The sequence below is a fragment of the Ammospiza nelsoni genome, chromosome 3 (assembly GCF_027579445.1).
Source record: "Ammospiza nelsoni isolate bAmmNel1 chromosome 3, bAmmNel1.pri, whole genome shotgun sequence".
Classification (NCBI taxonomy): domain Eukaryota; kingdom Metazoa; phylum Chordata; class Aves; order Passeriformes; family Passerellidae; genus Ammospiza; species Ammospiza nelsoni.
This window is the reverse complement of record NC_080635.1, coordinates 31495186-31747714: the sequence shown is the minus strand read 5'-3', so window position 1 is coordinate 31747714 and position 252529 is coordinate 31495186. Positions and strand designations below refer to the sequence as shown.

Here is a 252529-nt window from a genome sequence, read left to right as displayed (position 1 = left end):
AGGGTTTGGTGCCTGACTCATGTGAAGGGCTGAGGGGCTTGCTGGGGGTTCTAAGCCAGGACAAAGGCTGTGCTGTGAGTGCTTGTGGGGTAAGACAGAAGTCTTTCCTTCTGGGGACTCGAGGTGATCCACGGTGCCTCCAAGCCCAGGTGTAGGAGGCTAAAGAAGCTTTGCATGGTTCACATCAGGGTTTAGCAGAGACTGTTGTTGCCCAGCTTCCCTCAGCACACAAAGGAATGATATACATGCTGAGGCCTTGTGAATAACCTCACTGGTGAATAAAGCCTGGAGCAGATCTCTTAGTAAAGCTGGATCCTTTATGAGGCGTAACGGGAGGCAGGTACACTGCTTTTTCTTTCACCTCCTCCCATGCTGTTCTTTTCAACTAGGATTGATTTATTTACATAAGAATGACATTTAAGGGCAATCTGTTCACATTTGGTACATAGCAATTTATAACCCATATCTGCACCTTGTTTAATCTTGCTGCTCTAAAGCAAGTCTCTTTATCATCAGCTGGAAGGCTCAGTAAGTGAAATGATACATCTTTGCTCATTAAAAACACAACTCCCTTTCTTTGTGATGAGTATGTAGCATAAAATATTTTAGCATCCCATTTGCTTTTCATTTTCTCATGCTCACTATCTGTCAAATGGCTCTTTTGCCTTTTAATATACTGATTTTGTGTATGTATGCATCTGCCTTTCAACAGCCTTCTTCATTTCTGTAAAGTGCTATGTCAGAAATCACAGATCTGATGGTGGTTTACAGGCAGTGACTCGGGTGACCTCTTGCTGAATTTTCTCCTAGCCTTTCCTGGTAATGTCACACCTAGGGACTTCAGTAAATGTGCCTGAGGCCTGAGTGAGTGTGTCTGAGGATGACATCTAAGCATAAACTCAGTCTTGCTGGCACAGGATAAGCTGTGGTGACTAATAGCACATCTAAATCACACCCTGATCATCAGCAGTGTCAAACCTCTGTGTGCAGTGCTGTCTGGAGATGGGGCAAACGTGGTTTAATGGTATCATCTACTGTTCCACAGGAGACAACCTGCTGATAGCTTGGATTGTCTAATGATTAGCAGAGGGATGGAGAAGACACCAATTGTTCAGTGCCAAACAGGGGCTCAGCAATCCCGTTTCAGCCAGAATAAGTGGAGTAAAGGCAGCCAGCACAGTCTGGAGGAAAATGCCACACAGTGAGCCATGCATCTCTGCAAGCTGCATAGGCAAAAGTAAGATTTAGTTGCTGAATTATAGATGGATGCTTGAGCTGTTTGAGACACCTTGGGGCATCCAGGGTATTCTCACTGGACCCAGAGCCCCCTTAGGAGCTGCTGAGGGGGGCTGGAAGTCCACAAGTCATTGTGCTAGAGTAGTGAATAGCTCAACCATGTGGGAAACATGTTAACTTGAACTCTTACTCTGTGTTCAGACTGATTTTGAGATGGGAAAATGAGTGGTCATAGATATTGATATAATGACAGAAGGCATTCATAGAATCTCAAGGTATCAACTCAGACAATGGTATCTGAACATCTTCACCCTGCTCCATTGTGTCAAATTGGTTTGGGTGTGGAGAGGAAAAGATTTTTTTTAAAATGCACATTAGGGAGCTCTTAAACTTAAACAAGAGAGTCCTTATCAATGCCAATAGAAACACAGATTTTTGCAGGCACTGAACAAGCATCAGAATCTGCTTCTTTTCTCAACAGGATTTCTAGTTCAGAAGTGGGGGGGAAAGCTATAAAATAAAGTCATGTTCTGATATCCTCAGCAAAGTGCCAGATACCTCTTATATACCCATCCACCTAATCCCTGCACAGAGTCAGTGTCCTGAGGACATATACTGATGACACAGCTTCTGGAGAGATGGATTATTGCACAGATACTTTATGGACTTGCTTTCTGTGTGTGCATAGAAAATAATCTGGCCGCAACATGTGAGGAACCTGCTTGGGTAGCTAAGGGACGAATGAGGACAGTGTGTTTAATTTTAACTGTCGATGCTACATGCTGTCCTCATTTGTTCCTCAGCCAAGCTATTAGCATGCTTTTCTCTTAATTTGATCTACTACTCCTAACCTACTTTATTTCTAGCACAACCTTTTACCACAACAGTTTACCATCTGCCAGCTGCACAAACATTCTTAATGCAGGGAATAAAATAAAATAAAACAAAACATCTCCTTCTGTGCTGGAGCTCCTGAAAGTCCTAGACAAAACCTGTGGGTGATGGCTGTTGGGAAGGCAGCCCTGGTGCCACCTGGAAGAGTCTCTGAGCGTCTTGCACCCTCTGAGCATAAGCCACTGGAGGCTGCTGCCATCTCATTCCCACTCTGGCCCTTCTCAATTTGCTTTTCAGCTTGAAGCAGCTGTATTACACCATTAGCATGTTCTCCCTCTTTAGATGACCGGCTGAGAGAGAGCATTAGGTACCAGGCAGTCAGTGATCACATCAGAGTGGAAGCAGACTTCAAAGGCTGGATGTGGTCAGCATGGGTAATTTGCATTTCCAAGCTCTGAAAGACTTGCATGCAAATGAAAAGCATCTGGCATGGAGCTTTGATGCGTCCTTCAAACTGTGAATAACACCTGATTAGAGATTAGCAAAGGTAGGATCTCTAGTGAATAAGGGTGATAAGTGTTCTGTGGGCATGGACTTGGCCACCTCTTTCCTCAGCAATATTTAAAACTTTTGGGCCACTTGTGAAGGATGGACAAATTAGCAGAGGTAAAGGGAAAAGGTCATACAATGAAACGTGAGTTTTGCTCTTGGCAGATCATGACAGATCAATTTGATATCTTTCTTTGAGAAGACAAAAGAGATGTGGAAGATCTATTTATTCTTCAAATACAATTTTGATAGGATGCCACTGAGAAACCAGTGGAACTGAAGTATTTGGAAATCAGTAGAGCTGACAAGGTAAAAAACTAGCTGAACAGGAGATGACAGCAGAGAGTACTTCACAAGAGTGTACTGACCAGGCTTAAGGGTGTAGAGATGTTCCTTAGGGATGAATCTAAGGACTGGTCTAATGTTTTCATGAGCAGAAACAGTGGTGTCCTCTGGTAGAAATTGATACTTATGGAAGGGTAGGAGAATCAACAGGGCAGAAAAAGATCAGAATATCATGCAGAAGAAATTAGGTTACTTTCAAGTCTAGAGAAGTTTACAGTCTACTGCTACTAATTGCAGTGTCAGAAAGTCTGAGAAAATGCATATGAAAAGCTCAGCTATTGACTGGGGTCTGTGTCCTTGAAAGAGTCATGAAGACAGAGATCCTTGGGGTGCTGCTGCATCATATTGGTGTCAAAAATGAAGACTGGTTTCTCACATGTATCTGAAAGGAAGGTGCAATGAAAGCAGAGCAAGGCTGCCCAGAAGGGAAAATCTACCTTTTAGAGTATTTTGCTAAACCTGAAGCTTCAGAGAGGGTCCCTTGGTATCAGCAGGCAGTGTGATATATTCTTTCACTTTCTGGATTATAGTTTTTAAGCTCTTACTGAAAGAGAGCATATAATATAATATAATATAATATAATATAATATAATATAATATAATATAATATAATATAATATAATATGGTATATAATACTGTATTGTATTACATTATATTATATTATATTATATTATATTATATTATATTATATTATATTATATTATATTATATTATATTATATTATATTATATTATATTATATTATATTATATTATATTAATCATATATCATATCATATCATGCTATACTAAAACTATACTAAAGAAAGAGAAAGGATACCTCAGAAGGCTTAGCAAGAATGATAATAAAAGCTTGTGACTAACTCAGAGTTCAACACAGCTGGCCATGATTGGCCATTAATTAATAACAATTCACATGTTTGGATAAACAGTCTCCAGACCACATTCCAGAGCAGAAAACATGGAGAAGCTGAGGCTTCTCATCTTCCCAGGAGGAGAAATCCTGGTGAAGGGATTTTTCAGAAAATATCATGGTGACACTTCCTAAATTGGGAAAAGGTACAGGCATCACAGACTTAAAATACAGTCTTCTGTGCTTTTCTAGGTTGTTGTAAGCCTAGGTTTTGGGAAGTCAAATATGTCACTATAATTGGCCTGGGCTGCCTCCCTGATGCTCCCTGCTCTCCACAAGAGATTTGTGCAGTATTTCCTGTTATCGGAGGGTCATCTTTTATAATAATATTCCAAATATATTTAACAGTGCACTCTGGGAAAATTACTCCATTCAGCAGTTTCACATTTCTGGGACACCTGCTAAGAAATGTAGCACTTTAGGGATATGAACAGTGAGCTCAAGGCCCTCATTCTGCACATTGGATCAGGAAATGTTTGCGTTCCCACTTTGAATTTTCCTGCTCAGGCATGGTGGCTCACACCCTTCATGGATTGCTCTGCACCCACCTCTGCTCTCCTGAAGTTGTCACTGGCCTGCTGGGAGGCTAGGATGAGAGGAAGAGAGGTGAAGGATGTAGGTCTGTGCCACTTAGAGGTGACAGAAGCTGGGGGAGAGGAGGGTCAGGAACATCTCTGTGGGCTGACTCCCAGCTGTGGTCTCTGATGTTCCTCTCTCTGTTTGCTGTGCCTCTGTATGTGCCTGACATAAGCCTTGGTGTTTGCCTTGCAATGCAGGGCCTCCTGAGCACCAGCCAGCCTGCTCAGAGCATTAGGGAGACAAGGTTTCCTGGAGAAAAGCTGATTCCAGACAGGTCTGCACATACCCACCCCTGCCTCTGCCATGAACTCTAGGCCAGCCCACTGTGTATTGCTAGAAATTTCTAAACACAGGAGGAAGAGAGGTGAAATTCAGGTGCCTTCATTCAGGCAGGCATGTGATGGTTGTGCCCTAGTGCCCAGCCCTGCACTCAGGTGCTGGTCAGAGAGAACATCTTATTTTGGGCTGATGGAGGAGCTGTGGCAGAGACTTAGCTGCAAGCCATAGGGAACACTGATGGATCTGTCAGTGGAGAAGGATAAAGGTTTTTTTTTTTTCTGTTGGAATGTATGTGTGTATTTTACTGACAGCTTCAGCTGTAAAAGAGCAGCAGAAAGATGTTTGTGCTACAAGTCCATAATCTGTGACATGCTGGGGATCTGTGCCTGTCTGCTTCCTGCATCATAGATAACAGCAATGTCACAGTGCATCTCCACAGCCCAACAGAAACAACACCACAAAAGCTGCTGCAGCCCAGAGTAATGATGCCATTGCACTCATAACTATTACTCAGAGATATTCTCCTTTCTGTGAATATGCTGTGTGCATTCAGGCTTTCCCAGGTGGTTCATGTTCTGGTCAGCTGCTGAGGCAGGCTTAGAGAGGCTGAGAAACTGGCTTTTGGTTCAGCTTCCTAGTGCTGCTGGGAACACACAGAAACTGAAAAATGAGAAAGGATCTGGCTTGCATTGCTCCTGACACTAATGACATTTTTTTACTGTGGTCAAAATCCCACCTGGCCAAGCTCACATTGGTGAGAGATGCTGCAAGATGTACCCTCTTTTTAGCCAATGCTAAGAGTTTTTCCCAGCCTTGCCTTACTCTGGAAACCCTGTCAAAGCTGGGATTCAAGCAGAGGGGGCTGAGAGTTACCATTCTTTCCTGTGCACCACAAGAATGTAGAGGAAGCAATCCAAGAACCTGGCAGTGTTTGCTTTCTGGAAGAAGCTGGACCTTTTGAGATCTTGTGTTCCTGGGCTAATTTTTGTTCCCTGAGCCAGGCCTGACAGACACATTTGTTGTGCCAGACCCCCAGTCAGAAAAAATGGGATAATGAGTCCACTAGCAAATACTCTATTTACCCCTTGTTTACCCCGCACTGGTTCCAAGTTGCAGAGCTCACTCCTGCCTGTGTTGCTGACTGACTTGTTCAAAGTGCTGCCCTAATGCAAGCAAGTGATGGTGACAGGCAGAAGGTCACCCAGCACAGCCACCCAGCAATCTGAAGATTCCTCTTCAGTGGGCTGTGACTGGAGCAGGCCTGGCCCAGGAAGCCTGTGGAGGCAGCAGGGCACCCAGCATGGGTGTGAGGGGCTATCACTCTCTCGGGTGCTCCTCAGAAGATGGGTGCACACCAGGGCCATGAACTCAGCATTTCTCTGCAAGCTGTTCGAATCCTTGGCTGCTGCATAGGAGCACACAAAAGATTTCCAGGTCAGAAAGACTGTGCAAACAGCCTATGATGCTGCTGCATCTCCTAGCTTAGCTCAGAAGGGGTTTAACTGAGGAACAAAGTTCACCCATGTACCCTGAGGCTCACTGGTGCTCACTAGAGCAGCACAGGAGCAGTGCCTGAGCTTCTCATTTGCACTCAAATCATGTTTCTATGGACGGAGTCTGAAATTTGTCTGTGCCTCACTGAGCTGCAGCCCAAAGGCACTCCTGGCTTGTCCTCTACCTGCACTGTAAGCTCCAGCCTGGGCTGGGAGAATGCCTCAGCACAGGCAGCAGGCTGCTGTTACATGCTGGATAAATGGAGCCCGTGTTGGTACAAGGGATGTACCAAGCTTGGTACCTTCCACAGGCACTGCAGGTGTTTCAAGCCTGAACTACCAGCAGCACCATGAGCAAAGGCATGTGGATTACAGAGCCTTAAGGACTTGTGATCCTCACAAATCTCTTAACTGCTTTTCTCACAGCATGTAATATAGGCTGATTGGAGTGGGAAAAACCTCCTCAGGGATACATTATAGCTTCAGGTTTCTTCTGTTTCTCTTGGAAGAGTACAGCACCAACCAGTGCCAAGAACTGGTCACGCTGAGCCCATCAGCTTCTCTTTCTTAGAAGCAGGCTGAGCTGCTGCTTCTTAGGATTCAGGAGACTGTAGAGAATATTTCAAGACTCATTGCACCAAAGCCTCCCTTGCTTCAGAGCTTTGATACGCAAAATATAGAAACAAATCCAAGCTTCGCCTTTTCTAATTACTGCTCAGTGCCTGAGATGTGTCTCTCACATTTCTGTCTGTCATGGGAAGGTGGTGATGTGGAAAGCTGATGTATATTTAAAGAGCTCTGGTTTGGCTCCCTGTTGCTGCTGGCTCTGCTTCTCTGAGAGCCTGCAGTACACCCTGAATTTCTGTAGATGTTGCTGCATGCCTGCAGTCTCCCAGCAAAGCTTTCCACAGAGGGAAGCCCACAAGTCCAGAGTGTCTGGAGGGAGCTGCACTTTCAGAGGGGCCTTCTATTTCTTCCCTGGGCTCCAGAAAGTGAAGATAAGGGTGTGGAGGCTGTTCTTGGATGGCTGGCAGTGGGCCTTGAGGAGCCAGCTAGCTAGGATGGAGTAGGATGAGTGCTGAAAGGTCACTGTGGTTAAACCTGGTGGAGTTAAAGGTTCACTGAAAATCATTGCTGATCTGTGTGGCATCGCCTGTGCCACTGGGTTCCTCAGCACTGGCCGTACAATGGTGGGTAGGGTCTGGTGTGGAAACATGGCTGTTCCTAATGCCATTCTTCCATCCTGGGGAGTCAAAAGGTTTGCAGGTCTCAAATTTCCCAGTACATGTCCCAGAGCATCCCACAATTCTGAGCCTGGCCTTTCTCTGCATTGTATGTACCCACCCTCTTGGGTTACAGGAGCCACCCAGCTCCAAACACCAGGTCTTGGAGCAGGGGAATCCCTGGTGTGACTTTAGCCTGCCATGGCCTCAGCAAAGTCATGTGCAGAGTTACCAGCTGAAACTCTTGATGTGCAAGCCCATGTGCTCCCTGCTGCCCTGGGGATATTAGCTGAAGCCACACTAGAGATTAATGTGACTACTCTTGATTGAGGATGGGTAGGCAGGAATCAGCTGGGTCCCAGGAACCTGGAGTAAATCCCAGCAGATGGGAGATACTCCTTTGTGACAGATGCAAGACCTCAGAAGCAAGGAGCCTTCAAAGATGATTACCCTGAGATGTGATCTGTGCCAGGCACACACAGAGTGACTGGAAATACTCACTACCCTCAGTGCCACATGTCATGGGGCTCCTCAGCTCCGTGGGATGGACACAGTGTGTTGGGGGAAGAGGGGAAGGAGTGGGACAGCAGGCTTGCAGCCGGGGAAGCAGATGGGCTGCTGCACAACTCTCCTCCCCTGCTACCACCTGCAACAAGCAATGTGCAGGGTAATGGAAGCAGTGGAGCTCTGCCTCCTTTTTCTATGACACTCTCAAGTAAGTCCACCTTGTTTTATTAATGCAAGTCTGTAATTTGCAAATACGGGAGAAATTTCTCATGGGAGAAATTACTTTGGTTTAAAAAAGCAGACACAGAAATATGGTAATGGGTTTAGGAAAACAGACCTGACTGAAAAACCCATAGAGCTGGAACAGAGAACTGAGATATTCCTGTCAGGATCTGCTGGGGCTGATCTGCAGTGCATGCTAGGCTTGGCATGAGATTTTGGCATGTTTGTTTTTAGGTATTGTTTCTTTTCAATGTTTATGTCCTGAAATGAAAGGTGCAGTGTTTTGGGGAAGCTGACAAGTCACTTGTCACTTGTCACTGTCCTGGAGTAGGGGCAGAGCTGTGAGCCCAGAACAGAGGCCAATGGTACTCAGAATAATCAGTCAGTTGCAGTGGGGATGCTGCTATAAAGTTATGGCTCTGTCCTAAAATGGTGGTAGCCAAAGGTTTTAGCAGTAAATGAGAGGAAGTATCTGGAGAGGAAGCATCAATATGTTGAAGGGAGTGCAAATAGTTACAAGGCCCAAGGAGTGGGCAGTGCCACCTGCAGCAATCAGGGCAAGGAAGAAATGGACCCCTCTGCCTCCCGTTCTCTGCTCCCTGCCCATGGCAGAACTCATGGATGTTGTGAAGGGTACAGCAGTGACCATGGGGCTGTCAGGCTGCCCAGAGCAAAGCTTGGCTGGTTTGATAAACGTGCCACTTTTTGTGGTTTGACCTTAGCTGGCAACAAAGCACCACACAGTTGCTGGCTCACTCTCAGACCCTCAGTGGGATGGGGAGAGAATTGGACAAGTTCATGCACTGAAGCACAGGCTGTTTAATAGGATGGAAAAAGAAGGGAAAAATAATTAGAATATACAAAACAAGTGATGCACAATGCAATTGCTTACCATCCCTTGACTGATATCCAGCCAGTACCTGAGCAGTGGCCCCTGGCCAGCTTTCCTCCCAGTTTATATCCTGAACATGATGTCATATGGTATGGAACGTCCTTTTGGACAGTGGGGGTCAGCTGTCCTGGCTGTGTCCTCTCCCAGCTTCTTGTGCCCCCTAATCTCCTGACTGGTGAGGTGAGGTGAGAAGCTGAAAAGTTCTTAACTCCATGTAAACACTGCTTAGCAACATCTGAAACATCAGTGTGTTATCATCATTATTCTGATCCCAAATCCAAAGCACAGCATTGTACCAGCTACTAGGAAGAAAACTCTCTCTATCCCAGCCAAAACCAGAACACATTTCTGGCTCAACTCAAATCCTGGAGCATTTGTTTGGTCCTGCCTGCCCCAGGCTTGCAAGGATGTGTGGTTCCTGTGGAGACTGAATGCAGGAGCAATCAGCAGAGCAGAACTGATGGCTGCTGTGAAGGAGGCACAATGGGGTGTTCATGCCCTACATAAGTATGGATTCACATGCCATGCAATGTGCAGGACCCAAATAAATGGCAGTCCAGCTTTGCATCTCACCAGCTGGTCATGTGTGCTTGGGATAAGTGTGAAAAGAGACAAGTGTGTAGTGCAGCCTCTCCAAAATACTCCCTCATATCCCAGAGACCTGAATTCAGGATTCTCTGATCAGAGCTCCTTGGTTAAGCCACTAATAGGTTTCTCTTCCTTGACTTTGGTCCAGTGTCATTTGTAGCCTCGTTGAGCATCCCCAACACCCTGTGGCAAGGAGTCCCAAGCCTAAGAGAGCATTGCATGAAGAACCACCATTTCTTTCTGGCTTCAGACCAGCCCCTTCCCTCTGAGGGTCCCCCTAGTTCTGGTAGCAGAAGGGACAGTGAACATCTCTGTCTTTGGCAGGTGCACTGAGATCTGCTTGGCTTTCCCTAGATTCTGGCAAGTCTAAGGGCTGGCTTAGACTACATTCAGCTTGCAAGCTGTAGATTGCCCATCACTTTTAGAATTTTCAGTTTTCTGGACTCAGATGTCACCCTACAGCTTGATCTTTAGCAAGGAAAGGGAGACCTCATCAGACATATCTGCTGCCATGAAATGCCAGGGTTAAGGCACAGGCTGCTCAAGGGGTCCTTGCTCTGCAGACAGAACTTGCAGGAGGACAGGCTGAGACCAAAGCTTTGTGAGCTCCTGGTGTTGCAGCCCCCTTGCTCCTGCAGGCTCTCTGTCTGACTGACACCTGGTGAGCAGATAGGATCCCAGTCTGGCTATGCCATTCATGGGGCTTGCATTCCTTGCCCCAGATAAGGTGTGATGCAGAGATAAGCCTGTTCTCATTGGCATGTGCATCAGGGAGAGATAAGGCAGTGAGCTGATGGGACTGAGCCAGTCTGAAGGGCTGTGGCTGGGGGGAAAGCATCCTTGTCCTGATCACAGAGTAGCAGCAGCACTAGCAGCTCATCTCTCCCGGGGTCTCCTGTCCTTTCCCTGCACACAAAGGGAGGCTGCTTTGCATGCCAGCAGGAGTGAGCCTAACCTTTGATCAGCACAATTGGCTCTTCCACTGATTTCAGCTGCCTTGCTCCTCTCTGCACTCCATGAAGGGCTGGAAGCAGACCCTGGGGCACTGGGAGCCTGGGGATGGGGACCCCTTGGCCTGGAGAACTGCCGCCCTGGTTATTTGAAGCAGCTGCTTGGCTCCCTTCAGGTAGGCAGCTCTTTCTACCAAGAGCTGCAGCACAGAAACAGTGACACAGCAGCTGGGGTCATTGCCTGTTGTCACCTGCACCTCCCTGTGCTGGCACCCAGAAGGGCAACAGGTGCTCAGCAGCCCTGCCAAGCCCAATGCTTTGACCTGGCTACCAAGATGTGGCACCCGCTGTTTGGGAAAAGTGCTCTGGTGTGCCATTTCACTCTTCAGGGATAGTGAATAGTGATCCAACCCCTCTCCCTGGCCAGTCTGTTATGTGACAGCCTGGCTCATAAAGCACTGCTGCTCAGGACAACCCCTTCTTTACTCTTCCCTGTGTCTCAGGTTCTCCATTCACTCTCTTCCATCATTCATTTCCCTGCTTTGACATGTTTTAGAAGTTTGCCCTCAGTTTAGATGCTCCCCTAGAGTACCCTTGCTTCAGAGAGGTGTACCAGGGAGTGAGGGATGTGGGGAGCAGCTGGTGCCAGCATCAGTCAGGCTGCAGGGAGGGCAGGTCTTGGCAGCCAAAAGGGTATTTTTTTTTTTAAATAAAATTAAAGAGTACCATAGAACCTCTAAATCCTAAATGGAAATCTGTTTTGTCAAAGGCCAGCCCTGCCTCCCAGAGTCTGCTGCCTTCAGTTTCTTTGTGCTCCTGTGCAATCTGCTCCTACATGTTAAGAAGCACTTAGTAAGTGACTAAAAGCCTCAGAAAAGGAATAACCTAAGGATTTAATAAACTGCAAACAAAATTATATGAAAAGATTTCCCAGGCAGTTGAGTTTTCAGTGATTAAGAAAATACAATTTCCTGTAATTAAATCTTAACAAGAAATGTTATTAAAAACACTCTGTCCCAGCTTTTGTAATAATTGCCCATTCCCCCAGAACAGTAAACAGAATTAGAGTCTGCAACACACACTGTAATTCATGTGTCATTTTGATCAAATTTACCTTAATAACTTTATCTGGAGAGAAAAGTTGAATCACAGTGTCTGAAATGGAAAGCCCTGCACAGCAAGTGCAGCAAGTGTCTGCTCCAGGGGCTGGGGCAGCAGCCAGACTCAGTGGGTGATGCTGCCACAATGGTTCTGCCCTTGGGTGGGCTCCCTCCACAGCTGCTGTGGCATCCTGAACACTGGGGATAAACAGGCTTGGTGCTTCTCTCCATGTCATGGCATGTGTATCCCTCAGGTGGCTCTAGCCCTCAGCATCTCCATCCCAAAATTCCTTGATGCCCCAGAATCCACCATGGCACCCCAAACTTCCCTCCTGGGAAGCTCTGCTCTGCAAGGGTCATTTGTCCACGTCTGTGGTTTCAGTCCCTTCCCACAATGTCTCTTGTGCCTCATAAAGCACTTCTGGTGCTCTCTTTCACATGGTGTTTGACAACCCCACGGTCACCTGCATTTTAGAGCTGCTCTGGGGCTCTGTGCCAAAATGTCTCTGTTCTCATTTCCTTATGTCTGGCTGCTAGGGGGCTCTGGCTGTGTGGCTGCTGCAGCCTTGCCCATGCTGCTTGACTCTCCTTCCCTGTCCCAGCTCACTGTGCCATTTCTGCCCCTGCCCCCTTCCAGCAGTAGCTCCCTTCTTCCAACCCTTGGCTATTGTGCTTTCAGGCTCCCCAGCATTCTCCTGTCACCATCTGGCCCTGGCTGCTGGCAGAAGGGAGGTTTTTCTCCCTGCCCAAAAACTCTCCCCAGTGTAGCTGACAAGGTGTCATGCATCTCCCCGCCAAAACCTTCTCCAAATGCCAGGTTTGGCAATAAAAGTTGAGTGGAGCACAGCGTGGGGAGCACTGGAACATCTTTCCCAGGCAGCAGAGACTAACCAGGAGCTCTGTCAGCTGGCTGACAATTTCCAGCCTAACCTGAAATCAGTCTGACAGCAGCTGGGCAACCCACTCACCTGGGAGGGGGGGAGGGGGGGGGTAATTATTTAAGCCAGTAATTGCCTGTCATTGCTGCTGTGCCAGGCTGTGCCATTGCCCCTGCAGCAGAGCCTGGGGAACAGATGAGGATCCTGCTAGAAAGAGGATGAATGTTTCTCATGTGTGCCAAGGGTGGCCATGGTAGGGATGGGGCAGCACCTGCATATGCTGGATCAGGTTGCCCTGGGCTGCTGCTGCTCTGCATCTTGCAGCACTGGGGAAAAATACAGTCCCTGCTATGAAGAGGAGCTGTTTGAGGCAATGTGAAAGGGGCCTTGTGAGAGGCTTGCTGCAGAGAGCTGCTCGAAGATTTTTTTAGGAAGGGCAGAAAGACTTGGAAAGTGATAGCCTGGTACCAAGGAGAGGGGTGTGGGTTTGGATTCAGACTAGTCCAGCTTTAGGTTCTGCTCTCAGCCACAGGAAGAGGCTGGTTTCTCTTGGAAACATTGTGCAGATGTGCTACAGGGCTGAACAGCCTCCGCCAACAGTTGCAGAACATAGCACTGAGCAAAACCTGGATCCAATGGCTGCAGGGACTTTTACATTTCAGTGGTTGCTTATATCACTAGGTGGAGGTGAGTGTACAAACTGGGGAGGTTTGAGAGGGGAGCAGAGAAGCTTTTGAACTACAATTCCTTTTTTTTTTTTTTTTTTTTTTTGTTAAGAGACAAAGCACCTGGACATGCTGTACAGTTTTGTTCAATTGAACATTACGTTTTTCCACCCAGCTTCATTGTCCATTTGAGCAGTAGTTGAAGATCCTGCTGTCTTTGCTCCCCTCTAGTGATCCATGGCAGGAGATGTAGGATAGCCCAAGCAGACAGGATTCAGCTTCTCAAGGAGAATCTGAAGCATGAACTATGAACCCTGCCAGGGTCTCTACTTGCAAGGAAGAATGGGTTCAAACCAGAAAGACCTAATGAACCACTGTGTCTCCTGACCTAATGATTCTACTTTGTCTCCTTTCCCCGTCAGTAGATTCCTGGCTGTGAGAAAATGACAGATCCTGCCAAGGTATTGCTGGCCAGCCAGCATGGCAAATAGGAGAAGAAAAATTGTGGAATGAATGCCTCTCTCTCTTCCCCCCCTGACTTACTGACCTACCTATTTTTCATTCCAACCTTCCTTCTTCTACAGGCACACCCATCCATCCATCCATCCATCCATCCATCCATCCATCCATCCATCCATGCATCCATCTCTCTCTAACAGAGAAATTCCACATTACACTGTTTGATGGTAGCATGTCCCTCTTTGAGCAGTGTTTCTGTAGGGACAATCATTACAGTACCATGCCATCACCTAACTACAAAAAACAAGTCTTGGAAAGGCTCTGCACCTGTGAAATATGGTGATGAACCATTTTCTAGCTCAGAAAAACTCCAGACAAATATGCAACAGATGTTGTATTTTTAAGCAAAGGTTCCTTGCAAAAACAAAGTTATTTGCTGTAGGGGACACAGCAGTCCTGCTAGCCTGAAAAGATGCACGCTCCCATGGGACTGAGTCCTGCATTATTTCAGGGATGTGGCAGAGCAGATTGCACAGTCCACATACTCCATCAATGCATTTTGCTGGCCAATTTCTTATCTTTCAGAGTCTAAAATGCCTGCTGCTGTCAGAGTGTTTGAACAAACTGCCAAATCCTCACTCTGTGTCTCACTGCTGGCATCTGTTGCTTGTTCTGGCAATAAACCAGTTTACACTGTCATGATCCAGCCCAACGGTTCTCCTGAGTCAGTGCAGCATGGCTCGGGAAGGCAGTTTCCTTTTCATAAGGTTTTTATTAAAAACAACATTGGAGAGTAGAGTTTCTGTGCTGAGATGGTGGAAACAGCTGGGGGATTGGTTTTTTCCTGCACACCATGCAGCAAGTATTTTATGTGCATTCTTCCTGCGGGGGATAGCCTTGATTCTTCTCTTCCTTCCGCAGGTGTAAAAGAGGAGTCTTTTTAATGGAGTTACCCTGCTGTGAAGCAGGTGTAAGTGAGAGGAAAATCATGCCCCTTTTAAAAAGAATTGGCAAAGTTAAAATCTTTGGAAGTATGTTGGAGATTGCCGCTTCAGTAGGTACTTGAGGAATATTCTCTGTCAACCCAGGCAGCAGGGCCTCTGACAGTAGAAGCCAAGTTTAAATAAAAACTTCCTCACTATTCAGAGAACAGCAAGGCTAGGGCAGGGCTAGGCTTGAAATACAAGGGCAGCCTCTGTGGGAATCTCTTACCTCTGAGGGGGGGACTCGGTGCGACCAATCAACTCTGATGAGAAACCAAGGATCCTGAGGCTGGTTTGAGCAGCAAGTGGAATTTGAAAACAGGCAGCTCTGAACCTTCCAGCAAAGGAGAAATTATTTCAAAAGAATCAGTGTCATGAGTGACTCAGACACGGTGCTTTGAATCGGAGCATCCTGTGGCATCTCAGCACCCGAAATCTGTTGGGAGTTGAGCTGTTTCATGCTTGATGTGTCCACAGCAGAGCCTTTAGCTGTGAGCCCTCAGAAGTACAGAGAAATGCAGCAGAGCCTTGCCTGGAAGCTGGGATCCAGAGAACTGGGAAAAGTTTGTTCAGAGCAAAATCAGTTTGTGGTTCTCTCATTACCTGCTAGAATTCCAACTCAGGGGGATGATACGCTCCTGGTATTTCACCTTGTACCTCTATTTTTAGAAGTCTGGCCTCATTGCCTGCTGGGGAGAGAAGTGATTGGAAGCTATCTAGCTCCAGCCACTGAAGTACTAGGCTTTGTCTGTAGCAAAGGAAGGAGAAGGCATCCAGCTGGGCCACAGGAAGTGTTCCACAAGCCCTGTGGAGGTGTTATGAAAGCTGGAATGGTTACACTGAGACCTCAGATAGGACTTGTGAGGGAAGATCACTATACCTTGTGCACACTGTGCCTTTTGCTGGAGAAGCCTAATGGTCACCAGCTTCCCTGAGCTACAACCCCCAGCGCCTCAGCCATCATTAAACAGGCAGTGAACATTTAGAGACTGATCCTAAATTCTTGTCCACCTAGTGATCCCCTCTTGGAGACCCAGCACTGGCAGATGTAGTCAGACCAGAGCTGCGCTGATACAAACTGTGACATCGGAGGCATTTGTCCATCAGGAAATTGTCACACTGATTTCAGCAGTGAGGGGGTTTAACAGCACCTCTGTGGTCCTGCCCAGCTGTGTACAGGCTTCCCACCTCAGCTCTTTCCCCTGGCCCTGCAAACAGCTGGTGCCCAAGCTCACTTGTCTTACTTCCAAGCTTTGGTGTCCATTGCTCTTCCTTCTTCTTGGCAACACAGTCCCCTCCTACCTCCACCTACTCTAGAGAGGGAGCAGCATGAAGTGATTAAAAGCAGAAGTATGTATGGAAGTGTGGCTTTTCTGTAATAGCAGATACAAGGAAGAAAACCTACAGAGATGGTGTGGCTGGCTCAGTTTCTTTAAGGTTTTGAGCTTTTGGCAGACGACAGGTGTTGAGTTAAATCACTTTGGTCATGTTTTATAGTCATTAAAAAACACCCCAAAGATAAAAAGTGAGAGACCATGAGCCATTTTCAGGATTTCCCCTTCCTTGGTGTTACTGCAAAACTTTAATTCTCTCTCTCTGCACTTTGCACTGATCTTTGGATGTCAAGAGTGAGATCCTAAGCTAAGGATCGTGCTCTAATTTGGCATCACTCTTGCATAGTATTACAGCTCCCTTGGCACTTCTAGCAAATGTTGAAATTTTCTTCTAAAAGCTGCACTGGCTGTTGGTACAGCAGAGCTCTCTGCTTTGGCCTTGGCTCTTTTGAGCATCATTCACTGCACCCACCCTGCCCTAGGAGACCATGCAATCAAAGTGACATTCTTGAAAGTCAGCCTGCCCAGCATTTGTATGCATGCAATTAGTAACCTCCCTGCATTTTTTGTATCAACCCTTCCTTCCCTCTGAAAACACCTCAAGAATGAGTCCCTGTGATCTTTATCACACACATGAGGCCCAGAGAATGGTAGAGTCCAAAGAAATGTGAAAATGGTCTGTTTATTCCTGAGTGGACCCAATGCAGTGAAGATCTGTGGGGCTTTGAAGATGAGGAATTTCTCACCAGAGGATGTTAAGCTTCCAAAGTTTATATGGGTCTGAAAGAGACCGGACCCAGAGGCAGCTCCCAAGGAGGACCCGTGCTCCTGCCTGGTCCTGACACCCCTTCCTTCTGGCTGATGGGTGGGCTGGGCTGATGCCCACCTTGCAGACACAAAACTGCTGCATGTACCCATCTCCTGTGTCTCGGCCCATCTGAGGGCACGTATGTTTCTGCAGAAGGGTGAGATGAGCAGGCAGGTGCATGAATGTATAAAGTAGGAGCATGTCAAAGTTACAGCACTTGCTTTCTGGAAGCCACGGACAGACATTAAAGCAAAACTGTGCCTGTCTGCTTCCATTCATTTGAATTTTGTCTGGCTGTTTTTGGAAGGCCCTGAAAGGGCTCTAACTTTGTACTGTGTTATGCATGTTCAATAATGCATTTCCTGCTCACAATGTTTAAATGGTTATCTCATTGTTATTTATTAAAACATCTTCAAGAATGTCTGGACATTCATGGCTCTGCATCTCAAATGATTCATTAAAATACCCACTTTCCCTGTCAGAAACTCCACTCTTGCATTATGTTTTGATCTCCACCACTGAGTGAGTGAAAGGCTCGTGTCAGATGGAATAAAATCTTTATCTGACTGCACATCCAAAGGACAGAGGTGTCTGTGCAGTTTCTTGCAGATGGAGGTGAGCACAGACGTTCAGCTCTCCCCTCTAGGTTACAGAGAGCCAGCCCTCCCCTCTTGCTAGCCCCTGCTAGCAGGATGCTGGGCTGCACCTGCCCTGCCTGGCTCTGCAGCATGGCTCAGGAATTTCGGTGTCACACCTTGGTAAACCATCTACACTGCTTCTGGGTGTGAGCTGGCTGGTGCCAAGCTCACAGCACAGGCAGACAAAGCTGGCTGGCAGGCTGCCCTGCTACCTGCAGTAATCATGATGGAAAGCTCCTGCAAGTGTGAAGATGGTATTTGCAAGCCCAGGGAAAGCGTGCTGCCTTCAGTCATCCTCTGTCTGGCACTTGGAGAGAGCATCTGGAGCACCAGGTCCAGTTTGGGGCTCCCTAGGAAGAGAAACCAACAAAGTGGAATGAGCCAAGAGGGGGGACATGTTGGGGGCTGGGGCACCTGGCATGTGAGGAGAGTCTGGAGATTCAGGGCTCTTTGCTGTCCTCTGCTATGTAAAGAGCCATTGCAAATAGGATGCCGAGTTGTTCTCAGAGACACATAGCAAAGGATGAGGGACAAAAATAGCTCCCAGAAAAATTCTGATCAGATATAAAGGGAAAAAAATCTTCCCTGTGAGAGTGGTCTCAGCACTGAAAGAGGTACCTGGAGAGAAACTCACAGAAGGCTGGACTAGAAGACTTCAGAGCTCTCCTCCATGAATTATTACCTTTTTCATTTATTGGTGGTAACATTTTATAACCAGCTGCTCTTGTAACAGTTTTCTCTTATCTCCCGACAGGGCCTGTTTTTAAGCAATACTTTTTTTGCCTCCTGTCACCCTTACACAAAACACAGTCAAGGAAGATGTTTCTTCCTTCCCAATGCCCAGGCTGCTGGCAGATTTCTCTTCCCAAGTGTTGGTCTCCCAGACTCTGCCTTGCTCTCTTGCAGGCAAGACCACCCTCACCTCATCCAAATGTCCCAGAAGGAGCTTTGCAGGTCTGGGAATCAGGTCACAATGTTCCCTAAAGTCTCTGGAGGAAGAGCAGTGCCACCAGATTTTGGCTTGTTCCCTCTATCCTCTAATTCAAGAGCAAGTATCATCAAATAAAGCTAGCCGGAGCTGGGCTTGAAAGAAGCAAAAAGAAGCATCTCTTCCCAAAAGAGATAATTACTTTCCCTGACTCTGCTGAAGGAGGTTATGATAAAGTTTCCACTAAATCCAAAAGAAGAGAGCCCACAGCTAATTACTAAGCATGACAAAACGACCTCTGTTTCAGCAAGTCTCTGTGTTGAAACTGCATGGAAAATAAAGGGATTAGGAGCAAGTTTTAGTATGTGACTGTCCTGCTCTGCCCTGGCCCCTGGTCCCTGACTTGATCCTGGAATCCTGTGGGATACCATGCAGATGTTCTTGTAGGGGGGATATAGCATTTTCCTCACTGCAAAACTCACTTTATTGCGCAATGGCAAATAAAAGCCTTCTGTCTTTTGTCACACAATTAGCTAAGACAACGAGCAGCCTGGGCTTCCGTGTTTCTTGGGAGAGTGTGCTGCTTCCACCAGCAACTGTGCAGTCTCTGGCTCTTAACCTGCTCTATTGAGATTTCTCAGGGATGTAACATCTGACCATAGCTGTGCAAATAAGCACTGCTTTTGCTTGCTACAGGAACAGCAGCATTAAAAAACCCCAACAAAACAAGCCCACAACTGGGGGTCATTGGGAAATTCATTATTTTTCGGTTTCCTGCTGAAATGAAAAGCAGAAAAATCATCTTGTATTGAGTAAATTACTCAGTTTGAAAGCAAATGTTCTGCTTAGGGATATATAAAGAAAGGTCTAATGGACTATTAGAAGTCTGTAAAAATAAATGGCTATTTCAAGAAGCTAAACCAGCTAATTCAGAAAATGTTGAATTGGAGCCTTTGAACTTCTCAGTTTTATTCCCCTAAGTTGAAATAATTCACTGATTTTTGCAGCCATGCATGACTTGGTTTGATCAATGCAAAGCAGAATTTTTCAGTGAGAAACAGTGACCCTGAAAGTTGTCTCCTTCTCCTCTTCAGGATCACCCCTAAAATGTCCTCCTGCTCCTGCCACACTGATTTTCAATTGTTGCAGCTTCACTGCTGTCCTTGCCACTGATCAGCTCTCTGGCACATCCCTGAGACAGCTTGCCTGGTGAAGGTCCTCTAAAAAATAAGCTGTTACAGTGCTGTCTGCCTCATTTCAGCCTTCTCCTCCTCAAGGGTCTTCATCATTTTTTTCCTGAGGTGACTGGGTGGCTTTAGGTGTGCTTTCAGCTGGACAGCACACAGCATTTATTGTGGTCCCTGCTTTCCTGCTTGACATGGAGTGCAAAAAAGGCAAAAGCAGCAAAGGTTGCAAAACTTTTTTGGAGACCTGTGTTGTTTAGAAGGGGTGATAGTGGGTACATCATCTGGCTGAAGGTCCTAGGATGCTACAATGCTTATGTAGTGTACATCCCCATAGCTGGGTTCAGCTGCTTTAAGGGAGGACAAAGTGGATGGTAAGCATTTGTTTTTAGTCTTGCGGTGTCAGGTGGATATGGAGCAGTGGGGTGCATGGAGCTGTGGGTTTGGAAGTTCACTCAACAGAGGAACATTTCAAGCACAGGCAGGACTTCTGGGTATGTCCATGCCATCATGGCAGCTCGGGGCTTTACTCTGCATGCCAGCGCAAACTCCCTGGTTGTACCTTATCCTTGAAGCCTGGTTGGCCAGGACACAGCCAGCTGGAGCCCATGAGGTGATGAAGGTGGGGGAGGTGAGCTGGGGCAGCGTGAGATTTTGCATGCTCTGCTGCAGATGGGTTGCATGTCCTCAGGAAAGTGATTTCCTCCCTTGCCTCCATCCCCTCGAGTGGCACAGGGAGGGTAACCCATTTCCAGGGGGTGTGAGTGAGGCTGAATTCAGCAGTGTCCACGGGGAGCCCAGAGGTGACTGTGGGGAAGGCTCTGGGGAGGGCATGGTGGTGATCAGTCACTTGTGAATGCCTCCATGGTCACAGGGATACAGGCACTTGCTAAACCCCATTCCAGGCAAGCAGAGTCCCTTCTCTCAGCTGCTTTTCCTTCTCAGCCCCCTCTCACTTCCCAGAGATGAATGCAAAATGAACACATTTATCACACACCGTCTGAAAAAACAGAGAGTGATCGGTTTAGAACAGGTTGTATTTGCAAATATCTGAGCCCAAAATAACACAAACAAGCAGTCTCATGACAACTCCATGGTTGCTTTTCATCTGAAGCCTTTCCCTGAGTTGGAGCATGCCTCTTGCTTTGCTTTTCACTGTCCTCTGGCAGGGGATGCAATACACTTCCACACTCGAATCTCCAGTTAATCCAGCAAAAGCTCTTTAAGTGGCAACAAATAGAATCTCAGCCAGTGAGCCGTGCCCACTGCTGTCTGCCCCACCACCCTTGCCTGCTGCAGGCTGCTTCCCAGGGTGGTTTTCTCTAGGCAGCTGGGGTGTCCTTTGTGCTCTGATCCTCAGGAGAAGATGTTTTTGTACCTAGTGGACTGCCGATCTGAACTGGGAGAAGCTGGGAGTAGCTGCATTTCCAGGCTGGGAGACACTTTCTCCTCTGCAGTAAAAAGCAGAACCTGATTTTACCCACATTTCCCATTAACAAACAGAAAGCATGGTGGTCCTGCAGGTAAAGGCCCTACCTCTGTGAGGACATACATTGCAAAAAGAACAGGCTCCTCTTCCAATATGGCCCTGCTGGTACATCTAGCCACACTTTCCAGAGATTCTGGTGGCAATGAGGAGCAGCCTGAGCTGCCATGGTCCTCAGAGCTCCCAGCAATGCTCTCAAGGGGCTCTGCTCCATAACATATGTTGTGGTGGGATTTGTTTTGCTGTGGTGTGGGTCACTAGCCACATCTAGTTACCCTCTCCTGAGATTCTGGTGGCAATGAGGAGCAGCCCGAGCTGCCATGCTCCTCAGAGCTCCCAACCAATGATCTCAAGGGGCTCTACTCTCTACCATATATCGTGGTGGGATTTGTTTTGCTGTGGTGTGGGTCACTCCCAAGGGCTAAGGTCTGGAGAGGTATCTGCAGTGGAAGACACTCTCTGTATGGAGATCTTGGAACATTTGTGTGAGGAAAGGCAGTGACTTGGGAGGGGAGGAGACCTGTGGGGTGGATGGGATAGTGTGTTAGACTCCATTCGCTGCTGTCACTGATCCATGCAGTGACACTGGAAGTGTCACTCTCAGGGGGTTGTTGGTACAGACAGGAGGGGTTGGAGGTGCAGTGACGTGTGGGAAGAGCTGTTTATTTTTAATCGATGCCAAGTTTTCAGAGCCAACTTCCTTCTCTATGCTTCTTTCTCAGCTCTCCTCTCATCCCACCTTTCCTCTTGTCACTGTCAGAGGCTCACAAGGATGATGGATGAAAGGCCTTAAAAGCAGCTGGTTTCACTTTTCATCACTGTCACATAACTTGCTTTCCTCTTTGCCTGAAATCACTCCTGCTGCCAGGAATGTCCTTGGCATCCCAAGGTGTTTTCCCTTGCTGGTGCCCAGCCAGGGATGGCCTGCTGGAGTCAGGTGTCTCTGTAGTTTTGCAGAGGCCCTGGATGCCTTGAGAGGAAGGATTCATCACAGCCCTCTGCTCCTGACAGCATTACTTTGATCGTGGGAAGAAGGGAAGATTTGAGGTTGGCAGGATTGGCCTGGCAGAGGTGACTGAATAGCTCTGATGAGGGAAGGAAGCTGGCATGGGAAACCTTGGTGGTCCAGGGACACATAGGAATGCCTTTGGGACTCTGTGTGCTTGTGCAGCCCAGCCTCCTGCTAGTTGTGTGCTGGGCAGCTCTGCTGTGCACACAGAGCGGTGTGCTCCAGGTGCAGTGGGCACGACAGTGACTCCTTTGGGGATCAGCACTGGGTGTCTGGGGTCCCCTGTGGCACCAAAGAGGGTTCCTGTCACAGGCAGGAACACCCTTGATGTGGGGAGCAGAGGAAAGCAAGTCCCAGGAGGACTGCAGTGCTAATGCCCTGATGCCCATGGATAATCACACTGCATTCCCATGCCATCTCTCAGTGCCTGGGCCCGGCAAGACCTTGGCCTATATCCCCTGTGCTGGCAGGCTCAGGTCCACAGCATGCCTCCCAGACAAGCCTGATCCTCAGGATGGATCTGGGCAGGGACTAGGTAGAAAATATTTATACAGTTGCTTCTCAAATTTCCTCCATTTACAGTGCAAGCAGGTGAAAAGCTGGGTTACAACCCCCCCCCCCCCCACCCTTGCAGGCAGCTGTGATTGGATGCCTAAGGATTCAATGCCTAAGGAGAGTAGGGGAGGGCAGGGAAGGAGAGGAGGACAAGAAAAGAAATGATTGAATAAAAAAACCCTAAAGTAAAATAAGAATCAGTGTGAAGCGAGAGAAGACATTGTAAATCAAATTCTGCAAAAGGAGACAGAGAGCAAACACTTCAGCCAGGTCTAAGCCACCACCAGTTATTTATTCAGATAACATATTATTAGTGAGGAGAGACACTCACATCTGATATATATCTCCCAGTCCTAGAGAAATATGAAAAGGCAGCTGGCTCTGCTCCTATCAGAACCATTCCAGATGTTTTCAGCTGGTGTCAGATGTGCTGCTCGGCATGACAAAGCAAAGGGGGGAAAAAAGCAGAGAGAAAGAAGGGAAAAGAAATGTCATCATATTTTTTTTAAAACACAGAAGGAAAATAAATCATGGCTTCACATATTAAATGTTTCCCCTGGCAGCTCCCGGTGTAGTTGTCATTAACAGTTGAAGCAGCAAGGGAGATAGCAGAACACAAGGCTTCTATTTACCATTGTTAATCAAGCACTAATTGGTAGTTTAGACATTCTAAAATTATTGTGGGGAACATTTCAAAAGTGTCAAGAACCTAAGATCCAGTCTCAGAAGTGTCACCCAAATCTGATTTCCACATCTGAGTCATTAAAATGCTTTTGAAAATTTTTACCTTAGCAGTCACAGCTGACACTGGAGCATAAATTCTGGTGCCATGCACTGCAGCACGAATCAGTGGCCGTGCCCCAAAGGTTTTGATCAACATCCAGGAGGAAACTCAGGCACCCTGTTCTACATCTGAGGGGTTAAGATATGCAGGAATTAAGGGTGGGATCTATATTGCTTTCCTGGGTAGTCCTGGAAACCACCCAGGCTGGTGTGTGTGCACAAGCCAGCAGTGCCACCCCACCCGCTCTCACAGCACGCCTCTCGTGTGGCACTTGCTGATGCCTGCTGGCACTTCCAGGCTCCTGCCAGGCCTCCAACACCAATGTTGTGCTTTGGTGATTAACCATGCATTGGTGATTCACCATCTCTGCTGAGGACCCATAGGGACTCCCAGGTGATGAGCAGGGAAGGTGTTGAGTGAGGTAGTGCTTTACCTGTGGGGATCTGTTTGCCTGTGGATAACAGTCTCCGGGAAAGGAGGCTGGGAGCTGTTACAAGACCTCCCTTTTTGCCTTTGGTCATGATAAAGAAGAAGTAAGCTGCAAACAGACCATGGAAGAGAAACACAAGCACTATTGAGGAGAGGCAAACATGGAGCTGGGATGCAGCCGGAGACAGTTACCATAGTTACTCCCCATCCCTGTGAGGAGGGAGGCTCAGGCAGCTGCCCACTGCTTTGGCACACAGAGCAGAGGGGGCTCCCAGAGCCCAGGGGTGCTGCTGGCAGTGGGAGTCAGCTGAGGGGAGCATCAGTCTGCTGTCCTGGACTTAACCCTTAACTGTGCTGTCCTGAGCAAGGGAAATGTCCTGACAGCTAGCAGCCTTGGGGGTGGTGGAGCACAGCTGGGCAGGCAGGAGCAGGGCAGGGGTTTGCTAAAGGATGGGCAAAGCTGCAACAGTGCAAAGAGCATCCAGAGGGTGGTTGCAGGCTTAGTTGGGATGCTTGTGTAGATATGGGCCTGGGAAACTGAAGGGGAAAGAGGGATTTCCTTGAGATTCCTGACTGGAATCAGGTCAGGGCAGGGCAGGATAATTGACATCTCCCAGTCTGGTTGTGGGATTGAGTTTAGATCTCCTTAGGGCCATTGGAAGAGGTGCATGCAGGATGATTAAGCAAATTGATGGTTGAGATGCACAGAGATGATTATGCAGCCCCAACTCAAGCTGTGCTTTGAGCTGTCAATGGAATGACATGGCATGGATAGCATGCTTTACTTGTATTCAGTATGAGCCTGAACCCCAGAAAAGCCAGCCAGAAGCTTGAGTCATGCTACTTGGTGACTACAGAGAAAAGAGCAGTCATTTTTCCCCATCAAGAAAAAGCATTTTAATCACATCAGCTGATGCACAGTGACACCTCATTAGCCACTAGCTGGCTTTTCCTCTTAGAAAGAGTAAAGAGAGAGATGCCCATGCAAGAGATAAGCAGCCTACAAAATGAACCACAGGGCCCTGGAAGGTGCCTGCTCAGCTCCAGCCTACCAGTGGTCATCCACAGCATGTCAGCTGGGGCTTGCCTGCAGATGGACAGCCCCAGCATCAGCCAGACCTGCTTATTCTGGCTGCCAGCAGTCCCTCTGCTGCTTCCCTCGGGTGCAGGTATCCCTGTGGGGCACGATGTGCTCAGTGCTTCGGTGCAGCAGAGATGTGTCTCAAAGCCAGAAGTCTGCAGATACAGGGAGCTGATGCAGAGATGGCAAGAGAGGTTGCCAGTGGAAGGTGGTGTCAGGCTGCCCTGTCCCCTGGGAAGAGGTCAGCATGGCACACAGGCTCCCAAGGCTCAGCTCACTCTGGAGGATGTAGCTGGGAGCTGGATATTGGCTGGTTGGGACTGTAACCATGGCAGCAGCAGCTTCTGCATCGCAACATGGCTTGGGGACCAAAAAAAAAAAAAAGAAAAAAGAAAAAGGACAAAGGACAAAAAAATAAACAGAAAAACAATTAGAAAATCTAATAATTATGTAAGCTTGGTGGCAGATCAGGTTTGTTGAATGCCTTCCTAGGCAGGGCCCACCCCTGGGCACCAGCTGAAGGAGTGATTTCTAGAGGAAGCCAAGCATGTGCTTTGGGAAATCAGGTTGTGAGTGTTCAGCTGGTGCCTGGAAAGGGGCTCTGCTGGCTTCTGTGCTCCTGCAAGCTCTCATTACACTAACAGGGAGCATCGTGGGCAAAGACATGGGTACCAGCCCCCTTACTGTGCTCTTAATAAAGTGCCTGAAGTTCCTCTACGTATTTTTATTAAAAAAAGTGTCAGTGCCTCAGTGAAAGGAAGGAGGGAATGACTAAATTGCTGTTAAGTGACATGTTCAGACACCAAATCAAGCAGAGCGCTACATTTTTAAATTAGTTTTTGACAGTCTTTTCCCCAGCATCTCACCAGGCTGCAGCTTCTGGGAAGATGTGTCCAGTCCCTCTCCTGTTCCCAAAGCACGGAGCTGCATCTCAATCCCATTCCTTGATTGGGACCTGCAGTACCAGTTTCTCCTTTTGTGAAGGTGAGATGACCCCACTGCCTTATGGACCTGTGCTCCTGGAGTCTTGGGTGCCTGGTGAGAGCTAGGACAAGTGTGGTGGGTGCTTCAACACATGCTGGAGCTCCTCTGGGCCTCCTCAGCTCATGTGGGTGCACAGGCAGCTGTGTGAGTGACCTGTGAGTGCTTCATGCCATCATGGATCTCATGCCAGGGTGATGGGCTCTCTCTGGGGCCCTGTCTCCCAGGAGCTGGCTGTGATGACCATGCCAGACTCCTGCTTGACCTGAGTGACTCAGTGATGATCCCAAGTTTCATAGCTCCTCAGTATGAGACTCTCACCGCCAAAAGCAGCTCTTGGTCCATACCAGCCCAGCCCATGCCCAGCTGCCCATCCCTTGCCCCAAGCACATTTTGCCATGTCCCTGCTCTCCTGTATGGCAGCAGGGCTTGGGATGATGGGTAAGGTACTGCTAGGGAGAATATAGGTGTGTTGGACTCAAGCAGATTGAACTCTGTGTGTGGAGAGGCAGGCTTGCTCATGTCACTCAGTACAAGAGAACACCCCCCCTACCACCCTCTCCTCAGCAGAGGGGTGAGGGATTCAGCCCAAAACTCCTGAGCTCAGTTTGCTTCAGCTTGTCTGGAATTTTCATGTAGGGAATTTAGATTGCAAAAAAAGGGCTTTGCAGGAAGGAATCAGGGTCAGGAGCCTCATTAGCTGTTACAGAGAAGACAGCAGTGACAGAGTGGGGGAGGGTAGGGGAATGAAGAGTAGTTCAGAGAGAAGCTGTGGACATGTGTAAAACACTGGATTGTCTTCAGGGTCACTCTGTCCCTCCTTTCCCAGCCCAGCATGCTGCAGGCATTCTGTTGATGTCTGTGAAAAGTAGGAGTTGTGAGCAAGGGGCTGTGCTGCTTTAGCATATGCATGCCAGGTAATGTGCTGGTGGATACCAAGGAGGAGCTGATGCGAATTCAGGGATATGCCAATGCAAACTCAGGGGTAGGCATGTACTTGGCCAGCCAGGAGCCAACATGCTCATCCCCAGTTCCTGCATCTCAGCATGTGCACAGCCATGGTACCTCTCCCGCAGTGGCACAGCGGGGCAAGGGGCCCATGCAAGCTTTGTGGCACACGCACCTTCATCCTTGGTAAGCGGTCCTGGAATTTAAACCTCCTGAAAGCATCATGAGATTTCTCTCTGAGATTTTCCTAGAGCTCTTGGGCTGCATTTCTGGGTGCAGGAAGCTCATATGTAAAACCCAAAAACTCACCTGCAGTGCATCTCTTGAAAGCCTCTTGTGTCAGAGATGTGAAGTCAGTCCATGGAGGGAACAGAGGGGGCAAGCTGTCATCTTGGATGGGCAGGGCATTGCGAAGAAAGGAAGAGTTTCCTTCTGACACCCGCTGGTTTCTCCAATCCATCGCTTCTGTTATGGACTATTAAAAATTAAGCGAATCCTGTTCGTCATTAGCATGCGCTGCCTTTGTTCTCCAGGCTCCTGGTACCCATTTGTAGGGCTTTTGTTATGTATTTTTCAGCACTTTGTCTCTTTAATTGCTCACTTCTCTCTGATGTGCTGGGCTGTGGTTTGCAAGTCAGCTGGAGGGAACAGAGGGGCATTTTTATTGCTGCAGACTGGATGTCAGTGAAAGGAAAGGCTCGGCAAGCCTCGGCTACAGCAGCCGAAGCTGCTACAGACCCTGCAGTCTCTGGCGCCTATGCACCAGATGCTCCTTGCTTCCAGGCAGGCAGGCAGACAGCTCTGGAGCCTTTAATCCATTACCGGGGAGAGGCAAGGAGGCTTTGCTGAAGCTTAGGCTGCCTTTGCTCCTTTTTTCCCCTTTCCTCCCAGACAGAGCCCTGCTGCTTTTCTCACTCTCTGCTCTCAAATTATGTAGCTGTTTTTGGCACCCTGAAGTGCAGTGCAGGGCTGGCTGCAGTTCTGTGGGGCTGGATGCCCTGGGCTCTGCTGCTGGCTGCGCTGCAGGGGCTTGCATGGCTGTGGAGATACCTCCAACCAGGACCAGGCTGGAGGTATCCCCACAAGCCTTTCCTGATATTAGTCTCTTCTTCTGAACTTAAGTGCTGCCTTCACTGGAGTTTAGCTGGACCAAGCAGGCTTCCTAACAGCTTGTATGGTCTGAATCCCCATAAAAATGGATGCAGCTTGGTAATCCCACCAGTTGGGCTGAGACTGAGCAAATGCCAGCAGGAGGTGTGAGCTTCTGCCCCACTCTTGAGGCTGTGGTGTGGGCATCACTGTTGCTAAAGGGAGGTGGGCATGCAAGACCATGGTGATCATGAATCCTGAGGTGTCTCCTCCTGCTGAGAGCTCCAGAGAGAAGGGGTGAAAACAGAGAGTGAGCTCAGTAGTAGGCACATAGACTGCTCTTCTTGTCGGGGAGCTTTCTCCTTTGCTGACCTGGGAGGAAGCCAGGAAAAGAGATTATAGGGTAGGGTACTATTGCTGAGTCTCCTGGGGCATCCCGTCACTTGAAGCTCCAGTCATGCTGGCAGTCAGCTGGAGAGCACCAGAGATGGGTCAGCTGTTTGATGCTCATGCACACTGAGTCAGTCCTCTGCCCACAGCTCCCCAGTGGGATGCTGAGCAGAGCTGACAGGCAAAAGCAAAACATCTGCTTCCAGCCCTTGTTCTTTTTAAGCTCAGAAATTCTCAAACCAAGAGCTCACCTCGTCGAACAGAAGTGCCCAAGGGAGAGGTACCAGGACCTGGGGTCTCTGGTTTGGCAACAGGGGTCTGCTTGGCACTGAATCCTTCACTTTTGCAACTTGGTAGGGAATAAAGACTTGGTTTCCCTTTGGGTATGGACAATTAAGACTAAGACTGCCACTTTGATCAACAAAAAAAAAAGCCTAGACAGCATGTCTGCAGTTCAACAAACCATGCTATTAAGAAAGGCAAAGATAATAAGAAGTTTCTTGTGCCCTGAACCTCTGTGTAACACCCTGAATGGAGGAAGATTTTGGTCTCAGTTACCCTGGTTAGTCTCCTAATATTTCTTACCAGAAAGGTTGTAGATCCCCAAATCACTGATGTGCAAAAGCACATTAGAAGGACTCAAGTCCTTCTGAAAATGATGTAAATATTTTCCTTGGCTTCATCAGTCTTTGGATCAGGATTGGAGTCATTGTGGTCTCCGCATGGCCACTGTGATTAAAACACCCAGCTGTAGGAGTGATGGTAGGAAGTGTTAGAAGGGGAAAGGTTGGTGTCAGCATTCCCTCTAAGAGCTTTCATGCCCAACATGTTGAAATTTAATAATTAAGGAGTTACTTTCAATTTTTCTTTTTCTTTTTTTTTAATAGTCTGACAGCATGAACTAAGCCATTCAATAATTAATTGATAACTTTGAACTGCACATGCCAGCAGCCAAGCTGAGGGTGTGGGCTCAATCTTTGCAGACAAATGAAGTGAGAAGTAATTGCTTCATGGAGAAAAGGACGATATTAACATAGGATTTGTCAGGTCCCTCATAGGAATTCATCATAGTGGGTCTGGGGCTTCAAATGGGATTTGTGCTGCTAATTAATCACTAATTAACTCTCTAAATTGGCCCAAACATGAGGGAGGGAGACAGCTGGGGCAATTCTAGATTACAACAAGTGGAGGGAGAGAGAGAGAGAAATCTTTTCTTTGTATGGGGGATGATTCAGAGGGAATAAGGAGGAGATAAATATGGACTGCTCATGCTGGACAACATATGCACACGTGTGTTTGCTGTTGGGACGGATTGAGCAACATTGACATCCACAGGGATGATCCCAATGTCGGATGGAGACTCAGTTCTGAGGAAAGGACTTTCAGTTCCACTCCTGGCTGACTCCAGTCTCCTTCCTTCTCATGATTCCCAGGATATCTCTGCTGTTGCAGATGTTACATCTTTCCTGTCTGGGTGAGATTAGCAATTCAGCCTCACTCTGATGCTCTGCTGCCTGAGCCTCTGTCCGTGTGAGCAAGCCTGTAGAAAGAACAAGGTGCCACAGCAAGGGGTGGCACCTCTCCAATCCAGGCTCTGTGTGCCTCTGAGGTTCTCCTGTAATATGGGAAATAACAAATCCTCCCAGCTGCCACCTGCAAATGGCAGCTCTACCTACAATAGGGCGTGACACCTCAAAGGTGCAGCAAAGGTCTCACCAGGCTATCTGTGTCTCTGTCTCTATCTATGTGCTGTGTCACTTGGGTCTCTCCTTGTTACCACGTGGGACAGCTCCACAGGGAGAGACACTGAGGGCTCAGTCAGTGTGCCCGAACCTGGAAGCTGGGTACTAACTAAACTTGGGGTGCTCTGTTCCCCTTCATGATCTGATCCTCCAGCTATTAGAGGAGTGTCACCTTTCCTGTGATATTTTCTTTTTTTTTTTTCCTTTGTGAAAAAGCTCAAAAGCTTATTTCAACATGATAAAACCACTAAAACCTTGAAAAATGCTTCTAAGAGTACAACTTTCTCCTTCCCATCTCCCAGTTTATTCCCAGGACAACAGATTAGTAGCATTGAGAGCTACAAAGGATCACTGGTTTAATCAATAGATTAAAAAAGATCACAACTGTTAGTGGCAGACTTTGATTTTTACACTGCCACTACATTTTATGTGGCTGCCTCCCCCTTTTGTGGAATTTTATAGCACTCAGGATACCTCTGTGTTACCTCAGTCCAATTTATGCCCTAATTTTATGCTATTCATCTATTCCTTTGCTATCCCTCATCTCCTCAGATCTTCCAGGATCCATGTCCTGCTGTGTTTCCATCACTCACAGGTGGGAAGCAGTCCCTCGAGAGACTGGCAGCATTTGTGTGACATTTCCAAGGCAATGCAAGGGCAGGCTCTGTACTGTCTTCTTTTCACTTCAGGACCAGCAACTCCTAATTTTGGCTCGAGGCTGACCAGGGACATGTGATTTGTGTCTCCAGGCACCACAGCAGAGTCCTGAGCTGAGCCTCTTCCCCTTGAAGGTGATGATGCGGACAGAGTGCCAGCCATGCTCAGAGCACCTTAGCAGGCTGCCAGAGTCCTCTGAGATGGGACTGCCAGGAATGGGGTCACATCCAGTGAAGAAAAGGTATTTCTCTCCCCTTTTCACTGTTTACAGCAGCTGAGCTACTTACTCCCTCCCCACCCTGCATGTTTTTGTCCTTTGCTTTGCCCATGGTGGCAACTCTGAAGCACCCTTAGGAAGGACAAAGGCTTCAGGCAAAACGTGCTGCTGTCAGCTGCTGCTCAGAAAGGGCAGTGGCCAGAAGGGCCTCTGTGCCTCATGTTTGCAAAGAAAAATAAATGGATATAAAGAACAAACTTGTTTCCTCAGAAAGTCAGCTATGAAGGTCCCCTGAACTTGTGTAATCATTTTGCTGCCTGAATGTGACTAGATATGTGAGTAGATGGATTGAGGTGCTGCAGCAGCAGAACAGGCTACAGACAGAAATGAAGGCACTGACAAATTACAGTGATTCTTTGGTGTGGTTTATTCCAGAGACCTTGTTGCATCTTCTAGGGAAGGAGTTACTCTTGAGGGAATGCAGCAAGTTTTCTAAAGTCTCAGGAGATAAAACCTTCCATAAAAATGCTATATTGGCTTCCAGCCAAAACCCCTCTAAGGAGTGTCTCAGTACCTTTTGGGCTTTGGGTTATCCATGGATTGTATGCACAAACATACCCCTTCCTTGTGTCATATACCCAGAAAAGGAAAATTTAGGCGTCAGCTGTTTTTATGACTTTTGAAAATTCTGAAAGACAGAAAAACACAGGCAACTTCATTGAAGAGAGCTACAAGTCCATTCTCTGACTTCCTGGTACAAGTCCTTGGATGAGTTTTCACTAGTTCTGCTACACATGAATGGAAATTTCTATACCAACCTTAAATTAATTGGCATTGTGGGTCTCCATTATGTTTACAGATGGGAAATGAAAAATCCCCAGGTGAGGTCTCCAGCTCTGTATTTTTGTCTCTGGAGAATCAGTCTTCATGGCATCCCCTTGGACATTGCTGATCTAGTAGAAAGCCCCCCACAAGATTTTGTTTTCTGCTGATCATCAAAGCTTCTTCTTCATCAGATTTTCTCTTTGGGTTTCAGGGTGAGTTGAGAATCTTAATTTGAGCATTTGAGTGCCATCTGTAATCCCAGAACAGCTATGTCATCTGATAAAATACTTCTTGTTAGTCTTCTGTCAGCCACAGAATGATTTCTGCATTGGCTTGTGTTTGTCCTAGTGATGATGTGGGTTCTACCCTGTTTTCCATGCATGAATAATCAGACATTGATTTGAGGGGGGTTCCAGCAAACACTGCAGCTTTTGTGACAATCCTCAGGATTCTAGGAGGTCAACACTTCAGTTGTACCTTGATGAAGACACTGAGGCCCTTTGTCCAGAAAACAGCAGGGGAACCTGGATGATTGTCAGCTATCAGTGCTGTAACTTCAGGAGAATGTTTCTCTCTAAAGCTGATCTGGGATGCATAAATCATGGCAGACTAGAAATACCTGTTAGTGGATCCCCAGAAATACAGATACCTGTGGCTTCTGGATTCTTCTGGAAGGTTTCCTGCCCCAGAGCCAGCCAAGGACTTAGCTGAGGGTGTGAGCATTGCCTCAGTGTGTACACATGCTCCAGAGGATAGTGCAAGCTTCCTTCTTCAGTGAGAACAGCAAGTAGATGCAACCTTGGAGAAAAGATCAACTCCTTTACTTCCCCAGCAGGATTTTTAAGACAGAAGAGCCAGAGGATGGGTTCTGCTCTGTGAAACTCCTTTGGAATTTTGTCTTGCCACAGTAATGAAGGTGGGTGCAAGCTGGGAAGAAGTGCTTGGGTAGAATGGCTCTGCTTTTGGTGTGTGCCGGGTATACGGCAACTGGTGGAGAAAAGAATGACACAACTGTGGATATTCCTGTCCCTTCAGGTGGGATTTCTGCTCTTTGCCACATGCTGTGTCCTGCAGCGTTTGAGAAAAATGTATGAGGGTGAAGGTCTCTGATGCCTGGAAGGCAGAAGGTTTCTAGTGAATACTTGGACCAAACAGAATTCAGTCAAACTGGGGCCCGTTGCACTATAAAAGACTCCAGATTATGAGGTGGGACTGTGCTGGCTAGCAGGGATTCTGCTCCCATGTCTTTCATACCCTGGAATATTTCCCTGGTCTCACAGACAAGAGTTCCAATACATATTCCAAAGTGCTATAAATCCTGAACCTTTTTCACTTCAAATGGTACAATTCAGATTTCCTCTTCCCTAGCAACATGGAGGCTGGAGAATCCTGGTTGTATTATTGCTTCACTGTGCCAAGTACTCTGCATCAAACCTATTCCTTTTACATTCCTGCCTTCTGAAAAAGGGATGCAGGTAGCAGCAGAGTATCTGGAAAACACATCTGCAATGTTAGTTTAGGCTTGTGGCTCCCTGGGAAGTCCTAGGGAACTGCAAGCAATAGCAGTGCATCAGAGCATTGCAAGAAAAGCAACACATCAGCTCTGTACAAGCGACTGTTTGGCTGCAATAGCCAGCTCAGGCAGCTCTAACAGCTTTGCACTGACTTTCTGCTGGAAGAATGACTCCTGGCTCGAACAGCAGAGATGTATCTGTGGCCAAGGGAGGTTCCCTTGTACCAGCACCTGCTGGGAGCTCTGCGAGGGACACTCCAACACTTCCAAACCAGAAAATCTGCTATCAAAATGACCCTAAAATACCCACTTCAGTGACATTGAAGAGAAACCTTACAGCTTCATAAATCAAACTGTGGTGAGGAAAGAAGTGGAGGTTCTGCAGTCTGAGTCTGGAGGGTATAAACAATGGAAGGAGTACCTTGAGCCAGAATGCTCAGGGTCAGTTTTATCAAATATTTAGGGGCAAGCAATAGTGTCCTGGCTGTGTCTGATAGTTAGAGAATGGATGGCCTGGTACAGTCCAGGACAGGCAAATCTACAGCTGAGCAAATAGAACTGAACATGCAATACATATCAGGCAACTCAGTCTCTTTTCCTCCTGGGGGGAAATGCCAGCCATCTGCCATTTCACTAGATCCTGTTAGCATACAAAATAATGGGAGTGACTTGCAGAGTGGGGAAATGATCACATTTTTTGTAAGTGACAGCAAAAAGACCAGCTGCGAGGGTCTGATCTGCCATGGCTTATGGCAAGGCTCTGTAAACTTTTCCTGCCATCATTTAGACACATGTGGTGTCTGCTTCTGTTGGCTACTTAGAAAATTGCCTGCCTTATATAACCTTTCCATCTGCCCTCCACTGGGGACTGGTGCCTTCTTCTTCCTTCCAGTATCAGGGGTAGAGCACAGTGGGAGGATGCTGCTGATACTACACAGAGCCATGGGGATGAGTCAGTAAGACGTGGAAGAACATCCCACAGGAGGCACCACAGAGCTGGCACTGATGGGCAGAGTTATCAGAGCAAGACCAGACAGGGAGAGCACAAAGGTGCCACCTGTTGTGGTGTTCCCTGGTCCCCTCCACAGCCCTGGCTGATGCAGCTTGGGAGACACCATGCTGTGGGGTAAGGTACCAAGGGCAGGAGCCACCCAAATCTCCTTGGTCCATCACCTCTTTACCTCAGCAGAGCATTCCCTGTCCAAGAGACACTAAGGTGGAGCGGGACAGGGATGTGATGTGGGGAAGGGATGACTCCACTCCCAACCACCAGTGCAGGGTGCTGCCAGTGGCAGCAGGGCTGTAACTCTCTGCCATGCAAACACTCAGCGGTTCCTTCATTCAGGCAGATGTAAAAGGAAATCCAATGCCGTTTACAAGCTCCCAGCCCATTACCGAAGGGGTTCATAAAGCAGCGAACAAAGGCTAATCAATATGCTGAGTGCAGGGGAGAGGGAGCCTGAAAGCATTGGCTAATCAGGGGGTTGCTGTCGGCCTTATAAATAAGGAGGGTGTCTCTGATGGGGAATGGGCCCAGGGAGCAGTTTGGCGCCTTTCATCTCCAGTCGCCTCTAAATGTCTCTCTCAGTAATGAGCCCGGCGCTCCCTTCCCTCCCCAGCGCGGAGCGGAGCGAGGAGGAAGAGGCAGGCGGAGCTGCCGCTAATGGTAACTTGCCACAGGGATCAATAGATGGGAAGCAAATTAACTAAGATCCCGTGGGAAGGGATTTGTTGATATGCGGGGTGACATCGGATCGGATGGCTGTGCCTTTTCGGAAATACCAGCCTGTAATGAACCCCCGAGGGAGGAGGAGGGAGGGGACCTTCCTGCCACTCTGGAATGCTGTCTTTCCTCACCTCATCCTTCCATTAGCATACACACCGCTTTGATTTTCTCCCCCTAACGAGTTCTCTCGCTGCCTCTCTCCTTCTCCGAAGTGCTGCTCTCTCCAACAAAACTTCTTCCCCAGATGCTCCTGGAAATAGGGTAGGATCCTCGGAGCCCACGGACGTTGACCCAGGCGGCTTTGCCTTAGGATGTATCTGTAGCCCTTTCTAAGAGGCTTGCAGCCTTCCTGCCCTGGAAATGTGGCATGGGCATGTGCCCTAGAAAAGCCCTGGTCTCACTGTCGTGTGAGGCACTGTGCTGTGAGGTGGGCAGGGGCAAGAGAGGGCTCAGCCAGGTGTTGCTCACCCCTTCCTCCTCCAGCCCTGGGGAACGAGGCACTGCTTCTCCGGGCAGTGATGCTGGCAAGCCGTGCTCCTTTTCCAGCCAAGCCTGGCAGCTTGGTCAGTCCTTGATTCCTGTGTGAGCACTCCTAGAGATCGAGATCTCAGGCCCCTCTGCCAGCAGCCAGCACAGGAGGCTGGAGGAGGAGGCTGCTCCCAGCCAGCTGCTCCACACAGCAACCTCACGGCTGTGAGACTGTGACGAGGCTGAGATTAAGGAGCAAGCATCTTCAGCAGAAGCTGATGCAGCCTGTCCAGACTGCTAGAATCAGAGAACCATTTAGCTCAGAAAAGACCTTTAAGATCATCAAGTCCAACCATTAATGCTGCACTACCAAGTCCATTGCTAAACCCATGTCCATAAGTGCTCCAGCTACTACATTAGGGTAGCAGCCCTACTTGTAGAGGACTTCTCCTGCCTTTCCTCCTCTCCTGCACATGGGTAGTCCAGCACTGTGGGTGTTACACTTGTCGTTCTGCACCTCAGCTGGAGCCAGAAGAGTGGGCAGGAGGAAAGGTAAGGCTCAATTGCCTGCTGGACCAAGAGTAGCTGGGAAAGGGCAGGAGCTGCAAGTTGTGGCACCTGCTGGAGATGGTTCAAACGGGAAATCTATGTGCAAGTCCTGCTTTTAAGAAATGGAACAGCTTTCATTACCTTCATGCTCATATAAGGGAGGCCTGGCAGAAGGGTGGGTGGATTGGAAGTGCAGTAGCAGGGGAAAACAGTGGGCTAAGAAAGCAAGTCCTGAGCACACACAGAGAGCAGGATGACCCTGCTGGAACGTCAGTCATATCTGCAGAGCAGATCCATTTTTAGTATCTCTCATTCACTGCAGATTTCAAGGCACAGCAGAGAAAGGGATCAGTTGTTTGCTGAGACAGCCAGGAGCTGGATTTCCCAGCATATTTGCAAGACAAACTGTGGCTTAACAATGCTGAGCATTCCTCCTGGAGCTGACCAAGGAGACCCTCATAGTCCTGAAGCTTACTCAAAGCAGAAGTCATGAGTGAGCCCTGAATCCAGTGAGTTTTTTGGAGGACAGCCAAGTTCCCTTGCAAGTCTGGGTGGGGTGGGTGGCCTGGAGACGTATCCCCAGGCATGCAGTGGTGCCTCTCGTTCTCAGCACTTGTGGAGGTGGCAGCAGGACAGGGTTCATCAGCCTGTTGTGTGGCAAGCAGTGCGTTCTGGCAGCTGCTGCTCTGAAGGAGCGGGGGCGATCTCCTGGCTGCGCTGCTCCGGCAGGGAAAGCTCTCGCTGCGCTGGCGGCCCCGCCTCGCTGCCTGAAGCTTGTGCCCCGGGGGGCTCATTTGGTGCAGGTCCAGCAGCGAGTTCAAACCTCATTTAATTTTGCCCACACGCACAAAAGAGAAATTCCTGTTGTTTCTGCTGCTAGCTGCTTGATTGGCCGCCCAAAAAAACCAGGGAAGATAAAGTGACCCTGGGAATCTCTGCTAAACCATGGCCAAGGCTCGGTTGAGCAAATGAACCTTCAGAGAGAGAACAGAGTATGGCATGAATTTGCTCTGCCTTGGCTGTCCTCCCCACCAAGCACTGCTGGCAGCCAAAGGAGTGGAGCCTCCTGGGCACCTTTCCTGCTGGGGCCTAGGAGAACAGGAAAAGCTTTCCAGGTGGGGAGGATGAAGGGAGTCCTCATTTGGCAAACCAGAGCACGGAGTGATCAGCAACTCACTTACAAGGTCAAGAACAGAATTTCTTTGGGAGGTATGCTCTGTCCAGCTGCTGGGACTGCAGCTTGCTCATCTGCCCCACTTCTCTGCTTTCCTCTCTGCTTATGGCTGAAGAGTCCAGTGTCTCTGGGCACACTTAGGAAGGTAGGCTCAGGGCCTTGCTATTAAAAACTTGAAAATAAACCTTCCATTGCTCCTTCTGTCTCCCCCTCACTGCCTTCTGCACCCTGCTTTCTCATACTTCCATCTTTCCCCCCTGATCTCTACCTGCCTTCCTTATCATCCTTCCTGCCTCTCCCTTGTGTTTGATCTCATCCTCCCTCTGCAGTGGAGCTGTGCCTTTCAAGCAGCCTATTGAAGGGACTCGCTGAAGGAGCCATTAGCTGCAGGAAAAGCGGAGGCCTGCGGTGGAGGGAGGGGAGGGAAGAGCTGGTCTGTACAATCCAGCTCTTCTCACTGCCAAGCCAGAGTGACCCCCCTCGCCAGGCATCACTCAGCCACGCTGTGACAGCCCTTTGTGAGGAGTTCGAGCATTCCCATCTGCATTCCCTAATGAAGACAGAGACTCACAGAGCCCCAGCTGCATCACAGCCCACTCCCTTCAGCTCCATTATGGGAAGCATGGGTACCTGCTGGAGTTTCTGCTCCTCTGGAGGAGGCTGGCTCTCACCAGGAGGTGAGAGGAAGGTGTGTAACATGAGAAGGGACCCAAGAGAAATCTAGAGGCGACAGCAGAGGCTGGCAAGCTCCTGACTCTTTTAGGCTGTTAGAAACAGGTGACAATGACTGTATTGTCCCAACAACAACACATTGCCTTGTTGACTCTCAGGGGCTGGCTGTGAAGCTCTCTTGCCTCTTCGTCACTGTTGGCAGTGACAAAAGAAGGTCTGTGTATAGGAATGGAAAATGAGATTGGATTGGAGTTCTGCCTCTCTGTGCTAATGCCCTTTGAGGTTAAAATGATGTCTGGATTTAGGGACAACTTGTGTTGGAACTGCTTGGCAGGATCTTCTGGGTGCTACTGTTCTTTCTGTAACAGTGAAGCAAGCCTGGCTGTGTCCCCAGCACCATCTGAGCACTTTCCCTGCACAAAGCTCTGCCCCAGCAAAGAGCCAGTGTGTGCCTGCAGGACTCCTTGCTCTTTCCGTGGCATCTGTGGTCATGGAGTGTCCTTGCTTGGGCACAGAGAGGGTGCCTGCAGGATGGCTGAGTTCTTGTTCTGGGGTTGTGCACTGCAGCCAGTGAAATATTGGGATGCTATAGATACAATTTCATGTAAGCAAATGCTAAGATTCCAAAAAGGCATCACTGTATCACTCTCCATCTGTTAAGTGCTTTGAGATCATTGGGTGCAACGTTTGATATAAATGCAAAATAATTATTATTTTAAAAATTATTAATTTCTTTCCATTATACTCAAATGCACCAAGAAGTACATTGCCATTGCCAGGCGTTTGCACACAATCTCTAGAGAGTGGCTTGTCTGATGTGTTTATTCAGTGTAAATAAGTTAAATGCTGGAGAATGAATGGTTCTACTAATTGAATTTATTCTTGTAAATTTAATATGTCATTCTTGCCAAATGTGCAATCAAAAATGTGCATTATTTGTTCATCTGCATGGTCATCATTGAAATTCAGAGAACACATTTGAAATCCTACTGCATGGTTGGAAGAAATGGTCTTTCCAGCAACCCATGGAATTACTGTGTGGGATTTCAATATTTGTATATCCAGAATGATGGCAATTGTAATGCTGAAATGTGCTCACTGTGAGGGGAAGTACAGTTTATCAGCTTTTCTTACTCCTTGCATATTGATTCCTTTTAGGCTTAGAGTCCCTCCTGCGCTCGGTCTTTGCCCAGAGAGGATTTTAAAGCAGAGAGGAAAGGGACAAGGAAAAGCTACCAGTTTGTGTGCTTTCCACACATTGTAAGAATTATACCTGGGTGTGACTCAGCATCAGTAAGGTATCTTTTGCTCTAATTCTCCTGCTCTGTAGCTCTAATGGAGAACTGACTGCAATGAAAGAGCAGTTTGTGAGGACACAATTGATTTGGAAGACCTCAGTGTAGGAGTTTCTTTTTGAATCTGAGTGCTAAGAGGGTCCTTTACATTTCTTTAGGCTCTTCATCCAAATCTTGCACTGCAGAAGGTCATGTAACTGCTACAAACTCAGTATCACACTTTTCAGCCTGTTGTGTGGCAGTTCAATAAGATGGTTCAGAGTTGGAGGAATCTCCTGCTAGCCCAGCCACAGGAAGGGAAATAAAGCAAAGCATAAAATGTCATTGTGGCACTGCCCACGTGCTGAGTAGGGTATACAGCTCTGGCTTCTCCAGCTCAAATGCCTTTTATATAGTAGAGCTAAAAACAGCCCAGAGCAGCAAAGATGACCACAGGTGGGAAGTGACCTGGGTGTGGAAAATTATTAACTGGGCTAGGACTCTGTGTGGGAGAGGCTGGTGAGGAGATGTGGAATTGTGAGTACCACGGAGAAGGAGAACAAAGAGCAATTGTCCCAGCAGCAGGACTGGGCTGGGGGTAGGAAGGAACAGGCATGTGGTGTTTCAGAAGAGACCAGAGGATGTGACTCCATGACGGGGGCATGGATGAGCTCTGAAATGCCTGGCAGCAGGAATCTGGAGCATCCCAAATGTGAGTGGACAACTCTGTGGTGAAAAATCCAGGAAGTATTAAAGACAGGAATGACACATGTATGTCTGGAAGCCAAAGGTGGCTGGGAGAGTAATCTGGGTAAATCCTGTGGCATGCTTGCCCTGCCCTCACCTGCTGCCGTTCTGAGGCAGGCTGTCATGTGAGATGGGTCTCTGGTACTACCCAATATGATCATTATTGCATTTCTATGTCCATTGCTCAAAAAACACCCTGTGGTAGTCAGTTCAGCTCTCAGACCACTCAACTTCAGAAAGTTATGTGACTATTAACTGCTTTATCTTCATGCCATTAAGTATCATTAGGTCCCTACTATGGGTTTAGCAGAACCCCGATGAGCCAAGAGGGAGAAATAATTGCAGCCCATATGCTGAAATCATCCATCCCACTAAGGACTGCAATTCAGCTTATGAGCTGTAATCACATCAATTAACCTTTGTTCCATTGAACATTAGGAGGCCGATAGAATTACAGTTTTTGTAATTAACCTCCTAAATAGGGATGTATCCAAAACAGAGAGAGATCCCTATGTCTCCCAAGCCTGAGCAAAGGCAGGGAGAGGAGGAGATGAGGATTACAGAACAAAAAGAAAGAGGGATTAAAATGCCCACTGAGCTCTGTTGTTGCCTTGCAAAGGGAAGGGCTGCTCTGAGCCCTCAGGTCTTGTGAGCCTCCCAGACACGTAGCAGTTCTGCAACAAGGGCCTTGGATCCAGTGCCAGAGAAAGGAGAGATGTGGGGTCAGGAGTGGGGGAAAGAGGAAGCACCCAGACCTAAGTAGGGGTGAATAAAGGAAGCTCCTGCCCTAGAGAGCCAGCCCATGTGGCAGCACGGTCCCCTGGGATCAAGTGCTAAACTGAAGATGCATGGGATGCTGGAGACCTGGTCTCTGCTCCTCTGTCAGAGGGTCAGACAGCAGAGCTGGCCTCAAGGGAGGAAAAAACATGGAGCAGCCAGTTAAAAGAAAAAATGAAAAAGATTCACTGAGCAGTAATGGGAAAGTAATTGAGCTAAACTGAAATGTAATTGGAAAATAATCATGGTGAGCAGCAGTTGAACACATTTTATTGTAATCTGAACAGAAGGTGCTTTAAGAGTTTGTGTTCAGCTCCATCTTGGGGCTCGTGGTGTGTCTGTGATGTAGACAAAATACTTTTCCTGTGGCTTGGAACTGAAGCCAGAAAGAGACTCTGCTCCCTCATCCTCACTGCTGCCTCTGTCTCCACATTCAGCGTTGAGGCAGAGCAGGAGGAAGAACCTGGTTTCCCCAGCAGTGTGGGAAAAGGATGGTGATACCACCCACAGCATACTCTGGCAGCTGCTGGCCTGGGGGGCAATGCTGGGAGACCCCACTCGCTTAATCCAGGTGAGTCAAGAATATTTTCCATCTGTGCTTCACGTGTACTGCTCTGCTCCAAAGCTGCTTATATAAAGTGTTCAATAAATACCCCTGAAAAGTGGAGGAGATGAACAAAGTAATGTGAAGATTAATGAAATGTCCCTCAGCCTCTAGGGAAGCAATATTGACCAGCTGTGGAGAGAGCTCATAATGAGCCAACTTTACCCAGAGAGAACAATAATAGCCTTCCTTTCTGTAGCCCCTGCTTGCCATCCCTCTAAATTGTGTTTGCTCAAGAAAATTATTTGTGCAGGAAAGGAGCCAGGCAGCAAATGTGAAGTGGAAGGGACGGTGTGGAGGGAAGGAGAAAGGTTGCAGGGGGAGTCATGGCTTGGATATGGCTCTGCACAGTCACTGCTGCAGACAAGGTCTGCAAGGTGTAAAATGCTCCTCTGGACCCTGCTGGCCCAGGATCCTGGGGAAGGAGGCTTTGGGGTCTAGGAGCCAGAAATGGCAACAGGGGGTGGATCCTGGGCTCAGTGAGTGTGACCCTCATCCCAGTCAAGGTTTTCCCTTGCTTCACCCAGGTCTGTCTGTCCAAACCTCAGTTCTTTATGCAGGGGGTCTGATCTCTGCACTGGCCACACTCTGTCCTGACAGTCACTCCAGGCCCTGAGCAATGCCCCTGCTCTCAGCGCCTGTCTGGATGGAATCAGGGAACTTGCATCCTGGACTCACTGACCACTCTCCCCTGGCCCCTTTACCCAGCACTGTGTCCTGTGGAGATCTCCTGAGCTGTGGCAGAGCACCCAGCTGAGATTTTGTGTCTGGGCAGATGATCAGCCCCACAGGGGTGTAACCCAGAGTGCCCAGTGACAGGGCTGCAGTTTCCCACCCACAGTGGCTCTTGTTTTCTAGCCCATGACCTGAGGTTCCTGGTGGCCTCTCCAGCACTACAATGTCTCTTGTTTCAGCAGTCATGGAGTTTTCTAGAGAGCACCAGCTGCTCACCTGGTTTTAACTGTGCTATCTGTTCAGTGCAGCATACCGGCTACATTAACCTTGATCACATCATCCCTTCCATTCCTCATTTCCATTCCTTGCCCCCTTGTTATCTGGGGAGGCAACAGGTCTGTCACTTTGCCTTTCTGTTCCTCCTATTAATTTCTCTGCCTTTTACTGTCAGAGTTTCCTTTGCCCGCTCCCTCCTTGAGCAGCATGCCAGTTGGGACCAGCATCTCATTAGACTGCAATTCCCTTTCCCTTGGTCCGGTGTACAAAGTGCCAGAACATCTCAAATTGAGCTGGGACTGTTGCCTCACAGACAGCAAGGTCACTGCAACCCAAGGAGTTCCTAAGCCTGTGTGTATTTGATGTGGCCCACATTCACACAGTACAAAAGGCAGCTCTGCAAACTTTAGAGCTGTCTGAGTCCTGAAATGGGTGCATTAAAACAATGCATCATTTCTTTAGCAGATTTGGTTTTATTGTCATTATTATTGTATCATTTATTTCCTCTCTAATGCCCAGAGAAGAGACTCCTTCCTGCTTCCATGGCAGCTGAGAAAAAGGGGCAGGAGAAATCCCCAAATGGTTGAGAGCTGGGATAAGGCAGGGACCTGATAAGGTTGACTGGTGATATAACACTTGATGTGTGGTAGATCACAGATACATGGTGATCTTCTTCCCTGCTGCACTCTGATGTGGCCCATTGCACGCCAAACCAGGCTGGGTTTTTCAGCCCTTTGTGTTGCTCTCCATGGTCTCACCACAGCCTTTGTGACAAGGGGTTTCTCCCCCTGAGCTGGGCACAATCCCACACTGGCACCCTCATGGTGTGTCCATCATCCTCTGACAGGCAACAGAGGGGTTAGGCTTCACTGTGCCCTGAGGAAAAATCTCTGGAAGCTGTCAGCCTAAAGCAAGTTGGAAGAGCCCCCCTACTGTGTTCAGTCTGTTGATTAAAGCATAGCCGATCTTATTGTCATTCCTAGGAGATCAGCCCGAGTTTTCCCAGGCTGCCGCTGAGCCCACTGTTAGTTTGGCTGCTTGCAATGATCTGAACTTATCCTAAGGGTTTTTGGTTTTTCCTTCTTACAATTTTGAGTCTGCTTGGAACAAAAACTTCTTTTTCATTTTATGTTCTTTGGGATTTCATGTGGCAGAACCTGCCAACCTGGCAAAAAACCTTTGATAATGAGTTGCTGAGAGCTGCTGAAGCAAATCAAACTAAACCAAGCTATGTGAAATCCAAAAACTCTAAGCTAAGACCAAACCAGACCAGATTCAAAAAGACCCATCAGATCAGCCTCAACCAGAGCAAACCAGAGACCTACTTTAACTTGACCAAACCTAATTGAATTAGTATTTGAGTTAGGGGGAATAGAAAGGTTCTTGGGCAGAAAGGCATTTTCTTTGCTGCATCTACTGACTCCAGGAAAAACTGCTCTACTTTTCCCAGATAAATGGGCCTTCTGCTCAGGTGCAGAGCTCCCTAAGGTGAGAGAGTTCCTTAGAGAACTTGCCACAATGCCACAGTATTTCAGCAGGGATGTTTTTTCTATCCATAGAAAAAGCCAAATAAAAGCAGGGAATTGTCCTTACCCAGTATATACTTCCTTAGGAATCTCTGGAAAGAACATAGGAAATGCTCTCTTGTTGTCACAGCACCTACTATCACTTTTCTGCTGTGGTTGACACCAGAGCTAACCTGGATTTCCTCCTGCCTGGAGGTGACACACAGCTGTGATTGGAATGAAGGGGTTAGGAAGCTTTGTGCCTTTCCTTGTGCCTGTGCTACATGATCGCAGTCAGCAACACCAACTCATGGCCTTGCTGCTGTCCACTCAACAGGCATCCAGCAGCAATCCCAATCAGGAACAGTAATTGTCAAATGGAACAGCTCTTTGGAGACCAGGTATTTACCAGGCTGTCACTATCCATTGAAGTCCCTTCTATGATTTTTTTTCTCATAAAAACAAGGAAACAAACAACCTAGAAGAAATAATTTTCTGCCATCTCAACAGTTAGGATAAAATGTTTGTATTTAGACCTTCTCTTCTTCCCCATGCCTCAGGTTGAGCTCATTACTCTCCCCAGCTAATTAGCATGCAGCCTGCAGGTTCCACAGCATCAGCTAAATATAAACCATCCTTTTATTTTTTCTTTTTTGTTTGAGGGCAGTTGACAGAGCTTTTTGTTCACTTGAAAGGTAGAGGATTAGCCATGTGAGGTTCATTCCTCATGTCTGTCTCCTGTCATCTCATTAGCCAGGCACACATCCAAGGCAATGCATTGGGCAAGGTGTCAGACAGGAAAACATCACAGCCGGACTCAAGGGAGTGAGTACCTGGGCTCTCATTTGGCCACAGTCTTGTGCTGAGGACAGGAGCTCAGCTGTCATAACTCCTGGCTTCTCTTGCCTGCCTCTTGGCTGTTACAGGCAACTTACCTCTCCTCAAAGTGCTTTGTGCTTTCCACATTGTTTGTCTGGAACAATCCTGCTTGGGGAGAAGAGTGGCTGAGGTCTGTGGATAGAAGAGTTGGAGTGGGATTGATCCCAGTCGTCATCCTTTTGGTTTCACCAGCCAGTACCTGTAAAATTCTATGAGATTTGCTAAAAAATTAGCCTCCAGCATACATGGGGCAATGATATGTGTCCTCTCCATGTCCTTTCATGCTTCTACCAACAGAGCTGGCCCCCATCCCTCTCTTGTCTGCCAGTTTGTAATGTTTTAGGAGTGATGACGTTCCAGACTGAGGAAGAGTGAGCACAGTTTCTGATGTTAATTTCTCATCATTTGGTGCCCCCTGTGTCCTTTTCATACCCATTAGGAGGACAGGGTGACATTAAGGGAGCCGCAGACCACATTTCCAAGCCTAAGGGATCCCATCTTGGCTGAACTGTAGCTGACATTTCACCCACCCTGGGCTTTAAATTGCAGCAAAGACCCTCTGGGCATGATACACAACCGTTTTATAGAGCACTGAAACAGCATTTTCCAGCTGGGATAATAAAGGAGGGGATTCTTTTTTTCCAATGGCTCCTGTTGGAACACATTATGAAATCCTTTGTGAGAGGCTTTAAAAAGTGCCTTTAAAATTAATTCAAATGGAGTGAGACTTGGCAGAGTTTGAAGTGGAAGAAAAATGTGGGGGATGGAGAATCTCCAAACCAAGGGAAAGTATTCCAGGAGCATGGAGAAAGCTTGTCAGCAGGATTAGATCTCTTTCCTCCTCCCAAACAATGAAGGAAGACTCAGATTTCCCTCCCTGAAGCTGACACACAGTTGTCCAGTTCATCACTGAGTCACAGGTTTGGTCACACATTTGCTACCCTACAATCACAAACAGCTTGGTGTGGACCCTCAGAATGTGCTTAAAGTGTTAACATTGGTAGAGCCAGGGCTGATGTGTTAGAGGCTTTCTGGGGCCTCACAGTTCTGCTGTGAAAGATTCCTGTCTGGAGAAAATGGGTGCTTTCTGATAAAGGCTTGCTTTCTGACTCTGATTAAAGGGGTTCTAAAATGAGTAAGGGATGAAATTTGAAGATAGGGATGAGTGTGAGAATCTGTATGGTAAGGTCTCTCCTACATATTGAAAAATGAGAAAAGAGATGAAAATTAGTCCATGTTTGGCGCACGAGAGGGCTGGAGCTTTCTTTGGCCTTGGGAGAGGAAGGGAAGAAGGGAAGAGGGTTTAGAGATCTCCAAAGTCTACCAGTGAAGATTTCAGGTGCAATACAGGTCTTGTGTCATTGGTGTGACTTCCAAAAGCAGCATGATGGCACTCAAAACAAAAGAAGAAGCTAGAAATCCTGTGGCTTGATCACTAGCTTGGATCTGGTATCTTTTCCTTACATCCAGACTCATTGCTACACTAGAACCACTAGTTTCAAAACCTTGATTCCTCTGTGCCTGCTCCAAAGTTGATCCATATGTTAACTGTGCAAGCTGGGGTTTTCAAAGCTGAAAATATGCCTTGGGCTGTTTTAATGTTTCATCTAAATTGGGTCATTCATTTCTGAAGAGAAGATTAGGGAAAAAAACAAACACCACTGCTCTGACCACTCTGAGCAAAATTCTGACAGATGGGTGGTTGGGAAGTGCAAGCCTACATGTTGGAGACAGGAATCAATGTTTGTAAAATTACACTCAACCTATCTAGAACTGCCCCAGTGAAAAGCCATGCATCTTTGCAAACTCCATGGCCCATCTATTTTCTGTAGAGGCTGGCTGTATCTGGGCTGCTCTGTCCTCAGAAGCACTTGTGTTTGCTGAGCTTGCTCTGCCTTCCTGTAGCTCCTGCAGCCCAATTTGACAGCACTTCCAGAGGGTGATTTTTCTGGTGCAGCTGTTACTTTGCTGTATCATGGTAAAGTTTTCAGCCCACAAAGCATCCTACAGCACTACTGCTGAAAGCTGTTTCCCCACTTCCCCATTTTCTAGAGGAGTATTCCCTGGGATGCAGGTGAGGGTAAGGCTGGAGGAGGCTCCCCCTACAAGTGCTGCCTTAGCTACAGCTCATGGTGAATATTAGGCAGTACTAAAGGAAGGAAATGCAAGATGCAGAAGAATGATCTCATGCTGCCCACCCCAAGAGAGTGGCTTTTTTTCTTCCTCTGTCACTCTGCTCCTTGCTGTCAGGGAAAGGTGGCATAAGGTAAGACATTCATGGAGAGCAACTCATTTCTCCTTTCCTGAATAATGAGCCTGATTTGTGCTGTTCCTTATTATAACCAGATGGATTCATGCTTCAAACACATAAAATCCCATGTAAACCATGAAAAATGAGACTTCAAGATCTTTGCAAATCTAGCATCCCAAATTAATGATAATTTTGAATGAATTTGGCTTTTTTTGTGTCCGTCAGTTCATCAGGTGTGAAGATAATAAAGCCACCAGATTCAACAGGGGAAGCACTGATGAATAATTCATTAGTACCTGTGGCACTCAAATGCTGTCATGAGCAGAACTTGGGAAAGGCTTTGAGGAAGATCTTGACTCTGCTGAAGGCTGTGAATGAGCTGGAGCCAGAAAGGCAGAGGGGAAACTGGGGGAGCAGTTGGAGCAGTGGGAGTCACCGTGAGCAAAGAAAAATGACTGTCTGTCATTCCTTCAGCCTGGAAACCTTCTCCCTGGTTCCTCTGAGGGGAGAAGACAGGGGAATACTTGTCTGGGGGTGCTTGGTGATAAGACTAGAAGTGTTGAGGAACAACCATACTGATACTCGGGAATGGGATTCCCAGATGGGATAAGTGGATCATCTCTGTTACAGCATTCCATCATGCAATTCCCACCTATAAAGAAGCACCAAGCTGAAAGGACAAATGGCTGTTCTTGCGGGAATGTGGTACTAAAAGAGGAACTCCACCAAGCCCTGGCTGTACTCTGTGTGCCAAGCTACAAGGCAGGACAGTGTCAGCTGGCTTACCCTTCTCCATGCTGCTGGCCGTCATGGCTCCTGCTCCTGGCCACCGTGCAACCTGGCATTGGGCTGGGAGCAGGCAGCTTGTGCCATCAGCCCAAATGCAACTAACCTGCAAGGGAAGGAAGAACATGTGTTAAATATTAAATACTGCATGGCCATTAAGCACTTCTGAAAAATTCCAGCTCGGGTGTGCAAACTCACATAACTGCAAATCAGTGGATGATCTCCCCAGTGGTACTTTGTGTCAACAGAGCGGATTTAATGCTTGTGCAAGGCAAAACCATGCCCAGAGCTCTGCTCCTCTGATGGGCTTCCTCCTGCTGTTTCTGACCTCACATACACAATTTTCTCAACCCCCAAACTCTGTGTCTTTTCCCTTAGTGCCTCGAGGTGCTAAAGTATTGAAGGGTTTAATTTCAAATATCTGCACTACAAAAGGACATGAGTTTTCTGAGAGGTGGCTCACATATACAAAAAAAAAAAATAAAAATTGGGAATTGGGTTCTTTGGCTATAATGGGGTGGTTCTTCAGTTGCTGCGTAATTCAAAGCATCTGACATGGCACAGTGGTAGTATGAACTTCCTTTATGTCACAGAAGTCCATACCTTATAAAAAAAAATCAAAGTGACCTAAGGGTTGGGAAAATCCATCTGGAGGATTGGTGGAGGTAATACACATCCCCAGGTGATCCAAGTGTCTCAAAGCCTGGTCACTCCAACTTCTTCCATGGTGTATCACCAGAACATCAGGACATGGGTCTGTGAGTGTCTCTTGACTGTCTTGGCTCCAGGTGGACAGCCTAGGTCAGGTCAAGTGGTGAGATCGTACTTTGCACCAGGTCAGAAGTTACCTGATTGGGATAGAAGTATACTTTGCAATAACCTGAGCAGTTTGAGCTAATATTTGATCAAGAAGTGCCACAGCAATGGTGTTTTCCACTGGAAAGATCCAGTTTATTGAAATCTAGAGTGTGCAGCAATAAGAGCTGACTTCAGTGATGGGAAAAAAAAAATATGTGCAAGAGCATACATTTGTAGGAAAGGAAAAGTTCCTAGACTGTCAAAACCACAGTGAAATATTTGTGGCTTTCAGTTTGCAGCAGCTTTCCATTCTTGAAATGTTATTTAATTCATACATAGAAGAAGAAAAAAAAAAGCCTTGAAAACAGTAAAGGTTGAAGAGGCTGCATGAATAGAGGTCTGTAGCCTTGGAGCTGCTGGAGAGGCACTTTTGCCACACAAGAGCCAGGCAGGAGAACAATATCTCCCTGCCTGTCAGGAGAACAATATCTCCCATCTCCTCAGGGGAGTGCCTGGGCAGGCTCTCAGCCCTGGAGCGGTGGCCAGCAGCTGGCTGAGAGCTCCCAGTCCAAAGGGGCACTTGGCAGAAAAAGGACACGTTTCCACTGGACAAAAGGAAAGACACTGTGACTCCCTCTCCCTGCTGCTTTCCCCTCCCAAGCCACAGCTGGACCCATCCCTCTCCCTCTCAGGCTGAGGGGAGGCAAGGGGAAGATCTGGCAGCAAGGAGGGCTGGGTGATAGCAGTCTGTTTGTAACCCTCAATAAATGCCAGAGTGCAGCCAGCGTGAAATGAAGAAATATTGCTTCTGGTAAATATTTATTTTATATCAGAAATTAGCATACCAAATGTAATTAAAAACAAATTTATGTGCACGTTCCCTCCCCCCCTCCCCAAGTCTGTCAAATTACAGCTTAGAATAACTAGTCATAAAGAGTGTGGCCTAATTAGCAAGCATCCCAGCCTACTGCTGCTGTTTGATAATTACCCTACAATGAGCTTCTGAAATAGGGATTTCATTCCTCCTTTCTGCTCTCCTCCAGACGAAACCAGCACCTTTCTCTTGGTGAATACCCCAGTGTTACACGCCAGAGCCATCCTTGAAATCCCTCACTTTGCTGAGCTGGGGACAAGTGAGTGACACCTGCCAGCAGAGCCACCCCTGTGACATGGGGCAGTTTTGGCAAGGCAGGCACTGGGGTGTCACCTGTGCTCCTCAACTCCTTGTCCAGGCACCGGGGGCTTGCCTGAGGTGAGAAGGGTGGTGGGATGGGAGGGCTTGGATGAAGGGAGACTGAAGAGAGGCAAGGGGAAGAGCAATTAGAAAGGTCTCAAGACAAAGAGGGAAGCAGTTAATCCCAATCTGGCGTGTGGCTGCTTAATTGCTTATCCTGGGGCTGCTCGGGGAGTGCCTGCGTGCAGTGAGCCTGCTGCCTCAGTTCACCAAGGCATGCTGGAGAGATAAAAACCAGTTTTAAAGTCTTAAATCCCCCAGAAATGACCCATTAGTGGCAGGGAAAAAACAAAACAAAACAGCACAACAACAACAAAAAACTAAAACAGTACAACAACAACAACAAACACCCAAACCAAAAAACAAACAAAAACCCAAACAAACAAACAAACAAACAAACAAAAAGCCCCCCAAAATATCCCCACCAGATGGTGTGTTGTGAAAGACAGTCTTGTTGCTACAGTGAAACCAAGGCTGCCTTCTCCAGCCCTGCACAGGTTGAGCCTGTGGAGGGGGGCTGCTGGCTGCTGGGGACCAGAGGTTTGGGAACGTGTGTAGTTCATTTTCTCCTCCTGAGGTTTTTTACTCCCAGTGATCCCTGCATCTTGTGCTCATGTGCACCCCTCTCTCACTCTGGCCCCTTCCTTGCAGATCCATTCTCCCCCCACAGGCACCCTCAGGCTCCCAGGGGCAGGGTGGATGGGGGACAGTCCCTGAGGCTGGTCCTCATGGCACTGCCTGCCTCAGCCTGCTTGTCTCTGAGCCCCCTGCTCCCCTTCTCCCTAGGGCAGAGGTGCTTTTAGGACCTGCTTTGTCTGACTAAGTTTAAACACTGACCTTAGTATGAGACAAATGATGTCATGGAAGAGTCTGTTTTCCTCACCTGACCAAGCAGAGACCACAGGGTTACTTGCTGATAAGAAAAACAACAGTGAAATGAATCCTGTTCTGAGATGTTGTTTTCCCACAAACAGAGGCTAACCAAGACAAAGCAGAGGAGAGGGGCAGATAGGCTCAAAGAGCAGCAGAATTAACTCTGATGGGAAGCGTTTCCCAAGAGGCTTTTTGAAAGATGCTTTTCATCAGCACACAAGAGAGGCATTGCCTTTGTCTGCCTTTGTCTGGGATACTTTACTAAGAGGAATGAGGCCACAAAGAGATGAGATTTTGGAGAGAACCACAGCTGAAAGGGTCACACTGTAGCCGAGTTCTCTGGAAATTCAGAACATTCATTGGTGGTGGTTTTGATAGCTTGGTTGAAAGGATGAGTTTTAATGGAACCAGAGGCTTTAGGGAGAAAATTTGTGCATGTCTGGAAAGGCCCTAGAGACTTCTGTTCAAGCCACCCATATCTCTAAAGGAAGAAGAACAGTCTGGAATGGAAGCATTGTCTTACTCCCTGCTTCCATCCCAAGTGGACCAGAGACTTTGGATGCCCTCATGGGTTAATGGCTGCTGGGGCTCTTTGGGTGTGAGGAACACAAAAAATGCTGCACTGCTGCTGGGCTGAGACATGCTCAGGGAGGGCAGGAACAGAGGGAAAGGGACCTGGATGGCTCAGGAAAGCCTTCCTGAGACTCTGCAGTAGCGTCTGTTCCTGTGCTGACAGTGCTCCCAACTTTATGGAGACCTCCTTCTGTTCCTGAAGAGGGCAGAGAGGATCTCCATGCTGACACTGCAAATGCAGCAGCCCCAGGCATGGGTTTCCTAATTGCTGTGCACGGCAGGGTCCTCTTGGGGATCAAGGAGGGTTATTTGAGATAGTGAAGGCTGGTGTTTCATTTAAGTCATTAGAGAATTCCCCAGGGAGCTGGAGGGAAGACAATGTGAGAAGTGTGGTGGGGGAGAGACAGGGAGAGGCAGCAGAAGAGGAGAAAAGGAATGAACGAAGGAAGGTGTGGGCAAAACATGATGGAAATATGGTGAAGTATCTGGAAAGTAGAAAAAGAAGAAGAAAGATCAGAGAGACAAGAATGGGCAAGGGAGGTGGGGGGATGTGATGGAGGAAGAACACCACCATGTCTGAGGATGAGGGAAAAACCCTGGTACTTACCAAAGTAAGGCACAGGAGCACTGCAGGTTTTTCCCCTGGTGTGTGCTCAGGTCCTGTGGCCACCTGCTTCTTCCACCCCTCTTCCCTCTCTTTTACCCTGCTCTTTGTGTCACCTTCTCAGTGTTTATCTCCTCAGTTAGCACTCTGCAGCCATCTCCCTCCCCTGAATTGGCAGATTTTTAATCTTGGAGGTTTTTATTTTAGTTTCTTACAGCAGTGAGAGCAGCATGGTCTCTTTCACTCGCTCTCTATTTCCCTTCTTTCTTTATTTTCTTGTTACTTCCTTTCATCCTCTTTTCCTTTTTTTTTTTCTTTTAGTTTTTCTTCCTTCCATTTTTCTTTCCTTCTTTCCCCCTCTCTATGTCTCTCCCTGCTTTTGAAATCCTAGAGTCTCTTTTCCATCCCCTGCTTCCCTACCCTCAAAGGTGGGAAGCAGGCAGCTGCTTGCAGAGCAAGGAAAGGAGGAGCTGACCAGCAGTGGAGTGAGCTTAGCATCACAGTCTGTACTCTCATGAAGTTCTAATTGGAAATAATTCACTTGTTTTCTTTGGAAATACTTTCTTATGAAAAAAAATAAAAGCAACCTCTTTCCTATGCACATTTTTTGAGGGGGGGGGGGGCAGATTGTTTTTTCTATTAGATATCATGCTTTGTAGATGGAGGAAAATCACAAATTTGTATAACAAATATCTACTCTCTTCCTCTATTTCCACACAGGGAAAAATTACATGCCTGAAAAAGTGAAGTATTTTCATGGATTCTTTTGAAGAAAGTAATCTTTTTTTGTGGTTGTAGAGCAAAAGATAAAAAAAGATAGTTTTAACAAATTCTGCTGGCATTCTGAATAGACAAAGCAAAATAACCTCACTGTAGCTGTTTCACTGCTGTCTTTTAGCAGGGGAAACTGAGACATGCCCAGCTTCATGGGCTGACTCAAAGGCAAGCTGTGAGTCTGTAGGAAAGTGAAACATCATTCCTGGCTCGGAGGCAGTGCCACACTTGAAATGACTTCCCTGCTGGCCATGAATCCCGTTCAGCCCAGCAGCTCAACATCTCTGTGAAGCCCAGGAGGTAGAGGGAACCACAGTTTTGCTTGCCCTGAGGATGGGGGAATGGGAGAGGGGCTGGATTAAACTAGGCAGCTGTGCCTACTTGCCATACAAACAGTTACCTCCTCTCAGGCTGAATTGCACCATGCTGTCTCCCCACCACCCTCAGTATATTTGACCTCACCTGCTCCAGCTGCATCCCCCCCAGTTCAGCTGCAGCCTTGCCCTCAGGGCAGTGGGCACACTGGTTGAGAGCTGTCCAGCAAGGATATTTCTGCAAATGAGGAGGCTAGGGAGGAATGGGAAGAAGATTTAATTGCTGAAACTCAGTATATTTTCCAGAGCTTGCAACACAGACTTCTTCAAATACGGGATGCGTCAAACCTAATTGCTCTCCAGGCTGGCCTGCTCCTTAATTAGAAAGTGTTTTAAAGCCTCATGTCAACTCCCTGCTGATAAAACTGCTTTGCAGTGTGAAATGAGATCCAGCCGCTCCAGCACCTTGCAGCATTGCTAGGACAGAGGCAGGAGCCCAGGCTGCCCCCAGGGCTGTGGTGCTGTGGGGTTCAAGGGTGGCCTCTGCTTCTGGCTAACTTATCTTCCCTCATCCCTTTTCCAAACAGAGCTGTCCCACAGGATATGTGTCCTTCCCTGGCATAGAAATTCTCCTACTAGAAACCCCAGGTCAGTGAGGACATGAGTGATTGTCTTGGGCTCAGTCTTGAGGCTGGACAACAGGAGAGCATCAAGGGGCAAGCAGGGGAGTTGCTCCCAGGCTTTCCCTGGCATGGAGATGCCACTGCATCAGCCCTCCTGTCTGAGCTTGTCCAAGCTGCTGCAGATGCATGGGAGAAAGAGGAAGCAAATAGTTTCCAGCACAGTTTCTTCCTTCTGGATGTGCCCCCCTCCTCTGCCTTTCCCCAGTCTGCCATTGTCATTTCCCAGTTGGCCGGCTCCACAAACATCTTAATTTCATGCCTGCTTGTCAGGGCTGCTCTGTGAAACATCTGAATGACATTAGCACAGTTAAGGAGTGTGACAGACTGAGGAGCAGCAGCCTCCTGTGATCTCCTATTCCAGATGGTTAAGTGACAAATCTCACTTCTGATATCTTAACTAGAGAGGTGCAGGAGGAAATCTCTCCAGGGAACACCAACACCCCACCCCCAGCTCTGAGCCCTTACTGGGACCAGGCAGAGGTTAATCCAGGCAGAGGGAGACATGCAGCAGATGCCATGTTCTTTAGGGATCCTGGAAATATATTCCCCTCCCTCTGACTTGTTGCTGTCTCATATCAATTACATGGACAGCCATAAATAGCTCATCCATACCCAGTGCTTATTCCAAGTGTCTCTTACCCAGAGACTCTTCTCACTGGGGTGATACCCTATCACAGTGCTTTCAGAGGGTATCTGCAGTCTCATAGGAATGCTCCAAGCCCCAAGCCATTGCAGGACATTTGGGGAATGAAACTGCATTCGCAGCAAACCCTGCTGGGGGTGAGTTTAGAGTCAAAACTTGGGGGTGTGTGTGTAAGGGTAGTGTAGCAGAGGCTGGTGAAGCCCCTGGCTCGGGGCACCTGCTTGCAGCTTAACTGCCTTGCTGCTTGCAGCTTCACTTTCCAGCATAACCTCTCCTGGATCTCTCATTAGTGTGGGAGTCTCCTACACCCACCACCTCTGGGAGTGATAGAAATGCACTGTGTGACTAGTGCTGGCAGGTTCAAACTCTGCCAGCAGGAAAAGCCAGGTTTCTGGGTCAGCACAACAATCGTGTGTGTGAGTGTGTTTATGGGTTGCTATTCTGACTCTTGAAATGCAGCTGACTGCAGCCTGGAGCACAGCAGCTGATTTGGAAGGACAGGACAGGAGGTAGCAGGGCAGGAGTGAAGAAGAATACTGTAAAACTGGGGAGGGATACTTAGTGATCACCAATAACTAAGGTTTGTGCCTTCTCTGTAGTACAGCAACATTACAATGCTTCCTTTTGTCCATGCAGTATAATGTGAATTCCCATCCTGGCTCAGGATCTGGATCCTGAGGTGATGCTGTTCTTTCTCATGCTGTAGCAACAAATGTGTTCTGGGTCTGCAGGCCACAAAAAATTCAACACACAAGGTCAATATTGAGAGGCTGTGTCTTCCTATGCTCCCAGTTCTCTTCCCATTGCTATAGTTACAGCATCTGTGTGTTTGCTTGCTTCATAAATGCCCTTGCCTCCCCTAATCCCTGCTACCCCCAGCCTCTACTCCCAAGCTCAGACACCTCAGGGGCAGAAACTCACAGAGCCTTTGCTGCCAGCACACCTGGCTTGCTTGTGTCAGTAACCTGGGCAGGGAGCTGAGCAGCTTTACTAGCCCCCAGGCAGGGAAAAGTGTCCATCCTTCCTGCCCTGATTCAGCCTCCCATCCCTGAAGAGAGGCCTCCCTGCCTCCTGGAGCGAGAAGCTGAAGTCATTAGCAATTGGTCTGGGCAGTGGGAATGAAAGACAGCAGCTGATCAGAAAATAAAACCAGAGACTCTGGGGAGAGGAACTAAATCTGGCTTTTACTGAACTTATACAAAATAGCAGCAACCTTGTAGTTAGATAATTACTTTTGTAAAATGCTTGGATTTGAATGTAATGGTTGAAGGTTTCCTGGTGATGCCACATGAATAAATTTGGAGTCGTTGCAGGTACTGCTTTTGTCTTGATGAGATGTTTGCTTTTGGTGGCAGGTGACTCAAAATTACAACTAATGCTCTGTTCTGTGCTTGCACTCAGCAGCTGCAGTCTGGAGGCAGGTCTGACTTGCAGACTCCTGGGAAGTGCTCACAGGAGGCATCCATCAGCATCGTGGTCTCTGCCTGCCTTCCTGCTGTTGTGATGGAGCACATCTGTTACTTCAGAAATATCCTTTGAGCCTCTTAGAAATAGAAATACTTGGGAATTAGTGTGTGCTGTTGAAACCCTATCTTCTGCCCTCTGCAGATAGAAGGCACAAATGGGGTTGGATCCAGACAGGATTACTCTGGACGGCTGAAACCATCCCCAGTCTGGTCCCAGAAGAATGATGGGCAGAAAAATGAATGCAGGGGGAACAGATGTCTGAAACCTTGCCAGTGGAGAAATGTTTCCAGTTAGACACTCAAGGAAGAAATGAAATGTTCAAGGGCCCAAGATAGGTGTCCTGGCCTGGATTAGTGCACCTGAGTGGCTCTGGGTGTAAGGAATCCCCTGCCCCAGCCTTGGTTGGGACATGGTGTTGCTCATTACCTGCAGCCCCGGCTTCCCTCCCCAGGGATCCTAGAGGAAAGTGACAAGCAGAACAAAATGAAACCTGTGGGACTCGGGAAGACAGCAGCAAAGTCCCCAGCCATGAGTAAACTGTGCATTTCTCAGCGCTTTTAATCTCCTTATTATGGTAATGGGCTGATAACTGATTGTGTAGTTAAAATGGAATTTGGCACCAGGGCTGCCGTTTCTCTGACTTCAGAGAGATTCTGCAGTAAACAACCTGGTAAAGAGCTATAAGAGCTGATGTTCTGCTTCAAACCTGTGCTAATGGGAATATGAAGAAGTGCAAGAGAATAAAGGGAAGCTGAATTTATGTGGATAGAGGCATCAAATGGCCCTGGATAAATAAAGCATTTCTTGGCCTAGAAAAGGGATGGTAAGAGAGGTCACCCTGTGGGTGGAGATGAAAAGGCACGGGAAAAGTGGGAGCTGTGCAAATAGAAAACTCTGGGGCCACTGCCTTCAGTGTACAGCACCTGCACAATGCTGCTGCCATGGCTGCACACAGTAGGCTCAGCAGGTAACTGCCTGAGCTGACATTGGTGGTCCCATCATCCTCTTAGCCCTGCAGGGCCACTACACATTCTTCTGATGTGGCTCCCCTCTGTTAGTCCCAGCTGCTCACCAAGTCTTTTTACTACATTTCTTTTATTTTTCTTCTGCTGTTTTATTAATTCATAGATGCTGATTTTGTATTGTCTGCTGTATTGCTTGCTGTGAGGTCCAGTGTGAGCCAGCATTTTGGCTGAGCATTTGCCTTCTATAGATTTCCTTTGAATTTTCCAAACATTTCAGGAGTTAACTCTATTGCTTGACATGATGTGAGAGCTTTGCTCCTATCCTATCCTATCCTATCCTATCCTATCCTATCCTATCCTATCCTATCCTATCCTATCCTATCCTATCCTATCCTATCCTATCCTATCCCATCCTTCTGCACATCCCACTGTTCAGGGTAAGACTTTCCCAGCAAAGCACATGTCCATGGCTTGTGGTTTGTTCTTGTATATTCACTCCTGCCATTGATTTGTCATCAAGCTTTGTTTCTGCAAAGGAGGAAAGGTATTTCTATCACAGTCCTAGCAATTAAGTTGCAGAGGATAAGAAACACCAAAGTGACAGGGCTGCAAATCTATCTTTGCCTCTGTCCCTATAAGCACAGTTCTTCCACACTACAGAAAAAGAAAGTGAAGAACTTCTTGCCACTCGCCCTTCTGAAACAGGTGACAGCTGATAAGGCAAACTGCAAACCCCTCTGAACTGCTGGACTTCTGGTGCTTTTCCAGTTCCTTAATTCTGAGGGATTTCAGGTTGATGGCTGCAGGGAAAATCCTTGAGCAGTCCTGCTGGGTTTGCCCCAATGAAGATCTGTAGTCATGCTCTACCAATTACTTTGCCTATTCCATTCTCCCTTTGAAAAACATAAAGAAAAAAACCATCATGATGAGGATCTGCTTTTACTTTTTTCTAAATTCACAGTCAAGTACATTTGTAGGGGACAAAAGACCCATTGAATTTCAAGGTCTTGGGCAGCAGCTATTTCCTCCATTAAGCAAGTGGACATGGGGAAATGAGGCAATGTGTATTGATTGATTTTACCAAGGTCCATTATAGGTTGTGTGGATTGAAATATCAATCTGACTCTGACATTAGGCAGAGAGGAAGCTGGACTCCAGAGAGGATGCTGCAATGAGAAGGCACAGCTTTGGGTTTTTTGGTGGGCTCAGCAAGAGGAGGACGAACAGTGTCCCCAGGTGCCAAAACAGGCTGTCCTCAGATGCTGCAGGTAGTCATGATGTGTTCACAAGCAACCTCCCAACCCATCCTCTTCCAGCTAGAGAGCCATGGATGGTGTAGTCATGGGGTGTGTGAAGCCTCAGACCCCACCACGAGCACACAGGAATGGGATGCCCTGGCTCCTCAGGCACTCACTGCCCATGTGCCAGCACTGAGAATGACACTAACACGGCTCCTTCACGAGAGAAGCTTGATGACTGCACTCAGCCTGTCTCTGAGTGCTGGATGGCTCTGGTGCTTGATAGAATAGCAGTATTTATGGAGGAGACCACTGGAACCTCCAGCCTGAAAGGTGCTTCTTGCGGAAAGCACTGGCTGTCTGCTATGATTAGTGGGAATGCCATATGGAGGCTTTTATCCAGCTGCACGTAGCATCCTCATGTAATGAGAGCAGGCCTGCAGAAACTCCTTGCTGGCCCTGCTCTGCAAGTGCTGGGAAGCAAGCAGGTCGAGGGCATTACACTGTGATGTCCAACAGGGTTCATGGGCTAATGGATGTCTCACATTAACCTTTATTCTTGGCATGTGTAGAATAAGGAGAATGCACTGTGTAAATAAGAGCGAGTTCAGCTCCTTTAGGCAAAGCACTACCCCAAATCAAGCTGTGCTGATGCACTCAGCACATGCTAAGCTGTAGAACTCCTTGACACAAGAAATTAATGGTGAGAATAACTTCACCAAGCTTGATGACACACATAGATAGGCAAACCAGCATGTCTAGTAATACAATATTTTGGTCTACAGCATAAGATGGAGTTTCTGTTCTAGCTGTTAGGTCTAGGGGGTTTTCCCAGCTGTTTTTTCAGCCTGCTGAACACATACATCTTTGCTATATGCATGCTATATGCATGCTTCTATTTGCACTAATTTTTTAGCAGGGGATTAGAGAGGTAACAAATGTTTTTAATCTGCAGGATACTGCTTGGCTGATGTACCCTGAATCAGAAATGCAGCTCACAGGACTCTATGTGATTTCTTTCCTTCCCAGAGCTGTCAGTAAATCCAACAACACCATCCTACAGGTCAAGCCCCTTTACCAGCCTGGCTGTTGTTTGGGAGAATTTGTGACCTTCTTCAGTTCTGACCCTTCTGCTGGGAGAATTTCCTTGTCCTTTTTTGTCTACACCCCAGCTCCCTCATCCCAAGCTTTGAACTTGTCAGACATTGCCCATCAACTCGGAACAAACAGAAGCTGCCTGCTTGGCTGCCTCCTTCCTAGCCCTGTCACTGTGGTTGCACACCAGACTCAAGGCAGTGTTCCTTGGTGGGAGCTGGACTCTCGTCTTCTCCTTCCCCTCCACTGCACATCATTTGTGTCCTTGTCACCTCTCTGATGCCATGATGCCTTCTCCCTGGCCTCTCCTCATTAGATGCCACTTCCAGCCATCCCTTCCCTTGACACAGTCCAAGGAACACCCATTAGCATGAGACTTCCCCTCCTTGCAAGTCGCAGGCAGACCCACTCCTTTTGGGCTTAGGGTCTAATTTTAGCATTACTTTTCCTTACAGCAACTCTTCCCACAAGGTCAGAAGTGTCCCTGCCCTGTCAGAGACATTATTCTCTTGGCAGCAAGCAGATATTTTGCCATCATGAAAGCCAGGCCTCTCAGAAACAAGCAGCCTTTCTTAGGCATTAGGGATGTAGGGTCATTAGGCTGGGCTGGCATGGAAAAGCTCTCACACAACAGCTGGGGGTCCCTCCCCAGCCCTGCCCTGGGCAGCAGAAGGGTCTCCCTTTCCTGCCTGGCACTGCTCTATGACTGTGCCTCCCAAGAAATTCCACACAGACCTGGACTAATGCCATCTAAGTGCTGCCCCTGGGAGCAGCTCCCTCTTTTTCTTCCCAGTTCCCAAGGTGTAGGTGATCCCTGCAGACTCGCCTGGGTCCTTGCCCAAAGGTTTTTATTCTGTTTTTGTGTTTCAGAGAATCATTTAAGTCCTGGGGAGAGCAGAGTGCAGCAGAGGTCTCCCCTGGCTCCTCTGGGAGAAAGATGTGCTTTCCTAAGCAGGCATTCCCGGGTCATTGTACATCTCTGTGAGTATGGCTTTTCACAGGAACTGCCTCTGTCTCTGGGCTGACTGACACCCTCTGTGAAGTGAGCTGCCTTTTGGAAACACTGCACTCATGGTATGACAGGGCTGTGTATTGAGGTTCTTCGTGAAGAAAGGCAGCCCATGAATTATTTAAGCACCTCTGTTTCTGATTAGCTTATGACTAATGCTCATTGCACTAACCCCAGAGACACAGCATGTTAAAACTAATGCAGAAAATATAATGGATTTAATTGCTTTCTAGGTAACAAGGTACACATGGAGCTTCTGTGGACTCTTGTGTGTTTGTTTTGCTTTTAGTTTTAAATAGGTATGCTGAAAGAGAGCTCACAAAGTCTGCTCAGGGATTGGGAGTCCACAGTGGGCCTGAATAATTTTTCAAGGTCAACAGGGAACAACAGGGAGTGAATACCACAGCAGACAGGAGAGAAATCTTCTTCTGATTTTACATTAAGGTTTTAAAAGCCTTAAGACCAGGAGCAAGGGGGAGAGATTGCCTTGAGATAGCCTAGGGAATGAAGGGTGCATAAGCAACACCAGAAAATTTTACATCATGTTGAAAAAGCACAGAAAATAGTGTTGGTGGAGCTCAGAAACCAGAGCCTGATGTTAGAACAAGTTAATAAATGCCTGGTGTGCACAGACCTCTTTGTGTTCCGTGGCTGGAATTGGAGGCCGTTTCTCCTGCTGGAGTGGATCTATGACAATCCCAAGTACCTGCCTCTCACCAGAGAGTGTGAGACTTACCTCACAGCTCAGCTGCTGACTGCTGCATGGATTGAAGACACCAGCTCAGGACCTGGAAATTCAGATATTTAACTAGCAGCTTCATGTAGGATTTGGATTTTCAACTACAGTTTTCCAAATGATTCCTGTACCTATTAGCATACCCCCTTGCCAGGCAGCAGAGCTATCTTTGGGTCACTGGAGACCACAGATATCTTTTTGTCTGCTTCCCTTCTTTCTATGGGTCAAATGAGTTGAAAACTCTCAGACTGTGCTTCTTTATTCACATGCACTGACTGTTAGCTGTGTGTCCCTCTGGATACCTGTGTGCTGGCTTATTAATCACCTGAGTTATATTTGCTAACTATGAATCTTCATCACAAAACCCAAGCAGCAATTAAAACAAAAAGAAAACTTCATTATTCATTGTATTATTCCACAATTACAGAGCCACCTGTGCCATGTGTCCCAATGGTGTTAGTTTCCTGCAGACCTTTTCCTCAGCTGAGCTCCCAGTTGAACAAAAGCCACTTAGAACAAAAGTTTGGGGTCCAGAAGGAACATCAGGGTATTCCCTGCTGGGAACCTCAGACTCCTGCAGCCTCCTTCAAAACTTGCATCTGGTTCGAAAACTTCTTTTTGTTTTCCTCCATATAGGTCCTGTTTGGGTTCCTCCAATCTGAAGGAGCACTGTTTCTTGGGTTTAGCAGGATTGTCTGAGACCCCACATAGCATCAAGAAAAAGGAAAAAAAGAAATAAGTTAGAACAAAGAAATAGGTTACAACCAAACAAGGTCTCAATAGCACAATGTGCTATTCATTGAACTAAAGAGAATTTTCAGTGGGTGCTTCATCTGTTCTCTTCATCTGGAATAGATAAGATTTTTCTTGTCTTTAAAATTGCTCTTCTCCAATAAAAGGATGCTGGGGTGAATATTTCACATGGAAGCACTTGTACAGCAGACATGCAGAGGGAGAGCAGGAGGGGGCAGATTTGGCCCCTGGTTACAGAAGCAGATCACAAAGATGAGAACTGTCACTCAGCTCTTCTACTTGCTGCCTTATAAAGCAGGAACCAAAGTGGTGTTTACCTGAGCAGACCCAACCAGTGAGTCCCTGTTTAGAACTGGGAGCTTCCAGCTTCTCCTGGAAGCAAAGGTGGTTTCAAAGTGTCTTCCAAGAGCTTCTCAGTGGCTCAGTTCATTTGAGGGATCCCACTCTGCCGTGGTTTGTGTGTGCCTGCAGCTGACCCACAGCCCATTTCCCTGCCATGGGTGCAGAGGGTGTGGAGCACAGGCTCTCCCATTCCTGCCCCCTTGCCTCAGAGGCAGCCAGCTGAATCCCAGCTCTGAATTCCTGTGGGTGCCTGTTGCCAGTCCTGCCTCACCCATCAAGGCATCTCCTCTGTGTGCTGAGTGCTTGTTTTCCTCCCGACTTTGCAGAGACTGCATATCTCAGGCTAAGGCAATAGATGTGGAATCTACTTATTCTCCCTTCTCTGTTTTTGGGTGGCTGACTAGGTCTTTCTAGCCTTCTGAATTCACCAGAAGGTGTTACCAAATCCTGGATTTCACCAGATTTCATAAAATGACCAGGATTTTGCCTGGTCAGTGTCCCTATGGGGAGCCTGCAGGGCATGTGCAAGGAGTTAAACCAAACAGCAGTGGCTTTCAGCATCACTGACATGGTGTGATATGAAAGGAGGCATCATGACAAGATGCAGGATGGCCAATCTTGTAGTTAAATCCTGAAATGCCAGCTGCAGTGATGCCTTGACAATTTCCAGCCCTGATTTTATGACCATACCACAAAGTTTGTGAAACTGCTTTGTGCACCATAGTTCCCGTTGGGGCTTTCATTGCTGCTTGCCTGGTTTCTGCAAGTGCTGCCTCACAGCCCACCCCAGGGGCAGCTGCGCTGCACCACAAAGGGACCCTGTTACTTCTGGGAGTCCCTGAAGAGGGGAGATGCCACAGCAGTGTGTTGATGGTGGCACAAGAAGGGCTGTTGCTGGGGACCAGCTGCTCTCCCTCTCTGCCATATGTCTGTTTCTGTTTGCAGCCCAAGTGCAAATACATTTTATTAAATAAAAACACCTTTAATTCAATGAAACTTCCAAAGCTGGTAGGACTCCAAAAGCAATGTCAGCTCCAGGCACTGCTTTCCTTTTCTCTTTGACTTTTACCCTCTGAAGTCCAAACATCTCTCAGATATTACCTCTTCTGCATTTTCAATTGGCAGGGCTCACAGGTTTAAAGTATTTCTGTGCTCAGTTCAAGGAACACCATGGCCTCAGGACTGCTGCCAGCAGGATGCATGCATGAGGCCATCCTGCTTTAGGAGGTGTTGGTTTAGCTGCATGGATGTAGCACCACACCATGCTGTGTGCTCTCCTCACCAGAGAACAGGCCTTGGTCTCTGAGAGCAGGAGAAAGGGTGTTTTGTCCTAGCACTTCTGGCCTCCTTGTGCTCCCTGCCACTGCTTCAGAGCATTGAAACTGGGCTGGCTATGGTGGGAGATACTTCATCTCCAAAGGAAAAGGATGGATAGAGCAATTGTTCAAGAAGATGAAAGCACTCAGAGAGGAGATGTACAGTATCACCATCAACAGCATCTTAAAGGCATGGCACCAGCGTGTGGAAGAGATTCCCCTTCTCCAACTGTTGCTTCAGAAGCAATTTTCCACTCTGTATTGTGATGATCACTTGCAGGAACATCATGAGTCTTGTGCATGCCTTGTGTTCCTTTCAGCTTCCTTTCCATAGTGACCTTGCTACAAAACATCCTGCTGAACCTGTCCTTGTCACTGACATTTTTTCATAAAAATCCTTTCTTTAGGATTTTCCCTTCTAGGAAGCTGAGGCCCCAGAAAAAGAATGTAAACAATGGTTATCTGCTGCTGTGGAATGTAACAGGTGCACCTGTGATTAGCCCATGTTGGATGTGTATAGTTAGTAGCCAATCCAGGACCAAGCTCTCTCTGGGACAGAATCAGAGAGAGCTCCTTTGTTATTCTTTCTTTTTCTATTCTTAGCTTAGCTAGCTTCTGAGAACTTTCTCTCTATTCCTTTTAGTATAGTTATAATGGAATATATATCATAAAATAATAAATCAAGCCTTCTGAACATGAGGTCAACATTCTCGTCTCTCTCTTCACCCTGAAGACCCTTGCAAGCCCTGTAACATGTCCTCTCCTTCAACCCTTCAGTGTCAGCTGCTGTGAGAGGGTGCCTGTCCCCTCGCTACACTTTGCTGCAGCCCACTAGGGAATCTCTCCTCCTGGAGTCCTGATCCCCACAGTACACACAGTGTGCTGAACCAGCTGAAGCACAGGCAGCTGCAAGGGACGTGTCCTGAGGGTGGCCTTATGGGCTGGAACCCCTGTATGGAGACTTTGAGGGGTAACCAGACTCCAGCAGGGCATTTTCTTCACTCCCATGTCAGTCTGTGGCCACCACACAAAACTCCTGGCTGTGCTCTTCCCGCAGACACCCAGTGCTGGAGCATTACAGAGCGATGTGCTCGGGCACTGTGCATTAGGCAACCTTGACATACACTTAACTGTTGTTTCCAAACAAAGACAAAGGCAGTCATTAGTGCACAGACATTATCTCATCCATCCTAGCTGAACCCACTCTGGCTTCCTCGGTGTTCCTCATGACAGCCTTTCCACCATGACAAGAGGATGGCTCATCTGTCTGATTCCTCTTCATTGCATTTAACTGCTTTTCTCCCTGCAGCCAGCACCACAAAAAAACCTGTTTTCTCCTCACAATACTTTCAGGTTTGGGATTAAAGCAGCAAGAAGCCAGGGATATTTCCCTTCTATACACTGAGGCTGTTGCCATTGAGAGCCTTCATTTGACTGGTTGAAACTTAAGAGTGGAGTTCAGGGATCTGCAATCAGAGCCAATTGCTTCCATCACTGGATGCTTTCAGCACTCACCTGGACACAGTTCCCAGCCATTGCTACCAGCATCATTTCTTGCACTGACAGCACTTTGCTTTTGACAGTTGTCCACTCTAAGCTTTTTGCAAGACTCTTGCTTAATGCACTGCACAGATCATATGATACTATCACAAATCCCTGGCATCTTTAGTGCTTGTTTCTGGGGATATTCCAATTTCTTGAGCAGGTTTGGGGTCAAATCAGCCTCACTCTATAATCACTGGTTGGGGGTTGTTTTATTTCCCTGAACACAGAGTACCCAGTTCCTTCATGTATCATTTATATTCCCTGCACCCTGGCAAAGCTCTGGCCATTTCTCTATTCCAGCCACGTTTTCAGAAATGTTCATTTTCTTTCAGATTCTCTTTATAAAAACAGAGCTCCTCTGTCATCTCCAATGACTCTGAGGATAGGTGATTTTATGAATTTTCCACAATCTCAGCAAATGCTTTGTCTGCAGATTTAATAGACACTGTTAAACTATGCAGTAGATTATAAATTTTAGCCACGATTATAGTGAGTAAACTGCCAGAATTTTTTTAGATGTTATGCATTGTTTCCTCTCATAGCATAGGGTGAGCAGTTTTCTCCCAAGACACTGGAAAAGCTTGTTTTGCCCACAGCTGAACATACTTAATCCTTTCTGCTTTGCCCTCTGCATGGGTGAATTCCTCACATTGCTGTACCTGCCCTGTGCAGCTCCTGCCCTGTGCTGAATGAGGGGGTTTTGTGGCTCTCCTCATTCACCAGTAGCCTAGAAACAGGATTGAGCTGAGATGCAAAAATGAGTGGGGAGAAAATGGCTGTAAGTCCTGAGGGCTGGTTTGTATCCGCAGCTTTGCAAAGAGATGATTCTGTGCACCCATATGGGGGGAAGAACTGTGCCTTCACCTTTTGTGCTGCTACCCACGTCTCCCTCTATCTTTTCTGTCTTGCAAAGTTACAGCAGAATCTCTGGCAAATCCTGCAATGGGTTTGCATGGACCATGTTATGAGTTAACCCCAGCCAGGAGCCAGGCCCCCCAGGCTGCTCACTCACTGCCCCACCAGCAGGGCCAGGGAGAGAATGGGAAGGGTAAAAGCTGGAGAACTCGTGGATTGAGATAGAGAGAGTTTAACAGGGAAAGCAAAAGACAAACACACAGGCAAAGCAAGACAGGGAATTCATTCACCATTTCCCATGGGCAGGCAGGTGTTCAGTCATCCCCAGGAGAGCAGGGCCCATCACAGGTGCCAGGGACTTGGGGACACAAATGCCTTCACTGCAAATGTCCCCCCACTGTCCTCCTCCTTCCCCCAGTTTATATCCTGAGGAGGATCTCCTATGGGCTGGAATATCCCTTTGGTCAGCTGGGGCACCAGTCCCAGCTGAGTCTCCTGTCCCAGCTGTGTCTCCTCTCAACATCCCATGCACACCCAAATTCCTTGCCAGGCACGGCAGCATGGAAAGCAGAAAAGGCCTCAGCTCTGTGCAAGCCCTGCTCAACAATAACAAAAACATCTCTATGTTATCAGCCCTGTGTTCAGCACAAATCCAAAACAGAGCCCCATACCAGCTACTGGGAAAAAAATGAACTCTACTGTAGCTGACGCCAGCATGGGCCAGCACCCTCAGCTTGGCTGGCACCCCAGCTGCCATGGCTCAAACACTGCCAATCTGCAGAAAGGTTGCTATCAGGCTGCTGACACTTCCGTGTTGGAAGAAGGACAGCCTGTTGGGCTCTGTGCAGGCTTTGCCTTAGCTGGACTGTGTTTGAAGCAGAGGATGACTGCAAACTGAGCAGGTGAGGCATTACCTATACCTCCTTCCCCAGGCCCAGGTTTCTTCCTGAAGGCTGGGTGCTGGCTGGCTCATGTGGATGCTCTGTGAGCCTGGACATCTCTAGCCAGGACAGAGCTTCCTGCCTCTTTCAATTGTATAGGCTGGCTGATGAGGATCTGAGGATGCTCAGCCAATTAGCTGAGCTAATTAGCACAGCTCCAGGAGAGCTTCCAAATCCTCTTACTAACTCTCTGTCTTCTGATCCCATTGTTTCCACATGACACTTCTGACACCTGGATTTTTCTCCTGGTCAGCTCTTCTCCTCTTTCTGCTCTCTGCAGCTTGCAGTCGGTTCAGTGGATGGAGGCTTTGGGACAGGAGTGGGACAGGAGCAGGAGCTGGATGGACAGAGCAGTCTGTGATTGTGAGATCCATATCCTCAGTGTCTTCTGCAGAGGGTGGGACCTAGGAGTTATGATACTGTCCAGCATCAAGAAGCTGGACACAAAATCCCTTCACTCCTGTAATGTAGGATGGAAGCTGGGATGGCCAAGTGATCTCTCAGGCAGAAGCAACTGAAGCAGGAGGAGAGGGCTTTACTGATGTCTCTTCAGACAGTGGTGCTGAGGTTCCACTGACCATCCCAGTCCCAGTGCTCCTCCAGAGAGCTCTCTGCTCTGGGCTGAAGCTGTCTCTGCTGAACCATTCAGGCCCCTGGAGTCCTGGGAGAGAGGGATTAAAGCAGAGCACGCCTGAGATGTGGGAAGCCCACAGGCCCTGATGCAGCTGAGCAGAAAGGCAGCTATTGAGTCTGCTGAATTTTTTATAGTGCATTAAAGTACTGAGACCACTCTCAAAGCTGGACATTATCCATTTAGAGCCTTGTCTTCAAAATAAATTATAACCCTCTCAGGATGAGCTCCTGACAAGTGAAGAAGAGAGGCTGTATGTCTGATATGGGAAGAGAAACTATACCAAGAAGGCTGAGCATTCTCACCTGAAGGGCAGAAGAGATGGAAAACGAGCTCACAGAGTGTAGGCATCCCTCAGATCATGGCATCATCCAAAGCAAATTTCCCAGCAAACAATATTTTTGTGTTAAATTGGAGAATTTTGAAACCAATACTCCCCAGAAGAGAGGGTTAGCATAGGACAGATGGCTTGGGAAAGAAAGAGGAAATCAAAAGGACTGTGCTGAATTGGGAATGCGATGCCATAGGCACTGGCATGCAAGGGAAGGCAACATGGGCCTGAGGAATGTGAGGAAGGAGCTGTGCTCTTAGGGAATTTACACTGGGTGAAGATGTTGTGGGTAAAATGGAGCTGTAGGTGTGGGGGACAGGTAATGGGGTATGGGAAGATTTGCAGAGATCTGCAGGGAGCAGTGGGACTCATGAGCCCTGGGAGGGAGGGGGACAGCAGTGGGAGAGGGCAGAGCTTCCTCCTGCAGGAGGTGTGTGGGGCAGGGGACATCACCCACACAGCAGCAAAGTTCTCTGTGTGCCCAGTCCTGCTCAGACACACAAACTGACAACTGCTGCAGAGAAAAACACGAGCCATGAATCCAAGCAGTAAACAAAAGGGGTGAGGGAAGGGGGAACAGGGGGCCACTGTGAGCACAGGAGATGCCACACTGGACAAGATGAATGTCCCTTTAGGCCCTTATCTCAACCCTGACTATGGCTGATATCAGATGCTCCAGCGAAAGCTGCAAAAACTATCTTCACAACACATCTGGGCATCTGTGTGATAGCATCCCCAGAGGGGCTCTTCCTGCCAGACCCCATTTGCTGATCAGCCTACACATGGAAATCAGAAGACTGAGAGCTCTTGTCAGTTTTGCTCTGGCTGATGATGTTGCAGCCAGAAGGACTTTCACTAACATAGCCTGCTAGCCCAGCTGGTTTCCTTGCCCACTTGCTCTATTCTGCGTGTGGTCTGGGTCCCTCAGCCCTTTTGGCAAGCACAGACCCATGAGCTGTGTCCCTATCCCCACGTGCCTGCAGACAAGCACAGCCCAAGGTGGACTACACCCTCTCTAGCTGCGTCTAATTGCCATGGGCTGGGGGCTCACCCATTCTGCATCCTGCTGTTTTAAACACCTTGCAGCAGCATGCCACCACTTTTTCCTGCTGTGGAGGGCCATTCCTGAAGGATGGGTTTGCAGGAGTGTGAAGGACAAACCAGGTGATCCAAATACCACTGCCATGGAAGTAATGGAAGGTCCAACAATGCTCCATGGCCCAACTGGAGGGTGTATGCCAACATTCCAGGTGCTTGAGGCGTTAAGTCTGCTGCCTTCATTCTGCACTTGGCAGGACTGATGAATAGAGGAAATAAATTTGAGGAAGGATCCCAGGAACACAGGACAAGCATCTGGGATTTACTGACAATTGCTCTCTGGGATTTATTGGCAATTGCTGAGCAAGTTGATGGAGTGCAGCATTGTCACAAAAGATCTTTGACAGGCCCTAAGATGACATTCCATAAGATATCGGAGTATAATCTACAGACCTATTGTACATAGATCTCCTAATGGAAAACCCACACTATCTGTTCATACTCAAAGTACAAGGAGACCAAACAACGAGAGAGAAATAAAAATGGAATAAAAGAGCTTTAAAAGTTTTGTTTGGCTGTAAATGAGAGTTGCTCCTGGCTCTCTGCACATGATGCTCTTCTGGAGAATTTCTCATCAGCTTGGGTGGTCACAAAATCACAGATGATGAAACACTGATCTAATAGATTTTCTGGACTAAGTCCTCCCCATGGATGTGATTAGATGTGAGCCTGGGACTGCCTTCAGAAAGACCTTCCCTCTCCTCAGCACTGCCTGGGAAGTTGGAGCATAAACCACAGGGGACCTCCTGGCTCTCAGCTAGTTCAGTTCCTCTGACAGACTGCTGGTGACACTGGGAGGTGTGGGGCTTTGTTTTCAGCCCTCCTGTCCCTTGCATGCACACACGTGCATACATGTGCACAAGTGCCAGTGGTTTCCAGGTGCTTGAAACTGTGATTTCCCCCAGCTGCAGGATTACACACCCTGCCAGCAGAAGTGGTTTTGTTCTATTCCCCATGTTCCCCCTCAAATAACTGATTTTGGGGAACACACTGCACCAATTCATTGCTACTCATTGATGTCTCTACTGTGACATCCTTGACCATGGATCACGGTCAAGGGGCAGGGGCTGTATCTCACTGTCCTCGCTGTGCCCGCTCCTGGAGGAGCCCCAGGGAGGTGAGGTGAGTGCTTGGCTGCTCACTGCTGCCAGCTCTCTGGACACCTGTCCCCATGTCCCCTCTGCCCTCCCTGTCCTGCTGCAGCCCCCAGAGGAGGCAGCTCTCCCTCCCTGACTGGCTGCATCGCGGGGTCACGGCCGTGCTGGCTGTGCCCTGTCACTGCATGCTATGTGGGACCAGCTGGGCACAGCAGGTCATTCACAGGAGTGCCAGCACGTGGGACTTGGCTGGCTCCTCCAGCTGCCTTAAAGTCCATGGGCAGATAAATCAATGGCTCTCCAGGGAGGATCTCTCCATGTACTGGCCCCTTCCCTCTTTTTTCTCCTGGCCTTTGTGGTGAACTCTCAGCATCACAGAGAGGTAAATAAGGACACTTGAAATCTATGATTCACACTTGTAGGCCTATGCTGCCTAATTTTTTAAGGTTCTTTTTTATTTGTTACTGGGACACCACACTTGTATTTTCACAGTTTCTTTAGCGCAACAGTGTTCATCACACAAAGCACTGCTCTCCAGGGGTTAACACTGCCCTTCCTTGGGAGCAGTGGCAGCTCTGCACACTGCCCTTTGAAGTTCAAGGTGACAGCAATAGGTAACACTTCTTGAGCTGCTAATGGCTCCTGGTTCGGTTCATGTGAGCTTTGTGGTTTCTGGTACTTGGTTTGTAGTGTGGCTTATAATGCCTAACAAAGAGCAGGGAGCAAAGCTTGCTCAGAGACCACATGAATGCTTGCACTTTCTTTCCCTTTAAATTTCACAGTGTCAACATGGAGCTTTCCAGTCCACAGAGATTCAGGGGCTTTATCCCCACTTTGATGTAATTTGTTCTTCAATACTCATTGTTGGTTGGTTTGTTGGTTGGTTGGTTTAGGGTTTGTTTGTTTGTTTTTTAGTTTTTGTGTTGGTTTCTTTTGTTTTTTAGAGGTAGCAATGCTTATTTCTAAGCTGCTTCCCAAACAAACAAACAAACAAACAAACAAAAAAGCACCTTTAATCAGGCTGGGAAAACCCACAAATGATGCAAAGGCAGCTATGTGCTGACAGAGGTTACTGAAGCACCCTGGACTTCACCATCCCTCCTTACAAGTGCAATGTCTGCTATTAATACAGAGCACAGATTCATGAGGTATTCCTTATACAGTTAAAAGAATCTCCACAAAATATCCTCCCCTTCATATAGATTATAACTACCCCTCCCTCCCTTTCCTCCTCCAAAGTAAAAGCCCAGTTTGGAGCTAGGGTAACCCCACTACCCACACAATGCAGTTCCACAGCTCAGGGACTGCCCCAGCCAGCTCTGCACTGCTGCTCTCCAAGGTTTGCAGCAGGGCAGGGGTGCCAGGGGAGCGAAGGTTGTTTCTATGAAATGAGCTGGGAACAAAACCTTGGATTTTGAGCTTGGATACTCAGGAAGTCAGAAAAGGTAGAGATGGGAGAAGGGCATAATTGTGCCTCTGGCAATACAACCATGTAGAAATGTGTTTAGCTGAATAGAATAAGATCATCTCAGTGTTACAGAATATGTGCCTGTGTCCAAAAAACTTGCCTCCAATGCTGCTGATGCACACGCCGTGGTGGAGGACTGAATGATGGATTTGTAGCTCCCAAATTGCTCATAACAAAGATCCCAGTAGTGATCCATGCAGTGCCTGTTATTTATTCTGTGCATAAACAAAAGAATTCATCCTCCAGGGACTCCGAGTCTAGTTTCTTTCATTAAGAATAAATGAAGTATTAATAACAACAAAAAAAATTACAGAACAAAAATTTTTAAAAGTGTTTTTTTTATTGGAACACATTTCCGTAAAGCTCTGGCTGGAATAAGCAGCTTGTAGTGCAATGTATTTCAAATAGATAGAAATAATGCCCTAAATAACTGGGCTAATTAGATGTACTTTCTCCACAAAACCACAATTCTAATGTTCCTGTCTCGCTGTAATTAAAGAAGCATTTACCATGCATTGGAACTTTTAATTAGGTCTAACATCTAATAAACTTGGAGTAAACTAACAAATATTTTCTCTGCCAGTGGGTAGTTTTTAATCAGTGTTTAGAGGTTTAAAATTTCAGATAACAGACATCAGCCAGTGTCTAAAGACTTGAAGAGGCATTTGAGCATAACCATTTGAGTAACTGCTGTGCTCACCCCTGTAATGTTGAGGGAACCAGTTCCTAGCTTTTTCCCTTTGGTGGTTTAATTTTTGTGGGGAGAATTACTCTAGAAGTTGTATTTGCACAAGGTTTTCTAGGCTATGGAGTGGATGTGAGTACCTGCTGGGTGGCAAGTGTTGGTTCCTTCCCCCTTACAGCAACTGTCCAGAGGCCAGACCAGCACTCCTGCTGTAGTCAGTGGAGGAAAAGTAGGCTCATTCCCACCCAAACATTGTTTAAGAGAGGTGAGGCCAGCCCCCTGCCGAAGATTCCTCTCTTTCTCCATCAAGACAGAGCACCTTAGTGGCCATCCCAGATTAAATGTCTGAATTTTACACATCTGAAGAGAAGTAAGAGGCCTGTCCCTGTCCTGTTCCCCAGGAAAGCCCTGCTAGTATGAGATGGAGCTGTGAGTTTGCAGACATGTCCCTGCACAGAAATCAGAGCACGGCCCACAGGAGAGCTACTGGGAAGGAAAAGACATTTCCTGGTGGCAATAGGGTTACAGGAGTTCAGTGGGGACAGCTTGTTCTAGCCATGTAAAGAACTGTGTCCCTTTCCTCAGGAGGGAGGGACAAGGCTGGGGAACTGGGACCTGGATGATGAGGACAGAGAGACTGGGGGCAGAGCTGTATCCATGTGCTGTGCCTGTATGGGATAGGGAAATGGACACGTCTCTTGGTGACCAGAGGCTGTGAGTAGAAGGGCTGGCAGTCCATCCTAGGCAGTTTGCCATGGCTGTGTTGAGTAGAAGGGCTGGCAGTCCATCCTAGGCAGTTTGCCATGGCTGTGTTGAGGTTCACATGACAGTAAGAGAGAAAAGACATTGCAGTGGCCAGGCAAGTACACAGATGGACAGCACAAGTGCACAGAGCTGTCTGTGGCTGACAGGTCTGAGCCCAGGGAAAGAGGTCACCTGAGATCATTAGGACAGACTTCCCTGGCAGAGGAGTAGGGTCTGCAATGGAGGAGCGCATCCATCTGCTTTTCCGTAGCTGTTTCAGTGGGACCAGACAAGTGTAGATCCTTTAGGACTTGCCCTCTGAGGAAGTTTCCTGTGCAGCAGGACAACTGCTTTGAATCATAAAACACAAATCCTTTATGTTTTCCTCTGGAAGGTGGGGCATGATGCTAGAGCTCCAAAGCATAATCAGCATATTGTGTCTCTGCAGCATCCTAAACTGCCTCCAGGAACCAGGCATGCTATCTTCCCATGATGAAATAGCTCAGAAATTTCCACATTCTCTGCAGAGGAAGAACAGGCAGGGGAGCAGAGTATAGGAATATATATTAAAGGACCAACTGAGGAAACAAACAGAGAAGTGAGCAGGCACATGCACAGGGTAAAGACAGGGGGTATTCTCTTTAGAAAGAGAGTGCTATGGAGGATTTGTTACAGTGAAGAAAACTGGCAAGATGTGAAAGGGGTAAAGACTTTCAGATTTGGTCATTAAAATGGGGTTAGGACGCTTTGGAAGGGCAGGATGGAGCCCAGGAGCTACTGAAAAATGGGCACACCAGACAGTGCCTGTGAAGGTAATACTTGCTTCAGCACAACTGACACGTGCCTGTACTTGTGGAACAGAAGGTCATACATTTTATTTTCTAAGTCTCCTGTGTGTAGGGAATTACTTTGATTTAGCTTGAAGTACCGATAAGTGGAATAAATATGTGCCATTACCAATAACAATAACAGCCCTGGAATATTTTCTATCCAAAGATCTCAAAGCACTCCTTTTTGTGATTTATTCATTGACTCTTTGTGTCCTCAGGGAAGGAGGGGATTATCATATTCACCCACTTTGCAGGTGGTGAAACAGAGGGCAAGTAGCTGAGCTGTGAATAGAGCCATGACTGTTATCTCTCAGCATCAAGTTCCCAAGCCAGTGGTCGGGAAGGAAAAAGTTACAGCAAGTGTCAGGAAAAGCCCCTGGCATCCCAAGGAGCATGCTGAGAGGCACCTGTTGAACCTTCCTGATATGACTGTGATGTGAAGACAGATATTTGGACACCATGAGGGCAGAGCCAAGCAGGCTCAGTGTTGTGCCAGGCAGGTTCTCTGGTGCCCTGGCTCCTGTGGCCTGGATCCCACCACCATTTGGAAGTGCTCAAGCTGAAGACCTGTTTTTGAAAAATTGATTTACTTGGGTGAACCTCAGCTCTCTCTCCCCTCATTCCCAGATACCAGGCTGGTTTCTCACCCACTCACAGAGGACAACTCACAAGTCAACAAGGGTGTTTGGTGTGATCTGATAGTGTGGAGAATATCTGGGGTCTGCTATGTCTCTCTGGATATAATTGAGGTTCAGGCTGGCTTTTAAGCTACCACACCAAAGAAAAGGGGCACAGGTCCATACAGCTATGAGTGACACAGTGTGTGTGCTCTATATGCTGTAGTGTGTGCAATACATACAGATTTAAATGTAAATTTGATAGGGAATTTCCCATCTCTGTGTATATCTTTAGAAGCCTACTAGGAACTTATCTGGGAGCTTCAATGCAATAGACAATTTCCCAAAAGGCAGCTTTCCACAGTTGTGCAGATGGTTGTCTCCAGATGCAGAGCAGAAGTCTAAAACATTCCTGTTGCAGTGGGAAAAAGCTCAGACCCTAACTGCACAGGATACAGTTAAGTTGCTTGGCCACAACCTACTGGCCTAGTAGGAGGCTAGTGAAAATCTCTGTGTTGGTGAAACCTCTGTCTTGCTTCTGTCTTACCTCCTGACCCTTTCCATCAACATGACTCCTTCCTTCACTTACTGCCTCTACTGGATCTGGCTGAAAGCACACACAAGGAAAGCAGACCATCACAGCCAAGCTCCTGAAGAGACTTTTCCAGTGGGGGCCAGCAGACCAGCTCACCCTGGGGTGGAAGGTGCCCTAACCTTGCTTACACTGGCTGGCTCTGTCTCTCAAATCAATACAGGCTAAAGTGAAAAGCCTGAACTTGCTTTCTGCAGCCAAGGAGGGGCTGGGGGAGAAGTGTGGCAGCACTGAGAGTTATTGCTGTGGCATTTATGGAGCATGTTGCTATGAATCGATATCTCACCATAATTACCTCATTTGCCCGTTTTTCAAATTAGATAACAAGGTTCAATGCTTGACCAGATCATTCTTCATCCATTTGCATTTCCTGCTTTCCTTTGCAGTGGAGGGGAGCCCCTCTCCTATTAATCAGCAGACCTTGGGGTGAATGGGACTACACCCTGAAAACTCCTTTTGTCTCTTACGCTGGAACACTGTCATCAGAAGGTGGGAGGCCAGGCCAGGCTGCCCTCTCTGGAGGACAGGGGGCTGTTTGTCCAGCTGGCTCCATGCTGAGATGGGAGGCGGACAGCAGTGAGCTCATGCTCTGCTCAGACACTGACATTTCCGTGGGGCTGGGCTCATCCATCATGATGTGGTGACTGAGGAGAGCTGTTAACTGTTTCGAGCTGGCTGCCTGCCTCCTGTGCTGCTGCAGCTGAGGCTGCTCCCACAGCGAGCCCAGGACCTGCAGCATCCCTGGGGAAGCAGTGTATGGGTCCGGAGAACCCCTCCTGAGCAGGAGGACAGTGAGGAGGACAGGAGAGCCCCACCATGACTCAGTGTTTGGGGAACAGAGAGAATCCATTTGTAAGGGAACTGCTTCTGTTTCACCCCTAGCTCTGAGGAGATTTCTTTCCCCTTTGCACCCACGGTTCTCCTTGCAGAGGACAGGGAGACTCCCCCCCAGCATGTTTCCTGCCTGTGCAGGAGCTCATGGTTTGTATCACAGACATGCAGCCTCTTATCTCAGGGGTGGATTTCTGGCTGAACCCATCACCCTCCATGTTGTGGCTGGGGCTTTTTTGTTTCTTTTGCTCAGCAAAGCATCACGCTCATCTGGGTGGTGACTTGGCTTTTGTAAAAACAGCACTTGTTCAAAATCAGAAGATTATAATATCCTCAACCCTCTTCATGCCTCATTCTCCTGAGCCAGCCTCCAAGGCAATACCTATTACCAGGTATTACAAGCAAAGCAAATTCTTGTAGTCAGATGGCTCATTAGCTCCTGCTTCTCTAGGGACGCCCCTGTGCCTTTCCTCTGCTCTCTCTCCCCTGTGAGGAGCAAAGGACTCCACCTTTGCCAGGGCAAAAGAAAGAACAATTAGACAGTCATTAATCTGCAAGAAGGGAGGGCAGGAGGAGCAGCAGCTGCTGAACTGCTGTTGCACAGCTGAAGTGTGGTTTCCCAGGGGCAGGTGGGAGTGCAGCTTGGATCAGAGATGGGAGAACTGTCTTGTGCCTCTCCCTTGCTGTCAATTAGTACAAGAGGTTGGCCTTACCTCCAAGTAGCCAGAGACCTCAGGAGCAGCTCTCAAAGCTGCAAGCAGACTCTTTGGAGACTAATTGGGGTCTTTCACCTCCTTTTAGCTGCTTCCAGCAATGCAGTCTGGAGTGCAAACAGGAGAACAGATGCTTATTTTGCCAGGGAGTCAGCAGGGCTTTACCAATTCCCTGGAGCCTGAGGGATGATAGAAAGAGACCTGGGAGACACAGCCCTGAAATCAGCAAACCACTTTCAATCATTTACCAGTAGTCCTGGCAAACGGGGGAGGTCCCAGATGGCACCCATCTATAAAAGCTAGAGGCAAGATCCAGGAAAATACATGCCTGTAATCCTGATGGGAGTACCAGGGAAGGTCATGGAGCATGTCATCCTGAATGCCACCATGCAGCGTGTATGGGACACTCAGAGCCACCACAGGTTTATTAAAGGTAGGTGCTGCTTAACAAACCTGATCTCCTTCTGTGACAAGGTGACTGCTTGGTGGACAATGGAAAGGCTGTGGATGTATCTGCCTTGGCTGCTCAAAAGTCTCTGGCAATATTTCCTCCAGGAGAAACTGGCTGCTCATGGTTTGGGCAGGTGCACTCTTTTGGGCAAAAAAATGTCTGGATGGCCAAGCCCAGGGAGTGGTGAATGGAGCCACACCAGCTGGTGGCTGGTCACAAGTGCTGCTCCCCAGGGCTCAGTGTCAGAGCCAGTTCTGTTTAATCTTTATTGATGACCTGGATGAGGGCATTGAGTGCACCCTCAGTCAGTCTGCAGGTGACACCAAGATGGATGGAAGTGTTGATCTGCTGGAGCATAGGAAAGCCCTGCAGAGGGATCTGGACAGGCTGATCGATGGGCCAAGGCCAATTGTATGAGGTTCAACAAGACCAAGGCTGACAACAACCCATGCAGTACTACAGGTTGGGGAAAGAGAATCTGGAAAGCTGCCTTGGAGAAAAGGACCTGTGGTGTTTAGTCTGGAGAAAAGGAGACTCAGGGGGCACTTTACTGCTCTCTACAACTGCCTGAGAGAAGGTTGTAGGGAGGTAGGGGCTGGCCCCTGCTCCCAAACAACAAGTGACAGAAAAAGAGGAAATGGTGATGAGTTCTGCCGGTGGAGCTTTAGATTGGGTAATGGGAAAAAATTTACTGAATGAGTGGTCAAGCATTGGAAGAACAGGCTGTCCAGAGAAGTGGTGAGGTCACCATTTGTGGAGGTGCTTAAAAGACGTGTAGATGTGGCACTGAAGGACAGGGTTTAATGCTGGACTTGGCAAAGTTGGGTTAATAGTCTGACACAGGGATCATAAAGGTCTTTTCCAGCCTAAATGATTCTATGTTTCAATAAAGTGCTTTGTGGCAGGACAGACCTTGCATGGCAGGTGGTACCTGCAGTGGCAGCCAGCAGGGAGGCTCCCCATCCCCAGCTTTCCGACCCTACATGAGACTCCCTGCTCCCTGCTCATGTCCATCTCTGTGCCCAGGTCCTTGGGCTGGTGCTCATCCAACGTGTAAGGGACCACCTGCCTTCCTCTGTACCTTCTCTGTGGGAACTCGCACATCACTCCGGATGTCCAGAGTTACCAAGACAACCCTTGGGGGGCTCGGAGATCCTGGAATGTTGCCAGAAGTACCTGGTGGCTTGACTTTGACCCTTCGAGGGATGTGCCACCTGTTTGAGGACATGAGAGTCACTTGAGAATGAATGGTGTAAGAATGATATATTTACAGGGTGAAATATAGATTTTAGGATTTTGGTACAGGGGGGTTATGGAGAAAAGATGGAGGGATCAGGGCGTGTCTTGTCCTTCTTTCTTCTTCTTGTCTTCCATTTTCTGTGGTGATGTTGGCACTTTGGGACTGGGTCTTGGTGAAGGAGCACTTGCTAATATGGGTGAAAGGTATTGGGAAATAAAGGTAAATATGATGTACGTAGTTTTTAGTATAAAAAGAGACGACCGCCCAGTGGGAGGTCAGAGTGCCCTTGGCTGCTTTGCTGGTCAGACCTCTGTCGGGCAGAAAGAAAATTCTATAGATAAGAAATAATAAACAATTTGAAGACTGAAAACCTGAAGAGTCCAGACTCGTCCTTTGCAGTGCGGGCTGTCCCAGAGCCATCCTACGTGTGTCCGGGCAGAGACAAACAGCTGAACCCGACACTTCTCCTCCATGGAAACGTGTGGAGAGACCTTTATGCATGTGGGGGAAGCTGCTGTTTTGCCAATGTGCTGCAGAGCAGGAACATGTACATCCATGTGGAGAGGCCCCCCCTTCTCCCTCCTGCTGCAGGCTCATGGTGGCTTACATGAAACAGTAACAGAAGCATCCTGGGAAAAGGAAAGGGAAATAACTGCCCAGAGGTCTCCTGCAGGAAAGGTGTTTCCTCCTGGGGAGAGCAGAAAGGGATGAGTCCAGAGCCTCTCTGAAAAGATGCTCTGGACTGCAACAGAATCCGCCATGCAATGAGTGTGAATGGCGGCTGGTTATGAGCCCCAGTGGGGAGGGCAGCAGGATTCAGGCTCAGTTATTAAGACCATAAATCATGGAGACAGTCATGGGAAGGGCTGATGAGAAGAGTATGTGCAGCCAGGAATGCCAGGAGGGAGACGGTGGGCATCAGAGGTACAGAGCTTCTACACATTCTGTTATTTTAAGAATTTTTCTTTTTTATGGCAGTGCTGTCATTTTAACAGAAGAAGGGACCAAATGATTTTAAGTTCCTATTTCCTGAAGACCCAGGCATGAATTCCAGGTTGCTCCTGATAAGAGCAAAGGCTGTGGAGTTGGGGCTGAAACAGCATGGGCAAGAGCTGCAGGGCAAAAGTGAAAGGCAAGGACAGGGCTGGAGTGAGGCACCAAAATACCAGGAGTCACCCATGTTTGAGGCAGGGGCCAGCCAGGACTTGGGACTGCAGTATTTTCCCTGTCAAAAGCAGAAGGCAGGTTTAGGTGAGGTGGGGAGGTCAATGCACAGCACTGTCTGCAGGGGAAGGTGGGGCTGTTTGAGGAAGCTGGGAGGGAGGCTCTGCACAGCCAGGTGTGCTGCAGCCCTTCCCCTTGGGCAGCCCGTGTGGCACCGATGGCTTCTCTGCTGCTCTGCTGCTTGTGCTCAGCTCTGGTATCTCTGTGCTGTGCTGTAGGTGTGATGCACAACTACCTGAAGGGTACAGCAGGCAGATCCTTGTCCACTTGCAGCTGTCCAAGCCTCCCATATCTCCTCAGGAACCTTTAGTTCTTTCTGGTTAAATGCTGAGGTCTCTCAGCAATATCTGGGGCAAGGAGAGGCAGTTCCCTGCAATGTGCCTGGTGACTGCACTTTGCTGTGGGGCTGAAGGAAACTGCCTGGCTCTGGCTTAGCTCTGACTTTGGTTTTGGCTCTCACCCAGAACATCAGGCACAGCTGGAGCTGCAAAGGGACGTACAGTGAGCTTTAGGCACTACTCATGTACTGACAGCAGAGCTCTGGCTTGCTGCAAAGCCCATTCAGGACACTGGGTTAGAAGAGGCTGAGTCTTGTGAGTGTAAATCTACTGGATGAAGGACACCTCAGAGGTTTTACTCTGCAGTGTAGCTCTTTTCAGAGGCAGATGAAGTTAAAATCATCCAGAGCAGCCCATGAGAACATGAAAACTGGTCCTGGTGTTTTGAACAGGTGAGATGCCAACCAGGCTGAAACAGGGCAGGAGCCTGTCCAGAGGCTGCAGCTCAGTGTTCAGGCATGGGATGGGGCCCCCTTCCTTCTCAGTGGTGTGGAGCATTTTCTGATGCTGGCACAGGCAGGAGGTGGTACCTTTGACCTGCTTTGTGGTCTGCTGACAGGCTTCACTTGCAGCCCAACAACTTGCAGGAGCAGCCCTGGCCCTTCCTCTTTGTCTGCTTTCAAGAAAGGCCTTCAGGGGCATGTCAGTCTGGCTTTTGCGTGGAGCAATCTGTGATGCATCTGCCTTCTCTCGTGCCCAGGGCCTCACATGGGATGTGGAAAAGCCCTGCAGGGATGGATAGGTCATCTCTGAGCTCCAGCTGCCAAACCCTTTGGCCTGCCCTGGCATTCCCCATCATAGCCACCAGCAGCAAGCTACCAGACTCTGAGCTAGCCTGTCTCTTCTCAAGGCAATGTGAAATAATTAGCTAATTAATCCCCATTCCCTCTCCATGGCAGGGAGCAGCACTGGCTCAGTGCCAAAGCAGAGCTACAGGAGCAGGCAAACAGGAGCAGACAGTGCTCTGCCTTATGCTGCATGAGTGGAGCCATGCAGGAGGAGGGCACAGCATCCCCAGCCCTGGGTGCAGCAGTCACAGGGCAGCGAGCCCAGGGACCAGACTGCACCATCCACCTCCCTCCACTAAAAATCCTGAGTGCAGCAAGGAGGATCAGGATGCAGCCAGGGGAGGCTGAAGGGAGACAAAGTGGCTGTCCTCACACAAGGTGGGACAGTGCTCCCATAGAGGGAGGAGAGTGCCCCAGAGATCAGAGATCCAGCGGTAGCAAAAATTCAGGAACAATCTGTAGCTGGCATCAGCACAGGGCTATTGCTGACAGAAAAGGGCTGGGGTGGGAAGTCGGGTTCAGTCTGAGCCCTCATGGGGATGAATGTGTGGCATGTACATGGGGCCACACATTGATGGAAGAGTGTGACAATGGGGAGAAATGCAGATGGAGGGAGGTGCCCCTTCCATCACCCGATATCCAAGCATATGCTAATCCAACAGGTCTCCTCCTTGCTGTCCCCACTGAGCTGCTGGACCAGGCTTTCCCAGCCAGACTCTGGACCCAGCTCTGCTCTGGGGCTCACATGGGCTGGCAGGATGCTAATGTGGTGGGCTGCAGCTGCAGCCTGTATCTCTAAATCTTCTCTGCTTTTTCGGTCACTTTGTTCTGCTTATAAATCCTGGTCTTGTCTTACAAACCATAAATCTTCCTCTACAGTCAGCACCATTTATTTTTTCCTCTGGTCTTAAATAACAGGGTCAGAATATTTAAAATCCAGATTGTTGCATTTTCTGTGGGTTTTGCTCATAACAAGTATTCTCTTTTATTCTGGGAAAATGCCACAGACCTGTGGCCAGACAGCCTTGCTTAGGAATTTGTAGGAAGAGAGGAATAGGGAAAAGGGGTTCCAAAGGACATGCTGAAATAATCTGCCACTCACACAGCCCTTGCATGCATGTACGATTCCATGTATGTGCTTGGCACAGCCGATGCACCCATGTGCAGGCATCCTTATCTTCCCTGCTTTCACACACACACCCCCTTGCTGGCACTTGCCACCTCTCTTTGCTGAGGCACAGCCTCGCACAGATCAGAGCTACACCTTGTCCCTCCACCTCTAACCCTCATCCAATCCCAGGCATCTGGCAGGGAACAAGTGGTTCCCATCCTCTCCCTAGCCAAGCTCGGCCATTCACACAAATCCGGTCTCTGCCATCCCAGCTTGGTGCTCTGAGCCTTGACAACCTCCCCAGTGTCAGGAGCTACTTCTCAGCAACCTCCATACCCAGCTGTGCTCCTCACCCCTTCCTGCAAGGTGCTGGTGGGTGTTCCCCTGGCAGAAGCAGCACTTCTCCTCTGCTGCCTGCCCAGGGAGGGGAGAGACTCTGTGAGAGTTGGGTTCCTGTGTTGGCACAGCAGTAAATGGCCTCTGCCAAGCACCAGGACAGCCCTGCATGGGATCAGGAGCCTGCCAAAAAGTCGTGTGTGATGGTGCAAGGCCAGCACTCCATGCTCAACTAGCCTGGAGCCCACAGACATGCAGTGAAGCATCCTTGTGTCTGCATTACAGTTCTCTTCTTAATGACTGTACAGCTCGCGTTTCTGCAGGTTTCACACAAAGGACTCCACTCACTTGAGCATGCAGTCAATACTCCTTTCCATCTTCATCACTCACTGTCTGGCTGCAGGCTTTATTTATTGCACAGCATCAAATCACCAAGCCAAAGACAAAAGTGGCTCGCTCCCTTGTGGCTCTTTTGGTGGGCATTCCCAGTGATCCACCTTTAACAAAATTAGCATTGCTTCTACCTTTGGAGGTGATTTTGCTGTCTGCAGTGCACACAGGAGGGACTGAGCTGTAGCAGCTGTATAATCAATAGTACAGACCTTGCAGGAACAGCCTGAACCTCAGCCTGGCTCCTAATCTGCCAGCACATCCTCATCTCCCTTAGGGAAGAATTGCAACAGAAAGCTTGGGAATGTATTAGTGTGTAGGTAGCCAGAGTGACCACAGATGGGGTGTCAGGCAAACACAAACTAAACAGTAAGTTCTGGGTTGTCAGAGGTAATCCCCGATGGTGGTGCCTTGTCTGAGAGAGCCAGAGCCCAGGCTTTTACAGTATGTGTAATTTTACAGCTGGCAACACACTAAAAAATTTGAGTGCTTCTGTAATGCAGACCTAGTGTGGGGACAACTAGAACAGCATGAATTAACAATTAATGACCAAAATGCAATGTTCCAGGACAAAAGGTAAGCAGCTGGAGTAGACTCCAGCTCTCTGGGTGATTTTAAACAAGATTTTCCTTCTTTGGCTGCTCCCCTCTACCTCATTTCCTTCCCAGCCTGTGCCTGTTCCTTCAAAATACAGCCTGCTTTCATGCCCAGTCCCTGTGCAGCCTCAGAGCTGCTCTGGCCGGTGTGGGAAGGGAGAGGAACTCTGAGGAGGAGTCATGGCAGAGTGGGACTCTGTGTCTCAACATGTGCATGACAAGGGTGGGCTGAACTTGGGCAGGAATGACAGAGATGAGTGCTATGTCCATGCATATATATGCAAATATAGAATATATATGTATGTTACATATATATAGACACACACACACACATGTATTTGTTTAATAGTGCTTTCCAGTACTTTGACCTGAATCACCACAGCAACTCCAGTATCCAGCTCCCTTCAGACTCCCATTTGGAACAGTTATTTTTCATTATGAGAGGGAAAAAGGAAGCATTTGCTAGGCGTGATTACTTTCATAGAATGATAAAACCAAACATCCTCTTTGCCAGTGGGTTTCACAACTGCTTGCTGTGAGGGAAGCAGAGGAGGCAGAAATGTTGGGTTAGTTTGGAAGACCCTTCTGCATTGCTTTGAGCCCTACCCCAAACTTTCTCCTGGCAGCTCAAATGCCATGGAGTCATCACCATTTACACCAGATGAAGTGGTGTTAATGGCAGGGGTATGGCAGTAGCTGATGTGATCCACTGCCCTACACTCAGGGTAGGCTTTTGTTTTAGAGTCTGGTGAGGTTCAGCCAACAGCAGCTTGTGCCACGTAAAACAAAATTATATTTGGCTTTCACACACAGTTCTCTTTAAGTGTTGCTCTTAAGGGCTCAGATGAGGCAAAGCTAACTTAGGGTCTGAGCTGAGTAGCCCTGCAGATCTCATGGTAGAGAGACACGTTCACCCAAGAACATCTTAGGCATCACATGGCTGGCATTGCCCATTCTCTGATGGGTCCATGGAGCAGCTGGACCCATGCTGGAGACCCTGAGGTGGAGAGGAGTGCCAGGAAAAGGGGCCCTGGCACCCCACTGACAGCCCAGGGCTGTTGGCTTTTTTCACACCTACTAGTTTTGGAACTGCTGCCTTGGCCCATTTTCTTGAGGGAGAAGTCAAGAGCAAAGGGCAAAAGAACCAGTTTTGAGTGGTGTCATCAGAAGCCAGCAGCCTCAAGAGCTGCAGGTCTGGGATGGGAAGGAGAGGTTTAGAAAAGACAGGAGTGCTGGGTAAGGGAACATCAGGGGAGGGCTCTGAGGCACTCCCTTCACAAGGGTTCCCCAGCACTCACTGCGCCAAACCTGCCTGTGCCATATCCTAGGCCCAGCCCCTGTGCTGGGGTTTGAGCAAATCTGAGAAGCCTTCCCCAGGGACCTCTAATCAGATATTTTGGGAAAGGCTCAGGGTCAAACACTGGCACATGCCTCAGTGTTGGGCAGCAATACAAGTTCCTCCCTGCCCCAGCCACTGTGAGCACCACTTGCAGGCTGCACCTTGTCACCCCAACCTCAGAGAGAGGGACACACAGGCTCACCCACTGGAGTACTGCAGCTTTATTTGAATGAAACAATCCACGCTGAGAGTCTGTAGGTTACACGGTGGGTGCACTGGGGCTGGGGGAGGTGGTGGATGACGCAATGCTTATAAAACATCTCACCCTGTTTGAAAGGTTCAGTTCAGTCCCTTTGTGTTTTGTGCTTTTAACGTTGTGGACAGCTTGGCATCATGGTGGCAAGAGGGCCCCAGCTCCACTCAGTGTGGCGATGGCACGCTATGAGATGTGGGGTGGGGATGGGACACGACAATGGTGGCAATGAGGGGGTGGGTGCAGATGAGGCTCTGTCCCAGGATCCCCACCTAGGACACTGATAGCAAAAAACCCAAGAGACACCAGAGGACCCCCCTCCCTCTTCCACAGTATCCCCACACACACAGACTTTGTGGGGGATGTTTCCACACTTCTGTCAGGTCAACCAACACTTTCTTACTGGCCTTGGTAGGACGTGTGAGGTGATGCAATCCCACTGGAACTAGATCCCACTGAAGTGGCTCACTGTTGGGCCTGAGCTGGTTCTCCCTGCACCCCAGAAACTGAGGATGGGATTTTGGTGTGATCCCCTTCTATGGGATCCAGGGATGAAGTCTGCTGCTGTCTCTCCAGGCTGGAAATGAAACACTCAGTGAGGGTAAATAAGGAGCAGGGGGATGGAGTGAGAAGGAGTGTGGAAATCACTGTCTGATGCTCACTTCTGGCCAAAGGCAGATGCCACAGTTGTTTCCCCATGAGCCAGTTGTATCTTGGATGATGGTCCCTTTCCTCTGCTGCGTGTATTGTGATACAGGCAGGATGGTTCTGACTGGGGAAAAGACCCCATGCTGACCAAACCAAAGTTTCCAGTCCATCCAGAGATGAGAAATTGTCTCCACGCTGTCAGGCAAGGGCTGCAACTAAAACCACGAAGAAGAACCACATATCTGCAGCATTCTCAGCTTTTAGGGAATGTCTTGAGATGAATGCATGCTGTGGAACTCCCTGCTGTGGAATGAGATGATACAACTAGAAGATCCCAAAAAGTGGAAAGCAGGCCAAACTTTGAAAGCACTGACACTTTACCCAGCTTTAACACCAACAATTACATTAATGTGCTGAGAAGCTGGGGATGGGCAGCAGAGAAGAACAAAGTTTGACGAGAGGAAAAGGTCACCTCCAGCAAACTCTGAGTCTTCTTGTCTCAGGATGCTACATGCATAGGGAAGCTTTGCTCCAAGTCTGTAAATACCTTTCCTCATCAGCATCTGAATTTTCCCAGGGAAATGTCTAGTGTTCACCAGTCCCTTGCTCAGTCTCTGTGTGGTTCGTGCTGCCACCCACACAAAAGACCCAAACACTAGTCCAGTCAATGCCTGTGGCATTTTATAGACAGAATGGTATCTATATTCTCCTCTCAGCACAGTCTAGGTGCTGCCTGAGCTGACCATGCTGCTACAGCTTGGCTGTCACTCTGTTCACTGATACCCACAGCTGGTTCTTGAGAACAAGGCCTAGTGAGACAGAATTTACCAAATGCCCCAGCTCTGAAGTTACTCTGAGCTGGAGCATGGACTGTGGGGAAGGGAAAGGTGCTCCACCAGTAAAAGGGGTCCTATCCCCTCCCTGCTGCATTTCTGGCAGCTGCAACATACCCACAGCTCAGCTTTTGGCTTTGATCCCTCTACAAGTTGCTAAGATAAACACCTTACCAGTGCCAGACCTAAGTGCAAGCAGCACCTGGAAACAGCTTCATCCCAGCACCACATTGCTTGTCAGGGCCACCAAAAGAAAACCTGTGGGTGCCTGCCTGCAGAGGCTGCAATGCAGAGAAGGAAGGGGGGTTGCACTTGCTCTTGGCTGGTTTGGGCTCAGCCTTGAGCTGCTGGAATGCTGAGAACAAAGGAGGTGCAGCTCACTCAGTGGCAGCACAGCACTGCTGACATCTGGGACGTTCTAGCCATACCCAGGGCCTGCCTTTGCTGATGAATTGAGGCTTGCTGTAGTTATGCAACTTCTGAAGATCCTGGAGCATCTCTCAATTGTAACAGCTGGGCTTTACACAACTGGAAGCCACTTCACTGCCTGAACAGCAGGACCAGAGCCCATCTCCCCCAGGCAAAGCTGATCCCCACTGGCTCACAGCAGCAGCACCACCAATGGGGCTTTCATCTTCCCACAGACTTGGCTGGCAGACAGGACAGATGCACATGGCTGGCAGAGCAGACAGGTACCCTTCACTTGGCTCCAAGCTTCAGGCAAGGGCCCAGCCATTACAGCATAAGGCACATCCATCACTATGGGCTTTGGGCACTGGCACTGCCTGGGGATTGGCACTGTATAACAGCTGTCCAGCTGGCCCTGTCTTATACTGAGTTTAGGCCATCCTGGGGGTAAAAAAATCCTACTCTAAGTCAAATATTCATAGCCCAGTTTGCTTTTAGAAAAACAGTTAATGGAAGCACAAAATATTGTCTCATTCCACAGGAGCAAATTGTTTATAGGCTGTAGCAAATGCCAGCAATACCTGGATTTACCACAGACTTGCACAGCTCTCTACAAAAATCTCTAATCACCCAGCTCTACCTTTGCAACAGTAAAGTCAGCATCTTTCCCTTTCCTTTGTTCTCTGTCCCATGCTGGAAACCCCTCACTGAAGGACAGTGCTCACGAGCTGGGACCAGCCCTTTGCAGCTTTCCTCAGGGATCACCCATGGGAGGACAGTGGCTTGCCTGACTTCTTCATGTACAGATGTGCTGAGGATCTGGGGCTGGACTAGTGCATTTTACTGGGAAATCTGGTCTCAGGATGTTACGCTGGCAGTTTATATACAGACACGAACAGAGGGTGCCAGAGCAGATCTAGGTGATCTGGACCCAGCCCCCATTCCCTGCAGCCACACAGCACAGGGACACAGTATATCCTGCTGACTTGCTGTCTGTCTCTGGAGGTCTCTCTCTTTTTGAGAAAGGATCCTTGATGGCAAAGCCACTGAGCATGCACCTGAATCACAGCCCAGGGTCAGGGTGTGAAGCACACATCTCAGACAAAGTGGAGTGGGATGGCACTGCTTTTCCATGGCCAGGAGGTTGTCCTGCAGACTACAGCTGCCTGCAAGCTGCATCCTCCTCCTTTCTGGGATGGTGGGTTGGTCAAAAGGGGCCCTGGGCTGTCCCACAGTGCTCCTTGGGGTGTTTAAACCCTCCAGGGCACAAGTGGTCTGATATGACCATACCAAACTATAAATAGCCATCAGAAGACCCCAAAACCACCTGTGGTGTGCTGGGTGGTGGCAGATGGTCACCAAACTGATATGTGCCTTAATCCCAAGGGAAGAACTGAAAACATCCATGGACCACAGCCATCATTTGGGATGCTGGAGGTACCAAGGCCATTAAGCTCACCGCTGGAAACGAACAGCTGCCAGGTATTACCATGGAGTATACATCTGATCAGGTTAAAATGCAATATCCAGAGCTCTACAGCACTTTTCTTCTGTAAAAGCCTGTTGTCTCAGGATGAGCAGCTATCAGTTGGGCCAAAGCAAATACAGATTATGGTAACAGCCTGCAGAGGGTCCTGCTGCTGCACACTTGTCATTATGAACAGGGATGCACCCCCATTGAGGGCAGTCTGGAAAAGACAACATATTGGGGCAGTTTAAAGGATCAAGAGTGGTCTTTCCCAAAGCCAGGAATGCCAGGAAGCCTATCCTTTGCACAGGAAATACTCACAGTGCAATTTCTTGTCATCATTGAAAAGTGGGGTCCTTCTCCCTGGGTACAAGAGCTGGGCATCAGTAGGGGCAGTGGCACCATGCTCAGCTCGAGGCACAGAGCCCATGTGACGTGCTCCAGTGACATGCCACAGATATGCTCCTCTGTGCCATTGCTAGGACATCCAAAGGCACCCAGAAGGCAAACGGATGTTGCAGCATTTCCAGGGAAAAATGGATATCTGCGTGGTGCTGACAGACAAAGGTGACTAAAACCGCAACATCCTGAAGCAGCAGCTTCCTGAGCTCTCTGCTTTAACAAAAAGGTTTGTCTCAAAGTGGGGTGAGGTGACACCATTTACTCTATGGAGGAGGGAAAATGTCGTGGCTCCTTTGCCTGTCCCTGCCTGGGGCAGCATGAGGACCCCCTGGCAATTCCCATGGATAAAATTCCCTGCCTCAGCCTTGCTGAGAGCTAATGGGGAGCAGGCCTTGCTCCTGACAGTGCCCTGAGGGGACCCCTTCATGCTGGAGACAGGGCTCAGGGCAGTGGTGTAGAGATGCTTCTCCACCAGCACCACTGACTGTCCCCCCAGGCTGAGCAGCACCCAGCACCAACCCAAAAGCTGGGCCCTCCCTGGCACAGAGTGATAGGGACAGGCTGAGGAGGAGGAATCCAGACTCTGCTCTCCCTTTGGGAGTAAAGCAATGTTTTTGTAATTCTGGAGTAGTGCACCCACAGGATTTTGTATAGATAGAAATTAAACTTCAATACTTTGGATAGCAATAGGGAATAAGATACGATTTGTATCATGTTTACTAAGCTCATTCTCATATCTCTAAATTATTTTTGCAAAAAAATTACCAGCCTAAATATCTGAAGCCCCCCCCACCCAGCAATTTTTCCCTGATTGCTCCCATATTTCTTTCCAGAAAAAAACCAGTTCCCAGAAGAAGGGCTCCCTATCACTGTTGCTACAGCCGTTCTCCAGGCAGCACACTGTGCAGCTCTGCTGGAGCAGCTCTGTGTGCCTGTCAATCACAGAATCCCAGAATTTGCTGAGCTGAAAGGGACCCATGAGCAGTTCCCAAACCATTTGTGCACTATGCAAAGTTTTTCATATACATGAAACAATTTTTCACTCTCATACAGCTGGGAAGAGTTGCACTCATGTGCTCCTAATCACTTAACTCCAGATCAAATGGAACATATTATGTCCATCACTTTCCAGTGGCTGATCTTTGTGGAAGAAAAATAGTCTATTATTATTACCAGCCAGGAACTGCATTTCGGGGCAAGCAGCAGGAATTGATGTTCAGATTGTTAAAAGCCATGGATTAAAGTTCTGTTGATGACCTGCTATTTGGACTTGCACGGAACTGTAGAAAATGAAAATTAAAAAGTATATTTTTCAGAATACGATGAACAACTACAAAAAGAGATTTCAAATGTAAAGTTTCTTTGTAAGCCCCACTTGTAACTACACAGTAGCATTCACTACTTCTAATATCTACAACTTATACCCAGGAGCCTGCACACTCACATATTTCCTGTTCTACACCCTGAAAAAAAATGAAATTGAGTATATATTGGCTAACACCCACACAGCATTCTTCCTAATGTATTTCTACAACTACCAAGCAGAGGTCTCCTTGTAAATAAAAGCAGTCTCTTAAATTTATATTGCACTTTTCTTCTGCAGGGACTTTCATACTATATACAGGAATAATATCCACCGTTGCTGAAATGCAGCCACTTCTGGAGTGGAATAAAGCAGCTACTTCATAGGCACAGAGCAACATAAAACATCAGGAAGAGAAACATAACATTGGGACTGCAGCAGATATTTAAGAAGACAGACAGTAATTAAGTTTAAGGACTGTAATTTAGCCAGAACAGTGTGAAAAATGTGAAGGGATCTTTAATTGGAAGGGGTAAGGAGCATGGCTTTACATCTCACCTGGGACGCATTACCTCCACAAGGAGACTTGCCTCTCAAGCATGGGGTAGAAAACCACAAAGAAGAGGGACCCTGCCTCCCCTCCACCCTATCACTGCACATCTTCCCATCCCTGCTGCTGAAGTGCCTCTTTCCCCTCATGCCATCTCTCAGCACATCTGCCAGGGAAATGAAGTCTCTCCTGTTGTCCTCAGTACTTCTGAAAAGTAGGGGCACTTCTGTTAATGACTTTAACCCAAACTCACTGCCAGCTGCTTTCTAGCCAGAGATAAAAGAGCAGAGGTCAAAGTGGAAAGGGGCTTCCTGAGACTTTTACTGAAGCTGAAGGACACCTGACAGCAGGAGAAGGCTTCATCTCTGGCTGGGACAACCTCCTTGCTCTGCCCGGCATCTACAGCCACCAAAGGGCTTCTTGCCCCCTGTGCCACGGCTTGGTGTGGTGAGGCTCTTACAGCTTTCCTCACAGGGGCTGGCAACAGGGCATGGACTCCCTCCCTGCAGGCACCCCTGTGTGGTGCCCTTTTGCTGACACTTGCCTCACAGGTAATGCTTTTTCCATCATCCTGAACCTTCAGGCTGCACCTCCCCAGCCCCACAGCACCTCTGATGCCCACTAAACACCAGCAAAACCTGGGTGCTTGTGCAAGCTGGGCTGAGCAGTCTGTAGAAGCAAACTCACAAGGCCTCTGCCTCAGAGCTCAGAAGGTGAGATGGTTGCCCTGGGCTATCTCTTACTGATGGGGAAGCACTCCTGTCTCCACCTTCTGCCCAGCAGAAGCCTCCTGCAACCAGCAATGCAACACAAATGTTTTGCTGCTGGCAGATCAGGAGCCATTGTGAAGCACCCAAGCGCCACTGGAAAGCACGTCTCTCTCCTAGGAGTGAAAGTGGACTCCTGCCAGGAGTGGGGTGATGACTTCTGACCTCCAACAAGCACAGAGGAAAAGAAGAGCACAGGGCTGAAAGAGCTCAGCCTAAAAAGGCAGCCCTGGCTGCCCATGAAAATGGCAACAGGCAGCAAGACACAGAATTGCTGTTGGCACCCTCCGCACCCCATGACACTGCCTGGCCCTGGGCAACAGCCATGGCTTTCCTGGTCAAATGTGCACTGTGATTGAGGCCTGGGCTCGGGAGGGAGGAGTGGAGACAGAAAAGACACAGTCCCAATTCTTGGAAATGGAGAAAAGCAGAATGAGCTGGGGAGACCTGTATCATGCCCTCCCCCTGTCTTGCAAGGCCTCCTGCGAAGAAGGTCCCCTTGTCCCTCAGAGCTGATGTCTTTCTCTCTCTGATGGTGGCTGGATTTCCTGGGAGTTAAGGAAGAGCTTTCCCCCTCCATCAGTGAAGGCAATGAGGCCCCAGCCATGGCTGGACACTGAGCAATGCAGGAGGCAGTTAATACATTCAGGTGATTTCAGACAAACGTGGCTGTCTTAGAGAAGCTGATATTTAATCAGAAATGGCTAAGGTGCCATGAGTACTGCAGTGAAACAGCTATCTTATCTGTGGTGCTCCAGATAGGGATTTTGGATGGGGTATCCCTTAGGAGGAAGAGTCACACTTAATTAATTGCGAGCGTGGGCTAGTTCACAGCCTTGTGGGGCTAACTCTGCCCTGTGCAGGGAGGTAAGTCATGCCCAGAGCTGCCACCAGATGCAACAAGGCTATCACAGCTCCTGTTTGGCTGGTGCAGGGCAAATCCTTCTCCTGGAGGTTCATTTGCCTCCACCTTGAGGATGTTGGGCCAAATCTGCTGCAGGTCTGCAGCAAGGAGAAATACCACCTTTACCCACTCATGATGCCATCAAGAAAAAGGTGAATTTCCCCCATCCCTGCTCCCTTGTTCCTCAGTGGCAAACAGCACCACAGCTCAGCACAAGCCTCTCTTTTGGGCCAACTTCCTGCCTGAATCCTTCTTGGAGCCGTTTCTTGCGCTGACAAAATTCAGCAACCTCAGCCCTGAGCAGTGATGCTGTTGCCACCTTTTGCCCACCCTGCAGTGAATGCACTGTGCATGTAAAAGGCCTTGGGAGATGAGAGGGCAGCATTGGAGCTGCCTGAACTGCCAGCCCAGGGGTTGGGTCATGAGCACAGGACTTGCTGCCTGGCTAAAGAACATTTAAATGCCTGAATCTTCCCATAATCCAGAAAACTTGAGGTGGAGGAAATAATGGAATAAAAACCAAAATAAATAGGTAACAAAATACAGGCAGAGAAGCAATTGTGGGTTTGGGGCTGAGGCATTTGCCATCCCAATATTCACAGGGGGAAGCCAATGTGCAACTGCTCCACCCTTCCAGTCCCATCCTGTCACATCCCATCCCTCAGCCCCAGAGAGACCAGATTTTCTGTCTGCAGCTCAGACCTGATCCCTATCCAGCAAGAGTGCTGAGAGACAGACAGAGGCTCTTGGAGGCCCCTGTTGCAGCTGGATCCAGACAGGACTTCCCCACTCAGCGTGGTCCATGCCATCGGTCCCTTCCTTGCTCCATCTTCTTCAGGCTGGGGGATGAGGAGAAGCACAGAGCGGTGGGGAAAGGCCAAAGCAAACCACACTGGGGGCAACTAAGTACATGAGAGCCTGGGAGATGTGGATGGATGGAGACACTGAAGCACATGCGGTGCGAAGAAAGGCGCTCCGGCCGCCGGCACGCGGGGCAGCTGCTGCCCCACAGACGGGGCCGGTGCTGCAGCCGGAGCGGGGCAGCCCCAGCCAGTGGGAAAGCATGAGGAGACAAGGGGAGTACTGCAGGATATCATCCACTAAGCTGTGGGCTCTGCAGCAAAGAAGGTAACTGTTCTGGTAGAAATTTGTGCTTTAATATATTTTTGTTTGTTTGTTTAAAACAAGTTCTCACTTCCCTGAGGAAGCCCTGTCCGACATTCCCAAGGAAACATGGGTGTGTTTTTTTTCTTCTTTCATTTGCTCTTCACATTTCTTCATTCCCAATTTTTTGTGTTTCGTTCCTTCTTTTCTCCGTGTGTGTTTCTTTCCTTCCTCTCTCTCTCTCTCTCACTCTCTCTCGTGCACGTGCTTTTTAAAAAAAGTTTTGTCTTTATTTTTAAATTTTGTTCTAGACATTATGACTTTCTCAAGGAGTGCTCCAGTTCTGAACCAGATCCCTTTGCATGGTCATGCCTGTCAGTCTTTGGTAACATATGGACACTTTGGTGTGCCAGTGAGGAGGGGAGGAAGGAGCAGAGGTGGCTGAGTAGGAAAGGAGCAGGAATGTCTTGGTCCGAAGACAGGAGCGCTCGCTTGCCATCATCTGAGCAGCACGTAAAGGAAGAAAGTCAATGGGCCACAAAGCCAAGGGCTGTGCAGGGCTGGGACACCGCTTCCTGGAAGAGCAACAGCTGCCAGCCGAGAAGGGAGAAAAGAATTAGTGATGGGACAGATACAGACCTCATCACACAAGTCAGCACACATCTAGGTCTTCTACAAGCCTGAAGGACAGAGAGTTCCCTGATCTTTTGGAAGATGCTTTGAGACTTTCCTGGACATTTTCAACGTTCCCCAAAACTAACTTTGGAAAAAAGGTTGAGTCTTAGACTCTTTTGCAGTCCAATCCTTTCTTCCCCAGAGCTTTCAATCTGAGTCAAACAAAAGACTCTCATTGTGTTATGGTTATATCCTAGGGTAAAATAAAACTTTATATGCACCTAAAATTTTGAAAATTTTACAGTGTTCTGACTTTTGTTTCCCTCTTCACCTCTGGAGTTAAGAAAATTGCTAGAAGTGACTCTTTGAAGTTTTTCTTGCTTCAAAAATAAATAAACCAAACTGAAGCTTGTTCTCAGGTGCCAGTCTGGCTCTGGTTTGCATACCCTGAACATCTGCTCTCTGGCCCAACTGGGGCATACTATCAAGGGCACAGGCAGGACTAGGGCAGAAGGCACACCAGGAATTCCCACCCCATGCCTACGTACTGCTTACACACACCTCGCCGTGGCTGCAATGCATGGTGCACCCAACAGTGGAGTTGTCTCCATCACTGCAGCACTGGCATCACTTTATGTGGTGGACTGGAAAGGGGCTGGTGGAATTTAGCCTGGCTGTGCCGCTCTGCTCAGATAGCAATGGAAAGCAGCAGAGTCATCCCTTGTTCCAAAGAGCAGATTGTTTTTTTTCTTAGAGTAGGACTGACTTAACACTACAAAGGCCATTAAAGACTGCAGAAGGTCCCTCTCCTTTCAAAGCTTCCCCAACTAAGTTTCCAGGAACTGAGGTATTGGAGAAGTCCTTCTCTTATTGGGGATGACACCTCCTGGTTGTGGTTGTTCCTTTGACTCTTGCTAACTCTCGACTGCATAGAACAAGCCCAAGAGTCTGATAGCCCCTCTGGTGACTCCTGCTGGTGGGGTCAACCACCCCATTGAGTCCCACCAACACATCAGCGTGCTCTGAAATCAGCTGTGCAGTGTGTGAATGCACTCCTACCAGCTTGTTTGCCTCTGAGGCAGGCACAGTCTCACCCTTATTCGGTCCAATTGCCTTCCTTGGGCAGTCTCCCTTTTTCAGAGTGACGTCATCGATGGCAATGTCCCCCTCGTAGCTGGTGCCCCGGACACCTTCAAAGATGATCTACAAGCAGAGCATGGGAGAGAGCCCAGCGTGAGGCTGCAGGTGTGGAGGGCCCCTCATGCACTGCAGGGCTTCGCAGAAGTCAGCAGGACACAGAGCAGATCTTATCAGGCCCCTAAGAGAATTATTTCCTTCTCGTTTCTCCAACATTCATAGGCTCTGGAAAGCCAGATCCCACTGTTTATGGGACCAACCTCTTTGTACTGAGCGTCTGTGCAGTAATAAATGAGCATTAGAGCTCTGATTTATTACATGTCCTGCTCTAACAAGCCAACCAATACTGAACAGAACTTTCAAGAGTAACTACATTCTTATTTACTATTTTGAAGTGTCCAAAAGCACACTGGGCATTTTGCCACAGTGCCACAACTTAACCAGCCTGTGCAGGGCAGCTCTCACAAACAACTCTACAACAGCAAAGTAGCCTGTTGGGTAAAAACCTCAGCCATAAAAGCAGCCCACTGTCTGGGTACATATAAACAATTTAATGAGCACATGCAGAGTGCCCAGCTCATTTTCATAAGAGCTCCCAGTGCCCTCCCTTGTGCCCCACCAGCCCCTGTGCTTCAGAGGAAGACGTCTGCCAGGAAATCTACATGAATGGCCCACAGACAGGGCAGGTGGCTCCTTGACTGTGGGCTTGGCTTACCTGGAAGGGCCCAGGGGGGTTGATGGGCACATGTGCTTGCTGCCACACGTTTCCCCGATTGCCACTGAGGGACCAGACCTGGGTGTCGATGGCTCGCTTGTTCCGCACGCGAACCAGCAGGTTCAGGGAGCCTGTAGGAGAGAAACAGCCCTCTTGGCATGCTGGGGCAGGCAGCCAAGCCTGCCTGCTGGGCTGGCTCCTGGCACAGCTCTGGGCTCAGCCCCAATCCATGGCTGTAAGCCCCAGCTGGCCCAGGGACAGCCTGCAGAGCCGCAGTGGCCATCTCTGAGGGGAGCCAGCTTTCTCCTGTGTCCATGGGTAAGTGCCACTGGCAATGTTTCATCCACCTGGCCTTTCCTAGGGAAGCACAGATTCAGACAAAGAGGGGCAGGATGAGGAAGAAGCAGTGTGCAGCATGGCTGGGGTGGCATGAGAAGGGGCTGGCAGAAATGCTAGCTGCCAGGGACCTCCTGCTGGAAGCTGTCTCCTGCTCTCCATGAAGGCAGCATGGTTTTGCCTGGCCAATCTTGAACTTCCCTGAGGAAAGCAAGTTCTTCTACTGTCCAGTATGAACCTCCAGCACTATGGAGCAACTATATGATGTTCCTTATCATATAATCTAATACTATGAAAAGATTTTGGTTCCATTATCTTTGAATTTTCCCTTGAAACAGCTGGGGGCCAATGGCCGACAGCAACCTCCTCTTTGCCAGACTGAGCACGTCCCTTAACTTCTCTTCCTAAGGACTTCTGCTCCTGGCCCTTGACCATCCTGCTGCCCTTGTGCTGGGCCTCACCAATTTCTCCACATTCCACTTGAAATGGGGAGCCCAGAACATGTATTTGCCTCCCCCTGTTCACCACTGACACCTGAAATATGCAGTGCAGCTAACAGGGCTCTCCCTGCTCTTTCCCTGGCCATCAGCTATGGAAATATAACCAGTGTCCCCATTCACCACTTGCCCTGGGAGCAGCCTTGAAGTGAGCAGCTGTTCCTTGAAGCACCAGACAGTGTTGCCTGTTCCACACCACCTGGTACCATCCCAGCCCAATGTTTTCAGAGGTTCACAAAGATCCTGCAAATCAATGCCGATTTCAAGTTCTTTCAAAAAAAACAACAATTCCCAAAAGGTTTTGTCTATCATTAAACCAAAATCAAAGCCAACAAATCTCAAAGCATTTCCAGTTCTCACTTTGAAAACAGTGTCACAGCTTCCTACCCTACACCCACTCACAAAACCATCTCAGTTTGTCTTACTGAAACATTTTGTTAGCATGCCCTCAGATTACTTATTTTCCTTTTTTGCTTCAGTGAAAAACATTCAGAGTTAAACATTCAGTCAGGGTTGACCTGAAACACTTTTTTTTTTCTCAAGAAATCAATCAATCACAAGTCTAGTCATGCTGTTGCTCATCAGGGTTTCTAGTCTCCATACACAGCTATATTACACCTGAGAGTATGTAGGAAATAGTAACCCTTACTTATCCATCTGTAGTCTATCTGCACTTGGGATGCTGCCTTCCCACATGGCTCTCCCCTTTGGAAAAGCAGCAGAATGAGGTCAGAGGAAGAGACAGGGAAACAGACTTTCCTGTATAACCTCCCTCCTATACGATTCCCCCAAATCCTTCATTCTTGGCACATCCACCCTAGGGGCACTGTGTGAAGGACAGGCACCTGGAAACACTCCCATCAAGCACCTGGCTGTCAAAAACTGAGAGATACATTGCAGGGAGTTCAGGTCATGATAAAGATTATGAAATGTTTAGATTCTTAGTGAATGACTTGCAAGGAAAGGTTAAAAAAATGAAATATGTATATAATTTAGTGAAATGAGTATAGAAAACACATTATTTTCTGGAAATATTCAAAAGCACTAACTGAAAGGCAAGGTGAGAAGACTAGATGAAGTCCTGACAGGACATAGACAGCATACCCAATCCCCCTCCCTGGTGGTACTCAGTTTGGGATGCACACCATACCCTAGGGCAAGGATAAAAATAGCTTCTTTCTCTCTCTCTCTTGACCAGCTGGCACTGCACAACCTCGGAGAATCCAAGCCAGTGAGACCTCCCTCCTGGAAACCCATTGCCACAGATAAGAGAAGTCACTATAGGAATCTCTGGCAAAACCAGCTTTGAGCTGCTGATTTCTTGGCATCTTCCATGCCCTCAGCAGCTTCCTATGAAGGAAAGTCTCTCTAAGGATACCCAGCCCTCATGGAGCCCCTTGTCCAAACTGACAGCTCAGGCAGGAACTGCATAACCCCATAGATCAATGTCAACAGGAGTGTGTTCAGAGCAGCTAATTACAGACACCAGGGCCCGTGAGGTGAGGGATTGAGAGCAAATGAAGAATTAATATGGAGCTGCTAGCAAGCAAGGATTAAAAACAACCATTGTCTATTCTATCCTCATTTGGGGACTTGTAGCTAGTATTTGCTGCACAATAGCCTGGCTGAGTAGTCAGCACTGGGACAAATCACGCAGCAAACGAACTTTGATGCCCTAGGAAAAAAGCAAAGGCGAGATAGAAAGAAACCCAGAGAAGCATCTGGAATGCAAATTAGTGCCTCCAAAGCACTGGCTGTGAATGCCTGGCCTAAACCCAAACCAAGCCTGAGCACATCCTGGCTGACAGCTCTGTGTCCTTGCAGCATCAGGAAAAACAACCTTTTGGCCCCCGAATTCCCTAATACAACAATACTGAATATGAGCAGGCATTCTTCAAATGGTTTACAATTGGAAAGGAATCTCCCTTATCTACTCACAACATGCAGCGTTTCACTACTGTCTACACATGGAAAACTGAAGGTCAAAACAGAGGAGCAGCAATCCCATGGCTGTCTTAGAAGTCAGTCAGAGTTGTGAAGGGCAGCCAGCTCTCACAGCCCTACCTGCAATCCCTGCTAAGTTACAGAGGTTTCCTGAGACTGGGAAGGAACTACAATACCTCCATTTTCCAGTAACTCTGGGAGGCATGGAAGAGGCTTCTGGATGTGAAACAGTGATGAAACCTCTATCCCATCTGAACTGAGTCCACAGTGTTGTAGTTGTTAAATTTGTGCAGCTCTTCTACTTTACACCCTTCTACCACCTGTCAGTCTGCCACCAGTTGCCAGTAAATTTAAGGGCACATAGCCTGTGATGGAGGTACCTATAAATGAACCTCCAGATCTGCACTCTAGGCAGAGCCATGAAACATTGCAGACTTGGACTATGGGAATCTCCAAGTCATCTTCCTTTCCAGTGCCTACAAACAGAACTGTGACCTGCTCTCCAACTCCTCATCAGTGGAGGTGAGAAAGACCCATCAGTGCCAGTTGGTGCAGTCACCTTTTTTGCCTGGTTTCACACTGCAGCCATGCCTGGTTTCCTCTATCAGAGTCCAAAGCCAGCTGGACAGTTTTGTTCCCTATTTCTCTCCTTGCTGCCCCATCTCCATCTCCCCTGCCTGGCACTTTCTAAGGGCACCTGCTGGTGAGGCACACAAAAAGTTAGACCAAGTTAGACCATCTATCTGCTGCTATATTTCTCCAGCCAACCAGAGAAAGACAAACAAAAGGGAAATCCCAGGACACCAAGAATACTGTTGTTACCTCTTCCCATACACGGCAATCTTTGCATTTGTCTTGTAATCTGTATTATTCTTTCTTCCCAGTCAAAAGGGAGAATAAAGGCAAGTGATGAGTGATGAGGAATTAATTACAGGCAGAGCCAGCTGTACCTTCTGCTGGCTGCCTTGAAGACCAGAGCTGGCATTTCAAAAAACTGGCACTCACACAAAAGACCAGCTGTGCTGCCAGATAGAATAACCCAAGGGATGCCTTTAAATGTTACCTTCTCACAACAAAAAAAAGTATTCACTCAGTTTCCACAGGAGGGGGACTTGATGGTCATGCTGAATTGCAGAGTAGCTCCAGAAGAGCTGGTCCGGGAGCTCTGGGAGGGATGCAGGGCCTGCAGGGGCAGGGCCATCAGCGCAGTCGGTGTGGGATGGCAGAGAAGGTAGAGGGTTCCTCAGGAGCTCTCTTGGGGAGTTAATGCAGGGGATGGGGTGGGGAAAAGGCTAAGGAACAGCTCAGTTTACATGGCTCAGATGGAAGGCAGGCAGCTGGAGCAGTCAGGAAGCAAAGGGAGCATGCCACCACGCACTGAGAGATGGGGTGCCATGCCAAGTGCAGCAGAGCTCTATGGGATGGGTAGGGAAGGCTGTTGGAGTCACAGCCTGGAGCTGGCACACAGCCTGGTCTCACTGCATCTGCCTGCTGCACTCCTGTAAGATCCTTGCTCCAGTATGGGGCAGTCTCAGGAGATCAGCTATGGATGAGAATTCCCAGCTGCAGCTCCAGTTTAGATTTGGCACCCAACTGGGAACTCAGGGCTGAAAGCCCCCATGGAAATTCCCATGGCATTTCCAGTCCAGGCCAGACAGATTGAGGCAAGAAGCTGACTGATTGCAAGAGACATCCAGTAGCTAGAAAGAGATTCACAGTGTGGAGAGGACTTAGACCTTGCATAGCTTAGCAGAGTCATCTGTAGACCCAAAATGAGGGTTAAAACCAATCCAGGGAGAAAAGAGCTCTTACATTTTCTAACAGGGGCTCTGAGCACTTCTTTGAGTGTTTAATGTTAATGCCACTGATCAGAAACTAAAAGCCCAAAGCTCAGTGCAGGCAAATACCAGGAGTCAGTGACAGTCTCCAGAAAGAACCTATTACTGTTTATAATCTCCACAACAAACACAGGTCTCTCTCCCTCTCATTTAAATGGATGCTAATGAATAGCAGTCAGCATCAGGCTGGTTAGGAGCTGGGGGGAAAGTTATTGCTCTGAGAGCTAGAGAGCAGAGGGTAGAAAAACAATTGTAGCACAGATAGAGATGCAGAAATAATACCAAGTGGTACTGACTCATAATTTCTAGGAATGTAAGTTGTCTTTTCGCCATGGTAGGATGTATTTACTCATTCACAGTCTCTCAGGATGCTTCACAAATTACCATATGAGGAGTAAGACAATTAAAGCCTCTGGGCTGCTTTCCACTTCTGACTGCAGAGAACTTTTATTTCTACATGTATGTCACTGTTCTCAGCTTGGTGTGCAGGGCCCCCTCTGTCCAGTCCTAGGCTCACTACACAGACCTGTTTCTGCAGCCACTGCTTAGCTAACTTCAGAGCAGGAGGGTTCAGAGAGCTCATCCTGGTCAGAGTTTGGAAAGCTCCATGATCCCACCTCTACTCCCAAGGCATCTGCATTGGGGCATGGAGAACATTCAGCCTGTGCTGCCAGCTGATTGCTGTGGGACACTCAGTGCTCTGGTACAGCAGGGAGGCTGTGGAGAAAGGAATCAGGGGAATCAAAGCCTCCTGTTTCCTGTTGTATCTAGGACTTTCTGGGGATATAAACAGCAATAAAGTAAGTTTTGATTGGCAATGTTTCCCCTACAGCAAACCTGCGAAAATTACTTATATATGGCTACAGGGAATTTTCTTTGGAGTTAACTGTGGATTTCAAAAACCCATAGAAACAAACACATTTCCACCTCTGACCTCCTAAACCATCATCAAATGAGGCTGGGCTTGAAGCAATATTCCCTGACATGGCAAAGCCAATTGCACAGATTGATCTATGATCCATCACTATCTATCTGACCAGTCTGGCATGTACGGGAACTTCGGGACAGAGGGAATGTGCCAGCAGAGAAGCAACAACACTCTAAAAAGGCAAAGCAGACATATGGCTGGGCTCCTGGGGAGACACACTGGGCAGGGGAGACCTGGGCCCTGCAGACAGTGGGGTAAGTGCAGTGGTATTGTCGTGGCTGTCTCATGATAGGGAATAATGGGAGGAAGGCAGGGAAGCTACAGCTATAGCTCCTTCTCTCCAGCATATCCCCACCTGTCTGTGTACATAGAGAGCAGATGGTGATATGGCAGGAGCAGACTCACAATGGAGCTATGCTTGAGCTCCTTTGCTCATTTGATCTACCAGTCTAATTAGAGAAACTGTTAGCATAGTGAGATGAATGATACAAGGCTTCCATCTTTGATACTGTGTTTATAGAACAAAATCCTGGCACCCCTTTTCATGGAAAATTCCCTGAGAAACTGTGACCAGTAACAGGCTTTCTATGTGTGGGCAACAGGATGTGGTTTAAGAAATTCAAAAGAGGGAGAAAAAAGATCTCCACACTCCATCCACTCCATCATGTTAAATTTATGCTATCTCAGAAGAACAAAGGCCCATCTGATATGCAGCTAGAACAAAGCAGAGGGAGGACACAGGGAGGGTGACTCAGTGGTAAGTTCAGAGCTGGTCACTTGTTGGGGCTGTGTAGGAGCCCAGTGCTGCTGCTGACCCAGGTGCTGGGCAGGGAAATGGATACTCTCATTCATTTCTCTGTGCAGCTGCTGGCAAGCAGGATGGGAAGACGCTGATGGGAGCAGCTCCTTCCCTCTTTCCTGCTGTGGCTGCTGGTTCCCAGAAGTGCTGCCTTACAGAGGAGAGGCCAGCCTGGGGGAAAATCATAGAATTGTTTACATTGGAAAAGACCCTCAATATCAAGTCCAACCATTAAAAATAAGAGTTTGATAATGTCTTAGGTTACAAATGCATGATGTGGCTGGGGGGGGGGGGGGGGGGGTGTATTCTATTGCCATCTGTTGGAGGTGGGGCAGTCATCTTCTGTTAATTGGGCCAGCTGTTAAAAACAGGTAGGGCAGTTTTCTTTATCTCTTCCAGACCAATCCTCCCTCTGGGGAGATATTTTCTGTTAATGGGCCACTGAGTCTCACTGCATGACTGATAAAATTATATCATCCCCTTGTGAGATGCTCCACCCAGGGGAGGAGCCAAGCATTACTACCCAGATATAATCTGAGATTTGGAACATGAGAGCAGCCTTTTCCCCCTGGATTCCCAGAGGAAGACCAGGCCTCTCTGCACCACCATTGGCCCTTCAGAGGAAAACTCCACCCTTCCACAGGATCATTGCTCCAACAGAACCACATCTGCCACTCCAGGAGGACTGCAGCCACCATGTAATTGGACTGCTACCAACATCCTGACCAACAGTGTCAGGTCATATTCTGGCTCTGTCATTGTTGTTCGGCATTACTGCATTTTTATTTGTTTTCTCCTTTATTATTTTTCCTAACAAAGAACTGTTATTCCTACTCCCATATCTTTGCCTGACAGCTCCTTAAGTTCAAAATTGTAATAATTAGGAGGGAGGGGGTTTACATTTTCCAATTCAAGAGAGCTCCTGCCTTCCTTGGCAGACATCTGCCTTTTCAAACCAAGACAGATAAACCTAGCAAGAAGGAGTTCATGTATAGGCAACTTTTCCCACCAATTTTGTAGACTCAAAAAACAGAGTGAACCATAGTGCATTTGTGAGGTCTGTTTGCTCCTTGTTCACCCTCTGTTTCATGACATGCCCAGATGCCTTCAGGCAATGCTCTCTCTCCTCCCAGCTTTGATAAGGGGCCCTTTGATCTTTGGGACCAGAGACAGCTGGGTCCTTTGCGGAATTCATGCGCTCAGCTCTCAGGCTGAGAGCACGCACTGTGCTCAACACTCTCCAACGAGCTGAAACAAAGTCTGCTTCATAGACACTGCCAGGTTTAAAAGAGCACAACAGCCAGACAGGGGACTCTGCCTGTCTCCCTTCTGAGGACAGGCTTTGCAAAGACCTCAGCAAGAAAGGAGGGAGCCTCCCAAACGCCCAAAATACAAAAGATGTGTGTGAAAGGGCTGCTGACAAAACGCCTGCAGACACTGATGTACTTATGCTGAGGAAAATTTTGCCTGTCTCCTCTCTATCCCTATTAACAATTTCCCTATTTCCCCATCATCACCCTGTCTGTGCTGTCTCAGTCTTGGGAGCCAAGCACAGCAGCTGCAGGGCTGCAGGGCTTGGAGCAGACGGGCTGTTTTACTGCAATGCTGAAGCCAGTGAGACAGCAGGAAGGAGCAGCTGAGATCACATTTCTTCCTGCTGAACTGAGGACACCACTCAAAAGCTGTTCTCTGGTCTCATCCTCTGCCTGACCCAGGGAGATGTGAGAGGATGAATGGTTCAGGCCTTGAAAGTGATTTGCTGCAGGAAGGCTGTTTGTTAGAACAGGCTGCGCTCCCAGCTTTGAGCTCCCAGCTTTGAGCTGGGATGCATTATAGGATGCATTGTAGCAAGAGACTTTCCCCACTTCATGCCCTGTGGTTTTGCACCACAAAACTCCAAGGCAACTAGCTGAGACAGTGAGACTCCAAACCTGCAACTGCAAACTCCTTCAAGTGTTGGGGTGCCTGTCATCCTTGCAGAGCTCTCTTTGGGAGACAAAGTCACTCCTAGAAGTGATGGTGATGACTGACACTTGTTGAGCATTTCTTTGATTTTCTGGGCTGCATTTCCATACATTACAAAATCACATCTGGCTGAAGTTCAAGTACAGATAGGGATGGATGCACAAGTAGGGTATCATGGTTTGCACTCTGTCCCCATAGCCTTTCTCCTGTCAGAACACCCAGGAGAGTGTCCAGATGTGCACCTGCAATGACCAACAGTGAAATAATAATGGTCTGTGGAGAGAATAGAAGAGTGACAAGGGAGTGCTGAAGAAGTAGCTGGATATGCTCTGAGAGCTCCTGTTTCCTCTTCAGGGTGTGTTAAGTTTTGTATATATCAATTTCAGAGTCTGAATAATTGATGCAACACCTGATGTCTCAGGAGATGATCAGGTTGCAGTGTATCCTTACAGCTCCTCAGCTTTGCACAAGGCTGCTGCTGTGATTGAAGTCTGAATGGAAAGATGTTCTGCTGAATGAAGAGAAGGGGGATCACAGCAAATGTCCATCAGAGGAATAACTGTCTCCAATCAGGTGATCAGGGGCAAAGAAAATCTGTGGGGATTCAGGGCAGCTGCAAATGAATGGGTGCCAGCAATCTGTGCTCCAGCAACCTTCCCAACAAAGTCTGCAGCAGGAAAGTAGTCAGACATTCAACTGGTAAGACAGAGGAGGGTTTTTGAAGAAAGTAACATTTCAGTGCCTCTCTGCGCTGGGAACTTGATTCAGTGATACCCTTTTAGTGAGGGACAAGGAAAGGCAGGGATCAGTGAACCCACATTCAAGGTACTAAACAGAATGCCTGCATCAACATGAAGACACAATGTTTGTGGAATGAAAATTACATGTAGCCAATCCACATCTGAACACCTTTCCTTCACCTCCATGTCTTCTTCTTTAGATGTTAAACTCTTTGGCTTAGGGATGATCCAATCCTACATATCAAATATTGGTGCTCTTTGTAAGTAAACATCTACTGAAGGTATAGACACATAGTATTTACTGGGCTCCAGCAAAAGTAAGTGAAGAGAATTCTCTGGCCTTGGTTATGCAGGAAGTTTGATTAGATGATGTATCAGTGCTATTGGGTCTCAATAATCTTTAAATCCATGCCTTTAATCCAAAATTCACAGAATTCTTTAGAGAAACAATGACTTCATCTGTCTTCGCTTCAGAGTCACTGCATTGAACTTACAGAGGCTGAATGACACTTTACAAATACATGGTCTTCTTGCTGGGTATTTACAATCCTTGCTCATGATCATGGTATTTGAGTAACCTCCCAAAAAACCCATGCAAATACTACTAAAAGAGACCACAATCCTTCCAAAGTGTCCATACCACAGCCCACAGGAAGGTGCTGGATCTCTTATAGATCATTAGTCAAATAGGAATTTATCAATGGCCAAAACCACATCTGAGTAAGTGGAAAAAGGATGAGCATTAAAAAAACTGAATGCACTTTTTCATTACAAACTCTTCACTTAACTCTAACTGCAACTTGTTTTCAAGAGCCTAGAGGGAAGTGAATCATACTCGTGAGGAAAATCAGCCTCTCCTCAATCAATCCAGTGATGTAATCCCTATTGTGTAGAGTAATTGTATTGAGATAATGGCATGGATTTAATGAATGACACATTTCTATATAAGGCAAACTTCTATATTTCTATATTTCTATGTAAGGCAAACTTCATGTATCCAAAAGAACACAGCTGCCTCCAGAGTGCCACCTGCATTACTGTGCAGTGACAGGGTGCTGTGTTTATAAACAAAGTTTGGGTAGGAACGTGGGACCTATGGTGGTGAATCTCACAAAAATGATGCCTTTGTGGTTCAAGCTGCTTTTTCAATGACAGAACTGGTACCTCTCAATCTGTGTGACCTGACAGCTCTGGCTAACATGACTTGTCAGAAACAAGCCACATGGCACCCACTGGCTCCTACGTGTGATCATCCACCACGGCCTATTAGACACACTTTGCACTGATTGTCTGATCTGAGCTGAAGAAGTAAAGAAGCAATTCAGTTTGGCAGGCCTTCCAGACCTGTGATTCCTCCTCAGCAGGAGGGCTTCAGTGGTGGCACTGCCTGTGTAAGTGGCCCGCCCACAACACAATTCCCTCTGTGAAACAGCCACGGCTTTCTTGAGCTCAGATGCTGCAGCAAGCAATCTGATCAGGTCTCATTGTTTCCAGTGATTCAGAATCAAAATCCTTCTCAATCAGTCCCCAGCACTGTTCCTCATGGGATCTTAGAATAGAGTAGAAGAGAAAAAAAAGAAAAGGGAAATGAAAAGAAAGAAAAATTGAAAAGGACCTACAACCACCTGACCACTTGGATCACCTCTCTAGGAAGCCCATTACAGTGTCTCACGACCCTTTCAAAAAATAAATTTGATCCTCCCCTGATGCAGCTTTGAACCATTCCCATGCATCCTGTCATGGCATTCACAGACTGGCACTTTTCACCTCCTTTCCTTCCTCAAGAAGCTGTAGAAAGCAATGAGAACTTTATAATTTTATTGGAAGGTTCCCATCCAGATTATACACAGACCAGACTTAGCTGGGGTGGTTAGGTAAGGTCTGTGTCAGCACTGGAACAATCACACCCTTAACTCTCCATTCAGTGGCTGAAATTTCCATGTCTTTCTCAGCAACCTTCACACTGTGAGCTGACCATGAAGACACCTCTTGCTTGCAGCAGCATCCATGAGTGAGCAGGAGGCTGCACAGATCATAACCTGGCTATCACTGAGTTAGGAGGCATGAAAGAAAGGTGGCAGGGGACTGTGGTGGAACTAGTCTGTCAGGAAAACTGTCCTATTAAAGCATCCCCCTCTGAGGCAGCCCCCGGGAAGGGAGGAAGAGGAGTCTGATGGCTGAAGCAAGGACTTGAGGATTTGCTTCCAGCCAACCTGACAAAGAGGATTTTTGAACTTGGCAAATACTTGCTAGCTGCCATGGCTAGTTTCCTCTCCTGAAGAAAGCAAGCAATTCCTCAGAAACACAGAACACAGAACATTCTGAGTGGGAAGAGACCCACAAAGATCATTAAGCCCAACTCCTAAATGAATGGCCCACACAGGGATTGATGCCACGACTATGGCATCATTAGCACCAGGCTCCAACCAACTGAGCCTCATTTGACATTTCCTCACCAGCTGCAAGTAAGACACTCTTGCTCTTGAATGCCTGGTGGAAATGGGATTTCTTTTCTTCTCCTCTCCCTGATTTTTGTGTTGGTGCTGGCAGGATCATAGGGCAATGTGAATGCTTGCTACAGAGGAGGCCAGAGGAAGAAAAACAGATGACCAAATAACTTCAGAAGAACGGGGACTGCCTCCAGGGAGCTCCCCTTCATCCTGCTCTCTCATCAGCTGAGAGATATTCTACAGCATCCTACTCTGCGAGTCACTGAATATTTTATATCATGGCTACAACCGGTGCATTTGTATTCTGTTTCTCTCTTTCGTCATATCTATTATAAACGAGTAGTGTCTGGGAACTCTCCCAGGGAACATTTGCCTAGATGGCTACGGATATTTTATAGTCAAATTGTGAGAGTAAAGCAGCTTTCAAGTTCTGTAGTGGGGGGAAAAAAAGGTAATAAAAGAGTTATTAAAAAAAATAAATAAACGTCGAGATTTTATACGGCTACTTTTTGTAGCGACAGAGCTTCAGTTTGCTCCACGATGGAGCCAGAGCTGCTGGAAGAGGCTTGGGATGGGAGACACCCTCTTCCTGGCATTCTCTGCTGACAGGAGCAATCTGATACACTCTTGCTGGCACCTGGCTTGGCAGGACTGTGCTGGCACTAGTGAGCCAGGGGCTGTGGCTGTGACTGCACAAGGGACAGCCGGGTCTATGGGAAGCAAGACATGGCTCAGGACTGTAGCAACCCCACCTGTGCCTTCACATTGTTGCACATGTGAGATGGATGGGAGGGCAGGGTCTGTCTCCTCTCCCCCTCCTAGGACAGGGGAGGTCCTACTGAGTCCTATACCCCCCTCTAACCCAGGGCTGAAGAAGAAGAGCTGAATAAACTTGTTTTGCCCTAAGAGTTCTCTCAGCCAATAAGGCATCAGCCAATAAGGGCATCAAGCCTGGTATCAAGGCACTGAGCTTCAATTGGCAGGCAGATAGATGGTGGGTTTGCTGGACCAAGTCATATATTTCACAGAGAAAAAGAACTTTTTTTCTCATTTCATTCTCTTTCAATCTCTGTCTAATCAGTCAGTCTGATTTTAAAATTTGCTCTCAGCTCAGCAGCACCCACCATGGAAATCATATGGCATTAAGGAGTCTATCCACCTCACAGAAATTTATCAGTCTTTGTACAACAAGAGGAAAAACAGGGATCAAACAGGGCCTATATCATTGGGTATGAAGGGAAAAGCCAAAAGATATAAAAGGTGTCTGAAGCTGAGGAACAGAAAATGGCACTTAGAAGCTTTCTTAGGTCTCAGGAGTCACCATCACTTTTGGGTAATTTGTGGGTAGAGCAAATTAGTAAGTCCAGTCCACCCCATCTCCAGACAGACCACCACAAAAGAACTGTTAAATCAAGCTCTTTTCCAAAATCAAGAAAATGTTGATGACCTTTTACTTCACCTGTGAAATGAATGTGGAAATCTGACACAAGAAAAAAAGCAAGAGAGGCCTCCTCTCCCCACATCTTTTTTTTTTTGCCAATCTCCCACCAGTCTGGGCCACTCTTCATCAAAGAATGAGACCCCTTTCCCAGGCTCCAGGAGAAGACAAGCAGGAATTAGGCAGCAGAGCTGACTTGCCATAAGGTCCAGCTGCAGGGAACACTTGAGTTTGCCAGCCAGCATTAGCAGCTGGACTCTGTCAGCCAAGCAGGACCAGCAGCTCCAGGAAAATCTGGTGTGAGCCAACACTGACAGTGCTCTGCCTGAGCAAGCTGCCACTGATGGCATGACTACAACATGGAGCAGCCTGTCTCCAGGGGGAATCCAGGTGTGTGAAAACACCTCTGACCTAGCCCAATTCCAAGTGCAGAGAGCAGATATGAGCCCTCAAAACACAGACACAGATGGAGACCTGCTTAGTGAACTGCAGCCCAGCTCCTAGCCCCGACACTCATGGTGTCAAGGTTCCAGCCTTGCCCAGATTTTGCAGTTTAACCTCTCAGCTGTGCCACATGTGCACAGAGATGTGGCCAGACTCAGCAGCATGTTCCCTCCCAAAGACATCTGCAGTGCTGAGCAGAGAGAGGTTAATTAACCCCGCTTATTGAAGGGTGGACACATTCCTGCATGGGCCCTGATTTTGCAGTCAGGCTCTAGTCCAGCAGGTGATTAATAACCCTGTGTGCTGTGCGAAGAGTGCATCTATTATTCAAATTAATGAAATTATAATCAAGAGGTGACGAATTAGCAGTTGCTCCTTGACTGGATATGGAAACTCATTAGTGTGCCAGGCGTTTCTGTGGTGCTCGCTGCACTTGAGGCCTGCAGGAGCCAGGCAGAGCAGGCAGCCCCTGACCCGGCTAGGGGAACACACATCCTGCACAACCCGGGGTAGCTGTGGCCACCCCAGAGCTCTCTGGTTCACAAAGCCCCTTCACCCTCTTCTCCTGTCCAATGGACAGACTGACTGTAAGGTGCTGCCCCAAGGACAGGCTGTGACAGCCTCACAGCCCTGACACTGCTGGGCTATGGGACAATATTTGAGCGCAGCAGCCCACCCTGCTGCTTGGAGCACTGGAGTAGGACTCCCACCCTCTGGAATTGCTAGTCACAGGCACAGCTGCTGGAGCAAGAGGCTGGAGATGTTCCCCAAGAGCCCACATGAGGCTCAGCTGACCCTTGCCCAGAGGGGACTCACCAATGTGCTTCCCGTACATGTGGTAGTAGAAGGAGACGCAGTAATACTTGGCAGTGATGTTGTACAGGGGGCTGATGAGCCGGGCTTTGTCTCCTGTCACCCGGGGCCGGGACGCCTCGATGAACATGTAATAACCTGCAGAATGAGAGGGAAAGGTGGGCAAAGGCAGCAGGCACTGGGTGTCCCTTCCTCCAAATGATGGGATGCCAATGTGGCTGGGAGACCACCCCTCCTCTGGGAGACACGGCCTTGCTGTGCCCACCTGCTCGGCACCCACTGTGGTCCCAGCCAGGGACACTTGCAGGATACCCCCAGTGCCTCCCTGCCCTGACAGTATTTAGGGAAGCACGGGAGAGACAGGCATCTGCAGACCTGCTGTGGGCACACGTAGCAGGTGAACCCCTGCACATCTGTCTGGGTGGACAAAGAGCCCCAGAGCTGGCTGCACTGTGCAAGGAGAACACCAGAAAGAGAAACCATTCCAGACTAATTTCTCTGCCTCAAGTAGAGGGAGAGAGGGTTTGGTACGTCTAGCCTGAACAGTATTGTTGTCTAAAGAGAACAATACCAAAGCAATTGTTAACAGCCCAGGGAGGAAGAGATTAGCCATTTAATTTGTTAACAGCATTTTCAATGCTCAGTCAGGTTGGGTGTACTGAACACTAATGGGAGAAACCATTTCCTTAGCAGGCCATTGGATGTTTCCCATTTTTTTTCTGGGTTCAAAGACAGGTGTTTGCATACAAATTTACTTTTCTTATTACAGAAAGAGGGACGTGGTATCCACTTAAATGGGGAGCATATGCTCCACACACAGCTAAGGTGAGCAATACATAACACCAGTCTCCTCCAGCTATAGGTGAAGCTTCCTCCTGCCCCATAGGCAGCTCCTGTCTGGGCTCTCAATGCTTCTGTACTTGGTACTAAGGAGATCTGTTTGCATCCCTGAAAATTTCTTCAAGGAAACAGCTCGCTAAAACCTACAGGGCCATTTCTAGGTGTTAGAGATATTCTCCTAGTTGTTTATCGATGTTTTTCTTCAAAACAAGCATCAAACAGTGCAAGAGCATTAGGCATCAGGCAATTAGCTGACAACAAGAACTAATGCTCACACTATTCCCTTCAACAAAGTTGTGGGTGTTTTAATTGGGTGTTTAATTCCAATCAGCAACATGCAAATTAACTGCCTGCTCCCTGCACCCCATGTGAAGCAGAAAGCAGATCAGCTTTCTCCCAAAGCTGGGAGGCTCCTGACAGGAGATGGTGTGCACCTCCCCTCCCTGCCAAGCCGAAGGAAGCCCAGCCGTGTGCTGACCCTCGGGCGTGCCGCTGATGTCCGTGGGGGGCCCCGTGTTGACGGTGCGCTTGGGGTTCTGCGTCAGCGCGTTCTGCCGTGTCCAGTCAAAGTTGTCCATCTTGTCCTGCACGAAGCCGCAGATCTTCTCGTCCTCAAAGCGGCAGGTGTTATCTGCGGGGATGGGAAGGGAAGGGCTGCTCAGCTGCTGCTTTTCCAACACCCTCCCCAGGCTGCCTGGGTGCTCACAGCAGCGCTGTGCCGCCACTGAGGCTCTGTGTCAAGCCAGGGCAGATGGGCAGCCCCTGGCCTCAGGAGGAGGCTGAAAAGGAAGGCATCATAGAAATCACAGAAATCACAGAATGGGTTGAGTTGGAAGCAGCCTCAAAGTCCATTCAGTTCCCAACCCATTGCCATGGGCAGGGATGCCGTTCACTAGATCAGGTTTCCCAGGGCCCCATTCAACCTGACCTAGAACACTTCTACAGATGAGGCACCCATAACATCTCTGGGCAGCCTGTTCCAGTGCCTCATCATTCTCTAAGTAAGGAATTTACTTTTAAAATCTAATCTAAATGTCCCCTCTTTTATTTAAAAATGTTCCCCCTTTTCCTATTACTGCCCATAATACACCAGTGATCAGTGTTACTACAGAAGTGTTAATCCAGCCTGATAAATGTGATGGTCTGACAAAATGGAAAAAAGCTATTATGGCTAAAGAGATTCTCTGAGAGATCCGAAGGGGCAAATGTAGAGGAAGGTAAAAAGATCACGAAAGGCAAACTGGCTACAAGGGCTTTTATATCAGAACAACTTGATGGTAGAATAATTTCCCCAGGAGAGAAGAAAAAGTAGCAGCAGATGACCTCCCTTCAGGCTATATATTTAACTAAACTATGACACACATGAAAAAAAATCAGCTGTTGAGAAGAGGTCAGCTCAGCATGACAAACGTGTCATTTAGCCAGAGTACATCTAATTTATACCAGCTAAAAAGCACATTTGATTTTGCAGCTTATGCTGGTTCCCCTAACAAAATAAAACACGTAGGTAAAAGATTTTTATGTAGGATCAACCATATGTGCAATAGGGCTCACTTTTATTGCTGCCACAAGACTTTTACACCCTACAGCAATATTGTAAGACAGATGAAAAATCTCGTGCATAGACATAACCCAATATGGACTTGCAGAGATTGGAATGAATTGGACATGACCAGGCTGAAGATTGTAACCTTTGTGTTAAAAAGGTAGTTTTGTGTCACAAATGCAAAGGTCAAGAACCTGCTTTACACTGCTGACACAATAGGAGAGGGATGGATAAAACAGGCAAAAAAAAAAAAAAGAGAAAACAGGTCCAAGAACCAATGTGAAAACTGCTGTGTGTTTTGAAAGGGCAGAAACCAAAGCTGGAGAATGAACTGGAAGTGGGATCTTGGACCTTGTGAGTGATGTAGATACAGCAATCACAGATATTTTTAATTGCTGCTTTTAAGTAAGAGCAAGAAGGTGTGCTATGAAACTGAAAGATAAAGCCATGAAAGAACACATACACAAAGGAAAACAAGGCTCTCCATGAGGGCTTGGAATGTGCTAGGAACCACATCCATGGCATGCTGGTGCAAGACTCAACTTCTGGGGGTTTACCTCCTGCTATCATTTATCATGCCTAGATGAAGAGAAGCCCAAATGCCTCTGGGGGCTCCTTCATTCTTATATCTTCAGTGGTGCCTTGCTCTGGTTCCTGGGCAGGAGGCTTTTTCTCCTAGCATGCATGGCTCTGGCAGGACATGTTGGACAGAGCAGGGTCCTTAACCTATGGGCTGAGTGCCAAGGATGGGACACACAAGGGAAGTTTTCTGCAATACCAGGGCCAAAAACTCCAGAAGCAGCACAATGTGATGGCAGGAGCTTCACACATCTACCATACACAACAAAATCTGTTCTCTTGTACCAGAGAAGAGACTACTCATGAAATGAACAGAATCTTGACTATGAGATGCTGCACCTTCTGGTGGCTAGCACCCTCCCCATCCCCTCCCATTTGGAAATGAAAATGACTGTAATCCAAATGGACATCAAAGGTCTGCACACCCCTGTGGTAGGGAACTGGGTTCCCCTTCCTGCCCGTCTCTTTCCAGCATCCCATCCAAGCAGTGAGAAAAGAGGATGCAGCCCCCTGAGTTAACCTGCAGAAATGTCTTTGCCAGCACAGGCTGGACAATGTGAGGCAAGCCAAGGGGCTGTTTCACAGACCAGGGCAGCTGGGTTTTCAGTAAACTCAGCAGGAAATGCTGCATGCCCATTCCTCTGGGCTGAGCACAGCCACCGGGAGCTTGTCTGGGCTGGCCACTTAACTGCTGATTAACCCTGGCTAAATGCTTTCCACTCAATCTGCTCATTTCTAATTAGCATCCAAATCCAAATTAGCCACTGCTCTGCAGTGCCTAAGACAGGGGGCCGAATGGCATCTGGAGCTGGAGGAGAGGGAGCAGAGGACAGGGCAGATGCTTGCTGGGTCTGAGACAGGCTAACCATGTGGGGGCCTCCTTTATTCCCAGAACAAAGAGATGGAAGGAGAAAAGAGTCAGAAGGCAGCTCCTAGGGGTCTTCCTCAGCTGTTTTGGCTGAGATGCTGGAGCCCACAAGCTTGCTGATGTTGCTGGGTGGTGTAATACCCTCGGGTTCTCTCCACTGCACCAAAAACATCTGCATGACTCCAGTTCCTGGGTTGCCAGCTGCAGTTACAAGAGACACATTTTCTCTCAGAATGGCATTATCTCACACATCAGGATCCACAATGACTGTCCTTTTGCAAAAGCTCCAGGGCGGTTTGCACCTCTGACCCTGCTGAGAACACAGACTTCCAAAGAAAGATGACATCGTTCTCCAACACAGAATTACCTTAACAGGGAATATCAGGTGGAAAGCAGAGTTGGAAGCTGTAACACAGAGGTCAGCCAGGCAACAGATTGAGAGGGAACAAACCACAAATGAGGAGGCGCAGAAATCAAAGGAAAGGCAGATTAAGGAGAAAGCACAAGCTCAGGTGGGTATCAGAGAGAGCTCTGCAAGACAAGAGGACCTGAGGACAGCATTCCAATTTTAGCCCCAAGGCCTGGTTGTGCCAGCCTGTGGACTGTGGTGGACTCCTGTGCCTTCATTTTTAAGAAGCCACACACGTGGGATGAGACTGCTCAGAGAAGTTGACTCAAAAGTCTATAGACAGCTCTTCTAACATCCAAATAGGGCCCTGAGTGCATTTTATCTTCTCACTCCAATGCAGGTCCTTCCAGAAGGCAATGCTCCTAGCAGAGCACATAAAATAGAGAAGAGACCCGAGCCCCACAGATCAAGCAATGCTTAATCAACAACATGATCCATCTAATGTGCAACACCACTTGCTGTGCAGGAGTTTGAACCTCCAGCACATCGCCTCTGCTTAGCTTGGGAGCTAAGGTACTTTGAACAACCAATGAACAACGCTTCTTAATTTCTCTGTGGCATAGTAATACCTCTTTCTATGTAACTTCTGCATTACATGGGGGAAATAGATGCACAAAGTATAGGGAGACACATTTAAGGTCACAGCAGGCAGTGCCTAAGCTGGAAACAGAATCCAAGTGCTCTGACTCCCGGTCCTTTGGTATAAAACAAGCCACAGGAAAGCAAAGCTCTGTGGTTTCTCTGAGCTACAATGGAGGTGCCATGAATAACTAGGAAGTGTTCAGTGTGGTTTGGGACACTGTCAGCATGTCACCTCTTGGTGGTTATCAACAAGGTTCACTAGGACAAACCTGGCAGATCCAGCCAAGAAAAAAATCTTTATATCACTTGCTGTACCTCAGAGACCACAGAGGTGATCTGACTTTTGACCTTGACTGTGTGATGCAAGCCTTCTTGAAGACTTTTGCCATTTGCCAGGGATCCTGATTCATCCTCAAGGAGTAAATGAAGCTTCCTGTTTAAAATTTAAGCAGTGGATTTAAATACTGAACACAAAAGTTGCTATCTGGATTGTAACAACTAAGGTGGAGGTGGCAGGGGAGCTGGCTCCTCAAAATCTGGATTTAGTGCTGTCTTCACCACACAGATTTCCTTGGCAGGCTTTGCAGTGATGGCAGCTCAGAGTGCAGAGATGTTTGCTCTCAGTTACAGATACCTTCATGCATTCCCAGGGGAGAGACCCTCTGCTGTGGCTATTAGCATTTCTTGTTGCTTTGCCTTCTTGAGAAACATATTGGAGGTTTTCCTTTCAAGTCCTTAAGGGAAAGCCATCCCTGGTTCTGAAATTCTGGCTGCCAGATGAATGCAAAAAATAATACTCCTATTCTAGCAGCAGACTATGGGTGAATAGCAGTTGGAGTGCACTTGAATAAAATTGCCTTCATCATTTAGCTGTGGTGTGACAACTGGCACTGGCTTGGGGCATAAAGGACCATGGTCTGAGCCCCAGCTCTGTTGCAGACCTGCTGTGTGACCCACAGGCTATCATTTTTTGGACATCAGTTTCCCCATCTAGAAATTGAAGACAATGAGAACTATATTGAGACCTCAAAGTATGTCATGATCTAAGAAAGAATATTTAACAGTCTCTCCCATTGCAATTTTCTAGGGATTCTATAACCAATAATGGGAGAAAGCTTCACAATGCTGTAACTGGTTAAGTCATCCTATTTGCCACCACCAAGACACAACAAACTGTCACCTCTTTAAACCTTTGCATTACAAAACATTCTTGAAGAATGGGCACAAACTCGAGTAATCCAACTCTAAACACAGGCTGACATCTCATTCCCACATGTTCTCACCTGAACAAACTTGGATTCCTCTGGACTCTGAGCATTATCAGAGACCAGACACCAGCAATAGATGGCAAGCAACAAGCCAGGCTAATCTGCAACAGCCAATATCTGCCATGGATCACCACCCACTGTACCTGTCCATGGTCCCAAAATCATGGGTTTAGCACCACACACAGCTAAACCAGATTGCAGGTATGTGAGAAACAGTGTTGCTGCTCTGAAAGGGCAAGACAGGCTGGCCAACCAAATATTAAACCAGCAATCCCATATATTTCTTAATGACATCATCACCAAGGTTATAAGGTTGCATCTGACAAAACAAGGGAAACCAAAACACTCCAGGGAGGAGGAGCTGGAATGGCTTGTGGGGCAACACTCCAAAGAAAGCAAACGCTATATCCAAAAAAATTACAGAGGAGGTAAGGGCAGAGCAGATTCCCCAGCACTGGAATGTGGTCGTGACATTAAACCAATCATTTATTCTAAGAGAAACTTAAGGTAATATCTTAGAATTCAGATAATTCTTAGGCAGTTTTTAAAATACAAATTCTGCTTTTTAGAACCAGATTTGCTGATTTTTAAGAGCCAGTCTTACTGGTAATCTCTAAATATTTGAAATTCCCAATGTCTTTTGTTCACTTCCTCTGTTCTTCCTTTGCTTTTCCTTTCTAACCCAATACCTGGCTCTGTAGCCATGCCATATGCATGCCTGCCCCAATGTTATTAACATCTTATTAGGCTGAGAGAGAAAATGCATGAAGAAGTAATTGTATTAAGTGACTCTCAGAGTTTGTAAATTAATCACCATTGTGCATGCCCTTGGATCAGGCTGCCAGAGGCATTAATCATCTAATCTTTGCCTTTCACTCCAGAGCTTTCAATGTTTGCTCCCAGAATTTGGCTCAGCAGCCTACTGTGAACTTTTCCCTGGGGGTGACCGTAGCAGGGGAAGTATGAAAAGAAGAGGTAGCAGGAGGGATTTCCATGTTTTTGGGATGAAGAGTTGGGGAACTCAGCTGTGGTCCAAAGAAAGAGCAAAAAGCTTTTGAGCTCATATTTCACTGGCAGCAGGTCTGAAAGGAAAGGGCATATCTGAGAGCAAGTGTGGTAGGTCTGATTTTAGGCAGTCAGTCTCAAGGTGTGAACACACAGGCAAGAGGTGGCCCAGAGGTCCCAAGAGCCACCAGAGGCTGGGCAATCTATATCAAGAACAAATCCTAACTGTTGGGTTTACTGCATGAAAAACATGAGTGGCTGAGTTGTGTTCCACCACAGGCAAATCTCCTGCAGCTGTTCTGGACTCAATAAGGCTGCCAAAGGTACCCCAGGCAGGCAATCTGAAGGCTCAATTTACAAAGACCCCAAGAGACTGACACAATTAGGACTGAAGTTGCTCTGGGTTTCCCAGTGATTTATGCAGTGTAAAAGCAAGTGGCAAAAGGCCAGACTTTGTCACTTCCACCTGTGGGCTGGGATACTTACCTCCTCCTGCAAGTACTGAGAGAAACATTCTAGAGTAGGTCCCTGGCAATATGCTCTGTGTATCCCAGTGAGTCTTCTATGGAGAATATTTAAAGTAAATCAGGAAGTGAGGATAAGAAAACAAATGGAATCAGGAATTAGAGGCACAAAATCCCTCTGACTCTGTAAGAAACTCCAGCTCTCAGGCAGAGTATGGTTCATCAAACCATCCTCAGAGTGTGAACGTGCAAGAATTAACTCTTTGTGGCTGCCTTAACAAGAGAACTCCCTATTCTGCCATCACTAATCCTGGCTTTTCCTCTCTACTGGTACCCTGCAGTGCAGCAACAGCACTTACCCACACCCAGAGTAATACATAAAACCACTGAATACTGACTCAGCAGCTGGAAATGGAGGAACAGCCCCATGCTCTCCATGGAGCACTAGCAAGTAGTCTGCCCATCTCTGCCCAAGAGCTTTGCCTGGGCTTGCATTCTATAATCAAAGTGAAGACTTTGGGGGTCTCAGAGCAAGGTAGAATTCCTCTTTTATGCTCAATGGGCACTGTCATCTTGGTGTTAAAGAACATCGTTCTTAGACATTGTGTATTCAGCTTTTAAAATCAATGGGAACCCTGGATGCTCAATAGAGAGGGACCTGCATCTTGCCAGGAATAACCAGAAGGTAAAAAAGCAAGTTACCAGTGATGACAATGACGGGGAGGAAGAAAGGGACTGTTTTCAAAGAGTTTGCAAGAACAGATATCTGAGCTGGAAACTGCTCCATACAAGCCTGCAGAGATACCAAGTGGTATCATTCCTGATCAGAAGAGGATAGGGAATACTCCTAAATACACATATTTTGGGGAACATTTAGTAACCTGCTTATGGAAGTAGATTGCTTGTGCTGGGGCATGGGAGTGGGTGCTCAAGATCACAGTCTGCCCCATCACAAAGACATCAGGTGTGAGTGAGAGGCATATCCCTGGCATAAATCTCCTGGCAATAACTCAAGGTACAACAAATGGCAATATTTACTGGAAGCTTCAGTGTTACAATTTTTGCTCTTTTGGGGAAAAAAGATTTGACAGAGTCAGCTGTGTATTCCAGCTGCTTGTCTTGCCTGATCTGCTGGAGCACTTGACTAAAGTACATTACATTCAAAGCATCAACACAAAGGTCTTGTTGCTTACCTGTTGGATTGGGATAGTTGATTGCTGGAAAAAGAAATAGAAAAACAAGTCAAAACAAAAGCACAGATCATAATCAAAGTCTGAAAATAAAATAAACACATCAAGAAAGGTCACAAATACACAAGTCTCGTGGCAGCATCCCTGTGAGAAAGCAATGCCTGGTGCCTGTTTTGGTGATGGAAAAAGATGTGGATGCTCTGATTCAAGCAGCAAGAGACCTTGAGACAATCCCACCAAAGGGGTGATCTTGGGATCATAGGAAAACCCTTCTGCAACCCAAACAGTTTCCTTCTGAAGCACCCAGTGGGATAGCACCCACTTAGATACCAAAGCTTGGTATCTAAGCGGGACATCAAAGCTGTTTGATGCACTGTGGAAGAGTGACAGGACAGGTATGCTGGGGACACCAGACATGCTGTCAGTCCATGGGACAGGAGGGATGTGTGAAATCAAGCAAACATAACAGGAGAAGGATCTGTACTTTCTGCTGAAATAGAGGGTCCAAACTCCTGTTGGAGAGTAAAGGAGTCATAGAGTTGTGGGAATAGAGAGAGTTGTGAGCAGTTGGGATGATGGGAAGAGAAGTATGGTCAATGCATACCAATGAGATAATCTGGTTTTCAAGGTACTGGACAGAGCTACAGCTTTATGAGTGACTAGTTAGGACAAGAATCATACATTCAGCTCTGGAAATAACAACTCTTCTGAAATTCTCTTACTTTTATGGGAGTGTGGCTAACACGCAGCATCCAGTGGCTATCTTGTATTATAAGCCACTGTACCACAGGGAGCTGCAGCATGGCCTGACTGGGGTTTTGGGCATTTCCTGCCCACAGGGTGCAGAGTGCGAGTCAGAGCTGCTGAGTGAAGGATGAGTGGAGACTGACCTTCAGAGATCTCTAGTGCTCTGCATTGATGGCAGCATCCACAATACAGCGGAATGCGATCGCTCTGTGCCATCAGAACTCCTCAGAGCACAAAGCCCCACCCAAGGGTGACAGAAGAGCACCTCTCTGCATGCCCACATCCCCTGAGGCTGGGCCTGCCCTTGTAGGCAGGACAGAGGAGGAGACACCTACGTTCCATGTACCGGATGATGCGGGCGGCCATGTCTCCAGCCCCAAAGCTGGTGATGGGCGTCAGGCGAACTTCATAGCTCTGAGGCACTTTCAGGTTGGGCAAGATGTGCTCCAGCAGCAGGCCTTTCTCCATTTTCTTCACAGGAATGAAGGTCTGGATGGTGTTTCTCTGAGACAGCTGCACAGAAAACAAACCCATAGTGTTATGAAAAACCTGAAACTGAAAACCTGAGCAATTGTATCCATCATCTAACACCCTATTCCTCCTCTTTCTACACAGATACGCACCCAGTTGTCCCATGAGATCTTCATGCAGTATTGGTTTGAAAATTGCCATCCCTGGTACAGAACAGAGATCAGGAGCCTGAGTTCTCCCTGAAGGGAAGCCTTGGTGTCCTCCAAGGGAGGGACTGTAGGGACAATTTGAACTACGGGTCCTGAACCAACTTTGTGTCAGAAGCAATGGTTTCAGGAGGGAGAAAATGAACCCAATTCACCCCTGTTAGTGCACTCAGGTTCTGTGCAAACACAGTATGGCATTGCACCAAGATACCCTTCAGTTCACAATCACGGCTGCAGAATTCATTCATTTGCTGCCTGGGCCATGTGGCACTTCATTTGGTGTCTCACTGCTGCCAAGCAATCTACTACCACACTGCCTCAGAAACCTTCCACAGGGTCCATCCTTGGAGAAACTCCACAGACCAGAGCAAGGGGTCTATTTCAAGTTGATGGCTCTCTGGGGTCACTCACAGGCTCCCTCCTTCTCTGTTTCCCATGGGAAGGGGCTGAATGATGTTAGCTGAACCATACCAGCTAAACACTATTCAGTTTGCTAAGGCAGCAGGGAAGTTTCAAGAAAACAACAGGGAAAATATCGTTATCAAAATCACCACCACTAAAAATGATGAATTACATGTCAGCGAGGCTTCCCTGCCATGGTCATGCTTGCTTGGCTGGGAAAGAACAAGAACGAGGATTGCATTGTGAAGATACAATTTCCTGCCTGTCGCTGTGCAGTGCCTGGATCCTTGTGGCAAGACACATTACTGGGGATGCTGGTGATGGGAAAAAGACCATTGGCAGCACTTTCCATAGTCCAGTGTTAACTAAGCTCTCCCTTGCCTCTGATATGTCCTCTAGGCTGAAGTTTCCACAGCAAAAGCAGTTCTCCTGCCCAGCAGTCTCAGTGTTCATCATTAACTCTGAAGTTGCAGGATTACTGGAATTGGGATGCATGGAGGAAGGTTTACAACAAATGTGTCAGTGGGCCAAGAAGATGGAGTGAGGGCACAGCAGAAGTGAAGGCCACTATCAAAGCAGGGCAGGGGGCAATGCTGATGTGGTGCTTTCAAAAACAAGTGTATGCGATCCCTGCTCTGCCTGCCTCCAGCTCTCACATATGTAACTCTAAGTTCAAACCCAGAAGAAATGGCCGCCACTGTAGAGCTTTCTGTGCCAAAGCCCCATTCATTTCCAACACAGTCAGGATTCACTGACTCACCTCTTTGATCTGCCCACAGTTTGGATGCTGGTCCCAAGTGAAGGGGCAGGCACTGGTCCCTGGGAATCTGTGGCTGCATGTGGTTCTCACAGTGAAAAACAATTCTGCACCTGCCTTACAGATTGCACCTAAAGGAAACCAGACTTTTGTACCTGCATACATCAGGGTGTAAGTTGCTTGAGGAACTGCTTGCTGCACTCTCCTCCTCCTTCCCAGGCAAGCTGGAGCAGAGAGCTGGGAGCTGTCCTGGTGCCTTCCCCCAGCTTGGTGCTGCCCTAGGGAGCAGTCCTAGCGGGCAGGACCAGGGCAGAGGCTCCCAGAGGCACCAGGATGCTGCCAGGATCTGTTCATATCAACAAGGCCCTACCTGCACACATGCCAGCTGGGTTCTGACCCAGCTGGTGTTCCTATTGCTCCATCTGCCAGCCCTGCACACCATTGCTCTGGCCAAGCAGTGGCAGAGCTGGCTCCCTGGGACAGGGACTTAAGCTGGGCTCGTTAGCACCAGACACCCAATTATCTGGGAGAAGAGGAGCAGTCAGAAGGCAGAAGCAGAAGGCTGGAGTGGTACAGTTCCTAGCCTGGGACTTTTTGGGGAGCAGAGTGTGACTGGGAGGGCTGGCAGCAGCTCCTCCCCACAGGCTGCCATTTGCTGGGGTGTTAGGAAGGCAGCCAGCAAATAGGAGGAGGTCAGGAGCCATTTCCCTTGTCTAGACATAACCTTTAGAAGAGAAAGGAAAATGGAGAGTCAGAGAGAAGCTTGAGGGTGAGACTCAGCCAGTGCAAATTCCACCTCAGCTGGGAGTTAGGTGGAATTTGGGTATCTAAAGCTTCTGGGAGCAAGGTCAAATCACATACTCTCCCACATCATCTAATCCAGGACAAAATGAGAGATCAGCCCCCAGTCTGCACTGCAAAGCTCTGTATCTCCTAGTCGAGTCTATCCTCAGGGACTTGTGTAACCAAATAAATAACAGGCTGCCACCCAGGTTTGGCTGCAAAACAGAAATAATTAAAGGCACATATGCTTCCTATGGGTTGCAACCTCCCTGCTTTCTAGAAGAGACCTGAATCCCTAGGTAATGGGAAAGGCACAGCCAAGGCTCAGCATGTATCTCCTCCTGGTGCTCAGAGGTAAAGTTTTAAGAGGTCTTTTCCCTCCACCAAATATTTTGTAGCTGTATCTTCTCCCAGCGTATGTCCTGTCTCTATCCAATATGCAGCTTGGACTGACACAGAAACTGGCTGCCAGCAAGACTGCCCTCTGCACATCTTTACTACACTCTCTACAGTCCTGGCATCACAACAGAACTGGCCCTGGATGTCTTTGAAAGATTGGCTTCTCTGTGAAAAGCAGCATGGGCCCTGAGCTAGCTGCAGCTGTCAGTAGAAAGAGCCAGGTGTGCTGCCAGCACAGCTTAAAGGGCATGAAATTAGTGCCAGGGAGAGAAGGGGGCAGCTGCAGCCAGCTGCTTGCTGTGTGCATGTGGAGCAGGTGCTGGCTTACAGTCACTAGCACAGGTCCAGCAGACAGAGACACAAAGGCCAAAGTCTGCCTCTGCATCCCCCTCCTTGAACATGCTCTGTGTCCCTGGCTGCCAGCAGCAGGTCCGTGCAGAGCTGTGTGCATCAGTCCAACAGGAACCCATTTTTCAATCCACTTCAATTGCCAGCTGTTTCCCTGTCTCCTGCTCCATGTGTTCTGTGCTATCCTGGTATCTTCTCCCTTCCACCCCCTTCTCAGCATCTCTCCTCGGATCACGCTGACCCCGTGCTCCAGTTTAATATTGCTGCAGTGCAGTTAATAAAGCAGAGGCTGGCTCAGAGGACAGGGAAACACTGGCCACCTTATTAGAGACGCTGAAGCCTCAGTGGAGGAGCTCATGCTACAAGCTCATTCATCACCAGGCTCAGCAGGCTGGCCCAGGGGCCAGAACAAGAGCACTGCGCAAAGCACACACTCGCCTCTGCCTTCCCCTCCTTCCATTCCCAATAATCTGAGCAAGGGGATGGGAAAGGGAAAACCACAAACAAATCCACAGTTCCTACCAGCTGGCTGTGAATATTACACAGGAGGCAGAGGTGAGAATGTTCTTGTAGAATCGGCTCTCTAGAAACACCTTACAAAGGACAAAGTCAGCCCCGTGTGGTTTGTGTGTATTCACGTGCAGTGTAAGCAACCTATCCCTTTCCCTGTCCCTGTCCCTGTCCCTGTCCCTGTCCCTGTCACTGTAAACAGTATTAGCCACCAGGGGAGAACTCACTCACATGCACTCAGCCACCAAACCTCTGGGAGTTGCAAACTGGGGCTGCCCTTCCTCATTCCTCACCCTCACCTGCCCTGTTGGTGGGCACTGTCTGTCCTTTCCTCTGTCATGTCATTTGAGCCAGCTTGTGATGCTTGCAGGTGCTTGTCCCACTGTAGCCAGCCAAGATGGCCCACAGACCAGGAACACACACCAAGAGTCTCAGAGACAAAAGCAGGATGCCACAGTACCCCTGTCCCTGCTTCCATTCCCAGCTGGGGCATTGTCATAGCAGAGGGCCCAAGGTATGACACTGCCACATCCTCATTTTCTGTTTATACAGGCTATTAAAGGAAAAATCCAAGATGATGTTTTTAGACTGAATGATGTTTATTGCAGATATGTACCAGCTAGAAGCCTTGATAAAGCTGAAGGATATTAATAAACACATCTGTCAAGAGTTACTGTTGTGGTTCTGCTCTACACCACCACAACAATCTACCTGTGCTGAGACCATGCATGTGGTCTCACAACTGCATATTAATGCTTGTTTGAAAGAAGAAATTAGACAGAAAATCTGTTTCATCACCAAGTCCCCAGGTATTTTTAACAAACAACAGCTAGAAAAAAGAACATTAAAATCAGTTAGACCCCCCAACAAACTGAATGGAGCAAAGACACTGTGACTGTTTTGCAGGCATCCAGCTTCCCAGCATTGCAATTCACTCCTGATGCTCTCTCTTTACTTGTCCCGCTTCTTCAGCAACTTCTCAGCTCAGGGCACAAGCACCAGCTCTGCTTTCCAATATCTCCATTCAAATCCTTTCCACACACGCTTGCTCTTTCACTCTTTTTTCTCAGCCTCATTCAAATTCCCCTGGCTGCTCCTTCCTGCAGCACAAAAGAGACAGGGATGGCTGTCTGCATTCCCTCTCCAACCTCCCTAACTGCAGATATGGGCTGCAGGGAGACAGCTCCCAGCTCTTTCTGCAGCCTCTCCAGCCTCTGCAGGCAGAGGAGGCAGCAGATAAAGGCAGGCTGGTGTGGCACAGCAGCCTCGCACTCAGGCTCCATCCCTCTGACAGGCTCTTCCTTGCTCCCTGTGCAGCTCTGCACACCAGACAAATGCTGCCTCTGGCTTGTGTGCAAGGCAGGGTGTCGTAACCTCCCCCAGTCTCTCCCCCCCAGTCTGTGAGTGTGAGGACACTCTGGACAGCAGACATCCACCAGACTAGGTGCTGTGGAGAGCCTGGTGGTGCAGGAAGCACAGGTATCTCACAAAGGTCTGAAAAGAAGCATGGGGCAATAATCTGGACAAAGTAATCTTCAACTGCCTGTGCAGCTGGTGGGCTGCACAGCAACCAGCAATCAAGGTGGTCTTCAAAGCTCAGTGCCAAGCTGCCCAGTTTCTCAGCACACATGGATATCCCTGTTTAGCAGGGGGTCAGGAGAAGTGAGAGTAGCAGAACGGCACTTCTCTCCTGACAGGCAATACCAACCAGGGTGTGACAGAGCCTCCCACTTGTACCATTTCAGCCTGTTTGCACAGAATCTTGGCTTCCTTACACAGCTTTGTCCCAGAGTGCTGCAGGCATCATCTCTTATCAGATTTCCCCAGTGGCTGCGGCTGCAATGACCTCATCCCAACAAAGCCCAGCTAAGATACAGCTGCTCCCTTCCTGAGGGAGTGTTGCTCACAAGCACCAGAAACAATCACACCACTGCCCTCACTGTGATGGGACAGCCAGGACAGATCTCCCAAGGTACTGAAGCTTGTTTATGGCACTGGTAACAGCTCCTGGGATGAACAGGGGGCTCTGCAATGCCAAACCTCCTGCTACCTCATCAGACATTCCCTGTCCTCAATTCCTGCCCCAACTGTGCCTCCAAAGGCACAGGATATGCGGCAGAGAGGCAACCTCAAAGAGTTTAGAAGCCATGGACTTCTTAAAGTTTAAAAAAAAAAGGAAATATGATAACAGAATTTATGCGTCTTGGAGTTTATAGTACCAAAGATTGAAAGAAAATTATTCAGTTCTCCATTGCTGTAGAATGAGAGCTCAGCATGTAAGTTCCATGGGTAGAAGGAGTTTTTTGGGAAAGTGGAATGAAAATGCTCAGAAACAGGGTCAGGAGGGAGGTGGGGATAGGAAATTTTAGGGAACTCTCTTGAACGTGAGGCTCCAATATGTTCCACACAGCTGGAAAAATGTGCCATAAATCTGGCCCTTCCTTTCCCCTTCTTCCTATTCACTCTGACACACAGCAGTGGATTGAGATTGTGATCCTTGATGTCACCTTGGCACCACAGGGCAGAGCAGAGGAAGATGTCTTTGACATTCCTTTTGAACACTATGAATTGGATGCTTGATCTCTGTATTTTGGCAGAGGGATAAAATCCCAGAGTTCAGAGAAGAGCAAAACATGGCTACAATCTGGGACACAGCAAGGGATGCACGCTGCTGCCTGACAGGGGCTAGTCCCCTGTCACCCGAGGGGCTGCCTCTGCTTATTAATTTTATGTATGTATCACATCTTATCTTAAAAGTGGTTTGTTCCTTTTGGGCCTGCTCCTCCCCTTGGACATCTGTTCCAGAGCCTGACTGCCCTAATGTTCTCATTTCCAGACTGAATTTATTCACATGCAGCTTGCACCCACTTATCCTGTGCCAGCAGTGTCCTTTAGCTTCAGTGGCTCTTTTCCCTCGCTGCTGCTTGACCCCCTGATGTTTTACAGACAGAAATCTCACCACCTCTCAGCCTCTGCTTTGCTGGGCTAAGATTCTGTGACTGCTCTTGTAACACAGACTCTCACTTTCCAGGATTGACTCTACAGTGTTTTTCTGCACCATCCCATTTGCTGGATCAGTGTCTGGCCTGCATACAGGATGTAGTGGCACTTCTCCACCTTGCCCAGAAGTACCTCTAGTTTCATCTAGGAGTACATTTGCCCTTTCTCACACCTGCATCTCATCAGCAGCTCCTTGAAGTCAACTCAGTTGAGCACTGCACTCATTTTCCAAAGATGAGCTTCCAGCCTGCAGCACCTTCTGCATCAATGACCCTGCCTTTGTATCACTGCATTTCATCCCACCAGTGTCGCTTTCTCGGCTGTTTAGGTGGCCTGGAAAGGCCCAGGGATGGCCTTGAAGAGCCGACGCTTCAAAGGACGAGAAGAGACTTCAGATCTTTTCTCGGTCTCAGTGTTTATTAATTGTTTATCTAAAAGATTTTCTTTCGGCCCAACAGAGGTCTGCTCAGCAGCCAGCCATGAGCACACTGAGAGCCCCCGGGGCGGTCACCTATCTTTATACTCCAAGTTACATACACAATATTTATTATTTTTCCCCAATACCTTTTACCCTTATTAACCGGTGCACTTCTAGTAATAACCAATCCCAAAGTGCCAACATCACCACAGAAGATGGAGGCCAAGAAGAAGAAGAAGAAGGACAGGACATGCCCCAATTCCTCCATCTTACTTCTTTAGACCCCCCTGTACAGAAATCCTAAACCCTGTGTCTTACACTCTAATTAACTTATCCCTTCACCATTTACCCCAGTGAAATCCTCCCATCCTCATACAGGTGTCGTCTCCTGTGTAGGATCAAAGTCCAGCCACCAGACACTTCTGGCAACATTCCAGGACTCCCGAGCCCCCCAAGGGTGGTCTCGGCCACTCTGCACCTCCGTCCTGAGGTGCTGAGATCCCACACACCAGAACCACTCAAATGGTTTTCCATCTTTCAGATCTTTCTTCCAATCTTTCCTAACCCTTCACCAAGGTGGCATTGTCTCCCAGCCTGCTGTCAGCTGCACAAAATTTCAAGAGCACAATCCTAATAGGGGATTCTGAACTCTGGCTGGTATCAGCTGCAGGGAGGATGCCTACCTACTCTGGAAAAACTATTTGGGCAAGTTTTGGGAAGACATTTGGTTTGGATATGAAGATAGTCATTGTGATGCTTCTTTATAATCTCTCATCAAACTTTCTCTGCCTGTCACATTGAATTAAAATATTTTCTTTGGTTAGTACTTAATCACTATCTTGGATAGAAATGATGTCAAGCATTAACCTCATCAATTAAAGGGTTAAGGTAAGTTTAAAGCTGGATTTATTGCATTTTCTTTGCTTGATAGCCATAACTCCTAAGGGGTTTCCAGAACAAATAACCACATTGCAAGCACAAAGCTGGCATTTCCCAGACAAGCACATCAGTGAACTGAAATTCATGCCTATGTTTTTCATCAGCCAAGCACACAGGTTCAGATCCTGGGATTAAGCAAGGATGGATGCCCAACCCAAACCCATTATTCAGTCTAAATGAGGAGTCCTGAAAGCTTTTTGTACTGAATTGTCCTTTATCAGGAGGCCCAGTTTCTTGGCTGAAACATTCCCAGCTCCAGAGAGAGAAGCAACTGCAACCTTCAGTGGCTTCTGAGGACAGCTGGAGCCATCAAGGCTGGGAGGCAGTCTCTCTCTCTCTTCCTCTTGCACAGGCAATCAGCTGCCCATCCTCATTAGGTGCCAAGAGCAGCAGTTTATGGCTTCCTAGAGAAGCCAAATTGGTGCTGTCATGAATTACTGTAAGTGCTTGTTCCACACTCTTCAATAATGTCTTTCATTAGGATCTGATCAGAAAGCAATATGTATTTTATTAGCGTATGTTCCCTGGTCTAAGGAAGAGCAGACCTAGCCTTCACTCTGTCAGAGAGGCAGTCAAGCACAAGCCTTAGCTGAGCCTCTCTCCTACTGTCTCACAGCCTTATTTTCAACCCTGAGGATATGTGCAGTCCTTCTGTTTCAGACCGGAAGCTTCTCTAGCTGCAAGTTCCTGCCTGTACTGACTCTTGACTGCGCAGCAGAGCCTGTGATCACTTCTGTGTTGTATGGGCACGAGCTGGGTAAGAGACACCATCTCTCATGCTCCTCCACATGCCCCTCTTGCAGAGAGCAATGGTTCCAGACTCTTTTGAGCCTCACAGCTGAAAATCAGCACTGCTTGGTGCCTTACTGATCCAACTTTATACCCATCCCTACGTCATTAAGCACAGTCTCCTCTTCCACCAATTTCCTTGCACTGGACACACTGGCTGCTTACAGCCATACCCGTGCATGTGTCTGTGCACTGTTCTGTCAGCACTTCTGACTCCAAGAAAAAAAAAAAGCAATTTGGCTCTGCACAGCCCAAGTCTGCCCAGCTGCAGTTAGGCTGAGCTCTGAGCCACTTTGCCTATAATATGGGTGTAACTTGCAAGCAGGACATACTCCACCAACAAAAGCTTCATTTCTTCCCCACAGACCCTGGCAGAGCCCTCTGTTAGGGCCCCTTCACCCTTGCAAACAACTAATAAAGGATGGGGCTGATGCTTCCTGGAGCAGAAACAACCTTTTTGTGTGACTCTGAACTTTCCAGTCTGGTACCTGTAATGAAGGTTTGTAGGTAAGTATCACTCCAGAGCCTCTAGGCTGTCTATAAAGAAGAGGCAGAGGCAGCACAAGACATGCAGGGAGACCCATAAAGCCCTTCACATTGCTCCATGCTGGCCACTTCATTTCTTTATGATACACAGCCAAAACATCCATCTAGTGCCTACTCCTTCCATTAGTGACTAGCTATGAGAGAGACTACATCTCTCTTCCAAACCCTTCCCCTTCACACACTCTTATCTCTTATCTCCAATGTGTTCTAGGAAGTGAGAGCCAAGGGAAAAAAGAAACAAAAACCAGAACAAACCCAGAAAAAGGAAACAGAAACAAAAGAAAGAAGAGGTAGAATATAGGAAGGGGAGCAGAAGAAAGCACAAAGGTCCATAAAGAAAAGATGGTGAAGCAGCAGGAGGAACACAGACTGACTGTAGAAAAGAACAGATGAGCAAACAGGAGGAAGCCACATCACAGCCTATCAACAGGGACTTTCAGAAAGACTCAATACTCAAGCATGTACCCCTTGAAGCCACCGAAGGAGTGTGGATAAGAAATGCACAAAAAGGACTGACTTTGATACTGGGCAAGCATCTTTCATTCTGTACTCAGCTCTGTAAAATACAAGCCAAGAGCCTGCTGGACACAAACAAGCACAGTGATGTGGAAACAACTTCTGTATCCTGCAAAGCTGCTATGAGGAGTCTATTGGTTTGGGGAATCTGATTACCTCCTCTCACATTTTTCTTACCCAAAATGAACACAGAACAGTGGTGTTAGGAGCTAGAAAGACATGAGATTTCCCTTCTAGATGTGTTTTAAGGTCATATGAGCCTTTCCAGCAAGATTATTTGAATTGCTCTTCTCAGTCGCTGTAACTGTTCTGAACACAGCTAAAACTGGGACATTTGCTTGAAATATTCCCTCGTACTAGGAAAGCTAAACAATATCCTGCTTTCCCTCTTGCCCAGTTAAGTTCTTGAATGGCATTAGGAGCAGTCCTTAAAAAAATTAATGCAAAGACAAAATCTCTCTGCCAGGCACCTGATGAATGGCCAGACACCTTGAACACTGTCACCTACCCTGTTTTGGGCAGGTTACCTTGGGCTTTGGATCTGGCTGGGACAGAGGTAATTTTCCCAACAGGAGCCCTCACAATGCTGTGCTTTGTGTGGGTGGCTAGAAAGAACTTGGTAACACACCAGTGGTTTGGCTCCTGCTAAGCAGAGCTCCCACAGCACCAGTGCTGCCTCTCCACACTCTCCCCTCCCCAGCAGGCTGGGGGTGGGCAAGATCTTGAGAGGGGTCATATCCAGGACTCAAATTGGCCAAAGGGATATGAAAGTATGACTGTGATGTTTGTCTTCCAGAGCAACTGCTGCCTGTACTGAGGACCTGCTTCCCACGAAGGGATTGCTTGCTGCTGGGAAGTAGAGAATCAATTGTTTTCCTTTGATTCTGCGCATGGCCTTAGAAGTTGGTTATTAAACTGACTTTATCTTGACTCACATGGCTTTTTCAATCTTATTTTCTCTCCCCCTGTACTGCTGAGGATAGAGTAGTTTGGTGGGCAACTGGCATCCAGCCAAGGTCAACCAACTACACTTCACTTACTGTGGATAATCACAGAAGGGAAATGATACCTTAAGACTGAAGCATAATTGATCTGCCCCTGCTCATATTACTAATTTTTCCAACTAACTGATTACAAATGACCTGTGGACTAGGGAAAACCAGCTCAGAAAAACCACATATCATACTGAAGAGCAATTTGTGAATGCAAAAAGACAGAATTAATCAAACTAATTCAGTAGTTAAGCATCATTTGCTAAGCTCTCACGGGCAAAGGGAAGAAGTCCCAGTTGTGGCACTGGAAACTGTCAGGCTACCAAAGGGGGAAACCTTATTCCATGGCTACCAATCATTTCCACTGAGATCATACCTGACCCATCAGTGGTGGTCAGGCCTGTGCCAAGCTTTCCTGGCCATCCCTGTAGAAAACACTCTGATCCTCTGGCTGACAGGGCCAACAGCAGCCACGGCCAGGCAGACATCTCCACCTGCAGTGAGTGGGAATGGCTCGGGGAAAACTCCCTTCCTTTGTGCTGGTGGAAGCTCTGCTGCTGTCGACTTAGCCAACATAGAGTACAAACATGAAACATGGAAAAAGCTCCTTGTTTCCACCCCCACCAAACATTCAGCTATCCTGGGATCTTCCCTTATAACAGAGGTGGAGAAGACCTTGTTCTAGCAGCACCTTCTGTGACAGATTGCTAGGGATGAAAAGCGAGATGGCTCAATGTGCTATCAGCTGCAGTGACTGATGGTGTGTCCCATTTCCAGGCAGAGAGAGCACAGCTGAGGTAAGATCCTGCTGTCTTCACTCCCACATGCCCGTGGCAAAGTCACTGCTTCACTTCCAGGTCCTGCACAGCAATCTTATTAAGCTTCAAGGACTGCTTGTCCACCATTTGTTATTGACCAGCCAGCTCTCCTTCCAGGGGCATGCAGCGGACACTCGGTCCCAAACCCCTCCTCCTCTGCAGCCTAGAAAGGCAGAGCCTCCTCTCCCCCCTCTTGCTTTCCCTGGCTTTGCATCATGGTAACTGTTCAAACCATCCACCAAGCATACCTCCCACTGGCACTGGCTTATTTCTCCATCCTTTTCCACCTCTTCCTAAGGGATGAATCCTGCCCAGCATCACGTAGGCCACTAGCACAACTGAATGCAATTGTCTTGAGAGCACAGATATAATCTGCCTATTCTCACTGCCTGAACAAAAGTCGAAATAAAAAAAAGAGCATCAGTAGGGAGATACGATAAAATACCTTTTCCACTACAGAGGATGATTCTGCAGGTAGATGGAATTGTGTTGATTTGATATCCAATATGACAGCAGCCTGTGATCAAACATCAAACTGGCAGACAAGGGAGGCAAAAGAAGAAGAGAGGACCAGAGAAGCGTTCTGACAGATATGACTTATGAACCATCCTGTAACAGAAGGTCTGCTTTGAGATTCAGTGCTGGGCAAACACTGTGAAGCCAAGTCACTGGAGCCCCCAGTCCTAACACCAGTGAGAGAGGACCAGCAGAGCCTGTATCAAGTGCAATGATGAGCACCATGTGCAGCTTCAGGAAAAGCCACACTCCCTTCCTGGTTGCAGCCAGGTGTGACTGTGGTGCTCTGGGTAAAGGGACTCACACATCCCTGTTCCATGTGCCCAGTCTGTGTCCTACCCTGGACATCAAACTAGCCTGTCCAATTAAGCAGCCTGTCAGCTGGAGGATTTTTTGGTGGATGTGGCACCACATTCCCTTTTTCCAGGTAACACCAGGCCAGTGCACCACACAGCATATTTTATCCAGAGCAGGATGGATACCTCCCTAGCTCACAAGCTGCAACTCTTCTTTAAGCTTTTCATCTTCTAGTATGAAAACTAGGATAGCCCTGACTGCTTTTTAGTTAAGTCCTAAAGCAGATATCACCTCCTTAGCTCTTGCAGCATCCCCCAGCTGAAAACCTCCCTGCAATAGTACTGTGGGAATGCACAGGATGGGGCCCGTGGGGTCACAATGCACCAGAGAGCCTTGGGATGAGGGCTGTGGACCCAACCTGGTCTGCAGCGGTTGCCTTGGCAATGGCAGCACTGTGCTGTGGAGCCAGCAAAATGTCAGAGCCTCTGTAAAGCGAGTTCTGCCACACTGGGCTCTGCCTTGTGCAGAGCTGCCTCCTCACCGAGCCTTTGGTGTCCCGTCCTCCCCTCCCTTGCTCTGAGGTGCAGCCCCCGGGCACCCCCTAAGGCACCAGCTGCTCGTTTTCCCATCCTTGCCTGAAGCCATGGCTGCATGTGCAGGAGAAAAGGAATCTTGTTCAAGAAAAGGAATTTTGTTCACCTCCCAGGATACGCGGCTGGGCTGCTGCAAGAGCCACCACTGCTCAAGTACATCACCTTTCTGCAGCCACAGCATTTCTAACCTGGGACCCAAAGGCATTCTAAGCAGACGTTCATGGGAAAGTGTGGGCAGGTGCACTGCTGTTCACCCTCCCTGTGGTGCAGTACCACCCCTGCTCAGTGCTCAGAGGGAGAGACCCCCCTGCCCTCCGAGGGCTGGCCGCCTCCGGGAGCCCATGAAGCCAAAGACAGGCTGCAGCAGACAGACACTGCCCAAATGGGCTCAGGGGAGAGAAAAAGAGCAACTCAGAGGCAGAAATGAAGTGATACAGATCCACAGTCCGTGGACCTCGGCATAAAACCTCTCCCGCTGTGTTGGGATGGCGGTCAGCAGAGTTAACCTTCCACTCTAATCACAGTCATTAAATTCCTGCTAACGCCCCTGTCCCGTGTCTGTCCCAACAGCTCTGTTATCTGTCACCTCCCCACATGGTATGCAGGCTCCCCACGGCTGCAGCTCTCATTAATGCTGCTCTGGCTGGCTGATGAGGCAAGTGGCAGCCGGCTCCCAAGCCCAGATGAGTTTTGTAGACAGCAGGGAATGTTTATCCAACATGGAGGGGATGTAAGTACAAACAAAGAGGGACCATACAATTACTCAGGCATTGCACAGGGCCAGTCTCATTAGATGGTCTCCCTGACAGGAATTAATCTGAAGTGACAACCCAGGGAGCAATTTAGCAAATAGGTCCGGGGCCTGGCCCAGTGCAAATTTCAGGGAGACCCCTGAAATTTGTCTGGCATGTAGACTCAGCCTGCTCTGAGGAGGGGAAAGCCAGAAATATATAAAGCTGGCCCAGTTCTGGCCTGAGCCTGTGCATGAGAAGGTACAGAGGAGACAGCAGCCTCAGGTCGCCTTGAGGGGAACAATGAAGATTAAACTTTCCTGCTGCACCAAGAGCTTCTCCTTTCTCTTTCTCTTGCAGCCTCAGGTCACAGATGGGTTCCAGCTCATTAAGTGCACAGTTATTCTGCCACAAAAATCCCCCAAAACCATAACCACCAGCCCAACTAAGATCTTTCCTCCATGACGCAACCTGCTTGCAGTATTAGATGGCTTTTCATTTCTCTTTAATGTTAGAGCAGAGCCCTGGGACGGGTATAAAATACATAGAGAGAAACAAGCAACTTAAAAGGCTTTTTATTTTTTAAGCAAAGATCTGGTTTCGGGAGGCTGCTTTGAATCCCCAAGAAATGAAAATAATTTTCAGTTGGAAGGCAGTACTTCAGAGCCTTTTCTACACTGCGAGAATACATGGAAGAAAAAAAAGTTGACCAAATAAATAGCCCTAAAGCCTTGTGGCATCTGCCCACAACCAAAGCACCCAAGGCTGTGACCTCATCGAGGTCACTGGGTAAGGTGGAGCAAGTTGGTTGGCATTTGGATCAGTTGCCTTGCAGCAAGAAGGAAAAGCCACCCAAGCTGTCAGGACAGACGGCTGTGAGGGCCCTGCTGTTCTTCACTGGGCACGTTTTCCCCTCTGAATTGTCGTCAGCAATGCCACTGCCTAAGCCCACCTGAACTGTAGCCTCCAGGAAATTACAGCCTCTTTGCTGGGACATAGAGTAGAGGCTTCACAAGAAGCTTGCTCCAAGTTGCTATCATATGCACTTTCCTGGGTGAGTGGTGCCAAGCTGTCAAGCTGCTTATATGGTTTTAATCAAAAGTTAATTCTTATTCTGCTGGCACTGGGGCGTCTGTTGTGCCACTCAACCTGCTCTGCAGCACTGGGAACAATCAGCTCTGGTGGAAGGGCATCTGCCCATCTTGCTGGGAGCCCCCACACATTGCTTAGGAAACCAAATTCCCCTAGACTGCTTGCAATCCCCCCAGTAATGCCCTAGGAAGCTTCTGAAGAGGAAGAATTGGAGGAGGCATGGTGCCAGCCAATTAATAAGCAGCACTCTGACTCTCACCCAGCCCCAATTTCAGCAGCTGCAGCAAGCAAATTTAATTCAAGCATTCCCAGGTGCCTTGCAAAGCATCCTGCTACTTGGGCATCTTCACATTACATATGCCAAGAGCTCATTGAGCAAGCCAGGGAGTGTGAAATGAAAACCAGCAAACTAAATTGCAACCAGTGGGCATCCCAGCAGGTTGCCTTTTGGATTCTAGCTCAGCAAGAGTTAATTCTCATCTTTTCATCCCCTCTTCCCCCTGACAGCCCCTTACTAACCCAAGACTGCAGGCTGCCACGTTCATTCATCCTGAAGAGCCCTTGCCATGACCACTGGGGCTGCAGAACTCCAGGGACTGGGGGAGAAAGTGGGCTGGGCTGGCTGGGTGAGCTTTCCCCAGCTTGATGCTGGCAATAAATAATTTGTGTCTGGCCACGTGTAAGTCCTGTTTCACCTAAGGAGAATATTCCACTCCAATCCGAGCTCTCTAGGAGGATTTTTGTGCCACCACAGCTGGTGCCTGGAAAGTCAGCCTGTCCAGTGAGGAGTGTGCACGGGCAAACAGCAGCTCCCCACTCAGGCAGACAAATCCCCTTTCTTAAGAGCTCTCCAGTCAGTAACACTTTTAGGCTTTTGGGCTTTTCAGTTATATTCACTAAGGCCACTACGTTTTGCAGTCCAACAATGAAACAGAAGGGTGGATTACTTAGTCCAGGGGCCCCAGCACAGAGAGGAAGATGTGATAAAGCAGCAGAATCTGCAGGACATGGGAGAGGGTGATGGAGCAAGGGAAGGAGTGAAAGGTCAGAAGGTGGCACAAGGCTGCTTGGAGCCCAAGTGAGATGCCACAGTGAAAACACCAGGAAGGCAGCACATGAACAGAGGGAAGCAGCAGGCTGGATGTGAGAGGGGATGTGATCCTCTGGGACAAGGAAATGAAAAGGACTCCATAAGACCTCAGTATGGCTCATGGAGGTGGACACCTCACCATGAAATGCAAGTGTTTTCATTGGAGAAAAGCCAGGAGGAGGCATTACCAGGAAAACCTTTTCCAATGTGTCTTAGTTTCAGCCAGGGAAGGGTTCATTTTTTACAGCAGTCTCACAACAAAGTGTTTCCTTCTTGTGCTTGGTGGAAGTGGGATCAAAGCTTCCCTCTCTCCTCCTCTCTCTGCCTTTCCTTATTCAGTCCCAGAACACCAGGATGACACCTGTAGCCATTTCCAAGAGCTTTCCCATACACGACTGGGCTACAGCAGGGCCTCAGTATCATGCTCCTCTAAAACACAACACTCAGCGGTCACGGCTACATCGTGATGCTGCAAAACAGTAACAGCAGTAACCAGTGGGATATGAACCAAACTGGATGTGTGTGTTTATATTTGCATGGCGCTCAGCTCCCTCCATGTTGTAACTTAAAGCAGAAGAGTGATTTTCCCTTCTCTTGATCCCTTTTAGTAGGAGCTCAAAGAAGGATAGAACCAAGATTACTTTTAGACACTGTGCAAAAAGGAAAAAAACCTCAACTTACTGGAGAAGGATAAAACCCACAAATTTGTTCATTGAGTTGCAGTGCTGATAATAGCAAAACTTGGCTCAGAGGGAAGATCTACTATGACAAACTGCCTTCATTATTAGAGGCTCCCCCGGGTCCTGTATTATTATTAAGTACTGACAACGTGCTCCATACGGTGTGAGTAACAAACAAAGGCTGTCCCACCCCAGAGAGCTCACAATCAAATGGAGACATAAAACTGGAGCCTACTGTGCAGAACTGGAGGAAAGAGACACTTGAATCTTTTTAATTATTTTGTTTTCTATCTACAGTAAACAAAATTTTCCTTGCAAAATGCATTTGCTTCTCAGCTACCAGTGAATGGTACAAACTACCAATTTCACGTGTCCCCATTTCTCAAAAATGTTGAATGTGGGCGCTTTGCTGGACGTGGATGAAAGCACCTGGCAATCCTGCTAAGATAATGTGCTCCTTAAAAACATCAAACTCTTTCCCCTAACCTTCTCCAACCAGTGATGTCTTCATATTTCACTCAGTTCTCTACCCCAGCCCCCAACCCCCAGTATGATTTTCCTTCAAACTCAGAAACCTTGAAACCCACTTCTCTTCCCCTGCAGAGTTCATACAGTCCAAATAGCTTAGTTAGTGTGACAGGATGAAAGCCCTTCTACAACACAAACAGCCATTGACTTTTTCCTGCAGTTCCTGCCTGGAGAGCTCTTCAGCTTATTCCCTTTTTTCCATATAAGTGAGGAGGATGGAATTCCACTCGTTTGAATCTTTGGCCTACAAAATCTACACCACCAACTAATGACTATAAGGCATTGTTCCCACTAAAATCTCATTCAAAACATTGAGCATTAACAGCCCAGCTGGGGCCACAGGGCTTTGAAAGACCTCAACTGTACCCAGCCCCAGAGGTAAAAGTGAACACTGAGCTGTGCACTTGGCCCGTCTCTTCCTTTCAGTGGGGATGGTGCAAGACCATCAGGATCTGCCAATTTCATCACTTTCAGCTCTTAATCAGCAAGAAAACATTGGTGTAATTGCCTCCTGAAAGGCCATATGCTGGGGCTGCAGGAGAGCAGACCTTACCTGACGGACTTCCAGGCGGTACTTGAGGATGGGATCCACAGCATCAGGCTCCTTCTGGGTCCACTGCAAGACGTAAGAGTAATTCTTGGATTGCCTCTGGCTCAAGGTGGGGTTGGGAGTGTCATAGTAAAACTCTGGGCTATAAGCTTTTGCTGGAGGGGAAAAAAAGAAAAAAGAGGGAGGAAAGTAAAAGAGTGGGATCAAGGGGAACAGAAATTACAAAGAGACGTGGTGAGAGTGGAAGAGCTCCACTCACCCAGCTTATCGACCTGCCTCTAACACAATGGACACCTTTACTTTGCACAAATGTGCCACTGTTTTCTGTGAATCACTACTGCTTTCAGAGCCTAAACTGCTGGGAGGATTAGCAGCCCTGCCACACCAGTGGGACATGACCAGCACCTGAGAAGGTGGGAACAACTCCAGTTCTCCAGCTGGAACCAGCTCTAATCTTTTCTGTCTTGCTTTGTAGTTTAGATTGAAGTAACAGCTTTAAACTGGCATTTCTCCCGTTTCATCTGCTGCTTTACAGAGACTCCTGCTAACAAACCCCGAGGAAAGATCATTTGGCCAGTAGGTCATAGGAAAAGTGTTATTTATCACACAGAGACCATGGCATTAAAAAGGAGACCTTGCTCCTTTTGCATCTCCCCTGCCTTGGCAACACAGTGCTCCAGCCTCTTTGTAACACAACAGTCAACTCGGCAGCAAAGAGGACACTGACCTCAGCCTGGGTAAAAGCAGTGGGAGCTTTGGCAGGGGCGGAGATGTCTTTTTCAAACCCACGTCTCTCCTTAAAAAAAAAGTGCAGCTGGAGAAGGGAAACACAGAAGGAAAGAAGTACCAGAGAGAAAACGAGCAGTTCAGAGAAGAAGGGAGTACCTGTCATTTGCCCAGCAGCTGGAGGACTAATGCACAGGGAGCACAGGTCTTACCCACAACTGGTTTTGCCCTATTTGAAATCACAATCATTTCACCCAGTGAACTTCAATTTTTGCCAGGTCCCGTCCTGAGCCAGGAAGGAGTTGGACCTGAATGAAAGACAAGTTTCTGGGTTCAGCTCTGAACCAGCAGAGACCAGAAAGATGTCTGGTTAGCAAGGGATGCTGGAGAGCAGAACAGGAATAAACACCACCTCCTCAGGAGGTCTGCTGCACCCTTCCACTTGAATCACCGGCCCTGCCATTCTGTGTGGTTATAATTAGGCTCGACAGGATTCAATGTTTATTTTTTATGAACTCAGATGTATAATATTGATATTTATTTCCAAGTCCTTTTTCTCTTATTATTTTTATTGACTTGAATTTTTGCGCAAGCAACAAGTTCAGAACCACCTCAGAGACTAATTGCTGCTTATTCAACTTGTATTGACTATGGAAGTCAAGCTTTATAATGGATTTCAGAATAAAATCAGAACTGATGATAATCATCATCTTGCATGATATTAATTCATTATTAATTGATTACAAGATAGAAATAGAAGTTAGAAAAAACAGGTGCTTTTTGATAGAATTGCGCATATCAAAATACTTACAGAACTTCCTTCTGGAAGCTTTTACTACTGCTGGAAACTTTTGTCTTTTGCTTACAGCTGATGGGAAAAGCTGAAGATTATCCATGTCTCTCTTTGAGGCTCTTCTGTGCTTGTGGCCAGTGAGGGAGCAGATCATGAACAGCAGGGGCTACCCTGATAACTTCCTCAAGAGGAATGGATTGGATGTTTCACTATCCTTCCAAAACATTTTGGAAAGCTAATAACTCATCCATAGAATAAAATAATCCTATCCTGGTCATACATGTACTGTATTTTCAGTGCACCTGAACACCCCACAGTAAAAATTAGTCACTTTATGTCACATAGGAAGGTTTTAGTATTTTTTTCCACGGAGAAGAAACAAAACCAAAAAGAGACCATGCCACTTTCTCTGCTCAAATAGGAAGGCTGTGGCTGATGGGAATTAAAACTCCAGCAATCCTGAGTCCAAGTAGAGCAGTCTAGTCACTGGAATATTTTTCAGGTTGCCCTACAGGCTCAGAAGGCCTAATTAATTTGTAACTGTCCAGGACACAGGCAGAGATGTCTGGAGTTGAACAGCTACAATCAGATATCAACGTCTTGGAAAAGGAGAAGAGATGCAGGAAAAATAAAGGCTTGCTGCTTTCCTGATCAGTGTCTCTAGGCGTGAATCCTGCTTTCTGCTGAGGGGATCTTATCTGAGGCACAGCATGGCACACGGGGTGCCAATGAGTATGTGTTGCTGCCACCAGCAAGAAATTCCTGGGAGCATTCTCAGGCTTGACAGGGATGCGGTTTTCTGTGGTGGCTCATAGAGGGATTTGGTTTGCTGTCACTTAGTGATGTGAGAGTTACAAGCATATGAAAAGGGTAGAGAGGGAAGGGGCCAAAGCTTTCAAGCAAAACTCACTGCAATACAAATGCCAGGAAATCTTAAGGAGTGAGAGCAAGATCCTGAAAAGGGACCCAAATAGTAGAAGTAGTTTGGGTTCCCTCGTTTCTGTAAGCATCCCAGAGTTACAGCATACCTGAGCTTTCCCAAACCCTAGGAAAGGCCTGCTTCAAAATCAGGCCTCTTTGGATGTCACTCATTCTCATTTTTTTTCAACCCAGGCTTGAAAAGTATTATAAATTGGCCCTGGACTCAAACCTGAGTATTTGGACTGAATTTATTGCTTATTAAGGCAACTTCATGGGAGAGCTCTTCTAGAAAATTGTGCCCAAGTCAGTTGTGGGGTCATGGGAAAAGCAGATTTAATGATTGGCTGGAGAGGCCAGGTCAGATGTGCAGTTTTAGATGCTATAAGTCTGCCATCCCTCGGTGCAGATGCAGGTGCTGCAGAAGAGCCCTGTTACAGGGGATGATTGATTCAAAGAAAACTGTGAGCAGCAAATCTACTGTGTACTACTGACCATTCCCAGCTCACGTTTTTCTAGAAAGCACTGTATGATACAAACAGACAGGAGTCATAGGGAAGGCACGGGAATACATAATACAGGTTTTGTTTCTTTCTTTTTGTTTCTTTCCTTGCTTTTAAAGAGGAAATCAGATGGTTTGAAGCCTCTTGGAGGGATGTACAGAGCTTTTCACTTCCCCTTGGTCAATACTTATCGATGATAGAGGTTGTCCAAGCTTCAAAGTTGATTGTGGCCTTGAGTTTAAGTCCTGTAAGTGATCAAACGCTGCTAAAATCTAACAGGGGTGAGCACTTAGTTGCTCCAGGTCCATCTGCCTGAATGATGGAGACAGATCTCCCTGCTGGCTTATGGAAAATTATTCCTCTTGAACAGAATGCGGGGCACACAGGAAGCAATAAAGGCATTGTAGTGGCACCAGTTTATGAAGAGCAAGCTTCCCATGACTGTGGTATTCACATTCTCTGAACAGAGAGAGACATAATTCTGTCTCCCAGGATTTTTCATGGGAAAGGCAGTGAGAAGCTCAGAGAATAAGAGAAAACAATTCTTATCCTACTTGCTGCTCCTGTTGTTTGGCACATGTGGAATGTGTTATGGAGATTGTTTCCTGAAGGTGATGGTTTGGATTGATTGGCCAATTAGGTCAAAGCTGTGTTGTGGGTGTCTCTAGACAGTCATGGGGTTTTGTTGAGAATCTCTTTAGCATAGTTATAGTATAGTATTAGTGTAATATAATATAGCTTAATAAAGCAATTGTTCGGCCTCCTGAATCATGGAGCCAGAGCACATTATTCCCTGGCTGGGTGTCCCCTGCATCAATACATGACCCCATCCAACAGCTTGCTCTGATGTGCATCCTGTGACTTACCAGACACCTGGAAGAGGCAGGTGGAGACCCCCACGTCGTTGGAGATGCTGCACTCGTAGTTCCCGCTGGTCTCCCGGCTGACGCTGTCCACCCTGAGCTCCGAGTAGTCCTGCTGCTCTGCCAGGGGCTGCGCCAGGAGGCTCCCGTTGAAGCGCCAGACGGAGGTGGCCACCTTCATGGGGCTGCCCTTGAGCATGGTGCAGCGCAGGGTGACGCCGTGCCCCATGCCCTGCCGCACGTCCTGGAAGGCTGGCTCCACCACGGGCGGGACTGGAGACCCAACAGAGCAACACACAGGGATGCATCAGGGAGCAGCTGCCTCACCCAGCATGGCCACCCTGAGCACCTCTGACAAGACAGGTACCCATGATTTCCAAGGGGCTGGAGCCAGGATCCATCACACCAAAAGCAAAAGTTGTCTGACATTCCCTTCTGACTGGGCTGGGGCCACATTCTACCTCTCTCCCACTTATAAGGCAGGGGTAACCTTTAGCAGCAAGCACTCATCCCACATTGAGCACTGCTTGGAGGAGTTTCCAAGCTCTGCTCTCTCAGGTGAGAACTGCAGCACCAGCAGCTGCATCACAGCTTGGATTGAATCCTCAGATCTAACCAGAACGACTGGTCCTGTAATACAGCACAAAATGCACTCCCTGAGCAGGCAGGTAAGTTCCCAAGCAGTCATTTCTTCTTGTCAATATTTGGCAGGGTTATCAAGGACACTGTGTTTAGATGGAGGGATCTGCACCGGCTCTCCCCACAGACCTGAAAAGGTTTTGGAGGGCCCCTCCCAAACACATCGATACAACACATCACAGACTGGCTACAGGGACTCTGGGTCCTATTTTTATCTCTAGCAACAATTCCCTGATGTTGGGAGGTGAGTCACATCTATCCATGTCAGCTTCTCTGCCAGTAGTGTGAGAATGGGAATGGTGATGTGTGCTCACCTCCTCAGCAAAGGGAGACTACTATGTCTTTTGCAGTTTTTTAGCACTTGTAAAAATTTATGGGAATCTCATGATTTGGGCATGGTTGAGGCACAGCAAGGAGAAAGTCAGATTGGTACTGTTTGGGTTATTCCTTATTTAATGCAATGAGAGAGGACTTAAATCCCCACTGTCTCTGATAGACATGTTTCACTTGCAATAAACTCTTCGTTAAAACATTAAAGTGTGGGGATAAACAGAAGCTCTCCATCTAAAATGAGAAAAGTGTCCTGAACACAAAACAGCTGTTAGCCTGAATGTAAGAGGGAGAACTGATTTATAGCAGTTTCAGCACAATCACTGCTGACCTTCTCCAGGTTCAAAGCAAGTGCTCTTCCACAGTTTCTACGCCCTAGAGATCCACAGAGCACCTGCCTCCTCTAAAGGCCCACAGAGTTGCCAAGCACAGCCCGGCCCAAAAACATGCAACACCCAGCATCTGCAGTGCCCCAGACACGGGTGCACCAACAACCATGGGTCCCTCTGCATCCCTGCTGCCCTCAAAAGAGTCTCCTCCCATAGCCTGACCCCAGCAAGACCCAACAGCTCTGTAACACCAGTGACATCTCTATCTTCACCACAGATGAAGGTGCTGCATGCACTGTCCCACACGTGGGCACGCAGTGTCCCATCTCCAGGGGGCACAAATGCATCTGTGGGTATCCCGTGTACAACCATCCCCATCATCCCCTCCACCTGGCAGCCTTTGTTTGATGTGCTGATTGCCTTCCAGGTACCCTGTTCTCAGCTCTGTCTTTGGGCCCTTTGCTGTGCTTAGGTGGATTAAAAGCAGCCCTGCCTGAGCTGGGGCTGCCGTGCTGAGCGGCACGGTCAGCTCATTAGGGATGGCTTTCCTGGGGATGTGTCTCTGCCAGTGCTGCGAGTGCTGACTTGCCTTTGGCTCGCACGTCTCCCACCTCACAGTGAGAATTATGTGAGAAGTTGTTTGATTAGACCTAGTGCCGTGCATGTATCATCTCCATCCCTAGCTGCTATCCCATTTCTTCAGTCACATCTGATCCTTAATTGAAGCCAGTGGGGTCTCACATTATAATCTAGGCCAGCTGGTGATATAGGGAAAAGAAAGAGAAAAAGGGGAGAGAAGAGGAAAAAGAAGACTCAAAAAAATGGCACAGCCACTTCAGATGTACTCAGAGCAGTCTGTCTCCTGAGGAGGAGAAAGAGGGGTTGGAAAGCAGCTTCCGTCACTGAATCTAACTGTGCCAGGTATGGGGCTGGGACAGAGGAAAAGGTCTGAAACTGGACAATGTGCCACCTGCAAGGACATGCTGCAAGGAAAGTGCCTTCCTGGGCCTCACTGTGGGAGTGTCTGGGCTGGTAAAGGGTCACAGAGAAACAGGGCTGGGATGCTCCAGAGGCTTCCTTAGGTCACTGGAACACCAGGGCAGCCAAGGATGCAGAAGATATTTAGTTTTCTTCAGCTGGAAAATGGGATTTACTTGATTTGCACTGGGACAGGCTCCAGGACTTTGTTACCATCTTGCAAAGAGTGTCTATCAATTAAAAATTGATTATATTTTCTCCTCTTGTCTCTTGCACTAGAAAACACGCAATGAATATTAACTTTCCAGGTAGTCCTGGAGTTCCTGGGTTTTCTGGAGAGAGAGCTGAAGCAGGTTATCCCATCACTACAAAGTATGGAGAACTACACCAGGGGTCAGTTATTCCCCAAGGTTCCCAATGGATATGAAAACAAAGGAAGGTCAACAGCAATTACAGAGCCAGACATCAGCTCTGGCCTCCAATGCCTACTGGGGAGCTCACACTTGTTCAAGGAGGTTAAACACAAAAGGCAGACTCACCACAAAGGCAGGGATTCAGTCCATAAAACCTGACTGCTAACAACACAGCCTTTTCTGTTTCTGCTCTTTTTCTCTAGCTTAAAGGCAAAGGAAAGCTTGTTTAAATGAGCTGGTGCTGCTACTCCCCAGAACTGGGAACTGAACAGCTGCAGTACCCCTGACATGGGGGGCTGTCTTGGAGGAGAGACCTGTGACATCAGCCCTGCACAGACACCTTTAGGGAGCTGCAAAAAGGATAGCGATTTTCAAGGTGCTTCTTACACTCACAGGGAAGCAGATTTCTGCTGGCTATAAGGAAGTTGTATTTGGCTATTCTGGCTTGCTAAGCTGCTATGATGCTCTTTAAGTTTTTAGCCCAGTTCCAAAGGTGAGTCCTCATCCAGAGACTTCTCAAATTCTTTCCTGTATCTCCCTTGAAATCCAGCACCGGTATCAGAAGTGCACTTTTAAGTAGCTTCCACATGGCAGGCAGCAAGTTGCTAGGCTTCCAGAAGGTAAAAAAACCCTCTGTGCACATAGAGAACTTCAGGATAGCTTGGCAAGAAACACAGCAAACAATTATAGACAATTACTGTTCTCTCTCAGCACACAGCTTAACTCTAGAAGAGCTTGCTGGCAACAGCAGTGATGAAAGGGGTAAAGAGGCAGTGTTGAAGTGAGGGTCCTTCACCAGCCTTGTTGAGATGCTGCTGCTGCAGAACAAAAGGCAGGGTGCTTTGTCTTTGCAGCAGAATTAGCTGGTTAGGAGCAATTCCAGTGAGCCAAACACAGTCAACCTACTCCAGGCACCCTAAAGCAAAGCTGGCTGCAGGCAGCTCCTCCTGTGAGCCAGAGCAGATGCTCTGCACCGAAGGGCTGGTGAGCTAACGTGGCTCACAGTGAGGAAGGGCAGCGGAGAGGGAAGTACAACAGCGAGATGTCAAGCACCAAGGAGTGCTGTTTTGTGTCCCAATAGCCTCTTATTTTCTTAGCTTTACTGCAAATAACCAAAACAGAAATGCTGATCCTGCTAGGTGAGTCAGAAGTGTCTTCTCACAGTTTATAGTTATAGCTGCTTGGTTTAAGTCTGTTTTAGTTTTAGCCTTGAGAAAAGGTAAAACTGAACTGGGGATTTTTCTTACAAGAGCTCAATGGAGAGACCTCAGTGTCTCCTTTCACTGTCACTGTGCTGTCCTGCTTGGGCATAGCTCAGCAAGGGATACTTGGCCTTTGCAATGCTCTCAGATTGCTGCAGGTTCCCATCAAATTCAGATGCCCCCAGAAGGCAGGGATGTTTCTTTCCCCGGTGATGAAGTCAGAGCATCCCAGGATAGCAGAGATGCACTTTGAAGTTTTTTACTCGTGGGGTAAATAGAGAGAAAAAAAATTCCCTTAAATTAGAAACTGGCAATGTTGTCATGAGGCTGCTCAATCCAGTATGGATGAAAAGCAAAGAAAGGCTCCTGTTGAAAAGGACTTATGCATAGAAATCAGTGACAAGCTTAAAGACAAACCAGGATCTGCAGAACAGGGGAGCATTGAGTGAACGAACATCACACAAACTGTTCAGGCAATAGTTGAGAAGGTTGAACATCCCAGACATCACAGGACAGCACTACTATGCAAGACACATGCAAATTCTGCTTCCCCACTGCATTTTGGTGACAGTGAAGAGCATAACCTGACCAAATCTCAAATGCTGGTTTGTTTTGGAAAGGTTGTCAGAGCTAGGCAGCTCTCTCATAATCTGCTTTCTGACTCACAAGCAGCCCTGTCCCCCATGTAGCCATGTACAGCTGACAACAGCCATCTCTGTGGGTGGTGAGCTGCCAGCATTGTACCACCAGTGTCTGCAGCTGCCTTGGACTGCTACATTCTTATTTTGCGACAGGAATTTACTTCCCACAACACCTCCTCTGCTGCAGAGACCACCACAGTACAGCAATGTCATGGGGAAAAGGAGAGGCATAAAGAGAAAGATGTCCTAATCAAGGTCACACACACACAGATCAGACAAAAGCAGCGCAGGAGTCCTTCATCCTTACTTTCACTATACCTTGTATATTGGGACCCATATCCTGGTCCTTCCACTCTTAGCCCAGTCTTCCCTGTCTGTGAGAAACACCCTCTCCTCTATCCTCCAGAACCAGTCTTTAATTTTTTATTTAAATCTAGACAGTGCAGTATGTGACATGAGTGATGAAAATAGCAGGCTATGCTGGATTAGAAAGCTGCTTAATTTCAGCAGCTCTCATCCCACCCTACCCACTGACTACCTCAAAGCTTAGCCGTGCATCACAGCACCAGTGGGACTCCTCACTTTGGTCTGCACCATGTCCCTTGGTGAGACCCAACTGACCACCCATTTGTAGGACTAACATTGCAAACAACACACAGATAACCTGGCATGAAAGACTGCACAGAGTGGTTAGTTACAGTTCTTAGCTGTGTCTCGTTATCTGAAGAAGCTAATGACAACAGGGAGTCGTTTTTCTCTGGACAGCAAATCAGCACAGGCAGCTATTTGGACCTTTTGAGACCTATATGAGTCTATCCAGCATCCATTTAATTTCTTATACGTATCCTTTTGCAGACTGCTGGATGCAGTCTTCCTTAATCTTCTCTAGGCAACCAAAGCAACCTCAGCAAAGGATGCTTCCCTTTTCCAACCCCCAATCCATAACCTGGGGCAAGAAAGATATCACAGACAGCAAAGATGCTGCAACCCTTTTCTCCCAGCAGGAAGAAAATTCCATGGTTTCAACTCTAGGAGAGACCAGAACTCTCTACTTGAACAAAAGGGAAGCTCTTTTATTATCACAGGGCTGGGAAATCACAACTGAGCAATTCTGTTCCTTGCAACTGCACCTACACCCCATACCCTAGGAACACACATTAGGCACCAACAGTTTTCCATGTGGAGACAAATATCCAACCCATATTTACAAGCCCAGTCTCATATGCTTGTTTAATATATAATTGAGTAGTTAGAAGAAGGGAGATACAGGAAGGCTTGCTCAACCTGTTTCAGCTAAAAGCCAAATCTCATTCTTTTATCTTATATGGCTTTTGCCTTTGCACTTCAGTCTCTCCATGCATGAAGAGATAAAACATGTGGATTTTGCATAGTGCTTGAAAGCCAAGTTGCGAATATTGTTATTTCAAAGAAAACAAATTTGTTTGAGTGAATTTTCTGCTAGACAAGTGAGTGCAGGGTCTGAAGAGGCAGGGCTCAGAGAATGCTTAGTTCTGTGCTAGTTGACTGCTCTTAAAAGAAGAGCAAATGAAATGTATTCACTACCAGCTTTTCTGCTTTCCTCTTCCCTGAACTTTCCAATCCAATTAGCTCAAACAGTCTTCACCTATTAATAAAGAGGGATTTACTAAAGGATTTCCTCTTCTGCTTGATGAACTATGCTGGTTAATACATGAGACCCCTTGCTTGCTTTACAGAGTGCTTTGAAGAAAGTCCATCCTGGGTGGGAATTTCCAGACCTTTAGCCTCACAGATAGGCCTCCTCAAAAAAAGATCTGTCCCAGACATGCTGGAATGCCACGCAGACTCACTGCCCAATTAATTCACACTAACAAGATGCTACAAAGACAAGTATTCTTCTGCAGTGTAAAGCCACCCCATTCCCATGCCTCACTTACCTTCCAGTGTCTCATTGTAAAACAGTGCACTTCCCTAACTGAAAAAGATAAGTAGAAAAAGATGCTGCATGGACAGAAAACACATGCACATTTATATGAGAACTGCATGCTGCTAAGCCTTCCCCCACCCATACACCACCCAACCAGCCAAGCTGTTCACTGGAGAAATACAGAGGATGAGAGTGAACATTTCAAAACTAATACCCCAAAGTACTGCTAGACCAATGGCATAACCCCAAACTTAGATTTTTTTTTTTTTCCACAGATTACCATGAAAATATTTTCTCTAGCTCACAACCAAGTTTGATAATTATAACATGGTGAAGCAACATGACAGCCAGTGTGGATCTGCCCAGCCTTCATTCTCCTGCCCGCACACATACCCACAAGAGGAGAGCCCTCCAATGTGTAGCAGTGCCAGACCACCAATGCTTCACTCAGGTTCTGCAAGTCTTCCACAAGATAACAAGGTGTCACCTCATACCCATGCATCTGTTATTAAATGCCTCTGTTTAACAAATCGGGCTGGCAGTGACACGCCACTCCCAACAGTGTATAAATAGTTTAGATGCAAACATTCACTAACAGCCAACCAATGATATTCTTTGCCCAAAAGCATCCTATATGCATTAACTTTTGGCAGAGAAACAGTTATCTTACTATTCAATAATTCATAGGTGAGCTACTCAGCTGGGCAGTTCTGGGAATAAAGCAACTCATTGCCAGTGCAAACTAAGGAAAAGAATAAAAACCCAAAACCAACCCCACAAAAAAGAATAAATGAGATTTTTCCAAAGCAAAGAATCCACATCTTTCCTCTTACTTCAGAGTTTATCAGTAATTTTTCTTACCATGTAACCTAATTCCCTTGCTGCAGTTTAAGCCTACTGCAAGTCCTCCCCATAGATGTTTTCATGTCCTAGTAATCAACTCTGTACTATCCCCAGGGTGTAAAGAAGGGAAAACAGAGGGAAAACAGCTAATCTATGAAGTTCATCATCCTAGTACAGGCCCTCCACATTCCTGAGAAAGATTTGGAACAACTGGGAAAGGACTGATAACCTCCCCTCCCCAAGTTTGACAGCAAAGCTGGTGCTAGCTGAAGCAGGACTTTAAAGCCCAAATTTATCACATTTTAATTCATTGAAACACTCATCTTAGGAATGCTACCTTCTTCCAAGGCTGTTAAGTGAGAGTGACATCTCCAGAGGATGACTCAGATGGCAGGAATTCCTAGCTGGCATACGAGCCTCTGTCCTGCACATGCACAGGGAGCTTAAGGTGATGCCAGCCCTCCCAGCTCTGCTAGGTGCGATGAATGCAGAGTGAAGGAAATGCATTGATGTGGCCAGTGCCCCCCTTCCCCATGAACCTCTCACAAACTCCCAGTGCCCCTTGTTTGACGAGCTGATCAGTAAGCTGAGTCTAACACACACCTGAAACCCAGGCAGTGTATCCTGCTCTTTGACAGGAGACACCTCCTGTGCTCCAAGTGCTGCGTGTCACAGCAGAGCTCACCTGGGCAGGAAAACAGGCACCAGCCTGCACATTCCCCATAGCAAACACACTGAGAAATCTCTGGACTCCAGGAAACGTCCAATTAGTGCCACCACTGGGGCTCCTGTCCAGAGAATGCAGCTGCCTCCTACAAGGAATTGTCCGAATTCCCCCTTGTCTCCTGGAGGCGAGAGCACCCCCAACCAGAGCAGCAACTGGGCAGAGGTGACTGCTGACTCCAAGCATCAATCCAATAGCTCCTGTTCCATTGCCAGCTGCCATAACAATTCAATTACTTCCATATATTTATACCCCTTTAATAAAAGAACTGAAATTTAAAAGCAGGGAGGCTGCAGGAGAAAAGTACCTCTGAGGACTGCAATCCTGTCAAAATAGAGAAGAGCCCCTGCCTTAGAAATGCAGTTATTGTCAGGGCTGCAGGGCATGAGAGTCTTCTGCTCACAGCTGGACCACAGCATTACCTCACCTTCTGTTTTCAGTTTGAAAACTTAAATTGAGACCACAAGACAATCCCTCCACAGCTGCTTTCCAAACAGGCAGGCAAAGTGAGAGGCAGCACAGTCAGAATCAGAAACATTCATTAAGAAATCAGACCTACTTTAATGTTGGTGAGGTGGGACCAGAGCTAGAAAGGGAAGAGATCCAAGTCAGAAAGAGCCTAGTAGGGGAAGGAAGGCCATCCAAAGCAATTAACATAATCAAATACTAACCAGCACTCCTTAATATGTTTACTTTGAAATCTTTGTTGACAGTAATAAACAAAAAGGACCAGGAAGACTTAATACAGGGGTTCACCATTTATCTACAGAGTGGAAAGAAGACAAGCTTCCCCACACAAAACAGGCTGTTCCTCAGCTTCTCCTTCAGGCCTAGTGGGGAATTTGGACCAAGGATGAAGAATTCTGTGTAGAGCAATGCTCAGTTCTCCATCACTTCTCTATCTGCTACCTCAGAGTTCTGCTGCCAGTTGTTTAATATCCTGCTCTACAAACTGCCATCATTACCCCACCTTTCCATCCTTCACCCTTGATTGGTCTTGATTCATCTGAGGAAGATGACGACAATTAAAACGTAACTGTTCAGAAAGAGGCTGAAAGGATGCTCAAACTAAAAGATTTATGGCAAACACTCAGGCTCATAGATGAAACAGCTGAGGTCAACAGATATCAAAGCAATTTTTCCCATAAGAATTAATGTAACAAGGGGGGCAGTGCATACAGGAACTCAAGAAATGCATGCAATTTAAAAACAGGGGATCAGTATATATAGCAAAGAGAAAGGAGAGGCAAGAACGTTTTTTACTGTAAGCATTTTTACTGTCATTCTCTGGATGGTTACCGCTTCATCATTGTCATCATCATTTTCGGATGAATCAAGGTAGATAAAATCAATCACGGGCAAAGGATGGAAAAATGAGGATGGGTTCAGGAGGTCTTCAGATGAAATGGCTGAGGTCTTTCAGAATGGTGACTGACTTCAAAAAGCCAGCTGCCAAACCGACACAATCTCTGCCATCTGTACATCCTGTTTTTCCCCTCCATCCTTCACACCATCACCTGCACACATTTAAAAGGTGTGACATCCATAAGGACCTTTGCCCAACTCCTCCTCTATTAATTAATTACTAAAAAAATACTTTATCTGTCCTACTAGTACTATCATAGTTTTTCATGAATATACCTTCAACAGATTGTTGGTTACAGAGAGTCATCTCCCTGTACTTTATTCCAAAAGATGCTACCTGCCTTTGGAGGCAGCAGAGGATCTGGCAGTCCCATTTCTTCAGGAATGGGTAATATCACCCACCTCAGAGAACTATATGGACTCAAGCTGTAGAGGACTTACTCCTGCATTGGGAACTCTCTGTTTGCTCTTGATGCTGGCTCCATGTTTCCCAAGGCACACCAGCCCTGCTGCTGAAGCAGGTGCAGCCCTGTAGCCCCTGTCTGTCCCTGCATGAGGGAGACCACTTTCACTTCTGAACTCACAGGTGCTGTGGGCTCCCAGGAATCCCTTTTCAGGGCTTGGGGTCTCTTCTGCAGCAGAAGGCACAGAAAGGAGGCCAGTGAGAGAGCTGGCAACCATTCAAGGACAGCAGCCTGCTCCTCAACCTCCCCATCTGGCTATCGGCTCTGTCCCATCTCCTCTGGACTTGGATCAGGAGAGCAAAGTTTATTAACAGTCTCATTCACAGGATAAATCTGATCTGACATTTGATTTTCTATGGCTGACCTCAAACTGGGCCAGTACAGCAGAACTCTTTGGATGAGCAGCATCCCTGGAATGTAGGCCTATCTCCTACATTCACTTCTTTGTGTTGGCCAAGGAGAGCTTCAGCTCCAGCCAAGGTGAAATACAGGACGAGTGGGAAGGACAACCTATTTCTTCTTCCAATTCTTGGATTTTGGTCCAACACATAAAGATCTGAAATAGGTTCCATTCGTTTTCATTATTCTCATTCTCAAGACTCTTGAGACACAAAAGTTAAGGCTGTTACCTTCCTCATTCTGACTCACTGCATCAAGATCTGAAAGTGGATCCTGGCCTGAGTCAATCCACCAGCAATCATCATTCTGAGGGGTTGCACCAGCACACACTGCAGCACAGCATCCTGCTCCTTCTACCCTCTCTGTAATAAATAATAATGCCTCCCAGAATCAGCTATCCCAGGTAAAAAGGACATTTTAAACCAGCTTCAGCAACATTCGCTGAGACATCCCACTGTAGTAGGCAGGACTTAAATATAATTCTGCATACAGTTTTGGAAAGAACATGCGTGGACTTAATTCTGGAAATACTTGTGGCTAAATCTGTGATACAAGCCAGAGAAGTAGGAAAGACAGCCTAAGTCTGTTTTTAAGACTCTGGCTAGGTCTATGTACCCTGATCTGAATTCATCAGTACAAAAATGGTAGACTAACAAAGGATCATAAAAATCTTAAAAATGACACAGAAAGTAGTAAAATATGTACTTTCTGTAGAAAAGGGATCTTTTCTGCAGAAAAGGGAAAATTTTGTCCAGCTGGACCATTGAGGGGAAGTTTGTGACAGCACCTTGTGAACACCAGAGGAGATAAAATTATTCTGTACCCTCCATGCAAGCACTGTCTATGGAGTGGACCAAATCATTGGGTCAACCTAAGCAGACGAAACCTCAGAACAAACAGCAATAAACCTTTTTATTCCTCACTGATTCCATAAAAAAACTCATGGAAGATGAATGTGGGATGCAACCTTCCGAGCTAAAAATGAATGATGATTAATATGGTTTTATGGGTCCTTGGCAGACAAACCGGGTAGTGTTTGAGAAAGCAACAAGAAAAGTAACTATCTTGTCATAACATCCTCAGGCTTTGGAAAGAACCTGGCTTGCTTCCACATGACAGACTAATTGAAGATGTAATACTACTCAAATGCAGCCCACATTAAGCAGATTAAAAACACATTAACTGGAAGAGTTCAAAAAGAAATTTTAAATGGCTACATGCACCACTGGGATCTCTCTAGTGAGAGGGAACGCCTATTCTAGGAAGACATGTCTAGAAAGAACCCACACAAACCTCTTAAACTGATGCTGTTTCACATCTCCATCAAGGTCAGAGATCCAGAGAGCAGCTTGGCAAAGCTAAAGTATTATCAATTATAAAGAACCCTGTTCAGGTTGTGTAGCCAACATCACACATGACCACCTTTAGTTTTTGAATGACCTCACATCTGTTAGCAGCTGGTGTGGCTGGGTGCACACTTTGGCACATTTGTGGCATGTGGCTTGGGCTGTGCTTCCTTCCCTCCCACACAAAGGCAGCGATAAGTGACAATCACCATCCCTAAGCTCCTGTGTCAATACAAGAACCAACATTTCTACAAGATACAAAACACGTAGCAGTAAAAGATAAAGAAGTACCTCTTACAGGACAACTTGGCTTGCCTGATGGAGTAGTCTTTTGGGAACTTCATTCGATTTGTCCTGGATATTGGCAGAACCATAGAATATTTGGGGTGGTAGGGACCTTTAAAGGTCATAATGTAAAGGTTCTTGAAAGAAAACTGTTGAGGAAAGAATGTGTCACTCTTGCAAGGAAAGAACTCAGAGGAGCCTGAGTTAACGTAACCCATTAACATCAGCTTTCAGCTTAATTCTGTGGTCCAAAGATGTCCAAATCCTTGGATGATTAAGCCAAAGCTCACTAAATATATTGTGAGATGGGCATCACATCTGCACTGGTGAGATAATTTCTGAAAGCCTGTTTAATACATGTGGCCATGCTGACGGAATGATGTTGAGAAAAAATGAGAAGAGGGCTATAAAAATAAATATAAGGCTGGAAAACATGCCTTGTGGTGAATAGCTAAAGAGATTCTTTCTGGATTGCATACTGAAAAGACTAAGAGATTACTTGTTCTGGTGTCTGAGACTACATGAGGAAGAGACTGCTGATAACAAATAGCTTGTTATGTGAGAAGACAAAGGCATAAAAAGAGCTTGTAGCTGGAAACTGAAATGAGACAAGCTTAGATTAAGCGATGACAACAGAGCCACAAGAGTAAAAAAACACTGTAACAACTTACTGAGCAACACACTGAATTCTCTGTCACTTCAGGGTGTGAGGAGATGTTGCACTGAAAATGTACAAATAATCCAAGTTTAGATGCACAAAGGTAAACTCTCCTTGTTCCTCAGCTCCATCAGTGATAGGGACTTTGCTTGGCATATAAATAAGTCTCCTGTCCAGACAAACAGCACAAAATGGTAAGAAAGAGATTCAAAGAGCTCTTGTTTTCTCATAGTGATTGGGAAGCTGGAGTCACGGCTTTTTGGATAAGCAGATTGGAGAACATAAGTTTCCCTAAAGGGTTTTAAAAAAAAAATAAACAAAAAAAATCCCAACACAAAACCCAACTTTTTCTTCCTTTCTTTAAAATAGTTTCATTTGCATTTTTTCATTTATATGTGTAAGATGGTTCCTAGAAAGTGAATCAGTATGAAAACTTACCTACTTCCATGCATAAGTTTGGACTTTTGCAGAGCCTCATTACTAGCAGCCAAAGGGGAAAAGAAAGATTTCCAAATCACAAAACCCTATTTTGAGTTGCTCTGTTTTCCTCTGGTTGAGCCAACTGCTGCCATTTTCTTGTCCCTTTAGATCTACTACAGTCTCTCCAGCAACCACCTTAGATGGAGGGCTGCTCACTTTCCCTCAAGCCCCATTTCTCTGTTTTACAGCATGCCAGAATGTTGGCTGAAGGGCCTGTATTATGCATAAATAATGAACTGCTCAGAAAATCCCAGCAGACTCAGTGCTATTAAGCTCATCTATATTGCATTCAGTTATTAGATACTGTGTTCTAGCTTGTGATTAGGACAGCAGAGTATCTCCTTGCAATCAGCACTTCATAAGGAAAATCCCTGTTCAGTGCAAATGCTACTGTCACTCATTGTTCTCTTGACCTCAAGCACAGCCACTGCTGGGAACCTCTATTGGTTCTGGCACTCCCAACAATTCCTCCTGAGAAATGCTTGGCTGAATTTGCCCCAAAGTTGTAGCATATTTGCATGAGATTTGCAGCACTGGTTTCATCGCCTGTGAGAGCAGGTCACAATAGATCAAGGATCTTATTTTTCTTTCCACCTCCTTTCAATCTGGACTACCTGTAGAATTTGAGATCTCAATCTCAATCCCAAATTGCCATTTCAGTCTAGCAGTAGGTTTAGAGTACAGGGAGCTGTGAAGGCTACAGCTGCAGGGGTACTGGGACTGGAAAAGGCATGCCAAGTACACCACAACACTGCACCAACATTGATCTCTCCACATCTTTCTTAATCTGTGCCACCCATGGTACTGGGGGCCTCAGGCTCTGTCCAAAGCTGCAATTAGTGGTAGGGTTCAGGGAAAAAAAATGCCTACAGGTCCAGGGATACTGGGGCTGGAAACCCTGCATTTCCAGGAATCAAAAAATCCCAGTCACAAGTGGTGCTCCCCAGTGCTCAGCATCAAAGACAGCTCTGTTTAATCTTTATCAATTATCTGAAATTGTCAGATTGCAGTCAGTTTGCAGACACACCAGTTTGGGTTGGGGTATCAATCTGCTGGAGCATAGGAAAGCCCTGCAGAGGGATCTGGACAGCCTGGATCAATGGGCTGAGACCAACTGTAGGAGGGTCAACAAAGTGAATTCCGGGTCCTGCCCTTGGGTCACAGCAGCCCCTTGCAGCACTGCGGGATGGGGCAGAGTGGCTGCGAAGCTGCCCAGCAGAAAAGGACCTGGGAGTGCTGGTTTACAGCAGCTGAACATGGGCCAGAGTGTGCCCAGGGGGCCAAGGAGGCCGGTGGCATCCTGGCCTGCACCAGCAGTGGTGTGGCCAGCAGAACCAGGGCAGGGATTGTCCCCCTGAACTCGGCACTGGTGAGGCCTCACCTTGAATCCAGTCTCAGGTCTGGGCCCCTCACTACAGGAAAGACATTGAGTGTGCCCAAAAAGGGCAACAGAGCTAGTGAAAGGTCCAGAACATAAATCCCACAAGGAGTGACTGAGGGAGCTGTGGTTGTCCCATCTGAATAAAAGAAGGCTCAGGGGAGATCCTATTGCCCTACAATTATCTGAAAGGAGGCTGTGGCAAGATGAGGGCCAGTCTTTTCTTCCAGGCATGAAGTGACAGAAACAGCAAGAAGATGAAACAGCCTCAAGTTGTGTCAGGGGAGGTTTGGGTTGTGTATTAGGAAAAATTTTTTCACCTAAAGGGTGGTCAAGATTGGAATAGGCTACCCAAAGAAGTGGTGGATTCACCATCCCTAAAAGTAGTCCAGAAATAAGTGGATGTGGCACTTTGTGATATGGTTTAGTGGCCATGGTGGTATTAGCCCAGAGGTGATCTTGAAGGTCTTTTCCAATCTTATGATTCTAAGTGAGCAGTCTCAGAAGTCAGCTTCCTCCCAATCAAACAGCAACAAAAATTTCCACGGTGTCCTGTGACCACATGTGACCCTAGAAACAAGGACTACAAAATGAAACAAAATGCAACAGGTAGGCATTCAAATAGGAAATGTAGGCATGTCTGTCAATTCCTGGGACCAATGATGGATTTGCAGGTTCATGAAAGAAAACCAACTGTTCATGAAAGAAAACCAACTGGGGTCATGAAAGAAAACCAACTGTTCTACCCCCAGTAATGGAGGCCAATTATATTTGAATCAGAAGTAATAGCTGACAAAGGGAAGGAGTGTGTGCACTCTTGTGCTTATTTGTGTTTGCAATAGAGATGCAGGGGAGAATGGAAATCAGGAACTATATGAAGTGAAATAGGGTGAAAGGGGTGAATGTTGGAAATATGATTTCTGCTCATTGAGAAAACACTATTTCCTGGCTTCAAAGAAAAACAGTTTCTTGCTCAGAAACTGGCCCAAATAGAAAAGCCCAAAACTGGTCATTGAGCAGCTCCACAGAAAGCTCCAAAAAATTCTCTGACCTTGCTAGAAACAGAGCCCTCAGCCTCCCTGTAAAGCAACCTAGCACAGAACTGGAAACAGGGAGACTCACTGGGATGTAGAGATGCCTGAGCATCTCTGAAATTTAATTCTCATTTAAACAGTTTCCCTATGGGGTGAATGTAATTAGTGCTGTTTCAGAGCTTGGGGTCAGGATGGTCACAGCTAATTCAGAACACATCCAGGATGTACAGCTTTCTACTGGGGCTTTTGTTTATATCAGGAATGTCTCAGGGGCTTCCCTGCATAAATCCTCTCAAAAGTGGCACCATTATTCTGTTCATTACTTCCACATGCCTGCCACAATCCTCTAGTCCTCCTGGGCTTGAGGAAATAGCTCTGCTCCAATGCCAGAACCCAGAGAGCAGGTGAAAAGTAGCTTGGGATTGTGCTCCTGCACGGTCATGGGTGCTACATGCTACATTTACAGCCCAAAAATCCTGATAGGCAAGGAAAGGCACAGGCACAATGCCATAGCACCACATAGCTCTCTCTGGAAAAGAGGCTGGAGGAAAAGGACCTCTGCTCCCCTGGCACAGCTCCTGTGTCAGGTCTGATGGCCCATGCTGCTATGCAGGTGTGGACAGCTGTTTTCACTTCTCTGTGCCTCAGGCCCTTGTGCAGAGGCTGAGAGCTTCATTTCATGAGAAAATGAATCACAATTTTTGTTTGCTTGGTGACTTCCTGGTTCTCCTAATGAGTTCTGGTCCATGACTTCTTTCTCTTTCCACCACCAAGAGGCAGAATTTGATAGGGACAAGCCATTCCCTCTTTTCCTGTCCTGTGACCCCTGGCTCAAAACATGAGAGCTGACAGCAGGTTTCTAATTTGCTCCATCTTCCACTTCCCTTGCCCCATGACTGCTGAAAGCCAGTGCATCCTTGTTTCAGCTGGCACAGAGTTAATTTTCTTCATAGTAGCCGGTATGGTGCTCTGGTTTTGATTTAGGTACAGTGATGTACTTAGGACGAGAATAATTTTGATTATGCACTGATGTCTTGGTTGTTGGTAAGCAGCACTTTAACTCGTGTACTTTTCATTGTCTCATGCTCTGCCAGTGAGCAGGTGCATCAGGAGCTGGGAGGGAGTATGGCCAGGACAGCTGACCTGAACAAACCAAAGGAATGTTCCAAAGGAATGTCATGGCCAGTATATAAGCTGGGGGGAGATGGCTGAGAGGCACCAATTGTTGCTTGGGGATGGGCTGGGCATTGGTCAGTGAGCTGTAAGTAACTGTACTGTGTTTCACTTATTTTTCTTGAGCTTTACTACTTTTTTTTTTCCATCTCTCTCCCCTTTACATTACTATCATTACTACTAATATAATACTTTATTTCAATCACTAAATTTTTCCTACCTCAATCCACATGTTTTACCTTTTTTGGTTTTGGATCTTCCTTCCATCCATAAGAGATTCCCCACGAACTCAGATACCAGTCCTATTTATCATCCTTAGCAGAGAACATCCCATAACCCCACATTCCAGGATCCACAAAGCTTTCTCTGCCTTGGACAAGTTCCCATGTCTCCTGGACCTTTAGTGGTGCTGCATGGGCCCAAAGAGAAAACAACAGAGCTGCAGTGCCAGACTCACTGTGTCTGACCTAGTGACTGGAGATAAGCATATGGCAAAAATACTCACAGTGTTTGTTACATCTCTGTGCAAACAGAAGCAGAGCCAGGACAACCTCTCCCTCCAGCTAGGCTATCTTGATGCAATCTGGGAATCATCAGCTGTATTGCACTTTGGAGAACTTTGATACAGGTGGTTTTACCCATGGTCTAAGCCTAGACAGCAACAGGACTCAAAAGCAAAGCAGTTTCCTCAGAATGGCAAGATGGGAGGCACTGGGAAAGTGTCTGACAGTCCTCTGGCAGCAGTATGCTCCTGTGACTTAAAGAGAATCACATGCACAGCCCAAACATGCAGGATGCTCAGCACAAAGCATTTGAGAGGATTCTGGAGCTGTTTCTTATCCCAACAAGTTGATATATACCTAGGTCCTACAGGGAAAATAGCTGCCATGGCAGGAAAACCTTAGAAGGAATGTCTGCATTAGAACAGTATGAGATTTGGTATCCAGCCCTGAGAGGGCCACAGGTGAGCAAACATTTACAGAGAGATGACCAAGACTGTCTGCCATCCACTGCGTCTATACAGCTCTTGTCTCTCCCTTCCTGACAAAACTGTACAGTGTGAATGTGTCTCTCTCAATAAAGTTGCTCTTCCTGCAGAGTCTGGCCAAAACCCAGGATAATGGCAGATTATGGAACTGTATTTGTTTCTCCCAACAATATCTGAGAAATGGATTAACCGATTTAAACCAGTTCTCTTCTGAACAAACAAATTCATCTCTCTAGGCAACGAGCTCTCACACAAGCTTTTATTCAGCCTATTATTGCAACCACAGAGGTGCTGAGAAATGAGCAATGAGCTGCACAGAAGCTGAATGGCAGCGCAGGTGGGCTGCAGTCTCACACAGCAGACCCAGGTTCCAGCTTTAAGGCAGGCTCTCACCTTCCTGACGTGCATATCTGGGGATTTTCCTCTCTCCTTTCATGGTGTTTTACGCAGGGCACAGCGAGGAGGCCTCACTGCACATTGCATCTGATGTGTGGTGCCACAGACTGGACATGCCAGCTTTGCAAAATCTGCTCCACGGCCTCCGAAATCCCCCTGCCATCTGGGCCGTTTGCTTTATGTCTCAAGTCTCTTGTATCTCCTGGCCACCACAGGGTGCAGACATGCCCTGTCAGACCAATTTCAATCAAAGAGGTAAATCAGGAAAGCTCTCAGGGCACAAGAGAGGTTTCCCTTCCCAAGAAATCCGAGTGAGTGGCAGCACATGGGAACCATCCCCACAAGGCAGCAAGCAGAGAAGAGACCACAGCTCTTGCAGGGTAAGACCCAACTGTTAAACACTGATGACAAAAATTCAGACCAGCCAAAACTCATACAACTGCTTTACCCTGTGAAATATGGGTTGTTTGTTGTTAGGTTTTTTTTAAGCTGGATATAACAAATGCTACAAAAAAAACCCCAGCACTGGGAGTCCTGGGGCTTTGCTGTATGAACATAAAGGTGTTGCAAAGAAGAAGGCTTTAGCTAAGCATCCTTAGCCTGCCAGACTTAAAGCCACAAGGCTGGCAGGAGGGCAGGACCAATAAGTCCCTCACAGTAACTTTTGGTACAACCCCATGTGAGGACCCAGTCCTAAACTGATGTGAGGACTGTCACAGACTCCATCTATCAGGCCCCAGGACCAATACATGGTAATTGTTATGACAAATCTGAGGCCAGCTGTAAGTGTCTGTGATTATTACTTTGTTCTGAACTGTGGCCATTTGGGTTTACAGTCATGACAGAGTAAAACTTCAGCCTGTCCTGAGACTGACAACTCTAATTAGTTGTTAGCAGCCTGGGCACTGGGAAGCAGAGAGAGCAATCCTAATGCCATATCACCCAGGACAGGGATGCGTGCACCAACACGAGCTCTAAGGAGCTTAATCCCAAACAAGACACTGCAGGAAAAAAGTGTGTTGACAATCAGGAATGAAATCCTCTGCTCTTAAAAAGGGGAGCAGAGGGGTGCTGTGTATTGAGAGAAATGCAGAAATTACATGTGTACTTTCAGTTCAGTCACATAAACCTCTTATTTGGGGAAAAGTGGGGAAGATTTCCATCAAAGTGAAACCTAACTACCAGGTCAGGCTTTGTTCAGACTGGTGGTTCAATATCATGCCCATTGCTATGAGTTATTTTATTCTTTCTACCAATTAAAGTCTCTAAGGTTGCAAACACTGAACTTGCAGAAGGCACAGCTTTCCTTTGCCATTGAATACAGACACACTTGCCCCAGAGCATCAGTTCATTCTTAAGCCTTTGATGGTGTAAAATGATCCAGAACACACCAGAGGTGTAGCTGGCAGGAGAGCCTGAGGTTCCCCTCTCTTGCCAGCAACACGTGTACCATGGAGAACGGCAATAATGAAACATGAATGAAAGAGCAGGAAAGCTCCACTCTCTATAAGAGCAGAAAAAGCATCTTCTGCCCCCCAAGTTAGCTCCTGAACTGTGCTCCTTGTCTTGGGGGAGGGTATCAGGATGAATTTCACTAATGAAAACAATAAAGAAAAACAAAGCCATCACTATAAATAAATACACTCAGAAATTAAACCAACCAGGTCTAAAATTCTTAGCAGATGGCTCCACAGTGCAGCTCACATGGCCAAGCAGCAGGACAGATAAGCCAGCTCAGCCACAGATGGAGGGGTCAGCTCTGGCCCCTGACAGCCTCATTTCTCTTAGACTCCCTTCATAGCAGGGAGAGCTGCAGGGAGCTCTTAGCAGCCAAAAGCTCTGTCTTAGCCACTCTGCAAAAACATCTCCATGCTCAAAACACGTCTCAAGAGCACTTTTAAGGGAGCAGTTAATATCCAAGCTTATATTTCAGGAGGGGGCAGGGGCCCAGCAAGAAGCACTGACATTGAGCTATGGCTCCAACAGCTGATCGAAACAGTTTAATGCATTTCCATTTCCAGTTGCATGGAGCCAGCAATGTTTCTTACTTATTTACAGTATCCCCCCTCCCCTGCTCCCCACTCCTGTGTTTGCTACACAGATAACACGGGGAATTGATGCTGACTATCGCCTGCCTGATGTACAGCCGATGGCTTCAGCAGGATTTTAAAGAGAAATGAGTCAACAGTGTGTGACCAGGAATAACATTTGCCAGTGTGTGAGCTTGAATAGGAAAACATATCTGTGCCCACCCGAACATTAGTTAAAGTGACAGTGGCAACAGATGCCCCAGCAGGACGTGTTCTGGCAGTCCTCCAGGTCAGGGCAGAGCCAGACCTGCCAGCCACCAGCCCTATAGCAGTGCCTGTGTCTAGGACTGTAAATGGATCCTGAAGTCCTCATACCCGTCCCTCCAAAGGGAATGCCAATCCGCTCTCCTGATTACACCTAACATTCACTATGCTTTGAAGATAAAGCACAATAACCCACCTGCTGCCTAATGTGGCAGAACTTTATCTAAATGGCAGTAAGTGTAATCCTTTGGAGATCAGTCACAGATGACTGTGGGCTATTACTTTAGATCCAGAAGAGGTAAATTCACAGGCCATGTTATTGCAGAGAAGGAACTACTCAGGTGAATTCCTTTTCTAGTCTTTCTTCCTGCGAAGATTTCACCTGCTGTGTGATCCCAACATGGGAAACAGGGCCAACTTTCAGGCTTGACTACTAAAAACAAAGTCAGTCCCATATAACTATTGCCCTTTCCTCCTACTATTCTTTCATTGGGCACTCAGAGACACCAAGATCTCTGCAAAAGACAAAAATGGCAGCAGCAAAAATCTGCTCATCTCATCTTCAGAACTTGGTGAAGTAATTAACAACTCAACAGAGGACACAGGTGCTCCTCTGCCAGGCTTTGATGGTTATCTAAAGAGGGAGAAGCCATTCAGATGTCAAGTGTGGCCCTGAGACAGCACGTAGTGAGTGCTGTGAAGGAGAATAAACTCATCTGCAGGAAAATATGGGAATAGATGTATTGAGGATCAGGTGGGATGAGGAGTGCAGGGCTGAGCTGGACTTGGATGGAGCTGTGCAGTGGTTTATGAGATGTTGTCCAGGACTGGCAAAGCATCAGAGATGACATGATATTACTCGAGCAGGAAAATGTAGTAAGATTGCAATTTTCACCATACTGTTTTATGAGACTCTAACAGAGCAAATGTCATATTCACCATTTGTAAGACAATCATCTCAAGGGCTGCCTCTAGCAACAGTCAGAGCTTAAAGTCACTGCCAACCTTTGTAATTCCTGCAAATACTGCTTTGAGCAGCCTTTTAGGTTACACGGCTAATACACATCTTCCAGTTTTTCGTTACATACTTGCTAAATTAATATCTAAGTAGCATCCTTTACACTGATCCACACATGCCTGCTTTCTTTCCTCTTCTCATACACAGCAGCTCAAATGACACTACTGAGTTCCAAAACCCAGACTGCTGCACATTTTCAAGCCCAGTGTGTGTTTCACAGCCTTGGACTAGTTCCCCCACACAGGGTGGCCCAGCCCAGATTTTAAACACACCTCTGCAGAGGATTAATTTTTCTGATGGGATTCTCTGCAAGTACCTGGTCCTGAAAAAACCCCTTGATAACAGTATCAATGATAGCATTGATATTATTAACAGCACTCCCCCACTCCATTAATATTTTTATTTCAAGACTTTGAAGTGCTATGTTTATTATTTGTTCCACAAATCTTTGATTAGATGGGTCAATTTTATTCCTGTTTTGAAGGTACAGGAAAAAATGACAAGACATTGCCAATCCAAGTGTAGATTCCCAGGAGTTCTGACAAGCTCAGTCTCTCACTATAACCATTATACAACATTTCTTCATCTTAAACACAGACATATACAGCTGCACAGACTTTCATAAACTTATTAATCTTTCAAAGCTCTACACTACGGACCAAGAATTCCAGGGAACAGATCATCCATCCTGTCAGAGAGCTGATGATAGACAATTTCAGCTCATAAGCTAACAGAAAAGCAATTTCTTCTGCTTTCTAAGTACAAAAAGAAAAGCAACTTTTTCTGCTTTCTAAATACAAAACAAAATACTAAAAAGTCCAAACACCTTTTTTTGACAGCTGACTTTTTCTTTTTGTCTTCTTATTCTCCTTCCACAATTGCAGTGCAGTCGGGAGAACCTATTTCTGCACTAGCTTGTTACAACAGAGCACCATATGCATGAGGATGAAGGGAGAAAACCAAGGGAGAAGGGAAACACAGAAACCGGTTCTGACATCTAATCAGATCTGCTGTATTGATTTTGCAACTTTGGCTCTGGAGCAGATCAGAGGAGCAGCCCGACTCCCGCGCGGCTCCCCGCGCGCTCCCGTGGCCGCGCACACGGGCGGGCTGATGCGCGCACACGGGCGGGCTGATGCGCGCACACGCGCGGGCTGATGCGCGCACACGGGCGGGCTGATGCGCGCACACGCGCGGGCTGATGCGCGCACACGCGCGGCCCCGCGGGGCGCGCCCCTCCGCAGGGATGCGCCGCCGGCGCCGGGCGGGAGAAGCGCTCATCACCGAGGCGGCCGGAGCCACACGATCCCCATTTCCAGCAAGATGAGAATTCCAGAGCCAGCCGCCGAACTAATGAGCTGCCCACGCTGGAAAGCTGTGTTTCAATTAAGCACAGCAGCCCCTGCTGCACCCACATCCTCCAGCAGCATGGACAAGGAGGACAGGGATAAACAGGGACTGTGTTTTTTCTGGGTCTGCTTTATGCGTGAAGGGAAAGGGAGGAGGTGTAAAAGGGATGAGGGCAATTCTTGCCCTATTTTCTTGGTTTCTTCCATTTTCATACTAATGCAAGGAGCAATCGACAGCACTGAAACCAAAGCTGCCTGCTGAGGCACAGAACAAGTGGTGCCAACATGAAGTCTTTCCATGTTTTCCAGGCAGGAGGAGATAGCTCAGGTGTACAAACACTCAGTATGCACCCAGCTTCCACTAAGGTACACATAACAGATTGACAAGGGAAGGGGGCTGTTTGGGTGGGCTGGCATGTGGACTATATGACCATTACTGGGACAAAATCACAATAAAGTGTTGCTTGGCCATGGGATGAGGTATAGGAAAAGCGTGTTCAGCTACCTTTTACACAGAAGTTCATTGCATCTTTGCTTTCTTGAGGGTCACATCATAGTCCCCACCCCAGATAGCTTCTGGCTTGCACCTACCATCTTTCTCATCTGGGGAATCATGTCCTGTCCCTTCAGCCCAAGATTCAGGTCTGTGATCCCCCTCCAGACCACCCAGTATGAGTGAATTCATCCCAAGCTCAGCACTGCTGCTCCCTCTGCAGGGGCAGGGAGGGTCAAGCGAGGTCCACACAGCTTTCAAACAGCAACACCAAATCAGGGACACCAGCCAGTCTGATGGTTCTTGGCTCCCAAGTGAAATTTTGCTGTATCTGTCACTGTCTCTTGGTGTGACCAAGAGTCACCTTCCCTGCCATGTCCTTCCAAGTCCCGTATGATTGAACCAGGCTGTCTTCCTCAGCAGCTCAAACCAAGACTCCCATTTTCACCCTGCTCAAGGGAAGCTTCTCCACATGTACTTACCAGCATTCACACATTTCCCTATCTCATCCTGTAATCTAAACCTGCAAGGCTCCTGAATAGACAGAGATAATTTTGAAAGGGGCTCTTCAAATACCCAAAGTGCTTGCAGGATTTCACACACCTCTGATATTGCTGTGCTCCCAGCAGCTCATATCTGTGAGCAGTTTGTCTGGTTGGCTTCAGCCAGGTTGTCTGCTCCGGTCTCACTTCTCTTATTCCTGGGGAGCGAAGCTGGGAGAAGTGTGGCAGCATGTCTAATGAGTGCTGCTGTGCTGTGTCTGGAGGCTTGTCACTCACAGCTCACAGGCAGCATGCCCAGGTGTAAATTAACCTGTTCCCCGCCCGCCCCACACCTGCCAGATCTGTGCTGCTCACAGCACTCTGCCAGTGCTCAGCAATCACACTGCACTAATGGGACAAGATCTGCAGGGAGAGCCAAGGCATTTTATCTGGCTGCCTTCCCCCAGTCTAATTTCAAGTCTTGTTAGAGAGAGAGCACAGACTGCTGCATGTCAAAACACACCTCAACAGCTGAGGGAGCTGAGCAGGCTCTCACTTCTCTGGAGGGAGAATCCACTGCAGGGAAAGGATGGAGATGTCACCCAATGCAGTGTGCCGCCCTCCATGTTCACCTCTGTGTACAGATACTGCATTTAAGTGGGACTGGGAGAACCACCCATAGCCAAAATCACCCCCCACACCTGCTAAGTATCAGCTTCCTGTTACTCACAGCCTGGCTGTATGAAAACCATTTGGGAGTACAGATTCCCTGTCACCTATCCCTGCTTTTCAGGCAAAATGATTCAGGCATATCCAGGGGTAACTAAGTTGAAGAAAGCGTTGTGGTGTGGAAATGATCTAAATAACATTCATTTTCCACCTTTTGAGTTCTTGACTTTACAAACTTACTAACATATCCTGAAGGTATTTTACACACATTTAATGCACATAAACACACCTGGTAAAGATGCACTCATCCCCTGACATGGAAATAGAAACCCTTGTACACAAATACACACAACACCTCTCCCTTCCACTTGCAACATGCTTGCCATATGGCACCCTGCCCTTAGCCTCACGTAGCCTGACCAATTAAATATAAACTGTTCAAAGGTCCCCAGACAAAAGAGATGTGTCTGCTCAGCCCAGTAAGAAAGGTCAACCCTGTCTAGCCCCCAGGCTTTTGTGTACACAGGCATTCAGGCAGGCACTCCGGCGCTGCATGGCTGTACTCACACTGCACGTTGAGCTGCACCAGGGCTTCCCGGGGTCTGATGTTAAATCCATTGTACCTGGCTGTCTGACACCTATAGGTCCCGCTCATTTCTCGGCTCACGCTCTCCAGGTGCAGCTTCCCATCGTAGGTCTCCATTGTCATTGTCCCTGAAGGCATGGGGGTTTCCTTGTCCACCCGGGACCAGAGGATGGGTGGCTTGGGCTTTCCTCGAACCTCGCACTGCAGCTCGGCCCTGGAGCCTTCCCGCACAGTGACGGCAGACTGACCCTTGGGGACACTTATTGTTGGTGGCACTAAGAGAGACAAGAAGGGAATCATTTTACACTGCATCTTCAGCAAGGAAGGAATAGTCTTGAGATGCTTCTGATGAAATCACAGCAACAGCCTTGAATCCCAAAGGTTTCCGCTCGACACACTGCAGCCCTTCTATGAACACACTGTCCATGCAAGTTATCCTGCAGGGTCTGGAGCTTCAGGGCACCAAGGAGGATTCAGCCTTTCCAGCAGTGTCCCCCAATATCACTGCCAAGGGCCAGTTGTATTGGGGCAGACTCCAGGCTCCCATCCCTCCATTTGCAAAATGCTATCCAGCTGCAGGGATAGCATCAAGGAACACAAAGGCAAAAGCCTCTTTGATCCATTTCTCAATTTCTGGTCAGTGAATTTCTCAAGTGGAACTGCAGTCTTTTGGCCAAAAATAGAAGTCATATCTGCCAAGGTATCTAGACACCTTATCCAGGTCAGACCAAAACCAAGACTTTAGGGATAAGTACTTGTAGATCCCATCTCCAGCCTTCTCAGAGGTCCAAGATCCCTGTTTGTTCCTAAACCATAGCAAGGAATCAGCTCTTTTCAAGCGTCTTTGCTTATTTTACTTTTATTGCATATTTTACTTTTATTATTTATTTTGTTTTTATTGGTGAATGCACTGTGAAATTCTCACACCAATAGACCTCTGGTTCATCTGAGGGAGAGATGTGTCCCAGCAACAATCACTCCTGGCATCCCTTCGAGGTTGGGAAGAGCTCACCCAGCAGAATTGCTGCCGAGCGGAGGCTAGAGTTGGAGGCACAGTAACACTCAAAAGAAATATCCAGCCATCAACTGACAACCAAAACTTTGCTGATAAACAAAGCTTAAAAGAAATCCATTGAATACAGGGTACAGAGATGTCAGTGGGAGGAGGTTGGCTGTTCACATCCCCAATTCCACCAAGAACCCAGGAAGGGGTTTTTTGTGCTAAACCACACGTAATATTGACAATTTATTTGAGCTAGACTTCAGAGTCAACAGTTCAGCTGAGGTAAATATGGTCACAATCTTTTCTGAAAGCTCCTTTTTCAGCCCTTCCTGCTGACAGTGGCAACATTTGGATTGACACTTCCATAACTGCAAGGGCCATGTACTTCGTTTCCATTTAAATCAAAGTACAGGACTACAGAAGCTGTAACAAGCTGGTCTGACCAACATTAGCTCAATTCAGCTCCAGCAAAGGAGAGTGTGCTATGGTAATTGTACATGTTGCAGCCTGCAGCTCTTTATGAACAAATTTAGGATGGATCCAGCCTAATCTCCCTCTGCAATGACCTCCCTATGCAACACGGAGGGCACATTTTCAATTTGCAGGTCTCCCGTGGGCTGGGGAATCTCATCACACCCTGTCCTGTACGGTGTGAAAGGACAGCAGCACTCTCAGAGCTAACGCTGCCAGCAGCTGCTCACCTGGTGAGCAGCAATTTTCTCCACAGGTAAAGTTGTAAATTGCATTTGAAGATTTTTTTTTAATTAAAACTATCACCTTGGAGCTGCTCGGTGGAGGCAGCCACTTTGATGAGCTCAGGCTTTGCTCAGTGGGGAAACATGGAGCCACTGCTGCTGTCCTCTTGCTCATCTTGTGGAGCAAGGTGTTTTATGTGGGAATCACATATTGGGAATCACATGCTGGAGGTGGCTTGTTGCTGATTATGGGGATGTTGCATGTTGGACAGCCCTGGCTGCTGCATGGAGGGCTGCTCCAGCAGGGATGGCTGTTTTCATTCCCTGGGACACAAAGCAGTCCTGCTGGCCCAGACTGCCAAAGAGAGGCTTCAAAATGCCCCAGGCCACCCTCCTTCCCTTCCTCATTGGCAGCATCCACATGGGCATATGGGACTCACTCTCCTCCAGACACGCACAGGGCAACCCATCACCTCAGACACTTCTTTAAGACAGCAACTGGCTGGTGCTTGGACCAACACCTGCACTGTCAGACACTGCCAAGCCTCTTGGTGGAATCATCCCGGGTGTCCCAGCTCTTCACAGCCTCCCACCCTTGCAGCGTTAAACACAACTGCACTCTGCCATCTAGTGATCTTGGGCAAAAAGAACTGTTCCAGGTGGTATCAGCCATACAAGTTTGGGAAAGCCAATTTTGCACCAGGATTGGCGAGTTGCCCCAGTTTTGTTCCCTGTTGGTGTAACAGGGTTGGTGTTGGCTGGCATAGAGAGGTCCTGCCTTCCATGGCTGTCCTCAGAAAGGAAGGATCATTCTTCAGTCTTGAGTCAATCTATGGCACAGCCAGGGCTCAGTCTCCAGGCTGCCAACAAGGGCTGGATGCAATCCTACCAGGAGCAGGCTGCCCCCAAAATTTCTAATGGGAGACAAGGGCTTCCCAAAGCACCAAGAGTAGTTGCAGCACTTTTTTCTGGGGAGCTGAAGTGAGCAGCATCCAGAATAAAGAGTGAGATCAGCCTGGCCTGTGGATCCAGCACAACCAGGGAGGGAGAAGTAACATTCTGTGAAGGTGCAGGTCAAAATCTGTGGGCAGCTGACTCCCCTGAGGAGTCTTCCATCAGATTACTAACACAGTGCTTCTTTGTGCTGTGCCCTCATGGTCCTGGAAAGGCAGCACAATGACATGGATGAAATGGAGAGCACAGCTGGACCCACCACTTCTACAGAAAGAGAAAGACAGCCCTGAGACTCTATATTTTAGTCCCCAGCATGACTGACAAACACTGACATATTTGTCCAGTCCTCACTGGGCCACGGGGTGAAGCTCTGACCCTGATTTTAGGGGGGAGGCATTTATGACACTGACACTCCTCCAGAGAGGGCCCAAGGCAGACTGCATTTGCCATCCAGCAAACATTAAAAGTCTTCACAGAAACTGTATCCTGGAAACAATGCCAAAGAAAAGAAAGAGCAGCTTTTTTTCTCTTTTACTCACTTCTAAGCAAAGGGACACTCGAAAATTGCTGAAATACCACCACTTCTTCCTTCCTTCACAGTGTGGAGGTTTGTTTGAACAATCACACTGTAAAGCTGCCTCTGTAGCTGGAGTGCACTTTGGACTTTTCATAGGGAGAAAACATAAAGGAAGATCTACTCGGTACATAATACATCTGACAGAGAAGTTGTAACTATTACCCATCTCCAATCTGAGCCAAGTGCTTTCCTGAGGATGTAAGACCTTTCTCCACTAGCATTCAAGACATGCATGTGAAGTTCTTCAAAAAAGCCAGAGGCGGGGGCTGTGGGGCAGCCAGTGATGCCAAACACTCCTCTGGGGTCCCCCTCTGCCGGAGAGAGGCTTACCTGTCTCTGAGGAGATGTTCACCTCCACACTGAGGTCAGGAATGGGAGCTCCCTGGAAGGTAGCCACGCACAGGTAGGTGCCATAGTCACTGAATCTCAGGTCAATAATCTCCAAGCTGCACGTCACGGGTGGGAGCTCGGGGTCATTGCGGGTGATGAGCAGCCGGTCTGAGAACCTGGCTGGTTTTCCATTCTTGTACCACGAATAGACAACCTTCTCCTGGGGCACAGCATCTACATGGCATGAGAGCTTCAAGTCCTGGCCTAACTGGATGGTCTCGCTCTCTTTGATCACATCAGGCGTGATTTGGAATGTGGCATTCTTCATGGCTGAGATGAACAGAAGTGCAAAACTGGTTAGGGACATCAAAGTATCCTGCATGGGACAGGAAAACAGTTCTTTGCTCCTCAGGAAGGCAATATTTCCATGCAAAATCTGCCCAAAGACCTCTCCCACTTATGTTCCCACAAAATGTCCCAAGGGCCTCTCACTGGCCCTCTGGGCTCATCCAATTCAGGATAATGCTACAGCCCAGGATGAAGCTGCAAGCAGCGCTTGCACAGCCACAGTTGGTCTGGGAGCAGAGAAACTTGCACAGGCACTTCTCCAGAATATTAATTACTACTATTATCAGATTCGCCCTCAGCTGAACAAGAACAGCCAGGAGGAATGCAATCCCCCCATCCCTGAAAACACACGCTCAGAGAGAAGCAGCAGCTTACACCGCACCAGCAGGTTCACAATCTTCTTTGCCGGGTTGCCCACGTTGTTGATGGCCGTGCAGTTGTAGTAGCCCGAGTCCTCCACGCGGATCCTCCAGATGGTGAGGTTTCCTCCTTGCACGAGGCTGTTGGGAGGCATGGGGCCAGGAGAGTGGGACCAAAGCACTTCTGGCTGTGGGTCACCGCCCGTCAGAGAGCACTGCATGGTGATGTTGTCACCAGGGTTGACCACCAGCGTCTCATTGACAGACAGCTTCAGAGCAGGTGGGGCTGGAAAAGCACAAAGAGGGACACTTCAGGGCTTGAGAAAGACCCACCCACCTGTGTGTGCACAGCTTCATACTTTTAATGATTTGTTCTTGTTGATGGCTGGTTTGAGTAGGGACAGCTGGAAAGATCTATGAATTGATTACAAATATGAAGTGTTTGTGAATCTAATGTATGATCATTATCACATCTTTGAATAAGAACACTCTGCTCTTTTATGGCTAGGAAACAGAGCAGGCAGGACCTCACACTGCCCCAGAAAACACTCTACCAGTAGTGCTTAGGACTGGAGCACAAAGCAGCTATGACATTTTATCAGTGCTCAGTTCAGGTTCTCTATGGCTTTAGGATGCAGGTCAGAAGAGAAGCCAAATAAACCCATTCTACACATAAAGGGGTGGCAAAGAGTCAACATTTGGCAGTGAAAAACCCAAGGCCTGAAGTTTCAGGCCACTGAACAACTGCAGCTAGGCCTAAGGGCAATGGAAACCTTTGTAGCCTTGATGGAGAGGAGAAGGAGAAAGGACAGCCTCAAAGGAGCCTGCTTGAACCCAACCACTGCTTGTGCTCAAGGACAGCTGGCATTAAACCACTCCTCTGATTCAGAATTTCCATCCCAAGGAGTGAGCTTTAGGGAAGGTCTATCATTAAAAAAAGCTTTCTCAGCTATCCCATGACACAACTCTCTATCTCTCACACCCAACTGGACATCTTTGAGAGGCAAAGGCTTTGCCAAGCAGATAGTCTTTGCAGCTCGGAGACCGATATGGAGGACCAGGACCTGTCTGCACCCTAACAGATGATTAACAGCAGCTCTGACCCAGTTCTTAATCTCCTTTACCTCCTCAGGTGTTTAATATGCTTTTCTGTACACCTGGGGGCCATCACAACCAGAGCAATTCTCCTTCACATTCAGATGAGTTGAGACTGATTCAAAGTGTCTACACAACCTCTCCTTTGAATGCCTTCGCGCCTGTTTTTTTGGTTTTATTTTATTTCTCACTACAGCCTCCTCTAGGAACTGATCCAAAATCCTTCCCTTTGTATTCTCCATTTCATTCCATGAAAAGTCTTTCAAAGCCTCTATGAGCACTATCACTGGCTCCATCCAGACAGAGCTGAGAAAGTAGCAGTCCCCAGCAAAAAAGCTGGGAGTATGTTTTAAGTAATGGCCATAATAATGCAAAATAAGACATTGTTCCATATTCATGAAGCCTGATTTAACAGCATCATTATTTCTGCCTCTTCTCTCCCTGGACCCTGTGTTAATGAGCTGTGCTGGATTTGTGTTGGATCTCTGAATTACAGCCCATACAAACAAGGCAAGGAGGACTCTCCTCTCCTCAGCACCGGTGCCATAATTTAGTGGCACAACTACTGCCATGCTGGGATATGCTTTGGTGTACTGAATATGAAGTCCTCCCTGGCCACTGCACATACTATTTGTGTCAGAGATGGCCAGCCATGCCTAAGGAACAAGGTGGCTCTTCTGCTACCTCCACTGGCCATTTTGAGGCCAGTGTTTGGAGCCTTTGAATTTCAGGAGGCCACAGCCTGCACTCAAACAGACTTTGTCAGGTCTCTTTGCAGGAGTCTTGTAAATAGTGTGCAAGGGTTAATGCTTATTAAATAGCAAAGGAAGGATTTGTACATCCTCACCAAGCTCCAGATGGTTTCATGAGATAGTATGAAGCCCATAAACACAATAGCTCAACTCACCATGGTTGGGCAGGACACATTCCTGTCACTAACTCAGTGTAGCTGACACCAAATAGCTGTTTCTGCCCCTGGACATTGAACTGGTCTCAGGTTCACAGTGCACAGACAAACTGGCAGATGCAGCATCTTGCCTGGGAATCTCCATCCATCCCTGTCAGAGACAGAGAAAGCCTGAGACCAGCCCATGTCCAGAGAGAAGGTGTCAGAGTTGGGGAGCACAAAGCAGAGGTCCTGCAGGCTCTGGTTAAGATTTAGGGCTCTTGCAGGTTTGAGATTGGATATGCAAATATCTGACCCACACTCATCTTGCCCAGCTCTGGGCAAGGCAACATGTTAAAAAGGTGACATGCAAGCACTGCATGAAGGCAGGCTGTGTGTGCATGCATGAACAAGGCAGGGACACTGCAAATCTGCAGGAAGCAAGCTCCCACAACATGCCCCAGAATGGAGCCTTGGCTGTGGCAGCCTGCGTGGGCTGCCACTCCCCACTCCCACTCCCGACAGCAGACAGAGGTTAACAGACTGCAGACATTGTTATGCAGGAGATGATTCTCATTTATTTGTAACCTGTGGCAATTCCTTTTGTTCTTGGCTCAGAAAACCTGCTGGCGGAGTCTGCCGAGCAGCGAGGGACCATTAAAAACAAAGAATCGCTTTCAATTCCCTTTGAAGTCCAATTTGCTGCAGTAAAACTCCAGAAGAATTAACCAGCTGGGCTGGTTAATATTGCAGAAATTGAGGAAGGGGGAAAAGTCAGGCTGCCCCTGCTGTAGCGGGTGATGGCAGCCTGTTGCTGAGCTGGTCCTGTGGCTCTGTGGACCCAACCTGCTGCTCTGGAGCCAGGCAACAGCAGCAGAACAGAGAGGGAGCAGGGACATCTCCTCCCCACTAAGGTTGCAGACAAACAACCCATTCCCTGCTGCAAGGCTCAAGTTGCTGAGCAGAGCTTAGGAGAAGTCCATCTCCTTACCACAGACTATGATCTTCCCAAAGGACACTGAGGAGCCAGCTGAGGAACAGCAAATGAGCTGAGGAGATTCCCCTGGCCTGGCCTGACCTGACCCACCAATTCACCTCAAGGCCTGTAGTGCCTGGACTATAAATATTTAAGAGAGAGAAATTTCCAAGCATTTCAGCATCCTTTGGGCCCTTCTCAGTTATAAAGGCAAAGGCATCCTGAGTGAAGCTGTTCAGGATTCTGGGCACAGCCAGGTCTAGAGAAACTGTGAAAGCACAAGCGCAAGGGGAAGAGGAAAGACCTAGGCAAAATAGGAGAGAATTAAAGAATTTCATTTAAATATTTCCTCACCTATGCACAATACTACCTACAGGGCAAGTAACCCATATAATATTTCATGTTAAATATAGCCATGCTATTTAACATAAACCCTGCTCCCACCGCAATGCCAGCTTCATTTTCACTGCCAACTTTTAATACAATTTGCTAAGAACACATTTTCCATGGCCCCTTTGAGCTTGTAGAGCTCCACTGTAACTATGTATAAATATGCATTTATAATTAAAAACAGGAGAAAAAAATTCTAGATAGATGTGCTTAAGAAACTGGTGTAAATTGAGCCATATCGCTGACTTGTCATCAAGTACAACCTGAAAAGAAATTTTCCCCATGACAGGGGATGGATTGAAATAAGGAGTAGTTTCCCTGTGCTTGGGCTGGCAGGGGGAGTGGACATAAAGAGAAATTTGATTTTCTAACTCTTCAAAGGTAAAGGTACACAGAGAAGAAGAGCTGTATAAGATCCCTTTTTTCATCATGAACAGAAGATAAGTTTTTAGAGGGAATATTTCAACATTTGCTACACTCTCATCCTGAGAGAAATTCAGATAATAGGGTGAGTTGTTCAAGACATGTTTAGAAATCTTGCTACAAAGAGAATACTTTTTTTCTGACATTAGCTATAATTTGCTTTCTTAAGCTCATTATTTTTCTTCTTCCTACATAAAATGAGGAAACTATTGTTCAGCACCTTGGAACTCAACTCAGATCAATAAACATAATTTAAAAAATATCCACAGTATCCTGTCAACAGTTAACAACATCAAAAAAAGTTCTTGTTTCCACTGCACAAAGATGACACAAGGGATGAAAATGCTTTGTGTTACATTAAAGAGGTGAATAATTCAAACAGTTACAATGCCTTTCTCTCTGATCATGGAATACTCCAGGGCTGGAAGCAATTTCCTGACATTTACTTATTATTTGCAAATATTCAACACACATGAGGGCTTTATGGGTGGGGATTTTTTTATTGTGTGTAGTTTTGGTTTGGGTTTTTTTAATGGACAGGTTCCAATCCAGTCCTTGCCAGTATTTGCTACATGACACTCAGTTACTGTTCACTTATTGCACGTCAAGCAAGAGGCACCAAAGTGAATCTGCTCACAACTGGAGATACCCTCAAGCACTGCCAGTACAAATATAAGTGTAAAACGTATTTATTAGGAAGGCACTGGATAGGTATTCTTTTCACAAACACTGGCACCAGCGGAGCTCGTTACCTGGGAGGTGCCTAGAGCACAGCCTGGCAAACCAGGCTGGAGTCACACATGGATGAATTATTTGTAAGAACTCCTGCAGCACTGCCCCACTCTAGGCTGTATCAAATCTATTTTTAAAGTCACTTAGAATTATAAATAAATAAAACAGTGTATGAATTAGAAGCTACATAGTGCCTCAACACCTACACGTAGTCTGTTTTAATGATCTCATGGCAGGCCTGGCCACATGCAGTGCTACAAGAAACTAGAGCAGCACTGGCCACAAGACTTCCATGGGAAGGATCTGTAATCCCATAAACCATGTCAATGAGGTCGGGGTGCTGCAGGCCCTGGACAGAGTGCTGGGTTATCCTCCTGGAGGAGTAATGGCTGTTGAGGAGGTGAAGGGTCAGAGGGCTGCAGGGACCCTTCCTGTCCCCTCTTACCTGTGGTGTTTGTGAGCTGGAAGGTGATGGATTTGTCAGGAATACTGCAGACATTGCGGACAGACACCTGGCACGTGTAGCTGGCATAATCCTGAGGTCGAAGGTTCTTCAGCTTCAGGACTTTGGTTTCACCCTGGGATTTGGGAAAAATAGGGGCAAGAAAAGACACAGGTGTCCAAAGCACAGATCATCAGTCCAAGCCTATATCCTGTCCCAAAGTTTACAGATTACCAGCAGCTCCCATGAAAACCTTAGGGAACTGTGCAGATTTCAAGCCCCCCATAGCTCTATGTAAAGGAGACACAAAATGTTTGCAGTGGTCATTTCACCTCCAGGGTTTCACAAAACACTCAGCAACTGACTGACATGACCTGAGAGCACTGCCAAACAGGTCTGGGCATAATTTCTCATTAACTACTGCAAGAAACATCTTGTAGAACATGACAAACCTTAACCACCCAGAACAGACCCTGAGATCTAACTCCGATATGTCAGTAGGAACCCAAAGGAAGTCACTGAGGACTCAACATTGCCATACCAAAGTATATCAGAGAAGATTGAGGCACTAATACTGGCCTAAATATGACAAATTCAACAGTTGTGCTCTAGAAATCTGCAGTACAGGAGGAAAAAAAAATTCAGAGAAATACTCAGAGAACTTCCAAAACTTTCTGATGCCTCTTCTCCAGATTCTAATCTCATTTATGCTGATGTAAATCCAGAGTGACTGCAGAGAGTTTGATAGCCTTTTCTCATTCTAAGGTAACAAATAAAATCACTGCCTGCACTCCATTAGTTACTGGCTTGTTATAGAAACAGAACCAAGTTGTTACATTAACGACAGACGTGTTCTGTAGACTTTTATTTATGGAATGAAGAAAGCTCTGAGAATCATCCTATGGTCTGCACACCCTGCAACTCGTATGTCTTCTGCTGACAGCTTGTTGCTGTTGTTCTCCTTGAGTTTGTCTAAATCTCTTTTGGAGAAACCATTCCATAACCGCCCGCAAGTGTGAGGAGGTGTCAGCATGACAAATCCTCCAGAGAACAACCTCAAGGGACTGGACAATGAGCTCAGGAATGCTAATATGCAGAGAACAAGGACGTGGGGTGAGTAAATAAGAATGAGAAAACCCAGGGCACCAGTAACCCAAGAGAGTCCTGTCCCCTGAGAATTGTTGCTATGCCACACAAATGATGGCATTTACAATATGTGTGTCATCTACATACTGACAGGGTCATATGTATTTCCTGTTTATTGATTAGTGAATTTAGGTACATGGGTATAAGCCCTCAGTGTAAGTAAGTTTTAAAAAGCTTAAGCAGTGAAATCTCCACCTCATTTTTAATGTAAAAGCCTATTCAAACATGACACTGATAGAGGATCATCTTTAAGACAACACTGCAAACTCCAGTGAAGGGTACTTTGTTAAACATTCCGGCCAGATTTCCCCTTCCAACAGTGCTGCAGAGGTGTGTTTTTGTTAACTTCAACTCTTACCAACCCAAACTTACAGGCTTATGCTGGTGTTAAGGAGAGGACCGCAAGGGCACGCCTGTCTGAGCACAGCAGTCCCAACACCCTCTGTCAGAGCTGGGAATGACCCATCATGTCAGCAGCATTGCCTGACAGGAGCTGCAGCACGCTGGGCCATTTAAACATTAATGCTGCAACATGGTGAATTTTTGCCAGATGCCTTATTTAGCTAGAGAAAATATCCCAAGTCCTAAGATATCCTCTCATTAGGCAACATCTCCTGTTAATGACACTGACCCTAGTGAAAACTGGAAGAGCCCATGGTGGCTTCCTCCAAGGCCAGGGATGTCCTAGTTGGGAGGCACACAGCACACAGACAAAGCTGTCTTCAGGGCCAAACAGCAGCTCTGACCTACAGTGTTTCTGCAAATCTGCCACTAACCTGCAGCTCTCTCCTCCCTCCTCATCCCCCTGAATATTTCCATTTGGATGCCCATTTTCACGGCCTACAGAGATGGCGTGTTTCAATAAAATATGAACATGACTACATTAACTTAAAGGTTGCCTGGAGCATTGCTCAGAAATCAAACTCAGCCAGAATGTGCTCTGGGCCCAGCTTTGGGAATGCAGGAAGGTGCTTGGGATGAAACAGGAGCCCTGGAGAGCTGCCCTTTCAGCCCTTCCCACTCATCCCTGCCATGTGCTCCCCAGCAGCCTTGCTGGCAGTACTGGGGCTGATTAGTGTCTAAAGTACATTCAGCTCCTGAGCTCAGCTCAGGGTAACATGCTCAGAATGCCCTGGCAAAAGAAAAGTTCCCTTCCATCTCCCATTGCATAGGCTGACTAATTACTGTGAAGAAAGTGGTGTTTACAGGGGAAACCTGGATGTGCAGGGCAAGTCCAACACAGGCAGGCAGGAGAAGGAGAAAAGACATGGACACCTTGTCCTAGGACAAATCAGCAAGTGCCCAGGCGTTGGGCTCCCCATTATTGTGGCCATTAGAAAAACTCATGGATCCCACAGCGATGCCTGCCATTTGCTCACACTGCTGAACAGGAAGCCTTTCCCTGATATATGGAGCCTGGGCACTCAATTAAGAAAAAAAAAAAAAATTAGCGATAGGAGATAGAGGAAATCCAGTCTTGGGATTTTTTGGATATTAGTCTCAGTCATCCAACAGCTGCATAGCCTTAGTAGAGGAACTGTGTCACTGCTCTCAGGGACAGTGATAAAAAGGGAAAGGTCCTCCTAGGCCACACTCCCTCCTACTTCTCTGCTCCTCTTGCACCCTCGCAATTTGCATGCAGAAGGAAGGTCTACCTGCCCTTCTGGAGACAGCCTGCACCTTCTCCCCAGCATCACAATCCATGCAGGGAAGGAAACACCACCCACCACAGTGCCCTGCATCAGCAAGACACTCAAGACAAGCTGGCAGAGGTTTGCTTATTTTCACCTGTGTGTAAAGGGGCTCGTAGATGTCCACCCCATTGTCCTGACTGTGAGAAAGTGTCTCAGCTCCCCGTTTCCAGATGAAGCGAGCGGGCGGGTTGGAGTTGACCGTGCAGCGCAGGAAGACGGTCTTCTCCTGGTAGAAGCTGCCCCGCACATCACTGATGGTCTGGTGAACGGTGAGAACAGGCTCATCCAGATCTGCAAGGGAGGCAAGGAGGGTCGCAGCCGCTGTTAGCAAAGCCTGGTCTGCGTGCACAGCCTGCAGGGCAGATGGTGCTCCAGGTACCACCGAGGAGAGGGGAAGGTCCCACACACCTGGCTGATGACAGCTGCTGATTTAAGAGCAGTTTTCCTACCTGAGGGCAGGTAGTACAACCAATATATAAAGGGAACACACAGGAGAAGCCAGAATTCTCCCACTCACCACACAAACCTTCAGGGAATAGAAAGCAGTCTCTGGTTTGCAGAGCCCCATGCAATCCTCAAAAAAACCCACCTGCCTGCCACATGTGTCTCAGAGCAGTGGGCTGCTTCATATTCCTCAATGGTACCCCCCTACAGAAAATCACTACTTTCTACTTCAGTGAGAGGATCCCAGGAAACTCTGTTCCATCATTTCTCCATCTTCTAGCTCCCAAATCTCTCCTGAAATCATGGGGCTAAGCCCAGGACTGTAAGATGTCCATACAAATGACATGACAAACCTTCAAGACAAGGAATGAAAGTAAAAAATCAGGACAAAATGAAGGAGCTGAGTTGGAAAGTCATCTAGACAGAGCAAATCTTGTGAGGAATCACGGTAATGTGCGATGCAAAACACTGTAATAGGTATGCATAATTTTTCTCTCTTCCTATTAAATATCCTCTGTGTATTTTCTTCAAAGTCTGTGTCAACTGTCCTTTGGCAACTTCTAGTTACTGCAACACTATTACCTCTCCCTAAACTGATCAGATTTCTTTGTTCTCTTTCTTTACAGAAGATGTTCCTTTCAATTCCCTTATTGTACTTGCATCAGACACACAGCCACCATGACTGCATCAATGGTTATCAGTGGCTATATTTTCAAGGACAGAAGCAATAATCCTACAGAAAGAGGATTTTCTCCATCCACACAGAGCATACTGCCCCACTACAGTTGCTCACCTGCTAAAAAGGGATGATTTTCTCAGAAGTTGCAGCAGATATCAATGTTTGAACATCAAGGTAGCATGAGGGACACTTCAGAGGCAGTGGATCTTTCTCCTCACGAAAGCACTTTGAGACTGAGGTTAAATGTAAATATCCCTTTCAACAAGAATTGGCTCTCTAAAATGGGAATCAGTCCCTGTGTCTTTAAGTATGTCTACAAGGCACCTTTTGAGCTCAAGTTGAAGCAATTCTATATTTTCAGGAGCATTATGACGCCATCTTCAGCTGCAAGGAAACTGAGGCACTTGTACCCTGTGTCCTCCTGTGCTGCCAGCACAATCCTCTCTGCACATGCTTCACAGGCTCATCGCCTCCTGCCCTGCCATGCCACCTAATTTTCACAATATTTTATTTTACAGATTTGTAAGTTTGGAGATCTGACTTTCAGAAAGGAAGAGGGAAGCAGGGATGAGTTTCTGCTAACATGCCATCCAAACAACGTATGCTCTCTGCTGAATCACAAGTGTCAACTTGTGGGTTTGCTTCTTTTAATGAGCAGTATGCTTGGCAAACAGCAATTGTTATGTGACCTGAAATTTGTCTGCTTGACCATAGTGCAGAGATATGAGTAGAGCCATTAATGAATAATGACAAGACACAAAATATATCCCATAAAAAAACTCCACCCACCAAAAAACACCCACGGCTGAAGAAAAACATATGCAGATGGGGAAAAAAAAGGCTCCTCTCGATACAGTGCTGTCTTCATGTGGCCACAGGATGACTGAACATCAAATTCTTTTGGACCAGGACCTTGAGCACAATCTCTCCTCTTTTCCTCCTTCCTTGTCTTTAACCTTACTTTATTTGTTCAAACTTCACATGAGTGACTCTGTAGCTACCATCCTTCTGAGATTGTTTCTCGGTAAACACTTGCCTTACTAACTGAAGAAGCAGCTCACCATTCCAGTCTCCTAGCTCCCAGCTACTCCCCACACAGAAAACAACATCTTCTTTTTGGTTTCTAAAACTTTCCTCCTTTGAATTCTTCAGCGCTCTTCTGCAGAAGTCAGCTCTAGGTCTAGCCCTTCTGAGAAAAGCTAAAATAAGTCCTACAACAATATGTATGTCCTTGATGTACAAGTAATGCCACTGATGTCAGTGAGCTGCTCCAATGATAAATTTGGCCCAAGGCAGTTCATGGAGATGATCACATGGGACGTTTCATGCACAATAAAAGCTTGTAAACATTCATTCTTTTCTTTTCCTTACCTTCTCTCTCTCCCACATGGAAATACTCAGAAGAGCAGCCGCCTCTCTGCCAGTATCCAACCAACACTTTTAAGCCTCACTGATGCCCACTTGGGGCAGAGGAATATTATGCTACATGGGTTAGTGTTCTCAGTTTAATATCCTCTTGGCACCAACGGTGCTCTCTGCGCAACCTCACTGCCAAGCAGTAAAAGTATGACTGAGGACTAGCAGCATCTGTCAAGGACACCAAGGTACACATGAGAGTGATTACTTACCTCTAACTACAAAATGAGATGCAGGAAAAGAAGGGGTTTGTTTTCAAATTCTGGTTCATTCAGCTGAGGGTTGCCTGGGTGAGTGTTCAAAAAAACCGTGGCTTTTCCCATGTGTTCCCTTGTACCTACTGCAAATACTGGCAGAAAATAGTCTCTCCTCCCCAAAAACCAAGTGAGCAGAACAGAGGTGCAGTACCAAGTCCATCTGCAGAGTAGATGTTAGTATGAGAAAGCCCTTGGCCACCCCATTAGCCCCACAGTTCTACAGGTCAGAGCTGCATGAGGGACCACGGGATGCTACATCACTCTAGCTCCAGCCTGCACCGTGGGAGCACCCTCATGGCATGAAGAGATTCATGGCACAGTCCTGTTCCTAGAGACCCAGGTCCTGGCAAGGTATCACACTAAGCCTTGGGAAAACCAAGTATCCTTTGCAATGGAGATTTATCACATGCCTCCACTAAATGGAAGAGAAGAAACAGGCAGAGAAGCCAAGCAGATCTAGGGAGGGTGCCAGAACTTCTCTAAACAAAGTGATGCAATGCCAATGAGGACACACTCATGCTATCCACAGTGACTGCTGTTGAAGCAATCCACTTCCACAGCCTAGACAGGATAGTGCCCACACTACACTACTCCAGTAAAGGGTAGGGCAAGGCAGGAACAGATGGGAGCTACTCCAGCCATATAGTAGGACAGTGGATCATGAACCTACCAAAAGCTAAGGATGCCCAAGTCTGTGGCACATTTTGTGAAAGTCACATCACACCTGGGCTGGACAGCAGGACTAAAAGGAAGCAGTCAGGCAGCAGCTGCTGGCAGCAAAAAGGTCTGCCCAGACTCCAGGTGTGTACTGAGGTTTTGAATCTTGGAGGTTGTACCACTGACAGATGACCACAGTGCCCTTAAGCTCAGAAGGAAGGAGAAAAACCAGAAGGAATGTAGAACAGCTCATGACAGGTTCAGCTGCTTTATCATACTTTACAACTTTTTAGCATCAACCTCTTGCCTTCTCAAATAATATGAGTGAGGAGAGGGATTTGGTGTTAATTGGGCTGGAGAAAATTGGAATAGTGGATAGTCAAGGACAATGTAATGCCTTCTCCAAGAGAGCAAAACAAGTTGCCTATATATTAAATCTTGAATTTCTCCCATTTGGGCCTTACAGAGTAAGTTTAGTTTCCCTCCCTTTTGATCACAGCAACCCAAGAATAAATACTAAAGTCCAAGAAGCAAACATTAAGAGAAGCCCTCAAAACTTGAAGCCCAAGCTGGAAAACCACTAGCAGCATCTCCAGGACTCAAGAATGATGGGTACCAGCCAGAGAAATGTTGAATCACCTTCACATTATGGGCACTATGACAAACCAGGGCAATGTTGAGTCACCTTCATATTCACCCTATAACAGCTCAGCCTCCTCAGCTGCATTCCAGAGTTTTCAGCTCTGTTTCCAGCATGCTACAGAAGAAGCAATGTTGGGCACAGGACATTGGTTTCAGAAATGTCCCCAGTATGCGGGGTACTACCAACTTCAAGAAACATTGCTTGCTTCAAGCTCTGCCAGCTTCAAAAGGAAGACAAAGAAAGCAGAAGCCACGCCCAATGCTACATCCTGGACACGTGCTAGGGAACCCTGTCAGTGACGGACATCACAACACCCAGGTAAGAATGAATCACAGGAACAGCAGAGCTGTATGCTGCAGGGATGGATCTAACCTCCTAGGCAAGAAAGACCCTTGGGAGAGCACGGATGGCAGTCCCTCTGCTCCTGAGTCACGTGCAGGTGGTCCTAGGGCAATGCAGCTCCCTGCTGGCCCCGCAGTGAGGCAGAGACACGCAGTAGAACTGTGGGAAGGTCTGGGTTGCCGCTAAACGACTTACACTGCACATCTACTCGAATGGACTTGATGGCAGGGACCCCAACCCCATTTTCTGCTTTACAGTAATAGCGGCCCCCCTGCAGCCTTTGGATCTTCTCAATCCGAAGGGTCTCGTTAAGCACTGACGTCTCTTGGAATTTGTCCGACGCGCTGCCAGCAGTTTTGGTCCATCTCACCTGCGTGGGAAGAACAAGAGAAATGAAATCAGGGACAGAAAACAGAGATCCCAAGATTCAGCAGAGCTCCCTTTGTTGCTCTTCCCTAGCTACTCCCATAAAGAGGTCCTACAGCACCGCCAGACTTGCCAAAGCTCACTACTGATCTCACTATGCCTCAGTAGCCCAGCCACTGATTCTGGTTCACTGCCAATCCCCATATCCAAGTGTCCAGGGGAACCCCTCAGTTCACCCAGACACACACTGCATGTTTGCCACTCCTGCTCTGATCCTGCAAACCCAGCAGCTTGCTCAGTTTTATGCCACCATTTGCACAGCACAGGACTTTCAGTGTTCAGCCTTGAGACCCCACGTGGCTGGTAGGCCAGGACACTACAGCAGACATCAGCTCACAGCTACAGAGCTTTTGCTGCAGTCCACACTCATCTTTTTCTGGACAGCACGGCTATTTCTACTTTTTGCTTTTCCATGAGTGAGAAAAGGCAGTTGCTATCTGACTCTTTCCCCTTTCCCACTGGGAACCCCTGTGTATTTTATTTTTCTAAGTCATCCTTTCACAGCACACATGATTTTCCTCCATTTTTAAAGATACAGAAAAAAAAAAAATCCCTTCAGATTTCAAGCCATCTTTTTATTTGTTTTTCCTTATGTTACATGTCTCAAAATCCTGGCTGGAAGGGGCAAGAGAGCTGCATGATAGTTCATGGTGAGTGGTGGCAAGAAGACAGCAATCCCAAAGACTGAAGGGTTTCTCTTTTGTCTGGAATGAGGTACAGCCCTTGCAGTAACAATACAACCTTCCCCCTTGTTTTGTGCACTCCACACAATGAAAGAGAGAGACAGCTTTTCTCAGTCCATTGGTTTTCCATATCAGCAACCTCCCTTCTAAAGGCTGGGGACTGCTGGCCTCCTACTCTGGGATAATTTGGACTCTGGAACTGAGATCCAGCAAGATCAGCCAGCGGAAAGAAGAGAGACTTTCATTCAGCAATGACCACAGACCAAATACCTTCACCACTCTTCAGATTTTGACTAAAGCTCACTGCCATCACCTGATTGGTGCTGATGCTCTAGAACGAACAGGAGTGTCTACATCCCATCCCAGAGCACCAGGCTGAGCAGATTTTTGGAGCTATTGACCATGGATTTATTCAGCCTTTGTAGGCTTATGAAATTGTCTGAGGGCTCCAAGACTCTTGGAGTCTCCTGCTTTGAAAGACACTTCAGCCAGCTCTTTAATCTTCTCAATCACCATCTCATTTTAGTATTTTGGCCACATTTTCATGCTTTAATGACTGGTTGATAGAAAGGGAAAGAGAAGATTAAACACAGGTTAGGATAAGAGCTTAGCTAGGGAAAAAATCAATCCATTAGGAGGGAAGGCAGAAATGGGACGCATGACACATTTTATATGTGCAGGGTCTAGTCTCCCTGGTCATGCCTGGTTCTAGGCTCTGGTGCTCCCTGTGCAGGTCTGGCAATGACAAGCCAGAGTGTTGATCACCATCATGCTCTCTGCAACAGGCTCTTCTCCAGAAATCTCTCTAGATACTCAGGCTCAAATCCCTGCAACGTGCCAAGACTTTTCCATGCATTCAACAACCTTAGGCAGGGACACTGCTACCAAATTCCCCATTTCTAATGCACACAGGTATCATTTATCCATCACTGTCACAAGCCTAGGCTGGTTGTTTTTGCTGATTTGGCTCAGGTAATTTTCTTTTTATTGTTTCCAGGATATTTTCATGGAAAAACCATTTCAAATCCTTGCCTTTGTCATCACCTCATTGCCAAGTAGGTCCTCACAAGCAGGCCTACGGAGGCATTAACTGGCATGAGAAGATGCATGGCTTCTTGCCACAAGTGTCTTTGGCAGGACTGAGGAATGGGGCCAAGGCAGCTATCACACGTGGCTCCCCTGAGGGTATTCTGGCACATCCAGCCTCGCAGTGTGCACCAGCTGCCACTCCTAGCACTCTGTCCCAGAGCTGGCAGACCCATGCTCTAGGCCAGCACCTCTACAGACACCTCCACAACAACTCTGAACTGCCCAGCTGGAGTATCTGAAGGGTGCTGAGGTGGCTGCACGGGCCCGAGGCTGTGCAAACCTCTGGGCACCCAAGTAAGGACTGCAATCATCAGCCAAGCTCAGCTTTGTGCCTCCCCACTGGGCTGTGTCTCTGACCACAGCATGGATGAGTCCTGTGCTGCAGGTCTGGCTCTGCCTCTGCTTGGTGGTCTCAAAGCAATGAACAGCAGGTTCTGTGTGGGGCTCAGTGAGGTGCACTACCAACAGCTTCCTGAAGCAGCATCCCCTTGGCTGTACATCCAGGGAAGCTGAGAAATGGACAGACCATGAAGGACCAACTCCTAAGGTAAGCACATATGGGAAGCGTCTTCCAGGATGTTCCTACTTTGTAGTAAGTGGGTTAAAGATTTGAGATTTCAGTTTGGGCTTTAGGTTTTTGGAGAGACTTCACATACTGAAGACAAGTAGAAGGTTTTTGTAAGCTTCTGCCAAGCTTTGTGGACTGTTTTCATGAAAGCAAGCTTAAATGCTTCACAGCTAAACAAGCTAAGTGCTTGCAAAATGGAGCATCCCTTCCCAAGTCCAATGTGTCGGAGGAAGCTGGACACCTCACTGCCCACAGTTCTCCTCTCTGTGGAGACTACAAACAAGTACCATGGGGTGGCATGGCTGAAGGTAAGACTGAAGGCTTACCTGTGGCCGGGGGTGTCCTGTGACCAGGCACTGCAGGACCAGCGTGTCCCCCTCCCGAATTGTGTAAACACGTTCACTGATGTTGTCTTCCTTCACCACGCATGCTTGCCCAGCATGGATGATTTGGGCCTGAGCAGGAGCTGTAGAAAGGAAAGAAGAGGTAAAGATGGAAATGAACAGAGCCCATTTCCTGATGCCCACTGCCCAGGGTGGCTTCCCCCACCTCATAAGCCACAGAGGGGAAGAGCTAGGAAGTTCTGGGAATGAATCATGGAGCTCTTAGGAGATATACTATTAAGCAATTTTCCCCATTTCCTGAGTGACTGATATCAACTACTACTTAAAAACCATTGGTTCTGTAGGGATGAGCTTTTCTAGACACTGAAAAGCAGAATATGGCACTTTTTTGGGGCGGACCCTCCTGCATAGGTTGAGGACTAAAAATTTCCTGCTGTCATCTCTCCTGGAAAGGAGTATGTGCAAGCAGCTATAGCAGGGACCTGGTCAAATCACAACTGCTCCACACCTGTCTAAAATAAGGCTGATTACTATGATTTACCTTGCAGGGGGCTGGGATAACTACTGAGCAGAGTAAGAAAGGGCCCTGAAGCTCTGTACAGCTATTAGCACATATCCCTAGAACAGGCATAGCAAACACTGCAGGAAAAACAAGTCTTTCCCATATTAAATAGCAGCCTGTCTCAGCCCTGAGCCAGAGGAAACAGCCTCTGCAGGGCCAGGGGACCCCATAATCTGTAGAGATTTCTCCACCTACGGCTGCTAATGGAGACCAATTACTGCCAGTCCAGCCAGGAAAATGGGTGAAGACCAGTGCAGTGGAAAAGTACACAGACAGAAAGTTCCCAAAACAAAGTTATAAAATGCCCAACGACTCCAAACAGCACCTACATCCCCCAACAACCCTCATGAGAAGCAGAAAGAAATGAGCTCTAGTAGAACAGGATTTTATAAAGAAAAAAGCCTCAGCTCTGAAACTCTGTGCAAACAGCCTTTGGCTCCCTACTCACAAGCGTTTGTGTGATCAGAGAAGTGGCTGAGCTGCACTGAAGGTGACTGCACAGCCCAGCTGCACACCTGCACTTGTTTGTAGGGGAAACTCCAGTTGCACTTCAAGGTACAGAGAAACCCACAAACATGTCTAAGAGCTGGTGTCTCCCTGACAGTCCCCTGGGATACTTACCCAGCTCGCAAGAATGCTTTCAGGTGACTCTGGAGTCACAGCTCTAGCACCCATTAGTGAAATACAACAAAAACGAACAAACCACAGAGGAGATGATCAACGTGCTTAAAGCAATGAGCCTTAGAGAGCCTTCCTAAGCAAGAATGAATTTTGCACAACCTGTTAAAGCCAAACCAAGCACCCACTTTTTCCTGAAGATTAGTTGAGCTTCAAAGACTGCCGTTTTTTTCACTCCCTTGGCATGACCAAAATGCTCTAGGCCAAATCACCTGGGCAGGAGAAGCGCTCAGGTTTTTACTGGTTTAATCCACCAGCAGTACAGGCAGCAGGACAAGCTGGGTTCAGGCAGTGGAAAAGATCTGCCTTTGAGATCAGCCTTTATAAACTGGTGTCACTACAATGCACTGACCAAGCTGCAGGGACACAAGAGTGGACACAGGGCTAGTGGGAAACTGCCCTTGCTGCTGGGGCTTTACTGCCTGCCATGGCCACCCAACATCCAGGCAGCAGCACTGCACATACAGCAAGCTCATCTCTCATTTTCCATCTCTTCCATCTTTCCAGCATGGTGGCACTTTTTAAAAATTATTATTACTCTCCAAATTGCTGACAAACAGAAGCAACATGTCCATTTGAAGAATACAATGGCACAAACATGGAAAAATCCCTCAGCCTCTACTGTCTTCTCCTTCTGCAGGCCTCCCAAGATGCCTGCCATCACTCAGGCATCATGGAATGCCAAAACTGACTGATAAAACTTCACTGATACAACTGAGCAGGTGAGTGACCTTCCCCTGCCTGGATGGCAGAGAGTCCTGTTGAATCCAGAGGAAAGCACAAACCTGTATATGTGCTCACACTCAAATATGTGTGGATATGCATGCAGATATGTAAATACATTAATTAAAATAGGGGTTTATCAGGAAAAGACATCATGAATACTTCTCAAGACAACAGTCACAGGGGAGAAATTCAGAAGCCTACATAACCTTTGCTAATACACCTTAATCCAAACGACAGCCTCTTGAGCTGTTTCAGCCCTCAGATCAGTTTTCTGCAGATCTGCCATAACATCTTTAGCCCCAGTTTACTGCAGAGGACTCCTTACAGGGCTGAGACACAGGCTGTGATGCTGACTGATCTCTGCTGATTAAAAGAGAGACTCTGTCCCTTCCCATCCTGTGCCGCATTCCCCCCAGTCCCCAAACTGTGCTGCCTGCATTTCAGCAGGGTCCTGGCACCCTGAAGCAGCAAAACTCTGGTAGCCTCTCTTGCCAGTCTCTGGGCTGCATTTGCCAGCTGATGGCTCTATTCTCCCTTTGCAAACAGGACTTTGCTATAAAAACTAATTTCCAGACACCCCATGGACAATCAGAATATTTATCTGCAGTTCTATCTCCCATTTAAATGTTGCTCTTAAGTTGCTCTGCTGTATCCCACACGGGATTCCATTGCAACTTTCACTCTTCCCTTTGTCTATTCCACTTCCATTATTTCACTGTGTTGTGTAACCCTTTTCTACCACTTGTCCAGAGGCACTTCCACATGGGGAACTTCCACAACAAAATCATTAGGTAGAGTGGAACAGGATTAGAAGGCTTTTGTGCAACTATTCTGGTGCCAATATACCTTGGTGTGATTTGCTGGCATATCCCTGAGTTTGAGAGGAACATTATTTAAACTAATCCTTGTAAGGCACTAGACTACAACAAAACAACAGCCCTGGGGATAAGCCATGGGTCGTCATTTGGTCCTCTGCTCCCAAATTCTCCCTGGACACACTGAGCTGTAATGAAGCTGACAAGCAAGGCTATACACACCTGGCTTTGTTTGCAGGTGTCTGAACTTCCTTGTGTCACCATTCCTAACACCTTTCAGCTAAATCATTGGAAAGGGTCATCAAGGGAACCTCCACTGCTTCAGCTGTAACATTTCTCTGGCAATAACAGCACCAGGTCCTCAGCAGAACAATCACCATTTTGTAATGTCTTAAACCCCATGTGAACCCACATCTCTCAAAAGGGAACTCAGAAAGCTTGGGGCTGTCTTGGAAAGAAAAGCACTCAGGTAGATGGCACAGGAGCCTGAGACACTGCCTCTGGTTTGGTCATAACCTGACAGTAGTAGGTAGGGGCTGAGCAATTAATGAACCCAGCTCTTTGGGGACTGCATTAAGATGGGACTTGGGAAGGTCTCTGTTCCAAGCTCGGCCTGCCACAGCATACAAAGGCAGGGAAAGTCACCTCATGCTGTCTTACAGATGGGCAGAGACACTGCAAGGATTAATTGCACTTTCAATGTGCTTGAACAGAAAGAATACATTATTGTGTGACATCTTCCCATGTCTCCTGGAGGATTCCAGCATGCAGACAGCTTGCCCACTGCCAGCACAACAGGATGGCAGGACCATGCCTGTCAGAGGAACAGTTCCACAGGAGGCCCTTAGGAAGGCAAAGAAAGGCTGGAGATGAAGGAGTAACCACAGCCATTCTCTTGAACAGAGACAACCTCCCCTGTGGAGTCCTTCTGGGAGAGAATCCTTCACCTCAGGCCAGCCAACCCCAAAGAAGAGGTCCAAGGAAGACCTCTGATGGCCTCTATGGGGGAAGAAGGGACAGATTGTTCCCAGAAATTTTGTGGGACAGAGGTATCATCACTTTTATTCAACTTCCAGGTAAGAGATCAACTTAGAGAAGGTTTTCAATACAAAGTCCTCTAGAGAAACCAGGCCAGCCACATATTGAGTGTCAGATGCTTTAGAAGGGAGAAAAAAATCAGACTGTGAACATGCAGCATTAGGGCCTTGCTCAGAGAATGGCTGACCTGTAATGCATTTGCCCTCTGCATCTAGATTTCCTACTATGCTTTCACTTGATATATTTACACATTAAAACAAAAGGAAATTGAAGTGGATAAAATAACTTTATTCCCAGTGCAGTGTACTGTACAATGTTATTATTACCATAACCTCGAAATTTTATGAGACTCTTGGTGCTTAGAGGTTGCTAATACCATGAAAATGTAGAAAAGGAGAGAGAAATGGTCTTTTGGAGAGGACTGAGTCATCTGTATTTGGTTTACAGATCTATCCATCCATCTTATTGAACCTCAGATCTCATCAGTAAAATGACAATGATGAGAGCTCCTTCACAGAAAGGATGGTGAGTGACAGATACTGCACTGACACTCCCTCAGTCACTGTCAGCACCCACAGGGGCAGCTGCTCCCCTGTTTTCCAGCACAGCACCTACTGCACTTCCCTGCTGCCTTCCCAGCACTCCAACAGCAGCCACCATGCTTGACTCTGTCCCACCACTACCCCTGCCACCTGCACGTCCTGTGACCGCCTCAAGGATGGAGAGCATTTATCTCCAAAGCTGCTGGGCCAGTACCAAACACAGGGGCACTGAATCCACCCACCTCTGCTGCCATCCTCCTCCAGGCTGGGGACAGAGGGAAGCTGCACCCAGAGCTTTCCTCTTCCTCAGCCTGAACCTACCACCCTGCTTTGCAAGGCAAGAAATGATCTTCCATGCATCTGGTGCAGATATCATTCAGCCTCTCCTGCACAGAGCCTAGGCAAAGAAGCCAAGGTCCTTCCCTTTCCTGTTCACAAGCTGCCCAGAATCACACTGCTTGGTTAGACTGAAAAGAGGGGGGCATCAGCTGCTAATCTGCACCTTAAACCTCTCAAGAGCCTGTCTGTCTCCTTTCCTCACCTTTCCCATCCTGAGCAAGTGGCATGTAACAGATGCATGAAGGGAGTTCCCAGAAATGGGAAAACACACGGTGTTTATAGACCACGGTGGGGTTGAATAAGCATTTCTCTAAGGAAATCCACATGTGGAAGTTCTTGCTGAAGAGACACTGTCAGTGACTGCCTCTCCAGGAACTGCCCTGCAGCACTGTCAGTTACAGACCACGGCACAGCACCATGGGGGCAGCTCAGGCCTGGAAGTCGCTGCTGGAGGCAGTGTTTGATCCCTTCTGCTCAGCAATGCCCGGATCTGCCTGGAGAGCAGGGGCACACAGACATGGAGAGCTACGAGGAAGGGGTCGTGTCCCCTCAGCAGAGCACAAAGGAAAGCCAGCACATGCCTAAAGGGAAGAGATGAGCTGGCAACACTTGGCGGCAGCAAGGAAGGTCTCATACAATGGGAAGGGTCTGCAGGGGCAGCATCCTGACAGCCAAACCAAACACCCTGCTCCAGGAGGGGATGGAAACTGCCTTGAGGTGTGCCCCAGCACTGCTTTGCTGGTCTCATTGATTGCTCCACTAGGGATGAAGACCACAGGCTTTGCTGAAACTTTAGACAAAACAAATTAACCAGGCCAGATCCAGCCCACAATGCAGGGCATGATATCGATGGGCCATTTGAAAAGGAGAATTCACTCCTGCTTGAGGACAATTATGGAAATAATAATACACAATCAGTGTCCATTAACACTGTCAGCAGGGCTGTGGATCAATATTGTATTAATGGCTGAAGAAAAACCAGCCATAGCCATCAGTCAGCAGTTAGGACCAGCACAAGAGCAGAGGGAGAGGAGGCAGCAGTGGGTGGGTGTAATCGAGCTCAGCGTTGGATGTCTTTGTGCAGCCTGCCCAGGGGAGCCCACTTTCCAAACCAAGGGCCACCACCATCTTCCAAACACATTCCCTGGCACTTCCTCAGGGGCCTCCTTCTCCTCACCCCAGCTCCTCACAGCCTCTTTGCCCAGTGAAGTGCAAAGGGAGCCCAGTCCCTGAGGGAACTTTCTCCACGGGAAGCTTTGTGCAGTTCAGTCTGATTAAACCCCAGTTTTTAACACAAGGGCAGGCTGGTCCCGAGCACAGAGAGAGGCAATGCAGAAGGCCCAGGGACAGCAGAGGATCAAAGCATATCCACAGTCTTGGGTCTCCTCACACTCCTTGGACTTCTGTCTTGTCCAAGCCCCTCCTGTTGACTCTTCCAACATCATGTGCTGCCTGGGCAGCTCTGTGCTACCACAGCACTGTCCTAAACCAAAAGACATCAGGAAGCCCTCCCTGCCTACTGACACTAAGGGGTACAACCCCAGACAAGGCAGATCTCCACTGAAGCTCCTTGCCTCTCACACCCCAGTGTTTTCACCGCAGCCCAAACCACAATATGCTCAAAAAAAGAAGAAAAATCTGCTTACTGTACACCCAGCCTAAACTTGCCACAGGAAACACATCATATTTCAGTAGCAAAATGCGACTGACTCCTTTGGTGTTTGTACACTGATCATGACAAAAAACATAAATTCATCCACAAAAAACCCACATCCACTCACAAGATATGCAAAGAACCATGTCTAACCCCACACAACACTTCACAGCTACTCTTGAGCAAGAAGAAAAAAAAAATTTCAATGAGAAGTGCACAGAGAAATGACAGAAGTGTGGAAAGTAATCACAGAACACGAAACTTGGCTACTTGAAATAGCATGGGATTTTTTTCACTTGGAAGAGGCCAAGACTACGTCTTCACATCTCTGTCTGATTGCATCTCCAGAAACCAAGTTTCTTTTTGTAAAGCTCAGCTAGATGATTTCCACAGCCTTAAAATAACTTTTTGCTTAATGAATGTCACTTCCTTGAAGCATCTCTATAATTTTATTTTAGAAAAATGCCAGCAACAAAATCATGTGAGATGTCATGAATAGCAGGTACACCCCCCAGCGACTGCAACACCTGTTCCTGAGACCATTGTTCAACTTTAAACAGGATTATGGGCTTTACTAAAGTATCGGTTACCAGATCATCACTGATCACCTCAACCCCCAACTCCACTGCCTGCAGCAGCTCACTAGCTTTCCTACATGTTCCCAAAATATTCTTATTTTCCTTGTATTCTAAAATATAGGTCCACCTAACTGCAAGAGTGCTAAGTAGAAGAGCAAAACTGATCAGCAGCTTTGTTTGATAAGAACCAAGTGACAGAGATTACACACACAGAGCATTATGGTGGCATAAACTCTACATTGCTACCCAACTCTTATGCCTGAGTGGAATTTCTGAAGACAATTCAATGCCAGCAATATGAAGTAGCTTGTCTTCAAATATTTAGGGGCTCCAAATAGTGACAGTCAGAGCCTGCACCTCAGCAACACTGTCCTGGAAGATTCCAGCTTTGGTTGGGAAATGAAAAAAGCATGCCTGTCTCATAATGGCCCTAAAAGAGAGTTTATCATCTCGCCCAACCCACTTCCTGCTGTGCCAGCTACAGAGCCTGACGTGTATCTCTCAATCCTGGTGCAAAACCCAATGAGCCATAAAGCCACACTGGGTGAGGCGATGCTGCCAAGCTAATTGCTCAAAATATTGCGCATTTCTCTTCTGGTTGCCACTTAAATCTCCTGAGCATTCATTTTAGGGGAAAATACAACTCAGGCAAGCAGCCTGGGGGAGAAATCCTCTAATCTAGGAGATGTAGACCACTAACAGAATCACTTGTTTGTCAGCTGGTAAAATACCCAAAAATGAAACAGTCCAGTCAGAGAAAAAAGGGCTACAAAGTGAGGAACTCAACTGGACATGGGTAGCACAGACACTTGTTTATCTGACCCCTGTGCTGCAGGAACAGGTGAGTACTGCAGGACAGCTGAGCACCAGACTCCTTGGTAGGTCGATCATTTGTCTCCTTTATGTGAGCTCACACTAGATCTCCAGTCCCCTGAGCCAATCTCCAGCTGCTCCATGTACCCATCACCCTCTGAAGGGCAATGAATACTACAGGCATCCAGAAGGAATGCAGACCCTCTGGCCTTTGGTTTTAGCTTTCACTGCACCCATCCCCAGGGGCTTCCAAGTAGCTGGCTCACCAGAGAGCCAAGGTTAGCTCAGATGGAGATGCAACTCTGTCTTCTGTTCCCCCTTTTCTGCCTCTCTGTCACAGCACACAGGAGCCACTGAGAGTGCATATCCCCACTCAGACAGGAAAAACTCCTTTCAGAGCCAGGCTGCAGCTTGCCAGCACTGGTAGCAAAGTCCAGCAGATGATGTCCCCACCATCTGCTGCTAATAACTCGTGCAGGCAAATGGGCTTTGTTTGAATGGTCCCAAGGGCTTTACCTCTCTTCCCTGAATTCAAGATCAGCTCATTTCTGAAGCACCACTGGTGCTGCTTCTTCTGCTTTTTCTCCCTTTTTATACTTTGAACCCCTTTGGTACAACAAAACTCTTCAACAAAGAGGTCCATGTGCACAGATCTTTAAACCAGAGTACTTTGAAACTCATCTGTTGTTTCATGGCTGGACCATTTGACATAGGACATAAAAGGAGAGCACAACACAGACAGTCCTTCAAAACAGGGAAAAAAAGTCAATTTGCTAATCATCTGTCAACTAGATTAGAAGCAAAGGTGCATGAACTCAAATCAATGAATAACTACAGGATCCTTTTCATATCAAAACCAGAAAAAAAATCAGATTACAGCTGTTGTTCCTGAATCATGAAAAATAAGGCAAAGCAGAGGTAGTGGCTTCAAACTGCATTCCCCAGCTAGTTGGACACAGGGAGAATGCTCCAGACTCTGCTGGCGATGACTCTGCCAGAGTCACACCCTCATCCTAAAACCCACTCTGGAAACACAGGAAGAGAAACAAATTCAAGCTCCAGGTATACTAAAAAGACCCCAAACATAACAGAAGAAATAGAAGAAAAACCAAACCAGTATGGAATCAAAGTACACTATCAGAAATTGTGTAAGAATAGGATCATTTCCACGCAACACCAGCTGATGCTGTTCAAAATGCTAAACCCTGAGGTGCAAATTCCTCAGTGCTGAGGTGGAAACTGGAGGCTGGTGGGCAGGAGGAGGACTGGCAGAGAAGAGGTCTCAGAGGAGAGAACTTCTCTCTATGTGGAGAGCAAAGGGGATGATGTATGCTCAGGGCTGCTCACCCCAGAGAGGGGCGGACACGGGGCAGCAAAGCAAGGCACTGACTACCTGGTGCCCCAACTCTCCCAAAGACCTCCCTTTGTACGTGACCAAAGCAGACCCACCACTGCCAGGAGAGTTTCTGCAGAGGCACAGAGCTCTGTGCAGACCACAAAGCCCGGCTTTGTGAAGCTGGGTAAATACTCAAGCACTGAATCAATGCTAAATCCTCACCTGTCACAGCTCCACTGCTGCCATAGCCCCATCCATACGTCTCAGAGAGAGCTGGGGATGTGAGGGCAATCACACCATGATGGCAGTGCAAACATTCCCTTCACACAGGAGAGGAAAGATTCAACAGATGTCCTTGTTTACCTTCTGCTACCCCCATCTTCCATGGAAAGCAAAAGGCTATTTTAACTGTGAAACAGAGGGTAGGAGGGGGGGAGAGAGGAATGAGAGCAGGAGAGAGTGGCAAGAGGCACAAGAAAAAGCCACTGGAAGAAAATTCCACTGAAAGCCATTTTAAAACAAAACATAGAAAGAGATGGAAGTACAAACGCTACCCCCTTAAATCCACTGCCTAAAGCCCAATTTTACTACTGAAAAATGGTGGGAAGCAGGGACTTGTCTCTCTCCAAAGCTCTAGGAACAGTGGTGCCCATCCCACATACACCCCAGGTTCCCTGCAGCAAAGTCACCTCCCAGGGGATCAAATCACAAGATCAGCTCTCAGCTCCAAGCCACTTGGTGGGACAGGACAGGCAGCCATGGCACCGACCCCAGCACAGCCACTCACTGGCAAACCTGGCAGAGATGCCCAGCACCACGGGCACCACAGAGACTTGGCACCCCTCTGCTGGGTACCCATCTGCTCCCAGCAAGATCAAGGATTGGAGAGGCTGCTGATGATGCATGGAGGCTGCTTGTGACACAGCCCCTCCGTGGGGAGAAGCCTGTGTGCTTGAAGGAGTTCCAGTGCAGGCTCTCACAAAACACCCAAGCTTTTATCCCCCAGGCAGTGCTGTTAAGCGGGGAAGGGCTGCTATTGCCCTCTGCCATCCTTGGACAGGAGCCTAAAGCACAGCCAGGGATCAATCCATACCTAATTCCAGTCTACAATGCAAAGGCCAAGCTCCACCCGAAAGGAAGGGAGAGAGCATCAAAAGCAAATGCCAGCAAATTGTCAACAGAACCGAGGCAACAGAGTCTGAGTGACACCCCTGGAAATCAAGCCAAGTAATTTTTTATCTTGACAGCATCTTCTACATCCCTGCAGTGCTTTTCGTGAGCAGAGCCCTAGAAAGTCCCTGGTACTTCCCCTCTGGAGAACCAATAATTAACAACCAAAAACTGGCAGACAGGCGAGCGATTCCCTCTGGTTCCGATAAGAGGAGCTGACATCTCTCTAGCCCCAGCCACCTCCATTCCTTTATTCTCTTTGTTTATTGATCCTTTTATGCACATAATGCAAATTGACATTTAATAATTCAGCCGAGTTAATGGTGCTTAAATATTAAAAGGCTTTTCTCTTTTAATTAGCTGTAACAAAATAGGCAACAAAGGAGTGCTAGATAGACACCATTTAAAATACTCTTGTCCAAGTTCCTTGGCATTTTTCTAGGGATGGAAAAGAATAGTTCAACAGAAATTTTGTACAAGTCTCCTACTCTCACCAGGAAGGTAAATAACCCACAGAACCATTTCCAGAAGCTTTGATTCATAGGGCATATTCATCTCTGTCAACTCTTTGTTTTCTCTGCCTTCTCCTCTTCTCCCAGTAAAGACAGAGGGGAGTGGAAGGAGGGGCAGAGGGTAGAATGAAAATCCTTCCCCATAAGAAGTGCCAGGACCCATGTGAAATGTTGCAGATGCGGATGCAGAAGCCTTCTGATACATTATTGCAAGACCTGTATCCAGGTGAAAACAGAGCTAAAAGGTAGCAGTGCACAAAGCTATTTGAAGAGTTACAAACAGCACAGAAATCTTGCAATTATTCCCTGGGGCAGGAATAGCTTATTCAGAAAATTAATTGAATATTACTCTGGTAAAAAAAAAAATTCCCATATATAGCAGGGCAAGGGACCACTCATTTCTCTTCTGCTCATTATGCCAAAGGTTCAGAATAAGAGGGAAAATACATGGTATCTTTAAACCTCAGTTCCATCTCAGCTGGAGCCGATGGCAGTAATACATCTTAGTCATAATGTTGCTGGTGTGAATCACCATCACTGAAAAGACTTGTTATTATTTGGAATGTTTTAACTGTGCATACCTCCTCTCTGAATTAGCGCTCACTTGAAGTCCTCAATTGGTTTGAGTTTGGGATAATGATTTCCCACCTAACCCAGAGGAGAACCACATAGTCACAATAATTAGATATAGAAACTGTTAATAACTTAGTTTAATTACAACCTATTTTCTTCAAATTTAGCCTAGACATAAGATTTCAATGAATTCTAATTATATGCCATGTTTGAAGAGCCTGTGTTATTACATTATTAATTCCAGCCAAAGAAACAGACTGACAAACACTAAATTCCTTACTGAGGATACTTAAAAAAATTAATCTTAATTCAAGTCAATTAATATATTGACTTGCAAATTCTGTGCAAACTCATTCTTTGACAGAGGACTATGCATTGTAAATCTGTAGAGGGAAAGCTGCATTTTTCACACATAACAAAAATATCAAATTCACAGTTTATGTGCAAAATTGAGTTTATCCTTACTACCAGATCTGCTAGGGGCATTTCCACAAAACACTGAGCCACTGTTCTGAAGCTGCCAGGCAGGACATCATGTCAAAGGGTGTCCTCACATGCCAAGGCACCCAAGGACTTCAGGACCACGGGAAAGGGCAGAGCACTGGTCCTTCTGTCCAGAAGTGACAGGGGTGTGCAAGACACACAGAGCCTTGCTCACACCCAGCATCCCCCTGCACACAGGAGAGGGCAGCGCTGCACATCTGAGACCCAGCCCATCATGCTTTTAGCACTGACTTCAAGGTGGTGAAATTCAGCTGCAGGAACTGCTACTTTATCTCCCCTTGCACACACAAATCTAGAAGAAGATCTTTTACAGCCCTCTTGGGCTCTGGTTACCCCCTGCCCATCGCTTTGGCAGAACATGGGGAGCCACCCCTTGGCTCTGTAAGGCTCTGCACAGGGAGCATTTTCCGTCACCCCACATCCGCCACATGCAGCTCGTGCACTGAAATACTCTTGACACCGTAACAACAGTTTGCATTGTTTCCCTTTAACAGAATATCCATCTACTCCTCTCCAGCTGTGCAGCACATCTGGCTCACTGCCTCTCCAGGGCAGGCACTCCTTGCTCCAATTTTCCATTTATTGTTGCTCAGGAGGCTTAGGAGGTGATAAGGGAGCAAATGCCCAGTGGACAAGTGGCATTTCCAGGCGTTTTCAGAGGCGATAAAACCCAAGTTCACTTGCAGCCTCTTCACTTCTGAGCTGCCACTTCTGGCCCTGTGTACTTGTCAGGACTCAAAGAACGCAGTTAACTTGACTCAGAGCACTGTCAAAGAAGGAAGTTTCCTTAGGATAAACCACCACAACTGGCTAACAGGAAACAGGAGGGTGCTAATTTCAGGCCCCCATGGATGTGAAAGGTTTGGAATTGGCACAATGAATGAAATTCCACCATGCACACTGGGGTGAAAGTGCAGATGGCAACACAGGAAGATGCCAGGCCTGGTAAGGTGGATCTGGGTAGCCTGTCCAGACAAAAATTCCCTTCATGGCAAACTGTGAGAAAAGGAAGCAGCTGCTTACAGACTTACTCCCCAGTTGTGGGAGTGGCACATACAGCTCTTGGATATCTGTGACCTGGACTGCACAGAAGTGGTACATCCAGAACCTGGGGACTCCCACCACAGAAGAGACCAGCAGGAACTCCTGTGGTGGTGACTACACTGTGTCTATATCACTCTAACACCCTCCCTCCCTCTGCCCCTTCCTATATCTCTCTCTACCTCACATTTACTGTTAAATAAAATTTGTACTATTGACTTTGGCATATAGTCTCATTTGCAACTTAATTTGGGCAGAGGCATCTTTTAATAATCAGAAGTTAACATTATTTTGGTGTATCATAGCACTATTTTCATGTGAGAAGTGGGATCATAACAGTAGTCTCCCTTCCACCTGCAGCTATTCCCAGTGAGATGGGGCCACACTCTGGATGTACAGGTGACTAATTAACTGGAACTACTGTGATTAACTAACACACTACTGGAAGTTCATCTCAAATGGGATGAACTTTGGGTTGTGACTATAAAGAGCTCTCCTCAACCACAAATGCCAGATGTTGGCCTCTGGAACATCCCCCAAACCCTGCAAAATAAGGGTAACTCTGGCAATGCCACATCCTGGCTATATTGATGGAATTCATTCTGACAAACAGCTGCAGCAGCTCAGACAATCACACTGGGGGAAGAAGAGGGGGAAAAAAGGAAAAATGAAAACAGATTAGCAAAGAGTTTTGCAAAAGAAAAAAAAATCTGATTACAGCTGAAATACAGGCAGGCTGATGAAGGCTTGGCTGTTCCCCAGTGAGAGACCAACAGCAATGAACTTAGGAGCAAAAGTTCCACAAAGCAAGGTTATGAATTTATTACTCGGCATCTGTGCAGAGTCAAAAGATCATCTGAAACACCAGCGACTTGCAGAGGAAATTGGGAAAGCACTAATCCACATGGGATAATGTTTAAAATAATTTCTCAGCTGGCTGACTGCACAGGGGGTAAGAACAGGGATTAATTCTCTACCCAAGATCATGCATTTGTGCAAACATTGTCGAGCAGCTTGTTCAACAGGGGACTCGGGGACTAATGCAGCCATATCAAAGCAGGCAGGGTCTGGCTGACAGCTCTGCAAGGGAAGTAAGATGATCTTTGACACGAAGGAAATAAAGCTATGAGAGACTAAAATGCTGACAGGCACCAGCCTCAAAGCTGAAGCATCCCTGAAGAGGAAAGCTCTTTACAGACTTTTGTTCTCAAGCTCTCTTCTGCAAGGGAAAAAGCTTTGGCCTACTTAGGCGAGGCCAAGGGCAGGCTAAGACCTCAGTATATTTTGAAATCACTTATCTTCAGCTCCATTTGATGTTCTCTTGATATTAGTAAGAAATTTCACCTTATTTAAAACACTTCTGGCCCTTCAGCTGCATGTGGACAGAGAGCAGTCCATCCCTTGGAGAATGAAATGGACCCCTTGGTCTCTGAAGGAGAAAAGCAAACCCACACAGAGAACAAAGTCTTGCAACCAGCCTCCTTTCTTAGAAGACCTCAACCAACCCAGCCTACTGCAGAACACCCTGGGACAAATGAACACAAAACTAGGGAGTGGGCTTCCCATTTAAAAGACTAAATGTCGGCAGAGGGAAGGATGCACAGCTTCTGACAATGTGAATTTACTGGAATTTCCATCCTCTAGATGAGCAAATCCTTTTTTGGGTGCTGCCCATCAGGCAAAGAATTGGTTTACTTTCTAAACTCTAGTTTTGGCCCCAGTATCAGTCTACTCCAATTTTACACTGAGGGTAAAGACTCTGGATCTGGTTATGCCCCAGAGGAGCACAGCTCTCCAGCAGCCCACATGGCTGACAAGGACTGTGAAGCTAATCCCAGAGTTTGTCCCACAGGACATGTCACCAACCAGCAAGGCACCACCAGATGGTATCACTGAGATGGGCTGCACACCTATCTTGGGGCCCTTCGAAACTCAACGTGATGAAAGTTTGCTTGGTACAAGTTTTGGGGAAACGACCAAGAACCATTTTGAGTCTTGCAAACCACTTTTGCTAATCCTCATCTGGAGGGACAGAAGTTAGCCTGGACAAATTCAGGAAACTGACTAGGGCAGAAAAAAAGAGGTCATGTCTTGCTCCTGCAGAGGGTACAACAAGGACTTCTGCTCCTTCCACAGGCCAACAAGCACGCATGCTGCTGAACACCCAAAAATGAGCCACTCTCGTGGCTTGTTGTCGTATCTTACAACCACCATGCCTCCAGACTTCACTCCCTGTTTGATCATATCCTAGAACACGTGGGGAATAACAGGCTGTTATCAGCTATGTGCTTTCTGTGTTGATGCCTGCCACAGAGGAGGCAAAAAGTCATCCGAGGAAGCTGGGGAGCTGCTCAATGCCCTTCAAAGATTTCATTTGCAGCAGCAATGTTCCAAACCAGCAGTCACCATCAAGCACTGATGTGAACTCTTCAGGACCCTATTAATCTCAAACTACCCCAACTCCATCCAGGAGACATGGCATCCACTATTTTTGTTCATTGCCACAGACCTAATGGTCTTCAGATTATGGTCTTTACCCTCTACCACCTTCATATACCCCTGCTCAGACATGACACCAGGGAAGACAGAGAGAAAACAACCCCAAAACCAAGAATAATCTACAATGAGTACTTAGTAATTGCCTTGGTGTGTGACCCTGGGCAAGCAGCTTCTCCCCTTTTTGGCGCATCTTTGTCTCACCACGCATTATTTGAATGATTGCACTACCGTGTAATGCAGGGTACTTTAAGGCTTAGTGTTTATGCAACTTTTTGAAGATGCAAAAATCATATAAATGCTAAGTCTTATTGTGGTTATTACCTTCCTCACAAGGGGGTTATGAAGCTTTGTAATTAATGTTTGTAAAGCAAATCTCTGTTATCGGATGAAATGTAATGTGCTAGAGAAGTGTGAAGGATTAATATCCTCAGTAATCTGATGTGGGTTTTACTGCTCTGTGCAACACTTTAAAAAATAATTAAAAACAAACCTAAGCTGATACCAATAGAAAAGATGAGGAAGCAGAGACAGATGCATGTGGGGACAGAATGCTCTCCATTAATTAAGCCCAAAATCATCTGTCTCCAAAACACTGCCAAGTATTTTCTTGCGTCTGGTGATAATCATTCAATTTCAGGCTGATTTTGGGTAACCAGAACTCTTGAGCACCACAGAAACACTTTCAATGCAGTGAGAAATACCAAACACATCTAAAGCAGCACAGCTCTGACCCCACAACTTTTACAGAGGAACTGTTGCTGGGGTAGACAGCAACCAGAGATGAGATATGCTCAGAGATATGCTCAGAGACCTAGGAGAGAGCTGAAAGAAAGCTGTAAAGCCACAGGGTCCCACTCCCATACACCCAAATTTCTGGTCTCCAGTCACTAGCTTGGAGGTGTAGAGAAATTTCCCTCCTGAGGCTGTGCAGGATTCAAGCCCCTGCAGCACCAGCAGCTAACAGTCCTATGCATCAAGTGCCACCAGCTCAGTGGCTCTGCAAAAATACATACCAGCTTCAAATTTCTTCAGCATGGGAAAGGTGTCTGCTGAAGTGCTCTGCAGTACAGCTACTCCCAAGTGCACATAGATGGAGAAGCGTCTGGAAAGTCTCTTGAAGAACAATTACCACCAGAGAAGGAAAATTGCTGGCAATTGCTTTAACTCCTTAAGTACCAGCTTTCTCCCCCAGCACAGCAGATGCAGCCAGGGCACCTCCCTCCAGTGTGTCCATACATGCAAACAGCCCTCCAGATGTTTCATGTGACTGAGTTCACATCACACATCCCTGTATTTGGGAGGAGATAGGTACTATTTATATCCTGTACGTGTACTATTTGTATACTGTATAAAATGATATGGGCTATCCTGCCTTTACACACACAGCTTGCAACAGTAGCTCCCTGGCAGACTCCAAAATCAACAGGATGTCCAAGCACTGCAGACATTTTTTGTGCAACTGTTCATCAGGCTTCAGTCTTATTTACTGCATTTGCCCACATGCCACGGGCTTCTGGTGCCAATTCTCTTTGGTTAATGCCAAAGGGATGAAAGCAATACTGGTTTTCCCCTGAATATGTGTATAGAGATATGTCAACACTTTCCAAGCCAACAGTAAAACTCAGAGAAGCTACAGAAAGAGTTCAAGGAACCACACACATCTCAGACAGAGCCCCAGCATACTGCCAGGTCATCTGCAAGCCTTCCCTACAGGCTGCTCCACAGTGATCAGCCCAACCAAGCTCTAAAATATCCCCAGAGAAACATCTCCACAGCTGCTTTCACGTTTGCATCAGGACCTTGTTCTTGCATTCAGCCCCAGTTGTCCCTACCAAGGGAGGCTGGAACAACAGCACCCAAAGCCCTGTCTATAGGAGACTTGACATCTTTTCTGATTGCCACCTGAAGGCACACAGCAAGGGATCTGAGCTCACATCAGGTATTAGAGTAATAGGTATGATTACCAATAACCGCGGTGGTGCCTGATACACCACCACAGCAAGCAAGACACACATCCCTTTTCTTCCCACCAAGCGGTGATGGGAAGCAAACTGCACCACAGCAAGAATGACAACAGCCACACAGGAGTCCCTGGGATGGGATGGGAGCATGAGAAACTAAACAAACACCTCTCTTCACCTGTGGGGCTTCCCTCATTACTCCCTTTTAAATCCTGAGAAGCCACTTACACTGACTCACTTGAGGCTCAAAAGGAATCCAAAGCATGTGGTGCTTCAGAGCAGTGTAACACACCTCCTCTCCCTGCCCCATGCAAAGGATCCAGCCAAATGTCCCTTCACCATCTTTGGTTTTACAGGGGAGAAGTTGGAGGGGGCATGCTTCATTGCAGGAAGCTCTCCTAATCCTTGCTACACATGAGCAATAAGGGCAAAGGATTAGCATCACCAGCTGCTCTGCTGGAACGTGCAACAAGGAAAATGAGATGCATATATGCAGCGTGGAGCCATTAGGAAGAACTGCCTCAAGCACCTCCCCCTCCCCATATTGCAGCTCATCATTCCCCATGTCATGAGCACTGCACTCCCCTTCAATGCTGCTTTTAACTCTTGTCTCCTCTGCACCTCCTCTGTCACCCCAAATTACCATTTCCACCCCAGAAACATCCCCCACTTTCCCAGTTACTGTGATCAAAACCATCCAGGGCAGCTGGTGCAGGCTGCAGAGCCATGAGAGAATTCAGCACCCTCTGCAGCTTGTGGAGATGCCTGACACCCCAGCTGTGAGAAGTGGTCACTTTGCCTCATATTTTCCTATAATTTGTCATATCAAAAAGACTTCATATGTACACAGATTGGGGAAGAGGGGCTGCTCTCATGAGAAACAGAGCACAGCTTCCTCTGAGGTGGAGCACAGCTGGTTAACAGGGCTCAGGAACATTATCTAATTGCTCAGGCTAGAAAGGGAAAAGCAATCTAAACTGATTTGAAGCTTCAGAGGGAATTAGGGAACAGAATATAATAACCTAAGTTGGAATTTGGCCATGACTCATGGGAAATAGGAAAAAAAAAGTGATTCTGGTTTTTCATGAACACAAACAAATTGCAACTTGGTGTTCCATTCCTTTCCAGAGTGGTGCAGGCATACATTTAATTTTGTTCACACTAGCAATGCTCTTTAAGAAGCAGCTTTGAGGTTAGGAAAAATGCACTGGCTTTACACCAAAAGTAGCTGTTGATTACGTTGTGACACTATGCTACAGAGGACACCATGTCACACATTGCACAGCTGACCTCAGCTTTGGGAATGGGCAGATTTTCAGTCCTTGAACTTCACTATTTCTGAAATCCTCCACCAAATCTTCAATAAATCAAATACACATTAACAACCAACTGCAGCCAAATACTTTTCAGAATATTCTGTATCTGCCACCACAAGACTTTTCACAAAGCACCCATGCAAGAACAGCAAGTTTCCTAAGGCCAGGTGCCAGCTGCACAGCTCTGGATCCATGGCACAGGACAGTGGCACTGGCCTGGGCTTGTGCCCTGGCTGAGGTCTTGGTGGCAAAAGGCTTGCTCAAAGCCCAAAACCCCAAAGCAATGTTGGTACAGGTCCCAGCAGTCCTGAGGCACAGTGAGAGGAGACCAGAGAAGTGTGCATTACCAAGGCAGGAAAGATTTCACTCTCATTAGCTCTGGCACATGGCTACTTTGAAGCTTTCCTGGTATGTTACAAATTGTGAGAAGGATCCAAGCCAAACCCGGTCTGTTTTAAAGAGCAGACTCCCACACAGGTCTGAAACATTGCACAGCTGCCTGCAGCTCACATGAAGTCCACATATGGGACAGGTCATAGCTAAAACAGTGCTTGGGAAAAGCTGTCAGCAGTGCCAGACTGCTCCTTTTCCACCTCGAGCATTACAAGTATCTGTGAACAAGTAAAGACAAGGCTGGTCCCCTTCTGCTTCAGCCTACCCAGAAATGCAGCTCTGATGAAGCCTTCGCTGCTTCCCTTGCAGACATGGCAGGAACAAGCTGGAGAGCACAGAAGACCATGGAGAGCAAAGCCCACTTCTCCTGTTCCCCTGAAGAAGGTCTTCCCACTGCCAGCCCTAACTTTGAGAGCTTTGACAGGCACAAAGAGAGCACCAAGGCCACAGCCCTCATCATCCCTACCTGTCCTGGCCAAGTGCCTGTTCCATCCACTCCTTAATGTCAGCCTTGTCCCACTCTTAAAGAGCAAGGACAGAGCTAATGCTGGGCTGATTGAGCATTTAGGCTGATTAATCTGCAAAGAAATTCATGCCCATGCTTTACTACAGCAAGGTGTGCACACACAGACAAACCAGCACCAAGTGTTTAAGCCCATGGAAATAAGTGGATGTCACAAGCTACAGGCACTGCAAGAGCCATGCCAATGTGGGCTTGAAGATTAGTCCTCTACTAGGAGGATTACAAGGGGACAGGCAGCACACCACCACCATCTCTGCTATTCAGTAGCAGTCACAAAGCTTTGACGACATCTCTGGTGGGATTGGAGCTAGCTTGCGGGGGATAGAGAGGTCTGCCAGGAGGAAATAATTTCAACAGTTTTAATGCTTAATATAATATAAAAAAATCCATAAAACCTCAAAAAAGCCTTCACAGAATGGAAACTGTCAGAAACTAAAATACTTAACACTAAAAACCCATGTACAAACAAAGGAAAAAAATTTATTGGATGTAGCCTTTGCTTTCCACCTTGCCACACTTAATGGTAAAGCAGGGTGGTGGGAGACACTGTCCACTGCAGACTGAGTCACAGACACTTGGAAAGTGCACTGACCTTGGAAAAAAGCCCAGTGGAAGCCCAGGATGGGTTTTCTGTGTCAAATATGCATGGATACAATTCCACCTTCTGCTGGAGAATGGCAACTGTCACTGCAGTTGATGGGAATTACACCTATTTAATAGACAGACAAATTGATTTTGTGATCCCACATGCCCGGACCTGCAAGATTTCCAGCCCACATAACTTCAGATAAAAATCCAGCAAACCCCAAGATAATGAAGTTTGAGATTCCACAAACACTGCTTCACTGAGCAAAGCTCGGATGTGCTTGGAGCTCAGTGCAATCACAAGCTTCTGCTAAATTACCTTGGGCCAGAAGCATTGCAGATCAGGATGTTTCCAGGCAGGTTAGGGACTAACGTCATGAGAATTGCCACCTAAGGGATGTTTTTATCGCTACTGTATTGCCCCTGGGCAAAATGCAAAAGGCATTATGTGCACACAGAGCTACAATTTCCACCTAAGAGCTGAGCCCAAGCTTCACATCAAGCTGCTTGACTTTATGCTGCAAGCTCTGCTCGTCACAGTGAAAAGGCACCGATGTGTAGCAGGAGATCCCGTTACAGACAGACAGAAGGAGTGAGGCAGCAGCAGGAGCAGCTGTCACCTGCTGAGACACGGCTCGGCAGCTTAGCCAGTGCCACACTGAGGGCTGTGAAGTGCCTGACAGGGGCTGCAAAAGGTCATAGAGATACACTTCACTACTTGATCCTGGCACCTTGATCAAAGTACTCTTGGGAAACAGGAAGACTCCTCAGCTTTGCTCCCGTTTGTGTTCTATTCACAGTCCACTTGCTGAGCCTCTGAGCACGAGTCAAAGGCAAGAGGCTGCTGCTCCTGGAGCCAGCGGGTGCCTGGCAGCTGAGGGAGTTCAACAGAGAGAGCAGAAAAAAACTGAGGCATGAGGAGAAGCATGTACACATTCTCTCCTGAAATACTTACTCTTTTCTGTGTCATGGAAAGACTCAACATGCTGGAAGAGCACGAGGCATCCCCACAGCACCAGTGGGGAGCTGAAACTGGAGCCACACTGGCCAACAGCCTGGGAGCTCAGTGGGGCTCACTTAGCAGTGCAATCCCATGGCAATGCCTGTTCCAGACCCAAAGGCTGTCCTAGAGTCCTAAAGATGAATTAAGAGTGTTCAAGCAAGACTTTGGCTGGCAATCCCTGTTCCCTCAAAGAACACAGCCTCTGTCTCCTCCTCCCTTCAGAGCATTCAGGGAGTGTTAACTCTGTTCAGTTCAGCATCCCATGTCCATTTGCAGTAACTCCTCCCCAGGGGACCCTATGGACCATGTGTGACATTGTTCCTGCTGTACAGAAATGACACTGTTTAGCAGCACACTGGCCACAAACTGCACCATTGTGCATTATTTTGTTGGCTCTGGGCCACAGTGATGGTGGCCCACTGGGACAAGAGAGGATGCAGCTTCCAGGGAGAAAATCCTGCTCCCAACCTACTGCTTCTCTCCAAAAGCAGACAGCTGAAAGAGGTACTGTGGCACCTGGGGGGGAGCCTGCATCACACTTGGAGAAAGGGAGGTGGGAGAAAAGGGAAACAAACACATCACCTCTCCTCTCTGGAGGGCAAGTGCTTAGACTGGAGGTATTCAGATCACTGCCTTTCCTCTCAGCCTTTTACAGGCTTTGGAAAGGGACAGATGTCCCTTGTCCTTTGGAAAGGGACAGATGCTCATGCCCTCCTGGCAGGCTGGTCAGCAGCTGCATGAGTAAAGGAACTGGGCACAGAGAGATTAAGGATTGTGATGGGATATTCAGGGAGTCAGCTGTTCAGTCCAGGAGCTCACTGTATTAATTTGCTCCCATGGCTACGGCAGTCTTCAGCAGCAAACAGCGTGGAACAGACACTTTGGTGCTCATCCTTGCAATTTCCAGTCCAACAGCCCAGTCACACGTTTACCAGCCTTCCACAAAGGGAATCACAGTATAGGAAACAACAGGGCCCCCAGGGTCTGTTTTCTGTTTGCTATCCAGCACAGGTTAGCAAAGGCTGCCTGGTGCATTCCTATGGTAACAGTTCACACCCCACAGCACCCCAAGGGCCTAGAAAAAGAGGTGCTACGAGATTGGGGGGGGGGGGGGGGGGGTTTACTCCACTCATAAGCAACCTGATTTGCTGCTGGAGAAATCCAGCCCCTGAGGAATAACACAAGGGAGAGAAGTGATGAGCAGGCAGTAGGAGACTGAGACAGAAAGCCTTCTTGGTGTTTATTAAAATAGTGTCTGCTAGTCACCTCCTCAGCAGTGGTGGCATTTAAGCAGCAAAGCACTGCCTTGAGGCAGAAACCAGCACTCTTGGTGCAAACACCTGATTCCCACAGGAATGCCAGGTGGGAGCCCACGTGGCTGCAGGTCTTTCACTTCCAAATTGCCCAAACTCATGGAGCATCTCAGTCTCCTTGAGCCCTGTCTCACATCCCCACAGCTCTGCAGGCCATGCTGCCTGCCAGGAAGGGCTGCACTGCCTGAAACACCCAGGGGCAGGGAGGAAGAACTCAAGGGGAAAGGGCAGCTGGAGATGCAGGAGCTACCTACCCTACCCTACCTAGACACATGGTCAGCCCAGCGATGAGAACTTGCTGGGACTGCCATGCCCACAGCAAACATGAGCACTGCCCTCCCAGTAACCTTATAACACTCATTACAGTAGGCTGGATCCTTCACCAGGGAAAACACGAGGTGTCCCACACAATTTTTTCAGCTATGGGTTTCTTACAGCTGAAAAAAGAAAGGGTGGAAAAACCAACCTGGTAGCTAATGGCTCAAGGCTTGGAGTGCCCTCACCTATGCAGCCACGGCAGTGCTGCTGCTGGGCAGGTACCTGACACCAGTTCCTTCATAAAAGGCCTGAGTTACAGACCCAGGGAAGGCACATTTTCAGTAGCTTTAAGGGATGGCTGGTGCCAGGGGTTGAGGAGGGTGGGAAGCAATGGGGAATTTCAGCCCAGACACAGCCCCATCCTAAGCTGCTCATTCTCCTGGGGTGTGTGAGTGCTCTGGGAAGGACTCACCTCAGGAGGCCACTGAAGCAGCCAGGTCTGTAAATAGATCTCTCAGGGCACCATGATAAGTAGAAATTCCAGGTTCATCTGGCTGAAGGCAAACATGCTGCTTTCCTTCCAATACCTTCCTGCCTAATGCTGCTGGCTGCCAAGCCCAAATGAGGCTGGAAATTGAGTGGGTAGTTTCAGCAAAGAGTAGTGAAAAAAAAAAAAAAGGAATAGCCTGCTTCAGTTGTTTGGAGAGAATTAAGGTTACTCTCAGAGAGAGAACAACAGGGAGCAGCATCAGACCCGCCTGGGGAAAAGCAGGTCTCTGCTCACTAGGGGGATGATATTTTGTTGAAAGACAAGAGAATAGTTAAAACTCAGTTCTGTGCTCTGTATCTAAGACAAGAATAAATGTAGTATAAAGAGCAAGTTTCATCCTGTAGCATGAGAATTGCCTTAAGTTTCTTTGGATTACATTTCTCAAACCTTTTTCTTCCCTCCATGCCCACAATCCCTTCCACAACTAAATCATGTCTCTTCTGCAGATACAAGGCTGGTGAAGAAGCAGCAAGCATCCAAGCCGGGAGCAAAAATCTCTGATTGAGATTCTAATGGAAATACAATGGGCTACAACGATTTAAAGGTAACATGATTCTAGCTGCATGTCAGAGGAATCACTACAGCAGGAATTACTACCTGAACCAATGGAAGACAAGCCTTTCAAGGAACAGGGCAAATGAAGCAGTGCCATGACCTGAGCTGGCTTTGGTGCCCAGTAAGTCCATGGAACACAGCACATCTCCTGTCCCAAGCGACCACTGTAACAGCTGGAGCCAGGAGTCATGGACTGAATGAACTCAATGGACAATGTGTAGACATTTATGGGCGTTCTGCAGACCTTTCATGGGACTGGTCCATCAGCTATGGGAATGGTAACTGTGAATTATACCAAAGGGTAGGAAGGGGGGTGCAATAGATGGTATGGGACCTGAGCATGACAAACAGTATCTTTAAGGGATGAAGAATGTGCTGGGTTTGGCTGGGATAGAGTTCATTATCTTCATAATAGCTGGTATGACCTGGTTCGGGTTTGTGCTGGAAACAGTGTTGATAACACAGGGATGTTTTCTTCATTGCTTATCAGTGCACAACATCAAGGTTCTTCCTGTTCATCACCAGCAATGGGGTTGGACAGGGACATAACCAGGACAGCTGATCCCAAGTGACCAAAGGAACATTCCACACCATCCAGCATCGTGCTCAGTATGTAAAGCTGGGGGAAGAAGGAGGAATTGGGGACATTTGGAGTTGCTGTGTTTTACCTTCCCAAGGCACCATTATGCACGGTGGAGCCTGCTTTCCTGGGGATGGCTGAGCACCTGCCTGCCCGTGGGAAGGAGTGAATGAATTCCTTGTTTTCCTTTGCTTGCATGCACAGTTTTTACTGTCCCTATTAAACTGCCTTTAACTCAATCCATGAGTTTCCTCCTCTTTGTTCTTCCAGGTCTCCCCGCCTCCCTACACAGTGAGAGTGAGTGAGTGGCTTTGTGGTGCTTAGTTGCTGGCTGGGTTAAACCATGGCACAGGGTCAGGAGCAAGGGCACTGAAGGGAGTTGATCACTCTGGTGCCATGGCATCAGACCCAGGCAAGGAGGAGAGGCAGCCCCACATGTGCATACACATATTGGGCAGCATGAGACTCAGAGCTGGAAGAGACTTTGAGTGGAGCAGCGCCCTCCCCCTGAGTCACACCACACGCCCAGCAATGTGGGCAGGCAAGCACATAAATAGGCAGATGTGAGTGGAGCCTGTAAGGAAGACTTCCTCTCATATTCCTGGGGAAATAACCCTGCCAGTGGTGTCACCTCGTAAAAAAGAAATACACCGTGCAAGACATTAAAAGGGACACATGAATAGACATCTGCAGGGGTGGTGGAGGAAGCAGGTGCTGTTTGCTGTAGTCCTGAACCAGACAGAGCCTGATGCCCTTTCTAGGAGAAATATGATGAATCTGTCTTGCACAGCAGGAGGAACACCAAGAGGGTATTCCTCTGGGGGCCTGTCACAAACTGTGCTGTGAATCCCAGGGACACACTTGGCTCCTGTACACACCCCATATTACTTTCCCAGTAGTCATTCCAAGCCATACTCCACAATATATGCAACAAAATTTTAAATGTTAATTGGAGAAAACAGTTTCCCTAAGTCGTTTTGATAACTTGTGAGCACTATCCCTCCCTACCCCCCTTTCTTCAGCAAGGATCACTCCCAGCATTTTCTCCCTACAACCAAAGCAGTCCCCAAGTACCTTCCTGCCTGGTGCTGTCCCAGCAGTCCTCTCCTGCCAGGCTGCTGCTGGGTGCTTGGGATGCTGCCTCATTCCCCCATGGAAGCAACAGATAACCTGATACCAGCTGAGTTCCATCTCCTCAGCACACTACCAAAGCACAGCTTGCTTGCTTGCTTTGCTACAGGAACCAAAACTGCAAAATTAATAGAGACAGTTCAGTTCCCTCCTACAGCCTGTGCCACAGCCCAGGAGGAAGGAGACACTGGAATGAAAGGGCAGCACATTGAAAGCAAGGCCAAGGACCTGCAGCTTGACAGCTCTGTTTCATGAGTCATTCCCCTTTCTGCTGAAGCCCCGGGCACTGGTCATGCTTAGGGCAGGCACTGGACCAATTAGCTGGCATGAAAGGCTTAAAATCCAGCACCTAATGGGAGCCAATCACTGGTGCATGTCAAGCAAGTGGTACCTTGGATTTTAATTGTCTCCCTGTAGCCTGCTCAGAAAGCCTGGCACAGCAGTTGCTCTGCCTGTTGTCCAGAAAGCCATGATACAAGCTGGAGGAATGGGGCTCTCCTTCCCCTGGGAATGTGACTGGCAGCCCTCCTGCAGCAGCCAGCACCCCTGCCAGCTGGGCAGAGGAGCCTGTTCTCTGCCAACCCTCCCCTCCAGCACCATAACAAGCCTTCTGCTAAGCAGCATCAGCTCATTCCACAGCCCCAGCACTGTTAAATACTCTCCTAAATATTACAAAATGCTGCTGTCATTGTCCCCATGCACATTCCCCTCATGCCATCAACTGCAGGGATCTCTTCCTGACTGCTTTAAAATCTCATAAACTTTCCCACTCTTTCTCAAAGCTGGAGTTACTGCTCTCCCTGGTACTCAGGCTTGTTCCCTGAAAGTTATGGCCAAGTCAAAAATAAATTTGCGGGTTAAAAATCGCACAGATTTAAGATTTAAAGTCATTATTTATTTCTGCCTTCCTGCCTCCTTCCTCCCTCTAAGTGTTTCTGTGACCAACACTAAATTAAAGCAAGTATAAACAAGGCTGAGGAGAATTCCAGCTAATTTGGAAAGCTAAAAGCAACATCTCTCCTACCCCATTACTCCCTCCTACTCTAATCCTTGTATTTTGTACAAAGGATGGTTTCCCCCTCTTCCCACCTTTACTAAACAGATTTTCCAGCTCATGCTCCCACATTTGGGCAATTAATGGAAAACAGGCAGCATGGTGTCACACATTAATGTGGAAGCCCAATACAGACTTAAGGACCAGGAGCTTGGTCAGGAAGCTAAGTTTAGAAGTGAAAAACACTTCTTATGTATTTCAAGACACAACCCTGTTGCTTCAGGCCTTCTCAGAGGCAGAGTGGATGCTTGTACGCACATAAAGGTCTTTCCAAAACATTTGCACATCCCTCCAACCACAGCTCTACAACTGCCTTGATGCCACAACAGATAGGCTAAACCAAGCCTGGAGATATCCAAGCTGGCATGAGCTGGCAGGAAGCAGGTGGCATCAGACCCAAAAGGCAGGGGAAGCCGTGAGTCTTGCTAACCTCGTCAGCTTTTTCACCACCGAGATTTCTGGAATTTAAGGGACACTGAGACTGCGTTTCCTTTTCTGGATTACTCCCAAAGCAACCATGGAACAGGCAGCCAACAGGGAAGAGTCAGAAGGGGAGTTCCATGACTCTATGGCACCTTCAGCACAGCTTTGGGTGAAAGCTGGGACCTCAAGCTTCTTGTTATCTGGCGGCTTCTGTCAGACTCCAAGAAAGCATTGGGGATCCAGCAACGCCTGCAGCAGGCTCTTAACTTGAGAAGCACCATTCACACTGGCCCTCTCCCGCAGGAGCAAATTGGGGTCAAACCAGTTACAGAGCAGAGCTGAACCAGGCTGACACCCAGCTGTGGAGAGAGCCATCCAGCCCCCTCACAGGAAACCTGTTCCTGGCCACACGTGGAGGGAAGGATGGGCACGAGGCAGAAACCACTTTTGCCCTCTGTCCCCACTCTTTAAAAGGCTGCAGGGAGGGCAGCCTTCTGCTTTCCAGGGCAGCGTGGACGTGCCAGGCCTGTGTCCCCCATGCAGAGGGGATGCAGCAAGCTGCCCCCCTGCCCTCCCAGCCAAGCCTGCACAGCACCCACACAGCCAGGGAGGCACACGGGGGGTGCCCAGCCCAGAATTTATCCAGGCTTTTTTTTCAGCCAGTTACCTGGCTCAAGCTTGATTCCCACTTGAGAAACACCACCCAGCACACCCCCACAACGGGGCCCCCCTCTGTAGGCTGTGCAAATTGGAATACAAATCAGAGGAAAAAGCTTTCCTCTGTTTGAACAAATTGCTATAGATTCACCCCCGTCTCAGGTCAGAGCCCCCGATGGGAAATATTTTCACTGGCTGACTGCTAATAGACTCTGGAGCAGCCACTGGATCAATACCTGAATAAGAAAATTAGCCAAAGCACACAATCTGATTTTACCTTGTTTTGAATTACAGCAGGTTTGTGTTTATTTCACTCCCTCTTCCCTCCTTCCCTCTCTAGCATGCTTCCCCCATCCTTGCTCCCTGGTTACCTATCTATCAAATCTAGTCAGATTTGTGGGAATATAATAAAGTACGTGCAGGAAGATGTAATGCCTTTTGAAGAATGTTTACATGCATTAATATTTTCTAGTGACACTGCAGCGCTACCGTTCCCTCAGAGGAGAACAGTTCAGGAGCAACAGCGAGATTTCTATACATCCCCCTCAAAAAAGCCATATGCAAACAATTAAAAAAAAAAATCTTCAAAGTAGGATGGAGACTCAGCTGCACACTCCCTCTCAGCAAATTCAAGAGGTCAGTAGCCAGGTTTCAGTGCCAGGAATTTAACATAATAATAGTAACAACAACAACAACAGCTCAGTCCTTTCATTCGGTGTTGGTAGCAACAGGGATGTGTAACCACACCTGGGCAATATTTCAGATGCAGAGAGAGCTACACAGACACCAGAAGTCATCCTGTTCTTTGAAAGACTTCACCAGCAAAGGGACAAGTAAAATGCTGCCTTTCACAGAGACTCAGTGCTGTGCTTCTGACAGCTGAACACACGAACCACCCCAACTTCCTAATCCTTTCTTGCTGGTTTAGAGCCTATTTCATTTTAATCTGGGAATGGCCCTACAAGAAAGGGAGAGACAGAGAAATAGATCACAGATACTAAGCACATTAAAGAAAAAAAGCAGCCAAACCAACTGTTCAGATGGGGCATGCTGCCCAGATAAAATTCAGTGGGAGTAAAATAATTCCTTCTACTTCCTACCCCAGCATCCCACTCTCCATGCCACCTACAATTGTGTCAAATGAAGAGAGAAAGCACGACTCAATCTTCAGCTTCCTGCTCCTGCACACCACGCTGTGAAGCAAAGCCACCAGCCGGGCACCCATGGAGAACTCCAAGTGCAAAGAAACCCCAGAGCATTCAACGTGAGCTGAGGTCCCCCTGTTACATTAACACACCACAAGGGGCTTCCAACTAAACAGTTTGAGCAGAACCTCACACCATCCTCTTTATAATGCTTCCCTGAGAAACTGCATGTCTTTCTTCCTACCCAGCCACTTACTCCTACCCACTGGGGACTGGACCCTCTCCTTTTCACTTGGCACACAGCACAGAGCACCTGCTGAACACTCCCTGCTTTCTGTTCAAGGAAACAGACTGGGTATCCCAAGGGCAAAACTGCAAAATCACTGGTGTGTCAAATAAGTAAATATATATATATTATATATACAGGCAAATACACATGTAAGGACATTGATACATACACACAGAGCTATTTTACTCCCTATGATATGTGGTCAAGGGGTTTAATACCCCTCCCCACTGTCTCTAACCCCATATTTTGTTTAATCTTTATGTTATGCTCACAAAAGACTACTAAGTGTAACCGTCACCACACATTATGCTGCACATAATGGAATATGTACAAATGTCTACATCTTCAGTTTCCCTCTTTGTCTGTAGCAGACTACAGCAGGAGTTTGCTAATTACAGCATGTTAATCAAGGAACTCTAAAGAGGAGGATAGGCCATAAATACCAAGTAGCAAAGACAATCTCAATGAAAGAAAATAGAAAAGACATTTTTTCAGAAAGCAGCACTTACAGTATGTGATACTGGATCAAGTCCAGTGAAGGACCACCAAAATGGCCAGGCAGGTGGAGCATGTAGTGCATGAAGAAAAGCTGAGAAAAATGTAGGTGGGTTTCTGTGGTTGGCTGGTTTGGTTTTTTTCCTAAGTCTTAAAAAAGACAAGGCAAAACTTACAGGTATTGCTTAACTGGGAAGGGGTGGGTGGAGGTAAGATGGACACAGAGACAGACTCTCCTCATTGGTGCATGGTAAAAGAAGGGCAAAACCCACCAGACACAACACAGGAAATTTGCATTTCTAAAGAGAATCTATTTCACCATGCAGTTGGTCAAACACCAGCAGGGGGCCCAGAAAGTGTGTGGACCCTCCCTCCTCGGGGAAGATCAGTTCAGCTGGATGAGGTATTTAACATCCTGTCTTAGCTTCAAACATCAAAATAGCGCAGCTTTGAGCAGAGGGCTGGACCACATGACTTTCAGAGGTCCCTTCCAACCTAATCGTTCCATGAAGTAACCACACACAAAATAGCTGTAAACTCGGTCATGTATCAAAAAAGGTAAACACCAAAACCACAGAAGAGGATTACCATGGACATTAGACTTGTTAGCATATATTTTTCTTCTGACTTACTTGGTTTGGTTTGGTTGATTTTTAAGATTTGTTCCATTATTGCAGATGCTATCAGAAATTAACAAGGTTTTTTATGGTTTAGGGCCTCTAAACCAAGCTGCAATCCAGGCAGTAGGAATTTTTGTCAGTCCTTTACACTGAGATCCAGACTGAGGCCTCAATTACCATTACTTTGGTGGAGATTTAAATCTCCACAAATTTAAATTTCTGGACCTTGCTATCTCCCAGAAAAACTGAAGAGGAATGGAAAATTACCATTAACTAGCTGCAAGCTGAGTCACAAAGAAACAGAACTTTTTTTTTCTTTTAAAAACAAACATATATTTCCCTCCCTGCTCTGTTTACAGTGTTGATTTTCCCCAGTAGGAAGTTACTCTACCATATCCCTCCTTGAGGACCATAAAACGCAGAAAGAGCTTCTGGGAAGGTGGCCACAGAGCTCCCAACACAACACAAAATGTCACAGCTTTCCCCAGGCAGGGATTCTAGAGAAATCTAGCAGATTATCAGAGACAAAAGCAGTTATTCCCAAATGGATGAGTGATGCCTTTGCTGCAGTCCCTGCAGCTGCACTGCTCATCCAAGGCACCTGGCTGCTCCTATCCAAGGGGCTGCACAATCCCTGGGGGAGAGCCTCCAAACACTGGGGAGGAAGAGCAGAGCAGCTAGAAAAGGGGAAAAGTCACATTCCTGAGGCTCCTGGAAGATAAAAAAAGAAGGTCATTCTGTGATTTAAGTAGGTGAGAGCCTCATGCAACTCTTTTCTCCAGCGAAAAGGACTGCGCTTATTGCTACCCAGCCCAAGCAGCCCCAGCTGCTGCAGCAGAACTGCAGATCTGGATGGACTGCTCACTGGTTACCCAAGAAACAACTGCACACTGATCTAGCTGCAGTGAACATTAGCTGTCCTGGAACATGTGGAAGTTGAGTTTTGGCTTTGTTCCAGCATCAGCACTGGGCTGAGGGGTATCCTGGCCCAGCTGAGCCCCTCCAGGCAGGGCAGGGCTACAGGAGACACACCAGCTCCAGGAGCACTCACCGACCTAGAGCCCACACTTCCTCTTGGAGGGTGATGAGATGATGGACAGGTGACCTGGGAATGTATCTGCCCAAGAAAGAGGTAACAAAAACATTTTTAAAAATAAAATAAAGGCAACAGCAGCAATAATGCCTGTGTTAGGAATATCATGAACTTCACATGAATTTGTGCATGTAAATCAACACATTTAGTTGGACAAGGAAGGAGCTGAAGCTGAGAAGAAGTCTCTGGGAAGGAAGGCAGAATAAGAGAGCACTGGGAATCTGAAAAGCTATTTGACAGAAAAAAAAAACCAAACCAAAGCAGCTGACAGTAAGTTTGCTCCCTCATTCTTGCTCTAAAATGGAAGCAGTGACAAAAGCTCACACCAGCAAACACTACAGCAGAGATTGCTGCTGTGGCTACAGAAGCAGCCTTGGAAGAATTCAGCCCGGCCTCAGATCACATCTGATCTCACACACAGTCCCCAAGAGACCCAGAGCCCTCAAGCCCAGACCCCCAGCTCCCTCATGACCGCAGGGTCAGGTTCTCACCCCAGTGAGATGAGACATTTAATGTCAAAAGTGTTCAAATAAATACAAAAACATTAACAGAAAGGAAAGGAGAGGCATGGACACAGCAGAGAAGTCCATCCACTCTGGTCAGCAGGGCTATCTAAACTCATTATTCCTGGGTCTTTCTCAGCTGTTCCTCTGCTGTGCTGAGCTTTCCAGTCACCATTCCTTTAGTAGGTGCTGAAGACACTCTGTGCTTCTCCACAAGTGTTCAAAAGCTTTGTGGAAGAGGGTCAGGGAAATACCCTTCATGAGCACCGTGCCTGCTATTTAATCTTATTCATACAGAAAGATCAAACCAAGCTTCCAGCTGCTGTTTGCCTTCAGTGTTGCAACTCAATATAAAGGTATCACTTGGGTTTTCTTTGCTGCTGCTTCAGCTGTAGGAATTTCCATTGTATCTGGAATTAGCATGCAGGAAGCAGGGGAAAAGGGTTTTCTTCTGTTGCAGACCTCTTACAGGATTTTGTTGACATACTCATTTTATGTGCAAAAGCATACAGTCCCCTCCTTTGCAAACCCCTCTCTCACAAATCCAATATGTGTATTTAAAATAATGTACCCCTTTATTACAGTTTTTATTGTTCAAACAAGTATTATTTTAAGCACAGTGAATTCAGGAAGAATTCCAAAGGTGAAACAACAGGAACTGAGGAAAGAGAGAAGGCAGATGGGAAGACAGCACTGACAATGGGACAAAGATTCCCCCCCAGCAGGCCCTTATCTCAAAAACAAAGTGAGATCCTGAACACCAGCTCTATTTATGTCCCTTCCTTCTAGATACACTGTTTAAGGACACCAGAAAAGTTAGGGAACAAACACAGGTGACAAAGACAAGGAGAAAAAACTTCAACAACTGTGGTGCAATCAATCAATAGAAAGGAAAATTTCCTCTTATTCTGGCATAAAAATCCTGTGGGAAAGCAAAGGATGGAGAAAACAAAAAGGAAATCCAAAATAACTCTCGCCAGCGACTTCCAATTCACTTCAAAACATCAAGGAGAGACAGGCTTGCAATAACTAGAAAAGGATATTTGAGTGGCATCACATATCAGATAAAAGAGCCAAAAAACTCTTGGGGTAGGAAAGATTGCTTTTCCCATTATTCCCGACTGGCCAATGGCAGTGGGGGCATGACCTGCAGAGAGTTAACCTCTGTATTTCAATTATAAGATATATCCCATTCTGGAATAATCACAAGCACAATCCAAGTCCTCCAGAGCAGTGGTGTTTGAAATCCAAGTGCCCAGACACTTTTCAAGCCAAGAGAAACAAGAAATCCCCCTGCAGAAATGACCATCTCAGAAAGCAGATCCAAAAATGGGTGATGCCAGTGCTTGGGCTCTCTGGCAGCACGTTCCTGGCAAGCCAAGCCTCGAGGCACTGTGCTCTGGTGAGCCAAAGGCAGCACACTCTCTGAAGGGGGATCACACTGCAGGATGTGCTGAGCTCTGATGCCACATCTGTGGTCAGGTTCTCCAGCAGCAGCTCAGGGAGTGCCTGAGTGACAGCACAGCAGCGACCACAGCAACCAGACAGTGATGAAGCAATGCTCACCAATGGAAACACCAGCCAAGTGGAAACTGTACTGAAGTTTAAAAATGTCTTCAGCAAAAATTTAATGATGATTGGGTGGGGGGAAAAAAATCAGATGTCATGAAAACTGTAAACTACTAAGGCAGGACACCATAAAAAATTTGTGGTTGCCCTGTCTATGCCTCCTCCCGTCACATCCTGATGAAATCACCTCACTGAAATCACCAACTTCATCTCCAAAACCTCTGAGGCAGACAAATGGCACACCACCTTCCATTCACAGAAGCAGAAGGGCTGAAGAAACAAACAGATTTAAACTTTTTTTTGGTGATTTAAAGTGACTTTATTTGTTTCTGCTTGTTGTTATGTTTTGGGGTTTTCTTCTACTTGGCTTACACTGAAGTATTTAAAATAAAAATGTCATAAAGAAAGACTGACAGCAACAGGATCTAAGTCATTATGTGCAGCATTTCAGGCCAGCATTTTTATGAGAGCAACAGCTCAGTTGGATTTAACTCCCTTGTCTTAGAGTTAAAATGCTATCTACAAGAGTAGCACAGCAAAGCCAAAAACTATATCCAGGAAAGTGAATCCTCTAAGATTTCCTCCACCCTGCTTCTTTTTTCTAACTTCTTTTTTCCCTGAGGATCTGAGGAAACTCAAGCATTTCTCCTGGTCAGGCAGTAGCAGAAGCCTGAGTCAGAGTTTGGCCAGCAGCTTTTGCTGGCAGACCACAGGCACAAGGGCTGCCTGCTCACACCCCCACAGCAGCATCACTCCTGGGCTAACAAACAAAAAGTCATCCGTGTCATCAAGGTGAGCAGGTGTGACAAAGCACATATGAGAGCTAAGATATCCGCAAAAATCCAATCAGCCAAACATGCCTCCAAAACTAACTACAATGACTCACTGGATCAGACAAAGAGGGAGAAAAACACTGCAGGAAAAATCAGTTAGTTCAGCCATTGATCCCCTTAATTACAAACTATCACCCATTTGACACCACCCTGGGATTTGGGCTCCAGCCTTGGTGTCACCTATGTGTGCTTACCCACAGACAGCAGCACTGCTCCCAGAGCACCTGGGACCCTAAAAACCGTGTCTAGAATTACATACACAAATGCTGCATTTATCCCCCTTTTTCTTGCAATGGATGTGCTAAGATAAAACCCCTTTTACGTGACCCTGAACTTACAGCTGTTGCTTTCTGCCAGATATGCAATCCTGTTCAGGGAAGGCTTCTGCCTGATGGGGATGGCAGTTCCCACTTGCTCTTCTAATCCTTCATTTTCAACAGCAACAATGCCATGGGTATTATCGTGAGATCAATGAAAGAAAGAAATATTCTCATTCCTCAAACTTACACACCATCAACAGCATCCATTTCTTTCTTTCTTTCTTTCTTTCTTTCTTTCTTTCTTTCTTTCTTTCTTTCTTTCTTTCTTTCTTTCTTTCTTTCTTTCTTTCTTTCTTTCTTTCTTTCTTTCTTTCTTTCTTTCTTTCTTTCTTTCTTTCTTTCTTTCTTTCTTTCTTTTCTTTCTTTTTCTTTCCTTTCTCTTTCCTTTCCTTTCCTTTCCTTTCCTTTCCTTTCCTTTCCTTTCCTTTCCTTTCCTTTCCTTTCCTTTCCTTTCCTTTCCTTTCCTTTCCTTTCCTTTCCTTTCCTTTCCTTTCCTTTCCTTTCCTTTCCTTTCCTTTCCTTTCCTTTCCTTTCCTTTCCTTTCCTTTCCTTTCCTTTCCTTTTTTTTTAAATCCAGCAATAGCTAGAAACATTTCCTTCTCATTTCCCTGTCCACCTCACCAAGGACATCACAGATCTTGTACTTTTTGGCATTTTACCCTGTTTCCTCCTTCTGCAAAGTTTTGATTTAGAGCAGACAGAAATCTCATAAGCATGGTTTCCTTCCCTCAACATCCTCACTCTCTGCTTCCTCTAGACTTGCTTTGAGACAATCAAATGTAATTTTTGAATTAACCTCTGTCTCTTAGTACCAGTTCTGCTGGAGCTTTACAGCACACTGTTCTGTGCAAGGAAACAAAGTTTGCAATGCTGTGACGTGGGGCTGCTTCCTCATATTTCTCTGCTGCTTTTTAAGTGTCTGCACAAAATGCCCTGCTGACCCAAGTGAAGCTGAGTGAGAAGCAGCTGATCTACCATCTTTTACCCAACGTCTCCTATCTAAAACCATCTCCTTCAGCAAGCCATATGCTGCAAACATACTCTGAAATGTCTCCATGATAATCCAAGAAGCAGAACTGTTTGTCAAGTAGCACACACACTACTGCTGGCCACTTGGAATAACCATCAGCCACAAGTAGGTACATATGCTCATTGTGATCTGCAAAAATCAGCATGGCATCTTTGCCAAGGCTTAGCAAATGCCAGAGTGGTTTCTGGTTTCAGTAACTAACATCCACTCTGGCTAATTTCTACATGGAGTTCCAAGCCTGATTACCAACCACAAATACATAACAAATTGCTTCTTTCAATTTGTTGTGGTGATATTCATGCCTCTCACCCAACATCCCAACATGAAAGATTTATGGTATTAATCATGCACATCATAGTAAACAGTCATTCTCTACTGTCAATTGCATTTTTCTGCTGAAATAAGGATGAAAGTGCTGAGCTGCTTATCGTTTGACCAGCCAGAACACAAACTATTATTGTGCTATTTTAACCAAAGCTGGGGCTTAGTTTCTATGGGTAACATCTTCATATGCAGCGACACAGTACAGGAGCTTGACTATCCTATTTTGAAAAAACAATTTAGAAACTTAATCACAGCTAAATGCAGGGCTTGTCTATGCAAGGAGTTACTCAGAAATAGCTTTTCAAAATTAAAGATTAATTCCAGACCTGCTGTTCAGAGGTTCTCTTTCACCACTTAATGCGGCAAACTGCATTAAGCCAGTTTACACTCCTGCATCTCTGCTTGCTTGAAAGACACCCCAGATCAAGAAGAACCCTGGCATTTGTCTTGCTGGAGTTTGCAGCTGTGGGATTGCAGCAGCTAAACCGCTGCAGCCATCAAACTTCCAACTGCACCCCACAACACGCCAGCTAGTTGGATTTACAGGATTCTCATGCAGTGGAACAAGCAGGAGTTGAGTCGACTCTGCTTGTTCTCACTGCAACCCAGAGGAAGCATGGACCTGGTGCAGGTGCCCCAGATTTATTTATCAAGGGTCAAGGACAGCACGTCGCTGCCCTCAGGCACAGGGGCTCAGCACACACCTTGGGGCTCACTCAGGGTGCTGCAGGAGGGGCTGGAGCACAGGCCAGGCTGAGCTCCAAGCTGCTGCTGCTGCACTGCCATCAGCAACCAAAACTGTGAATTTAAAGCTAGCTCAGGAGTGCACCCACAAGTCGCAGCCCTACTTCTCCGTAGGTGTTAGTGTGTGTGCACTGTAAGTCAAATTGTCAAACAAATACCACTGACACCAAGTCCTTTTGGTCTTCATTACCATTTGGGAAACAAACACTAGAAATTTGTCTCAGTCTTCATACTTGTAAGAAAACTAACAATATGGTTTAGTACATACCTAAAATGACAAAATGTGTTGGAATATTCATATATCCCTTTTGCTTCTTCAAAAGCTGAGCTCTGCTCTGGCACCCAACCATATTTTAGAGTCATAACACTTGATATCACAACTCCTCCTTTGTCCTAGGCACTGTCCCTAATCATGTACCTGCTTTTCTTCCCATCCCAAATCTTGGCTCCTTCATGACAAACACAGCCTTTCTGTCTTTCCACTAGATACCATCAATAGTTGTTTAACCTCCTCCATCCATGACAGAAGTTTTCCATAGCAAGAAACAGTGCTTCTTTGATCAAGTGCAAAATAATTTAAATTGTTGCAGTGAGTCAACAGTTTCCAAAACTGATCCTTCTGCAGATCCAAGCACAGCAAAGCCATGTGTGTACCCACAAATGAAACATTTCTGTCTCTCTGGTGCTCAACTTCTAGAAGACCTCCAAAGGGTGTCCTAAAATAAATTCTAAGCCATGCCAAAGATGAGCTGAATTGGTAGTGAATGACAAAACATGGTTTTGTTTTCTTACTAAAAAAACTTGATTTAGTGATAACTGGATAAGAGCCTATTTTCAATGCCCTCTTTTTTAGGATGTATTTACATTGGATCTATCAGGCACAGGGATTGCACTTAATACCAACTGCACTTCACCAGAGAGAAAAGGATGGTTAAAACTTGGCTGACGTTCGATTCTCCATTCTGCCATTGGCAAATCACTTTATCTCCATCTCATTTCCCCACACGCAGGGTGGAATAACCAGGCAGCAGAAGCATTGTAAAGGTGGAACTCATAGATATTAAAGGGATGGGAGACACATAAGCCCACAAGGAATCCTACATGTACACTGTGAGAGGGATTTTCAGGTCTATCAACTGCAGATGCCCCTACCAGTTAAATATTCTTAACACCCCAGCTGTATTCACATGACTGGCAGGGGAATTCAGCATCCCATCACCAGCTGGCTCTTGCTGCTCAGGTTACTTTTATGAGCCTCAAGTTCTCACTGCTCTGCTATTTTGAGGAATGCTCCAAGTCAGAATAATCCATTTATTAAACTTAGGAAAAGACACTCATTCTTCACTCTAAATCTACAGATGTCTTTTTCTGCTATGCAAGGCATGCAACAAGCACCAGAAGGTGAAACAGTATTTGTAAGCAAAACCCATTTTGACACGTTTCTCAAACATCTGTCTGAATCACATCTTTGTTTTTCCTTTTTATATCATCACAAAGGCACACAAGAGAGGCACAAGATTCCCATCCACATTTATTTTAAAACAATTTACGCTAATTAGGGAAGGACCATTTCCTTCTGAAACAGGAGCAGCAATAGCAAGCAGTTACTCTTGTATTAAATGTCCACCTGCAGACATCCTAAAGCTTTTCTCACAGCTTGACTTCAGCTTTCAATGTTTTGTCAGTTCTTCTTTAGGCAACATTTGCTTATTTGTCTTCAGAAACTGCCGTCCTTACTGCACCTCTGTCAATTGCTATCCTCACCCTGCCATTTCCATTTACAGGAACCCAGCAAAAGTATGTGGATGCCATTTGTCCTATGTTACAGCTCACAGTGGAGACAAACCACAAGCCAGCAGATGACAGCCAGGAGGATTTTCAGTTACACTGGTGGTGTCTCCCTTATGCAAGCTAAAGCAAAGGGTAACAGCCATGAGTGATTTGCAGCAGGAGTGAAAGAGGAGCCACAAGGAAGCAGGAGGCTGGCTGGAGCAATGAAAGCAATGAAAGCTGCTCGAGGTCCTGCTTGCCGCCTCGATGCACCCTCTCCCTGGAGGCCTGCAGCCCAGCACAGAGCCGTGACCTGCTCACACAGCAGCGCTGGTGACTTCTCATCACCAGGCCACTCCAGCACCACAGCTGTCCCCAGTGGGCTGTCCTGCTCTGTTCACAACCACTGAAATGCAGAACTGTGTCTACACAGCTGTTCCTTGCTAGCACAATGCTGAGGACACTGAGCGCTCTGCAGAAGGAGCATCCTTCTCAGAGGAGTTCAAGCATTACTAGAACCATAAAGCTCTCTCTTCACTTTGGAAATACAGTCACAAGCACACACTGGAGTAACCACACTGCCTAGTCTAGAAGAACAAATGGAAAATTAAAAGAACTGATTATTTATATTCAGCTGCCTCTCTACTTCCCTGGTTAACTTTGAGTGTCTCCTTTTGCCAGCCACGGGCCATAGTATTTGGGCATTAAAATGAAAACTTTAGTAGTCAGAAGCTGACCTTGGATAGAGTGTGGCAAATACAGTGGTGCAAAGAACTCCCTGCAGGCAGCCACAATGCTCAGAAGATGCCATTGCTCTAGGCTAGGGCCCCTGTAAACCATGTTTTCCAAGGGCCAAAGAACCATCATCAATTCCTCCGTGTGGGCCACTCAGCTCTGCTGCATCACAGAATCAGGGCTATAGATATTTCACAGCACTAATGATCTCAACAGAGGTTTATAAAGCCCAACAGTCAGACATCACCTTGCTGTCTTTTCTTCCTCTCCCAGAGCAAGGCCATGCATGAGTACCCCTCTTCCCTCATATCCATTCAGATTGCTTTAATCCTACCTTTTTGAGAACAAAAACCAACCAAATAAAAGCCTAAAAAAAAAAAAAAAAAAAAAAAACCAACAAAACGTAAGTCCCCAAACCACAACTCCACAGATATGTTAAGGAAAAAAAAATAAAAATAAGAAAAGAAAGAAAAGAAAAAAATGAGGGAAAACCTAATGAAGGATTTAAGAGGCCTGCACGCACTTTTTTGAAACATCTTTCTTTGGAAATGGGCAAGAAGGAGTGGAAGAATAGCACATTCATAATCCAGGAGAAAATGGAACGAGAGAGAGGAAAATAAACAAAAAAGAGGAAATGGTAAAAAGATACCCGGGGGGTGGGGTGGTTATGTAGCGCTTGGGTACAGTTTGACAGGGCTCCAGATCCCAAATAAACCCGGGACAGACGCAAGGCCACACGCAGGCAGCCAGCGCCAAACCCGGACGCGGCAGCTCCGTCCCGGGCGCTCGCTCCCACAGGCTCCGGGAAGGCGCCGGGTAGCAGGACAGAAGGACGGAAGGACGGAAGGATAGCGGGGTCCCGCCCGGAGGTGGCCCCGGGAAGCAGGACAGAAAGAAGGACAGAAGGACAGAAGGACAAAAGGACAGAAGGGCAGAAGGACAGCGGGGTCCCGCCCGGAGGTGGCCCCGGGAAGCAGGACAGAAGGACAGAAGGACGGAAGGACAGCGGGGTCCCGCCCGGAGGGAAGGGCGCCGGGAAGCAGAGCCGCCTGCGGGCGCCCCTCGGCACCGGTGCCGCCCCACTGGGAGCGTGTCCCGGGCAATCCCGGCCGCTCTCCCGGGAAAAGGGCGCTGGGCGGGCAGCCCGGCGGGGCCGCGCTCCGCCTCCCTCTGCCGGGCAGCGCTGGAGGCGCGTCCCGCCGCCAGATGTGCTCCGCAGCCACAGCTGGAGGGGAGCGCCGGCAGCGCGGGGAAGGACGGGCAGCCTCTTCCTCGGGTGGGAGGGGAAGCGGGAACCGCCTGCGGCGGCGCTTTCTGCGTGGGCAGAAGTCACAGAAAATAAGCGGGAGTCTAAACCTTCGTTCCGAGAAACGCCTGACACCGGGCACAAAGGCTCCCGGCCTCCCATCATGTGCTCTGCCAGCTAACCTGGTGGTAACAGCCTTCTCACGCTTGAATTTCGTTGGGACCAGATCAGCTGTAGCCCCGGATCTCCGTTTCTCCTCCACTTCTCGAGCTCTTTCCTAGCTCTTTAATGCAGCACTTCTGAGTCTCAGCTGCATGGATTGTCACACATTTAATTTCTTCTTTTAAACAGTAGACAAAGTGCTTAGCTATAAGAAACAAACTTTTGTTGTTTCTTCAGTCATCTTCCCCAAATTAGGGACAGATGAGAGCCCTTTTTCTTTTCAAATTGAAGTACTATGGATCCTACCAGAGTAGAGATCTCAGCAGTGTAACATGGGCACAGAGACATAAAATGCACAAATTCTCCTTTTCCACTTCTCAACACATCACTCTCTCTGGTAGATCCTGAAGGCCTCCCCAGATCAGCATTCTGCTGGGTGGTGTCAATGCCATGGCTCTCCCCTTTCCTCCACAAGCCCAGGGGACACTGGCACATTTTACCCTTTTGAATTTAAACCTGTCCCACACCAGGGGATGATGATCAGCAGAAAGTGTCAGGAACACAGGCACGTGGTGTGTTCACCTTGACTGCTTGAAAGCAGAAATGGTCTCAAAGTTCTCTTAACAGTTTCAGCATACCTAAGTTCTGGGCTACCAGGGATGGCCTAAAGAAACACATACTGTATCACCAGATGTGGGCACCCACAGCCTTTCCAAGAACAAACCATCATTATCCCCTGTCTCTTGTCTAGAGGGCTCATCTTCCCCACAGCAAAGCACAGCCCCTTCTGACAACACAACACAGTAACTCCTCTGCACAAAAACCACCAACATCTCACCTGATGAGAATTTTACCTATGAACTGTCTCTGCAGAGCTCACACACAATCCAGTTGCCTGTGGGCTTACCTTATACCTAAAGAAGCCTTCTGCAGTTAGGGTTTGGGACATTTCCATGAACAGAGTGAGAAACACCTTCCACCCCAAGCTGTCTTCCACAAGTAGAAATGCATCTCTCTCTATTGCTTTTATCAGCACACTGGCACTGGGCAGAAGGCAATTTTCCCCCACCCCCCTCTGCCCTCCTGATAAGAAGCCATAGCCATGCAGGCATGGTTCTTAGCTTAATGCTAATAGACTATGCTTAATGAACCAAGAGAGCACAGTGTGTATGGAGGGAGGGACTGGAAGCCTGAAACCACACTATTCAAGCAAGCAGAATGGCAGTAACTCATCAAAACACAGGCAAAACTGTAAGGCTTCTGGTTGATGGGAAGTGTCACAAGATCCCTGAGTAACCAGGATGGAAATCATTTTTATATTTACTTCAAAATAAGAACAGCAGCCTCAGCAGCACAGCACCCCTTACTGCCACTGCTGAATTACTGTCTTGAACCTCCAGGGCCATCTTCTGCTGCATCTTCCACTTACTGGGAGTCACTTACTACACCCACCTCCCCCCCTCTTTCAAACTCATCTGAAATCATATATATATATATATATATATATATATATATCAGAAACTCCAGTGTGAACCTGACAGGGTGATAATTTTAAAAGCTGTGCTGCTCATGTCAAATTATTCAACATCTGTCTTCATGTTCCCACAAAAATTAGCATAGGATGGTGGTTTCTGATGACACCTATAGTGAAATATTTTGACTTCATCCAGCAAGTTGCAAACAACCTGTCAAGAGGATAATGTCAGTTTTCTAGAACTGCATATTAAAGTCAATTGAGGGCTTATCTGGTGTGCGAAGCTACTGACCTGACCTAAAACCAGAGGCTCTAGTGTCACAGAATAGTAAATCTGACACATTACAACTAAAGAACAGTAAGGTATTCTGAGGCTGGACAGATTTAATGCCTTGACCTATAAGAGCTGATCAAGAACTATGCAAACCTTGGACCAACCCAGTCCATTGGTGAAACTACTCCTATGGCACTGCAGTTAGAGAACTCATTCCTCAAAAGACTGTACAGCCTAGGCCAACACAGATTTAAGAGCCGGACAGCAAAGAGAAATGATTGAGCAAAAAGGATGTGTGTACATCCATATATATATATATATGTGTGTGTGTACACACAAACACACACACACACATTTAGTTTGGAGGGCCACTGTGCTCAAGCATTGCATTTTCCCAACAGCCAGGAAGTGGCTCACAGTAGCCAGCTCCATCATCCCTTTAGCCAGCAATCTCTTCAGCCATTTCTGAAGACACAGGGTGCACTGAGATGATAGCAAGGTACTTGAGGAGCTCCATTTCTTGGCCCCCTGTTACTGCTGGCAAAATAGCTCTAGGCATAGGAACCTGAGAGGGATGGATTCAGATCAGCAGGCTCCCGGTGACATTAGAGTGCCTGTGTCCCTGTCAGCAGAAGATATGGGTGCATATAGGTTGCAAGAGGGTGTGAGGCAGTCTATGTTAAAAAAAAAGCTCTAGGAAAAATGTTTTTACTTAAAAAAAAAAACAAAATAAAAAAACACAAAAAAAAAAACCCCCAAACAAACAAACAAACAAAAAAAAAACAGGTAAAAGGAGCAGGAAACAAATCATGTCATGTGTACATGAAATGAAAAAGTGTGGATGTTTATAGCCTAAACACCAGATATGTTTTACTATGACACTCCTCCATCACAGACACAAGAAAACAGTCTTCCACTACTTTGGGGTTTTTTTGCTGTCTGAAGTGGCATCTCAGGGATTATTCAATGTGATGGTGTCTCTTAAAACAAAGAGCCTTAACAGGTCATTTATTCCCCATCTCCAAAGGCAAGGGCAGGACTATCCCACCAGTTTCAAGTGCAGCCCATCCAGTCCCTGTGATCATGGTGCCAGGCAGCTTTCCTTGCTGCCCAACCTAAACATTTCCTTTCATTCCCTTTCCATCACCTTGCTGTATGTAGCCCCTCACCACACACAGCGATGCCCATTCCTGCAATGTCTTTTCTGCAGGTGAATTAGGAGAGGCAGGGGGCAAAACATCCCACTTTCTAATTCTGCCTGAAAGGCTGCTGCTGATCAGTGGGACTGTGCCAATTGCAAGACAATCCAGAAACGCTAATTATACGCAGCACATGGAGCAAGCACAGCAGCAGCACTGCACACCAAACCAGAGCTACCCAAGTCCTGGAACCTAGAAAGCAGAGTGGGAGGCAAGAGGCAGGCTTTTCCCTCTGAATGCCACCACCACGCCCCAATCCTCCCCTCTCAGTCTAACTTACAGTCTTTAAGTGTTGATAACTACAAGCCTTGAAAGCCAAGTCCCCGGTCTCTTTACCTCTTCCTCCTCCTCCTCCTCCTCCTCAATTTTGACATTTTCTAGGGATCTATTACAGTTGGCTTCTCATCCTGACCAGCAGCATTAACACACCAGGACTGAAAAGCACATGCAGTCTGGGAAATAGGCTACCACAAAAGGCTGATAAAAGTTGCCTCTTGGCAGCCTGCTGAATTGCCTTCCCCATCAGGCCAGCCTTGTCTCACTGCAACAAACAAGGCTGAAAGAATGGGATCAGCTAATGAGAAGAGGGTTTCAGACACACTTCAGTCATTACAACAAATGCCAATTTATATAACAAGCCTCTTCAGGTAGCAGGCAAAAAGCACCTTGACTCCTAATTAAATTGCACCTCAATTGCAAATGCTTCTTTCCCAGAACCCCCCTTATCCACATTTTATTTATACCATTCATCTCAATAAACCTCTCCAACGACTCTGCTTTCCCAGACAGAGGTCTTTTGTGTGCATCCATGTGGGTGTATTATTTAAAGGGTACATCACATGGATACTTTATCTTGTTTAATCTGATTTAATCTCAGGAGATTTGCTAAAGTAAAATATATTTATAGACCCATATAGATGCCTCCCCCATTCTCCACTGCCAATAGGCAAAGGCAGGAAAAGAGATCTGAACCGTGACACACGAGTTCCCATAATTTTTACATTAGGTGCCACATGAGATTGACATTCACAACACAGAATGCTGAAGTACAGCTTAAAGCTATGGCAAGAGACCAATACAGAGGAAAAATCCAAGTAGAGGGGGGGCAGTGGGACTAATTTCTAATCCTGCTTTTTATTTATCCTTGCACATATAACAATATTAATGCAGCTCTGCTTGAGCCATCAGCAACAGCAACCTCACATCCAAAGAAACAGTGCTGGCTGCAGAAGGCATGGAATCGGCCCAGGGTAGTGGACTGAAGGCAGAATTGGTGAGGACAATATGAGAACTATTAGTCACCGTCCAAGTTTGCAGCGTGCTGATTCCACAAGACACTGCTCTGGGCTGCACTCCGCAACAACTGCACATTAACGCTCCTGTTGTTCCACAGTTTGAAGAGGCAGGGGTGGGAAGAGGAAGGGAGACACTAGATTTCCCCTTTGTGGAGTTAAGTAAGAGAACAGATAGAAATAGTGGACCATTTTGGCTTAAAAGGATGCCTTCATCTCAGTGTATGTGTGCATCTGTGCTTTCTTTTGTACACAGCTTCTTCAATCTCTCTCTGAGAGAAAAAAAAAAAAAAACAAAAACATCAGTAAGTTATTCTGGAGATCTAATAGTAGCAACTCTGTCAAATGCAAGTTCACTGAAGTGTATGAAAAAATACAACAGGCAACCCTCTAAAGCACATTCAAGCAAACCTGGTTTTAAGCTCTGTCCCTTTTGCTACAATCCTAGGCAGTGAGTCCATTCTACAGCAGCTGACAGCAAAAACACTGATGTGAAATAATAAAAGTTCAGCTAGAAGCAGATTACCTGTTTTAAAAGATAAAATTATATGCCCTGACCAGGTTTCTGTACCACAAACTCATTCTATTCCTCATCTTTCCAGCGTTTCAAGGGTCATAGAATTTTTGTCTGGATATACAGACTGGGAGAACAAAACACAAATACTGAGAAGAAGAAAGAAAAAAAATAAAGGAAGCTGAACACTCTCTATTTAAAATGGTTATTTTACAAAACAGACCCAAACTCAAATTAACATCCCAGTCTTCAAGGAGAAAGGAGGAATTGTTTCCATTAAAGAAATACATCATTAAAAAGTGACCTACAAAGACTTACCCATAGTCAGTGAGACTGAACTGATCTTTGCCAGAGCTCACACAAGAGACTGGCTGCGTGCTGTTAAAAAAGAGGGAGCGGGGGGGCTGGACTCTCTCACTGGGGTCTCTCTTCAGAGCTCAGAGAGCTTGGCTTGTTAGAGGCAGTGGCATGCCTTCCAGGAGGACTTAACAGCAACGCACAACTGAGTTGTAAGCCAAGATAAAGCCGGCTTGTTATGAGAGACAAGTCTTGTGGGTTGCTTTTATTTATTTTTTCCCAGTGTATTGGAAATGCAGATCTTGTAAAGCAAGAATTCAGAGGGGGCTGGGAGAGGGAAAGGGGGGCTGCACGTCTGGCTAAAGTAAACCCGGGCTGTTCCCTCAGCCCGGGGCTTGTGCTCGGCGGCACGGGCGTCATCCCCCGCCTCTGCCCTCGCACTGAGGGGCTGCGGGAGCCAAACCTCTCCCGAGGAGACCACCCGAGCTCGCCATTCGCCACCCTGCCTGCAAACACGGAGAGGAAGTAAGCTCCGTAAATGCAAAAATAATAATAGTAAAAAAGGGGGAAAAAAAAATCAAGCAGCTCGGCATCATCCCTGCCACAGACCACCACCCACCCATCTCCATCACCTTCAGAAGAAAATCAGCCGCGAAGTTCCACAGGGTGCAAAACCGGCCTCGCCTCGCCCCCCCGGGCAGCCCGGCCGTGGCGAGCCGAGCCGGGCGGAGCCGTGCCGGCGGCGGGAGAGGGCAGCCCCCGGCAGGCCGGGAACGAGAGCGGGCAGCCCGCACGCCCTTCTCCCTGCTTCCCGTGCTCCTGAGAGAAAGGAACCTGCGAGCGCATCGCCGAGAAGGGACCCTCCGTGCTCCCCCTGCCCCAAAGACAAGGCAACTCGAGGCGCTCCCAGGGCCGCCCCCGCCGGAGCAGCGCGGCGTCCCCCGGCGCGGCGGGAGGGACGGGGAGGCAGGGCCGGGGCTCCGGCAGCCGCTCCCCGCGGCGGTCCCACCGGCGCTCCCTCCGTGCCATCGCGGCCACTCGTACATGGGAGGCGGCCAGAGGTTACGGCGAGAAATTATGAAGTAGCTGCAGGCGCTGGAAGCCCTATTGCTGCGTCAGTCTCTCCGCTCAGGCTGAGGCGAGGTTCGGCGGCATCATTTACTTTCTCCTGCAGGTGCTTTTTAACTTTGATCCCACCGCCGCCGTCTGCGCCCTCGCCCCCCACCCCTCCCTCGCAAACAGCGACAGCGTCTCTTACCGTACACCCCTTGTCCCCTGCTGTACACCGGCACCAGAGACAGGAATAAAAAACAGATCATGTCCATCTTCAAGGCAGAGCCTTCATCGCCGGCGAAGAAAAACAGCCAAAACAGCTCAGGCAGCATCCGGCGGGGGAGCGAGGAGCAGCCGAAAGCCTCCCGGAACGCCGCCCCATGCGCCCCGCTCCGCGCCGGGCACCGGCGCCCCTCGGGCGGAGCAAGGGACCCCCCACACAGGGGCCACCTGGGGGTAAAATTTAAAATTTAGGAGATAGGGAAAAAAAAAAAAAAAAAAAAAAGAAAGAATTAAAGAAAGAAGGGAGGGAGAGAGCGAGAGAAGGAGGCAGGAGGGCAGAAACGCGGAGTACCACTTCCCGCTTCCCCTCTCCAGGTTGCTCGAGGATCTCCAGGCGAACAGGCGGCCGCACCCGCACTCGGGGTACGGGGAAAGGCCAGCCCGGGGGCACCGGGCCGGCACCGGGCAGGGCGGGAGCGGGACCCGGGCCAGCCCGGGCTCCTTTGTTCTGCGGGAGCTGCCGAGCGCTGCCCCGGTCCCGCGCTGCCCCAAGTGCTGCCAACTGGGGCCAACTTGAGTGAGTCCTCACCCTCCCTCCTCCTGACGAGGCTCTGGCCGCAGCCCCCGGAGCGGACGGGGAGAAGGAGAAGGAGGTGGAGAAAAAGGGGGGAAGCGAGGGTGGGGGGTAGGAGCCAGCTGCTGAAAGGCGGAGGAAGGGATAGGTGATTCTCGCTCCTCTTTTCCAGATCTTCTGAGGAGGGGATTGTTGTAATTAATCAAATCCAGGAAGGATTTCTTTTTTTTTTTTTTTTTTTTTAAAGCGGCTCCCAAGAGCTCGCCCAGCTGCACTGCACCGCCCCAACCAGCCTGAAGGGAGAAGCAGCCGAGGAGCAGACAGACCACGCACCCTCGCAGCGCCTGCAGCTCAGCCCGGCACTCCTCGCCTCCTCCCCAGCCTGCCAGGTCCTTCGCCCTTCAAAACTTTCCCTGATGTTTTGTGCCAGCCTCGTGTGGGTGCGTCGCCTCCGTGCTTGCCTGCTCCGCCCGCCTCGCAGAGGATTTGCAGCTGCACAGGGGCTCCTTCGACGGCTGCCGGAGCTCCTAGTGGGAACTAACGGGCTGCAACTGGAAGGTAGCCGGCAATGAGGGACAAGAAGACGGACAAAGTTGAGCTACTCCTGCCAGCTGGAAACCGCCTGGGAGGTCTCTGCCCCACCGCTGTTTCCTGAAGCGCCAAAATCTCCCGCAGAAGTTGCCGGGATCGCCGCCGCTCCCCAGGCGGCCCCGACGGGGCGTCCCGGGCTTCCCGCGCCCGCCGGCGGGGCTGGCCCGAGGCCGCCTCCCTCCCTCCCTCCTGCCTGTGGCTCTGCCAGCCGCGCCTGATTTTCTACTCTGTTGGCTTTCCAGGTTTTCCCCCCACCCTCTTCACCATTTCATTACCCTTTACTTAAAAAAAAAAAAAAAAAAAAAAAAAAAAAAAAAAAAAAAAAAGCGGGCGTACTGGGAGAGCCCTGCCTCCTGCCCAATTCCGCGAGCTTCCCCGCGCCTCGCCCCGGCCCAATTATGGACAAGCCCGCAGGGATGGGAGAAAGAGGGACTTGCTTCGGGCGGGAGCCCGATTGTCAGTCCGGGGTGCTCTCTCTCATCCTCAGGACCCTCGCGGCAAGGTCGGCTTCTCCCGGCTGGCGCCTGAGTGAGGTGGCAAGGGCTGGGGGACAGCGCAGGTTTCCGTGGTGCCTCCCGTGCTGGTGCTCGCTGGTGCCAGCAGAGTTTTTGGGGTCCCCCAGGTAGGTTGCAGCTGGCGGGGCTGCCTGGTGCATGCTGCTGGGGGGCGCGGGGGCTGTGCGGGGCCAGCCCGGTGCGTGGCTGCCGGCCCGGGCCGCGGGGAATCTGTGCATGCCCCGCTCCTGTGCCCCCGCGTAGGGCCCGGGAGAGAGGAAGGAGGAGGAGGAGGATGCTGAGCGACCCCGAGCATCACCACCGGCAGCGCGGGCTACGCGGGGCCCTGCTTTAGCATCTCTATCTCCGTCTGCTTTGCTAGGGAGATAAAACGCTGCTTCTGGGAAGCCCAGACCTGCTCGCCCCCCAGCTGGCGAGCCCACTCGTGCCTGTCCCGGGTCCGTAGCGATGAGCCAGCGCCGTGGAAATCCCTCTTAGCGGCGCGTTCTGCTCCCGGGAGCCGGGCTCCGGCTCGCCTCCAGCCCAGCGCTGGCTCAGCTGGGGCTCCCGGGCCGGGCTGGTGCGGGTGTCCCTTAGCGGCAGCGACTCCTCTCCGGCTTTCCTCGGGGCTGGCCCCTGCGCGCCCCCGCCGCGGCCACGCGTGGGCTCGGCGCGCTGCCCCGCGGGCTCCCATCCACAGCTGGCCAGGGAGGGGTGCGGGACCCGGCAGGCACTGAGCTGTCGTGTGAACAGGTCACTCCCTGGATAAAAATGTAATTTTAAAAAAATAATCAAAAACTATGGCCCAAAGAGCGGCTGGCTGCTCAGTCGTGCTCTAACAAACAGGCAATTAATAGATATAGCCCCTAATTAGCAAGTAGTTATTCCTGTTGTAAACGGCGCTCAGTCAGAAAGAGAAGCAGAAGCTTGCCCCAGGAAGAGAGCAGCGACACAGACAGGACAGCATCACCCAGAGCCCTGGGTCCCCGCAGCGCCCGGCATCCATGCACGTGGGAAGCAATTTTCCACTGGACTCTATTCTATCACTTATCAGGATACCACCAGTACAAAACTGCTTTGTTTGTTTTTGTGGTAATTTAGGGGTTTTTTTCCTTTGTATTTATTTTTTTTTTTGCTATTCTTTTTTTTTTTTTTTTTTTTTTTTTTTTTTTTTGCTATAACTAAGGGAAAAATTGCCGACAAACTGTGTTTTTCACACTCTTAAGATGCCTTTTCCAAAGCTGATAGCATAGAGCAGGGCACCTGTGAAAGCACCTGATATGAGCAAATTTATTCTTTAATACAATAAACCCTTATCTGAGAAGTATTTAATCCTTCCTGCACTGGGTGGTTGCAATGTTAATAAAGGGTGCAGAGGTAGAAGGAGGCAGCCAGCACCAGGAGGACAGGTGGATCAACTTCTTTGCCACAGCGTGAGGAGAAGCAGGAGCTGATGATAATGAGACAGAATAAAATTGTCTACATCTCCACAAAGCAGGCTGAAGGCAACCCAAGGAAAACAAGATGAAGAGATGTTTGCAGATCCAGGAAGCTTCGTGGTGATGAAAAAAAACCGTGGAGACATGAGTCTTGTTCTTTTCTATGCATAATTTTGAAATAAGGATATTTATGTGGGATTTTGTAGCCCTTCCATTATTTTCTTCCAGGGATTCTCATTAAATTATGGACTAGTGCCTCGGTGTTTGAATGAGTATGAATTACGTATCTGGCTAATGAGTAAAAAAATTTTCAAAAAATGTATGCTTCACACCCCTTTTTGTGTTAGTATTCAATGCACACACTCATGTTTCACTGGCACAAATGCTTATGAAAGATGAATTTCAAAATAAACTGCCAAAGTATATTCCGAGTAGGAAAAGATACTGCCAAAACACAAGAACATAACTGCATTTGCTAAGTAAGGTAATTAATAATTATTGCTTGAGGCCTAATAAATCATAGCATTCATAATTATGGAGTTTCCAGTGGGTGACAGCAAGGCAGCACTCCCATGCACACTTGCTAAGCAAGCTACTTATTGTAGGGAAACCATACCCTGTAGTGATTCTACTTGTCAAAAAGCAAAGATGAAGGATGCCTTTCCTCCCCCTGACTGCTTCCACAGAACATATTTGTCCCATCTTTCCATCTGGGAGTCAGTGTCTCCGGTCACTTCTCAAGACCCCACTTGTCAAATGAATCCTGTCTCTGAAATATTTATACATACTCCATCACCTATATTTCACAGCTCTGTTAAGAGGTAGACAGTCTGGGACAGCTGCTGTGTTCAAAGAGAGCAAATCATCCAAAGCATGACACCAGGCAGGAAGCGATTGAGGAGCTGTGTGAGGCCAAGGTCCAGTTGCACGAACATTAATTATCTCTGTGTCAATGTTTTCATGCTGTACTCTGGTGCAGTCTGTCATTTCATTCTTTCCTGGAATGATGCAACTGTCTCTGGGCCCCGGTGATCTCTTCAGCTTGTGGCCTGACATTTCTATCACCTCTTTCCTGTTCATTTTCTTCTCAGCAACCCATCCAAGAATGCCTCCAGGATCTATGAAGTTTGATCTCTTCCTCCCCTCCCTTCTTCCACACATATATGGAAGCTTTACTGCAACATCACTCTCGCTGTGCCTACTGAAAGGGAGTAGAAATAGAAAGCAGGAATAGAAAAGGAACATAATGGAGCACCTTAGAGGCAATGGGCAAAGCCAGGGTGACTCCAAATGCTGCAGGAGAGATGAGAGTTGGGAAGGGGAAAGCTGGAGGACTCTGTAGCACTGCAGCAGAGATGTTGGCAGGGAGAGGGGAAAACAAGGGAATTCTAACTGCATCATACGTCTGCATCAAGGAGCTGAGCACACAGAGTTGCTCCTGTGCTGCTTCTGAGCTGGAGCAGGTTCTGCAGCAGGGTGGAACAGGGCACCAGCTGACATGAGGCAGAGAAATTGGGCAGCAAAGGAGCCAAAGAGCGGGAACTGGGAAAGACAAGGGAAAGCCAGTGTGTGTGAGGAAGGGGAGCCCTCTCAAACTGCTGCAAACAAACCAGCCACAACAGCATCAGGAACTCTGCAACACACAAACTCCTGGAAGATGAGAAGCTGGGCAAAGCTACAATGACAGGATGCAGCTGAACAGTCTGCTGTCCCTTTTCTTTCTGTTTAATTGGTCTTCCCAGGAAAACTGTAAAAAAAATACATTAAAAAATCCTAGTTTGCCATTCTGAAGTGCTGGAATCAGAATCTCTGTGCAAAAAAATTTCCCTGGCCTAGAGCAGTGTTTCCCATTATTCATAACACCAAGCTGGTGCTGTTGCAGTCCTAGATTCTCCTGGGTATCTCCTGCTTTCAGCATGAAGCATGCCAAGATAGGGCTATAAATCCCAAGGGTTCTGCTTTGCTGTGCTCAGTTGTCCTCATCTGCACTCCAGGGAACAGACCTATGCTGTGCTCACTTTCTTCCCAGATGCATTTTACACCACTAGTGGTGCCTCTGAGCCTCTTGTGTATTCTCTGCATTTTTGATTATCTCTTGTCATCACAGATAGTGTTTGGTACTGAAAGGAGTGATGGAGAGGGGAGTCCATCTCTGTTCTTCACCCAAGGTATTCATCCTACCTGAGCGTTACGACCCTTCCTCCCTGCACTTCCCAGACACTGTTAGTCATGGGGCTGTGCTGGGATTTCTGACAGCTGGGTGCTATTGTATGAGATTCCTGCCTCCTCCTTCACCCAGCTATACTTTGACACACTTCTGTTTCCTGGTTAAAGCTTATTTGAAAGCCATTGCAATCCCTTGCCCCTGTGATCTCAATGTGTGGCCACTCTCCCTAGCTCAAGTGCTCACCCCGCGCCCTCCCCGCTTCCCCCTTCCCTGCTTGTGCACTAAACCCAGAGGCTTTTAACACATCATTTCCTACCAATCTCTATGCTTTTTAGCCTATGTATCTAGTTTGACAGAGATCCTGCTGGGTTGGGGTTTTTTTCTCTTATGCTTTAGGACAGATTTGGGCTGGTATAGGGGCGCAGACAAGTGTCTCAGCATCACTGGGAACATCTTTTTTTGTTTCACCTTTTCTTTGATCTTTTTTCTCTTCTGCCTGCTTCTCCTTCTACATTCATGCTTTCTTCTTCTTTTCCACCCTCCCTTTCATGTGTAAAAAGGAAGTTGAGAAAATGTCAAGCTGGTGCTGGTCAAAGGAACCTGTTCTTCCTTTCTTCCACTTCCTTTTATTGCCTCGGTGCCCTCTCCTAGTCCACATCTCCCAGACTGTGCTGGAGAGGGATACTTTTCCACAAAGAGCAGAGACAAAGTGTTCAAGCATGATTCTCCCCTGTTTCTGCCCTCTGCCACTACAGGCAAAAGGTGCATCGATTGCAGCTTTTGTCAGGGCCAGGCAGCTGATCCAAAACGTGCGATCCCTGCCCTGAGGTGGAGGTGGTGGGGCAGGTGACAGCAAAGGAGCTACTCCTGAAGTAGATGCCTCCATTCAGAGGGCTGTGTTTGAGCCAGTTGTCAGCATTCCCAGGAGAATGTGCTGCTTGAACTTCCCTTGAGGGGTTTTAAACACCACTCACAGCATGGGGAGGGTTTATTGGTCATACAATATGAACCAATAAACTCATGGGACCTTCCTGTTCAGGCTTTGGTGGAGGCAGCCTTTGGCACATCATGTCTCCCTGGTGAGAGGAGGAAGCCATCCTGCAGAGTCATTTCTGTGGAAGCACTCAGGTGAGGCTGTGGCTCGCGTGTCCTGACACCTCCAGTTGGTGAGAAAACACTCCAGCTGGTGTTCTCACTTCAGTTGCCCAGTGGCCACACTCATTTTTGGGAAGATGGTACTATCAGCACACAGTGATTTAAAATAACACACAAGAAGTTCCTCAGTCCCTTTTTGTCCTTAGACAGAGCCACCCTCACTTCAAGAATTGAGCATTTGTCTTTTGGATATTAAAAAGTAACTGCAGAGTAAACGATTTTTCTGCCACAATCCCTTTTCATTATCCATCCCAGACCACAAGAGCTAGCAGAGCTGGTTGCAGAAAGATCCAACAGCGTGCCAGGCTGGCTGCAGAGAAGAACATCCCATTCAATGCCTGAAGGAGCCCCACTGCTTCCTGGGAGACTATACCCGGCTGTTCAGAGGTGCAGCTCTCCACCAGCCTCTCACTGCACAACAATGAAATAAAATGGAAATCTGTAGCTGCCAAAGGCAATGTGCACTGCCAGAGTCTGAACAGCCTGGGCAGTCAGACCTAGGCTGGGATGGGCTTTGTTCCACCCAGGAGAATGGCTGTGCAGTCCCCAGCTCACCTGGCTGTTTTGACTGGAGACACCTGAGTCAGCCCAGTGCCTGGTGGAGGCTTCCTCCTACTCTTTTCTTGGCAGCTCTCCAGCCCATTGCTATTTTCCTTCACTATCACAAATCCACTTGCCAAGGCTGACCCATCTTCCCACTGCCCAAACTCCTTCCAGGAGTGCTATCAATAAACATGACTTTGACCTGAGTTTTGGAAATCCTGAGGCCAGAGTTCTTGTAGGAAATATAATGGTCTCTGTGTACCTATCTCTTCCAGAGGCACCCAAAGATGGATGTGGACACTTGTGTTTTAATTCAAAATTACTTATATGGCCAGTTTCTCTGTCATTCCTTGCTCTGCTCGTACCCGTAGCTCAGGGTGGCAGGTGAATGCATCAGAGGGTTTCCAGGCTTAAGGAGAGAATGCAAAGAGCTGCCTTACTGGGCAATGCATGTCCCAGTGCCACTGAACTTCTTTGCTCTGGCTCTGTGAGCTGATGACGTCTGGAGGGACAGAGGGCTGCAAATCTTACTTCCATCGGGGAGGATGCTCTGAGCTCATCTGTGAGGACAGGGTCTCCCAGCTCTCATTTGTGCTCCTCAGCAGTCTCTGTGCATACACCACTTGTATAAAAACATTATTTCATCTCAGTGTTTTGATCCTGAAGGAATTAGGAAAACTTGGATGCCTGAAGTCCAAGTGCTTTGAGAACACAAAGAAAGTCATGGCTAGTTGGCCCTTCTGACTTAATCTAAAAGCCATTCCCTTCTCATGACCCAAATTTAGCTCATGGTGCAAAAGCAGCACACAAGGCTCAGCTGCTTTGAGTGAGTTTGAGAATAAAGCCCCTACAGTTACCTTGTGCAGAAGTAGCTTCCTTGTTGGATATTACATACAGTCCATGAGCTACCCTTAAATGTTGCTATTGCCTCTTCATTTTCAGGTGTTGTTTGCCACTGCTGCAGTACTTGACTCAAGGACCCAGTGACTTTTTTTTCTTTTCTTTTGTGTTAGCTTCTATGTACACACACACACACACACACACACACACACACACACACACGCCCACACACACACACACGCCCTTTCCCCTTCTGTCCAGTGATATGTTACAGCTACATTTTTAACAAACTGCCTGTTGAAGTGAAAATATCTTTAAAATTCATTGCACAAATCCAGAAGTTGCAAAAGAAATGTTGAAAGAAGAGAAAATATTCAGAACTGTTGAAAGGATGTAAAACACAACACACACACAAATACACACACACTCACATACACATGCACCAAGGATTGCTGCTCCCTCTTTATCTTTGGGATGAGTCTGAAACAAAATTCCATGTTGCCTCTATGCTTAAATATTCTCAAATCCTTAAGGCACAGCAGCATCCTTGTTTTCCCCATGTAAATGGATTAATTTTAGTAGATCCATGGTGAAATACCCTCTTTAAACTTCACATGTTTATGATACAATTGTACAGCGATTCAGAGTTAGAAGAACCATTACTGTAAAACTAAGTAACACTAGATGCTACATGCAAGAAATTAAGAGAAAAACCCTACTGAGAGCAAATTACAGAAAAAACCAACCCCATTTACCAACATATTTTTCATTGGAGTTGCTCTGATAATTTTAGAGGAGCTGGGGCTGGAGCTACCTGGGGACACCAGACAGGTGTGTGAGTTGTGTGCAGCACTGAAACGCTGCTCCTGGGGAGGCAGCTTACCAGCAGAGCTGCTCTTGCCAGGGTCACCCATCTCCATCTCCTCCCTGCTTCCAATCAGCACGACTTGCACTCCCACAGAGGGCTTCTGCTGGCATGGCTGTCTCTGCCAGGAGCTGCAACTCTGATCAAAGGCGAGCATGAAGGAGCACTGGCCTGTGTGAGGAGGGGGCTGAGACACAGAGCTGAGGTGTGACTCACCAAGCTCAGACAGCCAGGCAGAGAGATGAGCAGAGCTGGAGCAGAGTGCTTGCTTGCCTCATTTCTCAGCATGGCTGCAGACAGACAGCATTGCCACTGAACTGTGTATTCCAATGTATAATTACTTGCCTATTAGCTGGCTGGCTCATTATGTCAAGAAAGTTATTGGGGATGTGGAACAAAGACATTTCTCCTCTTCCTGCCTTTCAGACCAGAGAAATGCCAGATCATACAACCTGCTGGGAACCTCCACCTTCTCCACCCTTCATAGGCTGTCAGAGGTTGAAGTTTAATTGATTTCTCGGTTACATCTAGTCCTCAGAAGAAAGAGAAAAAGAGCTAATCATGCTAGCCTGACACTAAAGTCAGGGACTTTGATGGCTGTTGCTACTGCTGCTTCCAGAGTGATGTGCTGGGCCCACGGGTGATCTTGTACCAAGCCTCAAAGATGTTGGGAGCAACCAACCTTACCACACACCACTGCTTGGAACCTCACAGATGGGGAGGACTATGGTATGGAGTGTCAGCCTGAGGTAATGGCAAATACAGGGCCACTGGAACCAAGACAGGGCTTGATTTACCTATTGTTTAGGTGACCTTTCCCTAAAGCTTAAAAACTTAATCCCCTCTGTTGCAACCTCCCTCTAGGGGCCAACCAGTCACTGCAGTGTTTTAAGGCATATCAGTTCATGTCTGAAGTGTTGCACCCTCACCCTGTGGGTTCCCAAAGTGGTCTGTCCATGCAGCTCCCCAGGTGGCTGCCCTCCACTGAAGGGTGAGGAGCTCCTCCGTGCTGAACCAAGCCCTGCATCCCAACTTCCCCAGGCAGAGCAGTCGAGGGCTTTGAGCAGCAGCAACCAACTTCCCTATTAGCTGTGTCAATCAGTAAAATTAGTGGGAAATTGCATATTTTTCAGATGGACCAAATCATTTCGATTACAGACAGAAGGAAACACTGCTGGTCTGATCTCCTGTTCTAATCAAAGTGCATTGTGAGGAACAACCTCCAGTACTGATTTCTGATAAGCCAATAATAAACCATTCATTTCTATTTCACACAGAGCAATGCCATATTCCATCAGGGTGCACAAACCAGTATTCTGAAGGAACAAAACCCATTTGGAATCAGATTTACAGCTCTTCAGCAGCCCTCAGATTTGCAGGAAGACCACAGTATCTGACTTGCTGGAAGGTTTCATGGCATGTGAAGCTGGCACTGAGGAATTGATGTCTCTGACTTTCCCACTCTGATTTTTCCTGGTCTTTGGTGTGAAGAATGAGTGAGACAGGTGCCGCACTCCACCCAGCTTCAGGGAGGACTGGAGGAACCAGCAAAATCCAGGTGAGAGGGAGGAGCTGGTGGGAAGTCAGGCAGCACTGACTCGGGAGTTAATGGTGTGGAAAGACAAAGGAGGGGCTGGAACATGGCCTGGGGGAGAGGTGAAAGAGGGGCACTGGTGCAGCTTGAAGCATGGAAGGGGAAACAAGGACTGCTGGAAAGATTCTGGGAGCAAGTACACAACTGAAGCTTGGGGAAAGCTGGAATGAAGAAGGCACTGCTTCCTGGGGCAGGGACTGGTTGGGCTGAAATGTGGTCCTGGGCCACAGGTTTGGCAAGGAGAGGCTTGTTGGGGGGAGGCTGGGCAGGGTCCCCAGGACCTGGCAGCTCTGCCCCTCCTTTCTGCCCAGCTAGCCCTTATTTCTCTCCCTTCCATCTTTGTGCACCCCCTCACTTCCCTCACACCCTGCCTTAATTCCCTTACAGTCCTGCCTTTGCAATGAAGCTAGTGGGGTAGGAAGGGCTGATATGAAGGGGGAATCAGGAAAGAATAAGGTAAGAAGTGTTTCCTTGTGCCTTAAGATCCAATCCAGGTGTCCTGGGCACACCTAGTCTTGGGAGTAACATGGAGTTGGGTCATTGCAGCTGACAGGGGATGAGCTCATCCCTGCTCCAAACATCCTGTGTGAGATGTCTCACCTTAAATACTCTTCTGCATTCCTCATGTACCTCTGAGTCCCTGAAAATAGCAGACATATTGATAAAAGATGCCTGAGAAAAAATATTTTACAGGAACCAATAGATGCCTTTCTCTCTGGAAAATAAGCATTGGTTAATCAAGGAATTACCAATAAAAATTTCTCATATGAGCACTTTTCCCCCCCTTGTTTGTTTGGCTAGAGGATCACATTTCATTTTCAAACCGCAGTTCTACATTTATCATCCCTGATTTAGCAAATTGCCTCTTGCAGAAACAATGTCTAACCTACCTTTATTTAAGATTTTGCAGGATAATGTGTTTATGTTGGACTCAGAGAGGCTCACAAAAAAGTGCTGAACATATTGCAGTGGAGGTTATATAAATTATTTTAGATTCAAAATATTTCTCCTCCAGTAACACTTTCAAAATGTATTGTATTATCAGTTAGACTTAACTCTAAAATCTTGGGGCAAGAATTTTGTTGTCTTTCTCCTTTACTTTTTTTTCTTAACAGGGATCAAAATCAAGCTTTCAATAAGCCTCTCATTGTAGTCAAAATAGAAGAAGGTGAAGACACCTCTAGTCAGAGTTGGCTCAAGGCTTATCAGCAGGGTAGGTAAAATTTAATTTTGCAGCCCAAAGATTTTCACTTCACCCTTGGGCAAGCAAGTCAGCTCTGTGGCAGCAGCAGAGTTGGTCCCTCCCTAGACATGCTTCTTCTTCTCTATCCTCTTTATAGCACGCAGCTTGGAGGGGAAGGGCTGGACAGTGTGGTCACGCCTGCTGCAGCCACAGCCATCCCCAGCTCTTCCAGCCAAGCAAAGGCGGCTGCTGGTAGCCCCTGGCAGGCTCCTGCCTGTGGCAGCCAAGAGCTCTGCCCATGCTTGTAAACCAGCCTTGTCTGTAATAAGGTAGAGAAACTCGTATCTGCAGAGCTGAGTCTGGAATCATTATCTTGTAGCTCAAATGGAGCCTCCCACTTCAATGCAAGGATGCAGATAATTGGGCTATCCAGTAGAAAACAAGTTCTGCTGCCCTATAAACAGCAGTCAGCACACATGATGGGATCTCACTGTGCCAGGGTGGAAAGGGGAGTCTTGGGAATTGGGGGTGGCTTGCTCACCCCGAGCAGGAGAGGACTTGTGTGCCCTTGGCACACACAGCCAAACTCCAGGAGACCATGACAGTCACACACACGACCCCTTTCCATTTGAGCTCCATGGGAATACTATCAAGATGATGATTTCCAGTGAAATCAATAAGAAAGTAAGAGGGCATCAACACAATCATTAATAATTTCTCTCAATTATAATCTAGTTTCTTCAAATACAGCGGTTGCTGGAGCCTCCAGCCAGAATTAATGATACGGAAAATCTGAAGGACAATAAACAGTATATCCTTGAGCTAGCAGGATGTGAATAAACAGTAAACAAAAATGAAAATGTCAAAGGGGTTAAATCTTTAATAAACTACTCTTCCAATATTGTTTGATAAGCTCTCCTTCAGATTTTGCACAAATATTCTCGCTTGCTTTCAGAGCCAGCCTGGTCTTTTTCAAGCCAAACACATTTCACAAGACAAAATTGTAGAGGAACTGAAATGGCCTTTAAAAGAGAAACAGATTGTAACCCCATTCTTACATTTTAAAAGCAGTAACATGAATGCATGACTACGCATCTCTCATAGCTGGGATTCCTCTTTCCTCATAGGTACAGAGCCTGTCCTGCGTTCAGCACAGAGCTCACTGATGTTCAGTGCATTCTGCTTGTTTATAAAGCAAAATGAGCAGGTACATTTTGCAGTTGTTAATACCAAGGGTAATAATATACACACACATATGCATCCACCCACACAAGCACAGAGAGGTTAATACCAATCTAAAAATATTTTGTGTGGCAGAAAAAATACAAAATCATTGTCAGTGGAGTCATTGGAAGGCAGTGTCTGTTAATGGAAGTTTTGTAGTCCTGGGCACACTGTCCATCCTGGGCAACCGCTGCATTACCTCTTGTAAAGTACTTTATCAAATGCTCTGTGATGAGAAATGCCACAATCCCTGTCTGCCTTACATAAGTAAACAGCAATGCAAATGAAAAAGGCACATTTATGAATCCAGGGAAGGAAAGGATAAGTTATCTTAGGTCTGATTTTATGTCACGGGTGCATTTTTGTTACTTTTAGACTTGTCATGAGTGACTCAAAATGCCAAATTCTAATCTCCCAAGACGCAGAGGCAATCAATCAAAGGGGAAATGCTGAATTCCCAGTATCCAGCCTTCTCTAAGACAGCCGGTCAGCTGTGTAATGCAAACTAATCTGTTTCAAGCATCAGCTTTTTTGTTTCTTTCCCTGGTTCACATAAATACACACATCCAGTGGGAGAGAGAGAAAGGAAAAAAAAGGAAAGGGAGGGGAAGAGAAAGGCTACATCTACACATATCTATTATTGTAATCCAATCTATTATTGGAAGAAAATAGCTAATATGTGGAGCTAGACCTGGAGAATTGTAGACTGCTCTACAATTCCCTTGGTGAACCATAATTAAGATAGGTCCAGAACTATCATAAACAAAATACTGCATGGAAGACAAAAATCAGGGCATGTTTTTAGCTGTCTGGTGGGGGGAAAATAGCTATAGATCCTGACTGGGAGAAGCAGATGGCGATGAATTACGAGAGCAGGGCACTGCTGCTGCCGCAGCCGCTGCTGCAACTGCCACAGCTCAGCTCTGCTCCATCTGACAGAAGGGCCCCTGGGCAGCCACAGATGAGTCAGACTCGTGTGTGTGTGCAGGCATCCCTGGAGAACCCCAGCTTTTCCCTTTCGTTTGTGTGACACTGCTTCAGGGTTTAAAAAGAGTCACGCAGCCCCCACATCCTAAGAGCACCCTTTCCCTTTGCACTTACTTTTCCCAGTGCCCAAGGTATGGCCAACCCTGACCAGCACAGCAGGGAGGGCAGGAGGGATCTCTACTGTCTCCAAGCAAGGCTGATATTGGCATCCTCCAAGTGGTGCACCAAAAGTCCTCAGCTGATGCCCAGATGCAGAGAAGGAGCCACTGAGGACACCCATTTTTGAGCCATCTTGCTTGTGCTCCTTGGGAACACCTGCACCCAAGGATCCACAGTGCAGAGCCACAGGATTTGGTCAACACACTGAAACCTGTGTTACCTGTTAGCACTGGTGAATAGTCCCCTTTGGCTCTGGGAGACACTGCAGCCCCTGAGCTACACTGGCCCAAAACTTGAACAAAGCAGTGGAAGCAGAAGGACAGTGTTTTGAGCTGGAGCCTGGCCAAACAGCATTCACAGCGTGAGAGCATCCAAAGAGCATCCACAGTGTGAGAAGCTCTTGCCTGCTTGCAAAAGAGAAACTATGCCAGCACTGGCACCCTGGATTGCTTTTTTTACAGAAGACATAGATGTTGGATTGAAGCTGAGATGTCTCCTATCCTCAAAAGACTATTTTAAGCTGCTCCACAGAGAGCAGTTGTTGAACAAGCTCTGTAAATACAGAAGAGCAGTAGCAAATTCATTTTGCCTTCCTAGCTAATGGCTTCCCCTTCTGGAAAAGAGATTCCTGAGGAAAGAAACAAACAATCTCTGCCACCAAGCCTGACCTGAGCTTCTTTGCAGCAGGCTGCTCCCTTCAGCAGGTGGGAAGGAAAGGGGGCACCTTTCTGATAAAGGTGTCTGCCTTCAAATACAGGACTGCAGGCTGAGGGCTGTAGTAAAGGAGGGGAGATGAGCTGGGTGAGGAATTATTGTTTTCTGTTCTTTGATACCTTCTGGGAAAAAATTAGGGGTACTTAGCTGCTGTCACACAAACATTTTATGCAAATCTTATCTTTATCTTCTGCATACTGGTACATAATTTGCATCTGATTATCAACTTTGGGTCTATTGTTTTATTCTAAACAGAATTCCTGCTGCTGAAAGGTGTTAGATTGACAACCCTGGTGAATAAAATAATCTCCTCTATCAAGAGGGTAGGAGAAGAACAGCTTCTCACACAGGGCTCTGCCATTATTCCCCAGCCAGGGCCAGCAGTGAGGATGCCAGCCCTCGTCATCCTCTGAGCCTGCCAGTTGATGTATAGAGGAGCTATGAATATGGAATCCCTGTGAACTTTCTACACAGACAACCTAAAATCACTTAAAAAGACAGCAATTCTTTTGGGTCACATTCACAGACAAAGGGTTGCAACACCTAGCTGGTTCTGGAGTCACACCCAAGGTTCATGAAACAGCTTGCATGGTGGGATCTTCACACCCAAAATGAAGGCCTTTACTCTCTTGACTTAGAAGAGTGGGGGTATTTGCTCCCTTTGGCACGTGCACAAATATTGCCAGCTGGATACAGCCCTGTCTCCAGCAGCAACACACTCAGTCCTTTTCCTTACTGTGGCAGGGTGTCTTGCCTTGTGTCTTAAGTTAAAAATATTTGCCTGGAACTAAAGTGTCTCAAGTCCGCTGGAGTCAGCAACTTGACTGTTCTACTTCAGTTTCCCCCACTGAGAATTTGTTTCAGGCACACCACATTAGCAGGAACATTTTGGGAAGCCCCATGTAGGAACCAATGACAAGGATAGATCATGGTCTTCAAGCTTTGCAACATGTGGATCTTATCACTTACCTCTTCTGTCTCTGGAAAGATACTTTTCTTTCACCTTGAGTGAGGGCACAGAGTGCCTTCCCCTCCCTAATTCTGGGGAAGAACAGGGGACTATTCACAGTATCTACAGGATGAAGTGGGGACTGAATTAATCCTGGAACACAAGGCTGCTTCAGTCAAGCCAAAGGATGAGGACAAACGAATGTTAACTGGATTCTCAGGCTTCAGCAATCACAGCACTGAGCAATAGGAGTCTGTCCACTTGACTTTGGGATGGATGCCTGTTCTAGCTGTGTTTGTCCTTTCGATAAAATATTCAGGCCCAGCAACAGCTGCTTCTGTAAGAGCACCAGATTAAGACAAATAATGCAGACTTAGTGCTCTTTACATGGATTGCAGGGGCTGACCCTGCTGAAATATGCACACCCACAAATCTTCTCAGCTCATTACCTCATTGAACACGGCTGCTGCTCTGTGAGGACAGGAGCCTGGTGATACCTCGACAGAATTCGAACATGACATGCCGAGTCAGAGATGGAAAGAGCTGACTGAGAGCTCAGGGCCTGCCTTGGCAGGAAGGTACATCCTGTCAAAAGATGCAGCCTCAAGAAGAACATGACAGCCCTGATGGACAGGACCCTTGGCATTGTGGAGGAGCTCATTAAGACATTCCTCATTATTTCTATTCTTGTTCTTTGGCATCACCCCCTTAGTATTTCACTTCTCTTCTGCTCTGCACAGCCAGTTTTGGGTTAAGAAGGAAGGAGAATGCATTGTGTAAATGAAGCTTGTTGTTTTTCTTTAAAGTACATGGAAAGGCTTTGAAAACTCAACTGGAGCCTTTCCCAATAATCTCAACTTTCTGCTCTATTTCTCTGGTTAACCTTGCTGACTCAAAACAACAAAAAGCATAGCCTGAAGGAAATAGTGCTCAGTGCTTTCTTAACTTTCCAATGGCATTTTCCCAGAGATATTTTCTTTTTGCTAAGACCTTTGAAGTCCATTCCTCTCTTTCTGTGTGAATTCCCACTGAGACCAAATGACTTCCCAGCCTTCTTCCCCAGGCCTCCATGGGGTGGGAAGCATGGCTGCCTTCTCCAGGTGAAAACAAGAGGGAAGAGTCAGTGAGGGGGCTGCTGAGCTGACAGCAGTAAACAAGTGAGCACAGAGATGTGTTTTGTTTTCTTCCCAGAAGATGGTGGGAGTGAGATCTTCCCTCACATGTCCCAGTTAGAAAATGATGGCATCATCTATTAGGATATTGCTCTGCCCATCCAGTAAGACTGAGCAAGTCAAAAGGTCATTCTTGACTCAAGGAAATTTTCTTTCCCCACACACACTTGTTTCCCCTCACCCCTGACTGCAGTTAGAAACTGATTGCCTGGAGAAGGAAGTGATAGGAACTTCACATTAAGGCAGGCTCCTGTCAAGCTCTGCTAAGATACCTGCCTGGAAGAATAGGGTGAAATGTGCCAACAAGATCACTTGAGGTAAGGCAGACACCCTTCCTTTCTCCATTCCTGCTACAGAACTTCTGGACAAGAGTCTATCTCCTCCCTCGTCTGAGCCCAAAGGACTGTGTTTTCCTTGCCAGCCTTAGGTGTGCTTCCACATGCTGGTCACTGGCTTCACAGACAACCATCTTGACACCTTAAGTTTTAGATTTATATTTTTCAGATTCTGTACTGCCTTTGTGTGTGATTCTGAACTTCATGTGGGGTGTTAGCAAGTTCTCTTCACAGTTTAATTAGACAAAACCATCCTTTTCCAGCCTGAGAACCAAGGACACCGTCACATCTTTGGGCCCAAAAAGTGCAACCAATGGCAAATTGAGGAGAGCAATTTGGGAGGATGGGACTTCGTAATCTGAAGCTGTAATTGGACTATTAAACCAAATATGTACATAGACCAAAATTTAGAAAAGTGTGAGACCCAGTGACCAGTCGTGCATCTTGTGTCCATCTTGGATGTAGCCCTGGCCAGGCTTTTTTACTGCCCAAGGTGTATCCTTTGAAGGCTTTTTAATAAATACCTACTTTATTATTTAACTCTCTCTACCCTCTGTTCTGGGTCATCCTCTCTAGGCATCAATCCCACAACTGCATGGCACAGATAATGCTTCTGCCAAGGTACAAATCCTGAGTGTGGGGAACGTGATGGGGAAGGGCATTTGCCAACTGTGAAGTGAGCACCACAGCAGTACACCATACAGCAGCCTGAAAACAGGAAAGACACACAGCTGGGAAATGTCTCTGCCAGGAAAGCCCGTCCCGTAGGTAGAGCCTTCATCCAGACCAAGTCAGACCATGTACCCACCCAAAAGGATTCAATATCACCACTCTCAGCTTCTCTGTCATCTCTAAGGAAATTTCTTCAGGGGAAGATGAAGAAAAAGACATGTTCTGCTTCCATAAACACCAGCCCTTCCATTGATCCATGTGATGTGTAGAGGGAGGGAGAAAGGACTGTATGAAGAGGCCCCTTGAACATAATTGGAGAACTGGACTAATTTGGTTTGTCCTTATAAACAGTCCAGAGCTGGGCACTAGACTTATCCACAACAGATAAAAATTAGTAACTACATAATGAGGTTAAAATATTCATTAAGCTAATTGCATGTTAATTAAGTAAATGACGCTATTAGGGATCCATTGAGCTCCATCTATGTGTGCAAACAGGAGTGAGAATAATCACATTAGAAAGCAGAGGAAAAGACTGTGGCAGCACAGAGGCACCAGGAGTGAAAGGGATGATCAGTGGGGAAAGTTCCAGGTCCTGGGAGGACTGATAGCTGGGAAAAGGAGGGTGGTCTCATGAGAAGAGGGAGATGGGTCACGAGAAATCCTAGGTGCTGTTGCCAGCACTGTGAGTGGGCATATCACTTTCCCATTTATGCTCCATTTCAGACACATAAAATTTGGACCATATCCTTGTATCAAGTAAGAAAATTACAGAGGGAACTCAGGAAAGGTTCCGGCCAAACTCGCCTTCACTACTGTGTCTGTTGATTTGATAAGGATTTCTTGCAGGGGCCGAGATCCATCACCACAGAAAGATCAGTAGGACTCAAGCCAACAAGCCATAAGGCAGCGGAAAGGTCTGTTATTGAAAATGACCAACCAGAAGGCTAAAAATAAGGAGGCAGAATAACTCATGCATTTAAACTTCCTCTGTCAGCACCATGGACGACAGTTTCTAATAGGTACTTCGTCAAAAAAAAAGAGAAAAAATTCCGTCTGACATAATTATGGCCAGGGTTCTATATGGCAGAATAGGGAAAAAGCCTACATATTTCATGTTAAAATTCATTAATAATGAAAGGCAAGGGTTAAATTATATAACTGTCGCCTTAAAGTTAAATAATATTTTCAGCAGAAGGAAAGGGAGATGGGGGAACTCCATAACCGGCACGTTTATTTCAGCACATGAATAATTTAGGCAAATAATACAACAGCTTTTTAAAGGGGAGAGGATTTGATGAGGAGATTGGGTTAGAAAGGACTCACACTGCATTTGGAGATTTGAAGGACTGGGAGAATAATTCATAATCAATCATTCATTCAATTAATTTGTCCTTTCTTTCAGGCCATTAATGGGCAGATTGTTCTTTTCGCAAATGCACTTACAGTTTGAAGTTACTGGAATAAATCTGGTCCATGGTTCCCCTTGCGTGGGCAGTTTTTTGAAAGGAGAAACTGCACAAAATGGGAACAGGTTCGGATGGGGAGGTCATCTCCCAGTGGGCTTCTGATATCAGACTACTTCCTCAAGTACTATTTCTATGAATCTAAATTTAACATCTCATCATTCTTCTGCAATAATTGCTAAAAATTTCTTCTTGCCCAGGTAGACCTGGCAGCTCACCCCACTTACCCGGCATGGGTACAAAGTAGAAGGCAAAACTGGAGTGAACATGAATGAAGCAGATTCATTAAAAATTTCAGACCATTGTTAATGAAAAATTAGTTTATTGTGTTAGCTTGTCCCCAGTGAAGCTGGCATTGTTCCAAACTGCCCTTCTGATGAGTGGGAAGGAGAAGAATTGTTAAAGTCATTCATATTTCTGCAGCAAAACCTGACAGATGATGCTTTATCCAGACGCTGATTATTGTCTTGGGAAAAACAAAAATATCCCTGTAGACTCTGCTAAGTGCCCAAACATATGTGCTCTGCTGTGCAGACCCAGAGCCTCCCAGAGAGACTCTGGCTCATGAAAGATGCCCAGGAGAATTGGCACATCCCTTCCCACAGGCTCCCAGATAAAACCTCTGCAAAAGTTAACCAGATTTCTCCGAGTGGCTGGAGCTGTTGGCAAGGGTCTAGGGATGATGATCCCTGCATAACAACAGAGCTCCAGTGCCCAGAAACCATCCCTGTGACTGACTCAGCAGGAAGCCTTAATCCTGATTATTTTATGGCTCTTAGAGGCCTGTGCCTAATGGTTTTTGTCTGGGTTGTCTGCCCATTTCCAGGTAGATAAATGTCTGTGTAGCAAAAGCAGAAGCCCTGTTTGGCACTGAGATGGCTGCCAAGCCAGGGATCTCAACAGGCAGGAGCCATGAGGCTCCTGCTCACTTCAGTCTCCACATCCAGGGAAAGCTGTTTTGCAGTGGAAGGGACAGACAGCCAAGGAGGCACAAATAATGTTACTTCTGCTCTGCTAGTAGGAATAAGCAAAGAACACCCATCTCTGAGGATGCTGATTAATTCTGCACAACATTCTCTTTGTTTAAAGAAAAATGATAAATAATAAAAACTTTTGAAAATATTTCCATTAGATTTGAAACACAAGTGAAATCTAGGGGATTCGTATATGTAGGCAAACTGGACAATGAGCAATAATGAATCACAGTGGGGGTATGTGTGAGCAGGAAATTTTATCTGCTATTTTATCTGAACAGTTTTATGGTGGTAGAGGACCTAGTAAGCATTTTCCATCTCTAATTTCTCTGCTTTACCTATCTCTGCTATCCCTAGTTTATCATTAAGGAATCACTCACACAAATTCAATTAAGGATTTAACATTTTCCTTCCTGTAGCTCCCTGCCTCACTGACTCTTCATCCCATTTCAAATCTCAGTTGACAACATCTCTTCCCTCTCTGGCGCCCATTTCTTTGCCCTTAGACTATTAACTCAGTAGGTGTGTGACTCAATCCACTGAAATATTTTGGATTCTCTCTTTCTTGCAAAGGAGACACAAAATGCAGCTGCAGTGTAGGGCATTAACCTAGCCCAGCTGCTGACTGCCCAGCTGTGTGCTGCAGGAGATTA

At 47.3% G+C, this 252529-nt stretch overlaps 1 protein-coding gene across 1 annotated transcript; it reads right to left on the bottom strand.

Moving 5' to 3' along the window:
* Nucleotides 1–92322: 92322 nt before the first annotated feature.
* Nucleotides 92323–232712, bottom strand: MDGA1 (MAM domain containing glycosylphosphatidylinositol anchor 1). The gene is made up of 18 exons (XM_059468942.1): nt 232687–232712; nt 231763–232007; nt 184877–185016; nt 181980–182154; nt 177441–177637; nt 174510–174642; nt 169579–169848; nt 168856–169185; nt 165278–165571; nt 140438–140707; nt 136635–136786; nt 118996–119173; nt 117917–117940; nt 110481–110633; nt 109166–109300; nt 94971–95101; nt 94213–94321; nt 92323–93093 (listed from the first exon to the last, which is right to left on the bottom strand). The coding sequence occupies exons 2-18, from the start codon at nt 231887–231889 to the stop codon at nt 93002–93004; spliced, it is 2910 nt and encodes a 969-aa protein (XP_059324925.1). The 5' UTR covers nt 231890–232007; nt 232687–232712; the 3' UTR covers nt 92323–93001.
* Nucleotides 232713–252529: the final 19817 nt, after the last annotated feature.

What these genes read in the sequence shown, in the direction of transcription:
- MDGA1 (XM_059468942.1), bottom strand. Translation starts at nt 231,889, where the DNA reads ATGCTGCCTGAGCTGTTTTGGCTGTTTTTCTTCGCCGGCGATGAAGGC. An exon ending in GAACATCTCCTCAGAGACAG is followed by an intron (nt 165,572 to 168,855) that starts GTAAGCCTCTCT and finishes TGTCTCTCTTAG; the next exon opens with TGCCACCAACAATAAGTGTC. An exon ending in ACCGCCTGGAAGTCCGTCAG is followed by an intron (nt 119,174 to 136,634) that starts GTAAGGTCTGCT and finishes TTTTCTGTGCAG; the next exon opens with CTGTCTCAGAGAAACACCAT.